Source organism: Ranitomeya imitator, chromosome 2, assembly GCF_032444005.1.
Source record: "Ranitomeya imitator isolate aRanImi1 chromosome 2, aRanImi1.pri, whole genome shotgun sequence".
NCBI classification, from domain to species: Eukaryota; Metazoa; Chordata; class Amphibia; order Anura; family Dendrobatidae; genus Ranitomeya; species Ranitomeya imitator.
This window is the reverse complement of record NC_091283.1, coordinates 268,365,300-268,653,657: the sequence shown is the minus strand read 5'-3', so window position 1 is coordinate 268,653,657 and position 288,358 is coordinate 268,365,300. Positions and strand designations below refer to the sequence as shown.

Here is a 288,358-nt window from a genome sequence, read left to right as displayed (position 1 = left end):
AAGACTTTGAAGAGTTGGGGAAGAAAGTAAAGGAACTGGATGCACAGGTAGTTTTTTCTTCTATCCTTCCAGTAGACGGGCATGGCACCAGGAGATGGAACAGGATCCTTGATGCAAACAACTGGCTAAGACGATGGTGCAGACAACAAGGATTCGGATTCCTGGACCACGGTGTGAATTACTTGTACGATGGACTCCTCGCCAGAGACGGACTACACCTCAACAAACCTGGGAAACACACATTCGCCAGAAGACTCGCTACACTCATCAGGAGGGCGTTAAACTAGAAGAAGAGGGGACGGGAAGAAAAACATTAGACTTGAACAAAGAAGATCCAGGAAAACATACTCAGAAGGGAGGTAAGAACATTTCTAAAACAATCCACAGCGAGGAGATTGGAACAAAACAAAATCCTCTAAACTGCATGCTTGCAAACGCCAGAAGCCTGACAAACAAGATGGAAGAACTAGAAGCAGAAATATCTACAGGTAACTTTGACATAGTGGGAATAACCGAGACATGGTTAGATGAAAGCTATGACTGGGCAGTTAACTTACAGGGTTACAGTCTGTTTAGAAAGGATCGTAAAAATCGGAGAGGAGGAGGGGTTTGTCTCTATGTAAAGTCTTGTCTAAAGTCCACTTTAAGGGAGGATATTAGCGAAGGAAATGAGGATGTCGAGTCCATATGGGTCGAAATTCATGGAGGGAAAAATGGTAACAAAATTCTCATTGGGGTCTGTTACAAACCCCCAAATATAACAGAAACCATGGAAAGTCTACTTCTAAAGCAGATAGATGAAGCTGCAACCCATAATGAGGTCCTGGTTATGGGGGACTTTAACTACCCGGATATTAACTGGGAAACAGAAACCTGTGAAACCCATAAAGGCAACAGGTTTCTGCTAATAACCAAGAAAAATTATCTTTCACAATTGGTGCAGAATCCAACCAGAGGAGCAGCACTTTTAGACCTAATACTATCTAATAGACCTGACAGAATAACAAATCTGCAGGTGGTCGGGCATCTAGGAAATAGCGACCACAATATTGTACAGTTTCACCTGTCTTTCACTAGGGGGACTTGTCAGGGAGTCACAAAAACACTGAACTTTAGGAAGGCAAAGTTTGACCAGCTTAGAGATGCCCTTAATCTGGTAGACTGGGACAATATCCTCAGAACTAATAATACAGATAATAAATGGGAAATGTTTAAGAACATCCTAAATAGGCAGTGTAAGCGGTTTATACCTTGTGGGAATAAAAGGACTAGAAATAGGAAAAACCCAATGTGGCTAAACAAAGAAGTAAGACAGGCAATTAACAGTAAAAAGAAAGCATTTGCACTACTAAAGCAGGATGGCACCATTGAAGCTCTAAAAAACTATAGGGAGAAAAATACTTTATCTAAAAAACTAATTAAAGCTGCCAAAAAGGAAACAGAGAAGCACATTGCTAAGGAGAGTAAAACTAATCCCAAACTGTTCTTCAACTATATCAATAGTAAAAGAATAAAAACTGAAAATGTAGGCCCCTTAAAAAATAGTGAGGAAAGAATGGTTGTAGATGACGAGGAAAAAGCTAACATATTAAACACCTTCTTCTCCACGGTATTCACGGTGGAAAATGAAATGCTAGGTGAAATCCCAAGAAACAATGAAAACCCTATATTAAGGGTCACCAATCTAACCCAAGAAGAGGTGCGAAACCGGCTAAATAAGATTAAAATAGATAAATCTCCGGGTCCGGATGGCATACACCCACGAGTACTAAGAGAACTAAGTAATGTAATAGATAAACCATTATTTCTTATTTTTAGGGACTCTATAGAGACAGGGTCTGTTCCGCAGGATTGGCGCATAGCAAATGTGGTGCCAATATTCAAAAAGGGCTCTAAAAGTGAACCTGGAAATTATAGGCCAGTAAGTCTAACCTCTATTGTTGGTAAAATATTTGAAGGGTTTCTGAGGGATGTTATTCTGGATTATCTCAATGAGAATAACTGTTTAACTCCATATCAGCATGGGTTTATGAGAAATCGCTCCTGTCAAACCAATCTAATCAGTTTTTATGAAGAGGTAAGCTATAGGCTGGACCACGGTGAGTCATTGGACGTGGTATATCTCGATTTTTCCAAAGCGTTTGATACCGTGCCGCACAAGAGGTTGGTACACAAAATGAGAATGCTTGGTCTGGGGGAAAATGTGTGTAAATGGGTTAGTAACTGGCTTAGTGATAGAAAGCAGAGGGTGGTTATAAATGGTATAGTCTCTAACTGGGTCGCTGTGACCAGTGGGGTACCGCAGGGGTCAGTATTGGGACCTGTTCTCTTCAACATATTCATTAATGATCTGGTAGAAGGTTTACACAGTAAAATATCGATATTTGCAGATGATACAAAACTATGTAAAGCAGTTAATACAAGAGAAGATAGTATTCTGCTACAGATGGATCTGGATAAGTTGGAAACTTGGGCTGAAAGGTGGCAGATGAGGTTTAACAATGATAAATGTAAGGTTATACACATGGGAAGAAGGAATCAATGTCACCATTACACACTGAATGGGAAACCACTGGGTAAATCTGACAGGGAGAAGGACTTGGGGATCCTAGTTAATGATAAACTTACCTGGAGCAGCCAGTGCCAGGCAGCAGCTGCCAAGGCAAACAGGATCATGGGGTGCATTAAAAGAGGTCTGGATACACATGATGAGAGCATTATACTGCCTCTGTACAAATCCCTAGTTAGACCGCACATGGAGTACTGTGTCCAGTTTTGGGCACCGGTGCTCAGGAAGGATATAATGGAACTAGAGAGAGTACAAAGGAGGGCAACAAAATTAATAAAGGGGATGGGAGAACTACAATACCCAGATAGATTAGCGAAATTAGGATTATTTAGTCTAGAAAAAAGACGACTGAGGGGCGATCTAATAACCATGTATAAGTATATAAGGGGACAATACAAATATCTCGCTGAGGATCTGTTTATACCAAGGAAGGTGACGGGCACAAGGGGGCATTCTTTGCGTCTGGAGGAGAGAAGGTTTTTCCACCAACATAGAAGAGGATTCTTTACTGTTAGGGCAGTGAGAATCTGGAATTGCTTGCCAGAGGAGGTGGTGATGGCGAACTCAGTCGAGGGGTTCAAGAGAGGCCTGGATGTCTTCCTGGAGCAGAACAATATTGTATCATACAATTAGGTTCTGTAGAAGGACGTAGATCTGGGGATTTATTATGATGGAATATAGGCTGAACTGGATGGACAAATGTCTTTTTTCGGCCTTACTAACTATGTTACTATGTTACATGTTACTATGTATATATAGAGGGGAGTGGTACTGTGCAGTGTATATATACAGGAGAGAGGTACTGTGCGGTGTATATATACAGGGGAGAGGTACTGTGCGGTGTATATATACAGGGGAGAGGTACTGTGCAGTGTATATATACAGGGGAGAGGTACTGTGCGGTGTATATATACAGGGGAGAGGTACTGTGCGGTGTATATATACAGGGGAGAGGTACTGTGCAGTGTATATATACAGGGGAGAGGTACTGTGCGGTGTATATATACAGGGGAGAGGTACTGTGCGGTGTATATATACAGGGGAGAGGTACTGTGCGGTGTATATATACAGGGGAGAGGTACTGTGCAGTGTATATATACAGGGGAGAGGTACTGTGCAGTGTATATATACAGGGGAGAGGTACTGTGCAGTGTATATATACAGGGGAGAGGTACTGTGCGGTGTATATATACAGGGGAGAGGTACTGTGCAGTGTATACAGTGGGGCAAAAAAGTATTTAGTCAGTCAGCAATAGTGCAAGTTCCACCACTTAAAAAGATGAGAGGCGTCTGTAATTTACATCATAGGTAGACCTCAACTATGGGAGACAAACTGAGAAAAAAAATCCAGAAAATCACATTGTCTGTTTTTTTATCATTTTATTTGCATATTATGGTGGAAAATAAGTATTTGGTCAGAAACAAACAATCAAGATTTCTGGCTCTCACAGACCTGTAACTTCTTCTTTAAGAGTCTCCTCTTTCCTCCACTCATTACCTGTAGTAATGGCACCTGTTTAAACTTGTTATCAGTATAAAAAGACACCTGTGCACACCCTCAAACAGTCTGACTCCAAACTCCACTATGGTGAAGACAAAAGAGCTGTCAAAGGACACCAGAAACAAAATTGTAGCCCTGCACCAGGCTGGGAAGACTGAATCTGCAATAGCCAACCAGCTTGGAGTGAAGAAATCAACAGTGGGAGCAATAATTAGAAAATGGAAGACATACAAGACCACTGATAATCTCCCTCGATCTGGGGCTCCACGCAAAATCCCACCCCGTGGGGTCAGAATGATCACAAGAACGGTGAGCAAAAATCCCAGAACCACGCGGGGGGACCTAGTGAATGAACTGCAGAGAGCTGGGACCAATGTAACAAGGCCTACCATAAGTAACACACTACGCCACCATGGACTCAGATCCTGCAGTGCCAGACGTGTCCCACTGCTTAAGCCAGTACATGTCCGGGCCCGTCTGAAGTTTGCTAGAGAGCATTTGGATGATCCAGAGGAGTTTTGGGAGAATGTCCTATGGTCTGATGAAACCAAACTGGAACTGTTTGGTAGAAACACAACTTGTCGTGTTTGGAGGAAAAAGAATACTGAGTTGCATCCATCAAACACCATACCTACTGTAAAGCATGGTGGTGGAAACATCATGCTTTGGGGCGGTTTCTCTGCAAAGGGGCCAGGACGACTGATCCGGGTGCATGAAAGAATGAATGGGGCCATGTATCGTGAGATTTTGAGTGCAAACCTCCTTCCATCAGCAAGGGCATTGAAGATGAAACGTGGCTGGGTCTTTCAACATGACAATGATCCAAAGCACACTGCCAGGGCAATGAAGGAGTGGCTTCGTAAGAAGCATTTCAAGGTCCTGGAGTGGCCTAGCCAGTCTCCAGATCTCAACCCTATAGAAAACCTTTGGAGGGAGTTGAAAGTCCGTGTTGCCAAGCGAAAAGCCAAAAACATCACTGCTCTAGAGGAGATCTGCATGGAGGAATGGGCCAACATACCAACAACAGTGTGTGGCAACCTTGTGAAGACTTACAGAAAACGTTTGACCTCTGTCATTGCCAACAAAGGATATATTACAAAGTATTGAGATGAAATTTTGTTTCTGACCAAATACTTATTTTCCACCATAATATGCAAATAAAATGTTAAAAAAACAGACAATGTGATTTTCTGGATTTTTTTTCTCAGTTTGTCTCCCATAGTTGTGGTCTACCTATGATGTAAATTACAGATGCCTCTCATCTTTTTAAGTGGTGGAACTTGCACTATTGCTGACTGACTAAATACTTTTTTGCCCCACTGTATATACAGGGGAGTGGTACTGTGCAGTGTATATATACAGGGGAGAGGTACTGTGCGGTGTATATATACAGGGGAGAGGTACTGTGCAGTGTATATATACAGGGGAGAGGTACTGTGCAGTGTATATATACAGGGGAGAGGTACTGTGCAGTGTATATATACAGGGGAGAGGTACTGTGCGGTGTATATACTTCAACAGCCGCCCAGCCCAGGCCCCCAGCACCTGTCCTGTATATATATTATATACACTGTATCTATACAGGCTGTGCTGGGGGCCTGGGCTGGGCGGCTGCTGTAGTATATATATATATATATATATATATATATATATATATATATATGTCAGCTGCAGTCGCCCAGCCCATGGCCGTTCCCCCAGGTCACCCAGACTGTCAGAATATACAGCGATATAGCATGGCACTCACTCAGGTGCCGGTAGCAGCTCCTCCAGTCCGGAATCTGCCTGTGCCTGATTAGTTCAGCATTGCACACAGCCAGGAGAGCAGAGCAGGAGAACTCTCCGCCCACAATGTCACATTGGCTGTGGCCTTAACCCCTATGTGCCTGGCCCTGCACTGACTGAGAAGATGCTTGTGCCAGGCAGGGCAAATTGAAAGGGTAGAAAGGGTTAAAGCGGATGGATGTATGACTGCGTGAGTGGGCCCCCCTGTCTTGTCAGGGCCCCGGCACTTGCCCGGGTGCGCCGGGTGCTGACGCCGGCCCTGCCCTTGGCACCGCCAACACCTAATAGATGCAGCACCAATAGTCCATGAGACCGGTTTAGGGGGAACTGGTCTTCTGCCACCCTTACTCTGGGGTACCCCCTCAGTATGGGCTTGGTCCTGACTGTTCCCATCAGAGGGTCATATGTTCCTTTCCCAGGTTCCTGGGTTGGCGGGGGCCGGCATGATAACCGTAGTGGGGCAGAGCCCCTTGTGAAGTCCTGAGTGGCCGTATACTGCTCAATCAGGCTAACCACCTAGTCTACTGGGCCCGGATCCCCTTGGCCCACCCAATGCTGTATAGCACCTGGCAGAGTTCTCACAAGCCGGTCGACCACCACCCTCTCTACCATCTGGGAAGGAGTCAAGGTCTCAGGCTGAAGCCATATTTTTTTCTGGCTGCAGCAAGCCATACACCCGAGACCTGGCAGGTCACAACTCCATAAAGCACCACTGAAACACCAGTTGTACACGGACATACGTGTTAACCCCCAGTTGGGCAAGGATTTCACCTATCAGTTTCCCATAGTTCTGTGCATCCTCCTGGCTGAGGTAAAAGAAGGACTTTTGGGCATCTCCCATCAGGAAAAGGCCACCATATCAGCCCACTGGGAGGAAGGCAGGCTCTCCCGTTCCATGTTGCGTCCAAAAACGATGAGGAAGGCGTCCACATCATCCCCCAAACTCAACTTCCTCAATGCTGACCAGACTTTGTCATGGGCCTCAGAACGGATCGGAGTCGCTGGTGAGAGAGTCTCTCGCAGGGTCGCAATCTGCTAAAGAACCAGATTGTTAGTCTTCTGCTGCAGCGGGTACAACAGCTGCTGCTGATTGTGCTGCTGCTCCTACTGTTGTCTCTGAGTGAGGAACAACTGTTCCCCCATTTTACCAGGCGGCCTGGGCTGTAGTGTCGCAGGCTTAATTACCAACATGCAGTTTGCTTTGGGGTATGCCTCAGTTCACACTGCCTGCATTCTCCCCCACTTTTGCTTTTTACATATTTAGTTACAGCAGTTTTTTTTTGTTTATTTTGTTTCTTGTAGGTTTTATATGTTTTATGGCCAATGTGAACATGCATTTACGTGCAGAATGTATGCCAACTTAATCCAAACTCAATTTTTGTGTGTTTTTATTGTTGCATTTTTTCATTCTGTGCAAGCTGTGGTGTGGCCTCCCTCACCTGAGCTGGAAATTTCATTTTAAAGATTCCCCGGACTGGTGTTCACAGGTCAGGACCCGGTCTTCTGTTTGCCCTTATTCACACACTCAGGTCAACTCTGACACATGGCAAGGTTTTAATTATTAGACAGCGTAGGACCGTCCCGATCAGGGCACCTTGACAATAGTGGGATGACTTTTATGCTATTTTTGATCAAAAACAGTGTTACTAAGAACCCTGTGTTATTTAAATGCACTTTTTTGCTTTTTACTTATTTAATAACAACTGGGTTTCTGCTCATTTTGTTTTTTTTGTAGGTTTTGTATGTTTTATGGCCAATGTGAACATGCATTTATGTGCTGCATGTGTGCCAACTTAATCCAAGCTCAACTTTTATTTTTTTCTGTGTACTTTTGCATTCTGTGCAGCATGTTTGCCAACTTAATCCAAGCTCAAATGTTGTGAGTTTTCTTGTGAGTATTTTTTGCATTCTGTGCAATCCGGGGTGTGGCCTCCCTCTCCTGAGCTGGAAATCACACTTGAAGGCTTCCCCAGACTGGTGTCCATAGATTGGGACCCGGTCCTTTTGTCTGCCCTTATTCACACACTGAGGTCAATTCTGACACATGGTAAGGTTTTTAATATTGGACAGTGTAGGACCGTGCCGATCAGGGTCACCTTGTCAACGGTGGGATGTCTTATGTGCTATTTTTTGTCAAAAACAGTATTACTAAGAACCCTGTGTTATTTAAATGCACTTTTGCTTTTTTACTTATTTAGTTACAGCCTGGTTTTTGCTCATTTTGTTTCTTGCAGGTTTGTATCCTTTATGGCCAACAAGCTGAAGAGCCCGGCGTTGCCTGGGCATAGTAAATATCTATGGTTAGTTATAGCGCCTCACTTCTCTTATTTTCCCATCACGCCTCTCATTTTCCCCCTCACGTCTCTCATTTTCTCCCTCACACCTCTCATTTTCCCCCTCACACCACTTATTTTCCCCCTCACTCCACTCATTCCCCCTAACACTTGTCATTTTGACATCACATCTGTCATTTTCCGATCACTCCACTATTTTCCCTCACTCCTCTCATTTTGCACTCACACACCTTTTCATTTTCACCTCACATCTCTCATTTTCACCTCAGTATATACATGTCTGTCATCTCCCTTATATATAGTATACACCTGTATGTCATCTCCCCTGTATATAGTATATACCTGCTGTGTGTCATCTCCCCTGTATATAGTATATACCTGTATGTCATCTCCTCCTATTTATTGTATATACCTGTATGTCATCTCCTCCTGTATATAGTATATAGTATATACGTGTGTCATCTCCCCTGTATATAGTATATATCTGTGTGTCATCTCCTGTATATAGTATATACCTGTATGTCATCTCCTCCTATACATAGCATATACCTGTATGTCATCTCCTCCTGTATATAGTAAATACCTGTAGGTCATCTGCTCCTGTATATAGTATATACCTGTGTGTCATCTCCTCCTGTATATAGTATATACCTGTTTGTCATTTCCTCCTGTATATAGTATGTACCTGTATGTCATCTCCTCCTGTATATAGTATATATCTGTGTGTCATCTCCTCCTGTATATAGTATATAGTATATACCTGTGTGTCATCTCCCCTGTACATAGTATATATCTGTATGTCATCTCCTCCTGTATTAGACCGCGTTCACACGTTATTTGGTCAGTATTTTTACCTCAGTATTTGTAAGCTAAATTGGCAGCCTGATAAATCCCCAGCCAACAGGAAGCCCTCCCCCTGGCAGTATATATTAGCTCACACATACACATAATAGACAGGTCATGTGACTGACAGCTGCCGTATTTCCTCTATGGTACATTTGTTGCTCTTGTAGTTTGTCTGCTTATTAATCAGATTTTTATTTTTGAAGGATAATACCAGACTTGTGTGTGTTTTAGGGCGAGTTTCATGTGTCAAGTTGTGTGTGTTGAGTTGCGTGTGGCGACATGCATTTAGCGACTTTTGTGAGATGAGTTTTGTGTAGCAACATGCGTGTAGCAACTTTTTGTGTGTTGAGTTGCATGTGACAGGTTAGTGTAGCAAGTTGTGTGCAGCAAGTTGTGCGCATGGCGAGTTTTGCGCATTACGAGTATTATGTGTGGTGCCTTTTGAGTATGTGCAAGTTTTGTGTGAGGCAACTTTTGCATGTGTTGCAACTTTTGTGCATGTGGCAATTTTTCCGCGTGTGCAAGTTTTGCGTGTGGCGAGTTTTTCATGAGGAGAATTTTACACTTGTGGCGAGTTTTGCAAGAGCCTAGTTTTTGCATGTGGCGAGTTCTGCGCGTGGCGAGTTTTGAGTGGCAACTTTTGTGTTTTGACTTTTATGTGGCGAGGTTGGTGTATTTGTGGTGAAATGTGTGCTGAGGGTAATATGTGTTCAAGCACGTGGTAGTGTGTGGCGCATTTTGTGTGTGTTCATATCCCCGTGTGTGGTGAGTATCCTATGTCGAGGCCCCACCTTAGCAACTGTACGGTATATACTCTTTGGCGTCATCGCTCTCATTCTTTAAGTCCCCCTTGTTCACATCTGGCAGCTGTCAATTTGCCTCCTACACTTTTCCTTTCATTTTTTCCCATTATGTAGATAGGGGCAAAATTGTTTGGTGAATTGGAACGCGCGGGGTTAAAATTTCACCTCACAACGAAGCCTATGACGCTCTCAGGGTCCCGACGTGTGACTGTGCAAAATTTTGTTTCTGTAGCTGCGACGCCTCCAACACTTTTCCTTTCACTTTTTTCCCCATTATGTAGATAGGGGCAAAATTGTTTGGTGAATTGGAAAGCGCGGGGTTAATATTTCACCTCACAATATAGCCTATGACGCTCTCGGGGTCCAGACATGTGACTGTGCAACATTTTGTTGCTGTAGCTGCGACGCCTCCAACACTTTTCCTTTCACTTTTTTCCCCATTATGTAGATAGGGGCAAAATTGTTTGGTGAATTGGAACGCGCGGGGTTAAAATTTCGCCTCACAATATAGCCTATGACGCTCTCGGGGTCCAGACATGTGACTGTGCAACATTTTGTTGCTGTAGCTGCGACGCCTCCAACACTTTTCCTTTCACTTTTTTCCCCATTATGTAGATAGGGGCAAAATTGTTTGGTGAATTGGAACGCGCGGGGTTAAAATTTCACCTCACAACGAAGCCTATGACGCTCTCAGGGTCCCGACGTGTGACTGTGCAAAATTTTGTTTCTGTAGCTGCGACGCCTTCAACACTTTTCCTTTCACTTTTTTCCCCATTATGTAGATAGGGGCAAAATTGTTTGGTGAATTGCAAAGCGCGGGGTTAATATTTCACCTCACAACATAGCCTATGATGCTATCGGGGTCCAGACGTGTGACTGTGCAAAATTTTGTTGCTGTAGCTGCGACGCTTCCAACACTTTTCCTTTCACTTTTTTCCCCATTATGTAGATAGGGGCAAAATTGTTTGGTGAATTGGAACGCGCGGGGTTAAAATTTCACCTCACAATATAGCCTATGACGCTCTCGGGGTCCAGACATGTGACTGTGCAACATTTTGTGGCTGTAGCTGCGACGCCTCCAACACTTTTCCTTTCACTTTTTCCCCATTATGTAGATAGGCGCAAAATTGTTTGGTGAATTGGAACGCGCAGGGTTAAAATTTCAGCTCACAACATAGCCTATGACGCTCTCAGGGTCCAGATGTGTGACTGTGCAAAATTTTGTGGCTGTAGCTGCGACGGTGCAGATGCCAATCCCGGACATACACACATACACACACACACACATACACACACACATTCAGCTCTATATATTAGACTAGCTGAAGAGCCCGGCGTTGCCTGGGCATAGTAAATATCTGTGGTTAGTTATAGCACCTCACTTCTCTTATTTTCCCATCACGCCTCTCATTTTCCCAATCACATCTTTCATTTTCCCCCTCACATCTCTCATTTTCTCCCTCACACCTCTCATTTTCTCCCTCACTCCTCTCATTCCCCCCTAACACTTGTCATTTCAACCTCACATCTGTCATTTTCTGATCACTCCACTATTTTTCCTCACTCCTCTCATTTTGCACTCACACCTTTTCATTTTCACCTCACACCTCTCATTTTCACCTCATCACCTCAGTATATACATGTTTGTCATCTCCCTTATATATAGTATATATCTGTATGTCATCTCCTGTATATAGTATATACCTGTATGTCATCTCCCCTGTATATAGTATATACCTGCTGTGTGTCATCTCCCCTATATATAGTATATACCTGAATGTCATCTCCTTCTATATATAGTATATACCTGTATGTCATCTCCTCCTGTATATAGTATATACCTGTGTGTCATCTCCCCTATATATAGTATATATCTGAGTGTCATCTCCTCCTGCATATATATATACCTGCATGTCATCTTCTATATATAGCATATACCTGTATGTCATCTCCTCTTGTATATAGTATATACCTGTGTGTCATCTCCCCTGTATATAGTATATATCTGAGTGTCATCTCCTCCTGCATATAGTATATACCTGCATGTCATCTTCTATATATAGCATATACCTGTATGTCATCTCCTCCTGTATATAGTATATACCTGTATGTCATCTCCTCCTATATATATATGTACCTATATGTCATCTCCTCCTCTATATAGTATATACCTGTGTGTCATCTCTCCTGTATATAGTATATATCTGTGTGTCATCTCTCCTGTATATAGTATATACCTGTGTGTCATCTCCTCCTGTATTAGACCTCGTTCACACGTTATTTGCTCAGTATTTTTACCTCAGTATTTGTAAGCTAAATTGGCAGCCTGATAAATCCCCAGCCAACAGGAAGCCCTCCCCCTGGCAGTATATATTAGCTCACACATACACATAATAGACAGGTCATGTGACTGACAGCTGCCGTATTTCCTATATGGTGCAATTGTTGTAGTTTGTCTGCTTATTAATCAGATTTTTATTTTTGAAGGATAATACCAGACTTGTGTGTGTTTTAGGGCGAGTTTCGTTTGTCAAGTTGTGTGTGTTGAGTTGCGTGTGGCGACATGCATGTAGCGACTTTTGTGAGATGAGTTTTGTGTAGCAACATGCGTGTAGCAACTTTTTGTGTGTCGAGTTGCATGTGACAGGTTAGTGTAGCAAGTTGTGTGCAGCAAGTTGTGCGCATGGCGAGTTTTGCGCATTGCGAGTATTATGTGTGGTGCCTTTTGAGTATGTGCAAGTTTTGTGTGAGGCAACTTTTGCATGTGTTGCAACTTTTGTGCATGTGGCAATTTTTCCGCGTGTGCAAGTTTTGCGTGTGGCGAGTTTTTCATGAGGAGAATTTTACACTTGTGGCGAGTTTTGCAAGAGCCTAGTTTTTGCATGTGGCGAGTTCTGCGCGTGGCGAGTTTTGAGTGGCAACTTTTGTGTTTTGACTTTTATGTGGCGAGGTTGGTGTATTTGTGGTGAAATGTGTGCTGAGGGTAATATGTGTTCAAGCACGTGGTAGTGTGTGGCGCATTTTGTGTGTGTTCATATCCCCGTGTGTGGTGAGTATCCTATGTCGAGGCCCCACCTTAGCAACTGTACGGTATATACTCTTTGGCGTCATCGCTCTCATTCTTTAAGTCCCCCTTGTTCACATCTGGCAGCTGTCAATTTGCCTCCTACACTTTTCCTTTCATTTTTTCCCATTATGTAGATAGGGGCAAAATTGTTTGGTGAATTGGAACGCGCGGGGTTAAAATTTCACCTCACAACGAAGCCTATGACGCTCTCAGGGTCCCGACGTGTGACTGTGCAAAATTTTGTTTCTGTAGCTGCGACGCCTCCAACACTTTTCCTTTCACTTTTTTCCCCATTATGTAGATAGGGGCAAAATTGTTTGGTGAATTGGAAAGCGCGGGGTTAATATTTCACCTCACAACATAGCCTATGATGCTCTCGGGGTCCAGACGTGTGACTGTGCAAAATTTTGTTGCTGTAGCTGCGACGCTTCCAACACTTTTCCTTTCACTTTTTTCCCCATTATGTAGATAGGGGCAAAATTGTTTGGTGAATTGGAACGCGCGGGGTTAAAATTTCGCCTCACAATATAGCCTATGACGCTCTCGGGGTCCAGACATGTGACTGTGCAACATTTTGTTGCTGTAGCTGCGACGCCTCCAACACTTTTCCTTTCACTTTTTTCCCCATTATGTAGATAGGGGCAAAATTGTTTGGTGAATTGGAACGCGCGGGGTTAAAATTTCACCTCACAACGAAGCCTATGACGCTCTCAGGGTCCCGACGTGTGACTGTGCAAAATTTTGTTTCTGTAGCTGCGACGCCTTCAACACTTTTCCTTTCACTTTTTTCCCCATTATGTAGATAGGGGCAAAATTGTTCGGTGAATTGCAAAGCGCGGGGTTAATATTTCACCTCACAACATAGCCTATGATGCTCTCGGGGTCCAGACGTGTGACTGTGCAAAATTTTGTTGCTGTAGCTGCGACGCTTCCAACACTTTTCCTTTCACTTTTTTCCCCATTATGTAGATAGGGGCAAAATTGTTTGGTGAATTGGAACGCGCGGGGTTAAAATTTCACCTCACAATATAGCCTATGACGCTCTCGGGGTCCAGACATGTGACTGTGCAACATTTTGTGGCTGTAGCTGCGACGCCTCCAACACTTTTCCTTTCACTTTTTCCCCATTATGTAGACAGGGGCAAAATTGTTTGGTGAATTGGAACGCGCGGGGTTAAAATTTCACCTCACAACGTAGCCTATGACGCTCTCGGGGTCCAGACGTGTGACTGTGCAAAATTTTGTTTCTGTAGCTGCGACGCCTCCAACACTTTTCCTTTCACTTTTTTCCCCATTATGTAGATAGGGGCAAAATTGTTTGGTGAATTGGAAAGTGCGGGGTTAATATTTCACCTCACAACATAGCCTATGACGCTCTCGGGGTCCAGACATGTGACTGTGCAAAATTTTGTTGCTGTAGCTGCGACGCTTCCAACACTTTTCCTTTCACTTTTTTCCCCATTATGTAGATAGGGGCAAAATTGTTTGGTGAATTGGAACGCGCGGGGTTAAAATTTCACCTCACAACGAAGCCTATGACGTTCTCAGGGTCCAGACGTGTGACTGTTCAAAATTTTGTTTCTGTAGCTGCGACGCCTCCAACACTTTTCCTTTCACTTTTTTCCCCATTATGTAGATAGGGGCAAAATTGTTTGGTGAATTGGAAAGTGCGGGGTTAATATTTCACCTCACAACATAGCCTATGACGCTCTCGGGGTCCAGACATGTGACTGTCCAGACATGTGACTGTGCAAAATTTTGTTTCTGTAGCTGCGACGCCTCCAACACTTTTTCCCCATTATGTAGATAGGGGCAAAATTGTTTGGTGAATTGGAAAGCGCGGGGTTAATATTTCACCTCACAACGTAGCCTATGACGCTCTCAGGGTCCAGACGTGTGACTGCAAAATTTTGTTGCTGTAGCTGCGACGCTTCCAACACTTTTCCTTTCACTTTTTTCCCCATTATGTAGATAGGGGCAAAATTGTTTGGTGAATTGGAACGCGCGGGGTTAAAATTTCGCCTCTCAATATAGCCTATGACGCTCTCGGGGTCCAGACGTGTGACTGTGCAAAATTTTGTGGCTGTAGCTGCGACGGTGCAGATGCCAATCCCGGACATACACGCACGCACGCACGCACGCACGCACGCACGCACGCACACACACACACACACACACACATTCAGCTTTATATAGTAGATGTGAACATGTGTTTATATGCTGCAGCTATGCCAACTTAATCCAAGCTCAATTTTTGTGTTTTTTTTCTTTCTTCACCATATGTAGTGCAGCAGTGTTCACACAGTGTGACAGATAGGCAGGGACCACAAAAAGTTCAAAATAAAATGTCTTTATTCCAGAAAACTCACATAAACAGGTAAGCGATACCCTCCGGTTTGCAGCCGAATCCTACAAACAGTCCGTGTCCAACCTGCACCACCAAAACTCTTGGGTGCATCAGCCGCTGTGAAGTCCTTGGCTCTGTGTTAGCTCCACACAAGTCTGGTTGCACAGAGCCTCCTGCTCTTCAGCTTGCAAAACCAAAAACTGACACACCCAAGACAAACCTGAGAGATTAAAGGGACTCTGTCACCTGAATTTGGCGGGACTGGTTTTGGGTCATATGGGCGGAGGTTTTGGGTGTTTGATTCACCCTTTCCTTACCCGCTGACTGCATGCTGGCTGCAATATTGGATTGAAGTTCATTCTCTGTCCTCCATAGTACACGCCTGCGCAAAGCAATCTTGCCTTGTGCAGGCGTGTACTATGGAGGACAGAGAATGACCTTCAATCCAATATTGCAGCCAGCATGCAGCCAGCAGGTAAGGAAAGGGTGAATCAAACACCCGAAAACTCCGCCCATATGACCCAAAACCAGTCCCGCCAAATTCAGATGACAGGTTCCCTTTAAATGGGAATCGTAGACATAGAGCCACTCCAAACTCCCGGAGTGGAGGGAATCACCCCACCACCAAACCGGAAAATCCCTTCAAAAATAAAAGCCCATGTCGGGTTTTCCTAAAATCTGACTGGATCAACTATTTAGACCAAGCTACACTTCCTTTTATTTGCCTTGTAATTCACAGGCGTTCTGATGTAAACACAATGCATTACTATGTTATCTGTGTTATCTGTGGTGCTACATGGGACTGCAGGTGACATTTACTACATCATCTATACACAGAGAGTTATGACTGTGTGATCTGTGGTGTTACATAGGACTGCAGGTGACATCTCCTACATTATCTGTACACAGAGTTAGGACCGTGTTATCTGTGGTGTTACATAGGACTGCAGGTGGCATCTACTACATTATCTGTACTCAGAGAGTTATCACTGTGTTATCTGTGGTGTTACATGGGACTGCAGATGACATCTACTACATCACCTGTACTCAAAAAGATATCACTGTGTTATCTGTGGTGTTACATAGGACTGCAGGTGACATCTACTACCTTATCTGTACTCAGAGAGTTAATGAAGAATGGAGGGCGCCACCAAGTGGAAACAATGAGAATAGTCAGGGATTGCCTCAATCTTGGTTGCACACAGTGTATGTTAGAAACTAGAAGAAAGATACTGAGAAATCGGGAATTACCAAATGTGAAGCAAAAAATAATTTTATTTACAACATGGAAACAACAGACAATTTAAAAAAAATAAAAAAACAAGAAAAGGTTCAATAACAAGTTCTGGTAACAATAACAATAAGGTGAGAACGCGCCAATAAGGTGAGAACACTCCTTCTTTATGATTGATGTTTTGCATTAAACAATGTGAAGAGAAGAATAATGTCTCTGATCCATGGTGATTGGGTCAGAGGAGAAGATGTCACCTCCAGTCACACATTCTGGGAGAAAATGTCTAAAAAGTCATCATACAGGAGTGATGATAGACGGAGTCAGTGTGCGGAGTGCGTCACTCGTCATACAGGAGTAATGATAGACGGAGTCAGTGGGCGGAGTGCGTCACTCGTCATACAGGAGTAATGATAGACGGAGTCAGTGGGCGGAGTGCGTCACTCGTCATACAGGAGTAATGATAGACGGAATCAGTGTGCGGAGTGCATCGCTCGTCATACAGGAGTAATGATAGACGGAGTCAGTGTGCGGAGTGTGTCACTCGTCATACAGGAGTAATGATAGACGGAGTCAGTGTGCGGAGTGTGTCACTCGTCATACAGGAGTAATGATAGACGGAGTCAGTGTGCGGAGTGTGTCACTCGTCATACAGGAGTGATGATAGACGGAGTCAGTGTGCGGAGTGCGTCACTCGTCATACAGGAGTAATGATAGACGGAGTCAGTGGGCGGAGTGGGTCACTCGTCATACAGGAGTAATGATAGACGGAATCAGTGTGCGGAGTGCGTCACTCGTCATACAGGAGTAATGATAGACGGAGTCAGTGGGCGGAGTGCGTCACTCGTCATACAGGAGTAATGATAGACGGAATCAGTGTGCGGAGTGCGTCACTCGTCATACAGGAGTAATGATAGATGGGGCTGTCACGATTCACACCGTGACTGTCACCCCTACGTCACAGATCGGGGTGACTTTAGGCCAACAGACGGCTATCACATATGCAGGGGGCTTATCTTAGTTTACAGCAGGGGCTTATTTTAGTTATCCCACTGCTCTTCAATATACCACGAACTGCAGGGATTTATGTATATCCCGCTTTACAGTTCCGCTTGAAATTGCAGCTCTCTGGCGCCCCCCTTACCCTCAGGGCAGATTAGGTACTGCACCTAGGGTAATTAGTCGCCAGAAAGGCTGCTCGCTATGTACTGGCTATTGGGCACGCTGCAGCGAGGCGATAAACTACTCCCACTCAGGCAGGAACAATAATTATCAACACCGCCGTCGCTACAACGACTCCCAAAGACACAGAGCAAGGTATGCTGCCACCAGCTTTGCTTAAACGGGTCCGTAGCTAACCCAAAACAGTAGCGTAATTTAGGGTTGAGTGAAACGGATCGGACAAATTCAAAAATCGCCAACTTTCGGCAAAGTCGGGTTTCATGAAAACCAACCCGATCCTAGTGTGGGATCGGCCATGAGGTCGGTGATCTGCATGCAAAAGTCCGTTTCGTATGTTTTCAGCGCCATTTTTCAGCCAACGAAGGAGGACGCAGAGTGTGGGCAGCGTGATGACATAGGTCTCGGTCCCCACCATCTTAGAGAAGGGCATGACAGTGATTGGCTTGCTTTCTGAGGCGTCACAGGGGCTATAAAGGGGCGTGCACGCCGGCTGCCATCTTACTTCTGCCGATTGTAGCATAGGGAGAGGTTGCTGCAGCTGCATCAGAAGCAGGGATATAGTTAGGGAGGGAAGATTAACCCCCAAACTGCTTGTGTTGTAGCGATTTCCACTGTCCAACACCACCTTTTGTTTGCAGGGACAGTGGAAGCTACATTTTTGTTCCTCAGCTCTGTAGCTCATTGGGCTTCCCTAGAAGGCTCCCTGATAGCTGCATTGCTGTTTGTACGCCGCTGTGCAAACCAACTGCTTTTTTAAAAGCAAAAATCCTGTTGCTCCTTTCTGCACAGTTATCTTGTTTATTTCTCCACACTTTTGTTTGCAGCAGTCCTTTTTTATTGCTGCCATACTTTTCCTGAGATCATTGTAGGGAGATTGAAATTGTACTACAGTCCTTGTATTTTTTCATATATCTTCCAGCCACTTTATGCCACTTACATTGTGTAGTGTAATACACTGGGCCTGAATTTTGGTTCAGTCTCCCCCCAAAAAAGGGAGATTCTAATTCTCACAGAGTGGATATAATTCAGTCCTGTTAGTTTGTCGTATATATCAGCCAGCCACTTTCTGCCACTTACATTGTGTAGTGTTATACACTGGGCCTGAATTTTGGTTCAGTCTCCCCCAAAAAAGGGGAGATTCTAATTCTCACAGAGTGGATATACTTCAGTCCTGTTAGTTTGTCGTATATATCAGCCAGCCACTTTCTGCCACTTACATTGTGTTGTTTTATACACTGGGCCTGAGTTTTGGTTCAGTCTCCCAAAAAAAAGGGAGATTTAAAGTCTCAACAAGTTTATATACACCTTCTACCTTGTTTTACAGTACCATATAACGGTTGGTTGTTATTTTGGTTAGATTTTCCAAAAAATGAGGAAGTCTGGTGGAAGAGGCCGTGGGCGGTCGTTGCCAGCTGGTAATGATGGTGGTGGTGGTGCATCTGGTGGTAGTGGCAAAAGCACAATAGCACCTCAGGCTGGAGGTGTTGAGCCAGCGTCATCGTCTGGCTACACAAGGCCTCGAAGGCTTCCTTATCTGGGAGTAGGAAAACAGCTTTTAAAGCTGGAGCAGCAGGAAAACATTTTGGCTTTCCTTGCTGACTCAGCCTCTAGCTCTTTCGCCTCCTCTTCAGAAAGTTCCAAATATAAGAGCAGCGAGTCGTCAGTGGATGCTCCCGGTCAGGAACAAGACATTTCCTTGTGTCCTTCACCCAAGCCAAAAGTGAAGGATGCATCAGGTGACACTACAGGTTACTCCATGGAGCTCTTTACATATACCGTGCCTGGGTTAGAAAGGGAAATTGTTAACTGCCCATTACAAGATGAATCGGACATGGAGTGCACTGATGCACAGCCACAGCTAGATTATTATGCTGTTCCATCGACTCAGATCACTACATTGCCCTCGCAGTGTACTGAGCCAGAATCTGATGCTGGTGCCCCATCCCAAACGCTATAGCACCTTACACGGTGACACAGAGGAAGGTGCACATGACATTGAAGAGGAGGTGATAGATGACCCAGTTGTTGACCCAGATTGGCAGCCATTGGGGTAAGAGGGTGCCGCTGCTAGTAGCTCAGTAGCAGAGGAGGATGATCCGCAGCAGCCATCTACATCACAACAGCTGTCATCTGGCAGGCCCGTATCAGGCCAAAAACGTTTGTCAAAAACAAAAACAGTTTTAGGACAGCGTGGCCATCTGGTGAAAGTAGCACAGCGTGCAATGCCTGAAAAGGTATTCCATAGTAGGAAGAGTGCAGTCTGGCAATTTTTTAACCAAGATCCAAATGATCAGTCAAAAGTTATCTGTAAGAAATGCTCAAAGACCTTTAGCAGAGGGAAGAATCTTCAAAATTTAAATACAACGTGCATGCTTAGACCTTTAACCAGCATGCACTTGCAAGCCTGGACTAACTACCAAACGTCCCGTACCGTTGGTGCACCTGCTCAGAATGAAGGTAGTCAGCAACGCTACATTGCTTCCCTCACTGTAAGCCCACCGGTTAGGACACCACCAGCAGAAAATGTGGAGGTATCGTCGCAAGGCCAAAGCAGTCATGGAATCACAAGGTTATTGGTAGGAAACACTGTATGTAGGCCAACATCAAGAATACCATCACCAACCCTCTCTCAATCCGCCATGTCCACCACCACCACCACCACCGCTAGTTCCACCATATGCAGCTCTCTAGTCCAGCTCACCCTACAAGAGACTCTCGTTAGGAAAAGAAAGTACTCATCCTCTCATCCGCGTACACAGAGTTTCAACACCCACATTGCTATATTAATCTCGTTAGAGATGATGCCCTACCGGTTGGTTGAAAGCAAAGCTTTCAAAGACCTGATGGCCTACGCAGTACCACGCTATGACCTACCCAGTCAGCACTTCTTTGCGAGAAAAGCCATCCCAGCCCTCCACCAGCATGTCAAAGACCGCATTGTCCATGCACTGAGGCAATCAGTCAGTAGAAAGGTGCACCTCACAACAGATGCATGGACCAGTAGGCATGGCCAGGCACATTATGTGTCCATCACGGCGCACTAAGTTAATGTGGTGGATGCAGGGTCCACAGGGGACAGCAATATTGGGACAGTTCTGCCTAGCCCATGGTCTAGGAAACAGTTGGCTGTAGGCGTTCGCCACCCCTCCTTCTCCTCCTCCAGAAGCGAAAGCTCGTCCACAGAGCGCAGTCGCACGACCACTCCATCCGCAGCTGCCAGTGTTGCACACGAGGTGTCCCATTATCAAACAGCTAGTGGTAAGCGTCGGCAGGCTGTGTTACAAATGAAGTGTTTGGGCGACAACAGACACACTGCGGAAGTATTGGCCGAGTACTTGCAGCAACAAACTCAATCATGGCTGGGCAATGTACATCAGCGATCGCTGAATCTTCCCCAGCACCGCCTAATAATCGACGTTGCATTAAGGTGGAACCTTCACACTGCACATGGTTCAGAGGCTGTGCGAACAGAGGCGTGCTGTAATTAATTTGTGGGAGGATACACATACATGGGCAGGCACTTAGATGGCAGACATGGAGTTGTCAGGTGTGCAGTGGTCGAAGCTACAAGACCTCTGTCAAGTCCTTCAGTGTTTTGAGGAATGCACATGGCTGGTAAGTGCAGATGACGCCATCATAAGCTTGAGCATCCCCCTAATGCGTCTGCTGATGCAAAGTTTGACGCACATTAAGGAGCAGGCGTCTGCAGCCGAGGAGGAGGGAAACCTTGATGACAGTAGTCAGCCATTGTCTGCTCAGGGAACTCTCCTGGACGAGGTGGCGGACAAAGAGGAGGAGGAGGAGGATGATGGGGATGAATATTTATGGGAGGACTGGAGGATGCTTTTCAGGGGGCAATACAAACTGGTGGCGTTGCAAGGTCAGGTACAGGGTTTTTGCGGGACACAAGTGATGTTGATTTGCAAGAAAGTGCTCCTCAACCCAGCACAAGCAGTGAATTGACACCTGGAACATTGGCCCACATGGCTGAGTATGCCTTGCGTATCCTAAAAAGGGACCCCCGCATTATCAAAATGATGACCGATGACGATTACTGGTTGGCCTGCCTCCTGGATCCACGATATAAAGGAAAATTACAAAATATCATGCCACATGAGAACCTTGAGCAAATATTGGCTACCAAACAAGCAACTCTTGTAGACCGTTTGGTTCAGGCATTCCCAGCACACAGCGGCGGTGATGGCTCTCACACGAGCTCTAGGGGGGAACATGGCAGAGGTGCTAGAGGTGCACAAATCCGAAGTGGCGTTGGACAGAGGGGTTTTATGACCAGTTTGTGGAGTGATTTCGCAATGACCGCAGACACGACAGGTAGTGCTGCATCGATTCAAAGTGACAGGAGACAGCATTTGTCCAGTATGGTTACCAACTATTTTTCAGCCATTATCGATGTTCTCCCTCACCCGTCATTCCCCGTTGATTACTGGGCATCTAAAATAGACACCTGGCCTAAATTGGCAGAATATGCATTACAGGAGCTTGCTTGCCCTGCTTCTAGTGTGCTATCAGAAAGAGTCTTCAGTGCTGCTGGTTCAATACTGACCAAAAAAAGGACACGTCTGGCTACCCAGGATGCTGATGATCTAACCTTCATTAAAATGAACCAATCATGGATTTCAAATTATTTTGCCCCACCTTCCCCTGCGGTCACGTAGCTTACCGGAAAAATGTCTTGCTTTTGGCCTCCTCTTACTGACTTCTCCAATTCCTCCATTTGCAGCTGCTGAATGTCCACCATAAGCCATTTTTATACCTCCCTAAATGGGCTGACTCCCCCACAGGGCCGTGGTCACCACCTGGTGCAAGCACCTGTGCGAGTGCCATTTGCCTGGACAGGTGGGTGTGCCCACTCTTGGGCGACGGCACTGGCACAGGGTCCCTCATAGTACAATGAAGCGTCTCTGACGGTGGTGGTGCACAACCAATGTCAGACACACCGTCGTAATATGAGGGGCCCTGTGCCAGTACCGCCGCCCAAGAGAGAGTGTCCCCCCCAGCTCGAACTGTGCTCTACCACTTGCAATACTTACCTCTCCCTGCTCCACCACTGTGTAGTCTTTGCTGTTAAATCCTTCAATGGCACTGATAATACAAATTTGTTGAAATGATAGATGATAGTTAAAATATACAGGGGCCCTGACCTCCATTTAGACCAGTTAATACTTTGCACCTACTACCACTGTCTGCTACTCAGCAGAGGAGCCCACCCCTGTACCTAGCTATGCCACCTGTTTAGTCCTGTTACCAATTTTGAACTGCATTTAGCCTACTTTATTATTTGGGCCTAGTAACTGTGTCTGCCACTCATTACAGTTCTCCACCAATGAACAAAGCAATGCCGCCCGTTTAGTCCTGTTACCAATTTTGAACTGCATTTAGCCTATTTTATTATTTGGGCCTATATCTGTGTTTCTTCCTCATCCTGCCCATTGCCCAGCCACTGCTAGATGAGTCTGCTGGTACATTGACCCAGACCACTACATTCCCCTTGCACTCTACACAGCCAGAATCTGACCCTGCTGAAAGTCAGGTTCCCCTTCCCGCATACTATACCACCACCTTACATGGGGACAAAGAGGAAGGTGCAGATGAAAGAGCAGGTTCCTTCATCAGGTGGGGGGGGGGGGGCATACTCGTTGGCGACGTCACTGGCACAGAGCCCCTCATAGTACACAAAAGTGTCTCTGCCAGTGGGAGGCGACACCCGCCGTCAAACACACCGCCGTACTATGAGGGGCCCTGTGCCAGTGCCAACGAGTGGGCCCCCCCCTGCTTGCTCAGGATCACAGCACTTGCAAAGTTGAAATACTTACCTCTCCCTGCTCCACCGCCGTGACGTATTCCGCGTTTCCTGGGCCCACGAAAATCTTGAGACAGCCCTACCCCCCACAACTTAGCCAAATGACCCCCAGTTTTCAATGCCTAACTATAATTATAAAGTAAATTAAGATTGACAAGCTTAAGTAATAAATGGGCACTGTAGGTGTTTTCCTGTCCTCCACTCACTGCCGACTTTGATTCCCCATTGACTTGCATTGGGTTTCGTGTTTCAGTCGGCCCTCGACTTTTCGCAACAATCGGCCGATTTCACCCGACCCTACTTTTGACAAAGTCGGGTTTTGCGAAACCCGACTTGATCCGAAAAAAGTCAAAGTCGCTCAACTCTAGCGTAATTCCTTTCAGAAGACTTAGGATAGGTTCTAGAGCAGGAAGAACGAATCTAGTAATTTAGATATTTTACTCCGTAAGATTAAGACAGTGTTTATAAAAAGGTATATTAAGATGTTACAATATGAGACAATTGAAAATATGTACACAGGTAATTATAAAAATAACAGGGATTAAAGAAGAAAGGTAAAACTCACATATTCTCAGATAATTTCAGGCAAAACCATGCTGGCAGGTAGAGCCCAGATGTCCCAGTGCATAGTACAGCTCCTCAGGCAAAAACAGAAGGCTGGGTTAAGTGTAGAGACTTATGAACTCCAGTCTCGTGACCTCACTAAAAGGCTGGTTAATTATATTCACTGAGGTCAGAGATATTTACGTTCTCAGACTCTGGAGACAAAAGAAATTCCTGAGAGAAGGGAGGGACAACAGGTGGCTTTGCAGGATTGGTCACCTGCAGTTTAAAGCCACACCCTGCTCACACACTAGCTTCAAGTTACCCAGTGTCTGCCATAGGGCTGGTTTGTTGCATTCAGAGGGTTCCGGCTCTGCTCTTCTGCCTGGAGCAGGCGCATAGAGCAGCGGCCGTCCTAGCTCTGATGCCGGGTTCCGGTCTACGCCTGTGCGGCCACCCTGTTACTGAATCCCCGCCCCGCACTGTGCATAATGCATAACACAGTGCGGGGCGGGGATTCAGTAACAGGGTGGCCGCACTGCCCGCACAGGCGCAGACCGGAACCCGGCATCAGATCTAGGACGGCCGCTGCTCTATGCGCCTGCTCCAGGCAGAAGAGCAGAGCGCAGGCGCCGGATTTCTGACAATAACAGTGCTGAGGGGGCGGCGACAATCGCCCCAGAAGAGATGACTGACGGCAGTTGGGCGCTTCAAAGAGGAGACTTCAGACCCGCCTCCATGGACAAAGACAGGTATTTGAGCAAAATTATAAATACCTTTATTGTGGGAATATCAGCAACAAAAACTAAAAGAGTCACCTTGTTAGACTGCAGCATTACTGCTGCACAAGGTGGCTCTTTTAGTTTATAACGGCTGGAGGGGGTGACAGTGGCCCTTTAAGGGCAAACTCAGCCAATGGCAAGAAAGCCACCCAATCATCCTGATCAGCAGACACAAAGCATCTCAAATAAGTCTCCAAAGTCTGATTAGTTCGCTCGGTCTGACCATTTGTCTGAGGATGAAACGCAGAAGAAAAAGACAAATCAATGCCCAGCCTAGCACAAAAGGCCCGCCAAAACCTAGAAACAAACTGGGAACCTCTGTCGGACACAATATTCTCCGGAATACCATGCAAACGGACCACATGCTTACGGAACCAAATCCGAAGAGGAAGGCAATTTAGGCAAAGGCACCAAATGAACCATCTTAGAGAACCGGTCACAATCAACCCAAATAACCGACATCCTCTGGGAAACCGGAAGATCGGAAATAAAATCCATAGAAATATGCGTCCAGAGCCTCTCAGGGACCGGAAATGGCAAAAGCAACCCACTAGCACGGGAACAACAAGGCTTGGCCCACGCACAAGTCCCACAGGACTGCACAAAAGAACGCACATCACGCGACAAAGAAGGCCACCAAAAGGACCTACCAACCAAGACTCTGGTACCAAAAATGCCAGGATGACCAGCCAACACAGAACAATGAACCTCAGAAATCACTCTACTAGTCCATCTGTCATGAACAAATAGTTTCCCCACAGGACAGCGGTCAGGTTTGTCAGCCTGAAATTCCTGAAGAACCCGTCGTAAATCAGGGGAAATGGCAGAAATGACCACCCCTTCTTTCAGAATACCGACCGGTTCTAAGACCTCAGGAGAATCAGGCAAAAAACTCCTAGAGAGGGCATCAGCCTTAATGTTCTTAGAACCCGGAAGGTACGAGACCACAAAATCAAAACGGGAAAAAAACAAGGACCATCGAGCCTGTCCAGGATTCAGCCGTTTGGCAGACTCGAGGTAAATCAAATTCTTATGATCGGTCAAGACCACAATACGGTGCTTAGCTCCCTCAAGCCACTCCTCAAACGCCCACTTCATAGCCAACAACTCCCGATTGCCGACATCATAATTGCGTTCAGCAAGCGAAAACTTACGGGAAAAGAAGGCACACGGTTTCATTAAGGAACCAACAAGATCCCTCTGAGACAAAACAGCCCCTGCCCCAATCTCAGAAGCGTCAACCTCAACCTGAAACGGAAGAGAAACATCCGGTTGGCGCAACACCGGAGCAGAAGTAAATCGACGTTTAAGCTCTTGAAAGGCAGAGACAGCCGCAGAGGACCAATTCGCCACATCCGCGCCTTTCTTCGTCAAATCGGTCAAGGGTTTAACCACGCTGGAAAAATTAGCAATGAAACGGCGATAAAAATTTGCAAAACCCCAAAATTTCTGAAGGCTCTTCACAGATGTGAGCCCGAATGGCATCACAAGGTATTCAAAATGGCCTTCGGGCGTGTTAAACGCAGTTTTCCATTCATCACCCTGCTTAATACGAACAAGATTATATGCCCCCCGAAGGTCAATCTTCGTAAACCAACTAGCTCCCTTAATCCTAGCAAACAAATCGGTAAGCAAAGGTAAAGGGTATTGAAACTTGACCGTGATTTTATTCAAGAGGCGATAATCAATACAGGGTCTCAAGGAACCATCTTTTTTAGCAACAAAAAAGAACCCCGCTCCCAACGGTGAAGAAGATGGCCGAATATGCCCTTTCTCCAAAGACTCCTTAATATAGCTCCGCATGGCGGTATGTTCAGGCACAGACAGGTTGAAAAGTCGACCCTTAGGAAACTTACAGCCTGGAATCAAGTCAATAGCACAATCGCAGTCCCTGTGCAGTGGAAGGAAACTGGACTTGGGCTCATCGAATACATCCCGAAAATCAGACAAAAACTCTGGAATTTCAGAAGAGGAAGAAGAGGAGATTGACATCAAAGGAACATCATTATGAACCCCCTGACAACCCCAACTAGTCACAGACATGGACTTCCAATCCAACACAGGATTATGTACCTGCAAACATGGAAAACCCAGCACGATAGCATCATGCAAATTATGTAACACCAGAAATCGACAATCTTCCTGATGGGCTGGCGCCATACGCATGGTTACCTGTGTCCAAAACTGGGGTTTATTTTTAGCCAAGGGTGTAGCATCAATGCCCCTTAAAGGAATATGGTTCTGCAAAGGCTGCAAGGGAAAACCACAACGCCTGGCAAACTCAAAGTCCATTAAGTTCAAGGCGGCGCCTGAATCCACAAACGCCATGACAGAAAATGATGACAATGAGCAGATCAAGGACACAGACAACAGAAATTTAGGCTGTACAGTACTGATAGCAAATGAACTAGCGATCCTCTTTGTCCGCTTAGGGCAGACTGAAATGACATGAGAAGCATCGCCACAATAATAACACAACCTATTCTGACGTCTGAATCCTTGTCGTTCCGTTCTAGACAGAATCCTATCACACTGCATTGGCTCAGGAATCTGCTCTGAGGACAACGCCACAGCGCGCACAGTTCTGCGCTCCCGCAAGCGCCGGTCAATCTGAATGGCCAGAGACATAGAATCACTCAGACCGGAAGGCGTGGGGAAACCCCACCATAACGTCTTTAACGGATTCAGAAAGACCCTTTCTGAAAATAGCTGAAAATATCCGCCAAAGCATCATTATTCCATTTAGTCAACACAGACCATTTTCTGAATTTCTGACAATACAATTCTGCCGCCTCTTGACCCTGAGACAGGGCCAACAAGGTCTTCTCAGCTTGATCTGTTGTGAATTCCGCTCTTGGGCTCCCTCCGGTGGTTGTAAGTGGCACTTTTGTGAGTTCTGCTCTTGGGCTCCCTCTTGTGGTTTCTAGTGGTATGGCTGCTCCTTGGAGTTAGCTGTCATCAGCTGCCTCCACTTATCGTCTCTTCTGCTCGGCTATTTAGGCCTGGCTCTTTCTTCAGCCAGTGCCACTTGTAAATAGATTGTGGACTTATCCATTCTGTGCTTTCTATGTTTGTCCAGCTTATCAGTGTGAATTAATTCTGTCTTGCTGGAAGCTCTGGGAGGCAGATTTGCCCTCCACACCTTTAGTCAGGTGTGGAGATTTTTTGTAAACTCTGCGTGGATTTTTGTAATGTTTTATACTGACCGCACAGTATTCCATCCTGTCCTATCTATTTAGCTAGACTGGCCTCCTGTGCTCATCCTGGTTTCATTCTGTGTATGTCTTTTCCCTCTCCACTCACAGTCATTATTTGTGGGGGGCTAATCTATCCTTTGGGGATTTTCTCTGAGGCAAGATAGCTTTCCTGCTTCTTTCTTTTGGGGTAGTTAGCTCTTAGGCTGTGACGAGATGCCTAGGGAGAGTTAGGAGCATTCCACGGCTACTTCTAGTGTTGTGTTGAGCTTAGGGACTGCGGTCAGTACAGTTACCACTTCCTTCAGAGCTCGTTCCATGTTGCTCCTAGACCACCGTATCATAACAGTACAAGTGGCCAAAAATGAATTAAATGCATCTCAAAAGAAGGAAATGAAAGTTCTGAACCATTTTTTTTTCTGTGCTCTGGTTTGTCTTTTTTTCCCTCTTGATATCTGGGTGGTTCAGGATATATGCTTTGGCATGGATGTTCAGGGTTTGTTTTCACGTGTGGATCAACTTGCTGCAAGAGTACAGAATATCCAGGACTATGTTGTCCAGACTCCGGCTTTAGAGCCTAGAATTCCTACTCCTGATTTGTTTTTTGGGGACAGATCCAAGTTTTTGAACTTTAAAAATAACTGCAAATTGTTTTTTGCTTTGAAACCCTGTTCTTCTGGTGATCCCATTCAGCAAGTAAAAATCATCATATCCTTGCTGCGTGGTGACTGTTATGAAAGGTAATTCAGTACCACAATGGACATAGAGGTCAGCGCACATACAGTGAGCTGGCAATAACCCAAAAAACAAGAACGAGCTCTGAGACGTGGGAACTCTGTTGACCGCAATCCCTAATCCTCTCCAACCACACTAAAGGCAGCCGTGGATTGCGCCTAACGCTCCCTATGCAACTCGGCACGGCCTGAGAAACTAGCTAGCCTGAAGATAGAAAAATAGCCTACCTTGCCTCAGAGAAATACCCCAAAGGAAAAGGCAGCCCCCACATATAATGACTGTGAGTTAAGATGAAAAGACAAACGTAGAGATGAAATAGATTTAGCAAAGTGAGGCCCGACTTTCTAAACAGAGCGAGGATAGGAAAGATAACTTTGCGGTCAACACAAAACCCTACAAAAACCACGCAAAGGGGGCAAAAAGACCCTCCGTACCGAACTAACGGCACGGAGGTACACCCTCTGCGTCCCAGAGCTTCCAGCAAGCAGGAAAAAACAAATATACAAGCTGGACAGAAAAAAACAGCAAACAAAATAGCAAAGAGGAACTAGCTATGCAGAGCAGCAGGCCACAGAACGATCCAGGAGGAAACAGGTCCAACACTAGAACATTGACTGGAGGCCAGGATCAAAGCACTAGGTGGAGTTAAATAGAGCAGCACCTAACGACTTCACCACATCACCTGAGGAAGGAAACTCAGAAGCCGCAGTACCACTTTCCTCCACCAACGGAAGCTCACAAAGAGAATCAGCCGAAGTACCACTTGTGACCACAGGAGGGAGCTCTGCCACAGAATTCACAACAGGTGACCCTCAAGACTGGGCTTTTTCTCTTGAAACAGGGGATCCGGCATTATTGAATGTAGATGCATTTTTTCAAGCGCTCGGATTATTGTATGACGAACCTAATTCTGTGGATCATGCAGAAAAAACCCTGTTGGCCTTGTGTCAAGGTCAGGAAGCGGCAGAGTTATACTGCCAGAAATTTAGAAAATGGTCTGTGCTCACTAAATGGAAAGAAGAGGCTCTGGCTGCTATTTTCAGAAAAGGTCTTTCTGAAGCCCTTAAAGATGTTATGGTGGGCTTTCCTACGCCTGCCGGTTTGAGCGAATCTATGTCTCTAGCCATTCAGATTGATCGGCGTCTGTGCGAGCGCAAAGCTGTGCACCATATGGCAGTATCCTCTGAGCAAAGTCCTGAACCTATGCAATGTGATAGGATTTTGACTAGAATAGAACGGCAGGAATTCAGACGTCAGAATAGGCTGTGTTTTTACTGTGGTGATTCGGCTCATGTTATCTCTGATTGCCCTAAGCGTACTAAGAGAGTCGCTAGGTCTGTTACCATTAGTACTATACAGCCTAAATTTCTCTTATCTGTGACCCTGATTTGCTCATTGTCGTCCTTTTCTGTCATGGCATTTGTGGATTCAGGCGCTGCCCTGAACTTAATGGACTTAGAATTCGCCAGGCGCTGTGGTTTTTCCTTGCAGCCTTTGCAGAGCCCTATTCCTTTGAGGGGTATTGATGCTACACCCTTGGCCAAGGATAAACCTCAGTACTGGACACAGATGACTATGTACATGGCTCCTGCACATCAGGAAGATTGGCGTTTTCTGGGGTTGCATAACCTGCATGATGTTGTTGTACTGGGATTTCCATGGTTACAGGAACATAATCCGGTGCTGGATTGGAAAACTATGTCGGTGACTAGTTGGGGTTGTCGAGGAGTACATAGTGACGTTCCTTTGATGTCAATTTCCTCTTCCCCCTCTTCTGAGGTCCCTGAGTTTTTGTCGGATTTCCAGGATGTATTTGATGAGCCCAAGTCCAGTTCCCTTCCTCCGCACAGGGACTGTGATTGTGCTATTAACTTGATTCCTGGTTGCAAGTTCCCTAAGGGCCGACTTTTCAATCTGTCTGTGCCAGAGCATGCCGCCATGCGGAGTTATGTTAAGGAGTCTTTGGAGAAGGGGCATATTCGGCCCTCTTCGTCACCATTGGGAGCGGGTTTCTTTTTTGTTGCTAAGAAAGATGGCTCCTTGAGACCCTGTATTGATTATCGTCTTCTTAATAAGATCACGGTCAAATTCCAATACCCCTTGCCTTTGCTTACTGATTTGTTTGCTCAGATTAAGGGGGCTAGTTGGTTTACTAAGATTGACCTCCGAGGGGCATATAATCTTGTTCGTATAAAACAAGGTGACGAATGGAAAACTGCATTTAATACGCCCGAAGGTCATTTTGAGTACCTTGTGATGCCATTTGGGCTCTCTAATGCTCCATCTGTGTTCCAGTCTTTCATGCATGATATTTTCCGCAATTATCTTGATAAATTCATGGTCGTATATTGGATGATATTTTGATTTTTTCCGATGATTGGGAGTCTCATGTGAAGCAGGTCAGGATGGTGTTCCAGATCCTTCGTGATAATGCTTTATTTCTGAAGGGCTCTAAGTGCCTATTCGGAGTTCAGAAGGTCTCTTTTTTGGGTTTTATTTTTTCTCCCTCGTCTATAGAAATGGATCCTGTTAAGGTCCAAGCTATTCATGACTGGATCCAACCCACATCTGTGAAGGGTCTTCAAAAATTTTTGGGCTTTGCTAATTTCTATCGCCTTTTCATTGCCAACTTTTCCAGTGTGGTTAAGCCCCTTACTGATTTGACGAAGAAAGGTGCTGATGTGACGAATTGGTCCTCTGAGGCTGTTGAGGCCTTTCAGGAGCTTAAACACCGATTTACTTCTGCCCCTGTGTTGCGTCAGCTGGATGTTTCTCTTCCTTTTCAGGTTGAGGTCGACGCTTCTGAGATTGGGGCAGGGGCCGTTTTGTCTCAGAGGGAGTCTGATGGCTCTTTGATGAAACCGTGTGCTTTTTTTTCCAGAAAGTTTTCGCCTGCGGAACGCAATTATGATGTCGGCAATCGGGAGTTGTTGGCTATGAAGTGGGCGTTTGAGGAGTGGCGACATTGGCTTGAGGGAGCTAAACACCGTGTTGTGGTCCTGACCGATCATAAGAATCTGATTTACCTCAAGTCGGCCAAGCGGCTGAATCCTAGACAGGCTCGATGGCCCCTGTTTTTCTCCCGTTTTGATTTTGTGGTCTCGTATCTTCCGGGATCTAAGAATGTTAAGGCTGATGCCCTCTCTAGGAGTTTTTCGCCTGATTCTCCTGGAGTCCTTGAGCCGGTTGGCATTCTTAAGGAGAGGGTGATTCTTTCTGCTATCTCCCCTGATTTGCGGCGGGTGCTTCAGGAATTTCAGGCTGATAGGCCTGACCGCTGTCCAGTGGGGAAGCTGTTTGTTCCTGATAGATGGACAAGTAAAAGTACCGTCACACTAAGCGACGCTGCAGCGATACCGACAACGATCCGGATCGCTGCAGCGTCGCTGTTTGGTCGCTGGAGAGCTGTCACACAGACAGCTCTCCAGCGACCAACGATGCCGGTAACCAGGGTAAACATCGGGTTACTAAGCGCAGGGCCGCGCTTAGTAACCCGATGTTTACCCTGGTTACCATCGTTAAAGTAAAAAAAAACAACCACTACATACTTACCTACCGCTGTCTCTCCCCGGCGCTGTGCTTCTCTGCTCTGGCTGTGAGCACAGCGGCCGGAAAGCAGAGCGGTGACGTCACCGCTCTGCTTTCCAGCTGCCCAGCGCTCACAGCCAGAGCAGAGAAGCCCAGCGCCGGGGACAGACAGCGGTAGGTAAGTATGTAGTGGTTGTTTTTTTTACTTTAACGATGGTAACCAGGGTAAACATCGGGTTACTAAGCGCGGCCCTGCGCTTAGTAACCCAATGTTTACCCTGGTTACCAGCGAAGACATCGCTGGATCGGTGTCACATACGCCGATTCAGCGATGTCAGCGGGAGATCCAGCGACCAAAGAAAGTGCTGGACTTTCTGCCCCGACCAGCGATATCACAGCAGGGGCCTGATCGCTGCTGCCTGTCACACTGGACGATATCGCTAGCCAGGACGCTGCAACGTCACGGATCGCTAGCGATATCATCCAGTGTGACGGTACCTTAAGGTAATTTCTGAGGTTCATTGTTCAGTGTTGGCTGGTCATCCTGGGATTTTTGGTACCAGAGATTTGGTTGCTAGGTCCTTTTGGTGGCCTTCCTTGTCGCGCGATGTGCGTGCTTTTGTGCAGTCCTGTGGGACTTGCGCCCGGGCCAAGCCTTGCTGTTCCCGCGCTAGTGGGTTGCTTTTGCCTTTGCCGGTCCCTGAGAGGCCCTGGACGCATATTCCCATGGATTTTATTTCGGATCTTCCTGTTTCCCAGAAGATGTCTGTTATCTGGGTTGTTTATGACCGGTTCTCTAAAATGGTCCATCTGGTACCTTTGCCTAAGTTGCCTTCCTCCTCAGATCTGGTTCCATTATTTTTTCAGCATGTGGTTCGTTTGCATGGCATTCTGGAGAATATTGTGTCTGACAGAGGTTCTCAGTTTGTCTCTAGATTTTGGCGGGCATTTTGTGCTAGGATGGGCATTGATTTGTCTTTTTCTTCGGCGTTTCATCCTCAGACTAATGGCCAAACTGAGGGAACTAATCAGACCTTGGAGACCTATTTGAGATGCTTTGTGTCTGCTGATCAGGATGATTGGGTGTCTTTCTTGCCGTTGGCCGAGTTTGCCCTTAATAATCGGGATAGTTCGGCTACTTTGGTTTCACCTTTCTTTTGTAATTTTGGTTTTCATCCTTTTTCTTCTGGGCAGGTTGAGCCTTCTGATTGTCCTGGTGTTGATTCTGTGGTGGACAGGCTGCAGCAGATTTGGACTCATGTGGTGGACAATTTGACGTTGTCTCAGGAAAGGGCTCAACATTTTGCTAACCGCCGTCGATGTGTTGGTCCCCGGCTTCGTGTGGGGGATTTGGTTTGGTTGTCTTCTCGTCATGTTCCTATGAAGGTTTCTTCTCCTAAGTTTAAGCCTCGGTTTATTGGTCCTTATAAAATTTCTGAAATTATTAATCCGGTGTCTTTTATTTTGGCTCTTCCGGCCTCTTTTGCCATTCATAATGTTTTCCATAGATCTTTGTTGCGGAGATATGTGGTGCCCGTTGTTCCCTCGGTTGACCCTCCTGCCCCGGTGTTGGTTGACGGAGAGTTGGAATATGAGGTTGAGAAGATTTTGGATTCTCGTTTTTCGAGGCGGAGGCTTCAGTATCTTGTCAAGTGGAAGGGTTATGGCCAGGAGGATAATTCTTGGGTTGTTGCCTCCGATGTCCATGCCACCGATTTGGTTTGTGCTTTTCACTTGGCTCGTCCTGATCGGCCTGGGGGCTCTGGTGAGGGTTCCGTGATCCCTCCTCAAGGGGGGGGGGTACTGTTGTGAATTCCGCTCTTGGGCTCCCTCCGGTGGTTGTAAGTGGCACTTTTGTGAGTTCTGCTCTTGGGCTCCCTCTTGTGGTTTCTAGTGGTATGGCTGCTCCTTGGAGTTAGCTGTCATCAGCTGCCTCCACTTATCGTCTCTTCTGCTCGGCTATTTAGGCCTGGCTCTTTCTTCAGTCAGTGCCACTTGTAAATGGTTCCTGGTTGGATTCACATCTCTTTGGAGTTCCCTGTTATCCTGACCAGTTCAGCAAAGCTAAGTTTTTGCTTGCTCTTTTCTGTCCATAGATTGTGGACTTATCCATTCTGTGCTTTTGTATGTTTGTCCAGCTTATCAGTGTGAATTAATTCTGTCTTGCTGGAAGCTCTGGGAGGCAGATTTGCCCTCCACACCTTTAGTCAGGTGTGGAGATTTTTTGTAAACTCTGCGTGGATTTTTGTAGTGTTTTATACTGACCGCACAGTATTCCATCCTGTCCTATCTATTTAGCTAGACTGGCCTCCTGTGCTCATCCTGGTTTCATTCTGTGTATGTCTTTTCCCTCTCCACTCACAGTCATTATTTGTGGGGGGCTAATCTATCCTTTGGGGATTTTCTCTGAGGCAAGATAGCTTTCCTGCTTCTTTCTTTTGGGGTAGTTAGCTCTTAGGCTGTGACGAGATGCCTAGGGAGAGTTAGGAGCATTGCACGGCTACTTCTAGTGTTGTGTTGAGCTTAGGGACTGCGGTCAGTACAGTTACCACTTCCTTCAGAGCTCGTTCCATGTTGCTCCTAGACCACCGTATCATAACATTGATCCACAGAATTAGGTTCATCATATAATAATCCTAAAGCCTGTAAAAAGGAGTCTATATTAAGCAAAGCCGGATTCCCAGATTCCAGGGAAAACACCCAATCCTGCGGGTCGCCACGCAGCAGGGAGATGACGATTTTAACCCGCTGAATGGAATCACCGGAGGATCGAGTTCTCAAAGCAAAAAACAGTTTACAGTTGTTTTTAAAACTCAAAATTTGGACCTGTCGCCAAAAAACAAATCAGGAGTAGGAATCTTCGGTTCTAAAACAGGAGTCTGAACAATATAATCCGAAATACCCTGTACCCTAGCAGCAAGCGGGTCTACACGAGAAGCTATTTCCTGAACATTCATGCCAGCACAAGGCTCCTCAGCCACCTAGAGATTAAGAGGGAAGAGAATATAAAGCAGACTGAAGAAAAAAAAATGGCTCAACACCTTTCTTCCCTTCTTCTGAGATGCATTTAACTCATTATTGGCCAGTTGTACTGTTATAATCCGGTGACCTTGGAGCAGCATGAAAACTTTCACTGGAGTAAGTGGTAACTATACTGACCGCAAATCCTGATCTTAACATGCAACTAGAAGTAGCCGTGGGATGTACCTAACAACCTAGACACCTCGTCACAGCCGGAGGACTAAATACCCCTATAGATGGAAATAGAAATACTATCTTGCCTCAGAGCAGAACCCCAAAGGATAGGCAGCCCCCCACAAATATTGGCTGTGAGTAGGAGAGGAAAAAACACACACAGGCAGAAAAACAGGATTTAGCACAAGAGGCCACTCTAGCTAAAATAGGAAAGGATAGGACAGAGTTCTGTGCGGTCAGTATTAAAACCCTTCCAAAAATATCCACAGCAGATTATACAAAAAATTCCTCCATCTAACTAAAGACGTGGAACGTATATCTGCAACTCCAGAGACAAATACACTCAGAGCAGGAATACAATCAAAAAACAAGTCCTGCAAACCTAAATACCCCAGTCAGAACTGCAATCAACAAATACACCTGTCCAGGACTGCCGCCCAGGGACAACTGCATTACCACCTATAACCACCGGAGGGAGCCCAAAAGCAGAATTCACAACAGCCATTACGGCCTCCTAAATGTGTTAAAAGCGGGACCATATTAAATGCAAACCGTACCTGTAGCGTTTCTGAATCACTCCCATGGCGCCAGAAAGGGTATGCGCAAATAACGGTCGACCAGGTCCAAGCATGGGTGCAGCGCCCCAGAGTCCTGGTCGTTGCAGTAATGTCGCTCTGCCACTAATGGGAGTGATGTTATGTCTGATTGCACTAAAGGAGTTCACCTGACCAGGTATCACAGTCACACATTACACTTCACACTCCGGCCACCAGGGGGAGCAAAAGGCACTATGTATTAGGCCACTCCTCACACTCTGGTAAAACTGGGGGTTGGATAGGAAGTTAGAGAGAACGCAGCCTGGGAGAGCTCCAGGGAGGACCTGTCAGGGGTGGGTTCCTGGCAGGTACCTAGCAGAAGGACAGAATGCAGAGGAGCCGCGCCTGCACTACCTTGCGGCGGCATCCTAAGGAAGGACACGAAGCGAAGGATATTGTGGAGAAGTAAGAAACGAAATCGCAGCACAAGGAGATAAACCAGTAGGAGTCGTGCCCCGAGATCGGCAACATGCTACTGAGGCGTGTAGCCGGTGGCTGGAACGCCAAAGAAGTAAAAGACTTCAAGCATTGCTTCAAACAGCGGCAGGACAGTTGATTATAGGTTGGCTGTCTACCTTACATCACCTAAGCAGACATAGGGGGCAAACATTGAGAGGGGCGTCTCTAGGGTCCCAGAATAGCTCCGAGCCTACCTGTCATACGGGTGCGTCCTAGCCAGATAAACTTGGGGGACGGAGAAGAGAAAGAACGAATACGAAAGTTATGAGGACTATCCCGAATGCTCAGCAGGGAAGGACTACAACACACAGGCACTAGTTGGTAGGCACTGATTTCCACCTGCAAAGGGAACTCTGGATGTGCCTTCGGACCGGCCGGACTCAGCTAGCCCAGTTAGCAGTGCTCTGGATTGCGGATCCCGAAGTTTTCAGTAAAAAGGTAAAGAGACTGCATCCCTGTGTCCTCGTTATTAACTGCGCCTCACATCATCGCCACCTACACTACTGGGAAGCCCTGGGGATATACTTCACCTGTGGGAAGGTATACCATCTAGCTGCCATTCCATCACCCCAGCAGACCCCTAAGCAGCGTCGGTCACCCTGACCGAATACCACAGGTGGCGTCACGAACCCTTGACAAACTTTCATCACCCCTTTCATTGGACGCCTCTTAGCAGGGTCACGGACCGGGTCCAGCCACCGTGACAACCCCAGCACCGAAACAGAGAGGACCAGTACCGAGTACCCCGCAGCCCCGCGTCTGGGGGCGCTCCAACTTGGCGTCACGAACAGGATGTACTTAAGCCTGAAGAATCAGGTCATGTGTGCCTTGGAACTGTGTTAGAATTGTGCTTGAACTGTGACTGTATGTTGCTATTTGCCGCCGAGATTCCCGCCAAAACCGCCGCCATTGCCGCGCCACGAGGAGCGCAGGAGAAGAAGAAGGGCGTGGAGTTGTGGGCGTGAACGAACTGAGAAGCGCGAAAAGTAATGGCCGTCCAGTCTAAATATTTCTGTACCTTGAGGACGTGTCTGTCAGCAGCCGAGATCCGCCTCCTGATCCTCAATGGTGGGCGGAGACCAAAGAAATGAAACAGCCCACGGAGGAGAGAGTGTGAAAAGGACAAGGAGGACAGCAGCCACGTGGAGGACGCCATGACAAGTTACCCAGAGCCGGAGTGTGGAGTTGAAGCCGGAGACTTCCCCAGCTACCCGGAGGAGTACCGTGGCAGAGTCTTCACTGCTGATACTGATTCCCTGCAGCTTGGGATGGAGGAGCTGATCGATCAACTTCTGCAGCTGCAGGTGGAGACCAAGTCCTCGTCTCAAGGAGCACCTGCGAAAGATCCATCAACGCTGGTGCCGCCCCCTGTGCCATGACCGAAACCCCTGCCGACCCCGTTTCGGCGTCTGCCGTCAGCAGAGCCAGCTGACCCCCAGGACATCGTGGTGGCAGGTGAGTACACTGCCCCTGCCCCGGTGATGGAGGACCTGTTGGTGGGCCCAGTTGCAGACCCTGCCTGCAGACCCCTAAGCAGCGTCAGTCACCCTGACCGAATACCACAGGTGGCGTCACGAACCCTTGACAAACTTTCATCACCCTTTTCATTGGACGCCCCTTAGCAGGGTCACGGACCGGGTCCAGCCACCGTGACAACCCCAGCACCGAGAAAGAGAGGACCAGTACCGATTACCCCACGGCCCCGCGTCTGGGGGCGCTCCAACTTGGCGTCACGAACAGGATGTACTTAAGCCTGAAGAATCAGGTCATGTGTGCCTTGGAACTGTGTTAGAATTGTGCTTGAACTGTGACTGTATGTTCCTCTTTGCCGCCGAGATTCCCGCCAAAACCGCCGCCATTGCCGCGCCACGAGGAGCGCAGGAGAAGAAGAAGGGCGTGGAGTTGTGGGCGTGAACGAACTGAGAAGCGCGAAAAGTAATGGCCGCCCAGTCTAAATATTTCTGTACCTTGAGGACGTGTCCATCAGCAGCTGAGATCCGCCTCCTGATCCTCAATGGTGGGCGGAGACCAAAGAAACGAAACCGCCCACGGAGGAGAGCACGGGAAAAGGACAAGGAGGACAGCAGCCACGTGGAGGACGCCATGACAAGTTACCCAGAGCCGGAATGTGGAGTCGAAGCCGGAGACTTCCCCAGCTACCCGGAGGAGTACCGTGGCAGAGTCTTCACTGCTGATACTGATTCCCTGCAGCTTGGGATGGAGGAGCTGATCAATCAACTTCTGCAGCTGCAGGTGGAGACCAAGTCCTCGTCTCAAGGAGCACCTGCGAAAGATCCATCAATGCTGGTGCCGCCCCCCCGTGCCGTGACCGAAACCCCTGCCGACCCCGTTTCGGCGTCCACCGTCAGCAGAGCCAGCTGACCCCCAGGACATCGTGGTGGTGGGTGAGTACACTGCCCCTGCCCCGGTGATGGAGGACCTGTTGGTGGGCCCAGTTGCAGACCCTGCCTGCCCTGTGATCTGGTGCCCTGGACTGCGGTTGCCTGAAGCTACAGTAAACGAGGTAAAGAGACTGCAAACCTGTGTCCTCATTCTTTACTGCACCATTCACCATCTCCATCTATACACTGGAGCCCTGGGGACCTACTTCACCTGTGGGAAGTTATACCTTCTGGCTGCCATAACATCACCCCAGAGGACCCCTTTAAGCAGTGTTGGTCCCTACTGACCTGCAGTGAAATATGTATAAATATATATGTGTACGGTGAACTATGTACAGGTTTATTGTGTGACTAGTAATAATGTAACAGCTGTCCTGAAGACTGCAGGTCTCACCCAGGTGTTAATATGTATTTTCCTGAGACAGCAGACTTTCTCCAATATCACCAGGGGGTTGTGCTGGGAAACAAGGAGAAAGGGAACATCTGACACCTCCTAGCTCTTTGGAAGAGAGATGTCAATTGCAGCCTGACACCGTCTATCTGTGGGAACTTTTACACATGGATTCTCGGAGCAAATGGTGTGTTCATTGGGGGAGCAGCCACGGTTCAATCAAAAATAAGCAGTTATGGTGTTGGCCTGAGGGGCTGGTCTGGAAGTCTGACCTCCAGAGTAAATCTATAAATTAGGCCTGTTTACATAGAATCATGTTCACACGTGAGGGCAGCCTGGGAAGCTGATGTGATCCAATCTATATTCATCCTATCCTCAGGGAGCAGAAGCAGACCACAAGTTAGCTATTTCTGTAAGTTTTCTCCTGTTTATTTTATACTGTTTTGCATAGTTGTATGTCTTTTTATTATCATATTTTTATACCTTTTTCTTACTGTAAGCACTTAACCATTTTTGTATTAAAGCATAAAACTTTAACAAGTTGAACCTTGAATGTTCTAAAGAGTTCATAACCTAAGGTGTGTGAGCCTTATGAGTAGTAGACAGTAGTAGTAATATTTCCGGGTCTCATCGCCCGTGTATTTGGTGAGTGGTGGCAGCATGTATGAGCGGGTGTGTGGCTTGGGTCAGTGTGTGATTTATGCTCCCATCACAGCATAGGACAGAGGTTGAATGCTGGACTGAGAGTGGGGAGATAGATTAACCCTTGCAGGCACAACCCCAAGTCATGTGCTGAGAGCGGGTACGTGAGAAATTAGCGGCAGCATGGAGAGGGATCCAAGACATGACAGAATACCACAGGTGGCGTCACAAAAAACTTTATTACAGATTCCTTAAAAGACCTTTCCCTTTATTTGGGCATCCAGGGCCATGGACCGGGTCGCAGCCACTGTGACATCCTCTTTCAGTACCGGACCCAGTACCCGAGTACCCCACGGCCCTGGCGAGCGACTCAGAGTCAGTGTGCAGAGTGTGTCAGTCGTCTTACAGAAGTAATGATAGACTGAGTCAGGGTGCGGAGTGCGTCACTTCTCATACAGGAATAATAATAAATGGAGTCTGTGTGTGGAGTGCGTCAGTCCTCATACAGGAGTAATGATAGACTGAGTCAGTGTGTGGAGTGCGTCACTCCTCATACAGGAATAATAATAAATGGAGTCCGTGTGTGGAGTGCGTCAGTCCTCATACAGGAGTAATGATAGACTGAGTCAGTGTGCGGAGTGCGTCACTCGTCATACAGGAATAATAATAGATGGAGTCAGGGTGCGGAGTGCGTCAGTCATCATACAGGAATAATAATAGACAAAGTCAGAGTGCGGACTGCATCACTCATCGTACAGGAGTAATGATAGGTTGTGTCAGTGTGCGGAGTGCGTCACTTGTCATACAAAAGTAATGATAGAGTCAGTGTGCGGAGTGCATCAGTCTTCATATAGGAATAATAATAGACAAAGTCAGTGTGCAGAGTGCGTCACTCGTCGTACAGGAGTAATGATAGGCGGAGTCAGTGTGCAGAGTGCGTCACTCGTCATACAGGAGTAATGATAAACGGAATCAGTGTGCAGAATGCGTCAGTCGTCATACAGGAATAATAATAAAGTCAGTGGGGGAAGTGCGTGACTCATTGTACAGGAGTAATGATAGATGGAGTCAATATGCGGAGTGTGTAACTCGTCATACAGGAGTAATTATAGACGGAGTCAGTGTGCGGAGTGCGTCACTTGTCATACAGGAGTAATGACCAGCTCTATCCTCGCCTACTGTATCCTCACCCATCCCTTGTAGATTGTGAGCCTTCGCGGGCAGGGTCCTCACTCCTCCTGTACCAGTTATGACTTATATTGTTTAAGATTACTGTACTTGTTTTTATTATGTACACCCCTCCTCACATGTAAAGCGCCATGGAATAAATGGTGCTATAACAAATAATAATAATAATAATAAATGGTAGACGGAGCCAGTGTGCGGAGTGCGTCAGTCGTCATACAGGAGTAATGATAGACGGAGTCAGTGTGCGGATTGCATCAGTCATCATATAGAAGTAATGATAGACTGAGTCAGTGTGCGAAGGGCATCACTTGTCACACAGGAGTAATGGTAGACGGAGTCAGTGTGCGGAGTGCGTTAGTCGTCATACAGGAGTAATAATAGACAAAGTCAGTGTGCAGAGTCCATCACTTGTCATACAGGAGTAATGATAGACGGAGGCAGTGTGTGGAGTGCGTCACTCGTCATGAAGGAGTAATGATAGACAGAGTCAGTGTGTGGTGTGCGTCAGTCGTCATACAGGAGTAATGATAGAATTGGAGACAAATGTGAGCGAGGTGCAAAAAAACGCCATACATCACCCCGCATTTATCTACACACAGGACGACCCCACATAACCCTGCAGTGATATGTGACCCCGCACTGATCTATACTGTACACAGGACGACCCCACAAAACCCCGCAGTGATATGTGACCCCGCACTGATCTATACTGTACACAGGACGACCCCACATAACCCCGCAGTGATATGTGACCCCGCACTGATCTATACACAGGACGTCCCCACATAACCCCGCAGTGATATGGGACCCCTCACTGATCTATACACAGGACGTTCCCACATAACCCCTCAGTGATATGTGACCCCTCACTGATCTATACACAGGACGTCCTCACATAACCCCGCAGCGATATGTGACCCCGCACTGATCTATACACAGGACGTCCCCACATAACCCCGCAGTGATATGTGACCCCTCACTGATCTATACACAGGACGTTCCCACATAACCCCTCAGTGATATGTGACCCCTCACTGATCTATACACAGGACGTCCCCACATAACCCCGCAGTGATATGTGACCCCGCACTGATCTATACTCAGGACGTCCCCACATATACCCGCAGTGAAATGTGACCCCGCACTGATCTATACACAGGACGTCCTCACATAACCCCGCAGCGATATGTGACCCCGCACTGATCTATACACAGGACGTCCCCACATAACCCCGCAGTGATATGTGACCCCGCACTGATCTATACACAGGACGTCCCCACATAACCCCGCAGTGATATGTGACCCCACACTGATCTATACACAGGACGTCCCCACATAACCCCGCAGTGATGTTTGACCCCGCACTGATCTATACACAGGACGTCCCCACATAACCCCGCAGTGATATGTGACCCCGCACTGATCTATACACAGGAGGTCCCCACATAACCCCGCAGTGATATGTGACCCCGCACTGATCTATACACAGGACGTCCTCACATAACCCCGCAGTGATATGTGACCCCGCACTGATCTATACACAGGAGGTCCCCACATAACCCCGCAGTGATATGTGACCCCGCACTGATCTATACACAGGACGTCCCCACATAACCCCGTAGTGATATGTGACCCCGCACTGATCTATACACAGGACGCCCCCACATAACCCCGCAGTGATATGTGACCCCGCACTGATCTATACACAGGACGTCCCCACATAACCCCGCAGTGATATGTGACCCCTCACTGATCTATACACAGGACGCCCCCACATAACCCCGCAGTGATATGTGACCCCGCACTGATCCATACACAGAACGTCCCCACATAACCCCGCAGTGATATGTGACCCCAGGCTTGATCTATACACAGGACGTCCCCACATAACCCCGCAGTGATATGTGACCCCTCATTAATCTATACACAGGACGTCCCCACATAACCCCGTAGTGATATGTGACCCCGCACTGATCTATACACAGGACGTCCCCACATAACCCCGCAGTGATATGTGACCCCGCACTGATCTATACACAGGACGTCCCCACATAACCCCGCAGTGATATGTGACCCCGCACTGATCTATACACAGGACGTCTTCACATAACCCCGCAGTGATATGTGACCCCGCACTGATCTATATTATACACAGGACGTCCCCACATAACCCCGCAGTGATACAGTGGGGCAAAAAAGTATTTAGTCAGTGAGCAATAGTGCAAGTTCCACCACTTAAAAAGATGAGAGGCGTCTGTAATTTACATCATAGGTAGACCTCAACTATGGGAGACAAACTGAGAAAAAAAAATCCAGAAAATCACATTGTCTGTTTTTTTTTAACATTTTATTTGCATATTATGGTGGAAAATAAGTATTTGGTCAGAAACAAAATTTCATCTCAATACTTTGTAATATATCCTTTGTTGGCAATGACAGAGGTCAAACGTTTTCTGTAAGTCTTCACAAGGTTGCCACACACTGTTGTTGGTATGTTGGCCCATTCCTCCATGCAGATCTCCTCTAGAGCAGTGATGTTTTTGGCTTTTCGCTTGGCAACACGGACTTTCAACTCCCTCCAAAGGTTTTCTATAGGGTTGAGATCTGGAGACTGGCTAGGCCACTCCAGGACCTTGAAATGCTTCTTACGAAGCCACTCCTTCGTTGCCCTGGCGGTGTGCTTTGGATCATTGTCATGTTGAAAGACCCAGCCACGTTTCATCTTCAATGCCCTTGCTGATGGAAGGAGGTTTGCACTCAAAATCTCACGATACATGGCCCCATTCATTCTTTCATGTACCCGGATCAGTTGTCCTGGCCCCTTTGCAGAGAAACAGCCCCAAAGCATGATGTTTCCACCACCATGCTTTACAGTAGGTATGGTATTCTTTTTCCTCCAAACACGACAAGTTGTGTTTCTACCAAACAGTTCCAGTTTGGTTTCATCAGACCATAGGACATTCTCCCAAAACTCCTCTGGATCATCCAAATGCTCTCTAGCAAACTTCAGACGGGCCCGGACATGTACTGGCTTAAGCAGTGGGACACGTCTGGCACTGCAGGATCTGAGTCCATGGTGGCGTAGTGTGTTACTTATGGTAGGCCTTGTTACATTGGTCCCAGCTCTCTGCAGTTCATTCACTAGGTCCCCCCGCGTGGTTCTGGGATTTTTGCTCACCGTTCTTGTGATCATTCTGACCCCACGGGGTGGGATTTTGCGTGGAGCCCCAGATCGAGGGAGATTATCAGTGGTCTTGTATGTCTTCCATTTTCTAATTATTGCTCCCACTGTTGATTTATTCACTCCAAGCTGGTTGGCTATTGCAGATTCAGTCTTCCCAGCCTGGTGCAGGGCTACAATTTTGTTTCTGGTGTCCTTTGACAGCTCTTTGGTCTTCACCATAGTGGAGTTTGGAGTCAGACTGTTTGAGGGTGTGCACTGGTGTCTTTTTATACTGATAACAAGTTTAAACAGGTGCCATTACTACAGGTAATGATCTATACACAGGACGTCCCCACATAACCCCGCAGCGATGTGTGACCCCTCACTGATCTATACACAGGACGTCCCCACATAACCCCGCAGTGATATGTGACCCCGCACTGATCTATACACAGGACGTCCCCACATAACCCCGCAGCAATATGTGACCCCTCACTGATCTATACACAGGACGTCCCCACATAACCCCGCAGTGATATGTGACCCCGCACAGATCTATACACAGGAGGTCCCCACATAACCCCGCAGTGATATGTGACCCCGCACTGATCTATACACAGGACGTCCTCACATAACCCCGCAGTGATATGTGACCCCGCACTGATCTATACACAGGACGTCCCCACATAATCCCGCCCGCAGTGATATGTGACGCCGCACTGATCTATACACAGGACGTCCCCACATAACCCCGCAGTGATAAGTGACCCTGCACTGATCTATACACAGGAGGTCCCCACATAACCCCGCAGTGATATGTGACCCCGCACTGATCTATACACAGGACGTCATCACATAACCCCGCAGTGATATGTGACCCTGCACTGATCTATACTGTACACAGGACGTCCCCACATAACCCCGCAGTGATATGTGACCCCTCACTGATCTATACACAGGACGTCCCCACATAACCCCGCAGTGATATGTGACCCCGCACTGATCTATATACAGGACGCCCCCAAATAACCCTGCAGTGATATGTGACCCCTCACTGATCATACACAGAACGTCCTCACATAACCCTGCAGTGATATGTGACCCCGCACTGATCTATACACAGGACGCCCCCCCATAACCCCGCAGTGATATGTGACCCCGCACTGATCTATACACAGGACGTCCCCCCATAACCCCGCAGTGATATGTGACCTCGCACTGAACTATACACAGGACGTCCTCACATAACCCTGCAGTGATATGTGACCCCGCACTGATCTATACACAGGACGCCCCCACATAACCCCGCAGTGATATGTGACCCCGCGGCCGTCACTCTCGGGGTCAGGAGTTATGTATAAACTTAGGATCCACGGGACGGCGATGACACAGTGGATTATGAGTGACAACCAATATGTCCACCGCCTGACGGATCACTACTCCCATCATCCCCAACCTAGAAGTTCAGAATGTATCAATACTCTCATCATTCCCGACCCCGGTAGCTCACAAAGTACCACTACTCCCATCAACCCCACCATGTTGGAAGGGTCCGCTTCCGTTCTAGTATCAGATGCCACCACATGTGGCAGTGAGACGCACGAATCTTAATATGGGACCTGATTTTGGCCCCTGATCTGTAGCGGCTCAGTCTTTCCTGATCGGGAGATTAACTCCTCAAGTAACAGTCATTTGGTTATGCCTGTGGTGACCTCCAGGGCAAGGTGAGTGCCACCTGCTATAGGGAGCACTGGAGGGGCCTTCGTAATCACCGTGTAGCGGTATAAGTCACACGCTGTGGAAGAGCGGCACAATATGGCGGCGTTATGGGCTCACTATATGGTGGTATTTTCTTGTGTCACTTTGTTGCTTAGTTACTCTGTATTTTGCAGTGTACGGTGGTGGCACTGTATGGCGGTGTTATGTGCTCATTACATGGCAACATTTTCTTATGTCACTTTGTTGCTTAGTTACTCTGTGTTTTGCAGTCTATGGCTTTGTTTTTTGCCCACTGTATGGTGGTATTTTCTTGTGCAGCTTTGTTGCTTAGTTACTCTGTATTTTGCAGTGTATGGCAGTGGCACTGTATGGCGGTGTTATGTGCTTACTATATGGCGGTATTTTCTTGTGTTGCTTAATTTGTTAATTTGTTGAGGAAAACTCTCGGCTCACTCGCACCCATATAAGCCTATGGGTGCGAGTGAGACAGGGCACACCACTCGGATATCATCCGAGTGATGTGCACTATAAGCGGACCCCAGTAATGGAGGAGATGGAGAAATTCATTTCTCCGCCTCCTCCGCAGCAGTGCGCCGATCCTCCCTGTGCGAGAGAATCGGAGCACAGACGCATGACACTCGGCTCCTGCTGTGCTGCGAGCAGGAGCCGAGTGTCATTAGCATATCGCATCCGATGATCTCGCATCGGATGCAATACGCTAGTGTGACGCCGGCCTAAGGCCCACTTAATCGCCAAGCACTCCTTCTCCACTACACTATAATTAATTTTTCTCAGTTTCCTGCTCAAGTAGACTACATGCTCACCCCTGTTCACCTCTTGCGACAGCACCGCTCCCAGACATACCTCTGAGGCATCTGTCTGCACAATGAAGGTTTCCTTGAAGTTGGAGGTAATGAGGACAGGCTGTCCACACAACGCCAACTTCAAGGACTGGAACGCTTCCTATGCTTGAGGATTCCATCGGACCATCACCGACTTCTTACCTTTTCAGTAAGTCAGTTAGGGGAGCCCATCTTCCAGCAATATTGGGTATAAACTGGTGGTAGTACCCAACAATGCTGAGAAATGCCCTCACCTGTTTGGTACTTAACGGCGTGGGCCAGTTTTGGATGGCCTCGATCTTGTTTACTTGGTTTGATAACCCCGCTGCCAATAACCTAACCTAAGTGCCGTGCTTCCGTGAGTCCTCTCATGCATTTCTTTGGATTTGCTGTTACCACTGCGATTCTGAGAGACTCCAACAGTGCTTGTACCTGGGACAGGTGGGTATCTCAGTTGGTACTAAAGATGATTATGTCGTCTAAATATGCCGACGTGTACTTCCAATATGTCGTCTAAATATGCCGACGTGTACTTCCAATGAGCCTCTAACACTATGTCCATGAGCCTCTGGAATGTGGTCAGAGCCCCATGTAATCCAAAGGGCAAGACAACATGGTGATAGAGACCCTCTGGTGTGATAAACGCGGTCTTTTCTTTCGACAATTCTGTTAATGGGACCTGCCAGTAAGCTTTGGTGAGAATGAGCGTGGAGAAGTACTGGGCCTGCCCCAGTCTCTCAATTAGCTCATCCACTCAGGGCATTGGATAGAGGTCAAATTTGACACCTCATTTAATTTCCTGAAGTCATTACAGAAGCGTTCTGACCCATCTGGTTTAGGTATTAGCACAATTGGGCTGGCCCACTCACTCCGGGATTCCTTGGTGACTCCTAACTGAAGCATTTGTTTCACTTCAGCCGCGATGGCCTGTCTCCGGGCTGCTGGAAATCGGTGTGGTTTCATCCGTACCCTTACCAGGGGCTCGGTGACAATGTCTTGCCCCGTTAGCTCTGAGAATACGTCCATATTAGGCTGCACCAGAGCCCGAGCCTCCCGTTGCTGCTGTTTGGTGAGTGCATCATTTATTTTAACCTCACCCCTGGTGTATCCTTGCCTGGGGCCAGAGGGTTCCCCAATGGTACGCCCGGAGTCACCTTCATGACCAAACATTCTCGGTCCTTCCAGGCTTTTAGAAGGTTGACATGTATAGTTGCTCGGGTTTCCTTTTTCCGGGTTGGAACACTCTATAATTCACTTCTCCATACCTCTCCTATATCTGATATGGCCATTGCCACTTGGCCATGAGCTTACGCTCTGCGGTGATCATTAGTATCAACACCTGGTCCTCTTCCTTAAAGGCCTTGACCGTAGCTCTTTTATTATACGTGCGGCTCTGCAAGGCCTGGGCACCCATCAGGTGCTCCTTTACTATAGGCTTGTGGAGTGCCCGCCAGGGCCGTGGGGTACTCAACACCAGGCCGGATCTTAAAGGGATGTGTCACGGTGGCAGTGACCTGGTCCGTGGTCCTGGGCGTCCAAGTAAAAGAATAAAGTTTGTTCGTGACGCCACCTGTGGTATTCGGTCAGGGATGACCGACACTGCTTAGAGGGGTCCACTGTGGTGATGTTATGGCAGCAGGGATGGTATGGCTTTCCACAGGTGAAGCTGGGTCCCCATGGCTCCATAAAGATGGTACATGGTGTAGCAAGATGTGGAGGACACAGAGTTGCAGTTTCTTTACCGCTTTACTGGTGTAAGACAGCCACAGTCCAGGGTACCGAATCACAGGTACTGGTATGGTCCAGTCGGCTTGGAAGCGATTCAGGAATCCCCCTAGCCAGCCAGGTGAGGTTGGAAGCCTTCCACTACAAGCTGTATTGTAGTCCCTTGCTGCCTTAGGCCTCTCACAAGGTCCTCATGTTCTCTCTGTCCCCCTTGTTGGTAGGACACTCCCCGTATGACAGGTAGCTCGATACTTTTTACAGGGTCTCTCAGATGACGCCGGGCTCTCTGCGCTACTGTGTCTTTGGGTGTTAATGGTGCACAGGTGACTTGAAATCTAGCTGTCCGCCGGTTTCTGCCGTGGGGCATGGACTTACCTCCACAACCTCGGTCTTCCGGCTACCGGTATCTGCGCTTCAGCGTGGAGAAAGCTCAGTCGCAGCTTCCCTCCAGCTCTTCACTCTCACTGTCTTTACAATGGTTCAGTTCTCTTTCTTTGCAGGAGCTGCAGCACCTCACATGGCTGCACCGCCCCACTATCTTCCTGACTTTCCTTTCCGTCTGCCTCCACTCTGCTCTGTCCCTCTGACAGACTCCTCTCTCTGTCTCTACCTCTGACAGACTCCTCTCCCTGTCTCTCCCTCCAACAGACTCCTCTCACTGTCTCTCCCTCCAACAGACTGCCTAACTTCCCCTCCAGCCAGAATATATATAGGGGAGCCACCCACAACTGGATCAGAGTTCCCCCTTCTTGCCTGGAGTAAGAATATGTTGCATGTTTGTGATTACCTGCTAAAAGGGATCCTTCCTTGCTCCCAAGCATGACATCACTCTCCCTGTAAGGAAAGCAATGCCACCGTAACAACCAGGAAACTGGGGTGTTACACTTGATGGCCGCAATCTGGTCCTGCATACTCACCACATGCTCGATGACACTCTTATGCGGAGTGGGCTCCTTGGCTACATCCAGCATTCACCTCGGATGCCTGCAATACAATAGCTCAAACGGGAAAAAACCTGCCTCAGCACCCGTTTGCTGAGCCACTCCATTTATTTATATCACCCTTCATGGACAACGACATAAGCTTGCACCTACAGAAAGCAGATGACAAAAAGAGGACAACGACAGAAAGCGGACACCGACAGGAGCAGACAATATCACAAAGCGGACGACAGAAAGTGGACAACGACAGAAAACGGTCAATGACAGCAGCGAACGACAGGAGAGGGCACCGACGAAAGCGGACACCGACAGAAAGCAGACACCAACAGAAAGCAGACACTGACAGGAGTGGACAACGACAGACGAGGACAACGACAGAAGCGGACGACAGAAGAAGGCACTGACAGAAAGTGAGTCGCCCGACAGGGCATGGGGTACCCGGCACCAGGTCCGTTCGCAATTAAAGGGGTTGTCACGGTGGCAGCAACCCGGTCCGTGCCCTGGGCACTCAAGGTTAAAAGTCTTTAAGGGGTATCTTGGAATAAAGTCTATTCGTGACACCACCTGTGGTTCTCGGTCAGAGGGGACCGACGCTGCTTAAAGGGGTCCTCTGTGGTGATGTTGCTGCAGCAAGATGGTGACACTTCCCACAGGTGAAGCGGGGTCCCCAGGGCTCCCAAGGTGTATGGCAAGGATGGTGGGTTGCCGGTAAATAACGAAGGACACAGGGTGCAGTCTTTACCTGGTTTACTGAAGTAGTAGTCAGCCTCATTCCAGGGTACCAGCAACAGATGCAGAAGGAGTCCAGGCAGCCTGAAAACAAGTAGAAATCCCCTTGGCAGGTCAGGTTGGGAGCCTTCCACTATGCGCTGGTTTTCTGGTCCCTTGCTACCTGTAGTTTGCTGGCAAGGTACCCCTTTCTCTCTCCTGTCCTGGGACAGTACCTGCACAGCAGGTAACTTGAGCCGTTCTCTTGGGGTCTCAGACACAGTGACTCCAGGCTCTAACTGCTGCTGTACCTCAGGAGTTATATGGGCAATTTACGTATAGTCCTATGCCCTCCAGTTCTGCTGTGGAACTTGCAGTTATCCACAACCTCGGGCTCCCGATGCCCGGTTTCTGCGCTCTGGCTCACAGGAGGCCCAATTGCAGTCTCCTTGAGCTCCTAATCTCTCTTCTGCCCCTTCCCTGTATACTTATAATTAACTAACTCCTCCTCCAGACCAGGATGTAAATCAGGGAAGTTCCCCTAAAACCGGGTTTTGAGCTCCCCCTTCTGGCCTGGATTCAGAATGTGTTCTGTGTAAGATTACCTGCCAAAGGGATCCCACTTGTCTCCAGGCATGGCATTACCCTCCCCGAGAGGAAGGCAGCACCACTGTGGTACCCGAACTCCTGGGGTGCCACAAAAGCGTGCACCAACAGAAAGCAGACACCGACAGAAAACAGACACTGACAGGAGCGGACAACGACAAAAGCGGATGACAGGAGAGGGCACTGACAGAAAGCATGCACCGATAGAAAGCGGACACCGACAGAAAACGGACACCAACAGAAAGCGGACACTGACAGAAAACTGACAGCGACAAAGCAGACACCAACGGGCTGGAGCGTGCACCAACAGGAGCGGACACCGATAGGAGCAAACACCGAGAGGAGCGAGCAGGGCCGCCATCAGGGCATGACAGCCGTGACTGGCGTATGGGGCCCGGTGAGCAGAGGGGGCCCGCATCGGGCCCCGTCTCATCTGGTCACCGGGCCCCCCCTGCAGGCGCTGCGGCAGCGGCACACTATTGACGTGCGGGCCCGCGCCCGCACGTCAATAGTTAACAGCCGCCAGCCAGTCTGAGGCTGGCGGCTGAATAGGGCCGCAGTGCGCACTCGCCGGCGTCGCCGGCGTCTGACGTCATTGTCAGCCGCCGGGCCCAGCGGCGAGTGCGTCTGTGTGGAGCCTGGAGAGGGAGCTTCACCCGGCGCTGGAGCTTGGCCAGGTAAGAAGTTGTGTTTTTTTTTTTTCTTTGAGAGCTGCTGCGATCCAGGGGGGCCCGGGGGGCAGGATGATGGACACACAGGGGCAGAAATGCTGGACACACAGGGGCAGAATGGTGGACACAGTGGGGCAGAATGCTGGACACACAGGGGCAGAAATGCCGGACACAGTGGGGCAGAAATGCTGGACACAGTGGGGCAGAATGGTGGACACAGTGGGGCAGAATGGTGGATACACAGGGGCAGAAATGCTGGACACAGTGGGGCAGAAATGCTGGACACAGTGGGGCAGAATGGTGGACACACAGGGGCAGAATGGTGGACACACAGGGGCAGAATGGTGGACACAGTGGGGCAGAATGCTGGACACACAGGGGCAGAAATGCCGGACACAGTGGGGCAGAATGGTGGACACAGTGGGGCAGAATGCTGGACACAGTGGGGCAGAAATGCTGGACACAGTGGGACAGAATGGTGGACACAGTGGGGCAGAATGCTGGACACACAGGGGCAGAATGGTGGACACAGTGGGGCAGAATGGTGGACACAGTGGGGCAGAATGCTGGACACAGTGGGGCAGAAATGCTGGACACAGTGGGACAGAATGGTGGACACACAGACACACGGGCAGAATGGTGGACACACAGGGGCAGAATGGTGGATACACAGGGGCAGAAATGCTGGACACAGTGGGGCAGAAATGCTGGACACAGTGGGGCAGAATGGTGGACACACAGGGGTAGAATGGTGGACACACAGGGGCAGAATGGTGGACACAGTGGGGCAGAATGCTGGACACACAGGGGCAGAAATGCCGGACACAGTGGGGCAGAATGGTGGACACAGTGGGGCAGAATGCTGGACACAGTGGGGCAGAAATGCTGGACACAGTGGGACAGAATGGTGGACACAGTGGGGCAGAATGCTGGACACACAGGGGCAGAAATGCCGGACACAGTGGGGCAGAATGGTGGACACAGTGGGGCAGAATGCTGGACACAGTGGGGCAGAAATGCTGGACACAGTGGGACAGAATGGTGGACACACAGGGGCAGAATGGTGGACACACAGGGGCAGAATGGTGGACACAGTGGGGCAGAATGCTGGACACAGTGGGGCAGAAATGCTGGACACAGTGGGACAGAATGGTGGACACACAGGGGCAGAATGGTGGACACACAGGGGCAGAATGGTGGACACAGTGGGGCAGAATGCTGGACACAGTGACACAGGGGCAGAAATGCCGGACACAGTGGGGCAGAATGGTGGACACAGTGGGGCAGAATGCTGGACACAGTGGGGCAGAAATGTGGACACAGTGGGGCAGAAATGCTGGACACAGTGGGGCAGAAATGCTGGACACAGTGGGGCAGAAATGCTGGACACAGTGGGGCAGAAATGCTGGACACAGTGGGGCAGAAATGCTGGACACAGTGGGGCAGAAATGCTGGACACAGTGGGGCAGAAATGCTGGACACAGTGGGGCAGAAATGCTGGACACAGTGGGGCAGAAATGCTGGACACAGTGGGGCAGAAATGCTGGACACAGTGGGACAGAATGGTGGACACAGGGGCAGAAATGCTGGACACAGTGGGGCAGAAATGCTGGACACTGGGGCAGAATGCTGGACACAGTGGGGCAGAAATGCTGGACACAGTGGGGCAGAAATGCTGGACACAGTGGGGCAGAAATGCTGGACACAGTGGGGCAGAAATGCTGGACACAGTGGGGCAGAAATGCTGGACACAGTGGGGCAGAAATGCTGGACACAGTGGGGCAGAAATGCTGGACACAGTGGGGCAGAAATTCTGGACACAGTGGGGCAGAAATTCTGGACACAGTGGGGCAGAAATTCTGGACACAGTGGGGCAGAAATTCTGGACACAGTGGGGCAGAAATGCTGGACACAGTGGGGCAGAAATGCTGGACACAGTGGGGCAGAAATGCTGGACACAGTGGGGCAGAAATGCTGGACACAGTGGGGCAGAAATGCTGGACACAGGGGCAGAAATGCTGGACACAGTGGGGCAGAATGCTGGACACACAGTGGGGCAGAATGCTGGACACACAGTGGGGCAGAATGCTGGACACACAGTGGGGCAGAATGCTGGACACACAGTGGGGCAGAATGCTGGACACACAGTGGGGCAGAATGCTGGACACACAGTGGGGCAGAATGCTGGACACGGGCAGAAATGCTGGACACAGTGACAGGGGCAGAATGCTGGACATTGGGGCAGAATGCTGGACACAGTGGGGCAGAATGCGAGACACAGTGGGGCAGAATGCTGGACACAGTGGGGCAGAATGCTGGACACACAGTGGGGCAGAATGCTGGACACAGTGGGGCAGAAATGCTGAACACAGTGACAGGGGCAGAATGCTGGACACAGTGACAGGTGCAGAATGCTGGACACAGGGGCAGACTGTGAGACCCAGGGGCAGAATGCGAGACACGGGGCAGAATGGAGATACGGGGCATGATTGGAGACACGGGGCAGGATGAAAGACATGGGGGCATGACTGGAGACAGATGGGGCAGGATTGGAGACAGATGGGGCAGAATGGAGACACAGGGGGCATGATTGGAGACAAGTGTCAGGATTGCAGACATGGGGGCATGGTTGGAGACATAGGGGGCAGAATGGAGACATGGGGCATGATTGGAGACACTGGGGGCAGAATTGGAGACAGATCGTGCAGGATCATGGGGCAGGATGGATATGATGGAGACAGATGGGGCAGGATGGAGAGATCACATGGGGCGATCATATGGGGCAGGATAAGGAGATCATATGGGGCAGAATGGATACTCATGAGGGCAGGATGGGAGAATATCTGGCTGACGCCAGGAATGAGACACACGGGGCCAGGCTGGGTGATATTATTAATACCATAGGGGCTAATTTAGGGATATTATTACTGCAGTGATGTATTTATTTTATTTTTTGAGTATACTGTTTTAAATGGGGGGCGGTCCTGTTACTGTATAGAGTGATACTATGTCGCCTTCTTCATGTGGTGTAATGTAGAAGTTGTGAAAAATTAAGTAATGTGTTCTGCAAGCGGAGCTCGAGATAACTGTGTTATTTCCTGCAGAGAGAAGTCCTGGCTGGATGAAATGATGGCGGTCTGTGCTGGATGAAAGATGAAGGACTTCACCTAGAGACGTCACTGGTGAGTCAGTGTGTTACCTATACACTGACACTATACACTGTATACAGAGCTCCTGTGTATAATTTCACTAGTGATCACTATATTATCTGTACACAGACACTGCATACTAAGTACAGATCTCCTGTGTATAATGGCACTTATGGTGATAGTATGGTGCTTTTTTAAAAATTACTGATCAGAATTGTAGTATTCAGTCACTATGTGGTGGTAATATGTGGTCTGGACATGGTGTTGTGGTATTTGTTCCTTGTATGTGATATTATTCGATCACTGTGGTGGTAATATGTGGTCTGGTCATGGTGTTGTGGTATTTGTTCCTTGTATGTGATATTATTCGATCACTGTGGTGGTAATATGTGGTCTGGTCATGGTGTTGTGGTATTTGTTCCTTGTATGTGATATTATTCGATCACTGTGGTGGTAATATGTCATCTGGTCATGGTGTTGTGGTATTTGTTCCTTGTATGTGATATTATTCGATCACTGTGGTGGTAATATGTCATCTGGTCATGGTGTTGTGGTATTTGTTCCTTCTATGTGATATTATTGGGCATTTTAAAAATTTAAAAATAAATAAAAATATACCTAAATTGTATTGCATATTTTAACAAATATTTAATAGGTTACAGCAGAGTAGGGCCCGGCCAAAAGTGTCTACCGTGTTATGGTGGCGGCTTAAAAAATCTTTTGGCCAAAACAAAAGCTGCCAGCTATATGTGTGATCTGGTGATGGGAACTGTTAATGTGTGATTGGTGAGAAGTGGAGTTTTTCCAAGAGAGAGCGGTGGGACTGTGGACAGTTTGAGGGGTGGAGCCTGGAGGCGGGGCTGGGGTGGAGCCTGGGCGGAGTCTCAAGGGGGCCCCGAAAATTTTGCCAGTATGGGGCCCCGAAATTTCTAGTGGCAGCCCTGGGAGCGAGCACCGACATAAGTGGCCCCTGTGCAGTCTACCATCTCACCATAATACACAATTCCACCTGCTCTGGAGGTGGATGTGGCCCCAGAGCTCCTGGGCCCCAGCTACAGCCACATTCAGGCCTTTCCTTATACTTGCACTCCGCACAGACGCTTCTTGCACCTGTTCTGTCTCTGTCTTTCTCCTCATCTACAGCTGTAATCAGTCTGCACCTGGGTGTGTTTAATTGGGTGCTAATGGAGCTGCCACCCGTCACCTCCACGCTGCGGCCGTCCGCCGCTGTAACGTGAGCGCTTCTCAGCGGATATGGTTACAGGCGCCTATCAGTACGAGGGCAGAGGTCCATGCCCTACACCCGGGGCCACCCTCGCTTCCTCCTCACCCTGTCACCTCCCTGTACAGTGCGACATCAGTAATAACCAGAACCGAGGCCGCCAGAAACATGTCCCTATGTATCCACGGGGTGCTAAGAAGTGCATCTCAGTCTGTCATATGTGATACTTACTGCTGAGCCGTGTATCTAATCCTCTCCTGTGTGATACTGACTGCTGAGCCGTGTATCTAATCCTATCCTGTGTGATACTGACTGCTGAGTTGTGTATCTAATCCTATCCTGTGTGATACTGACTGCTGAGCCGTGCATCTAATACTCTCCTGTGTGATACTGACTGCTGAGCCATGTATCTAAGCCTACCCTGTGTGAAACTGTCTGCTGAGCCGTGTATCTAATCCTATCCTGAGATACTGACTGCTGAGCCATGTATCTAATCCTCTCCTGTGTGATACTGACTGCTGAGCCTTGTATCTAATCCTATCCTGTGTGATACTGACTGCTGAGCCGTGCATCTAATACTCTCCTGTGTAATACTGACTGCTGAGCTATGTACCTAATCTTCTCCTGTGTACTACTGATTGCTGAGCTGTGTATCTAATCCTCTCCTGTGTGGTACTGACTGCTTAGTCTAGTATCTAATCCTATCCTGTGTGATACTGACTGCTGAGCCGTGTATCTAATCCTATCCTGTGTGATACTGACTGCTGAGCCGTGTATCTAATCCTATCCTGTGTGATACTGACTGCTGAGCCGTGTATCTAATCCTATCCTGTGTGATACTGACTGCGGAGCTGTGTATCTAATCCTATCCTGTGTGATACTGACTGCTGAGCTGTGTATCTAATACTCTCCTGTGTGATACTGACTGCTGAGCCGTGTATCTAATCCTATCAAGTGTGATACTGACTGCTGAGCAGTGTATCTAATCCTATCCTGTGCGATACTGACTGCTGAGCTGTGTATCTAATCCTATCCTGTGTGATACTGACTGCTGAGCCGTGTATCTAATCCTATCCTGTGTGATACTGTCTGCTGAGCGGTGTATCTAATCCTCTCCTGTGAGATACTGACTGCTGAGCCGTGTATCTAATCCTATCCTATGTGATACTGTCTGCTGAGCGGTGTATCTAATCCTCTCCTGTGAGATACTGACTGCTGAGCCGTGTATCTAATCCTATCCTGTGTGATACTGTCTGCTGAGCGGTGTATCTAATCCTCTCCTGTGTGATACTGACTGCTGTGCCGTGTATCTAATCCTATCCTGTGTGATACTGACTGCTGAGCTGTGTATCTAATCCTCTCCTGTGTGATACTGACTGCTGAGCTGTGTATCTAATCCACACCTGTGTGATACTGTCTGCTGAGCTGTGCATCTAATCCTATCCTGTGTGATACTGACTGCTGAGCCGTGTATCTAATCCTATCCTGTATGATACTGACTGCTGAGCCGTGCATCTAATACTCTCCTGTGTAATACTGTCTGCTGAGCTGTGTATCTAATCCTCTCCTGTGTGAAACTGTCTGCTGAGCCGTGTATCTAATCCTATCCTGTGAGATACTGACTGCTGAGCCGTGTATCTAATCCTCTCCTGTGAGATACTGACTGCTGAGCCGTGTATCTAATCCTATCCTGTGTGATACTGACTGCTGAGCGGTGTATCTAATCCTCTCCTGTGAGATACTGACTGCTGAGCCGTGTATCTAATCCTCTCCTGTGTGATACTGACTGCTGAGCTGTGTATCTAATCCTATCCTGTGTGATACTGTCTGCTGAGCGGTGTATCTAATCCTCTCCTGTGTGATACTGACTGCTGTGCCGTGTATCTAATCCTATCCTGTGTGATACTGACTGCTGAGCTATGTATCTAATCCTCTCCTGTGTGATACTGACTGCTGAGCCGTGTATCTAATCCAAACCTGTGTGATACTGTCTGCTGAGCCGTGCATCTAATCCTCTCCTGTGTAATACTGATTGCTGAGCTGTGTATCTAATCCTCTCCTGTGTGGTACTGACTGCTTAGGCTTGGTTCCCATTGCGTTAATAGGAAAGCGCTAACGGACAGCGTTGCACGGCGAAATTAACGCCATGCAACGCGTCCGTTAGCGCGCCCATTCACGGCAATGGGAACGCGCAGCACTAGCGCGTGCCATGTTCGGCACGCGCTAGCGACGCGCCGGTGTTTCCTGGCGCGCCGCGGACGCTGCTGGCAGCGTCCGAGGCGCGCCCGCGGTCCGTTCCCCGCTCTCGCAGATCGGGGATCTGCGAGAGCGGGGACGTTACCGCGACCCCGGAACGCGGCCCCATTAAACACATTGCGTTAGCGCAACCCGCTAGCGCTAAACGGATTGCACTAACGCAATGTGACCCTAGCCTTAGCCTAGTATCTAATCCTATCCTGTGTGATACTGACTGCTGAGCCTAGTATCTATTCCTATCCTGTGTGATACTGACTGCTGAGCCGTGTATCTAATCCTATCCTGTGTGATACTGACTGCTGAGCCGTGTATCTAATCCTATCCTGTGTGATACTGACTGCTGAGCCGTGTATCTAATCCTATCCTGTGTGATACTGACTGCTGAGCTGTGTATCTAATACTCTCCTGTGTAATACTGACTGCTGAGCCATGTATCTAATCCTACCCTGTGTGAAACTGTCTGCTGCGCTGTGTATCTAATCCTATCCTGTGAGATACTGACTGCTGAGCCGTGTATCTAATCCTATCCTGTGTGATACTGACTGCTGAGCCGTGTATCTAATCCTATCCTGTGTGATACTGACTGCTGAGCAGTGTATCTAATCCTATCCTGTGTGATACTGACTGCTGAGCTGTGTATCTAATCCTATCCTGTGTGATACTGACTGCTGAGCCGTGTATCTAATCCTATCCTGTGTGATACTGTCTGCTGAGCGGTGTATCTAATCCTCTCCTGAGAGATACTGACTGCTGAGCCGTGTATCTAATCCTATCCTGTGTGATACTGTCTGCTGAGCGGTGTATCTAATCCTCTCCTGAGAGATACTGACTGCTGAGCCGTGTATCTAATCCTCTCCTGTGTGGTACTGGATGCACCGTGTATCTAATCCTCTCCTGTGTGATACTGTCTGCTGAGACGTGTAGCTAATCTTCTCCTGTGTGATACTGATTGCTGATCCGTGTATCTAGTCATATCCTGTGTGGTACTGACTGCTGAGCCATATATCTAATCCTATCCTGTGTGATACTGACTGCTGAGCTGTGTATCTAATCCTATCCTGTGTGGTACTGTTTGCTGAGCTGTGTATCTAATCCTATCTTGTGTGATACTGACAGCTGATCCGTGTATCTAATCCTATCTAGTGTGATACTGGCTTCTGAGACGTGTATCTAATCCTATCCTGTGTGATGCTGACTGCTGAACCTTGTATCTAATCCTATCCTGTGTGATACTGTCTGCTGAGCGGTGTATCTAATCCTCTCCTGTGAGATACTGACTGCTGAGCCGTGTATCTAATCCTATACTGTGTGATACTGTCTGCTGAGCGGTGTATCTAATCCTCTCCTGTGTGGTACTGGATGCACCGTGTATCTAATCCTCTCCTGTGTGATACTGTCTGCTGAGACGTGTAGCTAATCTTCTCCTGTGTGATACTGAATGCTGATCCGTGTATCTAATCATATCCTGTGTGGTACTGACTGCTGAGCCATGTATCTAATCCTATCCTGTGTGATACTGACTGCTGAGCTGTGTATCTAATCCTATCCTGTGTGATACTGTCTGCTGAGCTGTGTATCTAATCCTATCCTGTGTGGTACTGTTTGCTGAGCTGTGTATCTAATCCTATCCTGTGTGATACTGACTGCTGAGCTGTGTATCTAATCCTATCCTGTGTGGTACTGTTTGCTGAGCTGTGTATCTAATCCTATCTTGTGTGATACTGACTGCTGATCCGTGTATCTAATCCTATCTAGTGTGATACTGGCTTCTGAGACGTGTATCTAATCCTATCCTGTGTGATGCTGACTGCTGAACCTTGTATCTAATCCTATCCTGTGTGATACTGTCTGCTGACCCGTGTATCTAATCTTCTCCTGTGTGATACTGATTGCTGAGCTGTGTATCTAATCATATGCTGTGTGATACTGTTTGCTGAGCCATGCATCTAATCCTATCCTGAGTGATACTGACTGCTGAGCCTTGTATCTAATCCTATCCTGTATGATCATTACTGCTGAGTCGTGTATCTAATCCTATCTTGTGTGATACTGACTGCTGAGCCGTGTATCTAATCCTCTCCAGTGTGATACTGACTGCTGAGCCGTGTATCTAATCCTCTACTGTGTGATACTGCTGAGCCGTGTATCTAATCCTCTCCTGTATGATACTGACTGCTGAGCCGTGTATCTAATCCTATCCTGTATGATACTGACTGCTGAGCCTTGTATCTAATCCTATCCTGTGTGATACAGATGAATCGCCCGCCAGGGTCGTGGGGTACCCAGTACCGGGTACGGTGTTCACAGGGGAATGTCATGGTGGCGACCCGGTCCATGGCCCTGGGCGCCCATATAAAAGGGGTATTGAAAAAAGTTTATGTTCGTGACGCCACTTGTGGTATTCGGTCAGTGGGGACCAACGCTGCTTAAAGGGGTCCTCTGGGGTAATGTTATTGCAGCTAGATGGTGTAACTTCCCACAGGTGAAGTGTATCTGAGTCGCCCTGCCAGGGCCGTGGGGTACTCGGTACCGGGTCCGGTGGTGTTCACAGGGGGATGTCATGGTGGCGATCTAGTCCGTGGCCCTGGGCGTCCATGCAAAAGGGAAAGGTCTTTAAAGGGAATAAAGTTTATGTTTGTGACGCCACCTGTGGTATTCGGTCAGTGGGTACTGACGCTGCTTTAAGGGGTCCTCTGGGTTGAAGTTATGGCAGCTAGATGGTATAACTTCCCACAGGTGAAGTATATCCCCAGGGCTCCCGGTGTGTAGATGGAAGATGGTGAATGGCGCAGTAAGGAACGAGGACACAGGTTTGCAGTCTCTTTACCTTGTTTACTGAAGACTTCAGGCAGCTACAGTTCAGGGCACCAGATCACAGGGCAGGCAAGGTCCAGCCGGCTTGGAGGCAAGTTAGGAGTCCCCTTTTCCAGGTGGAAATCAAAGCCTTCCTCTAGCGCTGCGGTGTTGTAGTCCCTTACTGTCGTATGACTGGTGACTTGAGTCTGTTTATAGGGACTTTAGCATGCCCCGGGCTCTAAAGGTTTCACCGTGTCTCCTGGGTATTAAGGCGGACAGGTAACTTGAAGTTCAGCTGTCCTGCCGGTCTCTGATGTAAGTAGTAGAGGCCCTTACAACCTCTGTGTTCCGGCTACCGGTCTCTGCGCCTCAGAAGGAGCCAGCCTGCTCGTGGCGGGTCTCCCACTGGAATCCTCTCCTGTGCTTCGCTCTCCTACACGCTAACTGCAATATATTCGGCTTTCTGTAAGTCTCTTTCCAGGAGCTGCAGAACTGTGGCTACACAGCTCCGTAAACCCTCCTCTGCCTCAGACTGCTCCAGTCTGTTTCCGGGCAAGAACTGTTCTGACCTTTCCCTCCAAAACTACCATATATATGGGGAGTTACCTAGTAAATAGGATCAAAAGCTCCCCCTGGTGGCCTGGAGTGTGAATGTGTTGCATGCTTGTGTTTACCTGGTGACAGTTATCCCTTCTTGCCTCCAAACGTAACATCACTCTTCTCATGAGGAAAGCAATGCTACTGTGACGACAAAGGCCCTTCGAGTGCCACATATCCCCAGGGCTCCCAGTGTGTAGATGGAAGATGGTGAATGTCGCAGTAAAGCGTGAGGACACAGGTTTTACCTGGTTTACTGAAGCCTTCAGGCAGCCACAGTCCAGGGCACCAGATCACAGGGCAAGCAGGGTCCGGCCAGCTTGGAAGCGAATCCAGAGTCCCCTTTACCAGGTGGAGTTAAAAGCCTTCCTCTAGCTTGGTGGTGTTGTAGTCCCTTACTGCCTATGGCTTCAGATAAGGTCTTCACAGTTCTCTCTGTCCCCCATATAGGATAGGACAATACCTACATGACAAGTAACTCGAGCCTTTTTACAGGGACTCTAGCACGCCCCGGGCTCTATGTGTTACTGTGTCTCAGGTGTGTGTGGCGGACAGGTAACTTGCAGTTCAGCTGTCCTGCCGGTCTCTGCTGTAAGTCGTAGAGTCCCTTACAACCTCGGTGGTCCTGCAACCGGTTATCTGCGCCTCAGAGGGAGGCAGCCTATTCGCACCTGGTCTCCCTCTTCTGTGCTTCGCTCTCCTGCACGCTCACTGAACGATATTCTTTCCTTCTGTATGTCCCTTTCTCCAGGGGCTGTAGTACTTCAGACTACACGGCCCCTTCAGACCTTCTGACACTCTATGTCAGTCTGCTCTCTTCTGTCTCTCTGACAATCTGACCTCTCTTTCCCTCCAAACCACAATATATAGGGGAGTCACCTAGAATTAGGATCAAAAGCTCCCCCTTGTGGCCTGGAGTGTGAACATGTTGTGTGCATTGTGATTACCTGAAAAAAGATATCCTTCATCGCTTCCAAACGCAACATCACTCTCCCCTTGGGAAAGCAATGCTACTGTGATGACCAGGACCCTGGGGCACCACACTGACTGCTGAGCCTTGTATCTAATCCTTTTCATTTCAAAAACCTGACCGGCACATCCAAACATAGACTCAGTGTGAACAGGTGCTGAACCTAGAGTCGCCAACTCGTATATAGTTAAGTAAATAAGGCAGCACACTGTAGAGCTGAAACATGCAAATATGAAACACGAAAATTGAACTGCATTACTGCACTAGAAATATGAAAAATGAGAGCGTTTAGCGCATAAAAATGGCCAATTTTATGTGTACCTGGTAGCCCCTTTACGGCATCTCTCTTATACCAGGTCCTACACTTGCCTTACCTCGCTGAGAATAAACGTCTCCATCTGAATGGGTACATGTGAAACCTCTTCCTAGACCAAAATTCTCTCTCTCTGTGGAGGGGTATTGGACCTGCTGTAATTAAAACACCTGTAGGCTAGGAGGCGGAGTGCACGATCAGAAGGCTAGAGAATACATTTCAAAAACCTGATCGTCAGTGTGCTGCCTTATTTACTTAACTATATACGAGTTGGCGACTCTAGGTTCAGCACCTGTTCACACTGAGTCTATGTTTGGATGTGCCGGTCAGGTTTTTGAAATGTATTCTCTAGCCTTCTGATCGTGCACTCCGCCACCTAGCCACAGGTATTTTAATTACAGCAGGTCCAATACCCCTCCACAGAGAGAGAGAATTTTGGTCTAGGAAGAGGTTTCACATGTACCCATTCAGATGGAGACGTTTATTCTCAGCGAGGTAAGGCAAGTGTAGGACCTGGTATAAGAGAGATGCCGTAAAGGGGCTACCAGGTACACATAAAATTGGCCATTTTTATGCACTAAACGCTCTCATTTTTCATATTTCTAGTGCAGTAATGCTGTTCAATTTTCGTGTTTCATATTTGCATGTTTCAGCGCTACAGTGTGCTGCCTTATTTACTTAACTATATACGAGTTGGCGACTCTAGGTTCAGCACCTGTTCACACTGAGTCTATGTTTGGATGTGCCGGTCAGGTTTTTGAAATGTATTCTCTAGCCTTCTGATCGTGCACTCCGCCTCCTAGCCACAGGTATTTTAATTACAGCAGGTCCAATACCCCTCCATAGAGAGAGAGAATTTTGGTCTAGGAAGAGGTTTCACATGTACCCATTCAGATGGAGACGTTTATTCTCAGCGAGGTAAGGCAAGTGTAGGACCTGGTATAAGAGAGATGCCGTAAAGGGGCTACCAGGTACACATAAAATTGGCCATTTTTATGCGCTAAACGCTCTCATTTTTCATATTTCTAGTGCAGTAATGCTGTTCAATTTTCGTGTTTCATATTTGCATGTTTCAGAGCTACAGTGTGCTGCCTTATTTACTTAACTATATACGAGTTGGTGACTCTAGGTTCAGCACCTGTTCACACTGAGTCTATGTTTGGATGTGCCGGTCAGGTTTTTGAAATGTATTCTCTAGCCTTCTGATCGTGCACTCCGCCTCCTAGCCAAAGGTATTTTAATTACAGCAGGTCCAATACCCCTCCATAGAGAGAGAGAATTTTGGTCTAGGAAGAGGTTTCACATGTACCCATTCAGATGGAGACGTTTATTCTCAGCGAGGTAAGGCAAGTGTAGGACCTGGTATAAGAGAGATGCCGTAAAGGGGCTACCAGGTACACATAAAATTGGCCATTTTTATGCACTAAACGCTCTCGTTTTTCATATTTCTAGTGCAGTAATGCTGTTCAATTTTCGTGTTTCATATTTGCATGTTTCAGCGCTACAGTGTGCTGCCTTATTTACTTAACTATATACGAGTTGGTGACTCTAGGTTCAGCACCTGTTCACACTGAGTCTATGTTTGGATGTGCCGGTCAGGTTTTTGAAATGTATTCTCTAGCCTTCTGATCGTGCACTCCGCCTCCTAGCCACAAGTGTTTTAATTACAGCAGGTCCAATACCCCTCCACAGAGAGAGAGAATTTTGGTCTAGGAAGAGGTTTCACAGGTACCCATTCAGATGGAGACAATTATTCTCAGCGAGGTAAGGCAAGTGTAGGACCTGGTATAAGAGAGATGCCGTAAAGCGGCTACCAGGTACACATAAAATTGGCCATTTTTATGCGCTAAACGCTCTCATTTTTCATATTTCTAGTGCAGTAATGCAGTTCAATTTTCGTGTTTCATATTTGCATGTTTCAGCGCTACAGTGTGCTGCCTTATTGTATCTAATCCTGTCCTGTGTGATATTGTCTGCTGAGCCATGTATCTAATCCTGTACTGTGTGATACTGTCTGCTGAGCTGTGTATCTAATCCTCTCCTGTGTGATACTGTCTGCTGAGCCATGTATCTAATCCTATCCTGTGTGATATTGTCTGCTGAGTTGTGTATCTAATCCTATCCTGTGTGATACTATCTGCTGAGCTGTGTATCTAATCCTATCCTGTGTGATACTGTTTGCTGAGTGCACCGACAGAAAGCTGCACAGACAGGAGCAGACAGAGACAGAAAGCGGACATGGACAGAAGGGAGCAAACACCGAGAGGAGCGAGCACCGACATAAGTGGCCCCTTTGCAGTCTACCATCTCACCATAATACACAATTCCACCTGCTCTGGAGGTGGATGTGGCCCCAGAGCTCCTGGGCCCCAGCTACAGCCACATTCAGGCCTTTCCTTAGGCTACTTTCACACTAGCGTCGGATTCGGCCCGTCGCATTGCGTCGGGCCGAGATTCCGACACTAGCGTTTGTTGTGCCGCACAACGGGTGCAGCGGATGCATTTCTCCGGCGCATCCGCTGCCCCATTGTGAGGTGCGGGGAGGTGGGGGCGGAGTTCCGGCCGCGCATGCGCGGTCGGAAAAAGCGGTCCGTCGGCTGCAAAAAACGTTACATTTAACGTTTTTTCCTCCCGGCGGTCCCCCACAACACGGCGCAACCGTCTCAAGACAGTTGCGACGTGTGTCAATACGTCGCAATGCGTCGGTAATGTAACTCTATGGGGCAAAAACGCATCCTGCAAACAACTTTGCAGGATGCTTTTTTTCCCCTAAACGATGCATTGCCGTGTATTAAAAAAACGCCAGTGTGAAAGTAGCCTTATACTTGCACTCCGCACAGACGCTTCTTGCACCTGATCTGTCTCTGTCTTTCTCCTCATCTACAACTTCTAAGAACAGATGATTATTCTCCCAGATGTCTGAGCTTCAGAGCTGTAATCAGTCTGCACCTGGGTGTGTTTAATTGGGTGCTAATGGAGCTGCCACCCGTCACCTCCACGCTGCGCCCGACCGCCGCTGTAACGTGAGCGCTTCTCAGCGGATATGGTTACAGGCGCCTATCAGTACGAGGGCAGAGGTCCGTGCCCTACACCCGGGGCCACCCTCGCTTCCTCCTCACCCTGTCACCTCCCTGTACAGTGCGACATCAGTAATAACCAGAACCGAGGCCGCCAGATACATGTCCCTATGTATCCACAGGGTGCTAAGAAGTGCATCTCAGTCTGTCATATGTGATACTGACTGCTGAGCCGTGTATCTAATCCTCTCCTGTGTGATACTGTTTGGTGAGCCATGTATCTAATCCTATCCTGTGTGATACTGACTGCTGAGTTGTGTATCTAATCTTATCCTGTGTGATACTGACTGCTGAGCTGTGTATCTAATCCAAACCTGTGTGATACTGTCTGCTGAACTGTGTATCTAATCCTATCCTGTTTGATACTGACTGTTGAGCCGTGTATCTAATCCTATCCTGTGTGAAACTGTCTTCTGAGCTGTGTATCTAATCTTATCCTGTGAGATATTGTCTGCTGAGCCGTGTATCTAATCTTATCCTGTGTAATATTGATTGCTGGGCCGTGTATCTAATCCTGGCCTGTGTGATACTGACTGCTGAGCCATGGTTCTAATCCTATCCTGTGTGATACTGATTGGTGAGCTGTGTATCTAATCCTATCCTGTGCGATACTGATTGCTGGCTGTGTATCTAATCCTATCCTGTGTGATACTGACTGCTGAGCTGTGTATCTAATCCTCTCCTGTGTGATACTGACTGCTGAGCTGTGTATCTAATCCTATCCGTTTATTGGGGAACCCACAGTGAGTGTATCATGTATACACCTCCGATTCCAACAAAAATTATATATATATATATATATATATATATATATATATATTCACCCCCAGTACGATCACTGCCAACTCCTCAATAACAAAAGTATCTACTAGCTGCCAACACCAATCGTTTATACAAAATGATTGGATGCCGTTACAGGCAGTGTATGGTTTCAGGGTGCGGTTTATAGAACAAGAGGAACATAGATATTATATTTTATATATTTAACCTATAAAGATAGGCAGTGTTTATAAAAATAGACAGAATGAAACAAAATGGGAACAAACAATACGATACATATAATAAAAGGGATAATCAAAGAGAATTACTAAACCTGATGTCACGGGAATGGCTCAGAACTTATTGGAAAAATGGGCAGAACCACAGCGAACTATATTTTCCAAATATTGACAAGGAATCCAAACTCAAATTCTGCTTTCTATTTGATCGATCCAAAGTCCCAATATTCATATCTGGACAATGGAGACACAAAGGCTGGAACATTCTCCACAAAATCCTTTGAACCCAGGATGCTTGTTCATTGGAATAAATACTTCTGCGTAAACAAATGTCCATTTTGGTATACAGTTCCCAGAAAATATATTTTCTGTTTAACTAACTGGCCACTGCAGGAGATCTCTGCTTCAAAGGTTGTTTTAATTAGTTTCTATCTCCCTTGCTATAATTAATTGTAGTTTTCCCTCTTCACCATATGTTTCATCACTGGATTCTACTGATTATCAGACGAGTTAGTTGCTCACACTTGCAGAGGTGCCGCAGCAGCCGCAGCCTCGGGATGGGATGTGATGTGGAATCTCCAGTCTCCGGAGACATATCTGAGCCGCTGGTGTACCATCGCCCAGTCTTGGGGCTTAGACACAGAGCCTTGTGTCTTACATTGTCCTGGATCTGGTTTCACAACTATGTGGACTATGGCCGGCGGCTACACAAGGATTCTGAGGATGGGCTGGAAAGGGCACAATCGCCGCGTTCCCATCAGGTTCACCTTGTGGGATTATTTTTAGGGGATAACTTCAGATCGGCCACGAAAAAATCATTTCTAAATATAACGAGGGATCAGATGATCCTTTTTAAGAATGGGGGGATTGTCCTGATGATATCACAATGCTCCCTCTTATAAAAGTACCAGCAGCACCAGTGAGTGCCCTGTATCCATCCTGTGTCCATCCCAGGTATGTAGTCAGCGGGAGAGATGCTGGGATACACTGAGGCTCTAGATACACCGTATCTACTACACAGATAGAGACTTTGGATACACTGCATCTACTACACAGATAGAGGCTCTGGATACACTGCATCTACTACACAGATAGATGCTCTGGATACACTGTATCTCCTACACAGATAGAGGCTCTGGATACACTGCATCTACTACACAGATAGAGGCTCTGGATACACTACATCTACTACACAGATAGAGGCTCTAGATACACTGCATCTCCTACACAGATAGAGACTATGGATACACTGCATCTACTACACAGATAGAGGCTCTGGATACACTGCATCTACTACACAGATAGAGGCTCTGGATACACTGTATCTCCTACACAGATAGAGGCTATGGATACACTGCATCTACTACACAGATAGAGGCTCTGGATACACTGCATCTCCTACACAGATAGAGACTATGGATACACTGCATCTACTACACATATAGAGGCACTGGATACACTGCATCTACTACACAGATAGAGGCTCTGGATACACTGCATCTACTACACAGATAGAGGCTCTGGATACACTGTATCTCCTACACAGATAGAGACTATGGATACACTGCATCTACTACACAGATAGAGGCTCTGGATACACTGCATCTACTACACAGATAGAGGCTCTGGATACACTGCATCTACTACACAGATAGAGGCTCTGGATACACTGCATCTACTACACAGATAGAGGCTCTGGATACACTGCATCTACTACACAGATAGAGACTATGGATACACTGTATCTCCTACACAGATAGAGGCTCTAGATACACTGTATCTCCTACACAGATAGAGACTCTGGATACACTGTATCTCCTACACAGATAGAGGTTCTGAATACACTGTATCTACTACACAGATAGAGACTATGGATACACTGCATCTACTACACAGATAGAGGCTCTGGATACACTGTATCTCCTACACAGATAGAGACTATGGATACACTGCATCTACTACACAGATAGATGATCTGGATACACTGCATCTACTACACAGATAGAGGCTCTGGATACACTGCATCTACTACACAGATAGAGGCTCTGGATACACTGCATCTACTACACAGATAGAGGCTCTGGATGCACTGTATCTCCTACACAGATAGAGACTATGGATACACTGCATCTACTACACAGATAGATGCTCTGGATACACTGCATCTACTACACAGATAGAGGCTCTGGATACACTGCATCTACTACACAGATAGAGGCTCTGGATACACTGCATCTACTACACAGATAGAGGCTCTGGATACACTGTATCTCCTACACAGATAGAGGCTCTAGATACACCGTATCTACTACACAGATAGAGGCTCTGGATACACTGCATCTACTACACAGATAGATGCTCTGGATACACTGTATCTCCTACACAGATAGAGGCTCTGGATACACTGCATCTACTACACAGATAGAGGCTCTGGATACACTGCATCTACTACACAGATAGAGGCTCTGGATACACTGCATCTACTACACAGATAGAGGCTCTAGATACACCGTATCTACTACACAGATAGAGGCTCTGGATACACTGCATCTACTACACAGATAGATGCTCTGGATACACTGTATCTCCTACACAGATAGAGGCTCTGGATACACTGCATCTACTACACAGATAGAGGCTCTGGATACACTGCATCTACTACACAGATAGAGGCTCTGGATACACTGCATCTACTACACAGATAGAGGCTCTGGATACACTGCATCTACTACACAGATAGAGGCTCTGGATACACTGCATCTACTACACAGATAGAGGCTCTGGATACACTGTATCTCCTACACAGATAGAGACTATGGATACACTGCATCTACTACACAGATAGAGGCTCTGGATACACTGTATCTCCTACACAGATAGAGGCTCTAGATACACTGTATCTCCTACACAGATAGAGACTATGGATACACTGCATCTACTACACAGATAGAGGCTCTAGATACACTGTATCTCCTACACAGATAGAGACTATGGATACACTGCATCTACTACACAGATAGATGCTCTGGATACACTGCGTCTACTACACAAATAGAGGCTCTGGATACACTGCATCTACTACACAGATAGAGGCTCTGGATACACTGCATCTACTACACAGATAGAGGCTCTGGATACACTGTATCTCCTACACAGATAGAGACTATGGATACACTGCATCTACTACACAGATAGAGGCTCTGGATACACTGCATGTACTACACAGATAGAGGCTCTGGATACACTGTATCTCCTACACAGATAGAGACTATGGATACACTGCATCTACTACACAGATAGAGGCTCTGGATACACTGCATCTACTACACAGATAGAGGCTCTGGATACACTGTATCTCCTACACAGATAGAGGCTCTGGATACACTACATCTACTACACAGATAGAGGCTCTAGATACACTGCATCTACTACACAGATAGAGGCTCTAGATACACTGTATCTTCTACACAGATAGAGGCTCTAGATACACTGCATCTACTACACAGATAGAGGCTCTGGATACACTGTATCTACTACACAGATAGAGGCTCTGGATACACTGTATCTCCTACACAGATAGAGACTATGGATACACTGCATCTACTACACAGATAGAGGCTCTGGATACACTGCATCTACTACACAGATAGAGGCTCTGGATACACTGTATCTCCTACACAGATAGAGGCTCTGGATACACTGCATCTACTACACAGATAGAGGCTCTGGATACACTGTATCTCCTACACAGATAGAGGCTCTGGATACACTGCATCTACTACACAGATAGAGGCTCTGGATACACTGCATCTACTACACAGATAGAGGCTCTAGATACACTGTATCTTCTACACAGATAGAGGCTCTAGATACACTGCATCTACTACACAGATAGAGGCTCTGGATACACTGTATCTACTACACAGATAGAGGCTCTAGATACACTGCATCTACTACACAGATAGATGCTCTGGATACACTGTATCTCCTACACAGATAGAGGCTCTGGATACACTGCATCTACTACACAGATAGAGGCTCTGGATACACTGCATCTACTACACAGATAGAGGCTCTGGATACACTGTATCTCCTACACAGATAGAGACTATGGATACACTGCATCTACTACACAGATAGAGGCACTGGATACACTGCATCTACTACACAGATAGAGGCTCTGGATACACTGCATCTACTACACAGATAGAGGCTCTGGATACACTGCATCTACTACACAGATAGAGACTATGGATACACTGCATCTACTACACAGATAGAGGCTCTGGATTCACTGCATCTACTACACAGATAGAGGCTCTAGATACACTGCATCTACTACACAGATAGAGGCTCTGGATACACTGCATCTACTACACAGATAGATGCTCTGGATACACTGCATCTACTACACAGATAGAGGCTCTGGATACACTGCATCTACTACACAGATAGAGGCTCTGGATACACTGCATCTACTACACAGATAGAGGCTCTGGATACACTGTATCTCCTACACAGATAGAGACTATGGATACACTGCATCTACTACACAGATAGAGGCTCTGGATACACTGCATCTACTACACAGATAGAGGCTCTGGATACACTGCATCTACTACACAGATAGAGGCTCTGGATACACTGTATCTCCTACACAGATAGAGGCTCTAGATACACTGCATCTACTACACAGATAGATGCTCTGGATACACTGTATCTCCTACACAGATAGAGGCTCTGGATACACTGCATCTACTACACAGATAGAGGCTCTGGATACACTGCATCTACTACACAGATAGAGGCTCTAGATACACTGCATCTACTACACAGATAGATGCTCTGGATACACTGTATCTCCTACACAGATAGAGGCTCTGGATACACTGCATCTACTACACAGATAGAGGCTCTGGATACACTGCATCTACTACACAGATAGAGGCTCTGGATACACTGTATCTCCTACACAGATAGAGACTCTGGATACACTGCATCTACTACACAGATAGAGGCACTGGATACACTGCATCTACTACACAGATAGAGGCTCTGGATACACTGCATCTACTACACAGATAGAGGCTCTGGATACACTGCATCTACTACACAGATAGAGACTATGGATACACTGCATCTACTACACAGATAGAGGCTCTGGATTCACTGCATCTACTACACAGATAGAGGCTCTAGATACACTGCATCTACTACACAGATAGAGGCTCTGGATACACTGCATCTACTACACAGAACAGATAGAGGCTCTGGATACACTGCATCTACTACACAGATAGAGGCTCTGGATACACTGCATCTACTACACAGATAGAGGCTCTGGATACACTGTATCTCCTACACAGATAGAGGCTCTGGATACACTGCATCTACTACACAGATAGAGGCTCTGGATACACTGCATCTACTACACAGATAGAGGCTCTGGATACACTGTATCTTCTACACAGATAGAGACTATGGATACACTGCATCTACTACACAGATAGAGGCACTGGATACACTGCATCTACTGCACAGATAGATGCTCTGGATACACTGCATCTACTACACAGATAGAGGCTCTGGATACACTGCATCTACTACACAGATAGAGACTATGGATACACTGCATCTACTACACAGATAGAGGCTCTGGATTCACTGCATCTACTACACAGATAGAGGCTCTAGATACACTGCATCTACCACACAGATAGAGGCTCTGGATACACTGCATCTACTACACAGATAGATGCTCTGGATACACTGCATCTACTACACAGAGGCTCTGGATACACTGCATCTACTACACAGATAGAGGCTCTGGATACACTGCATCTACTACACAGATAGAGGCTCTGGATACACTGTATCTCCTACACAGATAGAGACTATGGATACACTGCATCTACTACACAGATAGAGGCTCTGGATACACTGCATCTACTACACAGATAGAGGCTCTGGATACACTGCATCTACTACACAGATAGAGGCTCTGGATACACTGTATCTCCTACACAGATAGAGACTATGGATACACTGCATCTACTACACAGATAGAGGCTCTAGATACACTGCATCTACTACACAGATAGATGCTCTGGATACACTGTATCTCCTACACAGATAGAGGCTCTGGATACACTGCATCTACTACACAGATAGAGGCTCTGGATACACTGCATCTACTACACAGATAGAGGCTCTGGATACACTGTATCTCCTACACAGATAGAGACTATGGATACACTCCATCTACTACACAGATAGAGGCACTGGATACACTGCATCTACTACACAGATAGAGGCTCTGGATACACTGCATCTACTACACAGATAGAGGCTCTGGATACACTGCATCTACTACACAGATAGAGACTATGGATACACTGCATCTACTACACAGATAGAGGCTCTGGATTCACTGCATCTACTACACAGATAGAGGCTCTAGATACACTGCATCTACTACACAGATAGAGGCTCTGGATACACTGCATCTACTACACAGAACAGATAGAGGCTCTGGATACACTGCATCTACTACACAGATAGAGGCTCTGGATACACGGCATCTACTACACAGATAGAGGCTCTGGATACACTGCATATACTACACAGATAGAGGCTCTGGATACACTGCATCTACTACACAGATAGAGGCTCTAGATATACTACATCTACTACACAGATAGAGGCAATGGATACACTGCATCTACTACACAGATAGCTCTGGATACACTGCATCTACTACACAGATAGAGGCTCTGGATACACTGCATCTACTAAACAGATAGAGGCTCTAGATACACTGCATCTACTACACAGATAGAGGCTCTGGATACACTGCATCTACTACACAGATAGAGGCTCTGGATACGCTGCATCTACTACACAGATAGAGACTATGGATACACTGCATCTACTACACAGATAGATGCTCTAGATACACTGTATCTACTACACAGATAGAGCCTCTAGATACACTGCATCTACTACACAGATAGAGGCTCTAGATACACTGCATCTACTACACAGAGGCTCTGGATACACTGCATCTACTACACAGATAGAGGCTCTGGATACACTGCATCTGCTACACAGATAGAGGCTCTGGATACACTGCATCTACTACACAGATAGAGGCTCTGGATACACAGCATCTACTACACAGATAGAGGCACTGGATACACTGTATCTACTACACAGATAGAAGCTCTGGATACACTGCATCTACTACACAGAGGCTCTGGATACACTGCATCTACTGCACAGATAGAGACTCTAGATACACTGCATCTACTACACAGATAGAGCCTCTAGATACACTGCATCTACTACACAGATAGAGGCTCTGGATACACTGCATCTACTACACAGATAGAGGCTCTAGATATACTGCATCTACTACACAGATAGAGGCACTGGATACACTGTATCTACTACACAGATAGAAGCTCTGGATACACTGCATCTACTACACAGAGGCTCTGGATACACTGCATCTACTACACAGATAGAGGCTCTGGATACACTGCATCTACTACACAGATAGTGGCTCTGGATACACTGCATCTACTACACAGATAGAGGCTCTAGATATACTGCATCTACTACACAGATAGAGGCTCTGGATACACTGCATCTACTACACAGATAGAAGCTCTGGATACACTGCATCTACTACACAGAGGCTCTGGATACACTGCATCTACTACACAGATAGAGGCTCTAGGTACACTGTATCTACTACACAGATAGAGGCTCTGGATACACTGTATCTCCTACACAGATAGAGGCTCTGGATACACTGTATCTCCTACACAGATAGAGGCTCTGTATACACTGCATCTCCCACACAGATAGAGGCTCTAGATACACTGCATCTCCTATACAGATAGAGGCTCTAGATACACTGCATCTACTACACAGATAGAAGCTCTGGATACACTGAATCTACTACACAGATAGAGGCTCTAGATATACTGCATCTACTACACAGATAGAGGCTCTAGATACACTGCATCTACTACACAGATAGAGGCTCTGGATACACTGCATCTACTACACAGATAGAGGCTCTAGATACACTGCATCTACTACACAGATAGAGGCTCTGGATACACTACATCTACTACACAGATAGAGGCTCTGGATACACTGCATCTACTACACAGATAGAGGCTCTACATACACTGCATCTAAAACACAGATAGAGACTATGGATACACTGCATCTACTACACAGATAGAGGCTCTGGATACACTACATCTACTACACAGATAGAGGCTCTGGATACACTGCATCTACTACACAAATAGAGGCTCTACATACACTGCATCTACTACACAGATAGAGGCTCTGGATACACTGCATCTACTACACAGATAGAGGCTCTGGATACACTGTATCTCCTACACAGATAGAGGCACTAGATACACTGCATCTACTACACAGATAGAGGCTCTGGATACACTGCATCTACTACACAGATAGAGGCACTAGATACACTGCATCTACTACACAGAGAGAGGCTCTGGATACACTGTATCTACTACACAGATAGAGGCTCTGGATACACTACATCTACTACACAGAGGCTCTGGATACACTGCATCTACTACACAGATAGAGGCTCTGGATACACTGCATCTACTACACAGATAGGGGCTCTGGATACACTGCATCTACTACACAGATAGAGGCTCTACATACACTGCATCTACTACACAGATAGAGGCTCTGGATACACTGCATCTACTACACAGATAGAGGCTCTGGATACACTGCATCTACTACACAGATAGAGGCACTAGATACACTGCATCTACTACACAGATAGAGGCTCTGGATACACTGCATCTACTACACAGATAGAGGCTCTGGATACACTACATCTACTACACAGATAGAGGCTCTGGATACACTGCATCTACTACACAGATAGAGACTATGGATACACTGCATCTACTACACAGATAGAGGCTCTGGATTCACTGCATCTACTACACAGATAGAGGCTCTAGATACACTGCATCTACTACACAGATAGAGGCTCTGGATACACTGCATCTACTACACAGAACAGATAGAGGCTCTGGATACACTGCATCTACTACACAGATAGAGGCTCTGGATACACTGCATCTACTACACAGATAGAGGCTCTGGATACACTGTATCTCCTACACAGATAGAGGCTCTGGATACACTGCATCTACTACACAGATAGAGGCTCTGGATACACTGCATCTACTACACAGATAGAGGCTCTGGATACACTGTATCTTCTACACAGATAGAGACTATGGATACACTGCATCTACTACACAGATAGAGGCACTGGATACACTGCATCTACTGCACAGATAGATGCTCTGGATACACTGCATCTACTACACAGATAGAGGCTCTGGATACACTGCATCTACTACACAGATAGAGACTATGGATACACTGCATCTACTACACAGATAGAGGCTCTGGATTCACTGCATCTACTACACAGATAGAGGCTCTAGATACACTGCATCTACTACACAGATAGAGGCTCTGGATACACTGCATCTACTACACAGATAGATGCTCTGGATACACTGCATCTACTACACAGAGGCTCTGGATACACTGCATCTACTACACAGATAGAGGCTCTGGATACACTGCATCTACTACACAGATAGAGGCTCTGGATACACTGTATCTCCTACACAGATAGAGACTATGGATACACTGCATCTACTACACAGATAGAGGCTCTGGATACACTGCATCTACTACACAGATAGAGGCTCTGGATACACTGCATCTACTACACAGATAGAGGCTCTGGATACACTGTATCTCCTACACAGATAGAGACTATGGATACACTGCATCTACTACACAGATAGAGGCTCTAGATACACTGCATCTACTACACAGATAGATGCTCTGGATACACTGTATCTCCTACACAGATAGAGGCTCTGGATACACTGCATCTACTACACAGATAGAGGCTCTGGATACACTGCATCTACTACACAGATAGAGGCTCTGGATACACTGTATCTCCTACACAGATAGAGACTATGGATACACTGCATCTACTACACAGATAGAGGCACTGGATACACTGCATCTACTACACAGATAGAGGCTCTGGATACACTGCATCTAATACACAGATAGAGGCTCTGGATACACTGCATCTACTACACAGATAGAGACTATGGTTACACTGCATCTACTACACAGATAAAGGCTCTGGATTCACTGCATCTACTACACAGATAGAGGCTCTAGATACACTGCATCTACTACACAGATAGAGGCTCTGGATACACTGCATCTACTACACAGAACAGATAGAGGCTCTGGATACACTGCATCTACTACACAGATAGAGGCTCTGGATACACGGCATCTACTACACAGATAGAGGCTCTGGATACACTGCATATACTACACAGATAGAGGCTCTGGATACACTGCATCTACTACACAGATAGAGGCTCTAGATATACTGCATCTACTACACAGATAGAGGCAATGGATACACTGCATCTACTACACAGATAGCTCTGGATACACTGCATCTACTACACAGATAGAGGCTCTGGATACACTGCATCTACTAAACAGATAGAGGCTCTAGATACACTGCATCTACTACACAGATAGAGGCTCTGGATACACTGCATCTACTACACAGATAGAGGCTCTGGATACGCTGCATCTACTACACAGATAGAGACTATGGATACACTGCATCTACTACACAGATAGATGCTCTAGATACACTGTATCTACTACACAGATAGAGCCTCTAGATACACTGCATCTACTACACAGATAGAGGCTCTAGATACACTGCATCTACTACACAGAGGCTCTGGATACACTGCATCTACTACACAGATAGAGGCTCTGGATACACTGCATCTGCTACACAGATAGAGGCTCTGGATACACTGCATCTACTACACAGATAGAGGCTCTGGATACACTGCATCTACTACACAGATAGAGGCACTGGATACACTGTATCTACTACACAGATAGAAGCTCTGGATACACTGCATCTACTACACAGAGGCTCTGGATACACTGCATCTACTGCACAGATAGAGGCTCTGGATACACTGCATCTACTACACAGATAGAGCCTCTAGATACACTGCATCTACTACACAGATAGAGGCTCTGGATACACTGCATCTACTACACAGATAGTGGCTCTGGATACACTGCATCTACTACACAGATAGAGGCTCTAGATATACTGCATCTACTACACAGATAGAGGCTCTGGATACACTGCATCTACTACACAGATAGAAGCTCTGGATACACTGCATCTACTACACAGAGGCTCTGGATACACTGCATCTACTACACAGATAGAGGCTCTAGGTACACTGTATCTACTACACAGATAGAGGCTCTGGATACACTGTATCTCCTACACAGATAGAGGCTCTGGATACACTGTATCTCCTACACAGATAGAGGCTCTGTATACACTGCATCTCCTACACAGATAGAGGCTCTAGATACACTGCATCTCCTATACAGATAGAGGCTCTAGATACACTGCATCTACTACACAGATAGAAGCTCTGGATACACTGAATCTACTACACAGATAGAGGCTCTAGATATACTGCATCTACTACACAGATAGAGGCTCTAGATACACTGCATCTACTACACAGATAGAGGCTCTGGATACACTGCATCTACTACACAGATAGAGGCTCTAGATACACTGCATCTACTACACAGATAGAGGCTCTGGATACACTACATCTACTACACAGATAGAGGCTCTGGATACACTGCATCTACTACACAGATAGAGGCTCTACATACACTGCATCTAAAACACAGATAGAGACTATGGATACACTGCATCTACTACACAGATAGAGGCTCTGGATACACTACATCTACTACACAGATAGAGGCTCTGGATACACTGCATCTACTACACAGATAGAGGCTCTACATACACTGCATCTACTACACAGATAGAGGCTCTGGATACACTGCATCTACTACACAGATAGAGGCTCTGGATACACTGTATCTCCTACACAGATAGAGGCACTAGATACACTGCATCTACTACACAGATAGAGGCTCTGGATACACTGCATCTACTACACAGATAGAGGCACTAGATACACTGCATCTACTACACAGAGAGAGGCTCTGGATACACTGTATCTACTACACAGATAGAGGCTCTGGATACACTACATCTACTACACAGAGGCTCTGGATACACTGCATCTACTACACAGATAGAGGCTCTGGATACACTGCATCTACTACACAGATAGGGGCTCTGGATACACTGCATCTACTACACAGATAGAGGCTCTACATACACTGCATCTACTACACAGATAGAGGCTCTGGATACACTGCATCTACTACACAGATAGAGGCTCTGGATACACTGCATCTACTACACAGATAGAGGCACTAGATACACTGCATCTACTACACAGATAGAGGCTCTGGATACACTGCATCTACTACACAGATAGAGGCTCTGGATACACTACATCTACTACACAGATAGAGGCTCTGGATACACTGCATCTACTACACAGATAGAGGCTCTGGATACACTGCATCTACTACACAGATAGAGGCTCTGGATACACTGCATCTACTACACAGATAGTGGCTCTGGATACACTGCATCTACTACACAGATAGAGGCACTGGATACACTGCATCTACTACACAGATAGAGGCTCTGGATACACTGTATCTACTACACAGATAGAGGCTCTGGATACACTGTATCTCCTACACAGATAGAGGCTCTGGATACACTGCATCTACTACACAGATAGAGGCTCTGGATACACTGCATCTACTACACAGATAGAGGCTCTGGATACACTGCATCTACTACACAGATAGAGGCTCTGGATACACTGCATCTACTGCACAGATAGAGGCACTGGATACACTGCATCTACTACACAGATAGAGACTATGGATACACTGCATCTACTACACAGATAGAGGCTCTAGATACACTGCATCTACTACACAGATAGAGGCTCTGGATACACTGTATCTACTACACAGATAGAGGCTCTGGATACACTGTATCTCCTACACAGATAGAGGCTCTGGATACACTGCATCTACTACACAGATAGAGGCTCTGGATACACTGCATCTACTACACAGATAGAGGCTCTGGATACACTGCATCTACTGCACAGATAGAGGCACTGGATACACTGCATCTACTACACAGATAGAGGCACTGGAAACACTGCATCTACTACACAGATAGAGGCTCTGGATACACTGCATCTACTACACAGATAGAGGCTCTAGATACACTGCATCTACTACACAGATAGAGGCTCTGGATACACTGCATCTACTACACAGATAGAGGCTCTGGATACACTGTATCTACTACACAGATAGAGGCTCTGGATACACTGCATCTACTACACAGATAGAGGCTCTAGATACACTGCATCTACTACACAGATAGAGGCTCTAGATACACGGTATCTACTACATTAGTACACACTGGATATATGGTATCTACTACATCATTATACACTGGATGCACTGTATCTACTACATCATTATACACTGGATGCACTGTATCTACTACATCATTATAAAATGTATCTATTTCATCTTTATACACTGGATATACTGTATCTACGTCACCATTTTATACTGTATACACTATCTACTATGTCTTTATGCACTGGATACACTGTATCTACTACATCATTATACAATGGATACACTGTATCTACTACATCATTTTACACTGGATACACTGTATCTACTACATCATTATACACTGGATGCACTGTATCTACTACATCATTATACACTGGATAATCTGTATCTACTACATCATTATACACTGGATACACTGTATCTACTACATCATTATACACTGGATACACTGTATCTACTACATCATTATACACTGATTACACTGTATCTACTACATCATTGTACACTGGATAAATTGTATCGACTACATCATTATACACTGGATGCACTGTATCTACTACATCATTATACACTGGATGCACTGTATCTACTACATCATTATACACTGGATGCACTGTATCTACTACATCATTATACACTGGATGCACTGTATCTACTACATCATTATACACTGATTACACTGTATCTAGTACATCATTATACACTGGATGCACTGTATCTACTACATCATTGTACACTGGATACACTGTATCTACTACATCATTATACACTGGATGCACTGTATCTGCTACATCATTATACACTGGATAAATCGTATCTACTACATCAATATACAATGGATATACTGTATCTACTACATTATTATACACTAGATACACTGTATCTACTACATTATTATACACTGGATGCACTGTATCTACTACATCGTTATACACTGGATGCACTGTATCTACTACATCATTATACACTGGATACACGGTATCTACTACATCATTATACACTGGATGCACTGTATCTACTACATCATTATACACTGGATACACTGTATCTACTACATCATTATACACTGGATACTCTGTATCTACTACATCATTATACACTGCATACACTGTATCTACTACATCATTATACACTACATACACTGTATCTACTACATCATTATACACTGCATACACTGTATCTACTACATCATTATACACTGCATACACTGTATCTACTACATCATTATACACTGCATACACTGTATCTACTACATCATTATACACTGGATACACTGTATCTACTACATCATTATACACTGGATAAATCGTATCTACTACATCATTATACACTGGATGCACTGTATCTACTACATCATTATACACTGGATGCACTGTATCTACTACATCATTATACACTGGATACACTGTATCTACTACACAATTATACACTGGATGCACTGTATCTGCTACATCATTATACACGTGATAAATCGTATCTACTACATCAATATACACTGGATACACTGTATCTACTACATCATTATACACTGGATAAATCGTATCTGCTACATCATTATACACTGGATGCACTGTATCTACTACATCATTATACACAGGATATACTGTATGTACTACATCATTATACACTGGATGCACTGTATCTACTACATCATTATACACAGGATATACTGTATGTACTACATCATTATACACTGGATGCACTGTATCTACTACATCATTATACACTGGATACTCTGTATCTACTACATCATTATACACTGGATACTCTGTATCTACTACATCATTATATACTGGATGCGCTGTATCTACTACATCATTATACACTGGATACATCTGTATCTACTACATCATTATACACTGGATGCACTGTATCTACTACATCATTATACACTGGATAAATCGTATCTACTACATCAATATACACTGGATACACTGTATCTACTACATTATTATACACTGGATACACTGTACCTACTACATCATTATACACTGGATACACTGTATCTACTACATCATTATACACTGGATACACTGTATCTACTACATCATTATACACTGGATACACTGTATCTACTACATCATTATACACTGGATACACTGTATCTACTACATCATTATACACTGGATGCACTGTATCTACTACATCATTATACACAGGATACACTGTATCTACTACATCATTATACACTGGATACTCTGTATCTACTACATCATTATACACTGGATGCACTGTATCTACTACGTCATTATACACTGGATAAGTCGTATCTACTACATCATTATACACTGGATACACTGTATCTACTACATCATTATACACTGGATACACTGTATCTACTACATCATTATACACTGGATGCACTGTATCTACTACATCATTATACACTGGATGCACTGTATCTAATACATCATTATACACTGGATAAATCGTATCTACTACATCATTATACACTGGATGCACTGTATCTACTACATCATTATACACTGGATACACTGTATCTACTACATCATTATACACTGGATGCACTGTATCTACTACATCATTATACACTTGATACTCTGTATCTACTACATCATTATACACTGGATGCACTGTATCTGCTACATCATTATACACTGGATACACTGTATCTACTACATCATTATACACTGGATGCACTGTATCTACTACATCATTATACACTGGACAAATCGTATCTACTACATCATTATACACAGGATACACTGTATCTACTACATCATTATACACTGGATAAATCGTATCTACTGCATCATTATACACAGGATACACTGTATCTACTACATCATTATACACTGGATACACTGTATCTACTACATCATTATACACTGGATGCACTGTATCTACTACATCATTATACACAGGATACACTGTATCTACTACATCATTATACACTGGATACACTGTATCTACTATATCATTGTACACAGGATACACTGTATCTACTTCATCATTATACACTGGATACTCTGTATCTACTACATCATTATACACTGGATGCACTGTATCTACTACATCATTATACACTGGATAAATCGTATCTACTACATCATTATACACTGGATGCACTGTATCTACTACATCATTATACACTGGATAAATCGTATCTACTACATCATTATACACAGGATACACTGTATCTACTACATCATTATACACTGGATACACTGTATCTACTACATCATTATACACTGGATACTCTGTATCTACTACATCATTATACACTGGATGCACTGTATCTACTACATCATTATACACTGGATACACTGTATCTACTACATCATTATACACTGGATGCACTGTATCTACTACATCATTATACACTGGATAAACTGTATCTACTACATCATTATACACTGGATACACTGTATCTACTACATCATTATACACTGGATACACTGTATCTACTACATTATTATACACTGATTACACTGTATCTACTACATCATTGTACACTGGATAAATTGTATCGACTACATCATTATACACTGGATGCACTGTATCTACTACATCATTATACACTGGATGCACTGTATCTACTACATCATTATACACTGGATGCACTGTATCTACTACATCATTATACACTGGATGCACTGTATCTACTACATCATTATACACTGATTACACTGTATCTAGTACATCATTATACACTGGATGCACTGTATCTACTACATCATTGTACACTGGATACACTGTATCTGCTCCATCTTTATACACTGGATGCACTGTATCTACTACATCATTATACACTGGATAAATCGTATCTACTACATCAATATACAATGGATATACTGTATCTATTACATTATTATACACTAGATACACTGTATCTACTACATTATTATACACTGGATGCACTGTATCTACTACATCGTTATACACTGGATGCACTGTATCTACTACATCATTATACACTGGATACACGGTATCTACTACATCATTATACACTGGATGCACTGTATCTACTACATCATTATACACTGGATACACTGTATCTACTACATCATTATACACTGGATACTCTGTATCTACTACATCATTATACACTGCATACACTGTATCTACTACATCATTATACACTACATACACTGTATCTACTACATCATTATACACTGCATACACTGTATCTACTACATCATTATACACGGCATACACTGTATCTACTACATCATTATACACTGCATACACTGTATCTACTACATCATTATACACTGGATACACTGTATCTACTACATCATTATACACTGGATAAATCGTATCTACTACATCATTATACACTGGATGCACTGTATCTACTACATCATTATACACTGGATGCACTGTATCTACTACATCATTATACACTGGATACACTGTATCTACTACACAATTATACACTGGATGCACTGTATCTGCTACATCATTATACACGTGATAAATCGTATCTACTACATCAATATACACTGGATACACTGTATCTACTACATCATTATACACTGGATAAATCGTATCTGCTACATCATTATACACTGGATGCACTGTATCTACTACATCATTATACACAGGATATACTGTATGTACTACATCATTATACACTGGATGCACTGTATCTACTACATCATTATACACTGGATACTCTGTATCTACTACATCATTATACACTGGATACTCTGTATCTACTACATCATTATATACTGGATGCGCTGTATCTACTACATCATTATACACTGGATACATCTGTATCTACTACATCATTATACACTGGATGCACTGTATCTACTACATCATTATACACTGGATAAATCGTATCTACTACATCAATATACACTGGATACACTGTATCTACTACATTATTATACACTGGATACACTGTATCTACTACATCATTATACACTGGATACACTGTATCTACTACATCATTATACACTGGATACACTGTATCTACTACATCATTATACACTGGATACACTGTATCTACTACATCATTATACACTGGATACACTGTATCTACTACATCATTATACACTGGATGCACTGTATCTACTACATCATTATACACAGGATACACTGTATCTACTACATCATTATACACTGGATACTCTGTATCTACTACATCATTATACACTGGATGCACTGTATCTACTACGTCATTATACACTGGATAAGTCGTATCTACTACATCATTATACACTGGATACACTGTATCTACTACATCATTATACACTGGATACACTGTATCTACTACATCATTATACACTGGATGCACTGTATCTACTACATCATTATACACTGGATGCACTGTATCTACTACATCATTATACACTGGATAAATCGTATCTACTACATCATTATACACTGGATGCACTGTATCTACTACATCATTATACACTGGATACACTGTATCTACTACATCATTATACACTGGATGCACTGTATCTACTACATCATTATACACTTGATACTCTGTATCTACTACATCATTATACACTGGATGCACTGTATCTGCTACATCATTATACACTGGATACACTGTATCTACTACATCATTATACACTGGATGCACTGTATCTACTACATCGTTATACACTGGATACACTGTATCTACTACATCATTATACACTGGATACACTGTATCTACTACATAATTATACACTGGATACTCTGTATCTACTACATCATTATACACTGGATACACTGTATCTACTACATCATTATACACTGGATAAATCGTATCTACTACATCATTATACACTGGATACACTGTATCTACTACATCATTATACACTGGATACACTGTATCTACTACATCATTATACACTGGATGCACTGTATCTACTACATCATTATACACTGAATACACTGTATCTACTACATCATTATACACTGGATAAATCGTATCTACTACATCAATATACACTGGATACACTGTATCTACTACATTATTATACACTGGATACACTGTATCTACTACATCATTATACACTGGATACACTGTATCTACTACATCATTATACACTGGATACACTGTATCTACTACATCATTATACACTGGATACACTGTATCTACTACATCATTATACACTGGATACACTGTATCTACTACATCATTATACACTGGATGCACTGTATCTACTACATCATTATACACAGGATACACTGTATCTACTACATCATTATACACTGGATACTCTGTATCTACTACATCATTATACACTGGATGCACTGTATCTACTACGTCATTATACACTGGATAAGTCGTATCTACTACATCATTATACACTGGATACACTGTATCTACTACATCATTATACACTGGATACACTGTATCTACTACATCATTATACACTGGATGCACTGTATCTACTACATCATTATACACTGGATGCACTGTATCTACTACATCATTATACACTGGATAAATCGTATCTACTACATCATTATACACTGGATACTCTGTATCTACTACATCATTATACACTGGATACACTGTATCTACTACATCATTGTACACTGGATACACTGTATCTACTACATCATTATACACGGGATAAATCGTATCTACTACATCATTATACACTGGATGCACTGTATCTACTACATCATTATACACTGGATACACTGTATCTACTACATCATTATACACAGGATACACTGTATCTACTACATCATTATACACTGGATAAATCGTATCTACTACATCATTATACACTGGATGCACTGTATCTACTACATCATTATACACTGGATAAATGGTATCTACTACATCATTATACACTGGATACACTTTATCTACTAAATCATTATACACTGGATATACTGTATCTACTACATTAAATTACACTGGGTACACTGTATCTACTACATCATTATACACTGGATACACTGTATCTACTACATCATTATACACTGGATACACTGTATCTACTACATCATTATACACGAGATACACTGTATCTACTACATCATTATACACTGATTACACTGTATCTAGTACATCATTATACACTGGATACCTTGTATCTACTACATCATTATACACTGGATGCACTGTATCTACTACATCATTATACACTGGATGCACTGTATCTACTACATTATTATACACTGGATACTCTGTATCTACTACATCATTATACACTGGATACCTTGTATCTACTACATCATTATACACTGGATGCACTGTATCTACTACATCATTATGCACTGGATACACTGTATCTAACATGGCATTATACACTGATTACACTGTATCTACTATATCATTATACACTGGATACCTTGTATCTACTACATCATTATACACTGGATGCACTGTATCTACTACATCATTATACACTGGATGCACTGTATCTACTACATTATTATACACTGGATACTCTGTATCTACTACATCATTATACACTGGATACCTTGTATCTACTACATCATTATACACTGGATACACTGTATCTACTACATCATTATACACTGGATACACTGTATCTACTACATCATTATACACTGGATACACTGTATCTACTACATCATTATACACTGGATACACTGTATCTACTACATCATTATACACTGGATGCACTGTATCTACTACATCATTATACACAGGATACACTGTATCTACTACATCATTATACACTGGATACTCTGTATCTACTACATCATTATACACTGGATGCACTGTATCTACTACGTCATTATACACTGGATAAGTCGTATCTACTACATCATTATACACTGGATACACTGTATCTACTACATCATTATACACTGGATACACTGTATCTACTACATCATTATACACTGGATGCACTGTATCTACTACATCATTATACACTGGATGCACTGTATCTACTACATCATTATACACTGGATAAATCGTATCTACTACATCATTATACACTGGATACTCTGTATCTACTACATCATTATACACTGGATACACTGTATCTACTACATCATTGTACACTGGATACACTGTATCTACTACATCATTATACACGGGATAAATCGTATCTACTACATCATTATACACTGGATGCACTGTATCTACTACATCATTATACACTGGATAAATCGTATCTACTACATCAATATACACTGGATACACTGTATCTACTACATTATTATACACTGGATACACTGTACCTACTACATCATTATACACTGGATACACTGTATCTACTACATCATTATACACTGGATACACTGTATCTACTACATCATTATACACTGGATACACTGTATCTACTACATCATTATACACTGGATACACTGTATCTACTACATCATTATACACTGGATGCACTGTATCTACTACATCATTATACACAGGATACACTGTATCTACTACATCATTATACACTGGATACTCTGTATCTACTACATCATTATACACTGGATGCACTGTATCTACTACGTCATTATACACTGGATAAGTCATATCTACTACATCATTATACACTGGATACACTGTATCTACTACATCATTATACACTGGATACACTGTATCTACTACATCATTATACACTGGATGCACTGTATCTACTACATCATTATACACTGGATGCACTGTATCTAATACATCATTATACACTGGATAAATCGTATCTACTACATCATTATACACTGGATGCACTGTATCTACTACATCATTATACACTGGATACACTGTATCTACTACATCATTATACACTGGATGCACTGTATCTACTACATCATTATACACTTGATACTCTGTATCTACTACATCATTATACACTGGATGCACTGTATCTGCTACATCATTATACACTGGATACACTGTATCTACTACATCATTATACACTGGATGCACTGTATCTACTACATCATTATACACTGGACAAATCGTATCTACTACATCATTATACACAGGATACACTGTATCTACTACATCATTATACACTGGATAAATCGTATCTACTGCATCATTATACACAGGATACACTGTATCTACTACATCATTATACACTGGATACACTGTATCTACTACATCATTATACACTGGATGCACTGTATCTACTACATCATTATACACAGGATACACTGTATCTACTACATCATTATACACTGGATACACTGTATCTACTATATCATTGTACACAGGATACACTGTATCTACTTCATCATTATACACTGGATACTCTGTATCTACTACATCATTATACACTGGATGCACTGTATCTACTACATCATTATACACTGGATAAATCGTATCTACTACATCATTATACACTGGATGCACTGTATCTACTACATCATTATACACTGGATAAATCGTATCTACTACATCATTATACACAGGATACACTGTATCTACTACATCATTATACACTGGATACACTGTATCTACTACATCATTATACACTGGATACTCTGTATCTACTACATCATTATACACTGGATGCACTGTATCTACTACATCATTATACACTGGATACACTGTATCTACTACATCATTATACACTGGATGCACTGTATCTACTACATCATTATACACTGGATAAACTGTATCTACTACATCATTATACACTGGATACACTGTATCTACTACATCATTATACACTGGATACACTGTATCTACTACATCATTATACACTGATTACACTGTATCTACTACATCATTGTACACTGGATAAATTGTATCGACTACATCATTATACACTGGATGCACTGTATCTACTACATCATTATACACTGGATGCACTGTATCTACTACATCATTATACACTGGATGCACTGTATCTACTACATCATTATACACTGGATGCACTGTATCTACTACATCATTATACACTGATTACACTGTATCTAGTACATCATTATACACTGGATGCACTGTATCTACTACATCATTGTACACTGGATACACTGTATCTGCTCCATCTTTATACACTGGATGCACTGTATCTACTACATCATTATACACTGGATAAATCGTATCTACTACATCAATATACAATGGATATACTGTATCTATTACATTATTATACACTAGATACACTGTATCTACTACATTATTATACACTGGATGCACTGTATCTACTACATCGTTATACACTGGATGCACTGTATCTACTACATCATTATACACTGGATACACGGTATCTACTACATCATTATACACTGGATGCACTGTATCTACTACATCATTATACACTGGATACACTGTATCTACTACATCATTATACACTGGATACTCTGTATCTACTACATCATTATACACTGCATACACTGTATCTACTACATCATTATACACTACATACACTGTATCTACTACATCATTATACACTGCATACACTGTATCTACTACATCATTATACACGGCATACACTGTATCTACTACATCATTATACACTGCATACACTGTATCTACTACATCATTATACACTGGATACACTGTATCTACTACATCATTATACACTGGATAAATCGTATCTACTACATCATTATACACTGGATGCACTGTATCTACTACATCATTATACACTGGATGCACTGTATCTACTACATCATTATACACTGGATACACTGTATCTACTACACAATTATACACTGGATGCACTGTATCTGCTACATCATTATACACGTGATAAATCGTATCTACTACATCAATATACACTGGATACACTGTATCTACTACATCATTATACACTGGATAAATCGTATCTGCTACATCATTATACACTGGATGCACTGTATCTACTACATCATTATACACAGGATATACTGTATGTACTACATCATTATACACTGGATGCACTGTATCTACTACATCATTATACACTGGATACTCTGTATCTACTACATCATTATACACTGGATACTCTGTATCTACTACATCATTATATACTGGATGCGCTGTATCTACTACATCATTATACACTGGATACATCTGTATCTACTACATCATTATACACTGGATGCACTGTATCTACTACATCATTATACACTGGATAAATCGTATCTACTACATCAATATACACTGGATACACTGTATCTACTACATTATTATACACTGGATACACTGTATCTACTACATCATTATACACTGGATACACTGTATCTACTACATCATTATACACTGGATACACTGTATCTACTACATCATTATACACTGGATACACTGTATCTACTACATCATTATACACTGGATACACTGTATCTACTACATCATTATACACTGGATGCACTGTATCTACTACATCATTATACACAGGATACACTGTATCTACTACATCATTATACACTGGATACTCTGTATCTACTACATCATTATACACTGGATGCACTGTATCTACTACGTCATTATACACTGGATAAGTCGTATCTACTACATCATTATACACTGGATACACTGTATCTACTACATCATTATACACTGGATACACTGTATCTACTACATCATTATACACTGGATGCACTGTATCTACTACATCATTATACACTGGATGCACTGTATCTACTACATCATTATACACTGGATAAATCGTATCTACTACATCATTATACACTGGATGCACTGTATCTACTACATCATTATACACTGGATACACTGTATCTACTACATCATTATACACTGGATGCACTGTATCTACTACATCATTATACACTTGATACTCTGTATCTACTACATCATTATACACTGGATGCACTGTATCTGCTACATCATTATACACTGGATACACTGTATCTACTACATCATTATACACTGGATGCACTGTATCTACTACATCGTTATACACTGGATACACTGTATCTACTACATCATTATACACTGGATACACTGTATCTACTACATAATTATACACTGGATACTCTGTATCTACTACATCATTATACACTGGATACACTGTATCTACTACATCATTATACACTGGATAAATCGTATCTACTACATCATTATACACTGGATACACTGTATCTACTACATCATTATACACTGGATACACTGTATCTACTACATCATTATACACTGGATGCACTGTATCTACTACATCATTATACACTGAATACACTGTATCTACTACATCATTATACACTGGATAAATCGTATCTACTACATCAATATACACTGGATACACTGTATCTACTACATTATTATACACTGGATACACTGTATCTACTACATCATTATACACTGGATACACTGTATCTACTACATCATTATACACTGGATACACTGTATCTACTACATCATTATACACTGGATACACTGTATCTACTACATCATTATACACTGGATACACTGTATCTACTACATCATTATACACTGGATGCACTGTATCTACTACATCATTATACACAGGATACACTGTATCTACTACATCATTATACACTGGATACTCTGTATCTACTACATCATTATACACTGGATGCACTGTATCTACTACGTCATTATACACTGGATAAGTCGTATCTACTACATCATTATACACTGGATACACTGTATCTACTACATCATTATACACTGGATACACTGTATCTACTACATCATTATACACTGGATGCACTGTATCTACTACATCATTATACACTGGATGCACTGTATCTACTACATCATTATACACTGGATAAATCGTATCTACTACATCATTATACACTGGATACTCTGTATCTACTACATCATTATACACTGGATACACTGTATCTACTACATCATTGTACACTGGATACACTGTATCTACTACATCATTATACACGGGATAAATCGTATCTACTACATCATTATACACTGGATGCACTGTATCTACTACATCATTATACACTGGATACACTGTATCTACTACATCATTATACACAGGATACACTGTATCTACTACATCATTATACACTGGATAAATCGTATCTACTACATCATTATACACTGGATGCACTGTATCTACTACATCATTATACACTGGATAAATGGTATCTACTACATCATTATACACTGGATACACTTTATCTACTAAATCATTATACACTGGATATACTGTATCTACTACATTAAATTACACTGGGTACACTGTATCTACTACATCATTATACACTGGATACACTGTATCTACTACATCATTATACACTGGATACACTGTATCTACTACATCATTATACACGAGATACACTGTATCTACTACATCATTATACACTGATTACACTGTATCTAGTACATCATTATACACTGGATACCTTGTATCTACTACATCATTATACACTGGATGCACTGTATCTACTACATCATTATACACTGGATGCACTGTATCTACTACATTATTATACACTGGATACTCTGTATCTACTACATCATTATACACTGGATACCTTGTATCTACTACATCATTATACACTGGATGCACTGTATCTACTACATCATTATGCACTGGATACACTGTATCTAACATGGCATTATACACTGATTACACTGTATCTACTATATCATTATACACTGGATACCTTGTATCTACTACATCATTATACACTGGATGCACTGTATCTACTACATCATTATACACTGGATGCACTGTATCTACTACATTATTATACACTGGATACTCTGTATCTACTACATCATTATACACTGGATACCTTGTATCTACTACATCATTATACACTGGATACACTGTATCTACTACATCATTATACACTGGATACACTGTATCTACTACATCATTATACACTGGATACACTGTATCTACTACATCATTATACACTGGATACACTGTATCTACTACATCATTATACACTGGATGCACTGTATCTACTACATCATTATACACAGGATACACTGTATCTACTACATCATTATACACTGGATACTCTGTATCTACTACATCATTATACACTGGATGCACTGTATCTACTACGTCATTATACACTGGATAAGTCGTATCTACTACATCATTATACACTGGATACACTGTATCTACTACATCATTATACACTGGATACACTGTATCTACTACATCATTATACACTGGATGCACTGTATCTACTACATCATTATACACTGGATGCACTGTATCTACTACATCATTATACACTGGATAAATCGTATCTACTACATCATTATACACTGGATACTCTGTATCTACTACATCATTATACACTGGATACACTGTATCTACTACATCATTGTACACTGGATACACTGTATCTACTACATCATTATACACGGGATAAATCGTATCTACTACATCATTATACACTGGATGCACTGTATCTACTACATCATTATACACTGGATACACTGTATCTACTACATCATTATACACAGGATACACTGTATCTACTACATCATTATACACTGGATAAATCGTATCTACTACATCATTATACACTGGATGCACTGTATCTACTACATCATTATACACTGGATAAATGGTATCTACTACATCATTATACACTGGATACACTTTATCTACTAAATCATTATACACTGGATATACTGTATCTACTACATTAAATTACACTGGGTACACTGTATCTACTACATCATTATACACTGGATACACTGTATCTACTACATCATTATACACTGGATACACTGTATCTACTACATCATTATACACGAGATACACTGTATCTACTACATCATTATACACTGATTACACTGTATCTAGTACATCATTATACACTGGATACCTTGTATCTACTACATCATTATACACTGGATGCACTGTATCTACTACATCATTATACACTGGATGCACTGTATCTACTACATTATTATACACTGGATACTCTGTATCTACTACATCATTATACACTGGATACCTTGTATCTACTACATCATTATACACTGGATGCACTGTATCTACTACATCATTATGCACTGGATACACTGTATCTAACATGGCATTATACACTGATTACACTGTATCTACTATATCATTATACACTGGATACCTTGTATCTACTACATCATTATACACGGGATACACTGTATATTTTCCTTATTTTTCAGGACTCTCTGCTCTTCTCGGCCGTCACTTTTCCAGGTAAGATATAGGAGATGTCAGTTTTTTCTCTGATAATTGTAGCATTATATATAGAGTTCTGACACTGACGCACATTCTGGTTTTCCTGTTTTGATTTTTCACTTTTTTTCGCTCTTGTAGTTGCTGTTTCTATGGTTACTGATGGACAATCATAAACATTCCGCACTTTGTTACAATGTTGGTGATAAATCCATGGAGTCTCCGTGACGCCTCAATATTCCCTTCATCGTCGCCCCTTATTCTCCAGACTTGTAAGTCAGTAACAAGAGGAATGTCCAACTAAAGGAGCGAAAAAACCCAAAATGAGTGTCAATTTATTTTTCGGGGTATTGTGTATTATGAGATACATGAATCCTGGCCACGGACTCAACCTGAGAGCAGATTCCGCAGATAATTATCTGTATTCCTGGACTGACATTAGTTGAAGATTCTTAAAGGGATTTTCTATTTGAAGGTGACTATAGTGGGCTCCTATCTGTCCCCTTACATCACCTGTGTCTCTTTATTGCTCTGGAATATGACCCCCCAGCTTCTTTTTTTACATATTTTGGGGCGACATCGTAGATGGGAGCAGCCTGATAATGTTAGGACGAGGCTGAAGACGGACAGCAGAACAGATGGAGCTAATGTCCGTGACATAAGTGATCACATCTCCATAAACCAATGCTGGGGTTATTTCTGCCCCATAGAACAGTGATGGAAAGAGTCTGAGACCCCTAAGCACTGCACATCTGGAACTGGATACTAACTCCCTGGGGATTAAAAACCACGACCATGGACTCCTCAGAGTTTGTCCTTGTGATATTATGTATTGTGTTATCTGCGTCTCCACTGATCGGCTAGTCACTACTCACTAACTTATCGTGAGGCAGGATAGTCAAGAGTCAAAACCAAGAGGGTTTGTAATAGACAAAGGGAAAAGACAAAAGTGTAGTCAGGAAACAGTCCGAGGTCAGAGAATCAGGAAGGTAGTGGGTCAATACAAAGGGGTAAATCAAGCAGATGGTCAAAGGTAAATCCAAGGTCAGCAATGGAGATCAGGACACAAATCAGAGCACAAGGCAAACCTACAGAACACATGAGCAGAGCTACAATTGGCAAAGGTCTGACTGCTATCAGAGTGCTAAATTGCCCTGTAATGATCCAGAATGGATGACACCTGAAGGAGATCCCACAGACCCAGCCAGATAGGACGGCTGAGCTCAAATTGGGCAGCAGAGCTTTCACTCACAATCCTGACAGCTCAGCAAGCCCTCGATCCCATAGGGTGAAAGAGCTGTCATTCACAGCATCCCTAGGACACCATAAAAGGTGGAATCGTGACAGTACCCCCTCTTCTAGGGTGGCCACCGGACCAGTCTTCCCAGGAAACCTATGATGGAAGGCTATGATAAGATGATCGTTCTTCATGGCTCAAACTGGTACCCAGGATCTCTCTTCCAGTCTGTATCACTTCCGATGGATGAGAAACTAGAGCATATTACAGACTAACCAAGAATCAACAACCTTTTGTAACTCGTACTCTAAACTGTCATTGAAAGAAACTGGAGGAGGCGGGATGCGGGAGACAAAACTGAAAGGGACAAACTCCTTTAGCAATGATCTATGAAACACATTCGGTATGCAAAAAGATGGAGTGGATTAACTACCTCCAAAATCTCATATGGGACAATAAACCCAGGACCCAACTTTGCTGAAGGCACTTTCAAGTTAAAGTTTGGTTTTCATCAAAAAATATTATCACCAACTTTGAATATGGGATCCACCAACCGTTTCCTATCTGCCTTCCATTTCTGAGCCACCCAATGTTCTTCTGAACCTCCCTCCAGACATCTTCCATTTCTGTCAACACTGAGCCACTGCAATAGTCTTCTGATACTCCCTCAAGACATCTTCCACTTCTGTTGACACCGAGCCACCCATTATTTTTCTGAACCTCCCTCCAGAAATCTTCCATTTCTGTCGACACTGAGCCGCCCCAATATTCTTCTGAACCTCCCTCCAGAAATCTTCCATTTCTGGCAACACTGAGCCACCCCAATGTTCTTCTGAACCTCCCTCCAGACATCTTCCATTTCTGTCAATACTGAACCACCACAATATTCTTCTGAAACTCCCTCAAGACGTCTTCCACTTCTGTCGACACTGAGCCACCCATTATTTTTCTGAACCTCCCTCCAGACATCTTCCATTTCTGTTGACACTGAGCCATGAAATATACTTCTGAACCTCCCTCCAGACATCTTCCATTTCTGATGACACTGAGCCACCCATTATTTTTCTGAACCTCCTTCCAGACATCTTCCATTTCTGTCGACACTGAGCCACTCCATTATTTTTCTGAACCTCCCTCCAGACATCTTCCATTTCTGTTGACACTGAGCCACCCAATATTCTTCTGAACCTCCCTCCAGACCTCTTCCATTTCTGGTGACACTGAGCCACCCAAAGTTTCTGTATGGCAACCTCTACTCCAGGACACCCAGAACTCATCCTAAAAAATTTACCAAAATGGGGATGAAAACCATAATTACAAAACACATATATTATTTACCAGTAATGTGTTTTTTTTGGAACACATGACAGCACCAACGAGAGAGGGAATACGCCCTTCAAGGATAAGAAACCTTCAGGATCAAAAGGACGGTGGCTCTCTATGCATCCGTTTGTTTATAGAGTGTGAGAGGACCTCCAATACTTAGTGTCCACACATATAAATCATTTCTGAACTTCCACCAGTCCTCCACTGGGTGTATGAGCAGAATAGAATTAATAAAAGAAATGTCCGATTTCAGTAACCGGAGTCAGAGGAACCCCACATTGTCAATAACGTCCGTCAGCCCCCGCTGCTGTCCGTTGTGTCACAGATCTGACATTTTTTGTTAATTTTGCTGATCTTTTCCGATAATGCAACAGAACCATGAATAAAAAAAAAACGCAGATATTGTCTTCTGAGATTCTCTGTGCTGCTGTGGCCGTGATCGGCTAGATGTCGATCCCATGCCGCCAGGTTCTAGTTTGTAGGCCATGATGTGATGGGATCACTCGGTCTTCTGATTCTTCCTTTAGGTATTGCGTTATCCACATCTCCACCGATCGGTGACTTGTGAACCGCAGCCATGAGTTCCGATGCGGAAATGGCGATATTTGGGCAGGCCGCTCAGTTTCTAAGGAAAAGTGAGAAAGAGCGAATCGAGGCCCAGAACAAACCGTTTGATGCAAAAACGTCAATGTTTGTGGTGGATGTAAAGGAATCGTATGTGAAGGGCACGCTGACGAGCAAGGAAGGGGGCAAAGCCACCGTGAAAACCGAAGCAGGACAGGTGAGAGCCGAAAATGTCCAGAGGCATGTACAGTACAGCAGGGAATGGGGTACAGGGTAATGATACTGATACTCGGGGTACAGGATAATGACACTGATACTTGGGGTACAGGATAATGACACTGACACTCTGGGCACAGGATAATGACGCTGACACTCGGGGTACAGGATAATGACACTGACACTCGGGGTACAGGATAATGACACTGACACTCGGGGTACAGGATAATGACACTGACACTCGGGGTACAGGATAATGACACTGACACTCGGGGTACAGGATAATGACACTGACACTCAGGGTACAGGATAATGACACTGACACTCGGGGTACAGGATAATGACACTGACACTCGGGGTACAGGATAATGACACTGGCACTCGGGGTACAGGATAATGACACTGACACTCGGGGTACAGAATAATGACGCTGACACTCGGGTTACAGGATAATGACGCTGACACTCGGGTTACAGGATAGTGACGCTGACACTTGGGGTACAGGATAATGACGCTGACACTCGGGGTACAGGATAATGACGCTGACACTCGGGGTACAGGATAATGATGCTGACACTCGGGGTACAGGATAGTGACGCTGACACTCGGGTTACAGAATAATGACGCTGACACTCGGGGTACAGGATAATGACGCTGACACTCGGGGTACAGAATAATGACGCTGACACTCGGGGTACAGGATAATGACGCTGACACTCGGGGTACAGGATAAGGACACTGACACTCGGGGTACAGGATAATGACGCTGACACTCGGGGTACAGGATAAGGATACTGATACTTGGGGTGCACTGATATTATGTATGTTTGCCCTCAGACTGTAACAGTGAAGGATGACCAAATTTTCCCCATGAACCCCCCAAAGTACGATAAGATAGAAGACATGGCGATGATGACCCACCTTAATGAGCCGGCCGTCCTGTATAACCTCAAAGAGCGTTACGCGGCCTGGATGATCTACGTAAGTGCTCTGCTCCTTCAGGTCAGGATGGGACAAGTGATCAGTCGGCCTTGTCAGTATTCTCATCCTTTTCACTCTCAGTTTAGCACATATAGATTGTGTGTGTTTCTTTTTCTGAATCTCTGTAGCAATAAAGTAGCAATGTAATAAAGTAATAATGTCTCAAAGTAACAATGTAATAATTTCTTAAAGTAACAATGTAATAATGTAACAAGGTAACAATGTAGTATGGCCAGGATGTTCTCTGGGTCTCATACTTACACTGGAGGCAGTGGATTTCCAAGTGCTCAACGGGGAATTTCAGACCCTAAATGAATCACCGGCCATGTCTTGGTTCTTTTTGGGTCGCCATTAATATATATCCCTTCCTGCTCGACCACAGACATATTCGGGACTGTTCTGCGTCACTGTGAACCCCTACAAGTGGCTGCCTGTGTACAACCCCGAGGTGGTGGCTGGATACCGAGGCAAGAAGCGTCAGGAGGCCCCACCACACATCTTCTCCATCTCCGATAACGCCTATCAGTTCATGTTGACCGGTGAGTTTCTCCAGGAATGTTCCATGATCTGTAGGAGCCTCTCCGGAGATCAGGTTGGGTGTCCCTTGGGGTGATCCATAGGTCGGCACCGGCTGCAGTATCCGTTTTATGGGGGGCAGCCTCTCAGAGGATGGGAGGGCTGGCTAGGACATTTGGTGGACCATAGATGGTCATATCAAGCTTCTGGATCTGGTGGTTCATCTGATCTTTGGAGGACGATACTCAGTTATAGGGTCATTCTCACTCCGATAGAGGTTGGGACCCAAGGATGCTCAGACCCCAGGCAGTAAGTCCGGCCCATGACACTGGGGCTAAGACTCTCCAGGACTAAAGATGAATTACTCTCTTCTTTCTCCACAGATCGTGAGAACCAGTCCATCCTGATCACGTATGTATTTTTTTCAGTATCTGTTATTCCTTCGTCCTACTATTGAAGATAGCTGCTGGAGTACAGGGGCAGGAAGTGTTGTCATAGGGACATTGGAAGCAACAGTATCCTTATAATAACACTGAAAATCACTATAGGACCTCTCCTACTTGTCATCTCTAAAGAAACCAGATTTGTGTATATTACACATTTTTAAGTCTCTTACATAATAACTATTTGTTTTTTCCTTATTTTTTGATCCCTAGTGGAGAATCCGGTGCAGGCAAAACTGTTAACACGAAACGCGTCATCCAGTACTTCGCAACAATTGCGACTGTTGGTGATAAGAAGAAAGATGACGCTTCCAAGAATAAGGTCTGTCTATCTATCTATCTATCTATCTATCTATCTATCTATCTATCTATCTATCTATCTATCTATCTATCTATCTACAGTGCCTTGAAAAAGTCTTCATACCCCATGAACGTTTCCACATTTTTCACGTTACACCCACAAAGTTCACTGTATGTTATTGGGATTTTCTGTTACCTTTCTCTGCTTCAGTCTTTTGGGGTCTGTCTCCACAGCTTTGCACATCTAGAGGTGACATTTTGCCCCTTCTTCTTGCACACTCGCTCTCGCTCAGTGAGATTGGATGGAGACGTCTGTGATTAGTAATTTTCACGTCTTGTCACAGTTTAGTAAATGGTGGCAAATGTTGGAAATGTTGCTGGTTGGCCTGCACCAGATGTTTCACAGTTCAATGAGGGAGACCACCATCCAACAATAAACTCTTTACTATACGGTAACTTGGTAAGGGTTATATACAACGGATAGGGGTGCAAAGTCTTGAGGACGTTTCCTTAATGACTTGAAAACATTTTTTCCATACAGTCTCCTTCCTAAGTAGTTTACTCCACAGTTCTCTATATCCTCATTTTCTCCCTAATTCGCCACAACCCAGGTTTCACGATACCGTCCTAATTAACAAGTATCCTTTACTTGTCCTGCGGTTCCGCGTCCTCTTAATTATTCTGTTACTCAGTCCTGTTTATGCCTGTTACCCTTCCAGCATTACAAGTTCGACATCTCGTGGCTAGGCTTCCTCTTTCAGGACCCATCTCCAGAAGGCCACTCTGTCTCTCTGTATTCAGGATCTCGCTATCCCTTCTTCTTTGGTCTCCTCTCACATTGGGTCAATCCAGAATGTTGCACTGCTCACCTTGGATCTTTTCGATCCATTCACTGTGCACTCCAGGCTCTGACTATCAGGAAACAGTCACTTTCCTTTACACTAGCCCCTCCCACTATAGGCTTGTCCCAACACTTAACTCTAACCATCCCTATGGTCAAGCTACACATATAACTAACAGATAACTCTATCCACATTATGCATTACATCACAGTATTTACAAAATGACGCAGGACACAGTTCATACAACATAACAATAATGCAATTGATGTCTGCAGGGAAAGGAATGTGACAATCACAGTCCATCTCCTTACATTCCTCCCCTTTTTAACAATGGTCATCCTCAACCATCTGGAAAACTTGAAAGACACCAATGCACAACAATATAACTTTAATAATGACTGCCTCTCTTCCAGAGGACAAGTGCTGTCCTTTTCCATTTTTGGTCAGCATGAACAACTTTAGCCCGGCTGGAACATTGGGTCGTCCATCCCCTCCCTCCAACATTGGTCTTTTTTTTATGGTAAAGACGCAGTCCATGAGGGGCAAAGTCCATTGTCCCCCACCAGTCCATAGGATGGGACACAATCCTTAAAACAACATCTATCAGATGTCGGCACAACCTTCTTAGTTACTTAATAATGCTTAGGCCAACAACACAGTCCATCCCCGTAAGGGCAGCCCCTTTTCACCAAAGGCACAGTCCTTTAAACCCCATCCCTGTCTATGAGACAGACACACAGTCCACCATAAAATTTTCCTTACTGGATCTGGCTCAGTCCGTGACTGAGGGTGTAGGACCCTTGAGCGCCTGCAGTGTTCCTTTAATCTAGGATTGGAATGCTCAATGAGCTCAACAAGTTGGTGTGGGGGGGAACTTTGGCCATAAACATGGGGAGAACTAGATTTGGAGGTCCTAGACACGCTGGAGCTTTGGGCCTTCAAATCACGGGTGCAACCAGCACAATATAGCCTGCTTGACTCCTTGTTCCATGGAAGTAAAGGCATCTTACTCATCTTATGAGGTTCTTCCTTCCGTTTTTCCTTTGGTAACTTAGAGATGACCTCCCTCATTCTCCTGGGCCATCTTCCCCTTGCGTCTGTTCGGGGTGTGGCACGGGCTCTACCGTCAATGGAGTCCCAGACGTGGGGAGAGCAAACGCTCCAGCCATAACCTGGATAACGACTGACCCGTGCACCGGTGAGGGTACTCTCCAATACTCTGTGGTGAGACTTCCAGGCTGGCTAGCCTCCATGACCCTCTCCCACTCTCTCAGCTTTCTAAAAGGTCTCGGCAAAGCCCTGCCCCCAATGTGGGTCATAGTGATTGACCTCTTCCCGGGAAGCTAGCTCCCTGTAATGATGCTTATACTGAGAAGAAATCACACCCAGGGTGGCACAATGTACTAATTATGTGACTTCTGGGGGCGATTGGTCACTCGGGACGTTATTTATAGGCATCACACTACAGGGGTCTGAATGCTAATGCACAGAACAATTCTCAAATTTATATTTTTGGAATAATTAGAAAACCTCTTATCACTTCCTTTACATGACAAAAATACTTGTTACTTTTGTTGGTATCACGGAAAATCCCAATAAAATACATTTATGCTTGTGGGTGTAACGGAAAAATTGTGGAAAAGTTCACAGGGTATGAGGACTTTTTCAAGATGCTGTATCTATCTTCCTCTACCACAGGGAACTCTGGAGGATCAGATTATCCAGGCGAATCCACTGCTAGAGGCATTTGGTAATGCCAAGACCGTCAGGAATGACAACTCCTCCCGCTTTGTACGTTCTCGTGGTCCTGATATTTTGTGATTATTTTTTTATTTTCCTTTCTTACAGTCTAATCACTGATGTCATGAATGATGTTTTTTATTTTCTATTCTCTGTTTTTTTTTATGTTTTATTTAAAGGGTAAATTCATCAGAATCCATTTCGGCACCACTGGAAAACTGGCGTCTGCAGATATTGAAACCTGTGAGTGTGAAATTTTGGGATTTTCGGTTTCCCTTTGTGGCACAAGAGGGTCGATAGTATACAACAGAGATCCACGAATAATATGGACATGCTGTAAGGGAAAATGAATCCATAAAGTTGAGCTCCCGGTAAAGAGAAATTTTGGATGTCGCCCAGATCCCTTGAGGGAGCGCTCGAAACGTAAAAGTGCCATCTAGTGAAAAACTATGGAAAATGAACTCATCCTAATTCTTATTGGGTCTAATCTTACATTCTTTTTACAGATATTTTTTTTCATTGCTTGGTTTTGTTGTTTTCAGATCTGCTGGAGAAATCCCGAGTGACTTTTCAGCTGAAAGCCGAGAGAAGCTACCACATCTTCTACCAGATCATGTCCAACAAGAAGCCCGAGCTGATCGGTGAGGAGGAACTCATGGGGTTCCAAAACTTCCTCAAATCCTCCAACTTTTTTGTGTCTTTTATAATAGTTATTATTCTGATTTGTTTTTGTCCAGACATGCTTTTGATTACAACAAACCCTTACGACTTCCCGTTTGTCAGCCAAGGTGAAATTACCGTGGCCAGCATCGATGACGCTGATGAGCTGATGGCCACTGATGTAAGTGCAGAAGCCATTTGTACTATTGTTACAGTTTTTTAAGGCAAAGTACTCTCCATACTTGAACATGCATCCTTTGCTGCGACTGAGCGCATTTTTTAAATTTTTGGCCCAATTTTGGGTCATTCCTGAGTGTTTTGTGGGTGTTTCCTAGGAGGAGGCTTCCATTTTTTTATTCTGAACATATTTCGAACAGATTTTGGCTGAAGTTCAATGTATAAAAGAAGAAAGGTTAGGTTAACTCTGCCCAAAATGGCTAGTTTTGGGGCTTTCCTGGGTAGTCTCAAAGGCAGGGTCTAAATATCTTGACTGTGGACAATCGATTATGTTGATAAGTATTCTGGAATATAGAAAATAAAAATTAAAGGGGACTTGACACTAGGCATAAATATGCCATTTTTTTACCCAATGTAAATGCCTCTGTTCTTCTGAATCTGGAGATATTTTTCTTTTGTTCCTCAGCCTCTCCGTTCCTGAGATATGGCTACTTCTTCCCTGTAGGAAAATCTAGTCTTGGTAGGAAAGTGGGTGTGGTCCTCAAGAAAGAGTGGAAGACCACGCCCACTTCACACAAAAAAGAAATTACATGTTGGCCATTCGGATGCATGACTGTTCACGTAATACAAGGGCAGGTTGAGTCCCTCAGATTGGAAGGTGCCCGGCACTAAGCAGGAAACTTGTTGCTAATAAGGCACATGGGCAGGGGTTGCCTTCATGAGACAACCTATTCAGAAGGTGACTGCCAGGGAACCTCAGTTCCAACCCTGGGAAAATAAACTATTTGTACTGCACCGACTGCAGGGTAAATGTAGTATTACATCTTGGCCATTCGGATGCATGGCTTGAGTCCCTCAGGATGGAAGGTGCCCGGCACTAAGCAGGGAACCTGTTGCTAATAAGGCACATGGGCAGGGGTTGTCTTCATGAGACAACTGTTATAAATTGCAGGACTTGTACTGTAAATAGGGTAGCAGCAAGAAATAAAACAAAACACTATATATAATTCTGGCTTTTTAGACATTTTCAAGGCGAAGTGGTGACTGACTGTGATCTCCTAATCCACAGAGCGCCATTGATATCCTGGGGTTCTCCGCTGATGAGAAGGTCTCCATTTACAAGCTGACAGGTGCTGTCATGCACTACGGTAACATGAAGTTCAAGCAAAAGCAGCGAGAGGAGCAGGCCGAGCCTGACGGCACAGAAGGTGAGGACTGGGGTCTCCAGAAATAAACAGTTTAGGCAAAGTCAGGGGAAGGAAATATTAATAATCAAAACATAATATAAAAATATAAAATGTGATGAGGATAAATAAAAAATTATTCGTTCCACCTCATCCAACCCTAAATAGTGTGAAATTACACATCCTGAATTTCTAGCGCCAGCTCCTGGCCATAGATGGTAGTGCAGCAGCTACTTATGTTATACTAAGTAAATCTATTCTCCATTGTTGCTTCCAGTCGCTGACAAGGCTGCCTACCTGATGAACCTGAACTCCTCAGATCTCCTGAAAGCCCTCTGCTATCCCCGCGTCAAAGTTGGAAATGAATATGTCACCAAGGGCCAAACTGTGCAGCAGGTGGGTGTCTTTACTATCCAGATCTTCATGACCTGGGTGAGACTAGCCCCATAACACTAGAGGATAGTCCGGGCTGTGATACAGTAGATAGTCCGGGCTGTAATACAGTGGATAGTCCGGGCTGTGATACAGTGGATAGTCCGGGCTGTGGTACAGTAGATAGTCCGGGCTGTGATACTGTGGATAGTCCGGGCTGTGATACAGTAGATAGTCCGGGCTGTGATACAGTGGATAGTCCAGGCTGTGATACAGTGGATAGTCAGGGCTGTGATACAGTGGATAGTCCGGGCTGTGATACAGTGGATAGTCCGGGCTGTGATACAGTGGATAGACTGGGCTGTGATACAGTGGATAGTCCGGGCTGTGATACAGTGGATAGTCCGGGCTGTGATACAGTGGTGTTATGCTGTGCTATCAGGCAACACAGTGTGCAGTAATCAGCGCACATACAGTGATATGGCAATAACCCAAAAACAATAGAACAAGCTCTGAGACGTGGAATCTCTGCAGACTGCAATACCTGAACCTATCCTCACACAACTAAAAGCAGCAGTGGATTGCGCCTAACACTACCTATGCAACTCGGCACTGCCTGAGGAGCTGACTAGCCTGAAGATAGAAATACAAGCCTGACTTGCCTCAGAGAAATACCCCAAAGGAATAGGCAGCCCCCCACATATAATGACTGTTAGCAAGATGAAAAGACAAAACGTAGGAATGAAATAGATTCAGCAAAGTGAGGCCTGATATTCTAGACAGAGCGAGGATAGCAAAGAGAACTATGCAGTCTACAAAAAACCCTAAAGCAGAACCACGCAAAGGGGGGCAAAAAGACCCACCGTGCCGAACTAACGGCACGGCGGTGCACCCTTTGCGTCTCAGAGCTTCCAGCAAAAGAGAATAGCACAGCTGGACAGAAAAAAACGGAAACAAAAACAAAGTAACACTTATCTAGCAGAGCAGCAGGCCACAGGAAAGATGCAGTAGCTCAGATCCAACACTGGAACATTGACAAGGAGCAAGGAAGACAGACTCAGGTGGAGTTAAATAGCAAGGCAGCCAACGAGCTCACCAAAACACCTGAGGGAGGAAGCCCAGAGGCTGCAATACCACTTGTGACCACAGGAGTGAATTCAGCCACAGAATTCACAACAGTACCCCCCCCTTGAGGAGGGGTCACTGAACCCTCACCAGAACCCCCAGGCCGACCAGGATGAGCGACATGAAAGGCACGAACAAGATCTGGGGCATGGACATCAGAGGCAAAAACCCAGGAATTATCCTCCTGAGCATAACCCTTCCATTTGACCAGATACTGGAGTTTCCGTCTAGAGACACGAGAATCCAAAATTTTCTCCACAATATACTCCAATTCCCCCTCCACCAAAACAGGGGCAGGAGGCTCCACAGATGGAACCATAGGTGCCACGTATCTTCTCAACAACGACCTATGGAATACATTATGTATGGAAAAGGAGTCTGGGAGGGTCAGACGAAAAGACACCGGATTGAGAATCTCAGAAATCCTATACGGACCAATAAAACGAGGTTTAAATTTAGGAGAGGAAACCTTCATAGGAATATGACGAGAAGATAACCAAACCAGATCCCCAACACGAAGTCGGTGACCCACACGGCGTCTACGATTAGCGAAAAGCTGAGCCTTCTCCTGGGACAAGGTCAAATTGTCCACTACCTGAGTCCAGATCTGCTGCAACCTGTCCACCACAGAATCCACACCAGGACAGTCCGAAGACTCAACCTGTCCTGAAGAGAAACGAGGATGGAACCCAGAATTGCAGAAAAATGGAGAGACCAAGGTAGCCGAGCTGGCCCGATTATTAAGGGCGAACTCAGCCAACGGCAAAAATGACACCCAATCATCCTGGTCAGCAGAAACAAAACATCTCAGATATGTTTCCAAGGTCTGATTGGTTCGTTCGGTCTGGCCATTAGTCTGAGGATGGAAGGCCGAGGAAAAAGATAGGTCAATGCCCATCCTACCACAAAAGGCTCGCCAGAACCTCGAGACAAACTGGGAACCTCTGTCAGAAACAATATTCTCAGGAATGCCATGCAACCGAACCACATGCTGAAAGAACAAAGGTACCAAATCAGAGGAGGAAGGCAATTTAGCCAAGGGCACCAGATGGACCATCTTAGAAAAGCGATCACAGACCACCCAAATGACCGACATCTTTTGAGAAACGGGAAGGTCAGAAATGAAATCCATCGAAATATGTGTCCAAGGCCTCTTCGGGACCGGCAAGGGCAAAAGCAACCCACTGGCACGTGAACAGCAGGGCTTAGCCCTAGCACAAATCCCACAGGACTGCTCAAAAGCACACACATCCCGTGACAGAGATGGCCACCAGAAGGATCTAGCCACTAACTCTCTGGTACCAAAGATTCCTGGATGACCAGCCAGCACCGAACAATGAAGTTCAGAGATAACTTTACTAGTCCACCTATCAGGGACGAACAGTTTCTCGGCCGGACAACGATCAGGTTTATTAGCCTGAAATTTCTGCAACCCTCTCCGCAAATCAGGAGAGATGGCAGACACAATGACTCCTTCCTTGAGGATACTCGCCGGCTCAGATAACCCCGGAGAGTCGGGCACAAAACTCCTAGACAGAGCATCCGCCTTCACATTTTTAGAGCCCGGAAGGTACGAAATCACAAAATCAAAACGAGCAAAAAATAACGACCAACGGGCCTGTCTAGGATTCAAGCGCTTGGCAGACTCGAGATAAGTAAGATTCTTATGATCAGTCAATACCACCACGCGATGCTTAGCTCCCTCAAGCCAATGACGCCACTCCTCGAATGCCCACTTCATGGCCAGCAACTCTCGGTTGCCCACATCATAATTACGCTCAGCAGCAGAAAATTTCCTGGAAAAGAAAGCACATGGTTTCAACACTGAGCAACGAGAACCTCTCTGTGACAAAACCGCCCCTGCTCCAATCTCAGAAGCATCAACCTCGACCTGGAACGGAAGAGAAACATCTGGTTGACACAACACAGGGGCACAGCAAAAACGACGCTTCAACTCCTGAAAAGCTTCCACGGCAGCAGAAGACCAATTAACCAAATCAGCACCCTTCTTGGTCAAATCGGTCAATGGTCTGGCAATGCTAGAAAAATTACAGATGAAGCGATGATAAAAATTAGCAAAGCCCAGGAATTTCTGCAGACTTTTCAGAGATGTCGGCTGAGTCCAATCCTGGATGGCCTGGACCTTAACCGGATCCATCTCGATAGTAGAAGGGGAAAAGATGAACCCCAAAAATGAAACTTTCTGCACACCGAAGAGACACTTTGATCCCTTCACGAACAAGGAATTAGCACGCAGTACCTGGAAAACCATTCTGACTTGCTTCACATGAGACTCCCAATCATCAGAGAAGATCAAAATGTCATCCAAGTAAACAATCAGGAATTTATCCAGATACTCACGGAAAATGTCATGCATAAAAGACTGAAAAACAGATGGAGCATTGGCAAGTCCGAACGGCATCACCAGATACTCAAAATGACCCTCGGGCGTATTAAATGCCGTTTTCCATTCATCTCCCTGCCTGATTCTCACCAGATTATACGCACCACGAAGATCAATCTTAGTAAACCAACTAGCCCCCTTAATCCGAGCAAACAAGTCAGATATCAATGGCAAGGGATACTGAAACTTAACAGTGATCTTATTAAGAAGGCGGTAATCAATACACGGTCTTAGCGAACCATCCTTTTTGGCTACAAAAAAGAACCCTGCTCCCAATGGTGATGACGATGGGCGAATATGTCCCTTCTCCAGGGATTCTTTCACATAACTGCGCATAGCGGTGTGTTCAGGCACGGACAAATTAAATAAACGACCCTTAGGGAATTTACTACCAGGAATCAAATTGATAGCACAATCACAATTCCTATGCGGAGGTAGGGCATCAGACTTGGGCTCTTCAAATACATCCTGAAAGTCAGACAAGAACTCTGGGATGTCAGAAGGAATGGATGACGAAATAGACAAAAATGGAACATCACCATGTACTCCCTGACAACCCCAGCTGGTTACCGACATAGAGTTCCAATCTAATACTGGATTATGGGTTTGTAGCCATGGCAACCCCAACACGACCACATCATGCAGATTATGCAGTACCAGAAAGCGAATAACTTCCTGATGTGCAGGAGCCATGCACATGGTCAGCTGGGCCCAGTACTGAGGCTTATTCTTGGCCAAAGGTGTAGCATCAATTCCTCTCAACGGAATAGGACACCGCAAAGGCTCCAAGAAAAATCCATAACGTTTAGCATAATCCAAATCCATCAGATTCAGGGCAGCGCCTGAATCCACAAACGCCATGACAGAATACGATGACAAAGAGCATATCAAGGTAATGGACAGAAGGAATTTGGACTGTACAGTACCAATGACGGCAGAGCTATCGAACCGCCTAGTGCGCTTAGGACAATTAGAAATAGCATGAGTGGAATCACCACAGTAGAAACACAGCCTGTTCAGACGTCTGTGTTCTTGCCGTTCAACTTTAGTCATAGTCCTGTCGCACTGCATAGGCTCAGGTTTACTCTCAGACAATACCGCCAGATGGTGCACAGATTTACGCTCGCGCAAGCGACGACCGATCTGAATGGCCAAGGACATAGACTCATTCAAACCAGCAGGCATAGGAAATCCCACCATGACATCCTTAAGAGCTTCAGAGAGACCCTTTCTGAACCAAGCCGCCAGTGCAGATTCATTCCACAGAGTGAGTACTGACCACTTCCTAAATTTCTGACAATATACTTCTACATCATCCTGACCCTGGCATAAAGCCAGCAAATTTTTCTCAGCCTGATCCACTGAATTAGGCTCATCGTAAAGCAATCCAAGCGCCTGGAAAAACGCATCAACATTACTCAATGCAGGGTCTCCTGGCGCAAGAGAAAACGCCCAGTCCTGTGGGTCGCCGCGCAAAAAAGAAATAATAATCAAAACCTGTTGAATAGGATTACCAGAAGAATGAGGTTTCAAGGCCAGAAATAGCTTACAATTATTTTTGAAGCTCAGGAACTTAGTTCTGTCACCAAAAAACAAATCAGGAATAGGAATTCTTGGTTCTAGCATAGATTTCTGATCAATTGTATCTTGAATCTTTTGTACATTTATAACGAGATTATCCATTGAGGAGCACAGAGCCTGAATATCCATGTCCACAGCTGTGTCCTGAAGCACTCTAATGTCTAGGGGAAAAAAAAAAAAACTGAAGACAGAGCTGAGGAAAAAAAAATGATGTCAGGACTTCTTTTTTCCCTCTATTGAGAATCATTGGTTTGGCTCCTTGTACTGTTATGCTGTGCTATCAGGCAACACAGTGTGCAGTAATCAGCGCACATACAGTGATATGGCAATAACCCAAAAACAATAGAACAAGCTCTGAGACGTGGAATCTCTGCAGACTGCAATACCTGAACCTATCCTCACACAACTAAAAGCAGCAGTGGATTGCGCCTAACACTACCTATGCAACTCGGCACTGCCTGAGGAGCTGACTAGCCTGAAGATAGAAATACAAGCCTGACTTGCCTCAGAGAAATACCCCAAAGGAATAGGCAGCCCCCCACATATAATGACTGTTAGCAAGATGAAAAGACAAAACGTAGGAATGAAATAGATTCAGCAAAGTGAGGCCTGATATTCTAGACAGAGCGAGGATAGCAAAGAGAACTATGCAGTCTACAAAAAACCCTAAAGCAGAACCACGCAAAGGGGGGCAAAAAGACCCACCGTGCCGAACTAACGGCACGGCGGTGCACCCTTTGCGTCTCAGAGCTTCCAGCAAAAGAGAATAGCACAGCTGGACAGAAAAAAACGGAAACAAAAACAAAGTAACACTTATCTAGCAGAGCAGCAGGCCACAGGAAAGATGCAGTAGCTCAGATCCAACACTGGAACATTGACAAGGAGCAAGGAAGACAGACTCAGGTGGAGTTAAATAGCAAGGCAGCCAACGAGCTCACCAAAACACCTGAGGGAGGAAGCCCAGAGGCTGCAATACCACTTGTGACCACAGGAGTGAATTCAGCCACAGAATTCACAACACAGTGGATAGTCCGGGCTGTGATACAGTGGATAGACTGGGCTGTGATACAGTGGATAGACTGGGCTGTGATACAGTGGATAGTCCAGGCTGTGATGCAGTGGATAGTCCGGGCTGTGATACAGTGGATAGTCCGGGCTGTGATACTGTGGATAGTCCGGGCTGTGATACAGTGGATAGTCCAGGCTGTGATACAGTGGATAGTCCGGGCTGTGATACAGTGGATAGTCTGGGCTGTGATACAGTGGATAGTCTAGTCATACAGTTGATTTTCACTCAATGTCTCGTCAGTGGGATTTCTTTCTATCGAGTTGGTTCACACATACCCTATTAGATATTAGTGGTCATGCTCTATACAGAAGAAACTTGTTAATTATTAATCATGAAACATTTTTCCGTTGACTTAGTAGTTAATCATTTTCCTATTTTTCATGGGATACTTTACAAATACCTTAGTAGATCATAGTGGTCATGCTCTGTACAGATGGACCAATGAAAACATGTCCACTGACCCAGATCCAATAGTGATCATGATCCTTGTGCAGCTGATTTTGCGTTCAATCACTTTTCACTGGGATCTGATTCACAAAGAGTGTGCTAGATCTTAGTGGTCATGCTCTGTATAGTATGACCCTCTTGAAAACATTTCCTCTATCCCAAAATCTGACACTAATCATGACTTTTTGCAGTTGACTTTGCAGTCAATCACTTTTCTTTCTAACGGGAAGACTAGCAAACAACCTGCTAGATTTTAGTGGTCATGCTTTGTATAGAAGAACCCTTAAACTAATTTCCACTAATCTGCAATCTTATCATGACCGTGTTGATACCCATTTAGGTAGAGCCTTGGCCAAACTTTGCTTGGGATTGGGTCTACAAGGATCCAAAGACAATTTGTCTAAAAGAAATCCTTCATATTAAGCCACTAGAACTTTGATTTGCTCCTACGCCGGCTATCTCTTATAAGCTACTGTATGAGTAACATATATAGTCTAGAAGGCTGATCTAACGTTGACTTGATGAACTTTCATTTTTTGCTTCGCCCTCCAGGTGTACAACTCTATTGGAGCCTTGGGGAAGGCCGTCTACGAGAAGATGTTTTTATGGATGGTTACACGCATCAATGAGCAGCTGGACACCAAGCAGCCGAGACAGTTCTTCATAGGTGTACTGGATATTGCTGGATTTGAAATCTTTGATGTAAGAACTTTGGCCAACTGGTCATTCATCTCAGTGACTTGCCATTGACCATTCATTGTCATATTCATTGCTTACCTTACATATTTACAGTTCAACAGCTTGGAACAACTATGCATCAACTTCACCAATGAGAAGCTGCAGCAGTTCTTCAATCACCACATGTTTGTCCTGGAGCAAGAGGAGTACAAGAAGGAAGGAATCGACTGGGAGTTCATCGACTTTGGCATGGACCTGGCCGCCTGCATCGAGCTCATCGAAAAGGTATTTTTGTCTTGTCACTTTATCTAGAAAGACAAAAAAATTGTAGGAGGTGCTGATCAAACCCACACTGATATTTTACCACAGCCGATGGGCATCTTCTCCATCCTGGAAGAGGAGTGCATGTTCCCCAAGGCCACTGACACTTCCTTCAAGAACAAGCTGTACGACCAACATCTCGGCAAATCTAACAACTTCCAGAAGCCGAAACCGACCAAAGGCAAAGCCGAGGCTCACTTCTCCTTAGTCCACTATGCTGGGACTGTTGACTACAACATCTCTGGCTGGCTGGACAAGAACAAGGACCCACTGAACGAGACTGTCATTGGGCTCTACCAGAAGTCATCTATGAAAACCTTAGCCTACCTCTTCTCCAGCTACGCAGCCGCTGAAGCAGGTTAATGTTATAATGTATGCCAACCACCAAAACTGTAGTCTACTTTGGGAAACGACATGGAAGGGTCAAACTACAAACTATTTGCAGTTAAAGCAAGGTATTTACCTTGCACAAACATTTGACATGTCAGAAGTTTTGATATGTGCGGGACCGTAAGCAGAGAACCTAACCTAAAACGAAAGGTTTAGAAGCTGTCAACCAAGCATTGCTCCCCTTAAACTATGATTATCTCTGCTTGTGTTTGAGAGATTAGAAGAAGACTTCTTGGGTTCCAATTTGAGCCAAGTCAAGGTGATCATTGCTGAAGGAGCTCATAGATCGGTTAAGTCGTCTGCCCTTAAACTTCAGAAATTGTTTGGGGTCTCAGCAAACTGATCAACTCTAATCGAAACTTCTGACATGTAGTATTGACAGATGCCAAAAGTTTTTTGTAAAGTGTAGTTGCTCTTACTAAGGAAGGTTAATAAAAATGTAAAACGTGATGGTATCAGTGAAGAAAATGTAGATGTGTCTAACATAACTGTCATTATGATCCTCAGAGGGTGGTGGTGGAAAGAAAGGTAGCAAAAAGAAGGGGTCCTCCTTCCAGACTGTGTCTGCTCTTTTCAGGGTAAGTTCCTCTATACAGACTATTATTACTTTTCAAGGCTGCAGGAGAACCATAATGCAACACATCTTCCCCATCGCATTTTACATAAAACCAATGAAATTTCTATAGAAAATATAAAATGTGCTGCAGGTTGAGGATCTGGATTCTTCCAGTTGGCCATATCATGATATAGCCAGTTCTACTATCTCCTCGTATTATAGGAGAACTTGAACAAACTGATGACCAATCTTAGGACAACTCACCCTCACTTTGTACGTTGCCTCATCCCCAATGAGACCAAAACTCCAGGTAGGAACCACAAAACCTTTGTAAACAGTCTTCCCAAAATATCCCCCAAAATCAGACACATCTCCTAATGTGCATAATGTCCTTTTCCGAAGGTGCCATGGAACATGATCTGGTGTTGCACCAGTTGCGGTGTAATGGTGTCCTGGAGGGAATTAGGATTTGCAGAAAGGGTTTCCCGAGCAGAATTCTGTATGGTGACTTCAAGCAGAGGTAGATGAAATATTAGGGTAAAAATGTGTCATGTCTGATAAAGGAAACATGTTATGCCACCGTTAAGTATTTACATTGATGCTGGTGGCCTGGAGACCTGGGTCTAGTTTCAACTGGGCCACTTTCTAGGACATTCATGCATTCTTTATTGTACTGCTACAGAACATGGTCGAGTTACAAAAGCCATCTCATAGACTAACATCATATATGCCCATAGCTGGGAGAATTCATTCTAGTTCCACCGTATAATCAAGCCCTATTCTAGAAAGCGCGTGTATTCTTTCATTCTATGACCAGCATTGATGCCCACTGGATATCTCCCTAAATCCAGAAGGATACTTTTTGGATTTATTTTTCCAAAAATCTGTAACCCATGCAATCGCCCTTTTAACAGATACAAGATCTTAAATGCCAGTGCAATCCCAGAAGGTCAGTTTATCGACAGCAAGAAAGCTTCTGAGAAACTTCTTGGGTCCATTGATGTTGATCATACTCAGTACAGATTTGGACACACAAAGGTATGTATCTTTATATGCGGCATGGATATATTAATCATCCTATTTCTCCACGTATTACAAGGCTTTATGTGTCATATCTTAAGGTATTCTTCAAAGCTGGTCTACTGGGGACACTGGAAGAGATGCGAGATGACAGACTGGCCGAAGTCATCACTCGTACTCAAGCCATGTGCAGGGGATATCTTATGAGGGTAGAATTCAAGAAGATGATGGACAGGAGGTATTCAATATCTTAATATATTGTGGATTAAATATTTGGATTAAATCTCATTAAACGACTCATTTTCTGTGCGTTAAATCATAGGGAAGCCATATTTTCAATTCAATACAACATCCGAGCTTTCATGAATGTTAAAACTTGGCCATGGATGAAACTTTACTTTAAGATCAAACCTCTTCTGAAGAGCGCCGAATCTGAGAAAGAGATGGCAACAATGAAAGAAGAGTTTCAGAAGACTAAGGACTCTCTGGCCAAGTCAGAAGCCAAGAGAAAGGAGCTGGAAGAGAAGATGGTTAGAATTCTCCAAGAGAAGAATGACCTGCAGCTTCAAGTCCAGTCTGTGAGTCTGAGCTCATCTTAGATATGTCAATCATTTTCCATGTAACTTTCACACGGGAGGTTGTTTTATGCAATTTCTTGATTTTAAGTTTAATAGTAAGTTTTCCAATTGCATTTTTGTCTTTGGCCTAGGAATCAGAAAACTTAACCGATGCCGAGGAGAGATGCGATCAATTGATCAAAACAAAAATCCAATTGGAAGCCAAAATCAAAGAGTTGACTGAGAGGTTGGAGGATGAGGAAGAGTCAAATGCTGAGCTGACAGCCAAGAAGAGGAAACTAGAGGATGAATGCTCCGAGCTGAAGAAAGACATTGATGACCTTGAGTTGACTTTGGCCAAGGTTGAGAAGGAAAAACACGCCACAGAAAACAAGGCAAGCCATTTTATTTACTATGCGAAGAAACAAAATTGGTTTTCTTTGTCCTGATAGATGGCTTTGTTGCTTCCTTCTCTGCAAGTTTCAAATTGTAGTATTTTATGCATAATAATTGTAGTAAAATAGTGTAATGTGAATCGATGGAAGAATTTTTTTCTTATTTTTCTAAAAGGTTAAAAACCTTACAGAAGAGATGGCAGTCCTGGACGAGAGCATAGCTAAGCTCACAAAAGAGAAGAAAGCTCTGCAAGAAGCCCACCAACAAACTCTCGACGACCTGCAAGCCGAAGAAGACAAAGTGAACACTTTGACCAAAGCAAAGACCAAGCTAGAGCAGCAAGTGGATGATGTGAGTAGTGTGAAAAGGCTTAAAATTGCATTGGAGCAAAAAAATATACAGTCACTTTGATAAGATTTTATACTTCCAGCTTGAGGGATCTCTGGAACAAGAAAAGAAACTGCGCATGGACCTCGAAAGATCCAAGAGGAAACTGGAGGGTGATCTGAAATTAGCCCAAGAAACCCTCATGGATCTAGAAAATGATAAGCAGCAGATGGATGAAAAACTGAAAAAGTGAGTATGGAAGTCATCAAAGCAAATGTATTTTGAAACACAACTAGATAACATACTGTATATATTTTTTCAGAATCTAAATATTTTTGAGCAGAATTAGAAAATTGTTTTAAAACATGAAAAAAAGTTTGGTTCAGTTGTATGTGAGGACACCTAAATCTGGTCACCATATATTGATGGGGCTGTGTGTGAGCTGTCATTCTAGTCATGCACTCAGTCTAACCTCAAACACCATTTTCCTGTAGGAAAGATTTTGAAATCAGCCAATTTTTAAGCAAAATTGAGGATGAACAGGTTCTTGGTGCTCAGTTGCAGAAGAAAATTAAAGAATTACAGGTAGAGTTGACTTACAATTAGACCATTGCCAAAAAAGTAAATGAGCAGGATTTTTATTGGAAATTTTCTTTTTTTCATTAATTACAAGGCACGTATTGAGGAACTTGAAGAAGAAATTGAAGCAGAACGTGCAGCCCGTGCCAAGGCTGAGAAGCAGCGTTCCGACCTCTCAAGAGAGCTTGAGGAGATCAGTGAGCGCCTGGAAGAAGCTGGTGGTGCAACTTCTGCTCAGATTGAGATGAACAAGAAACGTGAGGCTGAATTCCAGAAGATGCGACGTGACCTGGAAGAAGCCACCTTACAACATGAAGCCACCACCGCCGCTCTCCGTAAGAAGCATGCTGACAGTGCTGCGGAGCTTGGGGAACAAATTGATAATCTGCAGAGGGTCAAGCAGAAACTGGAAAAAGAGAAGAGTGAACTCAAGATGGAGATTGACGATCTCGCCAGCAACATGGAATCTGTATCCAAATCAAAGGTAGAGTCACTTATGGAAAGAAATAGGGCAAGCACTCATGATATCCAAAGCATGAGATGGCATTTACTAAACCATCATGTCCAAGTTGGTTGTGGTTGAATGTGCAATACTGGTGCGTCAAGACTTGTAGGTTGTTTGTTTGCAGCAATATCTACTTACGCTTCCCCTATTTTGAGGTTCTGTGAAAAGCAAACTAGTGTAAAAGACTGGAAACATTGTGGTGTCACTCCATTGGATTCCAAGGATAACTTCTAAAGCTGGCCAGCTTTCTGTAGAACGTTTCTTCTGCTGTCAGTCAGCTATCCCTAACCACCACCCAATTTCCAGAGTTTTTTTGTCTTTTCAACAGACAGAAGAGAGAAAGCAGTGGCCATGATGCCATGATTAGGGACATAGCTTCCATTAAAACAAAAAAATTAGGTGTTGAAATTTCAAATAGTTTTGGAGTGATGGTGAGAAGATCCCCATTCAAATCAGATGGTTGACTGATGAAGAGAAGCTGTTTTGGTAGAGTGGATTTTTATCTAATGCGTATGGTGACCTTAACTTATTTTACAGTAACCTGCCCCTTTTCAAACGGTGTTAACACAACATCTAATATAATTCAGCCAGGCTCTAAGGTCTTACTGTGGACCAGGAACTGGACTTGGTCCAGTTCTGAAAGGCGTAGGATCAAGCAATATAAAGAAAATATCCCTTCCCACTGTGAAGTTGTGCTAAGAATCTAATGAAAAAGAGAAAAAGAACTGACTATTATTGTCCTTCACCCAGTTTTTCAATGCCAACATAGAACAGTAGAAAATTTCCCGACCACGTAAATTTCCAACATGTGCAATCTCCGACAACCTCTTCTCCCAGTGTCCTGTTAGTGGCACCATGGTGACTTATTAATGATACCATGTCCATTCTGAAAGTCACAGTTGGAGATTACTACTTTTAGGAAGCAAGAAGTCACAGTAGTCCATGCTATGCAATCTCTGTGGCCAACGGCTGAAATAATGGAAAGTTTCCGAATTGTAGTCTACGCAGCAATAATACATGTACTCATCCATCATGACTGCCGTCATTAACCTGTTCCCTTAGAAAACACCACATTTCCTACTTATTTCCACCAATTACTTTTAATTCTAGATGAATGTTGTCTTGTACACAGGCCAACTTTGAAAAGATTTGCCGTACCCTTGAAGACCAGTTGAGTGAACTCAAGACCAAAGAGGAAGAGCATCAAAGACAGATAAATGACATTAGTGCTCAAAGAGCCCGCCTGCAAACTGAAAATGGTGAGTTTTGTACTTTTTTGCTCCAAGGTGAAGACCCACGCATTTTTGGGTCTTTACATTGAGACATAACAAATACATATTTTGAATAGGTGAATTTTCTCGCCACCTGGAAGAAAGAGATGCTCTGATCTCTCAGCTCTCTAGAGGCAAACAGGCCTTCACCCAGCAAATTGATGAGCTCAAGAGGCAATTGGAGGAGGAGATTAAGGTGTGTGACATCTTCCAAAACTAAAGGGACTGGGAGGACATGTTAAGTTGGAGGGTGATATCGAAAACTCAGAATTATATTTCCAGTAAATTGCCTCTACTGACCACCTTACTAGGATTTTAGATATTTATAAAAAGTTTCCTTATTTAAGGTGCAAATTTTTTCATTTTTTTTCCTGTAAAGGCCAAGAACGCCCTTGCCCATGGCTTGCAGTCTTCCCGCCATGATTGTGACTTGTTGAGGGAACAGTTTGAAGAGGAGCAAGAAGCAAAGGCTGAACTTCAACGGTCTTTGTCCAAAGCCAATGGGGAAGTTGCCCAATGGCGCACAAAATATGAGACAGATGCCATTCAGCGAACAGAGGAGCTGGAAGAAGCCAAGTAGGTGTCTTGTGAGCATATGTCTCATTAGATGTCACCCTACTGAGCCTGAAAAATAAATCTTGTGTGAATTATATTGCCTGCGGTAGACATTGGTTTGACTTTATCTTCTGTGTCCTGGAACCATTTCAGTACACATTGAAAATTCACAAAAAAAATGTGATCAATGTCAAAGTTGTAAATGATTATTGGCACATACATACAGTATATCATTCGATAATCCAGGAAGAAGCTGGCCCAAAGACTACAAGAGGCCGAGGAGCACATTGAGGCTGTGAATTCCAAGTGTGCGTCCCTTGAGAAGACCAAGCAGAGGTTGCAGAATGAAGTTGAGGACCTCATGGTTGATGTGGAGAGGTCAAACAGTGCATGTGCTGCCATGGATAAGAAGCAGAAGAACTTTGATAAGGTGCGGTTATAAAGACGTTGCATATCGATTTCAAAATCTTGTTTTAGTCTAGAATTGTTGTACATGATGGAATTTGGATAATTATGTAAAAATGATCCATTTTCTTCCATACACTATAGATTCTGGCTGAATGGAAACAGAAATATGAGGAGACGCAAGCAGAGCTTGAAGCATCCATGAAAGAGTCTCGTTCTCTGAGCACCGAACTGTTCAAAATGAAGAACGCCTATGAAGAGTCTATGGATCACTTGGAGACCATCAAGAGAGAGAACAAGAACTTGCAACGTAATAATTACATCTGAATATTAAATATTCATAAATAAAGTTGTAAGTCCGAGTGGGCCAAGATCCCACCCATAAAAGTATGAGAAGTGTCCTACTAGAAGCAGAGTAGTCTTCTATAGACTCTATTACAAATGTACACACCATGAAAATAGATTTTAAAGCCCAAATCCAGGACTAAATACCAAAACTGTTTTATGACTTTGTTTATCCCCAGTAATGATGGTTTAGGTTAATACAAATGTTGAAAGCCCCTTCCATGTTGTTCTTACCTTTGACTTGGTGAGGTAAATTAGAAACCATGAAAAGTGGTATTGTGGTGATACCAAAATGGGTGGTTCCAATGATTCTACTTTTTTTCTGTAGAGGAGATTACAGACCTTACTGAACAAGTATCAGAAAATACAAAAACTCTCCATGAAGTTGAAAAGGCCAAAAAGCAAATTGAGCAAGAGAAGACTGATGTCCAGACAGCACTGGAGGAAGCAGAGGTATTTTATTTGGAAAAACAAGAGCATCTTGATCAAAGAGCTTTTGTCATCTCCTCAAACGAAAATAACATTTGTAAAGCAACAGAAAAATAACTTTAACCAAAAAAAATACCTTGATGATTTCTATCTGCACCTTGCAGGCATCCCTTGAACACGAAGAAGGAAAAATTCTCAGAATCCAGCTGGAGCTCACCCAAGTAAAATCAGAAATTGATAGGAAGATTGCCGAGAAAGACGAAGAAATTGATCAGCTGAAAAGGAACCACATAAGAATTGTGGAATCCATGCAGAGCACTTTGGATGCTGAAATCAGAAGCAGAAATGATGCTCTGAGGTTAAAAAAGAAGATGGAAGGAGATCTTAATGAAATGGAGGTTCAGTTGAGCCACGCAAACCGGCAGGCTGCAGAATCTCAAAAGCAACTGAGAAACGTCCAAGGATTACTTAAGGTAGATGGCTGGAAATTGAAATGCTAAGATGTCAAATGACCGACCGACCTCCTTACTTCATGTTTATTCTGACTTCTCCTTACAGGACGTCCAAATTCACCTGGATGACTCACTCAGGTCCAATGAAGATCTGAAAGAACAGTTGGCTATGGTGGAGCGCAGAGCAAACCTCATGCAATCCGAGATTGAAGAAATTAGGGTAGCTCTGGAACAGACAGAGAGGAGCAGGAAGGTTGCCGAACAGGAGCTCCTCGATACAAGTGAACGTGTCCAGCTCCTGCATTCACAGGTATTAAATTCATGAACCAGAAAATGGACTGGAAGCTGTCTGATATGGGTGCAAAGATATTTATTTAATCGTTAGTGGAATTTCAACCACCCAGGTGTTGTTTTACAGAACACAAGCTTGATCAACACAAAGAAGAAGCTTGAGAATGACATTGCTCAGATGCAGACAGAGGTAGAGGAGGCCATACAGGAAGCCAGGAATGCAGAAGAGAAAGCCAAGAAAGCAATTACTGATGTGAGTAATCTACAGATTTAAGATATTTCCATGGTGGTTCCTTTGCTGGCAGGCTTCTAAAGCTGATGGTTGAAATCTGGTCAAGGGCACCATGAATTTATCCGTTCTCCCCATGTTTGAGTAGATTTCCTCTTACACTCCAAAAGCATAGGTCTATTTGGAAATAATGTTCTAGATTATCATCTTTATTCTTAATCTGTCTCTCCTTTTAGGCAGCCATGATGGCTGAGGAACTGAAGAAGGAACAAGACACCAGCGCTCATCTTGAGAGGATGAAGAAGAACCTTGATCAGACTGTGAAGGATCTTCAGCTTCGTCTAGATGAGGCAGAGCAGCTTGCTCTTAAAGGAGGGAAGAAGCAGCTTCAAAAATTGGAAGCCAGGGTAGGTACTGAAAATGAAGAAGCTACAAATGTAAGCTTTAGCTGATATTTCTAGAAAATGTATATTGTTTGCCTTCCAGGTGAGGGAACTTGAAAATGAACTTGACAGCGAGCAAAAACGTGGCTCAGAAGCCATTAAAGGTGTTCGCAAATTTGAAAGACGTGTAAAAGAACTCACATATCAGGTACAGAAACTGCCCATCTGTGTTATAATGAATCAGAGAGATCATTAGTGATTGACATGTAAAGGTTGTATCGGTGCAAGCTACAGATGTCCTTCCTTGTCTTTCCTCTTGGCATGGGACATGTAAAAAATGATGAGCATTTGATGACCAGCTTTGAAAAAAACTTTGTTTATTCTGTATGTACTTTGGTAGGAGTTAGAGATGAGGAAATTGATATGAAGCTTTTTGAATTCCCTATAAATGTCATAAAAAATTTAGATTTGGCAGAACATTCAAGTTGCTCCTCGCCTATCCGGCGACTGCAGCTCCACTCCACTTGTTCCCTACGATCTTCTGTCACAACCCTTGCTTTCTAGTTGGCATTCACATTATAGAAATCTAGGGGCTACCTAGTCAAGTGCCCTCTTGTCAGTATGGGGCATGATGGAAGCATAGAAATCAGCGCCCAAAGACCAAAGGGAGCAAGAGGAGGACCGGGCGTGGAGCTCTGGGGCATTGGATGTTAGGCTCCAGAATCTCTTACCTTCAAAGATCCCCAGCACATCTTTTGATTAGCCAGGTTTGGTGCAACGTCATTATTTTGAAGCACAGATGATATGGTGCCAGATCAGGCTAATCAAAAGGATCCCAGAAGGTTAGAGATTTGTGAACCTTACATCCAGCAGCCAGAGACTACTGTCCTAGCCAATTTGATCCACCCATCTCTAACTAGTATACTAAGAATGCAGTTAACCCAAGAAAATAGCTTTCACTTTTGGTCACTTTCATTGACTTGTCTTTTTTCTATTTGTTTTCAAAGTCTGAAGAAGACAAGAAGAACGTAATGAGACTTCAAGACCTGGTAGACAAACTTCAGCTGAAGGTCAAGGCCTACAAGAGGCAGACTGAGGAGATTGTAAGTCCAACTTGTGACCCATCTTTGGCACTCTGCTCCTTTAGCAATAAAGTAGCAGACTTCATAATGATTGTAGGTGATATCACATGGCTGGTAAAGCCAATAAACAAATAAATCAGACCTGAAGATCTCACATTTTGTCTCGTGATCTAAGAGGTTAAAAGTTGCGGCCATTTTTATGGTCTCTCCCTAACCTTAAAATGTATGTCATATGTAGGTGCCCAAAGTACAAGATGCAAAATTAAAGAGTAGTGAGGTCATAATGGATGAATTCACTGAATGAACCTACCTACCAAAAATAAGACTGTCGTAAAGGGCTTCTGGTGAACTCTTCATGTAGTCACAGAACTCTATAGCACCTTGTAATATAATTACAACTACATTTCTTCTCATTTTGAAAAATTCAGGAGGAGCAATCCAACGTCAACCTATCCAAATATCGTAAAGTGCAGCATGAACTGGAGGAAGCAGAAGAACGTGCTGATATTGCCGAGTCTCAGGTCAATAAGCTTCGGGCTAAAACAAGGGAAGTCACCAAAATCACCAAAAGTGAAGAGTGAGAGGAGCAACTGAGCCACAAGGTGAACGAAGAGAAGCACACAATGTGAAATCTTTGTCACTTTGTCCTTAAATTAATGTCTTAAATTTTTAGCTATAAATAAAATGTAGACCTTTGCAAGAAGGTGATTGCATTGGACACTTTTTGTGTGCTTTTTTTTTTTTTACATATGAGGGTTATTGACCTCGTCTAACAAGATTGACTGGACATCAACTAAGATGTTGGTGCGGATTGTGGCTTTGGTTCTACATATGGTTGCTAAAGGGATTCATGAAGTCAAGCGTTCTCCCTACTGACCGTCTTATCCATTGTGTGCGTTATATCTAATATACTAAGATTGCTTCCACCAGTCTGGAAATATGTAAGGGACCCTATAAATATGGCTTGGTTATCGCTGACAAATGCTACTATTGAAACTGTTAGCATTTGGATCAGAAGCTACACACGGGAAAGATATCGGCTATATAGACAGCAGTGCGTTGGTGGCTGTAGATGGTGGTGATCATTACGAGAATTTTGATTTTAACTACAAATATTTGGGTGAAATGAGTATAGGGAATTTCTCCAAATTCTACTTGGATATTAACAACAACTCTAAATTTCCATCATTCCTAGACAAATTGTAATGATATTTTCCCGAATTGGGCATATACAAAACATCTTGAGATGTATCACAGACATTGGGGCAGCTGTCTGAGGATGTATGGAGGGAATGAGAACATGGAAATATGAGAGAGTTGAGTAAGGCCTTGAAATATGTGAGACATCCTGCTAGAAATGAGAAGACCTCTGAGAAACGAGAAACCTCTAGAAGCATCCTCCAAGAAACGAGAAGACCTCTAAGAAACAAGAGACCTCTAGTGGTATCTTCTGAGAAACAAAAGACCTCTAGAGGTGTCATCTGAGAAACAAGAGAACTTTAGGTGGTGCGGATGCAGTAAACCATCAGATGTATGAAAAGGTTGTGAAAGTGAGGTAGATCTTAGAAGTTGGTGAGGTAAAATTAGACCTTTTTATGTTTAAGATGACTTCTGCAGATCTTATGATGTCAATTATGATTTAAGAAATATAGAAATTGTGATATATGTAAGATTTTGATAACTTAAAGAAGCACATGTACAGTATATGTTTAATATTTGGGATTAGGTTTTGTGATGCCTAAGAAAGCTAAGGAGATATGGTGACCTTAAGATTTCTAAGAAGATTGGGAAGGAATTAAAATAGATAATGAGAAGTAGAGATGATATAGAAGCATGGTGAGCTGTGAACTTGGCCAAATCTAGGACTCGAGAGACTTCACATCCATGGAAAAGTTTTTATCAGTATAAGTGTATCAAGATTGAGACTCCATGATAAAAAATGGAAAACATGACCAGTCTCGAAAGAGATTGTGATGTCTTCTGATAACTTCTTTATTTAACCTTTATTATGTATACCCCATTTGACCTTAACATGCAGTCAGATTATATAAATACATCAGAAATAAGTGTTTCCTAAGATAAAACCACATCTCAAGGAGCCCGACATTGGCCGAGTATCAAATACCTGCTCTTTAAATACCACCATCCTATAATCTCTTGTTCTGGCTCCTAAGTCGGCTTCCATCAGCCCAAGGAATATTTAATTACAAGTTCTGGGGTGTTAAATATTTTACTATAAGTAGATGTTACTTAGATACAGAGGAGCCATCTGCTCTTTATCACGTAACTGAGGTCGGATTAGGCCTCTAAACCCCCAGCTCCCTACATACATACATGATCATCTAAGGCAGAAGCTAAAATACAGAACGTGAGTCACTGGAAGCAAGAATCACCAAGAAACCATCTAGAAAATGTTCCCCTGCGATGAGAACTCAACGTGACAGATGGACAATCACTTCCAAATAAAAGAAAAGGAGAAATGGAGTTAAAATGGTGATTTTATTTCGAAAACATTCCGACATTGATGACCAGTGATTAGTAAGACTCATCATTATTAATAAATCGGTGCGTGATACCGGGGATGTCGTGGGAGGAGGACGTTTCCTTCTATGTACCGGGTGGGGGAGTCATGGATACTTTACAGTTTCTAATAGGGGAGGTGGAGTTTAATAGGAGACACCGTTGATTTCTTGAGACACCGTTGATGACGTCTTGTTCTCACATTCCGATACTTCAGGTCTTACAGTCACTTTATGCAGGTTCCGAATGGGATTTCTGGTGGAAAGAAAAGATGAACGTTTTAGAGGAGAAAGCATCCTATTCATAGATAAAGTGTAGGATCTGTTAAAAACCGTGGTGCTGAGAGCTACCGCTACTATACCGCTACTATAAGGCCTGCCATGACATCAGCCAGATGAGGAGCTAGGGTGGAGTTTAAGGGGTGTGTCCTCAGGTCATTATATCAGTGATGTCATCACCGGAGGGCGGTGCTGGAGTATAAGGGGCGTGGTCTCATCATTATACTAGTGGTGTCATCACCGGGACAGGGCTGATAACCTCTCACATGTATACAGGCAGGTTGTCAGCAGTGATAGATGAGGGGCGGGGCTGGAGTATAAGGGGCGTGGTCTCATCATTATACCAGTGATGTCATCACCGGGGTGGGGCTGATAACCTCTCACATGTATACAGGCAGGTTGTCAGCAGTGATAGATGAGGGGCGGGGCTGGAGTATAAGGGGCGTGGTCTCATCATTATACTAGTGGTGTCATCACCGGGGCGGGACTGATAACCTCTCACATGTATACAGGCAGGTTGTCAGCAGTGATAGATGAGGGGCGAGGCTGGAGTATAAGGGGCGTGGTCTCATTATTATACCAGTGTTGTCATCACCAGGGTGGGGCTGATAACCTCCCACATGTATACAGGCAGGTTGTCAGCAGTGATAGATAAGGGGCGGGGCTGGAGTATAAGGGGCGTGGTCTCATCATTATACCATTGATTTCATCACCGGGACGGGGCTGATAATCTCTCACATGTATACAGGCAGGTTGTCAGCAGTGATAGATGAGGGGCGGGGCTGGAGTATAAGGGGCGTGGTCTCATCATTATACCAGTGGTGTCATCACCGGGGTGGGGCTGATAACCTCTCACATGTATACAGACAGGTTGTCAGTGGTGATAGATGAGGGGCGAGGCTGGAGTATAAGGGGCGTGGTCTCATCATTATACCAGTGATGTCATCACCGGGACGGGGCTGATAACCTCCCACATGTATACAGGCAGGTTGTAGGCAGAGATAGATGAGGGGCGGGGCTGAAGTATAAGGGGTGTGGTCTCATCATTATACCAGTGGTGTCATCACCGGGGCGGGGCTGATAACCTCCCACATGTATACAGGCAGGTTGTCAGTGGTGATAGATGAGGGGCGAGGCTGGAGTATAAGGGGCGTGGTCTCATCATTATACCAGTGATGTCATCACCGGGACGGGGCTGATAACCTCCCACATGTATACAGGCAGTTTGTAGGCAGAGATAGATGAGGGGCGGGGCTGGAGTATAAGGGGCATGGTCTCATCATTATACCAGTGGTGTCATCACCGGGGCGGGGCTGATAACCTCCCACATGTATACAGGCAGGTTGTCAGTGGTGATAAATGAGGGGCGAGGCTGGAGTATAAGGGGCGTGGTCTCATCATTATACCAGTGGTGTCATCACCGGGACGGGGCTGATAACCTCCCACATGTATACAGGCAGTTTGTAGGCAGAGATAGATGAGGGGCGGGGCTGGAGTATAAGGGGCATGGTCTCATCATTATACCAGTGGTGTCATCACCGGGGCGGGGCTGATAACCTCCCACATGTATACAGGCAGGTTGTCAGTGGTGATAAATGAGGGGCGAGGCTGGAGTATAAGGGGCGTGGTCTCATCATTATACCATTGGTGTCATCACCAGGGAGGGGCTGATAACCTCTCACATGTATACAGGCAGGTTGTCAGCAGTGATAGATGAGGGGCGGGGCTGGAGTATAAGGGGCGTGGTCTCATCATTATACCAGTGATGTCATCACCAGGGAGGGGCTGATAACCTCTCACATGTATACAGGCAGGTTGTAGGCAGAGATAGATGAGGGGCGGGGCTGGAGTATAAGGGGCATGGTCTCATCATTATACCAGTGATGTCATCACCAGGGAGGGGCTGATAACCTCTCACATGTATACAGGCAGGTTGTAGGCAGAGATAGATGAGGGGCGGGGCTGGAGTATAAGGGGCATGGTCTCATCATTATACCAGTGATGTCATCACCAGGGAGGGGCTGATAACCTCTCACATGTATACAGGCAGGTTGTCAGCAGTGATAGATGAGGGGCGGGGCTGGAGTATAAGGGGCATGGTCTCATCATTATACCAGTGATGTCATCACCGGGGTGATTATCTATTATCTATCTATTATCTATCTATTATCTTTTATCTCTATATCTATTATCTTTCTGTTTATTAACAAGTGGCAGTGTTCCTCTTTTATATACGTTAACAGGCTTCATATGTGAGTTATAAAGCAATTAGGGACCATCTCATAACACATATATGATATTGAATTGATTGTGGTAATATATAGTATATATAATATACAATGTGCATATATAGTGTGTTCAGTAGTGCTTACCACGTGCTTACAATAGTATATAGATACACCTGTGCATTCTATTAATCCTAATGTCGCTCCCCACCTCAGTAGCTACTAACATGCTGAACCGTCATTATCCAACACCCACTGCACATGGCATCCCCTCCAAAGGCATAAAAAACTGCACTGACACATTGTTCCGGATCTGCAGCTCAGAGCAAGCACAATATCCGGAATCTCATATATCACGTACATTCAGAGTCATACCTTTGCATAATTTGTCCTCTCTATATAAGAAGTTAGTACAAACATTATATAAGGTATAAATGAAACATAAGGGAAGGTCAGTCCACCCTATCGCCAATAAAGGTTGGAAGGACTCGGGGCAGCAGGCGTCGGTGAATAAACGCTCCCATATATTACTGTTCTTATTATTTAACTGTGGCAGCAATTAAAAAAAAAAAACGGATGGCATGAGTCATGATTTCATTTTTCAATTTTTCTTTGTTCCTAAACCTAAAGAAATAAAAAAAAACAAAAAAAAAAACAAATAAGCAATAACATTCTCATAAATGTATATACAAACTACACCAAAAGGAACTAATGAGTCGCTAGAGAGCAGAGAACGGCAGAAAGCAGTGAACAAATACAGCTATAGTCTACATTCAAGAAGACACAAAAGAGAATAGTAAAACCAAAAACACTCAGTTTGAAAAAATGTTGCAGTAATCCGCAAGTGCTAGTAAAAGATGTAAAAAACAGGGTATTTGGTTGATACGTTTTTTGCAAAAAATGTATACTAAGCTGCTCTACCAATCTTCACGGTATACCCTTATCAGAGCAGTCCTAACTAATGTATGCAATCCCTATCTGATGTATTTAAAAACCTGATCATCTGTATATAACCTGTGTGAACAGGGTTCAGAGAGGAAAAATCCATGTGTGCATACAGGGTAGAACAGCTTTTGTGCAGATAGCCCAAGAGGAGTGGTGGAACTCCCCAGTCTTGTAGACACAAGAGAACAATTATGGAAACAGGAACACATGGGCTACTTGCACAGATTGGTAGAGCAGCTTAGTATACATTTTTTGCAAAAAACGTATCAACCAAATACCCTGTTTTTTACATCTTTTACTAGCACTTGCGGATTACTGCAACATTTTTTCAAACTGAGTGTTTTTGGTTTTACTATTCTCTTTTGTGTCTTCAGGTTTCTTGGTGGTGTGTGAACATGATCATACAGACTTGTTCACTGTGCAAGTAGCCCATGTGTTCCTGTTTCCATAATTGTTCTCTTGTGTCTACAAGACTGGGGAGTTCCACCACTCCTCTTGGGCTATCTGCACAAAAGCTGTTCTACCCTGTATGCACACATGGATTTTTCCTCTCTGAACCCTGTTCACACAGGTTATATACAGATGATCAGGTTTTTAAATACATCAGATAGGGATTGCATACATTAGTTAGGACTGCTCTGATAAGGGTATACCGTGAAGATTGGTAGAGCAGCTTAGTATACATTTTTTGCAAAAAACGTATCAACCAAATACCCTGTTTTTTACATCTTTTACTAGCACTTGCGGATTACTGCAACATTTTTTCAAACTGAGTGTTTTTGGTTTTACTATTCTCTTTTGTGTCTTCAGGTTTCTTGGTGGTGTGTGAACATGATCATACAGACTTGTTCACTGTGCAAGTAGCCCATGTGTTCCTGTTTCTATAGTCTACATTCAAGTCTGAAAATCCAATCAAGTTCTATAGTTTCCGGCATCTGCGCCCCATAGCCTGCCGGTGCGAGCGGCCGGACACGGCTGTGATAGGAGGCGAGAGCTGTCTGAGGGTCCACAAGATTCATATCCTGTCGCTGCCGGTCTGTCTCTATTATCTATCTATGTATTATCTATCTATGTATTATCTATCTATCTATCTATCTATCTATCTATCTATCTATCTATCTATCTATCTATCATATATCCATTATCTATCTATCTATTATCTATCTATCTATCTATTATCTATCTATCTATCTATCTATCTATCTATCTATCTATCTATCTATCTATCTATCATATATCCATTATCTGTCTATCTATCTATCTATCTATCTATTATATATCCATTATCTATCTATCTATCTATCTATTTATCTATCTATCTATCTATCTGTCTATTATATATCCATTATCTATCTATCTATCTATCTATCTATCTATCATCTATCCATTATCTATCTATCTATCTATCTATCTATCTATCTATCTATCTATTATCTGTCTATTATATATCGATTATCTGTCTATCTATCTATTATCTATTTATTATCTATCTATCTATCTATCATATATCCATTATCTATCTATCTATCTATCTATCTATCTATCTATCTATCTATCTATCTATTATCTGTCTATTATATATCCATTATCTATCTATCTATCTATCTATCTATCTATCTATCTATCTATCTATTATCTGTCTATTATATATCTATTATCTGTCTATCTATCTATTATCTATCTATCTATTATCTATCTATCTATCTATCTATCTATCATATATCCATTATCTATCTATCTATTATCTGTCTATTATATATCCATTATCTATCTATCTATCTATCTATCTATCTATCTATCTATCTATCTATCTATCTATCTATCTATCTATCTATCTATCATCTATCCATTATCTATCTATCTATTATCTGTCTATTATATATATATTATCTATCTATTATCTATCTATATATTATATATCTATTATCTATCTATCTATCTATCTATCTATCTATCTATCTATTTATTTATCTATTATCTATCTATCTATCTATCTCTATCTATCTCTATCTATCTATTATCTATCTATCATCTATCTATTATCTATCTATCTATCTATTATCTATCTATCTATCATCTATCTACTATCTATCTATTATCTAGAAAAAGGAATGACAAAAAGCAGCACATAAAAGATTGTTGTGTGCAAAATCCTCTCAGGCATGTACCAAACCTTGTTAAAAGGTTGAAAAAGGTCCACATCTTGGACCGAAATGTCACACATGGGCCATTAAACTTCACAAGAATCTTTACCTACTGGTGTGCTGCCTTCAATCTTATGGAATTTATCTGCTATCTATCTATCTATCTATCTATCTATCTATCTATCTATCTATCTATCTATCTATCTATTATCTATCTATCTATCTATCTATCTATCTATCTATCTATTATCTGTCTATTATATATCTATTATCTATCTATCTATCTATCTATCTATCTATCTATCTATCTATCTATCTATCTATCTATCTATCTATCTATCTATCTATCTATTATCTATCTATCTATCTATCTATCTATCTATCATCTATCCATTATCTATCTATCTATTATCTATCTATCTATCTATCTATCTATCTATCTATCTATCTATCTATCTATCTATCTATCTATTATCTGTCTTTTATATATCTACTAGATTGTGGCCCGATTCTAACGCATCGGGTATTCTAGAATATGCATGTCCCCGTAGTAAATGGACAATGATGATTCCAGAATTCGCGGCAGACTGTGCCCGTCGCTGATTGGTCGAGGCAACCTTTATGACATCATCGTCGCCATGGCAACCATTATGACATCTTTCTGTGCCCGTCGCTGAATCAGAAACGTGGGATTTCTACGTCCTTTATGACATCATCGTCGCTGTGCCCGTTGCTGATTGGTTGAGGCCTGGCGGCCTCGACCAATCAGAGACGCGGGATATCTACGTCCTTTATGACATCATCGTCGCTGTGCTCGTCGCTGATTGGTCGAGGCCTGGCGGCCTCGACCAATCAGAGAGGCGGGATTTCCAGGACAGACAGACAGACAGAAAGACAGACAGACAGACAGACAGACAGAAAGACAGACGGAAAAACCCTTAGACAATTATATATATTATCTATCTATTATCTATCTATCTATTATCTATCTATCTATCTATCATATATCCATTATCTATCTATCTATCTATCTATCTATCTATCTATCTATCTATCTATCTATCTATCTATCATATATCCATTATCTATCTATCTATCTATCTATCTATCTATCTATCTATCTATCTATCTATCTATCTATTATCTGTCTATTATATATCCATCATCTATCTATCTATCTATCTATCTATCTATCTATCTATCTATCTATCTATCTATCTATCATCTATCCATTATCTATCTATCTATCCATTATCTATCTATCTATCTATTATCTGTCTATTATATATCGATTATCTGTCTATCTATCTATTATCTATCTATCTATCTATCTATTATCTGTCTATTATATATCGATTATCTGTCTATCTATCCATTATCTATCTATCTATCTATCTATTATCTGTCTATTATATATCGATTATCTGTCTATCTATCTATTATCTATCTATCTATTATCTATCTATCTATCATATATCCATTATCTATCTATCTATCTATCTATCTATCTATCTATCTATCTATCTATCTCCCCAATCTATCCAATCTTCCCATCCTGTGCCCGTCTTCCCCATCTTCCCAGTCTCCTCATCCTGTGCCCATCTTCCCAGTCTCCTCATCCTGTGCCCATCTTCCCAGTCTCCTCATCCTGTGCCCATCTTCCCAGTCTCCTCATCCTGTGCCCGTCTTCCCTGCTGCCGGCTCCGGTTTCAGTGCCTGTCTGCGGTCTGGAGAGCCGTCACCAACACTTACTGTCCATCACTCCCTTCCATTAATGATTTGCCCATATGGTCTTGTGTAAACTTCCAGCCAATTATATTTCACCGAGCCGAAACAGATGAGAAATCGAATCCTCGACACATATTACAGCTGAGAATGATTTACCAAATATAGAGCCTGAATGTGCTGAGGCAGCAGATGGGCGCATATAAAAGTGGTGTGGATGGAGCTGGCGGCATCCTCCGGCTCTGCACCTAGAGGTAAGCACTGCGCCACACCGCCCCCTGGGGGCCACACCTGGACTGCCCTCCCATGCATTACTTTTTTTTTCTCTGGATTCCATAATCTATGGATAATCTCATATATTTCAGATTTTCTTGGAATTTTATATTTTTTAGTGATTTCACAAAAAAACAAAGTTAAGGCTTCATTGTCAGACCGGTTCGGAGGGGATCCTTCTATAGGAACAATTTACAAACAAAAAAAAGTATCTATGTGTACGTGTAGAATCATCTATGTGTACGTGTAGAATTATCTATGTGTACGTGTAGAATTATCTATGTGTACGTGTAGAATTATCTGTGTACATGTAGAATTATCTATGTGTACGTGTAGAATTATCTATGTGTACGTGTAGAATTATCTATGTGTATGTGTATAATTATCTATGTGTACGTGTAGAATTATCTATGTGTACGTGTAGAATTATCTATGTGTATGTGTATAATTATCTATGTGTACGTGTAGAATTATCTATGTGTACATGTAGAATTATCTATGTGTACGTGTAGAATTATCTATGTGTACGTGTAGAATTATCTATGTGTACATGTAGAATTATCTATGTGTACGTGTAGAATTATCTATGTGTACGTGTAGAATTATCTATGTGTACGTGTAGAATTATCTATGTACATGTAGAATTATCTATGTGTACGTGTAGAATTATCTATGTGTATGTGTAGAATTATCTATGTGAACGTATAGAAATATCTATGTGTACGTGTAGAATTATCTATGTGTACATGTAGAATTATCTATGTACATGTAGAATTATCTATGCACATGTAGAATTATCTATGTGTATGTGTAGAATTATCTATGTGTACGTGTAGAATTATCTGTGTATGTGTAGAATTATCTATGTACGTGTAGCATTATCTGTGTATGTGTAGAATTATCTATGTGTACGTGTAGAATTATCTATGTGTACGTGTAGAATTATCTATGTGTATGTGTAGAATTATCTATGTGTACATGTAGAATTATCTATGTGTATATGTAGAATTATCTATGTACATGTAGAATTATCTATGTGTACGTGTAGAATTATCTATGTACATGTAGAATTATCTATGTGTACGTGTAGAATTATCTATGTGTATATGTAGAATTATCTATGTGTATATGTAGAATTATCTATGTACATATAGAATTATCTATGTACATGTAGAATTATCTGTGTACGTGTAGAATTATCTGTGTACGTGTAGAACTATCTATGTACATGTAGAATTATCTATGTGTATATGTAGAATTATCTATGTACATGTAGAATTATCTATGTGTACATGTAGAATTATCTATGTGTATGTGTAGAATTATCTATGTACATGTAGAATTATCTATGTGTATGTGTAGAATTATCTATGTGTACGTGTAGAATTATCTATGTGTACGTGTAGAATTATCTATGTGTATGTGTAGAATTATCTATGTGTACATGTAGAATTATCTATTTGTATATGTAGAATTATCTATGTACATGTAGAATTATCTATGTGTACATGTAGAATTATCTATGTGTATGTGTAGAATTATCTATGTACATGTAGAATTATCTATGTGTATGTGTAGAATTATCTATGTGTACGTGTAGAATTATCTATGTGTACGTGTAGAATTATCTATGTGTACGTGTAGAATTATCTATGTGTACATGTAGAATTATCTATGTGTACGTGTAGAATTATCTGTGTACGTGTAGAATTATCTATGTACATGTAGAATTAACTATGTGTATATGTAGAATTATCTATGTGTACGTGTAGAATTATCTATGTACATGTAGAATTATCTATGTGTATATGTACAATTATCTATGTGTATATGTAGAATTATCTATGTGTATGTGTAGAATTATCTACGTGTATGTGTAGAATTATCTGTGTACGTGTAGAATTATCTATGTACATGTAGAATTATCTATGTGTATATGTAGAATTATCTATGTGTACGTGTAGAATTATCTATGTACATGTAGAATTATCTATGTGTATATGTAGAATTATCTATGTGTATATGTAGAATTATCTATGTGTACGTGTAGAATTATCTGTGTACGTGTAGAATTATCTATGTACATGTAGAATTATCTATGTGTACGTGTAGAATTATCTATGTGTATGTGTAGAATTATCTATGTGTACATGTAGAATTATCTATGTGTACATGTAGAATTATCCATGTGTACATGTAGAATAAGGTTGAACTCGATGGACTTGTGTTTTCTTTCAACTTTAAACAATGAAACTATAAAAATCTAATATCCAAATGTTTTCTCATTTTTCAGCTTCGTTTTCTTGTTACTTTGTGGTCTTCATTTTGACATCTTGAAGGAGTCCTAAAGGTGAGTAGATGCAAACATAGGCATGGAAGTTGGTGGACCGTCACACCTGGGCCGTAGAGTGCCGTAATTCGGTACCACTTGATATACCTATGCTCCCAATTAAAGGATACATTTCCACAAACATTTCTAGAACTGTTCCTCAGATTGAGACGGATCCGATTTGGATACTCCAAATCAGCACGTCTAGACCATCAATGTCAAAGTCCTGGATAACCCCATTAAAAAACTGCACCTAATTATGTATTTTCATCCTGGTCACACAGAAACCGCAACCATGAGTGGTGACGCAGAGATGGCCGTTTTTGGCGAGGCTGCCCAGTACCTCAGAAAAACTGAGAAGGAACGAATTGAGGCCCAAAATCGCCCCTTTGATGCCAAAACATCTTACTTTGTGATTGACCAAAAAGAGATGTACGTGAAAGGAGTCATCCAAAGCCGAGAAGGTGGTAAAGTGACCGTAAAGAAGGAAGACAACACCGTAAGTAATCACTGAAAGGGATGCCATTACATCGAAAGCAGAGGACCCTTGAGCGAACCACGACATCCTACCAATTGTCTATTTTTCCGGTACAGACTGTAACAGTGAAGGATGATGAAGTTTTCCCCATGAATCCACCAAAGTACGATAAGATTGAAGACATGGCCATGATGACCCATTTGAATGAACCCGCCGTCTTGTATAACCTCAAAGAGCGTTATGCAGCCTGGATGATCTACGTAGGTCTCATAAAAGTCCATGCTTGATGAAAAAAAAAATTTACCTTTTAATTATATTCTACAAAATTGTCTACATTTTTTTTCTTAATTTTTCGGTTTCTCTTTAGACCTATTCTGGGTTGTTTTGTGCAACAGTCAACCCCTACAAGTGGCTGCCTGTGTACAACCCCGAGGTAGTATCTGGATACAGAGGCAAGAAGCGTCAAGAGGCCCCACCACACATCTTCTCCATCTCTGATAACGCCTATCAGTTCATGTTGACTGGTGAGTATTCACTATAAAGGTGACCATACACAGGTCAGCAGAACCTGATGACTCTGGTGACACTCGTTGGACATCTCCCCAATGGCACATGTTGAGGGTTAAGTAAGAAATCAGCAGCTGGATTTCAACCTATCCAATCCTTAAACCACTGTTTTGAGGTTTACGCCCGTCATCCTACTAAGAACATGTGTACATTTACCTATGTGGGATGAGAAAGTCAGGAGAAATGCTGGTTGGCCAACAGCTACTGGACGTATTCGGGCAGCTTTACAAAAAATTTGATGATTTATTTTCTTTCTTTGTATCTTAGATCGTGAAAACCAGTCTATCCTGATCACGTGAGTACAATCTCCATATCCTTAACTATAACAGGTTATCGTGTGATCTCAAACCCAAAAATAAACCTATAATTTCCATCATCGAAGGCTAAATTTTTACCAATATTGACCATATCACTTGGCATCAGTTGGGTTTGACCGTTCAAAGTATGATGAGATTGAAGGTATGGCGATGATGACCAACTTGAGTGACAAGACAGGGACAAAACCACAGTATTATCAATCGTTCTGTTCTCATCAGTTTGTATTGACCCATGTGAATGAGCTAGTAAACTAATGCCAATAAACCTGTATGTAGTTGATCGTTGTTCTATGATGAGCCAAAATCTGCCAGTGTAAAATGAATGATGCAAAACCTGGATATAATAAAGAAACAAGGCAGAAGACGAAACTTGCGATCTCAAACCCAAAAATAAACCTATAGATTTCTTCACCAGAGGCAAAATATTTACTAATATTGACCATATTAAGAAATGACATCTTCAAAATATGGTCCTGAAGAAGGATGTTATCAATACCATGGATGGCAAGAAGAACAAACAAATCAAGCCAAATGTGTCACTCGAAGCAAGGATCACCAAGCTACGACTTGTCTACTTTGGACACAACATACGGGAGACGTCACTGGAGGAGGACATCATGGTCGGTAGAATAGAAGGAACAAGGCAAAGAAAAAGACCAGCAACCCAATAGCTTGATACTATCAAGATAACTATGGAGAAGACAATGGTGGAGCTATCTAGGCTTGACCAAGACCGATCTTCCTACAGAGCGCTCATCCATCAAGATCGAGCCAAACGCAATTTTTAAAAAAATTAAAATGGATGTTTAGGGTTGTATTAAGGAGATATTCTATAAATCAAGTATAGATATAATTAGCCTAAGTGAACAATAAGCTAACCCTGTTTGCATTCCATAGTGGAGAATCTGGTGCCGGGAAGACTGTGAACACGAAACGTGTCATCCAGTACTTTGCAACAATTGCGGTAGTTGGCGACACAAAGAAAAAAGAACAACCAGCTGGAAAGATACAGGTAATTATCCCATCTTCTCCTATCAGTTAAAAAAACTTTGCAAACATCAAGACTTTTTCTTGTCTTCCTGAGTTGTTGGAAGTCACTGATCATAAATAATTTTCAGTGATGTTTAATTGAGGCTTCAATATGATCCTTGATAAAGTCACTATTAAGAGTCTGACATGAAGATTGGCGAGTATCTTGACTGATTTTTCACTTATCATAATTTTCATAGGGAAAGTCTGAAGCCTTTGAAGGTAATCTCTCTATCCTCACGCTACCCAGTATGGAAAGCAACACATCTCTCCATATTTTCGCAATATTAAAACCGGTTCCTAAATACTAGCCCAATTTTTCCTGTTCCATTTGATTCTCCTTTTAGAATATGAGGATGTAAACCATTACGTAATAAAAGAGAAAACTGTTTTATTAACCATTTTAGGGAACTCTGGAGGATCAAATCATCCAGGCCAATCCACTGCTAGAGGCCTTCGGCAATGCCAAGACTGTGAGGAATGACAACTCCTCCCGTTTCGTAAGTATAAGTTCAAAAGTAAGCAGCTGAAAGACACCACTGGTGTAAGCTTCTGTATCTTGGGAACAAAGGATCAGACATGGTGGAATTCAGCATGACCAATACTTTTTTAACAACATATTTCAATCGAACATAGGTAGAATAGCTTCTAAATATTGATTTGATCTGTTGATCCAGCTGAATTCATCGAGTGTGGCCAACCTAATCATAACATGATCTTCCTTGAAACATCTTCTTAGGATTGTTATATTGTGATCGTCCAGTATCTTGGAATATTTTAGCAACTCAATAAAGTTTTTTTTTGACGTTTAGGGTAAATTTATCAGAATCCATTTCGGCACTACAGGAAAGCTGGCCTCTGCTGACATTGAAACTTGTAAGTTTGCCTGGCCAAGACAAATCATTTAGATTTTCATGAAGCTCAATAATTCCCTAACGGGTCCAACCTTTGATCATTTTAGATCTTCTGGAAAAGTCCAGAGTAACATTCCAGCTGTCTGCAGAAAGGAGCTACCATATCTTCTACCAGATCATGTCCAACAAGAAACCAGAGCTGATCGGTAAGTTAATGACCACTATTTGGTGATTTCCCAAATCTCCAGTTCATGGTGTACTGACCACTAAAGTCATACAGTCAGAGGAAATACTGTCAATGTCTATAAGCAAGATCACCAGCTACAACAATTCATCCGTTTTCTTTTTCAGACATGCTTCTGATCACAACCAACCCATATGACTTCCCGTTTGTGAGCCAAGGTGAGATCACAGTGCCCAGCATCGATGACCAAGAGGAGTTGATGGCCACAGATGTAAGTGTTTAGAAATGTCTAATCACATATACACACTGGGGAATCTATATGATATATCACTACAGAAATGCTCTGTCTCTCATTAACAGAGCGCTATTGACATCCTGGGGTTCAATCCAGATGAAAAGGTCGGTATCTACAAAATGACCGGTGCGGTCATGCACTACGGCAACATGAAGTTCAAGCAGAAGCAAAGAGAGGAGCAAGCCGAGCCCGACGGCACAGAAGGTTAGAAGTGGAGGATATTTAGCCTATGATTTCCGGTTATGACAAGGTTAGAGTAGCATTAGGTGGTCTTCATGCCAGACTATTCATTTTCAGTAATATTTTCAATATTATATTTTATAACTGCTATAATATTTTGTAATCCTCCTGAGATAAAGGGGGAGAATTAATAGTGGGCATACAGCTCTCCGCAACAGCTGGGTAACCCAACTTCCTCAAATGCATTCATGCATGGCTTGGCTGAGCATAGAGATTGGAATGAGCTACTTCCAGACATTTCTGTCACTGAGATCAAACGGAATGGACACTTTTAGATCCAACTACCCGATTTAAGTAGAATCAAGAGGCCCTTATACACATTAGATGGTCCACAAACCTTGCTAAAATTAGTCAAAATTCATCTAATGTCTGTGGGCTCCTTTAAAGTAAGGAAATGCATGCTTAGTGACACTCAAATTGGTTTATCTCCAAGGGTTTCATGTGTCTTATAGTGGCTGATAAGGTTGGCTATCTGATGGGTCTGAATTCAGCTGATCTCCTAAAAGCTTTGTGCTACCCAAGAGTCAAAGTAGGAAATGAATTTGTGACCAAAGGTCAAACCGTCCAGCAGGTAAGTCCTGGAATTTTCGTAGAATGATCTCCCTATGGAAAATATTCGAAAAACTGACTTGGTTATCATTCTCAACTAGGTGAACAACTCAGTGGGTGCCTTGGCCAAGTCCGTCTTTGAGAAGATGTTCTTGTGGATGGTTATCCGTATCAACCAGCAGCTGGACACCAAGCAGCCAAGACAGCACTTCATCGGTGTACTGGATATTGCTGGCTTTGAGATCTTTGATGTATGTATTCTAGCTTCACGTGACAAGGTGAACAAATGTAAAACTAATATAACAATTAATATTGAGAAATATTTTAGTACAACAGCTTGGAACAACTTTGCATCAACTTCACCAACGAGAAGCTGCAGCAGTTCTTCAACCACCACATGTTTGTCCTGGAGCAAGAGGAGTACAAGAAGGAAGGAATCGACTGGGAGTTCATTGACTTCGGCATGGACTTGGCCGCCTGCATTGAGCTGATTGAGAAGGTATATTATGCAAAATAAAAAAAAAATTACATGCAAGTGATATGAGTACAATATTGCTAAAAATTTTTTTATCATCTTTCATTAGCCAATGGGCATCTTCTCCATCCTGGAAGAGGAGTGCATGTTCCCCAAGGCCACCGACACTTCCTTCAAGAACAAGCTGTACGATCAACATCTCGGCAAAACCAACAACTTCCAGAAGCCGAAGCCGGCCAAAGGCAAAGCCGAGGCTCACTTCTCCCTGGTCCACTATGCTGGGACTGTGGACTACAACATCTCTGGCTGGCTGGACAAGAACAAGGACCCACTGAATGAGACTGTCATTGGGCTCTACCAGAAGTCTTCAGTGAAGCTTCTCTCTTTCCTGTATTCTTCATATGCTTCTGCAGAAGCAGGTATATTTACCGCACAACTACTGTAGGCAACATATCTAATATCACAACCACAAAATAAAACACAAGTAAATCATATTTTTGTTTTTAGACAGTGGTGGCAAGAAAGGTGCTAAGAAGAAGGGCTCCTCCTTCCAGACTGTGTCTGCTCTTTTCAGAGTAAATATAGATGTTTTCTATACAAATGGTTATAGATATGTGGTTTTATTTGATATTGGATTTTCTCATGAATATAATTCATACATTTAAAGGAAAATCTGAACAAGCTGATGACCAACTTGAGAAGCACCCACCCCCACTTTGTACGTTGTCTGATCCCCAATGAAACCAAGACCCCAGGTAGGATTTTTTTCATTTTTAGTTAGGAATCTTCTTAGTTGAAGATCTTCAAGTTATTTTGTCTCGGCAGGTGCTATGGATCATCACTTGGTCATGCACCAGCTCAGGTGTAATGGCGTGCTTGAAGGCATCAGAATTTGCAGGAAAGGATTTCCCAGCAGAATCCTCTACGCTGATTTCAAACAACGGTATGGATTAAAGATGATCTGTCAGTAGGATTGTCCCTCCTAAGTCGTCTATATGGGCATGTCGGTCATCGAAAATTGAATAAAGTGATATTATGATATATGCGATTTGATGTTTTATTCCAAAGAAATCCTTGTTTTTCTTATATGTAAATTAGCTGTTAAGAACTATGGGCTGGACATAGATTTCCCTGAGACTCCGCCTCTAGAAAGTATTTTAAATTAAAAGGGAGCCCATAAATGTTAGCGGCTCATTTACATATAGAAAAAAACATGGATTTCTCTGGAATAAGACATTGGATCATAGATATCATTTTATTCAACTTTCTGTGACCTACGTCCATATAGGCGGTTTAGGAAGGTTGTTCTTACTGACAGATTCCCTTTAAACATTTCTCCCTACTGATATTTGCCATTCAAATTGAAAGTAATGAGTAAAAATGAACTTCAATCAAACAATTTATACCATGTTTCAGCTACAAGGTTCTGAACGCCAGCGCTATTCCAGAAGGGCAATTCATTGACAGCAAGAAGGCTGCTGAGAAACTTCTCGGATCTATTGACATTGACCACACACAATACAAATTTGGACACACTAAGGTATTCTTTTTTTTATTACCGTATATCTTTTAACATTATGGAGGTTTGTCTTAGAAATACTTCATTTTATGTCAATTTCTGTGGTTTATAGGTCTTCTTCAAGGCTGGTTTGTTGGGTACCCTTGAGGAGATGCGAGATGATAAGTTGGCACAACTGATCACTCGTACGCAGGCTATCTGCAGAGGATACCTCATGAGAGTTGAGTTCCAGAAGATGATGGAGAGGAGGTACTGTAGTTTTGAGTTTTGAATTACAGTAATTCAGATGATTTTGCCAGGATTGACCTACAATTGGCTTTCTGACTCAACAGCAAATGTCAGGGAAGGAAGTTTGGAGCAGGTGGATTCAAAATGCACCATCCAACAGTTCTGAGTGGCATAAGCCTCTACCAGAGGTTTCTGGCAGCAGCTTAATCCCATCTACCTTTTGAGAATAAATGTCTGCTTGGCCAAGCCAATAGTTTATATGGTATGGGAGAGTTGAAAGGGAAAGCTGTCTAATATGTTTGGCCAGTCTTAGAATAATACAGTTTCTTTGTTCAATGGACTATGATTGTGATATAAATATGCTTAATTTCTAGAGAGTCTATCTTCTGCATTCAGTACAACATCCGAGCTTTCATGAATGTCAAAACTTGGCCATGGATGAAACTTTATTTCAAGATCAAACCTCTTCTGAAGAGCGCCGAATCTGAGAAAGAGATGGCCAACATGAAAGAGGAGTTCGAGAAGACAAAGGAAGCTCTTGCTAAGTCAGAAGCAAAGAGAAAAGAGCTGGAGGAGAAAATGGTCTCCATTCTCCAGGAGAAAAATGACCTGCAGCTCCAAGTGGCATCTGTAAGTCATGAATCTTCTGCATGTTTTCCAAATAGTTTTGGAAGAGTTAAGTTTAATTTGGTTCCCTAAATCCATTTCACAGGAATCAGAGGGCCTGGCAGATGCAGAGGAAAGATGTGAAGGTCTCATCAAGTCCAAGATTCAACTGGAAGCCAAAATCAAAGAGATTAATGAGAGGCTAGAAGATGAAGAAGAATCTAATGCTGAACTGACTGCCAAGAAGAGGAAACTGGAGGATGAATGCTCTGAACTGAAAAAGGACATTGATGATCTGGAGCTAACATTGGCCAAAGTAGAGAAGGAGAAACATGCCACAGAGAATAAGGTATTGTATAACAGTGAACCAGTACTGTACCCTGTACTGACGAGATGCATGTACCCTTGAAATGACTGTGTATAGATGTCTTGTGTCTAGTTGGGGTAATACCATGTTTCAAAGATCTTTTATGGATTTGACATTGGATGTAGGTTTTTCTTAATTTTGGAGAAGCACTAATTGACAAGCTCCTGTATTTTAACGCACAGAGAAAAAAGGTTGTCGAAATAGGATAACCCAGTTACCATGGACTTATTTTTTAAAAGCTTCTAATGTTTCCAATGCAAAGGTGAAAAATCTCACAGAAGAGATGGCAGTTCTAGATGAAAGCATTGCTAAGCTGACCAAGGAGAAGAAAGCTCTCCAAGAAGCTCACCAGCAAACCCTGGATGATTTACAAGCTGAAGAGGACAAAGTCAACACCCTAACGAAGGCCAAAACCAAGCTGGAGCAGCAAGTGGACGATGTGAGTAAAATGAACTCATGTTATATAAAATATTAAAGGTCATAATCTTTTCAGTGTTTAGTTTTCAAATTATTGGACAGTTTACACCAGTCTTTGATTTAAGCTATGAACCAAAATGTTGGATTTTGGGTAAAAACATGCAAAAAAAAATTGCAATCTGTTTTAGAATTGTGTACCATGTTTGTGAAAAGTTGGACATAGTATGAACGGGCCATAGCAAAAACTTTTAGAATATGTTGATTTAAATCTACACTTGTTCATAAGAGGTGTTGAATTAACTTTCTGACTTTAGGAAACTTTAGATTTGTACCAAATTTGTTATGAGCGTTTAAAAAAATTGACCCAATTTACTCTGATTATTTTCTTTTTAAGACTTCTATAAAACGTCGGTCTTAATAAAATGTTCCATTTATTGTAGCTTGAAGGATCTCTAGAGCAAGAGAAGAAGCTTCGCATGGACATGGAAAGGGCTAAGAGGAAGCTGGAAGGTGACCTGAAGTTGGCTCAGGAGTCTACAATGGACTTGGAAAATGATAAACAACAACTGGATGAAAAAGTTAAAAAGTGAGATGCAAAAATAATGCTGGTCAGAAATGGATCATAGACTGGATGAAATATATTAAATGTAATTTATTTTTTCCTCAAAAAAGGAAGGAGTTTGAAATCAGTCAGCTCCAGAGTAAGATTGAGGATGAACAGGCACTTGGTGCTCAGCTACAAAAGAAGATTAAGGAGCTTCAGGTACAATTTTGAAGTTTTCTTTGAAAGTGACCAAGATTCATATTTTACATCTCTTCACCACTTGCTTTGCATTCAAATAAAAATAGGCTCGTATTGAGGAACTTGAAGAAGAAATTGAGGCAGAACGTGCAGCTCGTGCTAAGGCTGAGAAGCAGCGTTCCGACCTCTCAAGAGAGCTTGAGGAGATCAGCGAGCGCCTGGAAGAAGCTGGTGGTGCAACCTCTGCTCAGATTGAGATGAACAAGAAGCGTGAGGCCGAATTCCAGAAAATGCGACGTGACCTGGAAGAAGCCACCTTACAACATGAAGCTACTGCTGCTGCTCTCCGTAAGAAGCATGCCGATAGCATGGCCGAGTTTGGAGAACAAATCGATAATCTACAACGGGTGAAACAGAAACTAGAAAAAGAGAAGAGTGAACTCAAGATGGAGATTGATGACCTCGCCAGCAACATGGAATCTGTCTCTAAATCCAAGGTAAGTGCATATTCACATTGTGATTTAGATGACTTGCTTAAAGTCCTCATATCTGTTTTTGTTTTGCTTTATCCGAATGAAAAATTCATTAATTTTTCATTTTTTTTCTGCACCAGGCCAACTTTGAGAAAATGTGCAGAACCATTGAGGATCAATACAGTGATATTAAAACTAAAGAAGAAGAGCATGTTAGAATAATCAATGATCTTAACGCACAGAAAGCTCGTCTTCAAACAGAGAATGGTAAAAGTTTACAGAAAACTAAATGCTTTACCAATTTCAGAACGGCAATGCTGAATGTACCAACGGTATGCTGTTAATTTATCCATTAAGGTGAATCCAGTCGCCAGCTTGAGGAGAAAGAATCACTCATTTCTCAGCTCTCCAGAGGGAAACAAGCTTTCACACAACAAATTGAGGAGCTGAAGAGGCAACTTGAAGAGGAAACTAAGGTACAGGGCACTTTGATTTGTTTCTACACATCAGTGTACGTGACGGTGGTTGTGTAGGGCAGAGTTATGCCCAAAAATGACAGTGGCCGACTGACGGAAGACGTGGAGGCAGTAACAAAAAAAGTCTCTTTAAGACCATAAAGGGTTTCTCCAGAAATATTAAAAAAATTACTAAAGAAATGTAGTTATGAATAGTCCTGATGACTTCTAGACCCAGAGAACCCCTTTAAGGTAAAAAAATTGAGGCGATAAGCAAACATCTTAGCTTGAATGGTATCATCTAATCACATTTTAATGATGGGTCTTTGTTATTATTTTTAAAGGCCAAGAATGCCCTGGCTCATGGTCTGCAGTCTGCCCGCCATGACTGTGATCTACTCCGGGAGCAATATGAAGAGGAACAGGAAGCCAAAGGAGAACTTCAACGTTCCCTCTCCAAGGCCAACAGTGAGGTTTCACAATGGAGAACAAAATATGAGACCGACGCGATCCAGCGCACTGAAGAACTGGAAGAAGCTAAGTAGGTTCCATTATGAATTTTACATTTCAAAAACTGGAACATTAGTTGTCAGGTCTTGGCAGACAGAGGATAAACAATGGTCATATTTGACTGTATTTGCCCATGCGTTGGATTCACAAATGGTTGTTTCTAGACATATTTTTCGAGGCTTCTATAACAACCATTGCTCTCAGCCATCTATGGGGCCTTTACAGAATATTAAAATATTTATGGCCTTTTTGAACAATTGTACCTGTTGAAATGTATATATGTGTTCATTGCCAAGTGTTCCACCATCAACCATCTTCCATCGAATTGTATCACAGGAAGAAACTTGCTCAACGTCTCCAGGAAGCAGAGGAACAGATTGAGGCTGTCAATTCAAAATGTGGCTCTCTTGAGAAGACCAAGCAAAGGCTTCAAGGTGAAGTTGAGGACCTGATGGTGGATGTAGAACGTTCAAATTCAGCATGTGCTGCCCTGGATAAGAAGCAGAAGAACTTTGACAAGGTTTGTCCTCAACATTGGTCACCGTATTTGAGTGATCATTGTGCAATTCCTTTGCATAATTCATATTTTTGATATTCAGGTGCTGGCAGAATGGAAACAAAAATATGAGGAGGCTCAGGCTGAATTAGAGGCTTCCCAAAAAGAGTCTAGGTCACTTAGCACTGAGATCTTCAAGATGAAGAACTCATATGAAGAGGCATTAGACCAGCTCGAGACTCTTAGGAGAGAAAACAAGAACCTCCAACGTAAGTAACCAGTCTAATGAGTATGGCAAGATGGAGTATTAATGTTTGTCTTCCCAGAAATCTAGCACCTAGCCATTTTATGGATGTCTTCAAGAGGGCTTAACTTAGTGGTTTCTTTAATTCTTTTTTATTATTTTTTTTTAATCAGAGGAAATTTCAGACCTGACAGAACAAATTGCAGAATCAGGAAAAACAATTCATGAACTGGAAAAGGCCAAGAAAACGATAGAACAGGAGAAGTCTGAACTTCAGTCATCCTTGGAAGAAGCTGAGGCTTCACTAGAGCATGAAGAAGCTAAGATTCTCAGGGTGCAGCTTGAACTGACACAAGTCAAATCTGAAATTGAAAGAAAGATTGCAGAGAAAGATGAAGAGATTGAGCAAATCAAGAGGAATAGCCAGCGAGCCTTGGAATCCATGCAAAGCACTTTGGACGCTGAGATTAGAAGCAGGAATGATGCTCTGAGACTGAAGAAGAAGATGGAGGGAGACCTTAATGAGATGGAGATCCAATTGAGCCATGCCAACCGCCAAGCAGCAGAGGCCCAGAAACAACTCAGGAATGTACAGGGACAACTGAAGGTAAGATATTTCAAGATGGCTGTAACTAGGATTTAGGACAAAATGTCCAACTTGGTAATGTAATAAAGGATTTCCTACTTAGGATGCCCAACTACACCTTGATGATGCAATTAGGGGTAATGAAGACTTAAAGGAACAGCTTGCTATTTCCGAAAGGAGAAACAACCTCATGAATGCAGAAATTGAAGAGATGAGGTCCGCCCTAGAACAGACAGAACGTGCACGCAAGGTGGCAGAACAGGAGCTTCTCGATGTCACTGAGCGTGTCCAGCTGCTTCACTCCCAGGTGAAAAAGATTTTGTGTCTTCTCAGAAATTTCTTAATAATCGTAAAAAAATAATATTTAAAATGTAATAAAATTGTCTTTACTGCAACAGAACACCAGCCTTATAAACACAAAGAAGAAGCTGGAAACTGATGTCTCTCAGCTGCAAACTGAAGTAGAAGAAGCCATCCAAGAATCTAGGAATGCAGAAGACAAGGCTAAGAAGGCCATCACAGATGTAAATTTCCACAAGCCATTGAACAATGTAGTTGAAACAAAAGTTATATGTATTAATTGTTAACTTTGTGATTTGTCAGGCTGCCATGATGGCTGAAGAACTAAAGAAGGAACAGGACACCAGTGCTCACCTTGAACGGATGAAGAAGAACCTTGAGCAGTCAGTGAAGGACCTTCAACTTCGTCTTGATGAAGCTGAGCAGCTGGCTATGAAAGGTGGCAAGAAGCAATTGCAGAAACTTGAGGCCAGGGTAAGTCCATATTTTTTAAAATTCCATGGTAAAAGCAAAATAAAAGTAATATCGGCCAGGGCATTAACCCAAAAGCAGAACTTTTATAATACCTGCAATCTATTACAGGTGCGAGAACTTGAAAACGAGCTAGATGCAGAACAGAGGAGGGGATCAGATGCCATCAAGGGTGTGCGCAAATTCGAGAGAAGAGTCAAGGAACTTACCTACCAGGTTTGTCAATCTCAGTTTGTTTTCCAGGGATTTCCTCAGGTCAAATGGGACATTTATAAAAGGTTCCCAAAATTGATTAAACATTTACGGAATTTACTTTGCTCGAAGTTTCCAGAGAAGGTAGAAATAAACAGTGGAAATTAATTCTTAAAACGTTTTTCCTCTTTCATTTCACAGTCTGAAGAGGACAAGAAGAACATTTTAAGGCTTCAGGACTTAGTCGACAAGCTACAACTCAAAGTCAAAGCTTACAAGAGACAAGCAGAAGACATTGTAAGTACAGCATAAACCACCCAAGGACACACAAAATAAGAAAAAAAAACTTTCTCTGAAAAAAAAAATCTTAATATTTTAGGAGGAACAAGCCAACGTTCACCTGTCTAGGTTCAGGAAGACTCAACATGAGCTGGAAGAGGCCGAGGAACGTGCTGACATTGCAGAATCACAGGTCAACAAACTACGAGCCAAGAGTCGTGACATCGGCAAGGTAGGTCTTAAGCTGGTCTCTTACATGAGATACTAATTGAACAAACATTCACCACACCTATCGAATGTGCTGAAATTAACACTCGTTTTATTTTTTTTTTCCCAGAAAGCCGAAGAGTAACGAAGACACCCCGTAATTTACAGAAGATGTCCATATAATATGGGCCCTGCTGTAAAGCTTCCATGTATTTAAATCTGTATGTTTAGCTCTAGGTGCAAATAAATCTGTAAAAAAAAACAAAAACAATTTGCCTTTGTGATTGGTGGATACATACTCAGGGGCGGGGTCTTGTGGTCTTGTGGTCACCTACCTCTAATTGGTTGTCTTAAATCAGTTGCATGTGGCAGGTTTAGGGGTCAATTGCCAATTATTTTCTTCCAACTTTAGTTTATGCTTTGTATTTACATGATCTGTATTTTTACAGGTATTATAGACACTAAATTTAATTATATCAGAAATCAGTGATTGGTACATACATACTCGGGGGTGGGGTCTGGTGGTCATTTATCTATAATTTGTAACTTTATATCATTTGTATGATATCTATCAAATTTAGTATTTGCCTTGTATTTACAAGATCTGTATTTTGTAATAGGTATTACAGATACACTTTAATTCAGTATCAGGAGCCAGCTAGTGATTGGAAGATAGATCCTCAGGGGCGGGGCCAACACGCATCTCTTAATCTGCTGTTATTAATCTCTCGTACATACTAGGCCTATTGTCATTCACTATTGATTAATTTTAGCTTATGCTTCATATTTAAAGGTTCTATATTTTAAAAAGATATGACAGAAATTGAATCAGCGAGTGATAGGAGGGTACTTGCTCAGGGGTGGGGTCAGCACTGACTTATTTTTTTAATGTTTTTTTTTCTTAATTAGTTGGATGTACCTGGCCAATTGCCGATCACTATTTATCAACTTTCTAAAGAAAAAAAATGAAATTTGCAAAACCCTCCTTGTACGGCTCGACAAGTGTTTCTTATTGTCACACCATTTCTTTATTAATTTATTTAATGGTGAGCTGAGCCCGTACTGCCCTCTACAGGCCAAAATTGTCACTGTAATTTATGAAAGATGTATTTAGCCACCAGGTGTCGTCGCGCTGCGCCCCCCTCAGGCCATATCACCACCTCCTGCCATGAAGGCGGTTAATGGCCTCATTACCAGGCCTATTTCATTAGGGTAATCCTGTAAATAATCTCACATTACACACCCGAGGAACGCCATCCGTCATCAAAACAACAAGGAAGATAAAAGACGCGATTACAAGTCAATGGGGTCAGGAGGCGCCAGAGTGACGGATCGAGCAGAAACCACAACACAGATGGGAGGAAATGGAAATAACCAAAGGGATCTCGTCAGCATGATGGTACATGGGAGAAATGGAATAAAATGAGGTCTGATGTGCCAGGCAGAAAAAAATCTGGGGTAGAAGACACATGCAAATCAGACAGAAGTGCTCTGGGGGCGTGGAACTGGAGTTAAGGGGCTTGACAAGCCCCAAGTGCACTTCCAGTCTTATTTACATATGGCTTCTACTCTGCTGCACATTGGAGCATTAGTATTGGGGGGTAAACACCCACAAAGCTACAAAAAATACCACCAAGCAACAACAAGGTCCCTGTAAGAATGACGGAAGGACACATAGAATAGATGTACAGATAATAGATAGCAAGGAACAAACTAATAGTCACAAAATAACAGAGTTTGTAGATAGATAGATAGATAGATAGATAGATAATAGATAGATGATATATAGATAATAGATAGATGATATATAGATAATAGATAGATACATAGATAATGGATAGATAGATAGATAATATATAGATAATGGATAGATAGATAGATAGATAATAGATAGATAATAGATAGATAGATACATAGATAATGGATAGATAGATAGATAGATAATATATAGATAATGGATAGATAGATAATAGATAGATAGATAGATAGATAGATAGATAGATAGATAATAGATAGATAGATGATTGATAATAGATGGATAATAGATAGCTAGATGATTGATAGATAATAGATAGATAACAGATAGATAATAAATAAATAGATAGATAATAGACAGACAGATACCGCAATAGACAGATAATAGATAAATAATAGATAGATAGTTAATAAATAAATAGATGATAATAGATAGAAAAATAATAAGAAGAAAGAAAATAAATAATAGATAGAAAATAGATAGATAATAGATAGATAATAGATAGATGATAGATAGATAATAGATTGATAATAAATAAATGATATTAGATAGATAACATATAGAAAATAAATAATACATAGATAATAGATATATAATAGATAGATAGATGGATGAAAGATAGATAATAGATAGAAAATAGATAATAGATAGATAATAGATACATAGATAATAGATATATATAGACAATAGATAGATAATTAATAGACAGATAATAGATAGAAAATAAATAATATGTAGATAATAGACAGATAGATAGATAATAGATGATAGATAGATAATAGATAGATGATAGATAGATAGATAGATAATAGATAATAGATAGATAGATAATAGATAGATAGATAATAGATAGATAGATAGATAGATAGATAATAGATAGATAGATAGATAGATAGATAGATAGATAGATAGATAATAGATAAATAAATAGATTGATAATGGATAGATAATAGATAGTAGATAGATAAATAGATAGTAGATAGATAGATAGATAGATAATAGATAGATAGATAGATAGATAGATAGATAGATAGATAGATAGATAGATAGATAGTGGATAGATAATAGATAGATAGATATATATAGATAGATAGATAGATAGATATTAGATAGATAGATAATAGATAGATAATAGATAGATAGATAGATAGATAGATATGATAGATAGATAGATAGATAGATAGATAGATGATAGATAGATAATAGATAGACAGATAGATAGTAGATAGATAATAGATAGATAATAGATAGATAGATAGATAGATAGATAGATGGATGGATAGATAATGGATAGATAATAGATAGATAATAGATAGATAGATAATAGATAGATATGTAGATAGATAATAGATAGATAATAGATAGATAGATAATAGATAGATAGTAGATAGATAGATAGATAGATAGATAATAGATAGATAGATAGATAGATAGATAGATAATAGATAGATAATAGATAGATAGATAATAGATAGATGATAGATAATAGATAGATAATAGATAGATAGGTAGATAGATAATAGATAGATAATAGATAGATAGATAATAGATAGATGATAGATAATAGATAGATAGATAGATAGATAGATAGATAGATAGATAGATAGGTAGATAGATAATAGATAGATAATAGATAGATAGATAATAGATAGATGATAGATAATAGATAGATGATAGATAGATAGATAATAGATAGATAGGTAGATAGATAATAGATAGATAATAGATAGATAGATAGATAGATAGAGAGATAGATAGATAGATAGATAGATAGATAGATAGATAGATAGATAACACTGGGGAACACAATTTTTTAAGAGTTAGGTCAGACAACTGTTCTTAATTAATTTTTGGATGCTGAATCCAGAATTGATCTCAGTTTTTCTCTATCACGTCAAGTTTTTGAACTATAGGATTTTTGTCTTCTCAAAACTATGTAAACTACTGTACCTAAAAAGTGTGTTTTTTTTTAAATAGTACAAATATGAACAAAAAATGAAATATATAAGAAATAGGCTTGACAAAGTTGTGACTACTCTTACAAGTTGCCACGTAGCTCTATATGAGTCGAATTGTAATCAGATAACAAGTCTTATTACAGGTATCAGTGCAATTGTGCTTCTCTGGCAGGTAAGTTGTGTAGGAAAAACTTCACGTGCTAGAAAAAAACTGACTACATTTTTGGAATCAGCATGCCAATTTTAGTATAAATCAGCTCAAAAACCTAACTCAACAGAAATTTTTTTTCAAATTGTTCCCCTGTGTAATAGATAATAGATAGATAATAGATAGATAGATAGATAGATAGATAGATAGATAGATAGATAATAGATAATATATAGATAGATAATGGATGGATAATAGATAATAGATAGATAGATGATAGATAGATAATAGATAGATGATAGATAATAGATAGATAAGAGATGATAGATAATAGATAATAGATAGATAATGGATAGATAGATAATAGATAGATAATAGATGATAGATAGATAGATGATAGATAATAGATAGATAATAGATAGATGATAGATAATAGATAGATAAGAGATGATAGGTAGATAATAGATAAATAGATAATAGATAGATAGATAGATAATAGATAATAGATAGATAATATATAGATTATAGATAATAGATAGATAAGAGATGATAGAGAATAGATAATATATAGATAATGGATAGATAATAGATAGATAATAGATAGATAGATAATAGATAGATAATAGATAGATGATAGATAATAGATACATAATAGATAGATAGATAATAGATAGATAATGGATAGATAATAGATAATAGATAGATAATGGATAGATAGTAGATAGATAGATAATAGATAGATAATAGATAGATGATAGATAATAGATAGATAATAGATAGATGATAGATAATAGATAGATAATAGATAGATAAATAGATAATAGATAGATAATAGATAGATGATAGATAATAGATAGATAATGGATAGATAACAGGTGGATGGATAATGTGTGTTTGGATATAACCCCTGTAGCCCACCATCAGAGCTGGACCCCCCTACACTGCAGTCATCTGTCCCTGTCGGTCTATGCCCTGGATCCCTTTCCCTCTGCAGTAACGAGCTGTCACCTGACTGATGTAGAGGACTCAGACCTCTTTGATTATTAGGGGGTCTGTCTGGATTCCTTTATGTGTCGGTTTGTAGAATGCAAAATTATAAAGTTTTGCTTGATGAGTTGTTTCTTTTCTGCTCTAAAAACCGACGCACAACGGAAGTAGGACGGACCCCCTAATAATAATGTATCCCCACTGCAACAGATCCTGCAATGAACCCACCCTATACCTGGAAGGTGACGGCTGTGTATTACAGCTAGGACTTGCCCCTAACAACCAGGGGTGGAGCGGAGCTCGGCCCACCATTGTTAACCTGTTACATGCTGCTGTCAATCTCCAGGCGCCAACGTGCATGCGCATCATTCTCCCCACCAGTCGACGTGATTGCGGGTCACCGATGGATTATCATGCGATGCTGTGACATCACTGGATATAGCACAAATGATCGGACAATAGTAAAAAAAGATTAAAAATAAAAAAAAAAAACTAAACGTTCAAATCACCCATATTTCACCATTGAAAATAAAGATCTTAAAAATAATGTAAAAAAAAATATACACATGTGGTATCGCCACCCTCAGAAAAGTCAGATCCATCAAAACATAAAAACAATTAACCCAATCAGTAAACACCGTAAACAAATACAATTCAAGAGTGCCAAAATTATGTTTTTTTGGTTGTCGCAATTACACACAAAAAAAAATCTATAAAAAGCTATGAAAAAGTCACATCAATATCAGTCTATCTGTATTAATGACTCTTTTTGTTCCTTTCTCCAGTGCACTATATGGTAAAAAGAATGGAGGTATTCAAAAGTCCAAGTCGTCCCCCAGAAAACAAGCCCCCGTATGTCTATGTGGACAGAAAAATAAAAGAGTTATGGTTCAAGGAAAACCGGGAGGAAAAAAAACAAAAATTGGGAAGTACTGTAATTCTCCCCGACGATGGAAGGTCAAAGTCAAACAGAAACCTAACATAAAAAAACACACAAAACCCCAATAATAAAGAAACCCAGACATTCTAATCACATATTCTTAGATTCATTGTCGTTTCCTTGTTACTACGGGTTAGGATTTTACTATTGTATTGGCTTTTATGACTTGGACTATTGTGATAAGGTTTGGTGATGGTTAGGAGATATCTCAGTCTTACCTCTGGAGTCAGGGTCGGTCTGGGGAAATAACACCATGCGCCCAGGTCTCTTTTATACCCCTTCTCATCGACCATCTGTAATTTCAGTTATAATCTATATTTGGTCATTAATATTGGATGCAATAAAACCATCTGGAGAAGTGTCGACGCAGGGGGAATTCTACTGGTGTTGGCCATTAGGAGATGTCTTTAGCTGCCGGACATATGGACAAGTCATTTTTGCACAGGCATCATCTCGGGTTTTCCTAGGACACATTTTTCCTCCCCCTCGATCGTAGTTTGCCCAGAATACATTCTGTCACTCCCGGGGCAGACAGAATTGGGCAATCACCCCACAAGATAATGTCTGCGGATTTTATAAAATGAGAAATACAAGTCGAAAGGATGGAGGCAAAATGTAGAAATCGCTTAGATCTCAAATATTCATTTTATAAACCTAAACTTTGACAATTTTATTTTCTTAGAATTGCATAAAAAAGGTGTTAAAATTAGGAATATTGGCTTTTAAAAAAAAAAATTAACTTTTTTGATTTGGGAATTGGTTTTTATTAATGATCTAAATTATCGGTCATTTTGTAAAACTCGATTGACCTATTTTTTTTAAGGAAATTGCATTTTTTTTTCTGGTTTTATATGTTTCCTAAGGACACATGCCATAATCGAAAATAGCCAGAGATCGTATCAAAATACCTTTCCTTTCCATGTGTTGCTGGTGGATTTTAGTGTCCAGCGTTTAGTCGCCGACTCCACTAGATGGTGATAAAGGTTCAGAGTGATTCCACGAGTGATCGCCCTGACTGGGAAAGGCTACTCACTGTCACAGTCATTTTCCCTCTTTAGGGATTGTGCAACAGGAATTTAATTTTTTTAATTTGAGGTAGGAAGTTTTGAAAATTGTGTATTTATTGTATCCAACCTGATTCTTGGGAAATTTGGTTAAAATTTGGAAAATAAATAGCAGAGTTGTAAGAATCTTAAATAATGGCTTAATGTTATATGTCTCCCTCACCTTGTGCTTCCAAAACAGATTTGACTCTGTCATCTGAAGGCGTCTTACCCCCTTTAGAGGAGATCATTTAGGTTTTGTATGTTGCTTGATGTAGCCCCATGGGTCAGAGTTGCTTTTTTAAAGCATATTCCACAGATGTTTGGTCAATGAGATCTCCGGAATTTAGTGGAAATTCAGCTCTTTAAATTCCTTAATAGAAATAATCGAGTCTTTTTAAATAGGAATTCGACAGGTTTGACCATTTTTTTGTTCAAAAAATTATATTTGAAGCTGATCAATTTGCTGTAAATCACAATACTGTGAAGCATCCAAATGTCCCGAAAAGACACATATAGCACTCTGATGTCTCTCTACAATTTATCCGACTCCTTTTAAACTTTTTTACACTGACGGGCAATAGAGAAACAATGTGTTGACCTTTGCCCTTTTTTCCTCCTAGTCTTCCTTGTTACCCCATCTTCTCCTCTTCTTTGCCCCCTTTTCCCTCTTCTTCCTTGCTACCCCATCTCCTCCTCTTCTTTGCCCCCTTTTCCCTCTTCTTCTTCATTGCTACCCCATCTCCTTCTCTTCTTGCCCCCTTTCCTCCTAGTTTCCTTGTTACCCCATCTCCTCCTCTTCTTTGACCCTTTTCCCTCCTCTTCTTCCTTGTTACCCCATCTCCTCCTCTTCTTTGCCTCCTTTTCCCTCCTCTTCTTCCTTGTTACCCCATCTCCTTCTCTCCGTTTCCCCCTTTTCCTCCTAGTCTTCATTTTTACCCCATCTCCTCCTCTTCTTTGCCCCTTTTTCCTCCTCTTCTTCCTTGGTACCCCCATCTCCTCCTTCCCCATTTCCCTTCCCTTCTTCCTTTTTACACTGACAATCAATAGGGTAATGCTGCTTAGACGTTCTGACTTCCAGACTCCATATCTCACTATTATTATTATTATTATTTACTATTATAGCGCCATTTATTCCATGGCACTTTACATGTGAGGAGGGGTATACATAATAAAAACAAGTACAATAATCTTGAACAAGTCATAACTGGTACAGGAGGAGAGAGGACCCTGCCCGCGAGGGCTCACAATCTACAAGGGATGGGTGAGAATACAGTAGGTGAGGATAGAGCTGGTCATGCAGTGGTTTGGTCGATCGGTGGTTACTGCAGGTTGTAGGCTTGTTGGAAGAGGTGGGTCTTCAGGCTCTTTTTGAAGGTTTCGATGGTAGGCGAGAGTCTGATGTGTTGTGGTAGAGGGTTCCAGAGTAGGGGTGATACGCGAGAGAAATCGTGTATGCGATTGTGGGAAAAGGAGATAAGAGGGGAGTAGAGATGGAGATCTTGTGAGGATCGGAGGTTGCGTGTAGGTAAGTACCGGGAGACGAGGTCACAGATGTATGGAGGAGACAGGTTGTGGAAGGCTTTGTATGTCATGGTTAGGGTTTTGTACTGGAGTCTGGGCAATGGGGAGCCAGTGAAGGGATTGACAGAGGGGAGAGGCCGGGGAATAGCGGGGGGGACAGGTGGATTAGTTGAGCAGCAGAGTTTAGAATAGATTGGAGGGGTGCGAGAGTGTTCGAGGGGAAGCCACAGAGCAGGAGGTTGCAGTAGTCAAGGCAGGAGATGATGAGGGCATGGACTACGGTTTTTGCAGATTCTTGGTTGAGGAATGTACGGATACAGGAAATATTTTTGAGTTGAAGTCGGCAGGAAGTGGAAAGGGCTTGGATATGTGGTTTGAAGGAGAGATCAGTGTCAAGGATTACCCCGAGACAGCGAGCTTGTGGGACTGGGGAGAGTGGGCAGCCGTTTACTGCAATGGATAGGTTCGTTGGGGGAGTCGAGTGAGAAGGGGGAAAGATGATGAATTCTATTTTGTCCATATTAAGTTTTAGAAATCTAGCGGAGAAGAAAGATGAAATAGTGGACAGACATTGAGGGATTCTGGTTAGTAGGGAGGTGATATCTGGCCCAGAGATGTAGATCTGTGTGTTATCAGCATAGAGGTGAGACTGAAAGCCATGAGATTCTTTGAGCTGCCCCAGGCCAAAGATGTAAAAGGAGAAGAGCAGGGGCCCTAGGACTGAACCTTGCGAGACTCCAACAGATAGGGGGCGAGGTGAGGAGGTGGTGTGTGAGTGGGAGACGCTGAATGTCCGGTCTGTTAGGTATGATGAGATCCAGGATAGGGCCACGTCTGTGATGCCAAGGGATGAGAGGGTCTGTAATAATAGGGGATGGTCCACTGTGTCAGAGGCAGAGGACAGGTCACTATCCACTACAGCTCAGATCGTGAGACCACCATCATTTATAGACAACCATCTTGGCTAAAGGCGTAGCAATGGTTTTGGTTCAGCGGGGAACTTCTGAGTGGGCCCCTAACCAGGTAACCTTGATTACAACTTGGTGATGCACCCTAATAGCGGAGGAGAACCTCAGCAGATGACCGCTCTGTTACTGAAGATAATCTCTATTTCAAGACCAACATAGATATTATCGCCATATGGTCAGTGGTAAATACCAGCCTTAAGGTACCGTCACACATAACAATATCGTTGCTTTTTGTGACATAGCAACGATATCGTTAACTAAATCGTTATGTGTGACAGCAACCAACGATCAGGCCCCTGCTGGGAGATCGTTGGTCGCTGGGGAAAGTCTAGGACTTTATTTCGTCGCTGGATCTCCCGCTGACATCGCTGAATCGGCGTGTGTGACGCCGATTCAGCGATGTCTTCACTAGTAACCAGGGTAAACATCAGGTTACTAAGCGCAGGGCCGCGCTTAGTAACCTGATGTTTACCCTGGTTACCATTGTAAATGTAAAAAAAAAACACTACATACTTACATTCCGGTGTCTGGTCACGTCCCTCGCCTTCAGCTTCCCGCACTGACTGTGAGCGCCGGCCGGCCGTAAAGCAAAGCACAGCGGTGACGTCACCGCTGTGCTTTACGGCCGGCACTCAGTCAGTGCGGGAAGCTGAAGGCGAGGGACGTGACCAGACACCGGAATGTAAGTAAGTAGTGTTTGTTTTTTTTACATTTTTACATTTACTCGCCTTCAGCTTCCCGCACTGACTGTGAGCGCCGGCCGGCCGTAAAGCAAAGCACAGCGGTGACATCACCGCTGTGCTTTACGGCCGGCGCTTAGTCAGTGCGGGAAGCTGAAGGCGAGGGATGTGACCAGACACCGGAATGTAAGTATGTAGTGTTTGTTTTTTTACATTTACAATGGTAACCAGGGTAAACATCGGGTTAATAAGCGCGGCCCTGCACTTAGTAACCCGATGTTTACCCTGGTTACCCGAGGACTTCGGGATCGTTGGTCGTTGGAGAGCTGTCTGTGTGACAGCTCTCCAGCGACCAAATAGCGACGCTGCAGCGATCGACATAGTTGTATGTTACTGTTGTCAACTATGTTACTATTGTCTTCCTGGAGCAGAACAATATTGTATCATACAATTACTAGGTTCTGTAGAAGGACGTAGATCTGGGGATTTATTATGATGGAATATAGGCTGAACTGGATGGACAAATGTCTTTTTTCGGCCTTACTAACTATGTTACTATGTTGTCTAGATCGCTGCAGCGTCGCTTAATGTGACGGTACCTTTACAGAACATATAAGAGATCACTGCACAGTTACAGATAATGTCTTACCGCTGACGTCCTTTCTGATGGAATCTTTCACTTTTCCTGTCTTTTCCATCTGGCCCAGACCGATATGACAACTTCTTCCAGCAACGACTCATCTACAGAGAAAACAACAAAAACACATTTCACTTCTCATATTCCAGCCCCATCACCATCTATTCCCAACCAGCACAAACTCTTCATCCTGCTGATACCCCAATACTGAGCCGCTGCTGTCCTATGTGACCCTATTACTGCACCTGATACCGCAATACTGAGCCACTGCTGCCGTATGTGTCCCTATTACTGCCCCTAATACCCCAATATTGAGCCGCTGCTGCCATATGTGTCCCTATTACTGCCCCTGATACCCCAATACTGAGCCGCTGCTGCCGTATGTGTCCCTATTACTGCACCTGATACCCCAATACTGAGCCACTGCTGCCATATGTGTCCCTATTACTGCACCTGATACCCCAATACTGAGCCTCTGCTGCCATATGTGTCCCTATTACTGCACCTGATACCCCAATACTGAGCCGCTGCTGCCGTATGTGTCCCTATTACTGCACCTGATACCACAATACTGAGCCACTGCTGCCGTATGTGTCCCTATTACTGCACCTGATACCCCAATACAGAGCCGCTGCTGCCATATGTGTCCCTATCACTGTCCCTGATACCCCAATACTGAGCCTCTGCTGCCATATCTGACCCTATTACTGAACCTGGTACCCCAATACTGAGCCACTGCTGCCGTATGTGTCCCTATTACTGCACCTGATACCCCAATAGTGAGCCACTGCTGCCGTATGTGACCCTATTACTGCACCTGATAGTCCAATACTGAGCCGCTGCTGCCGTATGTGTCCCTATTACTACACCTGATATCCCAATACTGAGCCGCTGCTGCCCTATGTGTCCCTATTACTGCACCTGATACCCCAATACTGAGCCGCTGCTGCCGTATGTGTCCCTATTACTGCACCTGATACCCCAATACTGAGCCGCTGCTGCCGTATGTGTCCCTATTACTACACCTGATACCCCAATACTGAGCCTCTGCTGCCGTATGTGTCCCTATTACTGCCCCTGATATCCCAATACTGAGCCGCTGCTGCCGTATGTGTCCCTATTACTGCACCTGATACCCCAATACTGAGCCTCTGCTGCCGTATTTGTCCCTATTACTGCCCCTGATATCCCAATACTGAGCCGCTGCTGCCCTACCTGTCCCTATTACTGCACCTGATACCATGATACTGAGCCACTGCTGCCGTATGTGTCCCTATTACTGCCCCTAATACCCCAATATTGAGCCGCTGCTGCCATATGTGTCCCTATTACTGCCCCTGATACCCCAATACTGAGCCGCTGCTGCCGTATGTGTCCCTATTACTGCACCTGATACCCCAATACTGAGCCTCTGCTGCCATATGTGTCCCTATTACTGCACCTGATACCCCAATACTGAGCCGCTGCTGCCGTATGTGTCCCTATTACTGCACCTGATACCCCAATACTGAGCCGCTGCTGCCGTATGTGTCCCTATCACTGCCCCTGAAACCCCAATACTGAGCCTCTGCTGCCGTATGTGACCCTATTACTACACCTGATACCCCAATACTGAGCCACTGCTGCCGTATGTGTTCCTATTACTGCACCTGATACCCCAATACTGAGCCACTGCTGCCGTATGTGTTCCTATTACTGCACCTGATACCCCAATACTGAGCCTCTGCTGCCATATGTGTCCCTATTACTGCACCTGATACCCCAATACTGAGCCACTGCTGCCGTATGTGTCCCTATTACTGCACCTGATACCCCAATACTGAGCCGCTGCTGCCGTATGTGTCACTATTACTACACCTGATACCCCAATACTGAGCCGCTGCTGCCGTATGTGTCCCTATTACTGCACCTGATACCCCAATACTGAGCCGCTGCTGCCGTATGTGTCCCTATTACTGCCCCTGATACCCCAATACTGAGCCGCTGCTGCCGTATGTGTCACTATTACTACACCTGATACCCCAATACTGAGCCGCTGCTGCCGTATGTGTCCCTATTACTGCATCTGATACCCCAATACTGAGCCACTGCTGCCGTATGTGTCCCTATTACTGCACCTGATACCCCAATACTGAGCCGCTGCCGCCGTATGTGTCCCTATTACTGCCCCTGATACCCCAATACTGAGCCACTGGTGCCGTATGTGTTCCTAATACTGCACCTGATACCCCAATACTGAGCCGCTGCTGCCGTATGTGTCCCTATTACTGCCCCTGATACCCCAATACTGAGCCACTGCTGCCGTATGTGTCCCTATTACTGCACCTGATACCCCAATACTGAGCCGCTGCTGCCGTATGTGCCCCTATTACTGCACCTGATACCCCAATACTGACCCGCTGCTGCCGTATGTGTCCCTATTACTACACGTGATACCCCAATACTGAGCCTCTGCTGCCGTATGTGTCCCTATTACTGCACCTGATACCCCAATACTGAGCCGCTGCTGCCGTATGTGTCCCTATTACTACACGTGGTACCCCAATACTGAGCCTCTGCTGCCGTATGTGTCTCTATTACTGCCCCTGATATCCCAATACTGAGCCGCTGCTGCCATATGTTTCCCTATTACTGCACCTGATACCCCAATACTGAGCCGCTGCTGCCCTATGTGTCCCTATTACTGCACCTGATACCATGATACTGAGCCACTGCTTCCGTATGTGTCCCTATTACTGCCCCTAATACCCCAATATTGAGCCGCTGCTGCCATATGTGTCCCTATTACTGCCCCTGATACCCCAATACTGAGCCGCTGCTGCCGTATGTGTCCCTATTACTGCACCTGATACCCCAATACTGAGCCACTGCTGCCGTATGTGTCCCTATTACTGCACCTGATACCCCAATACTGAGCCTCTGCTGCCATATGTGTCCCTATTACTGCACCTGATATCCCAATACTGAGCCGCTGCTGCCGTATGTGTCCCTATTACTGCCCCTGAAACCCCAATACTGAGCCTATGCTGCCGTATGTGACCCTATTACTGCACCTGATACCCCAATACTGAGCCACTGCTGCCGTATGTGTCCCTATTACTGCACCTGATACCCCAATAGTGAGCCACTGCTGCCGTATGTGTCCCTATTACTACACCTGATACCCAATACTGAGCCGCTGCTGCCGTATGTGTCCCTATTACAGCACCTGATACCCCAATACTGAGCCGCTGCTGCCGTATGTGTCCCTATTACTGCCCCTGATATCCCAATACTGAGCCGCTGCTGCCATATGTGTCCCTATTACTGCACCTGATACCCAATACTGAACCACTGCTGCCGTATGTGTCCCTATTACTGCACCTGATACCCCAATACTGAGTCGCTGCTGCCGTATGTGTCCCTATCACTGCCCCTGAAACCCCAATACTGAGCCTCTGCTGCCGTATATGACCCTATTACTGAACCTGATACCCCAATACTGAGCCACTGCTGCCGTATGTGTCCCTATTACTGCACCTGATACCCCAATAGTGAGCCACTGCTGCCGTATGTGACCCTATTACTGCACCTGATACCCCAATACTGAGCCGCTGCTGCCGTATGTTTCCCCATTACTACACCTGATTTCCCAATACTGAGCCGCTGCTGCCGTATTTGTCCCTATTACTGCACCTGATACCCCAATACTGAGCCGCTGCTGCCGTATGTGTCCCTATTACTGCAACTGATACCCCAATACTGAGCCGCTGCTGCCGTATGTGTCCCTATTACTACACCTGATATCCCAATACTGAGCCGCTGCTGCCGTATGTGACCCTATTACTGCACCTGATACCCCAATACTGAGCCACTGCTGCCGTATGTGTCCCTATTACTGCACCTGATACCCCAATACTGAGCCGCTGCCGCCGTATGTGTCCCTATTACTGCCCCTGATACCCCAATACTGAGCCGCTGCTGCTGTATGTGTCCCTATTACTGCAACTGATACCCAATACTAAGCCGCTGCTGCCCTATGTGTCCCTATTACTGCACCTGATACCATGACACTGAGCCACTGCTGCCGTATGTGTCCCTATTACTGCACCTGATACCCCAATACTGAGCCGCTGCTGCCGTATGTGTCCCTATTACTGCCCCTGATACCCCAATACTGAGCCGCTGCTGCTGTATGTGTCCCTATTACTGCCCCTGATACCCCAATACTGAGCCGGTGCTGCCGTATGTGTCCCTATTACTGCACCTGATACCCCAATTTTGAGCCGCTGCTGCCGTATGTGACCCTATTACTGAACCTGATACCCCAATACTGAGCCACTGCTGCCGTATGTGTCCCTATTACTGCACCTGATACCCCAATACTGAGCCGCTGCTGCCGTATGTGACCCTATTACTGCACCTGATACCCCAATACTGAGCCGCTGCTGCCCTATGTGTCCCTATTACTGCACCTGATACCCCAATACTGAGCCGCTGCTGCCGTATGTGTCCCTATTACTACACGTGATACCCCAATACTGAGCCTCTGCTGCCGTATGTGTCCCTATTACTACACGTGATACCCCAATACTGAGCCGCTGCTGCCATATGTTTCCTTATTACTGCACCTGATACCCCAATACTGAGCCGCTGCTGCCCTATGTGTCCCTATTACTGCACCTGATACCATGATACTGAGCCACTGCTTCCGTATGTGTCCCTATTACTGCCCCTGATACCCCAATACTGAGCCGCTGCTGCCGTATGTGTCCCTATTACTGCACCTGATACCCCAATACTGAGCCACTGCTGCCGTATGTGTCCCTATTACTGCACCTGATACCCCAATACTGAGCCTCTGCTGCCATATGTGTCCCTATTACTGCACCTGATACCCCAATACTGAGCCGCTGCTGCCGTATGTGTCCCTATTACTGCCCCTGATACCCCAATACTGAGCCGCTGCTGCCGTATGTGTCCCTATTACTGCACCTGATACCCCAATACTGAGCCACTGCTGCCGTATGTGTACCTATTACTGCACCTGATACCCCAATACTGAGCCTCTGCTGCCATATGTGTCCCTATTACTGCACCTGATACCCCAATACTGAGCCGCTGCTGCCGTATGTGTCCTTATTACTGCCCCTGATATCCCAATACTGAGCCACTGCTGCCATAAGTGTCCCTATTACTGCACCTGATACCCCAATACTGAGCCGCTGCTGCCGTATGTGTCCTTATTACTGCCCCTGATATCCCAATACTGAGCCGCTGCTGCCATAAGTGTCCCTATTACTGCACCTGATACCCCAATACTGAGCCGCTGCTGCCGTATGTGTCCCTATCACTGCCCCTGAAACCCCAATACTGAGCCTCTGCTGCCGTATGTGACCCTATTACTACATCTGATACCCCAATACTGAGCCACTGCTGCCGTATGTGTTCCTATTACTGCACCTGATACCCCAATACTGAGCCACTGCTGCCGTATGTGTTCCTATTACTGCACCTGATACCCCAATACTGAGCCTCTGCTGCCATATGTGTCCCTATTACTGCTCCTGATACCCCAATACTGAGCCACTGCTGCCGTATGTGTCCCTATTACTGCACCTGATACCCCAATACTGAGCCGCTGCTGCCGTATGTGTCACTATTACTACACCTGATACCCCAATACTGAGCCGCTGCTGCCGTATGTGTCCCTATTACTGCACCTGATACCCCAATACTGAGCCGCTGCTGCCGTATGTGTCCCTATTACTGCCCCTGATACCCCAATACTGAGGCGCTGCTGCCGTATGTGTCCCTATTACTACACGTGGTACCCCAATACTGAGCCTCTGCTGCCGTATGTGTCTCTATTACTGCCCCTGATATCCCAATACTGAGCCGCTGCTGCCATATGTTTCCCTATTACTGCACCTGATACCCCAATACTGAGCCGCTGCTGCCCTATTTGTCCCTATTACTGCACCTGATACCATGATACTGAGCCACTGCTTCCGTATGTGTCCCTATTACTGCCCCTAATACCCCAATATTGAGCCGCTGCTGCCATATGTGTCCCTATTACTGCCCCTGATACCCCAATACTGAGCCGCTGCTTCCGTATGTGTCCCTATTACTGCACCTGATACCCCAATACTGAGCCACTGCTGCCGTATGTGTCCCTATTACTGCACCTGATACCCCAATACTGAGCCTCTGCTGCCATATGTGTCCCTATTACTGCACCTGATACCCCAATACTGAGCCGCTGCTGCCGTATGTGTCCCTATTACTGCACCTGATACCCCAATACTGAGCCGCTGCTGCCATATGTGTCCCTATTACTACACCTGATACCCCAATACTGAGCCGCTGCTGCCGTATGTGTCCCTATCACTGCCCCTGAAACCCCAATACTGAGCCTCTGCTGCCGTATGTGACCCTGTTACTGCACCTGATACCCCAATACTGAGCCACTGCTGCCGTATGTGTCCCTATTACTGCACCTGATACCCCAATAGTGAGCCACTGCTGCCGTATGTGTCCCTATTACTACACCTGATACCCCAATACTGAGCCGCTGCTGCCGTATGTGTCCCTATTACAGCACCTGATACCCCAATACTGAGCCGCTGCTGCCGTATGTGTCCCTATTACTGCCCCTGATATCCCAATACTGAGCCGCTGCTGCCATATGTGTCCCTATTACTGCACCTGATACCCAATACTGAACCACTGCTGCCGTATGTGTCCCTATTACTGCACCTGATACCCCAATACTGAGTCGCTGCTGCCGTATGTGTCCCTATCACTGCCCCTGAAACCCCAATACTGAGCCTCTGCTGCCGTATATGACCCTATTACTGAACCTGATACCCCAATACTGAGCCACTGCTGCCGTATGTGTCCCTATTACTGCACCTGATACCCCAATAGTGAGCCACTGCTGCCGTATGTGACCCTATTACTGCACCTGATACCCCAATACTGAGCCGCTGCTGCCGTATGTGTCCCTATTACTACACCTGATATCCCAATACTGAGCCGCTGCTGCCGTATGTGTCCCTATTACTGCACCTGATACCCCAATACTGAGCCGCTGCTGCCGTATGTGTCCCTATTACTGCAACTGATACCCCAATACTGAGCCGCTGCTGCCGTATGTGTCCCTATTACTACACCTGATATCCCAATACTGAGCCGCTGCTGCCGTATGTGACCCTATCACTGCACCTGATACCCCAATACTGAGCCGCTGCTGCCGTATGTGTCCCTATTACTGCAACTGATACCCAATACTGAGCCGCTGCTGCCGTATGTGTCCCTATTACTACACCTGATACCATGATACTGAGCCACTGCTGCCGTATGTGTCCCTATTACTGCACCTGATACCCCAATACTGAGCCGCTGCTGCCGTATGTGTCCCTATTACTACACCTGATATCCCAATACTGAGCCGCTGCTGCCGTATGTGTCCCTATTACTGCACCTGATACCCCAATACTGAGCCGCTGCTGCCCTATGTGTCCCTATTACTGCACCTGATACCATGATACTGAGCCACTGCTGCCGTATGTGTCCCTATTACTGCACCTGATACCCCAATACTGAGCCGCTGCTGCCGTATGTGTCCCTATTACTGCCCCTGATACCCCAATACTGAGCCGCTGCTGCTGTATGTGTCCCTATTACTGCCCCTGATACCCCAATACTGAGCCGCTGCTGCCGTATGTGTCCCTATTACTGCACCTGATACCCCAATTTTGAGCCGCTGCTGCCGTATGTGACCCTATTACTGAACCTGATACCCCAACACTGAGCCACTGCTGCCGTATGTGTCCCTATTACTGCACCTGATACCCCAATACTGAGCCGCTGCTGCCGTATGTGACCCTATTACTGCACCTGATACCCCAATACTGAGCCGCTGCTGCCCTATGTGTCCCTATTACTGCACCTGATACCATGATACTGAGCCACTGCTGCCGTATGTGTCGCTATTACTGCACCTGATACCATGATACTGAGCCGCTGCTGCCATATGTGTCCTTATTACTGCACCTGATACCAAAATACTGAGCCGCTGCTGCCGTATGTGACCCTATTACTACACCTGATATCCCAATACTGAGCCACTGCGGCCGTATGTGTCCCTATTACTGCCCCTGATGCCCCCAATACTGAGCCGCTGCTGCCGTATGTGTCCCTATTACTGCCCCTGATATCCCAATACTGAGCCGCTGCTGCCGTATGTGACCCTATTACTGCACCTGATACCCCAATACTGAGCCGCTGCTGCCGTATGTGACCCTATTACTGCACCTGATATCCCAATACTGAGACTCTGCTGCCGTATGTGTCCCTATTACTGCCCCTGATGCCCCCAATACTGAGCCGCTGCTGCCGTATGTGTCCCTATTACTGCACCTGATACCCCAATACTGAGCCGCTGCTGCCCTATGTGTCCCTATTACTGCACCTGATACCCCAATACTGAGCCTCTGCTGCCCTATGTGTCTCTATTACTGCACCTGACTCCCCAATACTGAGCAGCTGCTGCCGTATGTGCCCCTATTACTGCACCTGATACCATGATTCTGAGCCGCTGCTGCCATATGTGTCCTTATTACTGCACCTGATAACAAAATACTGAGCCGCTGCTGCCGTATGTGACCCTATTACTACACCTGATATCCCAATACTGAGCCACTGCGGCCGTATGTGTCCCTATTACTGCCCCTGATGCCCCCAATACTGAGCCGCTGCTGCCGTATGTGTCCCTATTACTGCCCCTGATATCCCAATACTGAGCCGCTGCTGCCGTATGTGACCCTATTACTGCACCTGATACCCCAATACTGAGCCACTGCTGCCGTATGTGACCCTATTACTGCACCTGATATCCCAATACTGAGACTCTGCTGCCGTATGTGTCCCTATTACTGCCCCTGATGCCCCCAATACTGAGCCGCTGCTGCCGTATGTGTCCCTATTACTGCCCCTGATACCCCAATACTGAGACTCTGCTGCCCTATGTGTCCCTATTACTGCACCTGACTCCCCAATACTGAGCAGCTGCTGCCGTATGTGCCCCTATTACTGCACCTGATACCCCTGATGCAGTTACAGTAGCGTAGCTCCGGGTGGCCCCATCTGAGCTCCGGTCCCGGGGCACTCGCACCCTCTGCCCCCCCGGTATCTATGGTACTGTGGCTATCTGACACATAAATGTCACTTGCAGCTGTTTAGCATATCACTAGTTGTGCAGATTCTCATCATGTCTCTGCATTGTTACTGTTTTGCTCCTGGTGGTGGAATAGCTTTTTTCTTCCTGAATATTGCTAATCACAATTCTCACATTCCTTAATATTTCAGTGTGTTATTAGGATGATTCCCAATTGAAAGGTCACTGGTTCGATTTGAGGAGCAGCCATGAAGATGATTTCCAAAAAAAAGTCAATGGACTAGGCTCTGATGGGTGCAAATGCTGCTGGAAGAAGCAAGGGAAAAAATTGGCTAACGGATTGAGAAATTGAAGGAACTGTCAAGTTCGGTGGGGGAAGTCTGATAAAGTGGGGTTTTTTCACAGCCAAAGGTGTTGGATACATGACCAGGATTGAGCTATATGTGAGTATCCTACAAGATGAGTATCCTACAAAACATACACTCAAGTGTGTCGCCCCAGGGTCCTGGTCGTCACAGTACCATTGTTTTCCTCACGAGAAGAGTGATGTTACGTTTGGAAGCGATGAAGGATATCTTTTATCAGGTAATCACAATACACACAACATGTTCACACTCCAGGCCACAAGGGGGAGCTTTTGATCCTATTTTCTAGGTGACTCCCCTGCATATGCATATATATTGTGGTTTTGGAGGGAAAGTTAGTCAGAAAGTGCCAGGAAGCAGACTGGAGCAGTCTGAGGCAGGAAGAATGTACAAAGGGGCTGTGTAGTCTGAAGTACTACAGCTCCCAAAGAAAGAAACATACAGAAAGCCGAACATTGTTCAGTGAGCATGAAGGAGAGAGAGGCACAGGCGAGGACACCAGGGGGAGGACAGCAGCGAGCAGACTGTCTCCCTGGCAAAGCGCAGATAACCGGCAGCCGGAACACCGAGGCATTTGTGGGACTCTAAGACACATACAGAGACCGGTAGGACAGCTAAACTACAGGTTACTTGTCCACCACACACACCTGAAGACACAGTAACACATAGAGCCTGTGGCGTGCTAGAGTCCCTGTAAAAAGGCTCGAGTTACCTGTCATACAGGTATTGTCCTATCCAATATGGGGGACAAAGAGAAGAACTGTGAGGACCTTATCTGAAGCCATAGGCAGTAAGGGACTACAACACCACCGCGCTAGAGGAAGGCTTTTAACTCCACATGGCAAAGGGGACTCTGGATTCGCTTCCAAGCCAGCCGGACCCTGTCTGCCCTGCGATCTGGTACCCTGGACTGTAGCTGCCTGAAGTCTTCAGTAAACCAGGTAACGAGACTGCAAACCTGTGTCCTTGTTCTTTACTGCGACATTCACCATCTTCCATTTACACACCAGGAGCCCTGGGGACATACTTCATCTGTGGGAAGCTATACCATCTAGCTGCCATAACATCACCCCGGAGGACCCCTTAAAGCAGCGTCGGTCCCCACTGACCGAATACCACAGGTGGCGTTACGAAATTAAACTTTATTCAAATCACCCTTTTACATGGGCGCCCAGGGCCACGGACCAGGTCGCCACCGTGACATCCCCCTGTGAACACCGGACCCAGTACCGGGTACCCCACGGCCCTGGCGGGCAACTCACAAGTACTATGGGTATGAAAAGCAGGACATAGTGTTCCAGCAGGACAATGACCAGAAGCATAAGTCAAGATTGGTGAAGAAATGGGTCAATGATAATTATCATTATAATGAAGTAGAGGTGCTGGGATGGCCCAAGCTGTATAAAACCCACGTGAGGCGACCAGTATGCACCAACTTTAGAAACGTGTAGAATATACCTTGGATCAGATTTCAGACGAAACATGCTTAAATCCTATCGAGAGCTGGTGGATTTACAAAATACTGATAAGATGATAAAAATTTAAATTTAGATTTTTAGGAGAAAAACAGTAACAATGCAGTGACATGACAAGAATCTTGCATAACTAATCATATGCTAAATAGCTGAAAGTCAAATCTATATATACACTGCTCAGAAAAATAAAGGGAGTATTAAACACTAAAATCCCACATCCTAGATATCACTGAATTAAATATTCCAGTTGTAAATCTTTATTCATTACATAGTGGAATGTGTTGAGAACAATAAAACCACCTAAAAATTATCAACGTAAATCACAACTAATATCCCACGCAGGTCTGGAATTGGAATAATGCTCTAAATCAAAGTGGAAAATTAAGTTATAGGCTGATCCAACTTCAGTGGAAATGCCTCAAGACAAGGAAACGATGCTCAGTAGTGTGTGGCCTCCAAGTGCCTGTATGACTTCCCTACAACGCCTGGGCATGCTCCTAATGAGGTGGCGGATGGTCTCCTGAGGGATCTCCTCCCAGACCTGGGCTAAAGCATCCGCTAACTCCTGGACAGTCTGTGGTGTAACGTGACTTGGTGGATGGTGCGAGACATGATGTCCCGGATGTGTTCAATCGGTTTCAGGTCTGGGGAATGGGCGGGCCAGTCCATAGCTTCAATGCTTTCATCTTGCAGGAACTGCTGACACACTCCAGCCACATGAGGTCTGGCATTGTTCTGCATTAGGAGGAACCCAGGGCCAACCGCACCAGCATATGGTCTCACAAGGGGTCTGACGATCTCATTTCGGTACCAAATGGCAGTCAGACTACCCTAGCGAGCACATGGAAAGAAATGCCACCAAACAGCATTACTGACCCACTGCCAAACTGGTCATGCTGAAGGATGTTGCAGGCAGCAGATCGTTCTCCACGGTGTCTTCAGACTCTGTCACATCTGTCACATATGCTCGGTGTGAACCTGCTTTCATCCGTGAAGAGCACAGGGCGCCAGTGGCGAATTTGCCAATCCTGGTGTTCTGTTACAAATGCCAAGCATCCAGCACGGTCTTGGGCTGTGAGCACAACCCCAATCTGTGGACGTCGGGCACTCAGACCATCCTCATGGAGTCACTTTCTAACCATTTGTGCAGACACATGCACATTTGTGGCCCACTGGAGGTAATTTTGCAGGGCTCTGGCAGTGCTCCTCCTGTTCCTCCTTGCACAAAGGCTGAGGTAGCGGTCCTGCTGCTGGGTTGTTGCCCTCCTACGGCTCCCCATGTCTCCTGGTGTACTGGTCTGTCTCCTTGTAGCGCCTCCAGCCTCAGGACAATACGCTGACAAACACAGCAAACCTTCTTGCCACAGCTCGCATTGATGTGCCATCATGGATGAGCTGCACTACCTGAGCCATTTGTGTGGGTTGTAGAGTCCGTCTCATGCTGCCACAAGTGTGAAAGCACAACCAAAATGCAAAAGTGACCAAAACATCAGCCAGAAAGCATTGGTACTGAGATGTGGTCTGTAGTCCCCACCTGCAGAACCACTACTGTATCTTTATAATTAATTGCCAATAATTTCCATCTGTTGTCTATTCCATTTGCAAAACAACATGTGAAATTGATTGTCAAACAGTGTTTCTTACTAAGTGGACAGTTTGATTTCACAGAAGTTTGATTTACTTGGAGTTATATTCGGCTGTTTAAGTGTTCCCTTTATTTTTTTGAGCAGTATATACAGTTAGGGCCAGAAATATTTGGACAGTGACACAATTTTCGCGAGTTGGGCTCTGCATGCCACCACATTGGATTTGAAATGAAACCTCTACAACAGAATTCAAGTGCAGATTGTAACGTTTAATTTGAAGGGTTGAACAAAAATATCTGATAGAAAATGTAGGAATTGTACACATTTCTTTACAAACACTCCACATTTTAGGAGGTCAAAAGTAATTGGACAAATAAACATAACCCAAACAAAATATTTTTATTTTCAATATTTTGTTGCAAATCCTTTGGAGGCAATCACTGCCTTAAGTCTGGAACCCATGGACATCACCAAACGCTGGGTTTCCTCCTTCTTAATGCTTTGCCAGGCCTTTACAGCCGCAGCCTTCAGGTCTTGCTTGTTTGTGGGTCTTTCCGTCTTAAGTCTGGATTTGAGCAAGTGAAATGCATGCTCAATTGGGTTTAGATCTGGAGATTGACTTGGCCATTGCAGAATGTTCCACTTTTTGGCACTCATGAACTCCTGGGTAGCTTTGGATGTATGCTTGGGGTCATTGTCCATCTGTACTATGAAGCGCCGTCCAATCAACTTTGCAGCATTTGGCTGAATCTGGGCTGAAAGTATATCCCGGTACACTTCAGAATTCATCCGGCTACTCTTGTCTGCTCTTATGTCATCAATAAACACAAGTGACCCAGTGCCATTGAAAGCCATGCATGCCCATGCCATCACGTTGCCTCCACCATGTTTTACAGAGGATGTGGTGTGCCTTGGATCATGTGCCGTTCCCTTTCTTCTCCAAACTTTTTTCTTCCCATCATTCTGGTACAGGTTGATCTTTGTCTCATCTGTCCATAGAATACTTTTCCAGAACTGAGCTGGCTTCTTGAGGTGTTTTTCTGCAAATTTAACTCTGGCCAGTCTATTTTTGGTATTGATGAATGGTTTGCATCTAGATGTGAACCCTTTGTATTTACTGTCATGAAGTCTTCTCTTTACTGTTGACTTAGAGACAGATACACCTACTTCACTGAGAGTGTTCTGGACTTCAGTTGATGTTGTGAACGGGTTCTTCTTCACCAAATTAAGTATGCGGCGATCATCCACCACTGTTGTCATCCGTGGACGCCCAGGCCTTTTTGAGTTCCCAAGCTCACCAGTCAATTCCTTTTTTCTCAGAATGTACCCAACTGTTGATTTTGCTACTCCAAGCATGTCTGCTATCTCTCTGATGGATTTTTTCTTTTTTTTCAGCCTCAGGATGTTCTGCTTCACCTCAATTGAGAGTTCCTTTGACTGCATGTTGTCTGCTCACAGCAACAGCTTCCAAATGCAAAACCACACACCTGGAATCCACCCCTGACCTTTTAACTACTTCATTGATTACAGGTTAATGAGGGAGACGCCTTCAGAGTTAATTGCAGCCCTTAGAGTCCATTGTCCAATTACTTTTGGTCCCTTGAAAAAGAGGACGCTATGCATTACAGAGCTATGATTCCTAAACCCTTTCTCCGATTTGGATGTGGAAACTATCATATTGAAGCTGGGAGTGTGCACTTTCAGCCCATATTATATATATAATTGTATTTCTGAACATGTTTTTGTAAACAGCTAAAATAACAAAACTTGTGTCACTGTCCAAATATTTCTGGCCCTAACTGTATATATATATATATATATATATATATATATATATATATACATATATATATGTATATATATATATATATATATATATATATATATATATATATATATTGGACCATATAAGTATTGAACACTTCACCAATTATTTTAAGGAAATACAAAAAATATTGATCACATGAAAAAAAAGACGAGCAAAATGCCCTGGAAAGTCCTGACAACGGCTGAAATCTGTCAGTAATTAGAAGGTAATTTTGCCACTTAGTAACAAGTAATATCAGCAACTTCAACTGATGGCCTATAAAAAGGTGTCTCATTACACAAGAAACATCTGTTGATGGGTAAAACAAATGAGCTGTCTCAAGACCTTCACAACATTATTGTTGAAAATTAGCATACTGACAACTTTGGTTACAGAACAATTTTTAAAACTACTGAAGGGTCCAGTGAGCACTGTTGAACATAATTCAGAAGTGGAAAGAACATCATTTCACCATAAACTAGCCACGACCAGGTGCTCCCGGCAAGATTTCATACAGATGCGTGAAAAGAATTATCAGAAGAGTTGTCCAAGAGCCAAGGACACCTTTGGAGAGCCTTAGAAAGACCTAGACCAGCAGGTACAATTGTTTCAAAGAAAACAATAAGTAATGCACTCGACCTCCATTACCTGTATGCACGCTCACTACACAACCTCCATAGCTTGTATGTACACTCACCACACAACTTCCATGACCTCACCATGCCAGACTCCATTGCTGAACAAAAAACACATTCCAGCGCATTTACAGTTTGTTCAACAACATTTAGACAAGTATGTGAAAAGCTTGGAGAATAAAGTCAGGTCAGATGAGACCAAAAATGAACTGTTTGGATGCCATAATACACAACATTTTTGGAGATCAAAAGGCACTACATATTAACCCAAAAACATCATAGTCTCAGTGAAGTGTGGAGGTGGGCGTGGGTTGGTTTTCAGTATATGGCACTGGTAAACATCACATAATTGAAGGAAGGATGAATGGACAAATGTACTGAGACATTCTTGATAAAAATCTGCTGCCATCTACCAGGATGATGAAGATAAAATAACGGTGGACACTTCTGCAACACAATAATCCTAAACACATGGCCAAGGAAACTATAAATTGGTTTCAGAGAAAGAAAAAGCTGCTAGAATGGCCGGACCTGAATCCAAGAGAGAATGCATGGAATGAACTAAAGTTCAGAGTCCATAGAAGGAGCCACCAAAGCTTTAGGATGTGACAAGTGTTTGTGTGGAAGAATGGGTCAAAATCCCACCTGAGCAATGCCTGCGACTAGTTTCTCCATACCGGAAGTGTCTTGAAGCTTCATCACCAACAAACACATTTATACCAAGTATTAATTAATTTCAGTAATCGTGTTAAATACTTTTTGTTTTTTACATGAATCTAATGTTACTTTTATGAGGCTTCCTATTTGGAGTGGAGTAACTATCTCTAAATACCTAAAGCAGAATGCAAAAAACATTTATATACAGAGTTATGATAGCTGCCTCTCATTAAGCACAGTGATGGCAATCTATATTTAACAGTGGGGGATATCATGTTTTATAATCCTATTAAAATAGATCTCGAGCCTTTTAAGGCTTTATCATTATGAGCCTTATTTTGCTATTACGACATGCTCTACATTCACTGCAGACATTAAGGCTTATAGTAACTTATCGGCAAAAAAAACAGTGTCCAAAAAGAGAGCTTGTAGATTTTTGCAGAGACGTTATAACAAAAAATGGTGGTCAGTTATATTAGATTTTAGTCTGTTCACCATTTTTCGAAGAGTCCGATAACAAAAAACAGGCCCCCAATCTCCTCTGTCATAGGACATATGGACAGGATTAATTGGATTTTTGTACAATTTTGCCTCAAACTGACACCAAATATATTGTGCTTTTTAGGCACTCTTTAAGAGTTTTTGTAAAGTGTCAAGAAAAAGGACAAGAAAGATATCTTGATTCTCCAAATTTATCAAATGCAAGTGAAAATTTAGTTTTGTCGTGAAAAAGAATGGCAAGATTATCAGTGCCATGAACATTATTAGGAAAATAAGATTTTGATGAATCGGAAAACAATTTTTGATTTGTCCCTAGAGACATTTTTTAAGGGGAATCTTAAACTTTCGGAACATTACTTCTGCTAGTCAGTAACACACGGCCAGCATGAAAATTAAACCTTGTGATAATGATCTTAGACTGGATTTAGATCTTACAATAAACGAAACCAAAGAAAAAGAAATGTTACAATCGAGTGAGTGAGTCACTGATGGCAAAATGTCATCCGTTTATTAGATGATGATTGATGCAACTTTTGAAGTTTACATGGTGAGAAAACTGAAGAAATCGACTTGGTCAACTTTCCTTTCTGTTGAAAGAACATTTGTCTGGTGAACTTCCATACTGACATTGCAGTCATTCACGTTTTAGTTGAGATTGGCATATTAGATTACAGGGCTCTAGACAGTCAATGTATTGCTAGAAGTGATGGTCCTAAAGTAGGAAAAAAGGTCTTTCACACAAAACATACAAAATATGAGCTTTGAAACCAAAATCTAGTCAGCTACTGAGGAATTTTGGAGTAAATCAAGTCAGACATGTCACTGGAAGCAAGGACCACCAAGCTACGACTTGTGGACACATCATACGGAGAGAGCGATCACTGCAGAAGGACATCAGGGCCGGAAGAAGAGGAAGACCAGCAGACTAATAGTTGATATCATCAAGATAACAGCTGAGAAGACCCTGATGGTCCTTATCTAGACTTCCACAAGATCGATCTTCCTACGCAGCATTCATCCATCAATTCGCCATGGCTCGAGATCGAGCTGAAGGCCATTAAATAATAATAATCAACTGAGGAACATGAGACATAACCTCTAAACATAGCCAACTTCTTCAGATGATGTTGGTGGGTTGTGGTTTGGTTAAAATAATAGTTACTTCTGTAGATTTCACGTGAGGAACATTTATTTTGGATAAAATTGTTCTCCGATTCCACCACATTTAGTTTAATGTGTATAAGCACCGAACTCTGAGCATTTGAGCAGTAGGTGGCTGCTTTTCTGAAGGTGCCCAAACATTTTTAATAGCTGTCGGGTTTTGATTACAGCCATTCCTCCCAACTCACTGCACATTCAGTTTGGTCAAACATGTTTCTGTTCTGAAGAGGAGAGTATTGAAATTCTACTTATCTGATCCTTATGTCCACAAAATCGTCTGTTGGGGAAAAGTTGGTCAGTTCCACTAAAATCAGGTGGTCCAGCAGATGACTATTTGGCAAAGACATAAAATACTATAGACATGATGCCATGAATCAGATCAGTGGTGATGCCAGTTGTTGAACCACCACTGACCAAACAACCTATACTAATAATAGGGTATTAGTATCAATGTCTTGAGAAACTGTTAAAGAAGCCTTCTCCCGCCTCCTCCTCCTCATCTGTTATGAACTGGTGGTTTAGGAGCAACATGGGACGAGCTCTGAAGGAGGTGGTACCTGTACTGACCGCAGTTCCTAAGCTCAACACAACACTAGAAATAGCCGTGGGATGTTCCTGTCACTCCCTAGACACCTCGTCACAGCCTAAGAACTAACTACCCCTAAAGATAGAAACAGGAAAGCTATCTTGCCTCAGAGAAAATCCCCAAAGGATAGATAGCCCCCCACAAGTAATGACTGTGAGTGGAGAGGGAAAAGACATACGTAGAATGAAACCAGGATGTAGCAAAGGAGGCCAGTCTAGCTAGATAGATAGGACAGGACGGAATACTGTGCGGTCAGTATAAAAAACTAGAAAAATCCACACAGAGTTTACAAAAATCTCCACACCTGACTAAAGGTGTGGAGGGTAAATCTGCTTCCCAGAGCTTCCAGCTTAACTGAATAAATCCATACTGACAAGCTGGACAAAACATAGAATGTACAGAACAATTAAGTCCACAACATGTGGACAGAAAAGAGCAAAGCAAGGACTTATCTTTGCTGAACTGGTCAGGATATCAGGGAAATCCAAGCAGAGATGTGAATCCAACCAGGAACCATTGATAAGTGGCAATGGCTGAAGGGAAGAGCCAGGCATAAAAGCCGAGCAGAAAGACAATCAGTAGAATCAGCTGCAGACTGCTAAATCCAAGGAGCAGCCATACCACTTAAAACCACCGGAGGGAGCCCAAGAGCAGAACTCACAAAAGTGCCACTTACAACCACTGGAGGGAGCCCAAGAGAGGAATTCACAACACTCATCCCATCAAACTTTTAATCTTCTTAATATATTGCAGTCATCATATTATACGGCACTGTGTACTTACAATTGCTCATTTTGCCTTTCTACCCAGTTAATTCTTCTCTTTTCTATGCTCTATGTATAAACAGGCAGACTTTTTTTTCCCTGCATGAGTTATCTCCCTCTTCATCTCCAGACCCAGCTGCTCCCTCATCCCCCCTGCCATGGGCTTTGGCAGTAATGACTCATTTAGGGAAAAGAGACTTCCTGTTTCTACATACAACTTAGAAGGATTTAGTTTGTGATGTCATAGACCTAATGGAAAAGAGAAGAATTTACTTGGAAGAAAGGCAAAATGAGCCATTGTAAGTACACAGTTCCAAAAAGCACCTAAACAAAAAATGCCCTCTCGGCCAACAGAGGGCGTATCGCTAAGCCAAAAACATGTAAACCTATAAAGACACACTAAGTTATGGAGCAGGCGGATGTCAATAGATCCAATGACCATCAAAAATATTGGTTAGATCAAAAATCCACAACAGAGCGATAGAGGTATCAATGACAGTGAGACAATTTTTATTAAAGTATCAAATACACAAAATTGTAATAAATATACATGGACAAAAAGCAATGAATGGGGGAGAAACAACAAAAAGAAACCAGCATGGAAGGTGTTAAACAATGCTGGTGAAGAGCACAAAAAAGTCCAGGCATCCTAAGGCTACGTTCACATTTGCGTTGTGCGGTGCTGCCTCGGCGACACAACACACAACGCAAACCAAAACGCATGCAAAACGCATTGTGCGTCCTTTTTTGGCATGATTGTGGACGCAAAAAAATGCAACTTGCTGCGTCCTCTGCGCTCTGACGCGTGTGCCAAAAAAGACGCATGCATCACAAAACGCAATGCAACGCATGTCCATGCGCCCCCATGTTAAATATAGGGGCGCATGACACATGCGTCGCCGCGGCTGCGCCCGACGCAGCCCGGCAGAACGCAAATGTGAATGTAGCCTAACTACACCAACACACCGGTATATGCTCAATGGTCTTTGTGGAAAGAATCCACAGATAGGCAACCCTGAGGGGAGAAATTATTGCTGATGTATACAGAAAGACCAAGGGCATAGAAATGTAAACGTCACGCGCAACCCAGGATCCTAAAAAATGCATGTACATGCCGCTGATGATGCTACATAATTACCTCGGGACATGCTGTTAATATGACGCCGGCGTGGTGGGAGCAGGAAAAGGCCTCGACGCGCGTTTCGCTGTCGTGGCTTCGTCAGGAGGCGTGGCTTAATAAGGCAAAGGCTGGGGTATATATGGGAGCCAGGGGGGACTCGCGGACCAATCAGCGCACATCCATCATGATGTAAATGTCTGCGGCCGGCGAGAGCGGCCACTAATTCTGCCGGTGATAAAACCTACAAGATAGTGCATCATATTACATGCAACATGGAAGCAATAGTGTACTATGCCCAATGCCCGTGTAATCGTATTTACATTGGTATGACAACCAGGGTTTTCAAAATCTGTGTCCAAGAGCATATTAGGGACATCAAGAATTCAGCTACCTGTTCTGAGCCCCTTCTGTTGAAATCTATTCCGAAGCATTTTTTTGAGGTCCACCACAGTAATCTCAAGGGTCTGAGATTTTGTGGGATCGACCATGTATATATGGGGATCCGAGGTGGAAATATCAAACAAAAACTCCTTCAGAAAGAGACACGTTGGATGGTCGAAGAGTGTGCAAAGCAGTCATCAAAGCAAAAGGTGGCTACTTTGAAGAACCTGGAATATAAAACATAATTTCAGTTGTTTCACACTTTTTTGTTAAGTATATAATTCCACATGTGTTAATTCATAGTTTTGATGCCTTCAGTGTGAATGTACAATTTTCATAGTCATGAAAATACAGAAAAATCTTTAAATGAGAAGGTGTGTCCATACTTTTTGTCTGTACTGTATGTCTACTATCCTGGTATATATATCCACCAGCCTGTTATGTATGTTCCCCATCCTGGTAGATATATTCCCCATCCTGGTATATATATTCCCCATCCTGGTATATATATGTTCCCCATCCTGGTATATATAATCCCCATTTTGATATATATATCCACTATCCTGGTATGTATGTTCCCCATCCTGGAATATATGCCCTACATCCTGGTATACAGTATATAGCCCCAATCCTGGTATATATATCCACTATCCTGGTATATATATCCCCCATTCTGGTATATATGTCTCATCTCTTCAACCTATCACTAACAACTGGTGTTTTCCCCTCAAGCTTTAAACATGCCTCCATCACACCTATCCTCAAAAAGCCCTCTCTTGACCCATCCTCTGTATCTAGCTATCGCCCTATATCACTTCTCCCTTATGCCTCCAAGCTACTGGCACAACACGTCTACCTTGAACTGTCCTCCCACCTCTCTTCTTGCTCCCACTTTGACCGCTTACAATCTGGCTTCCGGTCACACCACTCCACTGAAACTGCCCTAACTAAGGTCACCAATGACCTCTTATCCGCCAAGAGCAAGCGACACTACTCTATCCTCCTCCTCCTCGACCTGTCAGCTGCCTTTGACACAGTGGACCATTCCCTATTATTACAGACCCTCTCTTCCCTTGGCATCACAGACTTGGCCCTATCCTGGATCTCATCATACCTAACAGACCGGACATTCAGCGTCTCCCACTCACACACCACCTCCTCACCTCGCCCCCTGTCGGAGTCCCACAATGTTCAGTCCTTGGGCCCCTGCTCTTCTCCATTTACACCTTTGGCCTGGGACAGCTCATAGAATCTCATGGCTTTCAGTATCATCTCTATGCTGATGACACACAGATCTACATCTCTGGACCAGATATCACCTCCCTACTAACCAGAATCCCTCAATGTCTGTCCACTATTTCATCCTTCTTCTCCGCTAGATTTCTGAAACTTAACATGGACAAAATAGAATTCATCATCTTTCCCCTATCTCACGCGACCCCCCCCAACGAACCTCTCCATTACAGTAAATGGCTGCCCACTCTCCCTAGTCCCCACAATCTCGCTGCCTCGGGGTAATCCTTGACGCTGATCTCTCCTTCAAACCGCATATCCAAGCCCTTTCCACTTCCTGCCGACTTCAACTCAAAAATATTTCACGAATCCGCACATTCCTCAATCAAAAATCTGCAAAAACCCTAGTGCATGCCCTCATCATCTCTCGCCTTGACTACTGCAACCTCCTGCTCTATGGCCTCCCCTCTAACACTCTCGCACCCCTCCAATCTATTCTAAACTCTGCTGCCCGACTAATCCACCTGTCCCCCCGCTATTCCCCGGCCTCTCGCCTCTGTCAATCCCTTCACTGGCTCCCCATTACCCAGAGACTCCAGTACAAAACCCTAACCATGACATACAAAGCCATCCACAACCTGTCTCCTCGCTGACCTCGTCTCCCGTTACTTACCTACACGCAACCTCCGATCCTCACAAGATCTCCTTCTCTACTCCCCTCTTATCTCCTCTTCCCACAATCGTATACAAGATTTCTCTCGCGTATCACCCCTACTGTGGAACCCTCTACCACAACATATCAGACTCTCACCTACCATCGAAACCTTCAAAAAGAACCTGAAGACCCACCTCTTCCGACAAGCCTACAACCTGCAGTAACCACCGATCGACCAAACCGCTGCATGACCAGCTCTACCCTCGCCTACTGTATTCTCAGCCATCCCTTGTAGATTGTGAGCCTTCGCAGGCAGGGTCCTCACTCCTCCTGTACCAGTTATGACTTGTATTGTGCAAGATTATTGTACTTGTTTTTATTATGTATACCCCTCCTCACATGTAAAGTGCCATGGAATAAATGGCGCTATAACAATAAATAATAATATGTCCCTTTTCTGCAGCTGTTCTTTAATGCATAGAAACAAAAATGATGCTACTCACCTTCCCTCCGCTTCCCCAACGTGGGTTGCCCTCTACTGAAGCTGGCAGCTGACTTCAACGTTCGAGTGACAGGAGCTCATGCCGTGACTGCCATGCACCCCTAGTAAGGTGCATGCTGGCAGCGTGTATTGGAGAGTTGCTTTACAATACACTTCAACTGAATGTGTGTCCGAGGAGGCACATCCAGTTGAAGCTTGCACTGGCATCGTTGGGCCTCTCACCCGCACGGGTCCGGTCGGGGATGCAATCTCTGCGACCACAATCCTTACACCCCTGCTCATGATATAATTTTACAATAAAGCCTTCCCGACATGGTGTACGCTCCTGCCGGCCAATGTAACCAACAATGAGAAGAGAACTAGTGGAATGAAGTAGAAGTTTTCAGATTATCAATACTATTAGTGCATTAGCCGCCAGTCAAGAACTTCCCAGAAAGTGTTTGTGTCATCTGAGCTTTACAGTAGATTAAACCAGAACATGGGAAAACCCAATCTGACCCGACAATTAAACACATGGTAATTTAGGCAATCAGTAAGGAATCCTTATAGGAGAAATATTAGGCTCCACGTCCCTTATTTCCAGTTATTTTAGGTATTCCGATACGATAGTTAAACTTTTCACATCGAGTCTCGTCTACGCTACATTTAATTCAGGCAACATTTTTCATTATAAATGCATCTGTCCTGCTGAAAAACGATACCCTGCCCATGGGAAACGCGATTCTGAAATAAAAGTGGACTGAGAAATCCGTGAAATTTAGTAGTGACATGGAGATCGCTGTGCTATATTGGGAATGAATGCAGCCTGCCTATAAACACATCCCAGATGATACTATATGCAAAAAAATGGATTGACCATATGGCTATCCTCAGGTACTAGTCATATCTTGTATCGCACAGTGGTCAACAGAAGTAAAATGATAACATCGACACATTTACAGCTGAGAGCCCTTAATATTAAGGTCCAAATATAGAGAGTGATAACGCTGGCGCAGCAAAGCCTCGCGTATAAAAGTATCAGGGTGGCAGCATGGACTTATCCTTCACGGCTCTGCATCTAGAGGTAAGCTGCCCCGCTCCGGCCATGTCAGTGCTCGGCTCGGCTAAGCATCGGCTTCATTCCATAGTTTATTATCATGGATAAATCGGATATACATCAGTGACAATGAGGTTTGTTTTCTCGTGGATTCCTATAGATTCCATGGGAAAATATGTATTTCCTATCATAAGTCATATCTTGGTATTATGCTCCCAATCCTGGTATATATCCCCCATTCTGGTATATGTGCCCCATCCTGGCATATATATCCCCCATTCTGGTATATATATCCCCCATTCTGGTATATATATCCCCCATACTGGAATATGTAGGTCATTCTGGTATATATCCCCCATCCTGGTATATATCCCCCATTCTGGTATATATCCCCCATCCTGGTATATATCCCCCATTCTGGTATATATCCCCCATTCTGGTATATATCCCCCATTCTGGTATATGTACCCCATCCTGGTATATATATCCCCCATCCTGGTATATATCCCCCATTCTGGTATATATCCCCCATTCTGGTATATATCCCCCATCCTGGTATATATCCCCCATTCTGGTATATATCCCCCATTCTGGTATATATCCCCCATCCTGGTATATATCCCCTATTCTGGTATATATCCCCCATTCTGGTATATATCCCCCATCCTGGTATAGATCCCCTATTCTGGTATATATCCCCCATTCTGGTATATATCCCCCATTCTGGTATATATCCCCCATCCTGGTATATATCCCCCATTCTGGTATATATACCCCATTCTGGTATATATCCCCCATCCTGGTATATATCCCCCATTCTGGTATATATCCCCCATTCTGGTATATATCCCCCACTCTGGTATATGTACCCCATCCTGGTATATATATCCCCCATCCTGATATATATATTCCCCATCCTGGTATGCCTGTCCCCCATACAGGTATATGTACGCCATTCTGGTATATATATATCCCCCATCCTGGTATATATATCCCCCATCCTGGTATATATATCTCTCATCCTGGTATATATATATATATATATATATATATATATACTTCATCCTGGTATATATATCCCCCATCCTGGTATATATCCCCCATTCTGGTATGCATGTCCCCCATACTGGTATATGTACCCCATTCCGATATGTATATCTCTCATCCTGGTATATATATATATCTTATCGTAGTATATATCCCCCATTCTGGTATATGTCCCCCATCCTGGTATATATATCCCCCATCCTGGTATGCATGTCCCCCATACTGGTATATGTACCCCATTCTGGTATGCATGTCCCCCATACTGGTATGCATGTCCCCCATACTGGTACATGTACCCCATTCTGGTATATATATATCTCTCTCATCCTTGTATATACATAAATATATATATATATATATATATATATATATATATACCTCATCATGGTATATATATCCCCCATCCTGGTATATATCCCCAATCCTGGTATATATCCCCCATCCTGGTATATATCCCCCATCCTGGTCTATATATCCCCCATCCTGGTATATATCCCTCATCCTGATCTATATATCCCCCATCCTGGTCTATATATCCGCCATTCTGGTATATGTCCCCATCCTGGTCTATATATCCCTCATCCTGGGATATGTCCCCCACCCTGGAATATATCCCCCTTCCTGATATATATATCCCTCATCCTGGTATATGTCCCCCATCCTGGTATATATGTCCCCATACTGGTATATGTCCCCCATACTGGTATATATATCCCCCATACTGGTATGTATCCCCATATATATCCCTCATCCTGGTCTATATATCTGCCATTCTGGTGTGTATGTTCCCTATCCTGGGGAAACATAACGATCGAGTAATTTGCCAGAACACTAGAGAGAAAAGTAGATCCCAGACTTGAGTAAATTGCTGCCGATCATGGTCACGAGATTTTTCTTAATTCTTTGGATCACGGGGATTTGTGTTGGTTTGCCAGAATTTGGCACTCTTGGACTGAATCGTAGCAGTGCAGATCCCTCAAACAGTTATATTTAGAAGAGATTGAATTTAGGAGAAGGGGAGAGATACTGATTAATAAAAGTATTAATAATTAGAACAATTAGAAATGAATTATTCTAATAGCCAACCTTTTCTTTTTCCTTTTCTTGCAGATAATATCCTTGAAACAATTTTTCCATCGTAGAAGGATACTCAAAGGTACGATGGCCCGGCGGGCAGCGTTTACAGACTACAATAGGCTTCAAGTATCAAATGGGGACCTTTATTTTTAATATTAACACAAATAACCCCATTTATTAATAATGGAATATTTTAGGACAATGAAATTAGATTGGGTAGGCGATGAGAACTACGCCTAATTTGTTACGTAATGATGAGCAGATGAACTTTTGCCGAACATTGTCATCACCAACTTGGGATTCTTTTTCACCTTTGCCGTTGGTATATACGGGGCTAAAACTAAGTTTACAGATTGATCCCCCAACTTTTCTCTTTTATTTAGGGGGCAAAATATTTCAAACATGGAGACAAAATTAGGGTTAGGGTTAGAGTTAACTCTAACCCTAACCCTAGATGCAACGTTCCAATCAATGCAATTTCCACAAAAATTAGGCATTGTAGTGATCATTTCCATAACACTTCTAAAAGTAAATGGGAGCTTTAGTAAAAGTGTAGATCCGCTGTTTCTGTAAGTCCCGAGCTGTGTTACGCTTTTTCCATATCTCCCATTTAGCACAGCACGGTCCTTTCAACTCATTCCCGCCTCTGTTAAAGCGTCTTATAGATGTAGTTTGTAAAAACATATGGCAAAAATCGACCATGAACCTATGTAGTATTTTAATTAAAATATATATTATTCTTTCCGTACAGAAAATCATCAGCCATGGCTGACGGTGAGATGGCTGCTTTTGGGGAGGCAGCCCAATACCTCCGAAAGTCAGAGAAAGAAAGAATTGAGGCCCAAAATCGCCCGTTTGATGCAAAAACATCTTACTTTGTGGTTGACCCAAAGACGATGTACGTAAAAGGAGTCATCCAAAGCCGAGAAGGAGGAAAAGTGACCGTAAAAAAGGAAGACAACACCGTAAGTTCCACAGGAAGGAGATCCATAAGAATTACAAACTGATACTTGGAAGAATAATAAGACGTTTAATTTCACCATTTTTCTTTATTCTATGCAGACTGTAACAGTAAAGGAAGATGAAGTTTTCCCCATGAACCCCCCAAAGTACGACAAGATTGAAGACATGGCGATGATGACCCACTTGAACGAACCATCTGTCCTGTATAACCTCAAAGAGCGTTATGCAGCCTGGATGATCTACGTAAGCCTCATAAACTTTCATGTTTGATGAACCATCACCTCCTTTTATTCTGAAAAGATTGTCTACGTTTTTTTTCCTTACTTTTTTTGGTTTCTCTTTAGACCTATTCTGGGCTGTTTTGTGCCACAGTCAACCCCTACAAGTGGCTTCCTGTGTACAACCCCGAGGTAGTGGCTGCCTACAGAGGCAAAAAGCGTGTGGAGGCCCCACCACACATCTTCTCCATCTCTGATAACGCCTATCAATACATGTTGACCGGTAAGTAGCAGCTACAATCAATTAAGGGGAGACATTGGAAGGGTCTACTGTCCAAACAGCGTCTTCCCACCAGAAATGTCTAGATGGACAAATATAAAGGGCTTAATGTTTGACCTTAGATATCTTCGCTCAATTGAAAGGAACTTTATTCTTTAAAGACCTTTGTAATAGGAATATGACTTTATACTAAAGACATGAAAGATGCCACATTAACACTGCAATGCTATTTATATTTTGATATATACTCAAAGAGAACCATTAATAATATGCCATTGTTTTATGTACTGTAAAACCGCTGTTCTCCTGAATCTGGCAATGTTGGTTTTTTGTTCCCGTGTCTCTCCATTCCTGAAAAATAGACCTTCTACGTCTATAAATTTAGTCTTGTTAGCCAATGACGTGTGGTCCAGATGAATACGTCCACAGAACTGTTTAGGATTCCACCGCTTTGACTAAAAAGACTAGATTTACAGAAATGGGATCCATATCAGGGGAACAAAGAGTTGCTGGAACAAAAGAAACAACACCAGATTCAAGAAAACAATGGTAATTTGACCATGTTAAAAACTACGTATTTACGGCAAGTGATGGGCTTTCTTTAAGTCCTTTGAGGCAGCATGGTGACCATGAGTGGTTGTAAGGAGGACAGGAGCTCCACATACGGTTAAAGTAATGATGTCATTCACTATTTATACCTCAACAACCCTTCTTCAGGTTCTATTAGTTTGTTATATTATTATATTTATATTTTGTTATTATTATAGTGGGCAAATTAGTCCGTAGTGGGGTCCATAGTGGGCAGATTAGTTCAGCGTTTATAGGGCATCTGTAAGTAAATGTGTTAGAGAAAAAATAGAAAATGGCGTACAGATATATATTTTTTTAATCATTATATTTTTTTATTTTAAACAGATCGTGAAAATCAATCCGTCCTGATTACGTAAGTGTCAAACTCAAGGGATAAAAAATACAGAGTTGCATTAGTTAAAATGCTCCTAATAGGACACTAGTCCTATAATAATAAGTTGCCGAATTAAACAAGTGAATGATATCAGATGAATAAACATTTGCATTACAAATCAGTTTTACATAAAATGTTTTTTTTTTTTTTTTTTGGCATAAAAAAAACCTCTTCTTTAATGTTTTTTATACATAGTGGAGAATCTGGTGCCGGGAAGACTGTGAACACGAAACGTGTCATCCAGTACTTTGCAACAATTGCGGTAGTTGGCGACACAAAGAAAAAGGAGGATCAACCTGGAAAAATCCAGGTAATTTGACTTTCTGTAACATTATTACCTGTATCCGTTAGGTCTGTATTGTGTCTGACGAATATATAACTCATTTTTATACGTTATAGGGGACCCTTGAAGACCAGATTATCCAGGCTAATCCATTGCTCGAGGCTTTTGGTAACGCTAAAACGGTCAGAAATGACAACTCCTCACGTTTTGTAAGTTTCATTTTAATTAAAACACGACGCGCCCATTATCCATTTGTTTTTTTATGAAATAAAATGAACATTTCTTCTATGATAAAAACTTTAGGGTAAATTCATCAGAATCCACTTTGGTACCACAGGAAAATTGGCTTCAGCTGATATTGAAACATGTGAGTTAAGACAAGTTTCAAGAAAACCTTGATTGTCCTATTCAAAGTAGAAAGTTCTTTTTTAATTTCTTTATTCATTTATATATGTGTAAGATCTTCTGGAAAAATCCAGAGTAACATTCCAGCTGTCTGCAGAAAGGAGCTACCATATCTTCTACCAGATCATGTCCAACAAGAAACCAGAGTTGATTGGTAAGTTCCTGAAGTTGGTTAAATATATGTTTGAGTCGCTGATTATGTAGTGGCAAGTATTACAAATTACACACTTGTTATTTCAGATCAGTTACTGATCACAACCAACCCTTACGACTTCCCGTTTGTGAGCCAAGGTGAGATCACAGTGGCCAGCATCGATGACCAAGAGGAGTTGATGGCCACAGATGTAAGTTTGTTCCCATGTGTAGTTAAGCTAACTTCTTTTGCTTGTAATAAAGCAACATGTGTGATACTTTTAAGCTCCATCTAAAAGGTTTTGCAATTAACTTACAGAGCGCTATTGACATCCTGGGGTTCAACGCAGATGAAAAGGTCGGTATCTACAAAATGACCGGTGCGGTCATGCACTACGGCAACATGAAGTTCAAGCAGAAGCAAAGAGAGGAGCAAGCCGAGCCCGATGGCACAGAGGGTGAGTTCAAAGTTAATTTAAACACTTTTATTTCAACCTAAGCAATTCAATAACACCGGTAAAAAATATGGTTATCGTGTTACCTTTGTATCATCGATAAGAACATGGAATATGAAAAGCTCTTCATTTTATTTTTCAGTGGCTGACAAGGTTGGCTATCTTATGGGTCTGAATTCAGCTGATCTCCTAAAAGCTTTGTGCTACCCAAGAGTCAAAGTCGGAAATGAATTTGTGACCAAAGGTCAAACCGTCCAGCAAGTAAGTCCTGGCATTTTCAGATAATGATCTCCTTTGGAAAATGTTCGAAAAACTGACTTGGTTATCATTCTCATCTAGGTGAACAACTCAGTGGGTGCCCTGGCCAAGTCCGTCTTTGAGAAGATGTTCTTATGGATGGTCATCCGTATCAACCAGCAGCTGGACACCAAGCAGCCAAGACAGCACTTCATCGGTGTACTGGATATTGCTGGCTTTGAGATCTTTGATGTATGTATTCTAACTTCACGTGATAAACTGAACAAATGTAAAACTAATATAACAATTAATATGGAGAAATATTTTAGTTCAACAGCTTGGAACAACTTTGCATCAACTTCACCAATGAGAAGCTGCAGCAGTTCTTCAACCACCACATGTTTGTCCTGGAGCAAGAGGAGTACAAGAAGGAAGGAATCGACTGGGAGTTCATTGACTTCGGCATGGACTTGGCCGCCTGCATTGAGCTGATTGAGAAGGTATGCGATGCGTGGAAGTGAAATAAATGTACGGTAGATGTATCGTATTGATAACTGGTATATTAACATATTTACTGCACAATCCTACAAATTGCACAAGTAATATTTCACATACAAGTGATATAAATATTTAACTACTAATTACTTTTCACCTTTGACCAGCCAATGGGCATCTTCTCCATCCTTGAAGAGGAGTGCATGTTCCCCAAGGCCACAGATACATCATTTACAAACAAGCTGTATGATCAACATCTCGGCAAGTGCAACAACTTCCAGAAACCCAAACCTGGCAAAGGCAAAGCTGATGCTCACTTCTCCCTGGTCCACTATGCTGGAACTGTGGACTACAACATCTCTGGCTGGCTTGACAAGAACAAGGATCCACTGAATGAGACTGTCATTGGGCTCTACCAGAAGTCTTCAGTGAAGCTCCTGTCTTTCTTGTATTCTGCATACTCAGCTGCAGAAGCAGGTAAGTGAAGTGCTAAAAACTCTCTCCCCCTTTAGTAAGTCTGCTCATGGGAGTGCACAGCATTTGCCTAGGGGTTATTCGAACACTCTTATGCTGTGCTTTCGGTACAGTCAGTAGGGTGTTCATAGCATTTGGAAGTCCTTTAATTAATTTAAGAAAGAGTATTTGGTCTATAAATACAGAGAATCACTTTTCTAACAATTTATCAGTCCACTTTGATCAAAAACGTGATGATAGGATAGAACACCACTAAATAATATTGTTTGTGATTTAGAAAGCGGTGGCGGAGGCAAGAAAGGTGGTAAGAAGAAGGGTTCCTCTTTCCAAACTGTGTCTGCTCTTTTCAGAGTAAGTATAATTAAGAAAAAAAAAAAAAAAACAAGATTAAGAACTCATACATAATTGTTCATGTTTGATCCTATGTCTTATCCTAAATGTCCTCATGCCTATAACTGTATTCATCTAAAGGAAAATCTGAACAAGCTGATGACCAACTTAAGAAGCACCCACCCCCACTTTGTACGTTGTTTGATCCCCAATGAAACCAAGACTCCAGGTAAATTAAGGGACCAAATTTAAAATGAGTCAATCCAAATTTTAACCCTTTCACAACCTTTGACGTACATATACATCAAAGGTCATGTTCCTGCCTTTGATACTTGGCTCACACGCTGAGCCCACATCTTTCCCCGCACTTGATGACTGATCTAATCAGTCATCAAGTCAAGTGTCTCTAACAGCTGCAGGTGGAGCTGTGGGGGTTAGTCTTAAGATCTCCATATTGGTGTCATATTGGTTTTGATTAAAATGCACATCCTGCTTAACATAATGACTGACTAACTTGATTAATATAGGTGCTATGGATCATTACCTGGTCATGCACCAGCTCAGGTGTAATGGTGTGCTTGAAGGCATCAGGATTTGCAGAAAAGGATTTCCCAGCAGAATCCTCTACGCTGATTTCAAGCAGCGGTATGGGTTTAATCGATGACTTTAGAATTACATATATAATGCATTCTTAAACACTTTTATAATTCGATTAACCAATGTCTATTGCCGTTTAAACAGCTACAAGGTCCTGAATGCTGCTGCTATTCCAGAAGGTCAGTTCATTGACAGCAAGAAGGCTTCTGAGAAACTTCTTGGGTCCATCGATATTGATCATACTCAGTACAAATTTGGCCACACCAAGGTACTTTTATTCATTAATTCTGTTTCACTATCTAAAGAGTTCCATATGCTCATATACTATAACTCAGCTTGCATTGTTTGCAGGTCTTCTTCAAGGCAGGTTTGTTGGGTACCCTTGAGGAGATGCGAGATGAGAAGTTGGCACAGCTGATTACTCGTACTCAGGCTATCTGCAGAGGTTACCTCATGAGAGTTGAGTACAAGAAAATGACTGAGAGGAGGTATCGTTCAGCTTCAATTTAGAATAATATAATTTCTTCGTTTAATGGACTATGATTGTGATATAAATATGCTTAATTTCCAGAGAGTCTATCTACTGCATTCAGTACAACATCAGAGCTTTCATGAATGTCAAAACTTGGCCATGGATGAAACTTTATTTCAAGATCAAACCTCTTCTGAAGAGTGCCGAATCTGAGAAAGAGATGGCCAACATGAAAGAGGAGTTTGAGAAGACAAAGGAAGCTCTTTCTAAGTCAGAAGCAAAGAGAAAGGAGCTGGAGGAGAAAATGGTCTCCATTCTCCAGGAGAAAAATGACCTGCAGCTCCAAGTGGCATCTGTAAGTCATGACTCTTCTGCATCTGTTTTCCAATGAGTTTTGGAAGAGTTAAGTTTAATTTGGTTCCCTAAATCCATTTCACAGGAATCAGAGGGCCTGGCAGATGCAGAAGAGAGATGTGAAGGTCTCATCAAAGCCAAGATTCAAATGGAAAGCAAAATTAAAGAGATTAATGAGAGGCTAGAAGATGAAGAAGAATCTAATGCTGAACTGACGGCCAAGAAGAGGAAACTAGAGGATGAATGCTCTGAACTGAAAAAGGACATTGATGATCTTGAGCTAACATTGGCCAAAGTAGAGAAGGAGAAACATGCCACAGAAAATAAGGTAATTTATTTTAATGAAAATGACAGAGAATATGGTCATCAGTACAGGAGTGTGCCAAAAACATTGCTTATGATATGTTGACTAATTGTTATTTGTTTTTCAAAATTAAGGTTAAAAACCTTACTGAAGAAATGGCAGTCCTTGATGAAAGCATAGCCAAACTTACAAAAGAAAAGAAGGCACTTCAGGAAGCCCACCAACAAACTTTGGATGACCTTCAAGCTGAAGAGGACAAAGTCAATACTCTGACAAAGGCCAAGACCAAGTTGGAGCAACAAGTTGACGATGTATGTCTGGCCATGAGCAAAGTGCTTTTCGTAAGAGAAATAAATACTTGCAATAGTCGAATGCTAACATGACTTGTTATCTTAGCTTGAAGGATCTCTTGAACAAGAGAAGAAGCTTCGTATGGACTTAGAGAGGGCCAAGAGAAAGCTGGAAGGTGACCTGAAGTTGGCCCAAGAGTCTACAATGGACTTGGAAAATGATAAACAACAGCTGGATGAAAAAGTGAAAAAGTAAAACAAAAATTTTCTAAATATCTATTTTATACATTTTTATACAGTCTGGATAAGGGAAAAGTCAAACATGGTTGTGAGCTTTAAATCTTCTCTGCTTGACAGTGACTCTACTAAGCTTATACTGAGTTTACACATCTCTTTATCCCTTATTTTTATTCTACAGGAAGGAGTTTGAAATCAGTCAGCTCCAGAGTAAGATTGAGGATGAACAGGCACTGGCAGCTCAGCTACAGAAGAAAATTAAGGAGCTTCAGGTAGAAAAGCTTTTCTATTTTTTTATATAACAGACAACATTAATGTTCACTCCATAATTTTCAATCAACATCAATAGTTAAACAAAAAAACAAATCTTGTAGGCTCGTATTGAGGAACTTGAAGAAGAAATTGAGGCAGAACGTGCAGCCCGTGCCAAGGCTGAGAAGCAGCGTGCCGACCTCTCAAGAGAGCTTGAGGAGATCAGTGAGCGCCTGGAAGAAGCTGGTGGTGCAACCTCTTCTCAGATTGAGCTGAACAAGAAGCGTGAGGCTGAATTCCAGAAGATGAGACGTGACCTGGAAGAAGCCACCTTACAACATGAAGCCACTGCCGCCGCTCTCCGTAAGAAGCATGCCGATAGTACAGCTGAGCTCGGAGAACAAATTGATAATCTGCAGAGGGTCAAACAGAAATTGGAAAAAGAGAAGAGTGAACTCAAGATGGAGATTGATGATCTTGCCAGCAATATGGATTCTGTTTCCAAAAGCAAAGTAAGCACATTAAATGTATTCATAAAGCACACTTGACACCTAATGCAATCTTCAGTATAAAGTACATTCTTTTTACTCTGACCTCATAGGCAAACTTGGAGAAAATGTGTAGAACACTCGAGGACCAATATAGTGAAATTAAGACAAAGGAAGATGAGCATCTTAGGGTACTTAATGACTTAAATACCCAGAAAGCACGTCTTTTAACAGAAAATGGTAATTTCTAATGTTAAACTTAATAAAGGCTAATCTGATTCCATGACAAGAACTTTGACATTGCTTTACATGTGTTAATCAGGTGAATTTGGCCGTCAACTTGAGGAGAAAGAATCTTTAATTTCTCAGCTATCCAGAGGAAAACAGGCCTTCACCCAACAGATTGAAGAGCTGAAAAGACAGCTAGAAGAAGAAACCAAGGTTTGGTGCTAGATTGGTTAAATATATTAAGCATGTTCACTAGGCCATTTTAAAATATAAAGACCTCAAGCTAAGTAAATGTTTGTTTTTGTATACAGGCCAAGAACGCACTTGCACATGGACTCCAGTCTGCCCGCCATGATTGTGACTTGTTGAGGGAACAATTTGAAGAGGAACAAGAGGCAAAGGCTGAACTTCAACGTTCTTTGTCCAAGGCCAATGGTGAAGTCTCACAGTGGAGAACAAAATATGAGACTGACGCCATCCAACGTACAGAGGAGCTAGAAGAAGCCAAGTAGGTTTTCTTGACTTGACACATATCTTGCATTCCAAATGAAATCCAATTCCAAATCTAATTCACAAAGGTTTATATAATGTCGGTCCAATAATTCTATACTTTTGATTAACAGGAAGAAACTTGCACAGCGCCTCCAGGAAACTGAAGAACAAATTGAAGCTGTTAACTCAAAATGTGCTTCCCTGGAGAAAACTAAACAAAGACTTCAAGGAGAGGTTGAAGACCTCATGGTAGATGTAGAAAGATCAAATTCAGCCTGTGCTGCCCTTGATAAGAAGCAGAGAAACTTTGATAAGGTAAATGATTAATTACTAGGACTCCTTTTTCACATTTTCAAAATGTTCAAAGGTAATATTTCCAAAGTTGGAAAATTAAAAGCTCAGTTACTGTGGGTCACATGTAGTTTCGTTATTGTAATGGAAGAATAGTGTTATATATTGTCTTTCACTCTATAGGTCTTGTCAGACTGGAAACAGAAATATGAGGAAGCTCAGGCTGAACTTGAAGCTTCTCAAAAGGAATCAAGATCCCTTAGTACAGAGGTGTTTAAGATGAAGAATTCATATGAGGAAGCACTTGATCAACTTGAGACACTGAAGAGGGAAAACAAGAACCTCCAACGTAAGTTTCACCATTTTCCATAGATGTAAAAAGTGTGAAAGTTTTCATTTTGCTTTTCTCTACTTCTTTGGAAGAAGAATCATTTACAATATTATAGAAAGTTCTTGTTTATTGATTCATATCTTCTATTCCTGATTCTACTAATAGAGGAGATCTCTGACTTAACTGAACAAGTTGCTGAGTCTGGAAAGAGCATCCATGAAATCGAAAAAGCTAAAAAACAGGTTGAACAGGAAAAATCTGACCTACAATCAGCCCTGGAAGAAGCAGAGGTAGGTTAACCAGAACATGTTAGGATACAAAGAATAGAATAACTTATTTTCTTTTTAAACTTAATAATTTGTATATTCTAGGGTTCCCTGGAACACGAAGAGGCCAAAATCCTGCGTGTCCAACTGGAGCTTAATCAAATAAAGTCTGAAGTTGACAGGAAAGTTGCTGAGAAAGATGAAGAGATTGAGCAAATCAAGAGGAATAGCCAGAGAGCCTTGGAATCCATGCAAAGCACTTTGGATGCTGAGATCAGAAGCAGGAATGATGCTTTGAGACTGAAGAAAAAGATGGAGGGAGATCTCAATGAGATGGAGATCCAATTGAGCCATGCCAACCGCCAGGCTTCAGAGGCCCAGAAACAACTCAGGAATGTACAGGGACAACTGAAGGTGGGTTATGTGAAGATATTTTTTGAGGTTTGAGATATTGTACGAGTGCTGACTTGAAAGTGAACTGAATTCATTCTCTTTAGGATGCCCAATTGCATCTTGATGATGCCATTAGAGGAAACGATGACCTGAAGGAACAACTGGCCATCGTAGAAAGGAGAAATAACCTCATGACAGTAGAAATTGAGGAGATGAGGTCTGCACTGGAACAAACTGAGCGTGGCCGCAAAGTTGCTGAGCAAGAGCTCTTGGATGTAACTGAGCGTGTTCAGCTTCTCCACTCCCAGGTTGGACTGCATTTTATTTCTTTATTATTGAATGGTACATCTTTTAATGGAATATTCCTTCACTAACATTATAATTCTTCACTGTTCAGAACACTAGCTTGATCAACACTAAGAAGAAGCTTGAATCCGATTTATCACAACTTCAAACTGAAGTTGAGGAGGCCATCCAAGAATCAAGAAATGCAGATGATAAAGCCAAGAAAGCAATTACAGATGTAAGTAGAATTTCTGAAAGTTAAGCAAAAATACCTGTTTCATGAACATGTAATCAATCTGCAAAAGGTGACATCTTATTGTCCTCTTCATTATCATCCTAGGCTGCCATGATGGCTGAAGAACTGAAGAAGGAACAAGACACCAGTGCTCACCTTGAAAGAATGAAGAAGAACCTTGAGCAGACAGTGAAGGATCTTCAGCATCGTCTTGATGAGGCTGAGCAGTTGGCAATGAAAGGCGGCAAGAAACAGCTCCAGAAACTTGAGAGCAGAGTAAGAAAATGTTGCTTGTTCGAAACGCCTTTCCAAGAACAACATAATTTATAAATTGTGCAGCTTTCACTGACGTTATGAACTGTACTTGTAGGTGCGTGAACTTGAGAATGAGCTTGATGCCGAGCAGAAGAGAGGCTCAGATGCCATTAAGGGAGTCCGCAAGTACGAGAGAAGAGTTAAGGAACTGTCATACCAGGTACTTGATATGAAAAGACCCATATGAAATATATGTCCTCACATTAAAACAAAGTTCACATACTTCATCTTTTATTAATAGTCTGAAGAAGACAAGAAAAACGTGTTCAGGCTTCAGGACTTAGTGGACAAACTGCAGTTGAAGGTCAAAGCTTACAAGAGACAGGCAGAGGAATCTGTAAGTATACGTAATTTTTTATTACAATGGATACGAATATTTAGAGACATCTCCTCAACAACATGTCCATCTTGCAGGAGGAACAAGCCAATGTCCACCTGTCCCGATTCAGAAAGTCACAGCATGAGCTGGAAGAAGCTGAGGAACGCGCTGACATTGCAGAATCTCAAGTCAACAAGATGAGAGCCAAGAGCCGTGACATCGGCAAGGTAAGATCAAACTGCTCAAAATCTCTCTTTGATTTGATACTTGTTTGAGAATATTGCATATAAAATTAAAAATACAAACTTTTAAAAGTGAAAGTGCTGTGTTAAAATAAATGCATCTTCTCTTTCTTTTACTAACATACATCTTTGTTTTTTATCCGCAGAAGGCCGAAGAATAAAGAAGGATCGAATGTGAATTATTTACAAAGGATGTTCATAAAATATGGGCTGGTTTTGTAAATATCGGGTCAGCTTTGTAGTGTTTGTCGTCTCTAGGTGCAAATAAATTTTCTGCAGACAGTGTCTTCATTTTGTGCATTCTTTTATTAAAAGTTGTGAAATGGTAGAACACAATATTTGGGCATCCGTGAGACCAATTTTTTTTTATTTTTCATAAATCCATAGTACAAGCCATGCAGAGGTTACCTTGATCAAACCCTAACCAACAGTCGTAGTTCTGTAAATCAGTGTTAATAATGGGAAATCAGTGGTTATCAATGTCACAATTCTTGAGCAGTGTAACATACCACCCATCCTTTTTAAGTGAGCTTCACCTTGATCAGCATTCGGCAAGCACTAGTGATACATAAACTTCTTTTGCCTTACTTTCCAGCAAGGTTTGGGCCTACCTTTGTCCAATGGCCTGCCTGATATAAACTAAATGGCCCTCTCCTATGCCTGTATGACAGACATGAGTGCAGGAGCAGCGAGACAAAGTCAGTTACTGTAAAAAGACAAAGGTCAACCCTTAGCTCTCAAAAAGACATTCTCACATGTAAAGCCACACAGACCTGATCCCACTTCCTGTAACAAGACACAGACCCATCCCTACCTCTTGCAGTGAGACAAAAACCTGCCTGAACATCCCGTGAAGGGACAAAGTCTCACTCTTACTTCTTGTAGTGAGACAAAGCCCCACCCCTACTTCCTGTAGAGACAAAGCCCCACCCAAACATCCTGTAGAGAGACAAAGCCCCTCCCCTACTTCCTGTAACTTCCTGTATGGATAAAAAGCCCCACCCCTACTTCCTGTAGAGAAAAGCACCACATCTACTTCCTGTAGAGACAAAGCTCCACCCCTACTTCCTGTAACTTCCTATTGGGAGAAAAAGACCTACCCTTACTTCCTGTAGAGACAAAGCCCCACCCAAACATCCTGTAGAGAGACAAAGCCCCTCCCCTACTTCCTGTAACTTACTGTATGGATAAAAAGCCCCACCCCTACTTCCTGTAGAGAAAAGCACCACTTCTACTTACTGTAGAGACAAAGTCCCACCCCTAATTCCAATAGAGAGACAATGCCCCACCCCTACTTCCTGTAGAGAAAAAGCACCACATCTACCTGAATAGAGACAAAGCCCCACCCCTACTTCCTGTAACTTCCTATAGGGAGAAAAAGACTTGTCTTATTATCCTGGGAAGATATAAAAACCCATACCTACTTTATGTAGAGAGACAAAGACCTATCCCCACTTTCTTTAAGGAGAGAAAGTACCACCTCTACTTCTGGCAGAGGAACAGAGGCATAACTACAATACATAAAGAGATTGTATTCACACCAGGGCCCTGGAGCGTAAGGGGCCCAAAAAATCCCTTTGGCTCATATGAAAAGACAAATACTATTAAAGACATTCAATAATTGGGCCCCCGTTGTAACTTTTGCATTGGGGCCCACGAGCTTCAAGTTACGCCACAGTAGAGAGACTTAGACCTACTCCAACTTCCCGCAGCGACGTCTTCCTACTGACTGTAATCTCAGTGTTTCTGCCGCTAAAGACAGATTACACTTGTCAACAGGCAGTGGACAGTAAATTAGAAAGAAAAAATGCCTAGTGGTCAATATTTCGGAGGGACTGTTTGGGAGTAAGACAACATATTTTGGAAATAAGAAAAGAGAAAAAACTGAGGCACTCACCCTGTGGCTAAAAAGTTTTCCTTTATTACATAACAGGTGGAGGATACAGGCAGACAGAAAAAAGAGCCCAGTATCGTTCTTCTAATTCACTATGTCGCTTACTCCATGTGCAGAGCATTGCAGTAGCTTAGATATCCATGGTTATGACCACTATCAACTATCTAATTGTCACCATATGGGTGGTCATAACTATGGATGCCCAAGCAACTGCAATTCCCTACACATGGGGTAAGCGATATAGCGAGATGTCCAATAAAGTGAATTTTTCTATTGCTGCTTTGTAGAAATGAGTTCTTTCTTGCCTTTTGACAAGAAGAATTCCAATGAATAGACTGGTGTTACCACAAGCTGGCTATTTATTCAGTATTACACACTGAATGGACACTTTATTAGAGACACCAACCCTTTCACGATTGGATCTTCCTTGTCAGGCCGGACATTAGATCTATGGCCTCAGTCAGAGTTTAGCATAAAATCTAGTGATCAATTTTCCATCGATCAGTTTCGATGTGAATCCACATTAGAATAGGAAAATAGCATAATCTGGTTGTATTGGAATTAGCATGGTATTCAGTACGAGAACAACTAGGGACAGGATTTCACTGCCAATGTTTTGAGATTTTCTTTGTTCTTGAAAGAATAACCAGAATAGTATAACTGGGGGCAAAAAGCAGAAAATGGAGAACTTATCAACAGAAGCAACTTGCTGGATGAAAAGGTGAATGGTGTGAAGAATTGTTTTCATGAAGGCATCAGAGGAGGATGTGAAGAACTTCTCCAATGGCTGGGAGGTTTACTGTCAAGAAGAACGCTTATTACTCAGCATGGATGACTGATAATCGCGGATGATCAGGCACACCCTGGTCCTCAGCGATCCCCGTGGGTGGATGACCTTGATTGGTGGAGGGAAGGTTTCCTTAATACACCCTGGCTCCCTAGATGTCTATGGATGGAGGAATATATGTTGTCAGGTTGATGCAGGTGGAGGAATGGTACGGGAAGCATTTCTTGGTGCACCCTTGTTTCTCTGATAGCTGTTTCTGGGTGGTACAACACTAACACCTACCAATTAGGCACCTAATTCTAATTATTGACATTGATACATGTGTACCTGTGGATGGATGACTCATTTATGTTCTGTCAGGCTGATGGAGATGCCTAAAATAGTTTCTTAGCACCCCCTAACTCCTCTGTTGTCTCTGGATGGACAAAGCCATTGTGTCAGGCTGGCGGAGGGAAGGTGTTCTTGACGCAACCTGGCTCCTCTCATAATTATGACCCCTTTTTGTTAGGCTGGTGGAGGTGTAGTAATGATGTGGGGAAGGTTTTCTCGATGCATCATGTCTCCTCTGGTATGTTTGGATGAGTGTTTGGACAATAGGACTTACCTAACCATAGTGGCATTTCTTCCCTTTATGGGAGTAGTTTCCCAATGTCAGAAGGACATTTTTCCATACCACGAGGGTCATGTAGTCATGGATTGGTTCCAAGGACTTTGAGAGTCCATAGATCTTTATTTTATACATCATCTCTGAGAAGCTTGAAGCTTTGGTTTCTGCTCTTGTCACTTTCTGCAAACTTGACTGAGACATTCTTTCTTCCATCTGTTTCAAAAGCAATTGATTAAGGGTTGCACACATTTCCAGTGGTTCTTATAAAGATAGCTGAAATTAAAGAAGGCAGGTGCTCTAGTGGGGAGAAAAGCTGGAGATAAAATATATAGAGACTGAAATACATATGAAAGGGTGCGAGTTAATTATGGTGGCTACAGGAGTGACAAACACTCAGAAGTCAGAAGTGTGATGTTTAACTCAAATAGCTAAGACTTCAGAATGTGCTGATCGACGTCAGTGCTGCAATCCCATAATCCACCTATATGGGAAGAACGTTGAGGACTGAACTTCCACTCCTCCATGAAGCTTTTCATGTTGCTTTCAATCCATGAAAAGCTTTGATGAAATTTCAAGAGTCCATAGATTCAATTACAGCTTTCCCTCTCAAAGCAATAAATAGCACAATGCACGTACTATGCAGAAGTGAAAATGACTCAACCAATTTTAGGATTGCCTAGGCATCTCTGGGGTCCAGCTATACCTCCCGAATTAACCCAGATATTGTACATTAACACTTAGCTCAGCTGAGAATTCATGTCTTGTCTACAAGGAGAGGAAGGTAAACTTTTGCCAACCTCAGCCAGTATGCCTACAGAAACCAAGGATGGGATGATTAAATTAAAGCCCACCAGTCCTTACTTCAGATGATTAGGGAGACCCCAAACACATTATACGGTCAACCAATCCCAGCAAAAACAGTCTTCATGTGTACATTTAGGAAAATATTATAATCTTCTAAATAATATAAGCAGGTTGAATTCCAACCATTTACCAGCACTGATTGACGATTGTCATGCTCATCGGAGCCTATTTGCTGTCCTCTTTACAGAGGTCCAATGGGAGCAGTAGCGTTAATAATCGTCCTGACCCCAATCATCAATCTCTGTTTTCAAGGGATAAACCAGCTTAACAGATGCAATTGGAAATGAGTGTTCGTAACATTATTGGCCTGTCTAAATCTTTTGATATGTTCTGCTAGTTGACCACCTAATTAAAATATCGAGCTCGACTACTGGCACAAAACCCACTGGCACAAAAGTCATTTGTTGCAATTCTAATGATTTCTCTCCAGCCTCGGTAGTTCTCGGGCTAGTTACCATGCAATGGGCGGGGTGGTCGTGGCCGATGGTTGCATCTGCGCCTTGCTATGCTACAGGAAAATGGGGATCCTGACTGGGTGTGTTTACCTTTACCTTAGCGATACACCACTGCAGATCGCATGCTGCCAGTACCCAATGAAGTAGATGAGTAAGGGACACTAAAAATAAAATAAACTTTTTTTTACTGAACATACTAATGAGAATTATATACATCAGATAGCAAACATAACACTTTGAGAACACATCTTCTGTACCATCCGGAAGCAGGAACTTCATACTTACATGTGTTGGCATATTACTTCTGTTACATGTTGGATTAGACCAGCAAACCTATTTGGGAACCACCATCTTTGATTCGTGTGAGGACCTCACTTACTGAAGAGCATTGCTACAGCTCCTCATGATGACTATTCTTAAAGTACATTTGGTGTGGGCCACATGCTCCTTGGTGTGCCACTCTATCTCAAGTTCCCTGTAGGAGAACATATGCCCCAGCCTGGCCATCTTCTCTTCTATGATCCTCAGGTCTGGCTACATTTTGACTTATTTTCTAGTATAGATAACGTTTGCTGTACATCCTCACTAGCCTGACTCAAGGAATCCTTCTGCCACGTAATCCTTGATTACTACAGAACATGCTATCTGATTATAGCTTCCCTTCTTCGCATAGACAACCATTTTTCAATTCAGGTCTGCTAAACATTAGGACCATAGGTCCTTCTCCTTTCACTACTCTTCCCTATCTGCCTAACAACAGGAACTGAGTTCCTTTTGCCCATGTAAGTCCTCCCACTATGGTCTGGCCCCAATAATTAATACTATCCACTAGTTAGCTAAGTGTTGCAGGCCACAAAATGAATATCCAACATTTAAAAAAGCAAAAGGCATTATATAACCATAGGTTCTTCAAGGGAGGTGTCGACAGCTTCTTCACTCCTTTGCAACCGAACTTGATGAGATATGTGTAAATAATCTAACAACAGTTTATGTATCTTGCAATCCAAGCATTTCACCTGATAAATGAGCGTTATGCTTGTTCATCGAGTGATCGGAAAGATAATTATCATGAAATGAGTGTTCTAAAGAAAATCTGTTAACGCAACCTTGCAAATTCTATTGTTATATTAGAAGTGGGCTATGGACGAGGTTCACTCCCATTTGTCACTAAGCACCCCTTAGTGGGTTAAAAAAAATGTATATTGTACGTCTAGCTACAGACTTGTTTGAAACCTTCTGAAGATACTTTTTAGGAAAGTGTATATTCCATTTCATTCAACACTATGTTAGAGGTTGATTTCCCGCTTCTGCACAGGGGGAATCTCGGGCTGCTTCTGCTGCGGTCTCCCATTCTTCCCCTGCCGCAGTGCAACCTGCTCAGCGGAGATGTTGGTCCTTGGGTCTGGCTCAGTCTCACTCTGTGCTTAGGCTTGCTGTTGTTTTTCCAGCTTTTGCCATTAAAGCCAGTACTGGGCAGCAGCGAGCGGACGCTTTTGGGTCGAAGTCCTGCTTTTTCCCTTCTGAGCATGCCCAGGGTGAGATCTCCCGTTGGAGATCGAGGGTCACATGCTCAGATGCTGCAGTGGTTCCCATTGGTCCTCCTGGCAGGTCCTGAAAGGGCTAACTTCTGTGGCAGCTGCCCATTGGTCCTTTATTGGAAGGTCCTGAATGTACTGCAGCTATATAAGCTTCGCATGACCGCACGGCCATGCGCTAGTGTACATTTGTATACGTGTGTTTGTTGTGAGTGCAAGTCGTTCATTAAATACCCCTACCCTATTGTATGACTGTTCGCGTAAGAATTATGGCTGCTACCTAGCGCCCGACTAATCACTCAACGTGTTACACACGAATCAGCGTCTATTGCTGTGACCGCCAGTGCGGCGCCACGCGCCAGTAGTGCGCTTCCTAACCCACGTCCGGGTACTTAGTGGTGTCTGCCAGCACGGCACAGTTCGCACTTCGGTGCTCTTACTATACCTAACACACCCAGTTGCGGTGTGGTGCGCAAGTAGTCTGTACGGACTTCAACCCTGAGTCTTGGGATTGAGTTCGCTGACTCCTTGCTTGCACTTATTAGTGCGGTATTGCGGACCTGTGGCTTTACAGGGTTCGCTTCCACCGCCATATAGCGCTGTCATTTGCTAGCAGCAGGTTTTTCACCTGCACGGTGGACCCCGGACTGCGAACGCACCAATATTATTTCATCTTATACTTGGTGCGTTCCGCCAGTCCTAACACACTGTTTACTAGAACGTTTTGATGAGTGCTAATCTGACATCGTCGTAGACGTGCGGAACATCGGTGAATAATATCTTCATGGTAGCTGAAGTTTCGTACTACAGCCAGTCTCTAATCCCTTTATGTTCACGCAGTTGTTGCCAAATTGTTTGTGTGGCGCATTGATGACAGTTCAATTTCTGGTATAATGACAGACTGAAATCCCCTCTTGGCCGTTGTTTCGATATACAATGGAAGTCCCATGGAGCAGATGCAGCTCCGTTTTCCACATAAACAGTAATATGAGCATAATACCAGGATAAGATTGTATGTCCTGTCTAAAGAATGGCAACATAAAAACAGGAAAAAGAGATATCACAGATCAACTGATACTTGCCATGTAGTGGAGAACCAAAAATTCTCTGGGTCCTATTGGTGGGACTAATGACATGAAAGGAGAGTGGGCCCCACACTGTGTAAAACACCTAAAATATTCTCAGCAGGTACTCACCCTGTCTTGGTTGCAGCGGTGCTTGTGCATTTCGCAACTGTTCTGACCTTATGTCCAGTACATGAGCCAATTAGTACCATGAGATGCTCGTTGTTGAGGTGACGTAGTTACTGCAGCCAAAACACTGGAGCCGATGTTGGACCTAGAGAGGATGAATACCTGCTTAGTGTGTTATTTTATGTATTTAACAAAGTTTGGGGCCTCTTTCCTGAAGGTGGACAAACCCCTTTAACTGCTTGCTTAATGCTTCAGCGATTTTTCAGCTTTGCGTTTTTGCTTTTTCCTTTAAAGTATTTGAGGGGTGCGTTTTTTAAAATGGTATCACTTTTGGGGAGTTTCCAATATATAGGCCCCTAAAAGTCCACTCTCCCAGTGGGTTATGGAACCCACTAACCATAACAGTAAAATCTGCACTATTATTTGGCGCTCCTTCCCTTCTGAGTTTTGCACTGTGCCTGAAAAGTACTTCTCAATTATATGTAGGATATTGGTGTACTCAGGAAAAATTTCCCAACAATTTGTAAGGTCCCCTCTGCTCCGTTACCCTTGTGAAAATGAAAAATTTGGGGCAAAACCAACACTTTTGAGGAAAAAAATGTATTTTTTTCATTTTCACAGTTCAAAATTATAAACTTCTGTGAATCACCTGTAGATTCAAGGTGCTCACCACACATCTAGATACATGCCCTGTGGGGTCTAGTTTTCAAAATGGGGTCACTTGTAGGGGTTTCCATGGTTTAGGCACATCAGGGGCTCTCCAAACGTGACGTGGCGTCCGCTTTCAATTCAAGCTATTTTTGCTTTCAAACATTCAAAAGGTGCTCATTCCTTCCGAGGCCTGCCATGACCCCAAACAGTAGTTTTCCCCCACATATGGCGTATCTGCATACTCAGGAAAATTGAACAACAAATTGCATGGCTCATTTTCTCCTGTTACCTTTGTGAAAATGCAAAATTTGGGGCTAAAAGTACATTTTTGTGGGAAAAAATGTGTCTTCTTTATTTTCACGGCTCTACGTTAATAACTTCTGTGGGGTTCAAGGTGGTCACCACACATCTAGATAAATTCCTTGATGGGTCTAGTTTGCAAAATGGTGTAACTTTTGGGGGTTTTTACTGTTTAGATCTATCAGGGGCTCTCCACTTTCAATTCCAGCTATTTTTGAGTTCAAAAAGTCAAAAGGTGATCCTTCCCTTCTGAGCCCTCTTGTGCGCCCAAACAGTAGTTTTCTCCAACATATGGGGTATCAGCGTACTCAGGAGAAATTACACAACACATTTTGGGGTTCATTTTCTCTTCTTACCCTTATCAAAGTAAAAGATTTGGGGCTAAAGTAACATTTTTGTGCAAAAAAGTAAAAAGTTTATTTTTTCTTTCGCATTCCATTAAGTCCTATGAAGCACCAGAAGGGATAATAAACTTCCTGAATGTAGTTTTGAGGACTTTGAGGGGTGCTGTTATGTTTGCTAATGACAGGTGTTATGAAGGCAATCCAGAAACACAGTGTGCTTAGCGATCAGAGCGCACACAGTGATCTGACAAATACCCAAAAATACAAGAACGAGCTCTGAGACGTGGAAACTCTGTAGACTGCACACCTGATCCTATCCTAAACACAACTAAAAGCGGCTGTGGATTGCGCCTAACAACTACCTAGGCAACTCGGCACAGCCTAAGAAACTAGCTAGCCTGAAGATAGAAAAATAGGCCTGACTTGCCCCAGAGAAATTCCCCAAAGGAAAAGGCAGCCCCCCACATATAATGACTGTGAGTAAGATGAAAAGACAAAACGTAGGGATGAAATAGATTCAGCAAAGTGGGGCCCGATATTCTAGGACAGAGCGAGGACAGTAAAGCGAACTTTGCAGTCTACAAAAAACCCTAAAGCAAAACCACGCAAAGGGGCAAAAAAAAACCACCGTGCCGAACTAACGGCACGGCGGTACACCCTTTGCGTCTCAGAGCTTCCAGCAAAACAAAAGACCAGCTGGACAGAAAAAAAGCAACAAAAAAGCAAAAAGCACTTAGCTATACAGAGCAGCAGGTCACAGGAACAATCAGGAGAAGCTCAGATCCAACACTGAAACATTGACAAGGAGCAAGGATAGCAGCATCAGGCGGAGTTAAGTAATGAATCAGTTAACGAGCTCACCAGAACACCTGAGGGAGGAAGCTCAGAAGCTGCAGTACCTCTTGTGACCACAGGAGTGAATTCAGCCACAGAATTCACAACAGGGTGCAGTTTTTACAATGGTGTCACTTTTGGGTATTTTCTGTCATATAGGTCTCTAAAGTCACTTCAAGTGTGAGGTAGTCTCTAAAAAAATGGTTTTGTAAATTTTGTTGGAAAAATAAGAAATTGATGATCAACTATTAAGGCTGCCGTCACACTAGCAGTATTTGATCAGTATTTTACATCAGTATTTGTAAGCCAAAACCAGGAGTGGAACAATTAGAGGAAACGTATAATAGAATCATATGCACCACTTCTGCATTTATCACCCACTCCTGGTTTTGGCTACAAATACTGAGGCAAAATACTGACCAAATCCTGCTAGTGTGACGGCAGCCTAACCCTTACAACTTCCTAACAAAAAAATATATTTAAAAAATTATGCAGATGTAGAGTAGACATGTGGAGAATGCTATTCATTAATTATTTTGCGTGCTATAACTATCTACCGTAATTTAAGGGCATAAAAATGTAAAATTTGAAAATTGTGAAATTTTCAAATTTTTTTCTAAAAATTTCAACACTTTCTAAATCACATCGGCAAAAATGTACCACTTTTATGACGTACAATATGTCACGAAAAAACTTTATCAGAATCAGTGGGATCCCTTGAAGCGTTCCAAAGTTATTAGCACACAAAGTGACACTGGTCAGATTTCAAAAATTTGGCTTGGTCATTAACCCCTTCATGACCCAGCCTATTTTGACCTTAAAGACCTTGCCGTTTTTTGCAATTCTGACCAGTGTCCCTTTATGAGGTAATAACTCAGGAACGCTTCAATGGATCCTAGCGGTTCTGAGATTGTTTTTTCATGACATATTGGGCTTCATGTTAGTGGTAAATTTAGGTCAATAAATTCTGCGTTTATTTGTGATAAAAACGGAAATTTGGCGAAAATTTTGAAAATTTCGCAATTTTCACATTTTGAATTTTTATTCTGTTAAACCAGAGAGATATGTGACACAAAATAGTTAATAAATAACATTTCCCACATGTTTACTTTACATCAGCACAATTTTGGAAACAAAATTTTTTTTTGTTAGGAAGTTATAAGGGTTAAAATTTGACCAGCGATTTGTCATTTTTACAACGAAATTTACAAAACCATTTTTTTTAGGGACCACCTCACATTTGAAGTCAGTTTGAGGGGTCTATATGGCTGAAAATACCCAAAAGTGACACCATTCTAAAAACTGCACCCCTCAAGGTACTCAAAACCACATTCAAGAAGTTTATTAACCCTTCAGGTGCTTCACAGCAGCAGAAGCAACTTGGAAGGAAAAAATGAACATTTAACTTTTTAGTCACAAAAATTATCTTTTAGCAACAATTTTTTTATTTTCCCAATGGTAAAAGGAGAAACTGAACCACGAAAGTTGTTGTCCAATTTGTCCTGAGTACGCTGATACCTCATATGTGGGGGTAAACCACTGCTTGGGCGCATGGCAGGGCTTGGAAGGGAAGGAGCGCCATTTGACTTTTTTAATCAAAAATTGGCTCCACTCTTTAGCGGACACCATGTCACGTTTGGAGAGCCCCCGTGTGCCTAAAAATTGGAGCTCCCCCACAAGTGACCCCATTTTGGAAACTAGACGCCCCAAGGAACTTATCTAGATGCATAGTGAGCACTTTGAACCCCCAGGTGCTTCACAAATTGATCCGTAAAAATGAAAAAGTACTTTTTTTCACAAAAAAATTCTTTTAGCCTCAATTTTTTCATTTTCACATGGGCAACAGGATAAAATGGATCCTAAAATGTGTTGGGCAATTTCTCCTGAGTACACCAATACCTCACATGTGGGGGTAAACCACTGTTTGGGCACATGGTAAGGCTCGGAAGGGAAGGAGCGCCATTTGACTTTTTGAATGAAAAATTATTTCCATCGTTAGCGGACACCATGTCGCGTTTGGATAGCTCCTGTGTGCCTAAACATTGGCGCTCCCCCACAAGTGACCCCATTTTGGAAACTAGACCCCCCAAGGAACTTATTTAGATGCCTAGTGAGCACTTTAAACCCCCAGGTGCTTCACAGAAGTTTATAACGCAGAGCCATGAAAATAAAAAATAATTTTTCTTTCCTCAAAAATGATTTTTTAGCCTGGAATTTCCTATTTTGCCAAGGATAATAGGAGAAATTGGACCCCAAATATTGTTGTCCAGTTTGTCCTGAGTACGCTGATACCCCATATGTGGGGGTAAACCACTGTTTGGGCGCACGGCAGGGCTCGGAAGGGATGGCACGCCATTTGGCTTTTTAAATGGAAAATTAGCTCCAATCATTAGCGGACACCATGTCACGTTTGGAGAGCCCCTGTGTGCCTAAACATTGGAGCTCCCCCAGAAATGACACCATTTTGGAAACTAGACCCCCAAAGGAACTAATCTAGATGTGTGGTGAGGACTTTGAACCCCCAGGTGCTTCACAGAAGTTTATAACGCAGAGCCATGAAAAAAAAAAAAAAAATTATTTTCTCAAAAATGATCTTTTAGCCTGCAATTTTTTATTTTCCCAAGGGTAACAGGAGAAATTTGACCCCAAAAGTTGTTGTCCAGTTTCTCCTGAGTACGCTGATACCCCATATATGGGGGTAAATCACTGTTTGGGCACATGCCGGGGCTCGGAAGTGAAGTAGTGACGTTTTGAAATGCAGACTTTGATGGAATGCTCTGTGAGCGTCACGTTGCGTTTGCAGAGCCCCTGATGTGGCTTAACAGTAGAAACCCCCCACAAGTGACCCCATTTTGGAAACTAGACCCCGAAAGGAACTTATCTAGATGTGTGGTGAGCACTTTGAACCCCCAAGCGCTTCATAGAAGTTTATAATGCAGAGCCGTGAAAATAATAAATACGTTTTCTTTCCTCAAAAATAATTATTTAGCCCAGAATTTTTTAATTTTCCCAAGGGTAACAGGAGAAATTTGACCCCAATATTTGTTGTCCAGTTTCTCCTGAGTACGGTGATACCCCATATGTGGGAGTAAACTACTGTTTGGGCACATGCCGGGGCTTGGAATTGAAGTAGTGACGTTTTGAAATGCAGACTTTGATGGAATGCTCTGCGGGCGTCACGTTGCGTTTGCAGAGCCCCTGATGTGCCTAAACAGTAGAAACCCCCCACAAGTGACCCCATTTTGGAAACTAGACCCCGAAAGGAACTTATCTAGATGTGTGGTGAGCACTTTGAACCCCCAAGTGCTTCATAGAAGTTTATAATGCAGAGCCGTGAAAATAATAAATACGTTTTCTTTCCTCAAAAATAATTATTTAGCCCAGAATTTTTTATTTTCCCAAGGGTTACAGGAGAAATTGGACCCCAAAAGTTGTTGTCCAGTTTCTCCTGAGTACGCTGATACCCCATGAGTGGGGGTAAACCACTGTTTGGGCACACGTCGGGGCTCAGAAGGGAAGTAGTGACTTTTGAAATGCAGACTTTGATGGAATGGTCTGCGGGTGTCACGTTGCGTTTGCAGAGCCCCTGGTGTGCCTAAACAGTAGAAACCCCCACAAGTGACCCCATTTTAGAAACTAGACCCCCCAAGGAACTTATCTAGATATGTGGTGAGCACTTTGAACCCCCAAGTGCTTCACAGACATTTACAACGCAGAGCCGTGAAAATAAAAAATCATTTTTCTTTCCTCAAAAATTATGTTTTAGCAAGCATTTTTTTAGATTCACAAGGGTAACAGGAGAAATTGGACCCCAGTAATTGTTGCACAGTTTGTCCTGAGTATGCTGGTACCCCATATGTGGGGGTAAACCACTGTTTGGGCACACGTCAGGGCTCGGAAGTGAGGGAGCACCATTTGACTTTTTGAATACGAGATTGGCTGGAATCAATGGTGGCGCCATGTTGCGTTTGGAGACCCCTGATGTGCCTAAACAGTGGTAACCCCTCAATTCTACCTCCAACACTAACCCCAACACACCCCTAACCCTAATCCCAACTGTAGCCATAACCCTAATCACAACCCTAACCGCAACACACCCCTAACCACAACCCTAACCCCAACACACCCCTAACCACAACCCTAATTCCAACCCTAACCCTAAGGCTATGTGCCCACGTTGCGGATTCATGTGAGATATTTCCGCACCATTTTTGAAAAATGCGCGGTTAAAAGGCACTGCGTTTTACCTGCGGATTTTCCGCGGATTTCCAGTGTTTTTTGTGCGGATTTCACCTGCGGATTCCTATTGAGGAACAGGTGTAAAATGCTGCGGAATCCGCACAAAGAATTGACATGCTGCGGAAAATACAACGCAGCGTTTCCGCGCGGTATTTTCCGCACCATGGGCACAGCGGATTTGGTTTTTCATATGTTTACATGGTACTGTAAACCTGATGGAACACTGCTGCGAATCCGCAGCGGCCAATCCGCAGCCAAATCCGCACAGTGTGCACATAGCCTAATTCTAAAGGTATGTGCACACGCTGCGGAAAACGCTGCGGATCCGCAGCAGTTTCCCATGAGTTTACAGTTCAATGTAAACCTACGGGAAACAAAAATCGCTGTACACATGCTGCGGAAAAACTGCACGGAAACGCAGCGGTTTACATTCCGCAGCATGTCACTTCTTTGTGCGGATTCCGCAGCAGTTTTACAACTGCTCCAATAGAAAATCGCAGTTGTAAAACCGCAGTGAAATGCGCAGAAAAAAACGCGGTAAATCCGCCATAAATCCGCAGCGGTTTAGCACTGCGGATTTATCAAATCCGCAGCGGAAAAATCCGCAGAGGACCAGAATACGTGTGCACATACCGAAACCCTAACCCTACCCCTAACCCTACCCCTAACCCTACCCCTAACCCTAGCCCTAACCCTACCCCTAACCCTAACCCTAACCCTAACCCTAGCCCTAACCCTACCCCTAACCCTACCCCTAGCCCTAACCCTAACCCTACCCCTAACCCTACCCCTAACCCTACCCCTAACCCTAACCCTATTCTAACATTAGTGGGAAAAAAATTTCTTTATTTTTTTATTGTCCCTACCTATGGGGGTGACAAAGGGGGGGGGTCATTTATTATTTTTTTTATTTTGATCACTGAGATATAATCTATCTCAGTGATCAAAATGCACTTTGGAACGAATCTGCCGGCCGGCAGATTCGGCGGGCGCACTGCGCATGCGCCCGCCATTTTGGAAGATGGCGGCGCCCAGGGAGAAGACGGACGGGACCCCGGCTGGATTGGTAAGTATGATGGGGTGGGGGGGACCACGGGGGGGGGGGGATCGGAGCACGGGGGGGGAATCGGAGCGCGGGAGGGGTGGAACGGAGCACGGGGGCGTGGAACGGAGCACGGGGGGGCTGGAATGGAGCACGGGGGGGTGGAACGGAGCACCGGGGGGGTGGATCGGAGTGCAGGGGGGGTGATTGGAGCACGGGGGGGTGATTGGAGCCCGGGGGGAGCGGACAAGAGCACGGGGGGAGCGGTGCACTGGACGGAGGGGAGCCGGAGCAGTGTACCGGCCAGATCGGGGGGCTGGGGGGGCGATCGGTGGGGTGGGGGCACATTAGTATTTCCAGCCATGGCCGATGATATTTCAGCATCGGCCATGGCTGGATTGTAATATTTCACCAGTTATAATAGGTGAAATATTACAAATCGCTCTGATTGGCAGTTTCACTTTCAACAGCCAATCAGAGCGATCGTAGCCACGAGGGGGTGAAGCCACCCCCCCTGGGCTAAACTACCACTCCCCCTGTCCCTGCAGATCGGGTGAAATGGGAGTTAACCCTTTCACCCGATCTGCAGGGACGCGATCTTTCCATGACGCCACATAGGCGTCATGGGTCGGATTGGCCCCGACTTTCATGACGCCTACGTGGCGTCATGGGTCGGGAAGGGGTTAAGTTCAAAAGAGGCTAAAAATTTGGCTTGGTCATTAAGGTCAAAATAAGCTAAATTCCTTTCTTTTTTTAATCTACAGGGTGGGCCATTTGGTGGATACACCTGGGTGGGCCATTTATAAAGTTGCATTAAAAAATGGCTGACTTCAAAATGGCCGCCATGGTCACCACCCCTCTTGAAAAGTTTTCCCCCTCCCATATACTAATGTGCCACAAACAGGAAGTTGATATCACCAACCATTCCCATTTTATTTAGGTGTGTCTATATACATGGCCCACCCAGGTGTATCCATAAAAATGGCCCACCCTGTATAGGGTCTGATAGAAATATACAGATGGCAGAACTGGGGCCTTTATTATTGGCCATTAATATGGACAGAGGGAGCCTCCTCCTTGGCCTACCTGTTTAGATGCTGCGGCAGTAATAAACGTGACTGATGTAGTTCCTGATAGGATGTGCTCATCTTTTGTTGGCTGGGCTCTTCACTGCTGTACATTTAAGGCTCTCTCATTAAGGACCAGCCTCAGTGCCGTAAATGTATGCCGTAAGGTGAGAAAAGGTTAGCGTTCACTGACTTCTTAATTGACCTCTTGAAGCAGTAACAAGTTATTTTTTTTTCAAACCAATGTAAAATATTTAAAAGTAAAGTGGGGGAAAATCATTTCCTAACTCTCCCCGGGATATTAAGAATGAATTATCATTACTTCCACTAATAATATGCATTCACATACAGTGAATGAAATAAGTATTTGATCCCTTGATGATTTTGCAAGTTTGCCTACTGAACAGTCTATAATTTTAAGGGTGGGTTCATTTTAACATTGAGAGATAGAATATCAAAAATAAAATCCAGAAAATCACATTGCATAAATTATATACATTTATTTGCATTTTTCAGTGAAAAATAAGTATTTGATCCCCTACCAACCATTAAGAGTTCTGGCTCCTACAGACCAGTCAGACGCTCCTAATCAACATGTTACCTGCATTAAAGACAGCTGTCTTACATAGTCACCTTTATAAAAGACTCCTGTCCACAGACTCAATCAGCCAGACTCTAACCTCTACAACATGGGCAAGACCAAAGAGCTTTATAAGGATGTCAGGGACAAGATCATAGACCTGCACAAAGCTGGAATGGGATACAAAACTATAAGTAAGACACTGGATGAGATGGAGACAACTGTTGGTGCAATAGTAACATAGTAACATAGTAACATAGTTAGTAAAGCCGAAAAAAGACATTTGTCCATCCAGTTCAGCCTATATTCCATCATAATAAATCCCCAGATCTACGTCCTTCTACAGAACCTAATAATTGTATGATACAATATTGTTCTGCTCCAGGAAGACATCCAGGCCTCTCTTGAACCCCTCGACTGAGTTCGCCATCACCACCTCCTCAGGCAAGCAATTCCAGATTCTCACTGCCCTAACAGTAAAGAATCCTCTTCTATGTTGGTGGAAAAACCTTCTCTCCTCCAGACGCAAAGAATGCCCCCTTGTGCCCGTCACCTTCCTTGGTATAAACAGATCCTCAGCGAGATATTTGTATTGTCCCCTTATATACTTATACATGGTTATTAGATCGCCCCTCAGTCGTCTTTTTTCTAGACTAAATAATCCTAATTTCGCTAATCTATCTGGGTATTGTAGTTCTCCCATCCCCTTTATTAATTTTGTTGCCCTCCTTTGTACTCTCTCTAGTTCCATTATATCCTTCCTGAGCACCGGTGCCCAAAACTGGACACAGTACTCCATGTGCGGTCTAACTAGGGATTTGTACAGAGGCAGTATAATGCTCTCATCATGTGTATCCAGACCTCTTTTAATGCACCCCATGATCCTGTTTGCCTTGGCAGCTGCTGCCTGGCACTGGCTGCTCCAGGTAAGTTTATCATTAACTAGGATCCCCAAGTCCTTCTCCCTGTCAGATTTACCCAGTGGTTTCCCATTCAGTGTGTAATGGTGATATTGATTCCTTCTTCCCATGTGTATAACCTTACATTTATCATTGTTAAACCTCATCTGCCACCTTTCAGTAAGAAAATGGAAGAAATACAAAATGACTGTATTTGGGGTACCATGCAAAATCTCACCCCGTGGGGTATCCTTGATCGTGAAGGTGAGAGATCAGCCTAAAGCTAGACGGGGGGAACTTGTTAATGATCTCAAGGTAGCTGGGACCACAGTCATCAAAAAAAACATTTGTAACACATTACACCATAAAGGTTTAAAATCCTGCAGTGCCCGCAAGGTCCCCCTGCTCAAGAAGGCAAATGTGCCAGCCGGTCTGAAGTTTACCAATGAACACCTGGATGATTCTGTGAGTGATTGGGAGTTGGGAGTGATTGCTGTGGTCAGATGAGACAAAAATTGAGGTTTTTGGCATTAACTCAACTCGCCATGTTTGGAGGAAGAGAAATGCTGCCTATGACCCAAAGAACACCATCCTCACTGTCAAGCATGGAGGTGGAAACATTATGTTTTGTGAGTGTTTCTCTGCTAAGGGCATGGGACTACTTCACCGCATCAATGGGAGCAGGGTCGGACTGGGGTGTCTGGGGCCCACCAGGGGAATGGACTCTAGGGGCCCACCCTACAGCTATATGTAAATATCTGTCAGTCGCTATCCCCATTATAGTGGAGCATCGACTGTAAAATACCGACACCTCCTGCACATCTACTGTGTGCCCCCATAACTGAGATGTATAATTATGGTAGTTTACATTAATGGGGTACTTTGATTAAAACAAGTTATCACCGATCCATGGGCTCCATAGGATAGGTGATCGCTTAGGTCCGACCATTCGAAATGGCACCAATTGGTAGAATGAGGAAGTTTTATCCCTGACATGGCAATTATCATCATTTTAAAATGCAGTGGTTTGTAAGAGGTCTGAGCTCCATTCATTCTCTTTGGGGCTTCCAGAAAAAAAACAAGTGCAGCCACGAGGAAATGAATGGATCAGTGGTCAAGTCAGACATGCCACTCCAGTCTAATGGGGATAAAAAGTTCCACATTTTGCTGAATGGCTCCAAGCAGTAAGACCCCCATCAATCAATACGTTATCACTTCTTCTATATGGGGGCATTGGGTCAATAATTAGGGCATCATATTAAAACACACCAAATATGTAAGAAACTAGATTGTGGCCCGATTCTAACGCATCGGGTATTCTAGAATATGCATGTCCCCGTAGTATATGGACAATGATGATTCCAGAATTTGTGGCAGACTGTGCCCGTCGCTGACTGGTCGAGGCAACCTTTATGACATCATCGTCGCCATGGCAACCATTATGACATCTACGTCGATACTGTTCTCGTTGCGGATTGGTCGAGGCCTGGCGGCCTCGACCAATCAGAGACGCGGGATGTCTACGTCCTTTATGACATCATTGTCCCTGTGCCCGTCGCTGATTGGTCGAGGCCTGGCGGCCTCGACCAATCAGAGACGCGGGATTTCCAGGACAGGCAGACAGACAGAAAGACAGACAGATAGACAGACAGACAGACAGACGGAAAAACCCTTAGACAATTATATATATAGATAATGATAAAGTGCCTAACAAAAATGGACATATATAGAGTTCAGTATAATATGGTAGAATCAGAAAAAGAAAAAATGTAAGCAGGAACCAATCATAATAAAAAATAAAAAATTTTATTGACAAAAAAGAATCAAAAAGATAGACAAGGTTATTAAAAAGTGGGAAACCAAAAAAATTGACACCAGGAACCGACCACATGTTAGGAAGAGGCTAGCACACTTCACAGGATAATGCATCCAAGAAAGAGGCAAAAATTCCAAGTGAAAAAAACTTTATCCTGAAGGAGTGTGAAGGACTGCAAGGGAAAAAAAGATGGTACAAAGGTTACCTCAGGTGGGTGCCAGTGCTGCCCGTACGCACGTTTCGGCTATTGCCTTCTTCTGGGCGAAGTTTTTTTTCACTAGGATCTTTTGGCTCTTTCTTGGATGCATTATCTTGTGAAGTGTGCTAGTTTATCAGTCTCCATGTACAACCTCTTAATAACATGTGGTGGCTTTCTGGTGTCAATTTTTTGGTTTCCCACCATTAATAACCTTGTCTGTCTTTTTGGTTCTTTTTTGTCAATACAATTTTGTATTTTTTATTATGATTGGCTCCTGTGTACAATTTTTCTTTTTCTGATGTTATCACTTATCCTGTAGAGAGGTGACAACTTTTTTTTCACAGGAGAACCCTTGTAAGTGCATCTCTGCCGTTGTATTCCAAGTATCTAATCTCTAATGGAAATAAAGAATCTTCTACTAATTAATATCAGAGAGAACAAATGACAGCAATACACAACACAATCCACTATACCAAGACCAATAATACCACATACAGGGAAGAAATACCGCCATACCATGACCAGACCACATATTACCACCACATAGTGACCGAATAATCTATATATATTTAATTGCCTAAGGGTTTTTCCGTCTTTCTGTCTGTCTGTCTGTCTTTCTGTCTGTCTGTCTGTCCTGGAAATCCCGCCTCACTGATTGGTCGAGGCCGCCAGGCCTCGACCAATCAGCGACGGGCACAGCGACGATGATGTCATAAAGGACGTAGACATCCCGCGTCTCTGATTGGTCGAGGCCGCCAGGCCTCGACCAATCAGCAACGGGCACAGCGACGATGATGTCATAATGGTTGCCATGGCGACGAGGATGTCATAAAGGTTGCCTCGACCAATCAGCGACGGGCACAGTCTGCCGCGAATTCTGGAATCGTCATTGTCCATATACTACGGGGACATGCATATTCTAGAATACCCGATGCGTTAGGCCGGCTTCACACTCAGCGTATGAAAATACGGTCCGTATATTACGGCCGTAATACGCTGAAATGTCCTGAAATGGCTGTTTATAGATCGTGGGAAATTTCCTAGAAAGCTCCCAGGCTTTCTAGGCAAGTTCCCACGATCTATAAACAGCCAGCAGAGGGCGCCTCACCGCAAATGAAGCTAAATATAGCTCATTGATCTATATTTAGACTCATTCCCCGGGGTTTTGCAGCGAGGAGCAGCCTGCATTAGCAAAGCTCCTTGCTGCAAAATGTTTTAACCCCTTCAGAAGGATTTACATCGTTGGACGTTACAGATCTGCGGAGGGTAAGTATATTGTTGGTTTATTATGTTTGTTCTTTCACAGAACGAGGGTCTTCAGTGACTGGATTGGGCGTAGAATAAAATACTCCAACAACCATTGTTTTTATTTCATTAAAATAATTTTAAATAATGTGTTTGTGTTTTATTTAACCCTTTCATTCAATTGTATTAATAATGGATAGGTGTCATAATTGACGCCTCTCCATTATTAATTAGGCTTAATGTCACCTTACAATAGCAAGGTGGCATTAACCCTTCATTACCCCATATCCCACCGCTACACGGGAATGGGAAGAGAGTGGCCAAGTGCCAGAACAGGCGCATCTTCCAGATGTGCCTTTTCTGGGGTGGCTGGGGGCAGATATTTTTAGTCAGGGGGGGGCCAATAACCATGGACCCTCTCCAGGCTATTGATATCTGCCCTCAGTCACTGGCTTTACTACTCTGGCGGAGAAAATTGCTTTATTTTAAGAGCTAGAATGGCCAAATTTTGCAGATACACTCTACTGACATTAGTAGTGTGGAATCTGCAAAAAAATGGAGAGAAGACAGTATGTAAACCATGTCTCAAATCATGTCGGGTTTTAGGAAGGAGAAAGAAAAAGCCGGTAATTGAATTACCGGCTTTCAAGCTGTATAGCGCTGGAATAAATATTAATATATATACATATATGTGTCTCACTGACATATATATATATATATATACCTATTCTATGTGTACACATTTATTCTACCTATTGGACTGTAAGCTGTCAGTGTGATTTTACTGTACACCGCAATGAATTACCGGCTTTTCTCTCTAACAACGCTGCGTATTTCTCGCAAGTCACACTGCTTGTCCGTGTGAAATCCGTATTTTTCACGCTTCCATAGACTTTCATTGGCGTATTTCTTGCGCAGTACGGTGACAAACGCAGCATGCTGCGATTTTGTACGGCCGTAGAAAGCCGTATAATACTGATCAGTAAAATACGGCAGATAGGAGCAGGGGCATAGAGAATAATTGTGCCGTATTTTTTGCCAGTTTTACGGACGTAGTTTCTGCACTCTTACGTCCGTAAAACTCGCAAGTGTGAAGCCGGCCTTAGAATCGGGCCCCAATCTAGTACTACATAAAAGGAACAAATACAGCCACACCATGACCAGACCACATATCACCACCACATAGTGATCAAATACTACAATACTGAATACTGATCATGAATACCAACCACAATATTAACAACACTATTACTGTCACCAGTGACATTATACACAGGAGCTCTGTATATAGTGTCAATGTACAGGTAATACAGGAATCGCCACTGCAGAGACGTAGCTAGAGCTTTTGCCGCCCGGGGCTGTTCCCGAGTTTGGCGCCCCCCCCCTCTCCCCCAGCTCAATACACACAAAGGTTACCAAAAATTGTTTTCCTGCTTTGTAGAACTTAAACTGGGCCTAATGGTGTCACCCCCACATGCCAAACCTGTGACTTAATACCACCACACCATGACCAGGCCACATAGTGACCGAATAATACTACATACAAGGGACAAATACCACAACACCATTTCCAGACCACATATTACCACCACATAGTGACTGAATACTACAATACTGATCAGTAATAAAAAAAACACAATACTATCACCATAAGTGCCAGTATTCACAGGAGTTCTGTACTTAGTATGCAGTGTCTGTGTAGAGGTAATACAGAGATCACTGGTGGCATTATACACAGGACCTCTATATAGTATACAGTGTATAGTGTCAGTGTATAGGTAACACTGACTCACCAGTGACGTCTCTAGGTGAAGTCCTTCATCTTTCATCCAGCACAGACCACCATCATTCCTTCCAGCCAGGACTCGTTTCTGCAGGAAATAACACAGTTATCTCGAGCTCCGCTTGCAGAACACATTACTTAATTTTTCACAACTTCTACATTACATCACATGAAGAAAAAAAGGTGATATAGTGTCACTCTGCACAGTAACAGAACCGCCCCCCCCATTTAAAACAGTATACTCAAAAAATAAAATAAATATATCACTGCAGTAATAATATCCCTTAATTAGCCCCTATGGTAACACTATTCCCCACCCTGGCCCCGTTTATCTCATTCCTGGCTCCAGCCATATGTTCTCGCATCCTGCACTCATGAGTATCCATTCTACCCCATATGATCTCCACATCCTGCCCCACCAGCCTCCATCGTATCCGTCCTGCCCCATGATCCAATCCTGCCCCGTGTCTCCAATCATGCCCCGTATCTACATTCTGCCCATGCCTCAAGTCCTGCCCCCAGTGTGTCCAGCAATCTGCCCCAGTGTGTCCAGCATATTACCCCCATGTTGTCCAGCAATCTGCCCCAGTGTGTCCAGCATATTACCCCCAGTGTGTCCAGCAATCTGCCCCAGTATGTCCAGCACTGCCCCCAGTGTGTCCAGCAATCTGCCCCAGTGTCCAGCATTGCCCCAGTGTGTCCAGCAGTCTGCCCCAGTGTGTCCAGCATACTACCCCCAGTGTGTCCAGCATATTACCCCCAGTGTCCAGCATTGCCCCAGTGTGTCCAGCATATTACCCCCAGTGTGTCCAGCAATCTGCCCCAGTGTCCAGCATTGCCCCAGTGTGTCCAGAAGTCTGCCCCAGGGTCTCCAGCACTGCCTCAATGTGTCCAGAAATCTGCCCCATGGTCTCCAGTATTGCCCCAGTATGTCCAGAAGTCTGCCCCAGGGTCTCCAGCATTGCCTCAATGTGTCCTGAAATCTGCCCCATGGTCTCCAGTATTCAGTGTGTCCAGCAATCTGCCCCATAGTCTCCTTTATTGCCCCAGTGTGTCCAGCATTCTGCCCCATGGTCTCCAGTATTGCCCCAGTGTGTCCAGCATTCTGCCCCATGGTCTCCAGTATTGCCCCAGTGTGTCCAGCAATCTGCCCCATAGTCTCCTGTATTGCCCCAGTGTGTCCAGCATTCTGCCCCATGGTCTCCAGTATTGCCCCAGTGTGTCCAGCATTCTGCCCCATGGTCTCCAGTATTGCCCCAGTGTGTCCAGCATTCTGCCCCATGGTCTCCAGTATTGCCCCAGTGGGTCCAGCATTCTGCCCCATGGTCTCCAGTATTGCCCCAGTGTGTCCAGCAATCTGCCCCATAGTCTCCTGTATTGCCCCAGTGTGTCCAGCATTCTGCCCCATGGTCTCCAGTATTGCCCCAGTGTGTCCAGCATTCTGCCCCATGGTCTCCAGTATTGCCCCAGTGTGTCCAGCATTCTGCCCCATGGTCTCCAGTATTGCCCCAGTGTGTCCAGCAATCTGCCCCATGGTCTCCAGTATTGCCCCCAGACAGAGTCAGACATAAAGAAAAAAAAAAAAGTAAAATCCTCACCTCTCCCGTTCCTAGCGCAGGTCCGGTGCAGTAGTCAGCGTCTCTCCGGCTCTGCGACGCTCAGGACAGAGAGGCTGAGCGGCGCGCACAGTAGTGACGTCATCGCGCCCTCTGCTCTGAGACGTCGCAGAGTCAGAGGATGCTGCAGCTGCCGGCGCCGCAGGAACCAGGAGAGGTGAGTATTAGAGCGGGGGGCGGGGGCCCGGGGGTGGGGCACTGGGGGGAGCCTGGTCGTGGCGGTGGACGGCACCGCCCGAAGATTTAAAGGGGCGTCTTTTTTTTTTTTTTTCTCTTTCTCCTCCTGCAGCGCCGGACGCCCCCCACATTGTGCCGCCCGGGGCGGACCGCCCCCCCGCACCCGCCTTCCTACGCCACTGCGCCAGTGACATTATACACAGGAGCTCTGTATATAGTGTCAGTGTACAGATAATACAGGAATCACCAGTGACATTATACACAGAAGCTCTGTATATATTGTCAGGGTAGAGGTAATACAGGAATCGTCAGTGACATTATACACAGGAGCTCTGTATATAGTAAACAGGAAAAGAAATCCAGCTTTCAAAAATTTCAAAATTTATGGAGTATAAAATCGAGCTTTGAAAAAGAACTCATTGTTCGAAACGCGTAGCCTGCTGCTACTCATTCTCCTGTGAACCATGTCATTGGACTTTGGATTTTATCCTCAATAAATTTTGATATTTTTGGAAGCTGGATTTCTTTTCCTGTTTGCCTTATCGTTCCACGTGATGACTGCACGGTATCCGGGCTTCCCCACAACAAATGCCTAATGAGCTGGTTTTTCACTATTTTTCTCTGTATATAGTGTCAGTGTACAGGTGATACAGGGATCACCGGTGACATAATACACTGGAGCTCTTTATATAGTGTCAGTGTACAGATAATACAGTGATCACCAGCGACATCATACACAGGAGCTCTGTATATAGTTTCAGTGTACAGGTAATACAGTGATCACCGGTGACATTTTACACAGGACCTCTGTATACAGCATATAGTGCACAGGTAATACAGTGATCACCAGTGACATTAAACAAAAGAGCTCTGTAAATAGTGTCAATGTACAGGTAATACAGTAATCACCGGTGACATTATACACAGGAGCTCTGTATATAGTGTCAGTGTACAGATAATACAGTGATCACCAGTGAAATTATACACAGGAGACCTGTATATAGTGTCAGGGTACAGGTAATACAGGAATCACCAGTGACATTATACACAGAAGCTCTGTATATATTTTCATGGTACAGGTAATACAGGAATAGCCAGTGACATTATACACAGGAGCTCTGTATATAGTGTCAGTGTACAGGTAATACAGGGATCACCAGTGACATTATACACAGGAGTTCTTTATGCAGCGCCCCAGAGATCTGGTCATTGCAGTATGACGCTCTGTCACTAAGGGGAGTGATGGTACGTCTGATGGCACTAAAGGAGCTCTCCTGACCAGGTATCACCAGAACACTTTACACTTCACACTCCGGCCACTAGGGGGAGAAAAAGGCTTTATTTATTGGGCCACTCCTCACACTGGTAAAACTAGGGGTTGGGGAGGAAGTTAGTCAGAAGCTGACTGGGTTGGATTCGGGCAACATCCCGTGGCAGAGGGTGTTGCAGGGAGAAGACACAGGGGGGGTCCCTGTCAGGCGTGGGAACCTGGCAGGTGCCTAGCGAACAGAACAGAACGTAACGGAACCGCACCTGCACTACCTTGCGGCGGTATCCTAAGAAAGAGACACGAAGGGAAGGATATTGTGGAACAGTGTAAACGAGATCAAGCACAAAGGAGTACCAGTAGGAGTCGTGCCGTGAGACCGAGGCAACATCCTACTGAGGCGCGTAGCCGGTGGCCGGAACACCGCAGGAGTAACTGACTCTAGGCCTTACTTCGAACTCCGCAGGACAGTTAATTATAGGTTGGCTGTCTACCTTAAATTTCCTCCGAAGACATAGGAGGCAACAGTGGGAGAGGGGCGTCTCTAGGGTCCCGGAAGACCTCCAGGCCTTCCCGTCATACGGGTGCGTCCTAGCCATAACATATCTGGGGGACGAGAAACTAGCAACATCTGGAACTAAAGAGAGAGAGCTGTAGAGAACGACGAACAAGAACAGCAGTTGTGAGGACTATTCCGAATGCTCAGCAGGGTAGGACTACAACACAAACAGGTGCTAGTGGTAGGCAACGATTTCCATCTGCGAAGGAAACTCTGGAAGTGCCCATCGGACCGGCCGGTCTCAGATAGCCCTGTTAAACGTGCTCTGGATTGAGGATCCTGAAGTCTTCAGTAAAGAGGTAAAGAGACTGCAACCCTGGGTCCTCGTTATTGACTGCACCTCACATCATCACCATCCACCTTACTGGGAAGCCCTGGGGACATACTTCACCTGTGGGAAGGTATACCATCTAGCTGTCATTCCATCACCCCAGCGGACCCCAAGCAGCGTCGGTCACCCTGACCGAACACCACAGGTGGCGTCACGAACCGCTGACAGACTGCACAACCTTTATTGGACCCCCCTTAGCAGGGTCGCGGACCGGGTCTAGCCACCGTGACAGTCTCAGAACCGAACCAGAGAGGCCCGGTACCGAGAACTCGTGGCCCTGTGTCTGGGGGCGCTTCATTTATATAGTGTATAGTTTACAGGTAATACAGTGATCACCAGTGACATTATACACAGGAGCATTATATATAGTGTACAGGTAATACAGTGATTACCAGTGACATTATACACAGGAGCTCTGTATATAGTGTACAGGTAATGCAATATATAGTCTCAGTGTACCGGTAACACACTGACTCACCAGTGACGTTTCTTCATCCAGTGCAGACCACCATCACTTCTTCCAGCCAGAAGTCATCTCTGCAGAAAGCAACACAGTTATCTATAGCACGTTTCCAGAGCACATTCCCCACTTTTTCCCCAACTTCTATACTACGTCAAATGTTGAAAACTGCGACATAGTGCTGCCCTGCACAGTCAGTTCATCATTTGCTCTCCCCACCTTCAATTCATTAATATTTGCGCTCCCCCATTCTTAAGTCATTTGCTGTTCCCTAGTCTCAATTAAAAATCATTTTTTCACCACCACCATCAATACAGCATTGTTCCCCCCAACTTCAGTTTATAATCCTTTACTATCCCGCCTTCAATTCATCATTTGCTCTCCCCGACCCTCAATACATCATAATTTGCTCTCCCTGTCCCCCACCGTCAATTCATCATTTGCTCTCCCTCGTCCCCCACCTTTAATTCATTCTTTGCTTTCCCCCACCCTCAATTCATAATTTGCTCTCACCCACCTGCAATACATTATCATTAACTTCTGGTAGTCAGCGTGCGTATATGCAGTCATTGCATAGGCACCATCACGTGTCACCAGCTAAAGCACATGACAAAAAGGCGGAGGGAGCTCCCCTGGCGCTATGCTGTCACCCCTGACATCAACCCTAACCTGACCCGAACCCACTCCTGACCGTTACTCACCCTCATCCCACGCCTGACCCCAACTCACCACTCACACCTACCCACCCCTGACTCCAACCTACCCCTGATACCAACCCATCCCTGACTCCAACCCACCCCTAACATCAACTCCCCCTGACCCGTGACACCAACCCACCCCTGATACCAACCCACCCATGATTCCAACCCAACACTGAGGCTATGTGCACACATCAGGATTTCTTGCAGAAATTTCCTGAGCAAAACCGGACATTTTCTGCAAGAAATCCGCATGGGTTTTTTTCGTGTTTTTTTGTGGATTTTTTGCGGGGTTTTTTCGGACATTTCCCAATAATATAGTGGGAAATCCGCAAAAAATCCACAAAATTAATGGACATGCTGCGTTTTTTACCGCAATGTGGTTTTTTTGTGGAAAGAAATGCAACATGTGCACAAAAATTGCGGAATGCATTCTAAATGATGGGATGCATATGTATGTTTTTTATGTGTTTTTGTCACGAAAAAAACGCGAAAAATCCGCAAAGTGTGCACACAGCTTGACACCAACGCACCCCTGACACCAAGTGTAAAGTAAGAAAAAATGTTTTTAAAAATATTTAAAACATATAAAAGTTCAAATCACCTCATTTTCACCCCATTCAAAATAAAACAATCGAGAAAAAAACACATATTTGGTATCACCGCGTTCAGAATCACCCGATCTATCAATATAAAGAAAGGGTTAATCTGATCGGTAAATGGTGCAGCGAAAAAAAAAACCCAAACGCCAGAATTGCAGTTTTTTGGTTGCCTCCACATTGCATTAAAATGTAATAATGGGTGATCAAAAGATCATATCTACACCAAATGGTGTCAATAAAAAACTGCAGCTCTGCAAACCAAAAATAAGCCCTCACCCAGCCCCAGGTCACGAAAACTGCAAACTAGGGTTGAGCGAAACGGGTCGTTCATTTTCAAAAGTCGCCGACTTTTGGCAAAGTCGGGTTTCATGAAACCCGATCCGACCCCTGTGCGGGGTCGGCCATGCGGTACGCGACTTTCGCGCCAAAGTCGCGTTTCAATGACGCGAAAAGCGCCATTTCTCAGCCAATGAAGGTAAACGCAGAGTGTGGGCAGCGTGATGACATAGGTCCTGGTCCCCACCATCTTAGAGAAGGGCATTGCAGTGATTGGCTTGCTGTCTGCGGCGTCACAGGGGCTATAAAGGGGCGTTCCCGCCGACCGCCATGTTACTGCTGCTGATCTGAGCTTAGGGAGAGGTTGCTGCCGCTTCGTCAGAAGCAGGGATAGCGTTAGGCAGGGTCCATTAACCACCAAACCTCTTGTGCTGTAGCGATTTCCACTGCCCAACACCACCTTCGGTGTGCAGGGACAGTGGAAGCTACTTTTTTTTTTTTTTTTCCCCCTCAGCGCTGTAGCTCATTGGGCTGCCCTAGAGGGCTCCCTGATAGCTGCATTGCTGCGTGTACGCCGCTGTGCAAACCAACTGCTTTTTTCAAAGCACAAATCCTCTTGTTCCTTCCTTTCTGCACAGCTATCTTGTTTGTTTGTCCACACTTTTTATTTAATTTGTGCATCAGTCCACTCCTTATTGCTGCCTGCCATACCTGGCTGAGATTACTGCAGGGAGATAGTAATTGAAGGACACTCCCTGTTTTTTTTTTTTTTTGTGGGAGATTAAGATTGACATTTCTGCTAGAGTGCCATCCCTGTGTGTGCCATCTCTCACTCAGTGGGCCATAGAAAGCCTATTTATTTTTTTGCTTAATTTGGGTTATAAAATCTACCTGAAAAAATCACTACATCAATCAGTGGGAGAAAAATATTGGCCTCAGGGCTTGTGTGCCACTCTTGACTCCTGTGTGTGCCATCTCTCAGTCAGTGGGCCATAGAAAGCCTATTTATTTTTTTGCTTGATTTGGGTTCTAAAATCTACCTGAAAAAATCACTACATCAATCAGTGGGAGAAAAATAATAGCCTCAGGGCTTGTGTGCCACTCCTGACTCCTGTGTGCATCATCACTCACTCAGTGGGCCATAGAAAGCCCTTTTTTTTTTTTTTTTGCTTTATTTGGGTTCTAAATTCTACCTGAAAAAATCAATAAATCAATCAGTGGGAGATTAATATTGGCCTTTGGGCTTGTGTGCCAGTCCTAAGCGTGCCATCTCTCTCTCTCAGATAGTGGGCCATAGAAAGCCTATTTATTATTTTTTTTATTGGGTTTATAAATTTTCCCTGGAACAAAAAAAAAAAAAGTGGGAGATTAATATTGGCCTCTGGGCTTGTGTGCCAGTCCTGAGCGTGCCATCTCTCTCACAAATAGTGGGCCATAGAAAGCCTATTTATTTTTTTTTTTTGGTTTTATAAATTCTCCCTGAAAAAAAAAGGGAGATTAATATTGGCCTTTGGGCTTGTGTGCCAATCCTAAGCGTGCCATCTCTCTCTCTCAGATAGTGGGCCATAGAAAGCCTATTTATTTATTTTTTTATTGGGTTTATAAATATTCCCTGAAAAAAAATAAAAAGTGGGAGATTAATATTGGCCTCTGGGCTTGTGTGCCAGTCCTGAGCGTGCCATCTCTCTCACAAATAGTGGGCCATAGAAAGCCTATTTATGTTTTTGGTTGATTTGGGTTCTAAATTCTACCTGAAAAAATCAATAAATCAATCAGTGGGAGATAAATATTGGCCTCTGGGCTTGTGTGCCACTCCTGACTCCTGTGTGCGTCATCTCTCACTCAGTGGGCCATAGAAAGCCTTTTTTTGTTTTATTTGTTTTCTAAATTCTCCCTGAAAAAATCATTTTATTTTATTTGGTTTCTAAATTCTTCCTGAAAAAATCATTTTATTCTATTATTTTTTTTTCCTAAAGTCTCCCTGAAAAAAAAAAAAAAATCAGTGGGAGATTAATATTGCCCTTTCTGCTTGTGTGCCAGTCTTGACTCCTGGGTGTGCCATCTCTCTCTCTCTCTCCAATTGTGGGCCATAGAAAGCCTATTATTTTTTTAGCTTGATTTGGGTTCCAAAATCTACCTTAAAAAATCACTACATCAATCAGTGGGAGATAAATATTGGCCTCTGGGCTTGTGTGCCACTCCTGACTCCTGTGTGCGTCATCTCTCACTCAGTGGGCCATAGAAAGCCTTTTTTTGTTTTATTTGTTTTCTAAATTCTCCCTGAAAAAATCATTTTATTTTATTTGGTTTCTAAATTCTTCCTGAAAAAATCATTTTATTCTATTATTTTTTTTTCCTAAAGTCTCCCTGAAAAAAAAAAAAAAAAAAATCAGTGGGAGATTAATATTGCCCTTTCTGCTTGTGTGCCTGTCTTGACTCCTGGGTGTGCCATCTCTCTCTCTCTCTCTCCAATTGTGGGCCATAGAAAGCCTAATATTTTTTTAGCTTGATTTGGGTTCCAAAATCTACCTTAAAAAATCACTACATCAATCAGTGGGAGATAAATATTGGCCTCTGGGCTTGTGTGCCACTCCTGACTCCTGTGTGCGTCATCTCTCACTCAGTGGGCCATAGAAAGCCTTTTTTTGTTTTATTTGTTTTCTAAATTCTCCCTGAAAAAATCATTTTATTTTATTTGGTTTCTAAATTCTTCCTGAAAAAATCATTGTATTCTATTATTTTTTTTTCCTAAAGTCTCCCTGAAAAAAAACAAAAAAACAAATCAGTGGGAGATTAATATTGCCCTTTCTGCTTGTGTGCCAGTCTTGACTCCTGGGTGTGCCATCTCTCTCTCTCTCTCCAATTGTGGGCCATAGAAAGCCTATTATTTTTTTAGCTTGATTTGGGTTCCAAAATCTACCTGAAAAAATCACTACATCAATCAGTGGGAGATAAATATTGGCCTCTGGGCTTGTGTGCCACTCCTGACTCCTGTGTGCATCATCTCTCACTCAGTGGGCCATAGAAAGCCTTTTTTTGTTTTATTTGTTTTCTAAATTCTCCCTGAAAAAATCATTTTATTTTATTTGGTTTCTAAATTCTTCCTGAAAAAATCATTTTATTCTATTTTTTTTTTTTCCTAAAGTCTCCCTGAAAAAAAAAAATCAAATCAGTGGGAGATTAATATTTACATTTGTGCTTCAGTGACAGTCCTGCGTGTGTGGCATCTCTCTCATTTGTTGCCACCAACAACAGAGTGTGTAACATTGTGCCTGATTTTCGTTGTGGTCTCACTCACCTGTAAAGGGGTAGCTAAATCATACTGAAGTTATAGCTCACCGTGTAAGTTGTGTGACAGCAACAAATACCGTTAGTTTGTTTACGTTTTTAAAACAATGAGGAAGTCTGGTGGAAGAGGTCGTGGCCGGGGGCGTTCATTGTCAGCTGGTAATGAGGGTAGTGGTAGTGGTGGAGCATCAGCTGGTCGTGGGAAAAAAAATATTGCACCTAAGTCTGGAGCTGTGGAGCCAGGTTCGTCGTCTGGCTACACAAGGCCTCGAACGCTCCCTTTTCTGGGAGTAGGGAAACCGCTTTTAAAGCCGGAGCAGCAAGAGCAAGTTTTGGCTTATCTTGCTGACTCAGCCTCTAGCTCTTTTGCCTCCTCTCGTGAAACTGGTAAATGTCAAAGCAGCGCGTCGTTAGTGGATGTTCACGGTCAGGGACAAGTCGCTTCCTTGTCCTCTTCAGCAAAAACAACAACAGAGAAGAATGCAGCAGGCGACACAACGGGTTACTCCATGGAGCTCTTTACACATACCGTCCCTGGCTTAGAAAGTGAAGCAGTTAACAGTCCATGCCCATTACAAGTTGAATCTGACATGGAGTGCACTGATGCACAGCCACAGCCAGACTACTATGCTGGTCCTTTGACTCAGACCACAACATTGCCCTCGCAGGGTAATGATCAAGAATCAGACCCTGATGAGACTATGTTGCCCCATCACGAACGCTATACCACCGACCGACACGGTGACACAGACGAAGTTGCACACGAGCTACAAGAAGAGGTAATAGATGACCCAGTTCTTGACCCCGATTGGCAGCCATTGGGGGAACAGGGTGCAGGCGGCAGCAGTTCTGAAGCGGAGGAGGAGGGGCCGCAGCAGGCATCAACATCGCAACAGGTTCCATCTGCTGGGCCCGTATCTGGCCCAAAACGCGTGGCAAAGCCAAAACCTGTTGGAGGACAGCGTGGCCATCCGGTTAAAGCTCAGTCTGCAATGCCTGAAAAGGTATCCGATGCTAGAAAGAGTGCAGTCTGGCATTTTTTTAAACAACATCCAATTGATCAGCGCAAAGTCATCTGTCAAAAATGTTCAACTACCTTAAGCAGAGGACAGAATCTGAAAAGTCTCAATACAAGTTGCATGCATAGACATTTAACCACCATGCATTTGCAAGCCTGGACTAACTACCAAACGTCCCTTAAGGTTGTAGCACCCTCGGCCAATGAAGCTAGTCAGCAACGCAACATCCCTTCCGGCAGTGTAGGGCCACCATTTTCCGCACCACCTGCAGTATCTGTGCAGGTTTCTTTGCCAGGCCAAAGCAGTCAGGGTCAGGGAATCACCAGTTTCGTAGTAGGAAACACTGCATCTAGGGCACCGGCGGCAACAATACCATCTCCCACCGTCTCTCAGTCTGCCATGTCCACCGGCACCCCCGCTAGTTCCACGATCTCCAGCTCTCCAGTCCAGCTCACCCTACATGAGACTATGGTTAGAAAAAGGAAGTACTTAGCCTCGCATCCGCGTACACAGGGTTTGAACGCCCACATAGCTAGACTAATCTCGTTAGAGATGATGCCCTACCGGTTAGTTGAAAGCGAAGCTTTCAAAGCCCTGATGGACTACGCTGTACCACGCTACGAGCTACCCAGTCGACATTTTTTTTCCAGAAAAGCCATCCCAGCCCTCCACCAGCATGTTAAAGAGCGCATCGTCCATGCACTCAGGCAATCTGTGAGCACAAAGGTGCACCTGACAACAGATGCATGGACCAGTAGGCATGGCCAGGGACGTTACGTGTCCATCACGGCACACTGGGTGAATGTTGTGGATGCAGGGTCCACGGGGGACAGCAAGTTTGGGACAGTTCTGCCTAGCCCACGGTCTAGGAAACAGTTGGCTGTAGCCGTTCGCACCCCCTCCTCCTCCTCTTTGTCCTCCTGCAGAAGCGAGAGCTCGTCCACAGACCGCAGTCGCACAACCACTCCATCCGCAGCTGCCACTGCTGCACACCAGGTCTCCCATTATGGGGCAGCTACTGGCAAACGTCAGCAGGCTGTATTGGCTATGAAGTGTTTGGGCGACAACAGACACACCGCGGAAGTTCTGTCCGAGTTCTTGCAGAAAGAAACGCAGTCGTGGCTGGGCACTGTAGATCTTGAGGCAGGCAAGGTAGTGAGTGATAACGGAAGGAATTTCATGGCTGCCATCTCCTTTTCCCAACTGAAACACATTCCTTGCCTGGCTCACACCTTAAACCTGGTGGTGCAGTGCTTCCTGAAAAGTTATCCGGGGTTATCCGACCTGCTCCTCAAAGTGCGTGGACTTTGCTCACATATCCGCCGTTCGCCCGTACACTCCAGCCGTATGCAGACCTATCAGCGTTCTTTGAACCTTCCCCAGCATCGCCTAATCATAGACGTTGCAACAAGGTGGAACTCAACACTGCACATGCTGCAGAGACTGTGCGAACAGAGGCGGGCTGTTATGTTTTTGTGGGAGGATACACATACACGGGCAGGCAGTAGGATGGCAGACATGGAGTTGTCAGGTGTGCAGTGGTCGAAGATTCAAGACATGTGTCAAGTCCTTCAGTGTTTTGAGGAATGCACACGGCTGGTTAGTGCAGACAACACCATAATAAGCATGAGCATCCCCCTAATGCGTCTGCTGATGCAAAGTTTGACGCACATAAAGGATCAGGCGTCTGCAGCTGAGGAAGAGGAAAGCCTTGATGACAGTCAGCCATTGTCTGGCCAGGGCAGTGTACAGGACGAGTTAGCGGGCGAAGAGGAGGAGGAGGACGAGGAGGATGATGGGGATGATTATATTTTTAATGAGGAAGCTTTTCCGGGGCCACTGGAAATTGGTGGCGCGGCAAGGCCGGGTTCTGGTTTTTGGAGGGACACAAGTGACGTGGATTTGCCTGAAACTGCCCCTCAACCAAGCACAACCGCAGATTTGAGAACTGGAACTTTGGCCCACATGGCGGATTATGCCTTACGTATCCTCAAAAGGGACACACGCATAACTAAAATGATGAACGATGACGATTACTGGTTGGCCTGCCTCCTTGATCCTCGCTATAAAGGCAAATTGCAAAATATAATGCCACATGAGAACTTGGAACTAATATTAGCAACCAAACAATCAACTCTTGTTGACCGTTTGCTTCTGGCATTCCCTGCACACAGCGCCCGTGATCGTTCTCACACGAGCTGCAGGGACCATCAGACCAGAGGAGTTAGAGGGGCAGAAATCAGAAGTGGCGTTGGCCAGAGGGGTTTTCTGACCAGGTTGTGGAGTGATTTTGCTATGACCGCAGACAGGACAGGTACTGCAGCATCAATTCAAAGTGACAGGACACAACATTTGTCCAGTATGGTTACAAACTATTTTTCATCCCTTATCGATGTTCTCCCTCAACCGTCATTCCCATTTGATTACTGGGCATCCAAATTAGACACCTGGCCAGAATTGGCAGAATATGCATTGCAGGAGCTTGCTTGCCCGGCAGCTAGTGTCCTATCAGAAAGAGTATTCAGTGCTGCAGGTTCAATACTAACAGAAAAAAGGACTCGTCTGGCTACCCAAAATGTAGATGATCTAACCTTCATTAAAATGAATCACAACTGGATTTCGAAATCTTTTGCCCCACCTTGCCCGGCTGACACCTAGCTTTCCTATGAAAAGGTCTTGCCTGTGGACTATTCTGAATGCCTTTTCCAATCTCGTAATTTTCTGCACCTGATTGTCCAGCATACGACATGTTTACACCTCACTAAATGGCCAAACTCCCCACACGGGGCCGTGGTATCGACACTTGGCGACAGCACCCGTGAGAGTGCTGTTTGTCTGAAGAGGTGGGTGTGCCCGCTTTTGGTCGATGGCACTGCCACTGGGTCCCTCCTAGTACAATAAAGTGTCTCTGGCGGTGGTGGTGCGCACCCAACGTCAGACACACCGTTGTAATATGAGGGGCCCTGGGCCTGTACCGCCGGCCACAAGACAGTTCCCCCCCCCCCAGCTCAAACAGTGCTCTACCACTTGCAAAATTATCTCACAGCTCCACCAATGTTTAGTCTATGCGCTGACATCCTTCAATGCCTGCCACTGACAATACCATTGTATTGACATTTTTGTTATGTTAGGCCTTCGGAGCCTGTCTGCGGTCACTCCTTCCACTATGCCTCCACTGACCACACCACTGCTGCCCGTGTACCCCTGGAACCAATTTAAAATTGCCTACAGCCAGCCCAATTTTTTTATTTTAGGCCTTCGATGCCTGTCTGCGGTCCGTTCTTTCTACTACTACTACACTGACCAGGCCACTGCTGCCCGTGTACCCCTGGAACCAATTTAAAATTGCCTACAGCCATGTGTTATTATTTTAGGCCTTCGATGCCTGTCTGCGGTCACTCCTTCCACTAGGCCTCCACTGACCACACCACTGCTGCCCGTGTACCCCTGGAACCAATTTAAAATTGCCTACAGCCAGCCCAATTTTTTTATTTTAGGCCTTTGATGCCTGTCTGCGGTCCGTTCTTTCTACTACTACTACTACACTGACCAGGCCACTGCTGCCCGTGTACCCCTGGAACCAATTTAAAATTGCCTACAGCCAGCCCAATTTTTTTATTTTAGGCCTTTGATGCCTGTCTGCGGTCCGTTCTTTCTACTACTACTACACTGACCAGGCCACTGCTGCCCGTGTACCCCTGGAACCAATTTAAAATTGCCTACAGCCATGTGTTATTATTTTAGGCCTTCGATGCCTGTCTGCGGTCACTCCTTCCACTAGGCCTCCACTGACCACACCACTGCTGCCCGTGTACCCCTGGAACCAATTTAAAATTGCCTACAGCCAGCCCAATTTTTTTATTTTAGGCCTTTAATGCCTGTCTGCGGTCCGTTCTTTCTACTACTACTACTACACTGACCAGGCCACTGCTGCCCGTGTACCCCTGGAACCAATTTAAAATTGCCTACAGCCAGCCCAATTTTTTTATTTTAGGCCTTTGATGCCTGTCTGCGGTCCGTTCTTTCTACTACTACTACACTGACCAGGCCACTGCTGCCCGTGTACCCCTGGAACCAATTTAAAATTGCCTACAGCCAGCCCAATTTTTTTATTTTAGGCCTTCGAGGCCTGTCTGCGGTCACTCCTTCCACTAGGCCTCCACTGACCACACCACTGCTGCCCGTGTACCCCTGGAACCAATTTAAAATTGCCTACAGCCATGTGTTATTATTTTAGGCCTTCGATGCCTGTCTGCAGTCACTCCTTACAATATGCCTCCACTGACCACACCACTGCTGCCCGTGTACCCCTGGAACCAATTTAAAATTGCCTACAGCCAGCCCAATTTTTTTATTTTAGGCCTTTGATGCCTGTCTGCGGTCCGTTCTTTCTACTACTACTACACTGACCAGGCCACTGCTGCCCGTGTACCCCTGGAACCAATTTAAAATTGCCTACAGCCAGCCCAATTTTTTTATTTTAGGCCTTCGAGGCCTGTCTGCGGTCACTCCTTCCACTAGGCCTCCACTGACCACACCACTGCTGCCCGTGTACCCCTGGAACCAATTTAAAATTGCCTACAGCCATGTGTTATTATTTTAGGCCTTCGATGCCTGTCTGCGGTCACTCCTTACAATATGCCTCCACTGACCACACCACTGCTGCCCGTGTACCCCTGGAACCAATTTAAAATTGCCTACAGCCAGCCCAATTTTTTTATTTTAGGCCTTTGATGCCTGTCTGCGGTCCGTTCTTTCTACTACTACTACACTGACCAGGCCACTGCTGCCCGTGTACCCCTGGAACCAATTTAAAATTGCCTACAGCCAGCCCAATTTTTTTATTTTAGGCCTTTGATGCCTGTCTGCGGTCCGTTCTTTCTACTACTACTACACTGACCAGGCCATTGCTGCCCATGTACGCCTGGAACCAATTTAAAATTGCCTACAGCCATGTGTTATTATTTTAGGCCTTCGATGCCTGTCTGCGGTCACTCCTTACAATATGCCTCCACTGACCACACCACTGCTGCCCGTGTACCCCTGGAACCAATTTAAAATTGCCTACAGCCAGCCCAATTTTTTTATTTTAGGCCTTTGATGCCTGTCTGCGGTCCGTTCTTTCTACTACTACTACACTGACCAGGCCACTGCTGCCCGTGTACCCCTGGAACCAATTTAAAATTGCCTACAGCCAGCCCAATTTTTTTATTTTAGGCCTTCGAGGCCTGTCTGCGGTCACTCCTTCGACTAGGCCTCCACTGACCACACCACTGCTGCCCGTGTACCCCTGGAACCAATTTAAAATTGCCTACAGCCATGTGTTATTATTTTAGGCCTTCGATGCCTGTCTGCGGTCACTCCTTCCACTAGGCCTCCACTGACCACACCACTGCTGCCCGTGTACCCCTGGAACCAATTTAAAATTGCCTACAGCCAGCCCAATTTTTTTATTTTAGGCCTTTGATGCCTGTCTGCGGTCCGTTCTTTCTACTACTACTACACTGACCAGGCCACTGCTGCCCGTGTACCCCTGGAACCAATTTAAAATTGCCTACAGCCAGCCCAATTTTTTTATTTTAGGCCTTCGAGGCCTGTCTGCGGTCACTCCTTCCACTAGGCCTCCACTGACCACACCACTGCTGCCCGTGTACCCCTGGAACCAATTTAAAATTGCCTACAGCCATGTGTTATTATTTTAGGCCTTCGATGCCTGTCTGCGGTCACTCCTTCCACTAGGCCTCCACTGACCACACCACTGCTGCCCGTGTACCCCTGGAACCAATTTAAAATTGCCTACAGCCAGCCCAATTTTTTTATTTTAGGCCTTCGATGCCTGTCTGCGGTCACTCCTTCCACTAGGCCTCCACTGACCACACCACTGCTGCCCGTGTACCCCTGGAACCAATTTAAAATTGCCTACAGCCAGCCCAATTTTTTTATTTTAGGCCTTCGATGCCTGTCTGCGGTCCATTCTTTCTACTACTACTACACTGACCAGGCCACTGCTGCCCGTGTACCCCTGGAACCAATTTAAAATTGCCTACAGCCATGTGTTATTATTTTAGGCCTTCGATGCCTGTCTGCGGTCACTCCTTCCAATAGTTCTCCACTGACCAGACCAATGCTGGCCGTGTACCCCTGGAACCCAGCTGAAAGTGCATGTAGCCTCCTTTTTTTCTTTGTTTTATATTTAGAAAGCCCAGATTAACTACGCTGTGCAACGGTTCAAGCTACCCAGTCGACATTTCTTTTGCGAGAAAAGCCATCCCAGCCCTCCACCGGCATGAAAAAGTCTGCATTGTCATAGCACTCAGGCAATCAAACAGTAGAAAGGTGCACCTGACAAGAGACGCATGGACCAGTAGGCATGTCCACAAAAAGTTACGTGTCCATTACGGCGCACTGGGTTAATGTGTTGGATGCATGGTCCACAGGGGACAGCCTATAAAGTCTGTCTGCAGTCCCTAATTCCAATTTTCCTCCGCTGACCACACCACTGCTGCCCGTGTACCCCTGGAACCAATTTTACAGTGTCTACAGCCTAATTTTGTTATGTTAGGCCTACTACGCCTGTCTGCGGTCCCTCCTTCCAATACTCGTCCACTGACCACACCACTGCTGCCCGTGGACCCCTGGAACCTATTTTTAATTGCATAGAGCATCCTTTTTTTAATAGTAGGCGTACAAAGTCTGTCTGCGGTCCACTATTGAAATTGTCCTCCACTGCCCAGAGCACTGCTGCTTGTGTACCCCTGTAACTTTTTTAAGCTGCAGTGAGCCACATTTTTGGGTTAAGTCCTACTACCTGTGTCTGTCTGCGCCACTCAATTCAGCTGTGTTCCTTTGAAAAAAGCTGAGCGTCAATAGTCTTGTTTTCAGCCTCTAGGAATTTTAAAACTGCATTGGGGGTACAACTTTGGTAGGGCCTACTAACGGTGTCTGCCTCCCCAACGTGTGCCCCAGGTTTCCACGCCATTGCTTCGATCTTAATGCTCTCGTTTAGTAGTTGTTGGAAACTACACTGCATTAGGCCTACAAATTGGGTATGGGGTGTAGAGAGATGGTGTGTTCCACTCCAAGGTGTTCTCCAGGTTGCCTTTCCTGAGCTTCGATCTTCCGGCTCTCGTTTAGTAGTTGTTGGAAACTACGCTGCATTAGGCCTACAAATTGGGTATGGGGTGTAGAGAGATGGTGTGTTCCACTCCAAGGTGTTCCCCAGGTTTCCTCGCCAATGCTTCGATCTTCATGCTCTCGTTTAGTAGTTGTTGGAAACTACACTGCATTAGGCCTTCAAATTGGGTATGGGGTGTAGAGAGATGGTGTGTTCCACTCCAAGGTGTTCTCCAGGTTGCCTTTCCTGAGCTTCGATCTTCCGGCTCTCGTTTAGTAGTTGTTGGAAACTACACTGCATTAGGCCTTCAAATTGGGTATGGGGTGTAGAGAGATGGTGTGTTCCACTCCAAGGTGTTCTCCAGGTTTCCTCGCCAATGCTTCGATCTTCATGCTCTCGTTTAGTAGTTGTTGGAAACTACACTGCATTAGGCCTTCAAATTGGGTATGGGGTGTAGAGAGATGGTGTGTTCCACTCCAAGGTGTTCTCCAGGTTACCTTTCCTGAGCTTCGATCTTCCGGCTCTCGTTTAGTAGTTGTTGGAAACTACGCTGCATTAGGCCTACAAATTGGGTATGGGGTGTAGAGAGATGGTGTGTTCCACTCCAAGGTGTTCTCCAGGTTGCCTTTCCTGAGCTTCGATCTTCCGGCTCTCGTTTAGTAGTTGTTGGAAACTACGCTGCATTAGGCCTACAAATTGGGTATGGGGTGTAGAGAGATGGTGTGTTCCACTCCAAGGTGTTCCCCAGGTTTCCTCGCCAATGCTTCGATCTTCATGCTCTCGTTTAGTAGTTGTTGGAAACTACACTGCATTAGGCCTACAAATTGGGTATGGGGTGTAGAGAGATGGTGTGTTCCACTCCAAGGTGTTCTCCAGGTTGCCTTTCCTGAGCTTCGATCTTCCGGCTCTCGTTTAGTAGTTCTTGGAAACTACACTGCATTAGGCCTACAAATTGGGTATGGGGTGTAGAGAGATGGTGTGTTCCACTCCAAGGTGTTCTCCAGGTTGCCTTTCCTGAGCTTCGATCTTCCGGCTCTCGTTTAGTAGTTGTTGGAAACTACACTGCATTAGTCCTTCAAATTGGGTATGGGGTGTAGAGAGATGGTGTGTTCCACTCCAAGGTGTTCTCCAGGTTGCCTTTCCTGAGCTTCGATCTTCCGGCTCTCGTTTAGTAGTTGTTGGAAACTACGCTGCATTAGGCCTACAAATTGGGTATGGGGTGTAGAGAGATGGTGTGTTCCACTCCAAGGTGTTCCCCAGGTTTCCTCGCCAATGCTTCGATCTTCATGCTCTCGTTTAGTAGTTGTTGGAAACTACACTGCATTAGGCCTACAAATTGGGTATGGGGTGTAGAGAGATGGTGTGTTCCACTCCAAGGTGTTCTCCAGGTTGCCTTTCCTGAGCTTCGATCTTCCGGCTCTCGTTTAGTAGTTGTTGGAAACTACGCTGCATTAGGCCTACAAATTGGGTATGGGGTGTAGAGAGATGGTGTGTTCCACTCCAAGGTGTTCTCCAGGTTGCCTTTCCTGAGCTTCGATCTTCCGGCTCTCGTTTAGTAGTTGTTGGAAACTACGCTGCATTAGGCCTACAAATTGGGTATGGGGTGTAGAGAGATGGTGTGTTCCACTCCAAGGTGTTCTCCAGGTTGCCTTTCCTGAGCTTCGATCTTCCGGCTCTCGTTTAGTAGTTCTTGGAAACTACACTGCATTAGGCCTACAAATTGGGTATGGGGTGTAGAGAGATGGTGTGTTCCACTCCAAGGTGTTCTCCAGGTTGCCTTTCCTGAGCTTCGATCTTCCGGCTCTCGTTTAGTAGTTGTTGGAAACTACGCTGCATTAGGCCTACAAATTGGGTATGGGGTGTAGAGAGATGGTGTGTTCCACTCCAAGGTGTTCTCCAGGTTGCCTTTCCTGAGCTTCGATCTTCCGTCTCTCGTTTAGTAGTTGTTGGAAACTATGCTGCATTAGGCCTACAAATTGGGTATGGGGTGTAGAGAGATGGTGTGTTCCACTCCAAGGTGTTCCCCAGGTTTCCTCGCCAATGCTTCGATCTTCATGCTCTCGTTTAGTAGTTGTTGGAAACTACACTGCATTAGGCCTACAAATTGGGTATGGGGTGTAGAGAGATGGTGTGTTCCACTCCAAGGTGTTCCCCAGGTTTCCTCGCCAATGCTTCGATCTTCATGCTCTCGTTTAGTAGTTGTTGGAAACTACACTGCATTAGGCCTACAAATTGGGTATGGGGTGTAGAGAGATGGTGTGTTCCACTCCAAGGTGTTCTCCAGGTTGCCTTTCCTGAGCTTCGATCTTCCGGCTCTCGTTTAGTAGTTCTTGGAAACTACACTGCATTAGGCCTACAAATTGGGTATGGGGTGTAGAGAGATGGTGTGTTCCACTCCAAGGTGTTCTCCAGGTTGCCTTTCCTGAGCTTCGATCTTCCGGCTCTCGTTTAGTAGTTCTTGGAAACTACACTGCATTAGGCCTACAAATTGGGTATGGGGTGTAGAGAGATGGTGTGTTCCACTCCAAGGTGTTCTCCAGGTTGCCTTTCCTGAGCTTCGATCTTCCGGCTCTCGTTTAGTAGTTGTTGGAAACTACGCTGCATTAGGCCTACAAATTGGGTATGAGGTGTAGAGAGATGGTGTGTTCCACTCCAAGGTGTTCTCCAGGTTGCCTTTCCTGAGCTTCGATCTTCCGGCTCTCGTTTAGTAGTTGTTGGAAACTACGCTGCATTAGGCCTACAAATTGGGTATGGGGTGTAGAGAGATGGTGTGTTCCACTCCAAGGTGTTCTCCAGGTTGCCTTTCCAGAACTTCTATCTTCAGGCTCTCATTAAATTGTGGTTAAACGGAACAACTGCATTTGGCGTACTAGTTGGTTTGGGGCCTACTATCGGTGTCTGCCACTCCTTGCTGTTCTCCTGGTTTCCTGTCCTGAAATTCCATTTTCAGGCTCTCGTTAAGTAGTTGTTAATGTTAGACTGCATTTGGCCTACTAGTTGGGTTGGGGCCTACTATCGGTGTCTGCCACTCCTTGCTGTTCTCCTCCACTGAACAAAGCTGTGCCGCCTGTTTACTACGGTTGCCAATTTTGAACTGCATTTCGACTACTTACTGATTTGGGCCTACTCTCTGTGTCAGCCTCTCATTCCAGTTGTCCTCCACTGCAATGCCTCCTGGTTAGTCCTGTGTTACCAATTTTGAACTGCATTTAGCCAACTTTATTCTTTGGGCCTATATCTGTGTTTCCTCCTCATCCTGCCCATTGCCCAGCCAGTGATAGATGAGTCTGCTGGTACATTGACCCATAACGCAAAATTCCCCGTGCACGCTACACAGCAAGATTGTGACCCTGCTGAAAGTCAGGTTCCTCTTCCCGCATACCATACCACCTTACACGGGGACAAAGAGGAAGGTGCAGATGAAAGTGCAGGTTCCTTCATCAGGTGGGGGGAGGAATACTAGTTGGCGACGTCACTGGCACAGGGCCTCTCATAGTACGCAAAAGTGTTGCTGCCGGTGGGAGGCGCCCCCGCCATGCAAACACACCGCTGTACTTTGAGGGGCCCTGTGCCAGTGCCAATGCCAACGAGTGGGCCCCCCCTGCTTGCTCAGGATCACAGCACTTGCAAAGTTGAAATACTTACCTCTCCCTGCTCCACTGCCGTGATGTGGTCCAGATTTATTGGGCCCACTAATTACTTGAACCAGCCCTACCCCCCACAACTTTAGCCAAATGACCCCCAATTTCAAATGCCTTCCAATTATTATAAGGTAAATTACGATTGACAAGCTTCTTTAACAAGAATGGATGTTTTTGCCATTAAAATGGGCAGTGTAGGTGTTTTCCTGGCCTCCACTCACTGCCGACTATGCTCCCCCATTGACTTGCATTGGGTTTCGTGTTTCGGGCGATACCCGACTTTTCGCGATAATCGGCCGATTCCACTCGACTCGACTTCTAAGATAGTCGGGTTTCGCGAAACACGGCTCGACTCTAAAAAGGTCAAGGTCGCTCAACCCTACTGCAAACACTACAGGCCTCGGAGAATGACGCAATTTATTTTTTTTTTAGAAACTTTGGAATTTTTTTTCTCCACTTAAATAAAAAAGAACCTATACATGTTTGGTATCTACAAACTCTACAAATGCCCTGGAGAATCATCATGGAAGGTAAGTTTTAGCATTTTAGTGATCAAGGTAAAAAAAACAAACAAACAAAAAAACAATTGTGAAATTGGTGAAGGGGTTAATGGTTCCTATTCTATGGCTTCTTTCACACTTCCGTCGGTACGGGGCCGTCACAAAGCGTCGGTGCAACGTACCTGTAATGACCAGAGGTCCGAATAAGATCCAGTGAGTCACAAACCAAGACCAAGGCAGAAATCTCCAACAGTAGTTTACTCAAAGGCAAAATAAGTAAGGTAATATGAGGAATACTCAGGCAGATGCACCCCAAAGATACACTAATTCAGCAGCAGCTGAAATCACTGTGCCGCTCCAAGGTCTCCTGAGAACTGTATACTCCAACAGGCTAGTAATCAATTTACCTCACAGAACAACTCAATACAAGAACAAGCGTAAATTGAATGTAGTGTTATCAAGAGGAGCCCCTGGAATGACACACTGAGTATAACTTACACACATCTAATATGCGATACACCTCTAAAGTAACGATTAAACACTCTGCAAAGGGATACCCGGGTATCTATGACTATGGTACCGTAACCTAAGATGAGGCTTCTCTCAGGCAGGATTCCACACAGGCTGCAGCCAGTCCAAGTCTTCGGCGCCAATAAATTACAGCACGCTTCTCCGTCTTGTCGGCCGATGCCGAGCCCAAACGCCGGGGACTTAGTTTAGTGGACTAAAGAAGTTGTCTCTTAGTTCCTAGAAATGTTCTTACAACAATCCGTCCGTCTTTATATATCAGCAGTCTGTCCAAACTTGTTTCTCAACTCAATGCACAGGGACTCCACGGACTCTCAAGTACGTACTGGGCTTTCAGTAAAGTCTCAGTCTTCCAAAATAAAAGGTTAACTGTTTCCAGAAAAACGTTAGCAACAAAAACAAGTCTCTCACATAGTTGATTCTTCTCGAAGCTTGTCTCCAACACACTGGCAGCAAATTCACACAGTCTCTTTCTATAACACTGCTGCTTCCTTCTGCCTTCCCGCCTTTTTCTTCTCTCCTCTCCCTTCCTTATCTCACACTTTACACAACCGACACCAGACCCCACCCACCAGCACACATAGTCTCCAGGGGCCTGGCAGTGTCTGTCCTTTGCTGCAGCAGGCAAAAACCACAGGGTCCTAGTGCCCTCTCAGTGGGACTACAGTTCACCCTCTTACATGCCACCCCACTAGAGGTTGGCGCCCTCGACATACCTTCCCACTCAAATTCATCCTGAGCATATTGCTGAGGCGATATTCCAGCCGTAGATCGTGTAGTTCTCCTGAGTCCTACATCAACAGGTGCAACCCCAGAGGGAGCTAAAGTCACTTCCGAGGTCGTGTTAGCGGGCGCAAGTGGAGTTGTCTCCTTCTGCGGTTCGATGTCCCGTGATACAGCGTCAGGACCAAGCAGTCGATCTGATGCGCTCTCCTCAACAGCATCCTCCACATCCTCAGCATTCTCATCACACAAGACCAGATTGGTCGGAGGAGGCAAATAAGCAGGCGCATTAACAAGCACACCATCAAACTCAAGATCATTCAGAGTTCCCGCCCCTTGGGACACGGCCTCTGACTCTGGGGGAATAGGCGCCGAATCTTCAAACCAGCACCGTTGTAGCATGTTACGGTGCAAATTACGGGTTGGCCCCCCTGTCCCTACCGGCTCGACCTCGTACACTGGAATCTCAGGATTCACCTGTTTTTTTTTATCAGATACGGTATCACCTCCCATCGGTCACTCAGCTTCCCTGACCGTCGTTTTGTCCTCACCAACACTCTGTCTCCCGGAGAGAACAACTCTGTTTGTACGGGTCGCGTGTCCCTATGGACCACCTGGCGAAGGCGGTCGCCCACCACCTGATGCACCACCCTCAACCGCCGCCGATGCTCTCGTACCCACTCGGATGCAGTCCGAAGGGGGGCGGAGGAGGGATCCGGCATGTTCAAATCCTCAATGTCCCGGCCAGGTCTACCAAACATCAACATGTGGGGTGAGTAACCAGTAGTACTGTGCACCCTGTTGTTGTAAGCCCACATCAATTCGGGGAGATACTCAGGCCAGCGTGTCTGTTGCTGACCCTCTAGGGACCTCAACATTTGCAACAAGGTCCGATTAAAGCGCTCACACGCCCCGTTACCCTGAGGGTGGTAAGGCGTTGTTCTCGACTGCTCGATACCACAGAGCTGGTGCAACTCCCTCATCAGCGTCCCCTGGAAGCAGACCCCTTGATCTGAATGTACTCTCTGCGGACACCCGAACACTTGGAAGAAATGTCGACACACGGCCTCAGCCGCCGACTTGGCCGTCTGATCTCTTGTCGGCACAGCTACAGCATACTTGGTAAAGTGATCTGTCATCACCAGGCAATAGGAGTACCCTGACGTAGAGTACCCTAGCAAAACGTAGTCAATCATGAGTAGCTCCAGTGGAGCTGAAGTCTTAATAGACTGTGTGGGAGCCCGCTGTTCAGGGCTTTTGTTGAGCCCACAAATTCGGCATTGCCGACACGCGTCGGCCACCATCCCTCCCAACTCAGGGCAATAGAGGACTCGCTGCAACCACTGAAGTGTCTTTTCACTTCCAAAATGGGCCCCCTTCTCATGCGCCTCACGAGCGACCACGGGACCCATCCTGTTGTGAATTCTGTGGCAGAGCTCCCTCCTGTGGTCACAAGTGGTACTTCGCCTGGTTCTCTCTGTGAGCTTCCGTTGGTGGAGGAAAGTGGTACTGCGGCTTCTGAGTTTCCTTCCTCAGGTGATGTGGTGAAGTCGTTAGGTGCTGCTCTATTTAACTCCACCTAGTGCTTTGATCCTGGCCTCCAGACAATGTTCTAGTATTGGACCTGTTTCCTCCTGGATCGTTCCTGTGGCCTGCTGCTCTGCATAGCTAAGTTACTCTTTGCTATTTGTTTGCTGTTTTTTTCTGTCCAGCTTGTCAATTTGTTTTTTACTGCTTGCTGGAAGCTCTGGGACGCAGAGGGTGTACCTCCTTGCCGTTAGTTCGGTACGGAGGGTCTTTTTGCCCCCTTTGCGTGGTTTTTGTAGGGTTTTGTGTTGACCGCAAAGTTACCTTTCCTATCCTCGCTCTGTTCAGAAAGTTGGGCCTCACTTTGCTAAATCTATTTCATCTCTACGTTTGTCTTTTCATCTTAACTCACAGTCATTATATGTGGGGGCTGCCTTTTCCTTTGGGGTATTTCTCTGAGGCAAGGTAGGCTTATTTTCTATCTTCAGGCTAGCTAGTTTCTCAGGCCGTGCCGAGTTGCATAGGGAGCGTTAGGCGCAATCCACGGCTGCCTTTAGTGTGGTTGGAGAGGATTAGGGATTGCGGTCAACAGAGTTCCCACGTCTCAGAGCTCGTTCTTGTTTTTTGGGTTATTGCCAGGTCACTGTATGTGCGCTGACCTCTATGTCCATTGTGGTACTGAATTACCTTTCATAACACCATCCCCACAGGAATTATCAGTTGGTACCGATGTTGCAGCTCAGATGGCAGGTACACCTTACGATACAAAAGACCTTGTTCCACACACAATTTATCCCATTGTCGAAGGAGTTTCATTCCTTCCATGGACAACTGAGCCTTGTCCTCTGCACTGGGCCAGACCTTGTTTTCTACCCAACGACGCACAAGTGCAATGTCTGGACACTCATCCTGGATTTTTGTCCAATCTGAGGGTGCTTTACCCAGGACACAGGGCATTCCGGTGGCCACCCCACTTGAGTGTACCACACTTTGGAAGATAGGTATCTGCCCCAAAGCTGGAGTTTCAGTGTCCTCAAGTTGTTCGTCAACATCTTCCCCTGATGACCCAAGGGGCACTCTTGACAATGCATCTGCATTGCCGTTTTCTCGACCAGAGCGAAATTTAATGCGGTAATTGAACTTGGCCAGTCTGGCGACCCACCGCTGCTCCAACGCTCCCAGTTTTGCATTCTCTAAGTGAGCTAGCGGGTTGTTATCTGTCATGACTAGCACCTTAGCCCCTGTTAGATACTCGGCGAAACGTTCTGTCATTGCCCACACCAGGGCCAGTAATTCCAGTCGGAATGAGCTGTAATTGGCCGGATTTCGCTCGGAGTCTCTTAAAGACCTGCTGCCATAAGAAATCACTCGCTCTCGGCCGTCCTGCACCTTTGCTAGTACTGTCCCCAACCAATTAAGACTACCATCGGTATACAACAAAAAAGGGGTGTCAAACCGGGCATATGCCAGCAATGGGGCACTCGTGAGGGCGGTTTTCACTTCATCAAATGCCTTTTCCTGTAGGGGCCCCCATGGAATGGGGCGGTTTCGAGGACCCAGCGCGGTCCCTCTCAAAAGTTCGTTCAAGGGACCCACCACTTGTGAGAATTTAGGTACAAACCGCCGATAGTATCCTGGTAGGCCCAGGAAGGCCCGCACTTCTCGCAGGTCACAGGGAGGTGGCCACTCTTGTACCGCCTTAATCTTACTGGCTATAGGTAGTACCCCGTCCGGGGTCACCAGGTGTCCCAAATACTCAATCTGGTTCCGTAACAATTGACATTTTTTTTGGCTTTATTTTCAGGCCGTAGCTTCTGAGCCGCCGGAGAACTTGACGCAGCTTCTCCAGATGATCTTCAAATGAGGTTCCGAACACCACAATGTCGTCTAGATATATCAGGACTGATTCAAAATTTAGATCACCTAAGCAATGTTCCATCAGGCGTTGGAAGGTTCCCGGGGCGGTAGCGAGGCCAAAGGGCATCCGGTTGAACTCAAAGAGCCCCATTGGTAAGACAAACGCCGTCTTGGCCCGATCTTTTTCAGCCATTGGGACCTGCCAGTACCCACTTGCCAAATCCAACGTTGAGAAATACTTGGCCCGACCCAGGGCCGACAGGGATTCTTCAATACGGGGTAAAGGATATGCGTCCCGTACAGTGTGGGCATTCAATTTTCGATAGTCCACACAAAATCGGAGTGTTCCATCCTTCTTGCGGACCAAGACTACAGGGGCCGCCCAGGGACTCTGGCTCTCTCGGATCACTTGGTTGTCCAGCATACTGGCCACCATGCTCTTCACCTCTTGATAGAGTGCCGGAGGGATTTGACGATATCTTTCTCTAATGGGTGGAGTATCCCCCGTGGGAATCTCATGCTCAATCGTCTGGGTACACCCGAAGTCCTCTCCATGTCGGGAAAAGGTCTCTTGATGCTCCCACAAAACTCTCTCCAACTGCTCCAACTGCACTGGGGTCAGCTTCTCCCGTTCCACCCCCATCTGCTCCATGATCACACGACCATTCCATTCCTCAGTAGGAGGTTCAGTCCGGCCTACCTCGACCGCAAATGTCCAGGATGACTGTTGATCTGGTCGCAGTTCGAATCCTGCATTTTCCGGCACCTTCTCTGCCGGCACAAACAGTTCAGCCAGTATGGTCCCAGCGGGAATTGTAACAGCCTCATCTAAAACATTGATGCATCGGACCGGCACCCGTCCATTCTTCCCAATCACCAAAGACCAGGCCACATGTACTTTGGCAAATGAGGAACTCTCTTGGGCAGGCTCAAGTAGCACTTCGAGCCCATTCAATCTCTGTGCAGCTCCCACCGGCAGCGTTAAGAGTTCCTCTTGTCTGGGTCCCAGCAGGATCGGGGCCCGCGATGGCACTCGGACCCGGCCCACCCGGCCACCTTAACTCACAGTCATTATATGTGGGGGCTGCCTTTTCCTTTGGGGTATTTCTCTGAGGCAAGGTAGGCTTATTTTCTATCTTCAGGCTAGCTAGTTTCTCAGGCCGTGCCGAGTTGCATAGGGAGCGTTAGGCGCAATCCACGGCTGCCTTTAGTGTGGTTGGAGAGGATTAGGGATTGCGGTCAACAGAGTTCCCACGTCTCAGAGCTCGTTCTTGTTTTTTGTGTTATTGCCAGGACACTGTATGTGCGCTGACCTCTATGTCCATTGTGGTACTGAATTAACTTTCATAACAGTACTGGAGGCCAAAAGTACTAATGATTCTCAATAGAGGGAAAAAAGAAGTTCTGAGACCATTTTTTTTTCTTTGCACTGTGTTTTGCCTTTTTTTTTTTCCCCTAGACATTTGGGTGGTTCAGGACTCAGGTGTAGCAATGGACATTAAAGGTCTGTCTTCATGTGTGGATCAGCTCACGGCAAGAGTACAAAGTATTCAAGACTTTGTGGTTCAGAATTCTATGTTAGAACCGAGAATTCCTATTCCTGATTTGTTTTTTGGAGATAGAACTAAATTTCTTAGTTTCAAAAATAATTGTAAACTATTTCTGGCTTTGAAACCTCGCTCCTCTGGTGACCCAGTTCAACAAGTTAGGATCGTTATTTCTTTTTTGCGTGGCGACCCTCAGGACTGGGCATTTTCTCTTGCGTCAGGAGATCCTGCATTAAGTAATATCGATGCATTTTTCCTGGCGCTCGGATTGCTGTACGATGAGCCTAATTCTGTGGATCAGGCAGAGAAGAATTTGCTGGCTCTGTGTCAGGGTCAGGATGAAATAGAGGTATATTGTCAGAAATTTAGAAAGTGGTCCGTACTCACTCAGTGGAATGAAGGTGCGCTCGCAGCTATTTTCAGAAAATGTCTCTCTGAAGCCCTTAAGGATGTCATGGTGGGATTTCCTATGCCTGCTGGTCTGAATGAGTCTATGTCTTTGGCCATTCAGATCGGTCGACGCTTGCACGAGCGTAAATCTGTGCACCATTTGGCGGTATTACCTGAGCTTAAACCTGAGCCTATGCAGTGCGATAGGACTTTGACCAGAGTTGAACGGCAAGAACACAGACGTCTGAATGGGCTGTGTTTCTACTGTGGTGATTCCACTCATGCTATCTCTGATTGTCCTAAGCGCACTAAGCAGTTCGCTAGGTCTGCCACCATTGGTACGGTACAGTCAAAATTTCTTCTGTCTGTTACCTTGATCTGCTCTTTGTCATCTTATACTGTCATGGCATTTGTGGACTCAGGCGCTGCTCTGAATTTGATGGACTTGGAGTATGCTAGGCGTTGTGGGTTTTTCTTGGAGCCCTTGCAGTGTCCTATTCCATTGAGAGGAATTGATGCTACGCCTTTGGCCAAGAATAAGCCTCAGTACTGGACCCAGCTGACCATGTGCATGGCTCCTGCACATCAGGAGGTTATTCGCTTTCTGGTGTTGCATAATCTGCATGATGTGGCCGTGTTGGGGTTGCCATGGCTACAAGTCCATAATCCAGTATTAGATTGGAAATCCATGTCTGTGTCCAGCTGGGGTTGTCAGGGGGTACATGGTGATGTCCCATTTCTGACTATTTCGTCATCCACCCCTTCTGAGGTTCCTGAGTTCTTGTCTGATTACCGGGATTTATTTGATGAGCTCAAGTCCGATACCCTACCTCCGCATAGGGATTGTGATTGTGCTATCGATTTGATTCCTGGTAGAAAATTCCCAAAAGGTCGACTGTTTAATTTATCTGTGCCTGAGCACGCCACTATGCGGAGTTATGTGAAGGAGTCTTTAGAGAAGGGGCATATTCGCCCGTCATCGTCGCCATTGGGAGCAGGGTTCTTTTTTGTGGCCAAGAAGGATGGTTCACTGAGACCTTGTATAGATTATCGCCTTCTAAATAAGATCACGGTTAAATTTCAGTACCCCTTGCCATTGTTATCTGATTTGTTTGCTCGGATTAAGGGGGCTAGTTGGTTCACCAAGATAGATCTTCGTGGTGCGTATAATCTTGTGCGTATTAAGCGAGGCGATGAGTGGAAAACTGCATTTAATACGCCCGAGGGCCATTTTGAGTATCTAGTAATGCCGTTTGGACTTGCCAATGCTCCATCAGTGTTTCAGTCCTTTATGCATGACATCTTCCGAGAGTACCTGGATAAATTCCTGATTGTGTACTTAGATGACATTTTGATCTTCTCGGATGATTGGGAGTCTCATGTGAAGCAGGTCAGAACGGTGTTTCAGGTCCTGCGTGTTAATTCTTTGTTTGTGAAGGGATCAAAGTGTCTCTTTGGTGTTCAGAAGGTTTCATTTTTGGGGTTCATCTTTTCCCCTTCTACTATCGAGATGGATCCTGTTAAGGTCCAAGCCATCCATAATTGGACTCAGCCGACATCTCTGAAAAGTCTGCAAAAGTTCCTGGGCTTTGCTAATTTTTATCGTCGCTTCATCTGCAATTTTTCTAGTATTGCTAAACCCCTTGACCGATTTAACCAAGAAAGGTGCTGATGTGGTCAATTGGTCTTCTGCTGCGGTGGAAGCTTTTCAAGAGTTGAAGCGTCGTTTTTCTTCTGCCCCTGTGTTGTGTCAACCAGATGTTTCGCTTCCGTTCCAGGTCGAGGTTGATGCTTCTGAGATTGGAGCAGGGGCTGTTTTGTCGCAGAGAAGTTCTGATTGCTCGGTGATGAAACCATGCGCCTTCTTTTCCAGGAAGTTTTCGCCTGCTGAGCGAAATTATGATGTTGGCAATCGAGAGTTGCTGGCCATGAAGTGGGCATTCGAGGAGTGGCGTCATTGGCTTGAAGGAGCTAAGCATCACGTGGTGGTCTTGACTGATCATAAGAACTTGACTTATCTCGAGTCCGCCAAGCGGTTGAATCCTAGACAAGCTCGTTGGTCGTTGTTTTTTGCCCGTTTTGACTTTGTGATTTCATACCTTCCGGGCTCTAAAAATGTGAAGGCGGATGCTCTGTCTAGGAGTTTTGTGCCCGACTCTCCGGGTGTATCTGAGCCGGCGGGTATCCTCAAAGAGGGAGTAATTGTGTCTGCCATCTCCCCTGATTTGCGGCGGGTGCTGCAAAAATTTCAGGCTAATAAACCTGATCGTTGCCCAGCGGAGAAACTGTTTGTCCCTGATAGGTGGACGAATAAAGTTATCTCTGAGGTTCATTGTTCGGTGTTGGCTGGTCATCCTGGAATCTTTGGTACCAGAGAGTTAGTGGCTAGATCCTTTTGGTGGCCATCTCTGTCGCGGGATGTGCGTACTTTTGTGCAGTCCTGTGGGATTTGTGCTCGGGCTAAGCCCTGCTGTTCTCGTGCCAGTGGGTTGCTTTTGCCCTTGCCGGTCCCGAAGAGGCCTTGGACACATATCTCTATGGATTTTATTTCAGATCTTCCCGTCTCTCAAAAGATGTCAGTCATTTGGGTGGTCTGTGATCGCTTCTCTAAGATGGTCCATTTGGTACCCTTGTCTAAATTACCTTCCTCCTCTGATTTGGTGCCGTTGTTTTTCCAGCATGTGGTTCGTTTACATGGCATTCCAGAGAATATCGTTTCTGACAGAGGTTCCCAGTTTGTTTCGAGGTTTTGGCGAGCCTTTTGTGGTAGGATGGGCATTGACTTGTCTTTTTCCTCGGCTTTCCATCCTCAGACTAATGGCCAGACCGAACGAACCAATCAGACCTTGGAAACATATCTGAGATGCTTTGTTTCTGCTGATCAGGATGACTGGGTGTCCTTTTTGCCTTTGGCTGAGTTCGCCCTTAATAATCGGGCCAGCTCGGCTACCTTGGTTTCACCGTTTTTCTGCAACTCTGGGTTCCATCCTCGTTTCTCTTCAGGGCAGGTTGAGTCTTCGGACTGTCCTGGTGTGGATACTGTGGTGGACAGGTTGCAGCAGATTTGGACTCATGTAGTGGACAATTTGACTTTGTCCCAGGAGAAGGCTCAACGTTTCGCTAATCGCAGACGCTGTGTGGGTCCCCGACTTCGGGTTAGGGACTTGATTTGGTTATCTTCTCGTCATATTCCTATGAAGGTTTCCTCTCCTAAGTTTAAACCTCGTTTTATTGGTCCATATAGGATTTCTGAGGTTCTTAATCCTGTGTCTTTTCGTCTGACCCTTCCAGATTCTTTTTCCATACATAACGTATTCCATAGGTCATTGTTGCGGAGATACGTGGCACCTATGGTTCCATCTGTTGATCCTACTGCCCCGGTTTTGGTGGAGGGGGAGTTGGAGTATATTGTGGAGAAGATTTTGGATTCTCGTGTTTCAAGGCGGAAACTCCAGTATCTGGTTAAGTGGAAGGGTTATGCTCAGGAAGATAATTCCTGGGTCTTTGCCTCTGATGTCCATGCTCCCGATCTTGTTCGTGCCTTTCATATGGCTCATCCTGGTCGTCCTGGGAGCTCTGGTGAGGGTTCGGTGACCCCTCCTCAAGGGGTGGGTACTGTTGTGAATTCTGTGGCAGAGCTCCCTCCTGTGGTCACAAGTGGTACTTCGCCTGGTTCTCTCTGTGAGCTTCCGTTGGTGGAGGAAAGTGGTACTGCGGCTTCTGAGTTTCCTTCCTCAGGTGATGTGGTGAAGTCGTTAGGTGCTGCTCTATTTAACTCCACCTAGTGCTTTGATCCTGGCCTCCAGACAATGTTCTAGTATTGGACCTGTTTCCTCCTGGATCGTTCCTGTGGCCTGCTGCTCTGCATAGCTAAGTTACTCTTTGCTATTTGTTTGCTGTTTTTTTCTGTCCAGCTTGTCAATTTGTTTTTTACTGCTTGCTGGAAGCTCTGGGACGCAGAGGGTGTACCTCCTTGCCGTTAGTTCGGTACGGAGGGTCTTTTTGCCCCCTTTGCGTGGTTTTTGTAGGGTTTTGTGTTGACCGCAAAGTTACCTTTCCTATCCTCGCTCTGTTCAGAAAGTTGGGCCTCACTTTGCTAAATCTATTTCATGTCTACGTTTGTCTTTTCATCTTAACTCACAGTCATTATATGTGGGGGCTGCCTTTTCCTTTGGGGTATTTCTCTGAGGCAAGGTAGGCTTATTTTCTATCTTCAGGCTAGCTAGTTTCTCAGGCCGTGCCGAGTTGCATAGGGAGCGTTAGGCGCAATCCACGGCTGCCTTTAGTGTGGTTGGAGAGGATTAGGGATTGCGGTCAACAGAGTTCCCACGTCTCAGAGCTCGTTCTTGTTTTTTGGGTTATTGCCAGGTCACTGTATGTGCGCTGACCTCTATGTCCATTGTGGTACTGAATTACCTTTCATAACACCATCCCCACAGGAATTATCAGTTGGTACCGATGTTGCAGCTCAGATGGCAGGTACACCTTACGATACAAAAGACCTTGTTCCACACACAATTTATCCCATTGTCGAAGGAGTTTCATTCCTTCCATGGACAACTGAGCCTTGTCCTCTGCACTGGGCCAGACCTTGTTTTCTACCCAACGACGCACAAGTGCAATGTCTGGACACTCATCCTGGATTTTTGTCCAATCTGAGGGTGCTTTACCCAGGACACAGGGCATTCCGGTGGCCACCCCACTTGAGTGTACCACACTTTGGAAGATAGGTATCTGCCCCAAAGCTGGAGTTTCAGTGTCCTCAAGTTGTTCGTCAACATCTTCCCCTGATGACCCAAGGGGCACTCTTGACAATGCATCTGCATTGCCGTTTTCTCGACCAGAGCGAAATTTAATGCGGTAATTGAACTTGGCCAGTCTGGCGACCCACCGCTGCTCCAACGCTCCCAGTTTTGCATTCTCTAAGTGAGCTAGCGGGTTGTTATCTGTCATGACTAGCACCTTAGCCCCTGTTAGATACTCGGCGAAACGTTCTGTCATTGCCCACACCAGGGCCAGTAATTCCAGTCGGAATGAGCTGTAATTGGCCGGATTTCGCTCGGAGTCTCTTAAAGACCTGCTGCCATAAGAAATCACTCGCTCTCGGCCGTCCTGCACCTTTGCTAGTACTGTCCCCAACCAATTAAGACTACCATCGGTATACAACAAAAAAGGGGTGTCAAACCGGGCATATGCCAGCAATGGGGCACTCGTGAGGGCGGTTTTCACTTCATCAAATGCCTTTTCCTATAGGGGCCCCCATGGAATGGGGCGGTTTCGAGGACCCAGCGCGGTCCCTCTCAAAAGTTCGTTCAAGGGACCCACCACTTGTGAGAATTTAGGTACAAACCGCCGATAGTGTCCTGCTAGGCCCAGGAAGGCCCGCACTTCTCGCAGGTCACAGGGAGGTGGCCACTCTTGTACCGCCTTAATCTTACTGGCTATAGGTAGTACCCCGTCCGGGGTCACCAGGTGTCCCAAATACTCAATCTGGTTCCGTAACAATTTACATTTTTTTTGGCTTTATTTTCAGGCCGTAGCTTCTGAGCCGCCGGAGAACTTGACGCAGCTTCTCCAGATGATCTTCAAATGAGGTTCCGAACACCACAATGTCGTCTAGATATATCAGGACTGATTCAAAATTTAGATCACCTAAGCAATGTTCCATCAGGCGTTGGAAGGTTCCCGGGGCGGTAGCGAGGCCAAAGGGCATCCGTTTGAACTCAAAGAGCCCCATTGGTAAGACAAACGCCGTCTTGGCCCGATCTTTTTCAGCCATTGGGACCTGCCAGTACCCACTTGCCAAATCCAACGTTGAGAAATACTTGGCCCGACCCAGGGCCGACAGGGATTCTTCAATACGGGGTAAAGGATATGCGTCCCGTACAGTGTGGGCATTCAATTTTCGATAGTCCACACAAAATCGGAGTGTTCCATCCTTCTTGCGGACCAAGACTACAGGGGCCGCCCAGGGACTCTGGCTCTCTCAGATCACTTGGTTGTCCAGCATACTGGCCACCATGCTCTTCACCTCTTGATAGAGTGCCGGAGGGATTTGACGATATCTTTCTCTAATGGGTGGAGTATCCCCCGTGGGAATCTCATGCTCAATCGTCTGGGTACACCCGAAGTCCTCTCCATGTCAGGAAAAGGTCTCTTGATGCTCCCACAAAACTCTCTCCAACTGCTCCAACTGCACTGGGGTCAGCTTCTCCCGTTCCACCCCCATCTGCTCCATGATCACACGACCATTCCATTCCTCAGTAGGAGGTTCAGTCCGGCCTACCTCGACCGCAAATGTCCAGGATGACTGTTGATCTGGTCGCAGTTCGAATCCTGCATTTTCCGGCACCTTCTCTGCCGGCACAAACAGTTCAGCCAGTATGGTCCCAGCGGGAATTGTAACAGCCTCATCTAAAACATTGATGCATCGGACCGGCACCCGTCCATTCTTCCCAATCACCAAAGACCAGGCCACATGTACTTTGGCAAATGAGGAACTCTCTTGGGCAGGCTCAAGTAGCACTTCGAGCCCATTCAATCTCTGTGCAGCTCCCACCGGCAGCGTTAAGAGTTCCTCTTGTCTGGGTCCCAGCAGGATCGGGGCCCGCGATGGCACTTGGACCCGGCCCACTCGGCCACCTGGGACCGCACTTTTCAGCAAGTCGCAACTCAGCACTAGACGGTGTAAAATTCTCTGTGTGGGTCGGTGTCTTGTCGCCCGGGCCCAGTATCGGGGTCCTTCACTGGCATACATCTGGTGATTCAAGTCTCGCAGCACGTTCATTCCGAGCGTCACCTCCATTCCTCTTCTAGGGGGGTGATCCACCAGTACTACCCCTTTCTGCCCCAGCTCTTGACCAAACATTTTTAACTGCATCCACACGATCCCCTTGACTAACAGTTGACCATCATTTGCGGCAGTAAGTCGTATCACTCGGCCATCCTCTGGCATCACTAGTCGACTGAAGTATCTCTCATATACTTCTAGAGGCATTATAGTACATTCGGATCCCGTGTCAACCAAGCACCTCATCTTCCGCCCTTCAAACTCCGCTTCCATCACTGGACTACATGCAAACAAATCTTGCTCATCCCGTCGAGGGCTTTGTGCGGGGGGGCCGCTGCTGCTTGCCCTCTCATGGCAGCGGCCGGAAGTTTAAAGCTGGCGACGGGGTTTCTGGGGCTGCAAGCGTCCGGCAGTAACGAGAGATGTGTCCCTGGCGCCCACACTTCCAGCAGGTAATTGTTCCTCGTGGACGAGGGCTTGACTCATTCTGATAGGGCGACCTGGCCATCTGTGGGGTCACCGTTCCAGGGGGTGGGGCAGAAGGCCCCCGTGAGGGGGTATAGTCGGGACCAACTGTCAGTTGAGACAATTTCAGCTTCAACTCCTTTACCTCAGCACGCAAAGCTTGTACCACGCTTACCAGCCCCTCTCCCCCTGACCCCGATGACCCACCTTCCTCTAGCTGGGCACTGTTCACTGACCCCTCGGGCACATGGGCAGATTTCTGTTCCCTTTCCACTGCAGCTCGGAAAATCTGCCAGAAAGATAATTCTGGTGCAGCCCGGGCCATTTCCAACAGTTTGTCCCGGAGAAGTCTATTGACTAACCCGGTGATGAATTGATCCCGGAGCAAGCGGTCTACCTCCCGGAACACCCCCATGGCCCCCGGGTCTAGTCGCTGCATCTCATTCAACGTCTCTTGCAAGATATTAGAGTACTGCATCAGGGACTCACACTCTCTTTGGGGACGATTAAAGAATAGGGACCGAAGCTGGGCCACACGCGCTCGGCCCCCCAAACTCCCCTCTAACAGTTCCAAAATCTTTTCTGACGTATCCCTCTCTGATTCTGGGCGCGCCATCACCATACGCCTAATATCACCCTCCAGTGCATTTAATGCCAGCTCAGCGCGTAACGCGGGGGTCAAATTACACATGCGCAGAATACTCCGGACCCTCTCAGCCCAATCTTGCAACGCCATATTGCGCCCATCGTATTTCGGCATGTGCTGATGTAAAGCTCCTACAGGCACATACCCTCCCGGAGTTGCCGCGGCTGCCCGGGGAACCTCAACCCCCGAGGAGGATGCGGATACAGCAGGGTCGTTTCTACCCTCGCCTACGTCCATGACAAACACTGGATTCTGCCGACTACGCCAAAAATGTAATGACCAGAGATCCGAATAAGATCCAGTGAGTCACAAACCAAGACCAAGGCAGAAATCTCCAACAGTAGTTTACTCAAAGGCAAAATAAGTAAGGTAATATGAGGAATACTCAGGCAGATGCACCCCAAAGATACACTAATTCAGCAGCAGCTGAAATCACTGTGCCACTCCAAGGTCTCCTGAGAACTGTATACACCAACAGGCTAGTAATCAATTTACCTCACAGAACAACTCAATACAAGAACAAGCGTAAATTGAATGTAGTGTTATCAAGAGGAGCCCCTGGAATGACACACTGAGTATAACTTACACACATCTAATATGCGATACACCTCTAAAGTAACGATTAAACACTCTGCAAAGGGATACCCGGGTATCTATGACTATGGTACCGTAACCTAAGATGAGGCTTCTCTCAGGCAGGATTCCACACAGGCTGCAGCCAGTCCAAGTCTTCGGCGCCAATAAATTACAGCACGCTTCTCCGTCTTGTCGGCCGATGCCGAGCCCAAACGCCGGGGACTTAGTTTAGTGGACTAAAGAAGTTGTCTCTTCTCCTGTAGTTCCTAGAAATGTTCTTACAACAATCCGTCCGTCTTTATATATCAGCAGTCTGTCCAAACTTGTTTCTCAACTCAATGCACAGGGACTCCACAGACTCTCAAGTACGTACTGGGCTTTCAGTAAAGTCTCAGTCTTCCAAAATAAAAGGTTAACTGTTTCCAGAAAAACGTTAGCAACAAAAACAAGTCTCTCACATAGTTGATTCTTCTCGAAGCTTGTCTCCAACACACTGGCAGCAAATTCACACAGTCTCTTTCTATAACACTGCTGCTTCCTTCTGCCTTCCTGCCTTTTTCTTCTCTCCTCTCCCTTCCTTATCTCACACTTTACACAACCGACACCAGACCCCACCCACCAGCACACATAGTCTCCGGGGGCCTGGCAGTGTCTGTCCTTTGCTGCAGCAGGCAAAAACCACAGGGTCCTAGTGCCCTCTCAGTGGGACTTGTTATGACCTGGTGGTCAGGACAATAATGGACCTGGTGGTTAAGAGCACACAGAATGACCTGATAGTTACTGATAATAAAGGACGAGCTCTGGGACGTGGGAACTCTGCTGACCGCAATCCCTAATCCTATCACACACACTAGAAATAGCCGTGGATTGCTCCTAATGCTCCCTATGCAACTCGGCACAGCCTAAGGAACTAGCTAGCCCTGAAGATAGAAAAATAAAGCCTACCTTGCCTCAGAGAAATTCCCCAAAGGAAAAGGCAGCCCCCACATATAATGACTGTTAGTAAAGATGAAAATACAAACACAGAGATGAAATAGATTTAGCAAAGTGAGGCCCGACTTACTGAACAGACTGAGGATTGGAAAGGTTGCTTTGCGGTCAGCACAAAAACCTACAAAAAGACCACGCAGAGGGCGCAAAAAGACCCTCCGCACCGACTCACGGTGCGGAGGCGCTCCCTCTGCGTCCCAGAGCTTCCAGCAAGCAAGACAACAATAAAAATAGCAAGCTGGACAGAAAAATAGCAAACCAAAGAAAATACAAGCAGGAACTTAGCTTCTGTTGGGAAGACAGGTCACAAGAACGATCCAGGAGTGAACTAGACCAATACTGGAACATTGACAGGTGGCATGGAGCAAAGATCTAAGTGGAGTTAAATAGAGCAGCCAGCTAACGAATTGACCTCGTCACCTGTGGAAGGAAACTCAGAAACACCCACCAGAGGAAGTCCATGGACAGAACCAGCCGAAGTACCATTCATGACCACAGGAGGGAGCCCGACAACAGAATTCACAACAGGGATTGCAGTTCACCCTCTTACATACCGACGGACAGTGGTGATTTTCTGCACAACGTGGGCAGTGGACGCAGTGTTTCAACGAGTCCGTTGCCCATAGTAAACCTCCAGGGAGGAGGGGGTGGGGTTACGGCCACACATGCGCAGTTTATAATGCAGGACACGGCATACGAAAAAACGTTCCCTTGAACGTTTTTTTCGCTGCGACGGTTCACCAAATACCGATGCATCCAGTGCATGACGGCACAACGTGTGTCCATATATCACGATCTGTCGGCAATACAAGTCTATGGGGAAAAAACGCATCCTGCGGGCACATTTGCCGGATGCATTTTTTTCCCAAAACGACGCATTGTGACGGATCTAAACAGATGAACGTGTGAAAGTAGCCTAAGACAGCAAACAGAGATCTTAGAAGAAGATTCAACTCCTTTGTGACAATGAATGAAATATGCACCTTAATAAGGACTTAAGACTGCCAGCATCGGCCATGTCCGACCGGGAAAATGCTGACTGGAGCTCCTGTACTAGGAGGGACTTCCTCACAGAAGATTCATTCCTGTTGAAAACCTGAGGAACTCAGTCAGACAATGGTAGTGTGGGGGAGCGTCCGCCATTTTATCTGAGGTGACTGGGAGGTAGGACATCCTCCATTTTGTTTCATGTCGCTTAGGCTTCTTTCACACTAGCGTCGGAATCTCCCCGTCGCAATGCGTCGGGGAGAGATTCCGCCCCTAGCGTTTTCTGCATTGCACAATGGGTGCAGCGGATGCATTTTTCCGGCGCATCCGCTGCCCCATTGTAAGGTGCGGGGAGGTGGGGGCGGAGTTCCGGCCGCGCATGCGCGGTCGGAAAAAGCGGTCCGTCAGGAGAAAAAAACGTTACATGTAGCGCTTTTTGCTCCCGACGGTCCGCAAAAGCACGACGCATCCGTCGCTCGACGGATGTGACGTGTGGCAATCCGTCGCAAATGCGTCGTCTATGGGGAAAAAACGCATCCTGCAAGCACTTTTGCAGGATGCGTTTTGTCTGCAAAACGACGCATTGTGACGGATTGCAGAAAACGCTAGTGTGAAAGTAGCCTTAATCGAATATTCTCCATTTTATTGCTGAAAACCCCAGCAATATTATCTGAAGTAAACTGAAAGCGATAAAATGTCTGCATTTTTCTGAGGTAAAATGAAAGATAGCATCCTCCATTTTGTTTCATGCTGCTTCATCAAATATTCTCCATTTTATTTCAAATAACCCTGGCAATATTATCTGTCCTCCATTTTGTTTTAACCTTAAACACAGAGCGAGTCCTCTATTTTGTATGAGGTAACCCAGAAGATAGCATCCTCCATTTTGTTTCAGTATGTGCGGAGAACATTCTCCATTTTACATCTGTCAACCCTGAGAACCAAAGTGTTTCCATTATTTTTTAGGTAAGCAGAAAAAGATAAAATGGCGTGTGCTTTTGCTTAAGTAAAATTAAAAGAGAGAGAGAGAGAGTGAACATCTTACAGTGTATCCTCCATTTTTTTTATAACCCTAAAGACAGAGAGAGAACTCCATTTTATCTGGGGTAAACTGGGAGATAGAGTCCTCCATTTTGTTTTAACCTTAAAGACAAAGAGAGTACTCCATTTTATCTGAGGTAACCAGGGAGATAGTAAGATCGTCCTCCAATTTATATGAGATAATTTGGGAAATGGCAATCTCCATTTTTACTTCAGACAGCTCCATAGATCAATCCCTTTTTTTTAATTACATCCTTGAGTGCCAAAGTGTTTCCATTATATCTGAGGTAAACGGAAAGAGATAACATGGCGTGTGCTTTTTCTGTGGTAAATTGAAAGAGAGAGTGAGAGAACATCTTCAATTGTATCCGGGGTAATCTGGGAGACAGTGTCCTTCATTTTGTTTTAAACTTATAGACAGATCAAGTTCTCCATTTTATCTGAGGTAACCTTGGAGGTAGCGTCCTCCATTTTGTCTTAGACTCTAAGATCCTATCCAAATATGTAGTAGTATAATAATATCAGCAAATACCGCCAATTAAAAATGTAGTATAGTTCTCCTGAAAGCCTATGTTAACTAACTAAGGGAGCAATCAGAAGGCCGTATGACAAGGGTGACAATCACTTCGCGGTGTGTGGACTGGCCGGTGGCTATCCTGACCCGAGTGTGATAGCTGCATAGAAATACATGCTGTCACGCTCGGGTCAGGAGAACCACCTGACTGCATCCTAATTGTCACTATATGAGTGCTCGTAACCACTGCAATTGGACATGGGAATACCCCTTTAAGGACAGAGAGAGTCCTCCATTTTACCGGAGGTAACCTGGGAGATAGCGTCCTCCATTTTGTCTTAGACGGAAAGTCGTATTCTCGTCTCCAAGATCCTATCCCAGTATGTAGTTAATGTAAAAATTATAATAATATTAGCAAATACCTTCACTTAGAAATGTTATATAGTTCTTCTGATAAGCTATGTTGCTTATTCCATGTGCAGGCATACGTATCTATGGTTACGACCACTAACAACTAACTAACTTTAACTCTACGAGTGGTTGTAACTATGGAGGCAAAAAAAGTGTTCTTTAGGCCTCGTGGGGATAGGGGAGTCGGAAAAAATACTATACAGGTATGATAGAGGGAAACAAATGGAATCCGATCGAAAAGGGAAAGGGCTTAACACATACAAAGTCCCAACTGTAGGGCCCTAAATCTTCATAACCCCTACTTAAACAGTGGAGGTTGGCACCCTAAAAATGAGGTAATGGCGTCCGTGCTCAATGATGGCTTGATCCCGGTATAACCCTAATGTTCCCTAACAAAGCACATAAGGATTAGGATATGTGATAATAACAATGGTCAACCACAGACTTATTGATAGTGCTAAGGGAATCACAAACAGGCAATGCCTCCATCATACAAGAAAGGAGTACATGTCTAAAGCATCATGTGACGGCAACAACGCGTTTCGCCTATGAGATGTCAGCCTTGAGATCATTTGTGATCTGAGGGAAATCCTGAAAGTACAGATAAAATACAATTTTACCGCATTAACGATCTTTAGAGCCAAATCCACATTATCCGGATTCCTCACTCTCCATCACACTCTCAGTAGCGGTGTTACTACAAGAAGAAGAAGACAGGCGAAACCCAACAGTTGGAAGCTGGATCTCCATGGTTCTGACATACATTTTATATATTCTTTTATTCCTTTTTCACGCAGATTATAGATACTAGATTCTGTAATGGGACTAGATGCAGGGAACTAGTATCACATCTCCTCTGGAAATGGTAATAGAGAGCTCTGGGTGGCACAGGTTTTGAGGTTTATGGTGGCTGAGACCTGTAGTGCCATTCATTCTTCCAGTATGTGTGCTGTTCAGCTGGAGTAATCAGCTTCCAGCTTCGGCCAATTGGACCTCACCAAACCCTCGCAAAGGACCCAGTTTACAGAGGTTAAAGGGTGAAGGCCAGGGCAGCCTCTGGGATTTAGTAAATGGAGTGATGTGTGCTAAGTCTGTCTGAGGTAACCATTTTTAGAGCTGCCAGGAGACCCCCCATTACTAGGGCTAATTGCTAATATACTAATATGTGGAGTCAGGAAGAAATTTTTCCCCCTAATATGTGACAATCAACATCTGCCTCATGGTTTTCTTTCCTTTCTATGGGTCAATATTTTAGGATAATGGTTGAAATCGAACAACTTATGTCTACCTTCAACCCTAAAAAATGATGAAACTCATGTCAAAACACTCAGCATGTCATTTTCTACATGACCCTGGGTTTCGCCCGTCAACTTTTTCCTGGGGTAGCACAGATACTGCTAGTGTGTTGAAGAGAGAGAATTCAGCTATCGTTCGTGTGGCAAATTTGTTTTTACATTTTTATGGTGAAGCGTGTTGGACCATTTTATTGAACTTTCCATTGTTTCAATCTTACCGATGTCATTTTAGTGGAAGGAGTTAACAATTTTAGCGATATATTTGGTTGCTGGCGGTAAGTGTTCTATTTCTCTACAGTGCGCTCTCAGGGGAAGAGAAGTATTAGATAATGTATTATCTATTGATATCAAAAAAAAAAAAAAAAGCAGCCAAATCCCGGGGGACTGAAACGATCATTTTGGTCAAGAGACCACAGAGGTTCCAAAATTCTTCACTCCTAGCAGAATTTTTAGTGCGCATTCTTGAGTAGCGTCGTGACTGTACATAGCTGTAACTTGACCTAGTGAACACGATATATAATCCAAGTCAAATGAGGATACGGCCCGGACCGGATTCTGGAATTATCTCCTTGTGGGAAGAAGGAATGTAAACAGCTCATAGGCTCTGACGGACATCTGCGATGAGGACAAGAATCCAAAATCTATATGCGGCCCATGTTACATATACATACAGTGAAGGAAATAATTATTTGATCCCTTGCTGATTTTGTAAGTTTGCCCACTGACAAAGACATGAACAGTCTATAATTTTAGGGGCAGGTAAATGTTAACATTGAGAGATAGAATATTAAAAGTAAAATCCAGAAAATCACAATGTATAAATTTTATAAATGTATTTGCATTTTGCAGTGAGATATAAGTATTTGATCCCTCTGGCAAACAAGACTTAATTCTTGGTGGCAAAACCCTTGCTGGCAAGCACAGCAGTAAGACATTTTTGTAGTTGATGAGGTTTGCGCACATGTCAGGAGGAATTTTGGTCCACTTCTCTTTGCAGATCATCTCTAAATCATTAAGATTTGAGGCTGTTGCTTGGCAACTTGGAGCTTCAACTCCCTCCATACGTTTTCTATGGGATTAAGGTCTGGAGACTGGCTAGGCCAGTCCATGACCTTAGTGTGCTTCTTTTTGAGCCGCTCCTTTGTTGCCTTGGCTGTATGTTTTGGGTCATTGTCTTGTTGGAAGACCCAGCCACGACCCATTTTTAATGTCTTGACGGAGGGAAGGAGGTTGTCACTCAGGATTTTACGGTACATGGCTCCATCCATTCTTCCATTCAGGGTCAGAGGAAGAGGACACCGCCCGGTGCAGGGAGCGCACGCAGGTAAGAGAAATCTTTTTTTTTTCGCTTCTGTCCATGCGGCCAGGACAAGGGACTAGTATGGATATATGAGGGGGGGGGAGCAACACAAGGGACCAGGACAGATATATGGGGGAGCAGCACATGGGGCAATGATTGATATATGGGGGAGAGCAGCACAAGAGATCCAGGATGGATACATGGGGGGTGCACCACAAAGGACCAGGATGGAGATATGGGGGAATGCCACAAAGGGCCGGGATGGATATATGGTGGGAGCATTACAAGGGACCAGGATGGATATATGGTGGGGAGCAGCACAAGGGACCAGGATGGATATATGGGGGGAGCAGCACATGGGCCCATAATTGTTACATAGGGGGAGCTGTTGTGAATTCTGTGGCCAAGCTCCCTCCTGTGGTCGTGAGTGGTACTTCGGCTGGTTCTGTCTATGAGCTTCCTTTGGTGGATGAGAGTGGTACTGCGGCTTCTGAGTTTCCTACCTCAGGTGATGAGGTTAAGTCGTTAGGTGCTGCTCTATTTAACTCCACCTAGTGCTTTGATCCTGGCCTCCAGTCAATGTTCTAGTATTGGTCTTGCTTTCTCCTGGATCGTTCCTGTGGCCTGTCTATCCTGCATAAGCTAAGTTTTGCTGGTGTTATTTTTGTTTGCTATTTTTTCTGTCCAGCTTGCTATATTGGTTTTTCTTGCTTGCTGGAAGCTCTGGGACGCAGAGGGAGCACCTCCGTACCGTTAGTCGGTGCGGAGGGTCTTTTTGCCCCCTCTGCGTGGTTGTTTGTAGGGTTTTGTGTTGACCGCAAAGCAATCTTTCCTATCTTCGGTCTGTTCAGTAAGTTGGGCCTCACTTTGCTAAATCTATTTAATCTCTGCGTTTGTATTTTCATCTCAACTCACAGTCATTATATGTGGGGGGCTGCCTTTTCCTTTGGGGTATTTCTCTGAGGCAAGGTAGGCTTATTTTTCTTTCTTAGGGCTAGCTAGTTTCTCAGGCTGTGCTCGAGGCGCATAGGAGTGGTCAGGAGCGCTCCACGGCTACCTCTAGTGTGGTTGGATAGGATTAGGGATTGCGGTCAGCAGAGTTCCCACATCTCAGAGCTCGTCCTATGTTTTTGGTAATTGTCAGGTCACTTTGTGTGCTCTGAACTTCAAGGTCCATTGTGGTTCTGAATTACCTGTTCATAACAGGGAGCAGCACAAGGGACCAGGATGGATATATGGGGGAATAGCACATGGGGCCATGATTGATATATGGGGGAAGCAGAACAAGGGACCAGGATGGATATATGGGGGGAGCAGCACATGGGCCCATAATTGTTACATAGGGGGAGCAGCACAAGGGACCAGGATGGATATATGGGGGAATAGCACATGGGGCCATGATTGATATATGGGGGAAGCAGAACAAGGGACCAGGATGGATATATAGGGGGAGCAGCACATGGGCCCATAATTGTTACATAGGGGAGCAGCACAAGGGACCAGGATGGATATATGGGGGAATAGCACATGGGGCCATGATTGATATATGGGGGAAGCAGAACAAGGGACCAGGATGGATATATGGGGGGGCAGCACATGGGGCCATGATTGATATATGTAAGCCAGGACAAGGGACCATGTTGGATATATGGGGGGGCAGGATAGATATATGGGGGAGCGGGACAAGGGACATATGAGATCCTATATGGATAGCTAGGAGGGAGGATGGATAGCTGGGGCCCATGCTGCAGATATTGGGGCCAGGCTAGACAAAAGACATGGGGGTCCAGGCTGGGGCATATTATAAAATAAAGAGAGCCAGGCTGGGCGAGATTATTAAATAAAGGGGGCCAGGGAGAGGGACTTAATTACTGTTTGTGGGCCAGAATGAGGAACCTGCTGTATTAGTTTATGGCGACAAGTGGGGAAGATAATTTTTTTAGGATCCAGTTAGGGACTTTATTACTACTGTAAAAGTTACTTTTTAAGAAACTGTTTTCCATGGAGGGAACAAAAGGGAGGTCTTGTTAGTGTGCAGTACGGCACTATGTCACATTTTTTCTTCATCTGACATAGTGTAGAAGTCAGAGAAGAAGTGAAGAAAGTGCTCTGGAAGTGATCAGGTATTGATGACTGTGTGTTATTTTTTGCAGAGACGAGTCCTGGCTGGAAGAAGTGATAGCACTCTGTGTTTGTTGAATAAAAAAAAGCGAAGATAATTGACTTCAACTACAGACGTCACTGGTGAGTCAGTCTATTACATGTACACACACACTATATACTGTGTTCAGCGCTCTCTGTGTATAATGTCACCGGTGATCAGTGTGTTACCTGTACACTATACACTATTTACTATTTGATACCATTTGGTGTAGATATGATCTTTTGATCACCCATTATTGCATTTTAATGCAATGTGGAGGCAACCAAAAAACTGCAATTCTGGCATTTGGGTTTTTTTTTTCGCTGCACCGTTTACCGATCAGATTAACCCTTTCTTTATATTGATAGATCGGGTGATTCTGAACGCGGTGATACCAAATATGTGTTTTTTTCTCGATTGTTTTATTTTGAATGGGGTGAAAATGAGGTGATTTGAACTTTTATATGTTTTAAATATTTTTAAAAACATTTTTTCTTACTTTACACTTGGTGTCAGGGGTGCGTTGGTGTCAGGCTGTGTGCACACTTTGCGGATTTTTCGCGTTTTTTTCGTGACAAAAACACATAAAAAACATACATATGCATCCCATCATTTAGAATGCATTCCGCAATTTTTGTGCACATGTTGCATTTCTTTCCACAAAAAAAAACACATTGCGGTAAAAAACGCATGTTCATTAATTTTGCGGATTTTTTGCGGAATTCCCACTATATTATTGCATTGGGAAATGTCCGAAAAAACCCCGCAAAAAATCCACAAAAAAACACGAAAAAAACCCATGCGGATTTCTTGCAGAAAATGTCCGGTTTTGCTCAGGAAATTTCTGCAAGAAATCCTGATGTGTGCACATAGCCTCAGTGTTGGGTTGGAATCATGGGTGGGTTGGTATCAGGGGTGGGTTGGTGTCAGGGGTCAGGGGGAGTTGGTGTTAGGGGTTGGTTGGAGTCAGGGATGGGTTGGTATCAGGGGTAGGTTGGAGTCAGGGGTGGGTAGGTGTGAGTGGTGAGTTGGGGTCAGGCGTGGGGTGAGGGTGAGTAACGGTCAGGAGTGGGTTCGAGTCAGGTTAGGGTTGAAGTTAGGGGTGACAGCATAGCGCCAGGGGAGCTCCCTCCGCCTTTTTGTCATGTGCTTTAGCTGGTGACACGTGATGGTGCCTATGCAATGACTGCATGTACGCACGCTGACTACCAGAAGTTTTTTCAGTAATTATATTTATTGAAATTTTAAACAGGAAAAACAATAAAATGAATCATTACAATGTCCAGAGCTATACATTACGCCTCTGAGAACACAGCACAAGTGTAGTTGAACAAGGACTCTGGCACATAAAGGGTACATGCTTCTCATCTTGAGAATCACCTTGGGACATGGATACAGGATACAGAACCTGTAAGAAAAGCAATTGTAGAGATAGGAGAAAAAGAAAGAAAGAGAAGAAGAGAGAGAAAAAAAAGGGGGGGGGGGGGGGAATGGGGAAGAAGGGGGGATTAAGGGAGACCCAGCAATGTATACGCCCACGTATTGAGAATTATGAGTATGTACGCAGCCAAGTCAGGAACCCTGTGCTTTCCTTGAAGGATTGCCAGAGGAACCAGGTGCGTCCCTGGACATATGCAGCATCACCATCACCCGCCACCAGCGACTCTAGACGATGTAATCTATCCATTTCAGCTATCCATTCCTCCGTGGAGGGGACCTCAGTGGACCTCCAATGTCGGGGAATAACTGCCCTAGCAGCTATGAGGCAAAATCTCAGGATCCCCTTTTTAACGGAAGCTATCGAACTGGGTATCAGGGACAGTAGGGCCATTTGGGGGGAGGGCTCGTGGCGGGCCCCAGTCATCAAATGAAAGGCATCGAAGACTGAGTTCCAGAAGGGTTGCAGGGGACCACAGGACCACCAAACATGAAGCATAGAGCCCGTGGCGGAGCCACATCTCCAGCAGGCGTCCGAGATCTCCGGGTTAATCCTGTGGAGAAGGACGGGACACCTATACCAGCGTGTCAGTAATTTATAATTCCTCTCCTGCGCCTGACTGGACATCGTCATCTTATGTGCAAGAGTGAAGATTTTTAGACTATCCGCCTCAGAAAAGGTGATCCCCAGGTCCCTCTCCCAAGCCTCCATAAATCCAAGCGTAGTAGGGGGAAGTGAATTCAAGACCAGGCCATAGAGCACCGAAACCACGTGGGAGGGACCCTCGGTAGGGAGCATCAGGGACTCAAATGGTGTCAGCGCCCCCATCGGCACACTGGAAAGAAAGCTCCGCAATTTCAGAAACTCCAGCCAGGACAGCGGTGTCGTAAGATCAGAACCTCGTAACCCACGCATGCCGGAGAGCCCCGCAAGCTTATCCTTCACCTGACCCAGTCCCACCCCGTCAAGTCGTGACCAACACAGATACGTAGATCTATTCATTGCTGGGGGAAAGGCCGGATTGTCAAAAAGGTGACTCAGTCTGCTCAATCGGGAGGTCAGGCGTAATTTCACATAGGATCTATCCCAGAACCTCAAAACAATCTGTGTGAGTGGAGCAAAACTCGACACAGGTGGGCGTCCGGTCCCCCCCAGCCAAGGCAGCCAGTACAAAGAAGAGGGCGATAAAAGTTTCTCCAGGAGCACCCACTGTTTATGAGCATCACCGAACCTCCAGTCGACAATCCTAGAGAGCAAGACTGCCTGATAATAACGTTTAAAATCAGGAAGGCCTACCCCCCCCCCCCTTTTGTCTTGGGTCTCACTAACACTGAGAATCGAGTCCGCGGCTTCTTAGTTCCTCAAATAAAGCTATTGATAGCTGACTGCAGGCGCCTGAAAAAGCAATCCGGAACCTGCACTGGAGCAGCCTGAAAAAGATAGAGGAATCGGGGTAAAATATCCATTTTGACCACTCCCACCCGTCCAAACCAAGATAGCTGAGGTCTGCCATACCGTTTAAGGTCCGAGATAGTTTTCTGCAGGAGCGGGACGTAGTTCAGAGCATATGTTGCGCTAATGTCAGCAGGTATTAAGACTCCTAAATATTTTAAGGCATCGGTCTTCCACTTAAAAGAGAAGGACGCCTGAAGCTGAGAGACTAGATCATCAGGCAGGGAGATATTGAGCGCCTCCGTCTTGGAGTAGTTGACTTTAAAGTTTGAAACCTCCCCGAACCTACGGAACTCTCGGAGGAGTACAGGAAAAGCCACGGTCGGGTTGGTAATGTACAGCAATAAATCATCCGCATACAGGGATATCTTAAACTCATGTTGGCCAATCCGCAGACCCTCAATATCAGGAGTCTTCTGTAATGCCACTGCCAGATGCTCCATCACAAGGATATAAAATAAGGGGGAAAGGGGGCAACCCTGACGGGTCCCGTTTCTTATGTCAATGGGCGGGGAAAGGGTACCGTTCACTCTAAGACGGGCCGTAGGCCTATGATACAGAGCAAAAATCCTCTCCAACATGTTAGGTCCCACTCCCAGTTGCTTCAGGGAGGCACGTAGAAAGGTCCAGCCTAGGTGATCAAACGCCTTCTCAGCGTCAATAAATAATAAACATGCTGGTACCTTTCCTGTGCGCATGTACGAGGTCAGAAGCAACGTCTTCACTGTGTTATCCTTGGCCTCCCTGTGCGGCACAAAGCCCACCTGATCACTATGGATGGACCCAGGGAGAATAGGGTTCAGTCTACCAGCTAACACTTTCGCGAACACCTTCACATCCACATTAATGAGGGATATGGGCCTATAGCTTGCACACAATAGGGGATCTTTTCCCGGTTTAGGAATCACGGTGATTGTGGCCATCAGCGTTTGGGGGGCAAAGGGGCAGCTGGCCGAGATGGAGTTAAACAGTTTGGTCATGAAGGGGACCAGGGAATTCGCATATAACTTATAGAAGGCGGCGGAGAATCCGTCAGGACCAGGGCTTTTACCATTAGCCAAAGATTTTATCGTGTCTAAAACCTCCTGTTCCGAGAGAGGACTCTCCAGGGCCTCAGACTCCTCCACCGACATAGGCGGGAGCTCAGTGTCCCGGATGTAGTCGTCCACCCGTGCTTGAAACTCGGAAGGGGACATATCAGACAGCGGGCCGTTAAATTGTAGAGAGAGTCGTAATATGCTCTGAATGAGTCCACAATCTCCTCAGGAAAATGGACCAGTTCACCCGTAGCAGACCTCATGGTAGGGATATAAGTGGTGGGGGCACGGGGGTGCAAAAACCTCGCTAGAGCTCTCTCAGGTTTATCAGAGTACTTATACAGAAATTTATGAAAGCAGTCCCTCTGTCGTGCTAACGTCGTGTCCAACAATGCACTCAACTCACAGCGTGCCCGGAGGAGATCAGCCAGCACCCCAGCATCTCTAGTCCGTTTATGATCCAACTCCAGAGTTTGGATACGAGTCAACAAACCCACAATGTTAGTCTCCCTCTCTCTCTTCAGTCGGGCCCCCTGTTGTATAAATACTCCCCGTATTACTCCCTTCAGAGCCTCCCATTGGTATGGGATGGCCGTGGGGTCATGCTTGTGAAAATCTAGAAAGTCTGAGATTGCTGTTCGCACGGCCGCCTGCCATGTTAGATCTCCAAGGAGACCAGGGTTTAAGGACCAGGTCCATTCTCTCGGAGAAAGGCTCGGCAGCCGAAGGGAGAGCAAAACTGGGGCATGGTCTGACCACAACATCGTGTCAATTGTTATGAACAGGTAATTCAGAACCACAATGGACCTTGAAGTTCAGAGCACACAAAGTGACCTGACAATTACCAAAAACATAGGACGAGCTCTGAGACGTGGGAACTCTGCTGACCGCAATCCCTAATCCTATCCAACCACACTAAAGGTAGCCGTGGAGCGCTCCTGACCAGTCCTATGCGCCTCGAGCACAGCCTGAGAAACTAGCTAGCCCTAAGAAAGAAAAATAAGCCTACCTTGCCTCAGAGAAATACCCCAAAGGAAAAGGCAGCCACCAACATATAATGACTGTGAGTTGAGATGAAAATACAAACGCAGAGATGAAATAGATTTAGCAAAGTGAGGCCCAACTTACTGAACAGACCGAAGATAGGAAAGATTGCTTTGCGGTCAACACAAAACCCTACAAACAACCACGCAGAGGGGGCAAAAAGACCCTCCGCACCGACTAACGGTACGGAGGTGCTCCCTCTGCGTCCCAGAGCTTCCAGCAAGCAAGAAAAACCAATATAGCAAGCTGGACAGAAAAAATAGCAAACAAAAATAACACAAGCAAAACTTAGTTATGCAGGATAGACAGGCCACAGGAACGATCCAGGAGAAAGCAAGACCAATACTAGAACATTGACTGGAGGCCAGGATCAAAGCACTAGGTGGAGTTAAATAGAGCAGCACCTAACGACTTAACCTCATCACCTGAGGAAGGAAACTCAGAAGCCGCAGTACCACTCTCATCCACCAAAGGAAGCTCATAGACAGAACCAGCCGAAGTACCACTCACGACCACAGGAGGGAGCTTGGCCACAGAATTCACAACAGTACCCCCCCCCTTGAGGAGGGGTCACCGAACCCTCACCAGAGCCCCCAGGCCGACCAGGATGAGCCACATGAAAGGCACGAACCAGATCGGCAGCATGGACATCAGAGGCAAAGACCCAGGAATTATCTTCCTGACCATAACCTTTCCACTTAACCAGATACTGGAGTTTCCATCTCGAAACACGAGAATCCAAAATCTTCTCCACTATATACTCCAACTCCCCTTCAACCAAAACCGGAGCAGGAGGATCAATAGATGGAACCACAGGTGCCACGTATCTCCGCAACAATGACCTATGGAACACGTTATGGATGGAAAAAGAAGCTGGAAGAGTCAAACGAAAAGACACAGGATTAAGAACCTCAGAAATCCTATATGGACCAATGAAACGAGGCTTAAACTTAGGAGAGGAAACCTTCATAGGAATATAACGAGATGACAACCAAACCAAATCCCCAACACGAAGTCGGGGACCCACACAGCGCCTGCGGTTAGCGAAACATTGAGCCTTCTCCTGGGACAAAGTCAAATTGTCCACTATATGAGTCCAAATCTGCTGCAACCTATCCACCACAGTATCCACACCAGGACAGTCCGAAGACTCAACCTGCCCTGGAGAGAAACGAGGGTGGAACCCAGAATTGCAGAAAAACGGCGAAACCAAAGTAGCCGAGCTGGCCCGATTATTAAGGGCGAACTCAGCCAAAGGCAAAAAGGACACCCAATCATCCTGATCAGCAGAAACAAAACATCTCAGATATGTTTCCAAGGTCTGATTGGTTCGTTCAGTCTGGCCATTTGTCTGAGGATGGAAAGCCGAGGAAAAAGACAAATCAATGCCCATCCTAGCACAAAAGGCTCGCCAAAACCTCGAAACAAACTGGGAACCTCTGTCAGAAACGATGTTCTCTGGAATGCCATGTAAACGAACCACATGCTGGAAAAACAATGGCACCAAATCAGAGGAGGAAGGCAATTTAGACAAGGGCACCAAATGGACCATCTTAGAGAAGCGATCACAAACCACCCAAATGACCGACATTCTTTGAGAGACGGGGAGAGCTGAAATAAAATCCATAGAGATATGTGTCCAAGGCCTCTTCGGGACCGGCAAGGGCAAAAGCAACCCACTGGCACGAGAACAGCAGGGCTTAGCCCGAGCACAAATCCCACAGGACTGCACAAAAGAACGCACATCCCGCGACAGAGACGGCCACCAAAAGGATCTAGCCACCAAATCTCTGGTACCAAAGATTCCAGGATGACCAGCCAACACCGAACAATGAACCTCAGAGATAACTTTATTCGTCCACCTATCAGGGACAAACAGTTTCTCCGCTGGGCAACGGTCAGGTCTATTAGCCTGAAATTTTTGCAGCACCCGCCGCAAATCAGGGGAGATGGCAGACAAAATTACCCCCTCTTTGAGAATACCCGCCGGCTCAGGCAAACCCGGAGAATCGGGCACAAAACTTCTAGACAGGGCATCCGCCTTCACATTTTTAGAGCCTGGAAGGTACGAAACCACAAAGTCAAAACGGGAGAAAAACAGCGACCAACGAGCCTGTCTAGGATTCAACCGTTTGGCAGACTCGAGATAAGTCAAGTTCTTGTGATCAGTCAAGACCACCACGCGATGCTTAGCTCCTTCAAGCCAATGATGCCACTCCTCGAATGCCCACTTCATGGCTAGCAACTCTCGATTGCCAACATCATAATTTCGCTCAGCAGGCGAAAACTTCCTGGAAAAGAAGGCGCATGGTTTCATCACCGAGCAATCAGAACTTCTCTGCGACAAAACAGCCCCTGCTCCAATTTCAGAAGCATCAACCTCGACCTGGAACGGAAGCGAAACATCTGGTTGGCACAACACAGGGGCAGAAGAAAAACGACGCTTCAACTCCTGAAAAGCTTCCACAGCAGCAGAAGACCAATTGACCACATCAGCACCCTTCTTGGTTAAATCAGTCAACGGTTTAGCAATACTAGAAAAATTATTGATGAAGCGACGATAAAAATTAGCAAAGCCCAGGAACTTCTGCAAACTCTTCAGAGATGTTGGCTGAGTCCAATCATAAATGGCCTGAACTTTAACAGGGTCCATCTCGATAGTAGAAGGAGAAAAAATGAACCCCAAAAATGAAACCTTCTGAACACCAAAGAGACACTTTGACCCCTTCACAAACAAAGAATTAGCACGCAGGACCTGGAACACCATTCTGACCTGCTTCACATGAGACTCCCAATCATCCGAGAAGACCAAAATATCATCCAAGTATATAATCAGGAATTTATCCAGGTACTCTCGGAAGATGTCATGCATAAAGGACTGAAACACTGATGGAGCATTAGAAAGCCCGAATGGCATAACCAGGTACTCAAAATGGCCTTCGGGCGTATTAAATGCTGTTTTCCATTCATCGCCCCGTTTAATACGCACAAGATTATATGCACCACGAAGATCTATCTTGGTGAACCAACTAGCCCCTTTAATCCGAGCAAACAAATCAGACAGCAGCGGCAAGGGGTACTGAAATTTGACCGTAATTTTATTTAGAAGGCGGTAATCAATACAAGGTCTCAGCAAACCATCCTTCTTGGCCACAAAAAAGAACCCCGCTCCCAATGGCGACGATGACGGGCGAATATGACCCTTCTCCAAAGACTCCTTCACGTAACTCCGCATAGCGGCGTGCTCAGGTACAGATAAATTAAACAGTCGACCCTTAGGAAACTTACTACCAGGAATCAAATCGATAGCACAATCACAATCCCTATGCGGAGGTAGGGCATTGGACTTGGGCTCATTGAATACATCCCGGTAATCAGACAAGAACTCTGGGACCTCAGAAGGGGTGGATGATGAGATAGACAGAAATGGAACATCACCATGTACCCCCTGACAACCCCAGCTGGACACAGACATTGATTTCCAATCTAATACTGGGTTATGGACTTGTAGCCATGGCAACCCCAACACGACCACATCATAAAGACCATGCAACACCAGAAAGCAAATATCCTCCTGGTGCGCAGGAGCCATGCACATGGTCAGCTGGGTCCAATACTGAGGCTTTTTCTTGGCCAAAGGCGTAGCATCAATTCCTCTCAACGGAATAGGACACTGCAAGGGCTCCAAGACAAACCCACAGCGCCTAGCATACTCCAAGTCCATCAAATTCAGGGCAGCGCCTGAATCCACAAATGCCATGACAGAATAGGAAGACAAAGAGCAGATCAAAGTAACGGACAAAAGAAATTTCGACTGTACCGTACCAATGGTGGCAGACCTAGCGAACCGCTTAGTGCGCTTAGGACAATCGGAGATAGCATGAGTGGAATCACCACAGTAGAAACACAGCCCATTCTGACGTCTGTGTTCTTGCCTTTCAGCTCTGGTCAAAGTCCTATCGCACTGCATAGGCTCAGGTTTATGCTCAGATAATACCGCCAAATGGTGCACAGATTTACGCTCACGCAAGCGTCGACCGATCTGAATGGCCAAAGACATAGACTCATTCAGACCAGCAGGCATAGGAAATCCCACCATGACATCCTTAAGGGCTTCAGAGAGACCCTTTCTGAAAATAGCTGCCAGCGCACATTCATTCCATTGAGTGAGCACGGACCACTTTCTAAACTTCTGACAATAAATCTCTATCTCATCCTGACCCTGACACAGAGCCAGCAAATTTTTCTCTGCCTGATCCACTGAATTAGGTTCATCGTACAGCAATCCGAGCGCCAGAAAAAACGCATCAATATTACATAATGCAGGATCTCCTGGCGCAAGGGAAAATGCCCAGTCTTGAGGGTCGCCACGTAATAAAGAAATAATGATCTTAACTTGTTGAACTGGGTCACCAGAGGAGCGGGGTTTCAAAGCCAGAAATAGTTTACAATTATTTTTAAAATTCAAAAACTTAGCTCTATCTCCAGAAAATAACTCAGGAATAGGAATTTTAGGTTCTAACATAGGATTCTGAACCACTAAATCTTGAATATTCTGTACATTTATAGCGAGATTATCCATCAAAGAGGACAGACCCTGAACATCCATGTCCACACCTGTGTTCTGAACCACCCTGATGTAAAGGGGAAAAGAAAGACAGAACACAGTGCAAAGAAAAAAAAATGGTCTCAGAACTTCTCTTTTCCCTCTATTGAGAAGCATTAGTACTTTGGGCCTCCAGTACTGTTATGAACAGGTAATTCAGAACCACAATGGACCTTGAAGTTCAGAGCACACAAAGTGACCTGACAATTACCAAAAAACTTAGGACGAGCTCTGAGACGTGGGAACTCTGCTGACCGCAATCCCTAATCCTATCCAACCACACTAAAGGTAGCCGTGGAGCGCTCCTGACCAGTCCTATGCGCCTCGAGCACAGCCTGAGAAACTAGCTAGCCCTAAGAAAGAAAAATAAGCCTACCTTGCCTCAGAGAAATACCCCAAAGGAAAAGGCAGCCCCCCACATATAATGACTGTGAGTTGAGATGAAAATACAAACGCAGAGATGAAATAGATTTAGCAAAGTGAGGCCCAACTTACTGAACAGACCGAAGATAGGAAAGATTGCTTTGCGGTCAACACAAAACCCTACAAACAACCACGCAGAGGGGGCAAAAAGACCCTCCGCACCGACTAACGGTACGGAGGTGCTCCCTCTGCGTCCCAGAGCTTCCAGCAAGCAAGAAAAACCAATATAGCAAGCTGGACAGAAAAAATAGCAAACAAAAATAACACAAGCAAAACTTAGCTATGCAGGATAGACAGGCCACAGGAACGATCCAGGAGAAAGCAAGACCAATGCTAGAACATTGACTGGAGGCCAGGATCAAAGCACTAGGTGGAGTTAAATAGAGCAGCACCTAACAACTTAACCTCATCACCTGAGGAAGGAAACTCAGAAGCCGCAGTACCACTCTCATCCACCAAAGGAAGCTCATAGACAGAACCAGCCGAAGTACCACTTACGACCACAGGAGGGAGCTTGGCCACAGAATTCACAACAGTCAATGTCAGACTTTGGGTCAAGAGACAGGAGCCCGTGGCTGATCAAAAAATAATCCAATCTACTATAGGAATTATGTACTGTGGAGAAGTAGGTATAATCTCGGGTAGTGGGGTGTAGTAACCTCCAAACATCCACCAACCTTGAGTCCGTCAGGGCCCGCCGCAGTCTCTCCAGCTGTGAGAGGGACACCGCTGACCTGCCCGAAGAGGAATCCACAGCACGGTCCAACACCATATTGAAGTCCCCTCCCATAATCACATAGCCTTCCGGAAAGGCCGAGTGGTCCCGTAGGTACTTTCTGCACGCTCGGACCTGGTCTTGATTGGGGAGATAAATGTTAGCTATGGTGAACAGATCATGGGCAATTTTGAGCTTTAAAAACACATATCGACCATTAGAATCCGCTTTAGAGGCAACTACCTGAGCCTGTAAAGACTTGTGCAATGCAATGCTGACACCTTTAGACTTGGAGTCAGAGTTACTGCCATAGAACCACTGTGTGTAGTATTTATGGTTAAGCTTAGGGATTCTGTCTGCTCGGAAATGTGTCTCCTGCAGCAGAAGTATGTCAACCCGTTTCTTATGCATACCGTATAAAACCTTTGATCGCTTTTCAGGGACATTAAACCCCCTGACATTAAGCGAGCAGAGTTGTAGAGATGCCATAGGAACTATCGGGCCTGCGGGTGGTACAATCGGGTCGGAAAGGAGTAAGAGGGGTGGAAAGTGGGGAAAAATAGAAACAGAGAAAGTAAAGCAGCAAGGAAAGAGAGTAGTTCAGCCGGAAGACAGGGTTCCGACCAGAAAAAAAGAGAAAAACCAAGAAGCCACTAGGCCTCAAGGGTACAGGACAATATCAGAGAAAACTCTGAGAAGTAGTGTCAGAGACACACCCTAGTGGGGAGGTGATTGAGCAGAGAGCAACCAGCCGAGCCCCTGCAGCAAAAAAGAAAATAAAAAAAAAATCCAACTCTACCCAGTAGGACCATGACCTTGGTAACATAAACATTGTTAATGAACATAACAGCGGATCATGGGCCAAGTACATTTGTCGAAATGAGCAGAGTCATAACAAGCCCCCGAAGGGGTATCATCAAAAGTCACATTTCAGGAGAAAGAGCAGCGTTAGCCAACATAAAATAACATTAACACATTAATGCGGTAGTGCAACAGTTGAGCACAGTACATGAGGAGTCAATTGACGTAGGTGGACATTCATAAATAGTGCAAAATGAACTATGTTAGGAACCCCGCTCAGGAGTCCCAGGTAGAATCAAATAGAAATGTCACCGCTACAAAACATGTGGCTCCAATCCATCCACAATTAACAGGCTAAAGCAAAGTCACGACCAAGCCCCCAGTGGGAGCCTGGCAACATGGAGGGACAATGTAGGCGGCAAGAAAGCAAAAAGAGAAAAGGGGCAATAGTGATCATAAGGTCTGAATCAGGTGATCAAGTGTCATCAGCATGAGTAACGGAGGCACGTCTACGGCGGGAGCCCCGTTTCCTCTTTCCCAGCGACCCGGTGGGGGGGCCTCCAGCACGGCGTGGGCCCCATAGGTCAGACGCAGTAAGGCGAGGCCAGTCTCCCAGTGTGACAATGGGTAAGCCCAGTGCAGCGGTGAAGTTCTGCAGATCTGACGGGGATCTCAAAATTATCAATCCTTTATCACTGCGTACTTGTAATTGAAATGGGTAACCCCAACTGTAGGGGATCTTATTTTCCCGCAGCACCTCCAGGAGGGGGCGCAGTGCCCTCCGTTTAGCCAGGGTGAAGCGTGAGAGGTCAGACAAGAGAAGGACATCAGACCCATTAAAATCAATAGCATCGTGGTCCCTCGCCTTACGCATTATGTCATCCTTAGTTTGGAAGTAGTGAATCCTGCAGATGACGTCCCTCGGCTTAGATGTATCGGAGTTCTTTGGGCCTAGCGAGCGGTGGGCTCTGTCAATTTCAATATGTTCAGTGGGTGACCTCCCTAAGAGAGAATTGAAAATGCCATGGAGGGCCGAGGAGAGGTCACGTGGGGCTACGGACTCAGGGATCCCACGGAGCCTGATATTATTCCTCCGGTTCCTGTTCTCAGAGTCCTCCAGCATATCTAGGACCACATTGAAAGTCTCTGAGTGTAGGTCAAGAAGCTGCTGCTGATTCTGCAATTGTGAGGAAAGCGACTCCACTTTAGCTTCTAATGCAGAGACAGTGGTGGTAAGGTGGGACACGTCTTCCTTAAGGGACCCCACTTCACTCCTGCACACTGCCTCCAGACGCTGTATATAGCCCTCCATGTCAGCCTTTGTAGGGAAGGCACTCAGTTGCGCTCTCAGCTCAGAGGCAGTTATATAGTCATCAGAGGCCAGGGATCTAACAGGAGCCTGTGTGTGGAGGCCATGAGATGCAGTGATGGTGGGCACAATGTCCTTTGGCACTAGGTTGGGAGAGGCCATTCTCTCATATCTCCCTGGTGGTAGTAGTGGGGGGCCCATTTCAGTTTCCTGAGCCTGATAAGGGTGCAGTATAGGGGGAGACAGGTCCTCAGCCTGTGACACAGTCTGTCCAGGGTTGGAGGGGCAGGTCACAGCTCCCACCTCTCCCTTGCTCTGTGCTGGGCTCCCTCCTGTCAGCTTCTGTGGTGAGCGGCTGGTCCCTGGTGCAGCAATCACTCGTCCTCTCTCCTGTGCCTTCTCTGCTGTGGCCCCATTCTTCTGAGTGCCTGCATTTCCAGGTGGAGAGCTCCTGTGTGGGTGCTGCTGCAAGGAGGAGGAAGCACCTCCCCCCTCCACCATGGCTGAAGGAGCTGCAGTGCTCTCTTTCCCGCCTTCCCAGACACCGACATGTACCTGGTGATACTGGAGCCTGCAGGACCTGCTGTGAGCTCCCTGGGTGCCTGGGAGCGGAGCCCGACCTTGCTCTTCAACATGGGTGGGTGAGTGGAGCTGATGGTGGCTATATAATTGCTGCAGAGGTCTCAGGCACGCTGGAGCTCAGGAGAGATGTGTGCTCACAGCTCCATGCCCAAGCCACACCCCCGACTACCAGAAGTTAACCCCTTCCCGACCTATGACGCCACGTAGGCGTCATGAAAGTCGGTGCCATTCCGACCCATGATGCCTATGCGGCGTCATGGAAAGATCGCGTCCCTGCAGATCGGGTGAAAGGGTTAACTCCCATTTCACCCGATCTGCAGGGACAGGGGGAGTGGTAGTTTAGCCCAGGGGGGGTGGCTTCACCCCCTCGTGGCTACGATCGCTCTGATTGGCTGTTGAAAGTGAAACTGCCAATCAGAGCGATTTGTAATATTTCACCTATTATAACGGGTGAAATATTACAATCCAGCCATGGCCGATGCTGAAATATCATCGGCCATGGCTGGAAATACTAGTGTGCCCCCACCCCACCCCACCGATCGCCCCCCCAGCCCTCCGATCTGGCCGGTACACTGCTCCGGCTCCCCTCCGTCCAGTGCTCCGCTCCCCCCCGTGCTCTTGTCTGCTCCCCCCGTGCTCCAATCACCCCCCCGTGCTCCAATCACCCCCCCGTGCTCCATTCCACGCCCCCCGTGCTCCGTTCCACCCCTCCCGCACTCCGATTCCCACCCCGTGCTCCGATCCCCCCCGTGGTCCCCCCCCCACCCCATCATACTTACCGATCCAGCCGGGGTCCCGTCCGTCTTCTCCCTGGGCGCCGCCATCTTCCAAAATGGCGGGCGCATGCGCAGTGCGCCCGCCGAATCTGCCGGCCGGCAGATTCGTTCCAAAGTGCATTTTGATCACTGAGATAGATTATATCTCAGTGATCAAAATAAAAAAAATAATAAATGACCCCCCCCCCCCCTTTGTCACCCCCATAGGTAGGGACAATAAAAAAATAAAGAAATTTTTTTTTTCCACTAATGTTAGAATAGGGGTAGGGTTAGGGGTAGGGTTAGGGTTAGGGTTAGGGTTAGGGCTAGGGGTAGGGGTAGGGTTAGGGTTAGGGTTAGGGTTAGGGCTAGGGGTAGGGGTAGGGTTAGGGCTAGGGGTAGGGGTAGGGTTAGGGCTAGGGTTAGGGTTTCGGTATGTGCACACGTATTCTGGTCCTCTGCGGATTTTTCCGCTGCGGATTTGATAAATCCGCAGTGCTAAACCGCTGCGGATTTATGGCGGATTTACCGCGGTTTTTCTGCGCATTTCACTGCGGTTTTACAACTGCGATTTTCTATTTGAGCAGTTGTAAAACCGCTGCGGAATCCACACAAAGAAGTGACATGCTGCGGAATGTAAACCGCTGCGTTTCCGTGCAGTTTTTCCGCAGCATGGGCACAGCGATTTTTGTTTCCCGTAGGTTTACATTGAACTGTAAACTCATGGGAAACTGCTGCGGATCCGCAGCGTTTTCCGCAGCGTGTGCACATACCTTTAGAATTAGGCTATGTGCACACGGTGCGGATTTGGCTGCGGATCCGCAGCAGTGTTCAATCAGGTTTACAGTACCATGTAAACATATGAAAAACCAAATCCGCTGTGCCCATGGTGCGGAAAATACCGCGCGGAAACGCTGCGTTGTATTTTCCGCAGCATGTCAATTCTTTGTGCGGATTCCGCAGCGAATTACACCTGTTCCTCAATAGGAATCCGCAGGTGAAATCCGCACAAAAAACACTGGAAATCCGCGGAAAATCCGCAGGTAAAACGCAGTGCCTTTTTCCCGCGGATTTTTCAAAAATGGTGCGAAAATATCTCACACGAATCTGCAACGTGGGCACATAGCCTTAGGGTTGGAATTAGGGTTGTGGTTATGGTTAGGGGTGTGTTGGGGTTAGGGTTGTGGTTAGGGGTGTGTTGCGGTTAGGGTTGTGTTTAGGGTTATGGCTACAGTTGGGATTAGGGTTAGGGGTGTGTTGGGGTTAGTGTTGGAGGTAGAATTGAGGGGTTACCACTGTTTAGGCACATCAGGGGTCTCCAAACGCAACATGGCGCCACCATTGATTCCAGCCAATCTCGTATTCAAAAAGTCAAATGGTGCTCCCTCACTTCCGAGCCTTGACGTGTGCCCAAACAGTGGTTTACCCCCACATATGGGGTACCAGCATACTCAGGACAAACTGCGCAACAATTACTGGGGTCCAATTTCTCCTGTTACCCTTGTGAATCAAAAAAAATGCTTGCTAAAACATAATTTTTGAGGAAAGAAAAATGATTTTTTATTTTCACGGCTCTGCGTTGTAAACGTCTGTGAAGCACTTGGGGGTTCAAAGTGCTCACCACATATCTAGATAAGTTCCTTGGGGGGTCTAATTTCTAAAATGGGGTCACTTGTGGGGGTTTCTACTGTTTAGGCACACCAGGGGCTCTGCAAACGCAACGTGACACCCGCAGACCATTCCATCAAAGTCTGCATTTCAAAAGTCACTACTTCCCTTCTGAGCCCCGACGTGTGCCCAAACAGTGGTTTACCCCCACTCATGGGGTATCAGCATGCTCAGGAGAAACTGGACAACAACTTTTGGGGTCCAATTTCTCCTGTAACCCTTGGGAAAATAAAAAATTCTGGGCTAAATAATTATTTTTGAGGAAAGAAAACGTATTTATTATTTTCACGGCTCTGCATTATAAACTTCTATGAAGCACTTGGGGGTTCAAAGTGCTCACCACACATCTAGATAAGTTCCTTTCGGGGTCTAGTTTCCAAAATGGGGTCACTTGTGGGGGGTTTCTACTGTTTAGGCACATCAGGGGCTCTGCAAACGCAACGTGACGCCCGCAGAGCATTCCATCAAAGTCTGCATTTCAAAACGTCACTACTTCAATTCCAAGCCCCGGCATGTGCCCAAACAGTAGTTTAACCCCACATATGGGGTATCACCGTACTCAGGAGAAACTGGACAACAAATATTGGGGTCAAATTTCTCCTGTTACCCTTGGGAAAATTAAAAAATTCTGGGCTAAATAATTATTTTTGAGGAAAGAAAACATAGTAACATAGTAACATAGTAACATAGTTAGTAAGGCCGAAAAAAGACATTTGTCCATCCAGTTCAGCCTATATTCCATCATAATAAATACCCAGATCTACGTCCTTCTACAGAACCTAATAATTGTATGATACAATATTGTTCTGCTCCAGGAAGACATCCAGGCCTCTCTTGAACCCCTCGACTGAGTTCGCCATCACCACCTCCTCAGGCAAGCAATTCCAGATTCTCACTGCCCTAACAGTAAAGAATCCTCTTCTATGTTGGTGGAAAAACCTTCTCTCCTCCAGACGCAAAGAATGCCCCCTTGTGCCCGTCACCTTCCTTGGTATAAACAGATCCTCAGCGAGATATTTGTATTGTCCCCTTATATACTTATACATGGTTATTAGATCGCCCCTCAGTCGTCTTTTTTCTAGACTAAATAATCCTAATTTCGCTAATCTATCTGGGTATTGTAGTTCTCCCATCCCCTTTATTAATTTTGTTGCCCTCCTTTGTACTCTCTCTAGTTCCATTATATCCTTCCTGAGCACCGGTGCCCAAAACTGGACACAGTACTCCATGTGCGGTCTAACTAGGATTTGTACAGAGGCAGTATAATGCTCTCATCATGTGTATCCAGACCTCTTTTAATGCACCCCATGATCCTGTTTGCCTTGGCAGCTGCTGCCTGGCACTGGCTGCTCCAGGTAAGTTTATCATTAACTAGGATCCCCAAGTCCTTCTCCCTGTCAGATTTACCCAGTGGTTTCCCGTTCAGTGTGTAATGGTGATATTGATTCCCTCTTCCCATGTGTATAACCTTACATTTATCATTGTTAAACCTCATCTGCCACCTTTCAGCCCAAGTTTCCAACTTATCCAGATCCATCTGTAGCAGAATACTATCTTCTCTTGTATTAACTGCTTTACATAGTTTTGTATCATCTGCAAATATCGATATTTTACTGTGTAAACCTTCTACCAGATCATTAATGAATATGTTGAAGAGAACAGGTCCCAATACTGACCCCTGCGGTACCCCACTGGTCACAGCGACCCAGTTAGAGAATATACCATTTATAACCACCCTCTGCTTTCTATCACTAAGCCAGTTACTAACCCATTTACACACATTTTCCCCCAGACCAAGCATTCTCATTTTGTGTACCAACCTCTTGTGCGGCACGGTATCAAACGCTTTGGAAAAATCGAGATATACCACGTCCAATGACTCACCGTGGTCCAGTCTATAGCTTACCTCTTCATAAAAACTGATTAGATTGGTTTGACAGGAGCGATTTCTCATAAACCCATGCTGATATGGAGTTAAACAGTTATTCTCATTGAGATAATCCAGAATAACATCCCTCAGAAACCCTTCAAATATTTTACCAACAATAGAGGTTAGACTTACTGGCCTATAATTTCCAGGTTCACTTTTAGAGCCCTTTTTGAATATTGGCACCACATTTGCTATGCGCCAGTCCTGCGGAACAGACCCTGTCGCTATAGAGTCACTAAAAATAAGAAATAATGGTTTATCTATTACATTACTTAGTTCTCTTAGTACTCGTGGGTGTATGCCATCCGGACCCGGAGATTTATCTATTTTAATCTTATTTAGCCGGTTTCGCACCTCTTCTTGGGTTAGATTGGTGACCCTTAATATAGGGTTTTCATTGTTTCTTGGGATTTCACCTAGCATTTCATTTTCCACCGTGAATACCGTGGAGAAGAAGGTGTTTAATATGTTAGCTTTTTCCTCGTCATCTACAACCATTCTTTCCTCACTATTTTTTAAGGGGCCTACATTTTCAGTTTTTATTCTTTTACTATTGATATAGTTGAAGAACAGTTTGGGATTAGTTTTACTCTCCTTAGCAATGTGCTTCTCTGTTTCCTTTTTGGCAGCTTTAATTAGTTTTTTAGATAAAGTATTTTTCTCCCTATAGTTTTTTAGAGCTTCAATGGTGCCATCCTGCTTTAGTAGTGCAAATGCTTTCTTTTTACTGTTAATTGCCTGTCTTACTTCTTTGTTTAGCCACATTGGGTTTTTCCTATTTCTAGTCCTTTTATTCCCACAAGGTATAAACCGCTTACACTGCCTATTTAGGATGTTCTTAAACATTTCCCATTTATTATCTGTATTCTTATTTCTGAGGATATTGTCCCAGTCTACCAGATTAAGAGCATCTCTAAGCTGGTCAAACTTTGCCTTCCTAAAGTTCAATGTTTTTGTGACTCCCTGACAAGTCCCCCTAGTGAAAGACAGGTGAAACTGCACAATATTGTGGTCGCTATTTCCTAAATGCCCAACCACCTGCAGATTTGTTATTCTGTCAGGTCTATTAGATAGTATTAGGTCTAAAAGTGCTGCTCCTCTGGTTGGATTCTGCACCAATTGTGAAAGATAATTTTTCTTGGTTATTAGCAGAAACCTGTTGCCTTTATGGGTTTCACAGGTTTCTGTTTCCCAGTTAATATCCGGGTAGTTAAAGTCCCCCATAACCAGGACCTCATTATGGGTTGCAGCTTCATCTATCTGCTTTAGAAGTAGACTTTCCATGCTTTCTGTTATATTTGGGGGTTTGTAACAGACCCCAATGAGAATTTTGTTACCATTTTTCCCTCCATGAATTTCAACCCATATGGACTCGACATCCTCATTCCCTTCGCTAATATCCTCCCTTAAAGTGGACTTTAGACAAGACTTTACATAGAGACAAACCCCTCCTCCTCTCCGATTTTTGTGATCCTTTCTAAACAGACTGTAACCCTGTAAGTTAACTGCCCAGTCATAGCTTTCATCTAACCATGTCTCGGTTATTCCCACTATGTCAAAGTTACCTGTAGATATTTCTGCTTCTAGTTCTTCCATCTTGTTTGTCAGGCTTCTGGCGTTTGCGAGCATGCAGTTTAGAGGATTTTGTTTTGTTCCAATCTCCTCACTGTGGATTGTTTTAGAAATGTTCTTACCTCCCTTCTGAGTATGTTTTCCTGGGTCGTCTTTGTTCGAGTCTAATGTTTTTCTTCCCGTCCCCTCTTCTTCTAGTTTAACGCCCTCCTGATGAGTGTAGCGAGTCTTCTGGCGAATGTGTGTTTCCCAGGTTTGTTGAGGTGTAGTCCGTCTCTGGCGAGGAGTCCATCATACCAGTAATTCACACCGTGGTCCAGGAATCCAAATCCTTGTTGTCTGCACCATCGTCTTAGCCAGTTGTTTGCATCAAGGATCCTGTTCCATCTCCTGGTGCCATGCCCGTCTACTGGAAGGATAGAAGAAAAAACTACCTGTGCATCCAGTTCCTTTACTTTCTTCCCCAACTCTTCAAAGTCCTTGCAGATTGTCGGTAGGTCCTTCCTTGCCGTGTCATTGGTGCCAACATGTATCAGAAGAAATGGGTGGACGTCCTTGGAGCTGAAGAGCTTTGGTATCCTATCGGTCACATCCTTGATCATCGCACCTGGAAGGCAGCATACTTCTCTTGCAGTTATGTCCGGTCTGCAGAATAAATAACGTATTTATTATTTTCACGGCCCTGCATTATAAACTTCTATGAAGCGCTTGGGGGTTCAAAGTGCTCACCACACATCTAGATAAGTTCCTTTCGGGGTCTAGTTTCCAAAATGCGGTCACTTGTGGGGGGTTTCTACTGTTAAGCCACATCAGGGGCTCTGCAAACGCAACGTGACGCCCACAGAGCATTCCATCAAAGTCTGCATTTCAAAACGTCACTACTTCACTTCCGAGCCTCGGCATGTGCCCAAACAGTGGTTTACCCCCACATATGGGGTATCAGCGTACTCAGGAGAAACTGGACAACAACTTTAGGGGTCCAATTTCTTCTGTAACCCTTGGGAAAATAAAAAATTCTGGGCTAAATAATTATTTTTGAGGAAAGAAAACGTATTTATTATTTTCACGGCTCTGCATTATAAACTTCTATGAAGCACTTGGGGGTTCAAAGTGCTCACCACACATCTAGATAAGTTCCTTTGGGGGTCTAGTTTCCAAAATGGGGTCACTTGTGGGGGGTTTCTACTGTTAAGCCACATCAGGGGCTCTGCAAACGCAACGTGACGCCCACAGAGCATTCCATCAAAGTCTGCATTTCAAAACGTCACTACTTCACTTCCGAGCCCCGGCATGTGCCCAAACAGTGATTTACCCCCACATATGGGGCATCATCGTACTCAGGAGAAACTGGACAACAACTTTTGGGGTCAAATTTCTCCTGTTACCCTTGGGAAAATAAAAAATTGCAGGCTAAAAGATCATTTTTGAGAAAATAATTTTTTTTTTTTTTCATGGTTCTGCGTTATAAACTTCTGTGAAGCACTTGGGGGTTCAAAGTCCTCACCACACATCTAGATTAGTTCCTTTGGGGGTCTAGTTTCCAAAATGGTGTCATTTCTGGGGGATCTCCAATGTTTAGGCACACAGGGGCTCTCCAAACGTGACATGGTGTCCGCTAATGATTGGAGCTAATTTTCCATTTAAAAAGCCAAATGGCGTGCCATCCCTTCCGAGCCCTGCCGTGCGCCCAAACAGTGGTTTACCCCCACATATGGGGTATCTGCGAACTCAGGACAAACAGGACAACAATATTTGGGGTCCAATTTCTCCTATTATACTTGGCAAAATAGGAAATTCCAGGCTAAAAAATCATTTTTGAGGAAAGAAAAATTAGATAAGTTCCTTGGGGGGTCTAGTTTCCAAAATGGGGTCACTTGTGGGGGAGCTCCAATGTTTAGGCACACAGGGGCTCTCCAAACGCGACATGGTGTCCGCTAACAATTGGAGCTAATTTTCCATTCAAAAAGTCAAATGGCGCGCCTTCCCTTCCGAGCCCTGCCGAGTGCCCAAACAGTGGTTTACCCCCACATATGAGGTATCGACGTACTCGGGAGAAACTGCCCAACAAATTTTATGATCCATTTTACCCTACTGCCCATGTGAAAATGAAAAAATTGAGGCGAAAAGAATTTTTTTGTGAAAAAAAAGTACTTTTTCATTTTTACAGATCAATTTGTGAAGCACCTGAGGGTTTAAAGTGCTCACTAGGCATCTAAATAAGTTCCTTGGGGGGTCTAGTTTCCAAAATGGGGTCACTTGTGGGGAAGCGCCAATGTTTTGGGCACACAGGAGCTCTCCAAACGCGACATGGTGTCCGCTAACGATGGAAATAATTTTTCATTCAAAAAGTCAAATGGCGCTCCTTCCCTTCCGAGCCTTACCATGTGCCCAAACAGTGGTTTACCCCCACATGTGAGGTATTGGTGTACTCAGGAGAAATTGCCCAACACATTTTAGGATCCATTTTATCCTGTTGCCCATGTGAAAATGAAAAAATTGAGGCTAAAAGAATTTTTTTGTGAAAAAAAAGTACTTTTTCATTTTTACGGATTAATTTGTGAAGCACCTGGGGGTTCAAAGTGCTCACTATGCATCTAGATAAGTTCCTTGGGGCGTCTAGTTTCCAAAATGGGGTCACTTGTGGGGGAGCTCCAATTTTTAGGCACACGGGGGCTCTCCAAACGTGACATGGTGTCCGCTAAAGAGTGGAGCCAATTTTTGATTCAAAAAGTCAAATGGCGCTCCTTCCCTTCCAAGCCCTGCCGTGCGCCCAAACAGTGGTTTACCCCCACATATGAGGTATCAGCGTACTCAGGACAAATTGGACAACAACTTTCGTGGTTCAGTTTCTCCTTTTACCATTGGGAAAATAAAAAAATTGTTGCTAAAAGATAATTTTTGTGACTAAAAAGTTAAATGTTCATTTTTTCCTTCCATGTTGCTTCTGCTGCTGTGAAGCACCTGAAGGGTTAATAAACTTCTTGAATGTGGTTTTGAGTACCTTGAGGGGTGCAGTTTTTAGAATGGTGTCACTTTTGGATATTTTCAGCCATATAGACCCCTCAAACTGACTTCAAATGTGAGGTGGTCCCTAAAAAAAATGGTTTTGTAAATTTCGTTGTAAAAATGACAAATCGCTGGTCAAATTTTAACCCTTATAACTTCCTAACAAAAAAAAATTTTGTTTCCAAAATTGTGCTGATGTAAAGTAAACATGTGGGAAATATTATTTATTAACTATTTTGTGTCACATATCTCTCTGGTTTAACAGAATAAAAATTCAAAATGTGAAAATTGCGAAATTTTCAAAATTTTCGCCAAATTTCCGTTTTTATCACAAATAAACGCAGAATTTATTGACCTAAATTTACCACTGACATGAAGCCCAATATGTCACGAAAAAACAATCTCAGAACCGCTAGGATCCGTTGAAGCGTTCCTGAGTTATTACCTCATAAAGGGACACTGGTCAGAATTGCAAAAAACGGCAAGGTCTTTAAGGTCAAAATAGGCTGGGTCATGAAGGGGTTAATGATAATGTATTGCAGGTGGGTGAGAGCAAATTATGAATTGAGGGTGGGGGAAAGCAAAGAATGAATTAAAGGTGGGGGAAGAGGGAGAGCAAATGATGAATTGATGGTGGGGGACAGGGAGAGCAAATTATGATGTATTGAGGGTGGGGGAGAGCAAATGATGAATTGAAGGCGGGATAGTAAAGGATTATAAACTGAAGTTGGGGGGAACAATGCTGTATTGATGGTGGTGGTGAAAAAATGATTTTTGATTGAGACTAGGGAACAGCAAATGACTTAAGAATGGGGGAGCGCAAATATTAATGAATTGAAGGTGGGGAGAGCAAATGATGAACTGACTGCAGGGCAGCACTATGTCGCAGTTTTCAACATTTGACGTAGTATAGAAGTTGGGGGAAAAGTGGGGAATGTGCTCTGGAAACGTGCTATAGATAACTGTGTTGCTTTCTGCAGAGATGACTTCTGGCTGGAAGAAGTGATGGTGGTCTGCACTGGATGAAGAAACGTCACTGGTGAGTCAGTGTGTTACCGGTACACTGAGACTATATACTGCATTACCTGTACACTATATACAGAGCTCCTGTGTATAATGTCACTGGTAATCACTGTATTACCTGTACACTATATATAGAGCTCCTGTGTATAATGTCACTGGTGATCACTTTATTACCTGTACACTATATACAGAGCTCCTATATATAATGTCACTGGTGATCATGTATTACCTGTACACTGACACTATATACAGAGCTCCTGTGTATAATGTCACTGGTGATCACTGTATTACTTGTACACTATATACAGAGCTCCTGTGTATAATGTCACTAGTGATCACTGTATTACCTGTACACTATACACTATATATCGAGCTCCTGTGTATAATGTAATTGGTGATCACTGTATTACCAGTACACTATACACTATATACAGAGCTCCTATTTATAATGTTATTGGTGATCACTGTATTACTTGTACACTGTATGCTGTAAACAGAGATCCTGTGTATAATGTCACTGGTAAGTCACTGTATTATATGTACACTCTCACTAT

General features: G+C 44.3%; 1 protein-coding gene across 1 annotated transcript; it reads left to right on the top strand.

The window, feature by feature from the left end:
- Window positions 1-67,790: 67,790 nt before the first annotated feature.
- Window positions 67,791-197,116, top strand: LOC138666390 (uncharacterized). Its single transcript, XM_069754618.1, has 80 exons — window positions 67,791-67,808; window positions 95,326-95,359; window positions 98,429-98,682; window positions 99,519-99,662; window positions 100,045-100,201; window positions 100,562-100,589; window positions 100,835-100,943; window positions 103,462-103,554; window positions 103,683-103,746; window positions 104,046-104,144; window positions 104,241-104,344; window positions 105,410-105,548; window positions 105,802-105,920; window positions 113,075-113,224; window positions 113,315-113,485; window positions 113,570-113,879; window positions 114,419-114,489; window positions 114,690-114,777; window positions 114,870-114,987; window positions 115,382-115,505; window positions 115,589-115,725; window positions 115,810-116,065; window positions 116,197-116,439; window positions 116,615-116,791; window positions 116,871-117,016; window positions 117,262-117,352; window positions 117,441-117,830; window positions 118,984-119,110; window positions 119,200-119,318; window positions 119,502-119,698; window positions 119,924-120,107; window positions 120,227-120,392; window positions 120,756-120,880; window positions 121,021-121,329; window positions 121,415-121,618; window positions 121,727-121,852; window positions 122,065-122,235; window positions 122,315-122,419; window positions 123,219-123,314; window positions 123,722-123,870; window positions 135,743-135,753; window positions 136,017-136,231; window positions 136,327-136,470; window positions 136,578-136,734; window positions 137,045-137,072; window positions 137,992-138,106; window positions 138,531-138,623; window positions 138,936-138,999; window positions 139,085-139,183; window positions 139,329-139,432; window positions 139,522-139,660; window positions 140,149-140,267; window positions 140,347-140,496; window positions 140,574-140,744; window positions 140,830-141,139; window positions 141,228-141,295; window positions 141,388-141,475; window positions 141,546-141,663; window positions 142,137-142,260; window positions 142,352-142,488; window positions 142,842-143,097; window positions 143,180-143,422; window positions 192,302-192,478; window positions 192,564-192,709; window positions 192,876-192,966; window positions 193,069-193,458; window positions 193,548-193,674; window positions 193,757-193,875; window positions 193,974-194,170; window positions 194,286-194,469; window positions 194,629-194,794; window positions 194,942-195,066; window positions 195,148-195,456; window positions 195,540-195,743; window positions 195,833-195,958; window positions 196,061-196,231; window positions 196,326-196,430; window positions 196,512-196,607; window positions 196,685-196,816; window positions 196,978-197,116. The coding sequence occupies exons 3-80, from the start codon at window positions 98,479-98,481 to the stop codon at window positions 196,990-196,992; spliced, it is 11,643 nt and encodes a 3,880-aa protein (XP_069610719.1). The 5' UTR covers window positions 67,791-67,808; window positions 95,326-95,359; window positions 98,429-98,478; the 3' UTR covers window positions 196,993-197,116.
- The last annotated feature ends 91,242 nt before the right edge of the window (window positions 197,117-288,358 follow it).

What these genes read in the sequence shown, in the direction of transcription:
- LOC138666390 (XM_069754618.1), top strand. Translation starts at nt 98,479, where the DNA reads ATGAGTTCCGATGCGGAAATGGCGATATTTGGGCAGGCCGCTCAGTTT. An exon ending in AATCTGTATCCAAATCAAAG is followed by an intron (nt 117,831 to 118,983) that starts GTAGAGTCACTT and finishes TCTTGTACACAG; the next exon opens with GCCAACTTTGAAAAGATTTG. An exon ending in CCGCCTGCAAACTGAAAATG is followed by an intron (nt 119,111 to 119,199) that starts GTGAGTTTTGTA and finishes TATTTTGAATAG; the next exon opens with GTGAATTTTCTCGCCACCTG.